The sequence below is a fragment of the Lissotriton helveticus genome, chromosome 1_1, assembly GCF_964261635.1.
Source record: "Lissotriton helveticus chromosome 1_1, aLisHel1.1, whole genome shotgun sequence".
Lineage (NCBI taxonomy): Eukaryota > Metazoa > Chordata > Amphibia > Caudata > Salamandridae > Lissotriton > Lissotriton helveticus.
In genome coordinates, this window is record NC_136057.1 from 2,092,456,631 (window position 1) to 2,092,744,988 (window position 288,358).

The following is a 288,358-nucleotide window of genomic DNA, read 5'->3' on the forward strand; positions in this document are numbered from 1 at the left end:
TCTATTGATTACTAAAATTAAAAAAAATTCTTAACTTCAAAAGCCTGATCAACAATCTTCTCTACATTTTTCTTTTTCTTATAAAAAGCAGCTCTCTGTTTACCTTTCTTAATACTTTTTTAACAAATTTAAAACCACCCTATTCCGAAACATTTGTTTAGGAATGTCCCTAAATTGATTTTGCCTTCTATTCCTATACATAATATTGTCTCCTGCTGCAGTAGTAACATTTTTTGGGGATCTCTCCTTCCTCTTCAAATTTGCTCTCTCCTTCTGTACATTCACATGTATATTATACAGCAAAGAAGCTCAGTGTCCTTCCTAATCTGAGGTAACACAGGTGACATGATTGTGAAAGGTTCACATATTTTTATGTAATCATGCACACACTATTTATTTCTTCTCAAAAATGTAAAAGCCATTGATTTGCCCCAAAATCGTTTTTTGAATAACATTTTAGAAACAGAGCGCAGGTCCTATGTACAAGCATTCCATTTCAGTACTGAAAACTCGCTATTTTACAAAATACATTTCCTCTCTATTGCAAACATTCCTACCAAGCATTACCAAAAAATGATACAAACCAACAGCAAAGAAGCTCAGTCTGCTTCCTAATCTGAGGTAACACAGGTGACATGATTGTGAAAGGTTCAAATATTTTTATGTAATCATGCACACACTATTTATTCCTTCTCAAAAATGTAAAAGCCATTGATTTGCCCCAAAATCGTATTTTGAATAACATTTTAGAAACAGAGTGCAGGTCCTATGGACAAGCATTTCATTTCAGTACAGAAAACTTACTATTTTACAAAATACATTTCCTCTCTATTGCAAACATTCCTACCAAGCTTTACCAAAAAAAGACACAAACCAACAGCAAAGAAGCTCAGTCTGCTTCCTAATCTGAGGTAACACAGGTGACATGATTGTGAAAGGTTCAAATATTTTTATGTAATCACGCACACACTATTTATTCCTTCTCAAAAATGTAAAAGCCATTGATTTGCCCCCAAATCGTTTTTTGAATAACATTTTAGAAACAGATCGCAGGTCCTATGTACAAGCATTCCATTTCAGTACTGAAAACTCACTATTTTACAAAATACATTTCCTCTCTCTTGCAAACATTCCTACCAAGCTTTACCAAAAAAATGACACAAACCAACAGCAAAGAAGCTCAGTCTGCTTCCTAATCTGAGGTAACACAGGTGACATGATTGTGAAAGGTTCTAATATTTGTATGTAATCACGCACACACTATTTATTCCTTCTCAAAAATGTAAAAGCCATTGATTTGCCCCAAAATCGTTTTTTGAATAACATTTTAGAAACAGAGCGCAGGTCCTATGTACAAGCATTCCATTTCAGTACCTGAAACTCACTATTTTACAAAATACATTTCCTCTCTCTTGCAAACATTCCTACCAAGCATTACCAAAAAATGACACAAACCAACAGCAAAGAAGCTCAGTCTGCTTCCTAATCTGAGGTAACACAGGTGACATGATTGTGAAAGATTCAAATATTTTTATGTAATCATGCACACACTATTTATTCCTTCTCAAAAATGTAAAAGCCATTGATTTGCCCCAAAATCGTTTTTTGAATAACATTTTAGAAACAGAGCGCAGGTCCTATGTACAAGCATTCAATTTCTCTACTAAAACCTCACTATTTTACAAAATACAAATCCTCTATCTTGCAAATATTGATACCATGCATTTTCAAAAAGCATCACACAAACCAACAGCAAAGAAGCTCAATGTGCTTCCTAATCTGAACTCTCTATCTATATTGAATGAAAGAGCACTGAAACTCCACAGTTTTTTTTTTTGCAAACTCCTACTGTTCCAACTGCCATTTCATTCCTACACTTCATCTGACTGCACCAGAACCTTCTCTCACCATGTACTCTGTCTGGATTATTGGACATAGCTACATTCACTGGGCTCAAAGGTATGCAGCTAACAGAAATTTTCACAACCTTGATTTACCAAATGTGCACATAAAGTGGATTGGCCAAAGAGGATTGAGATGTCATCAATTGATACCATTGGTGAAAACCTTTTACCATCTGCCACACCCTGACCTCATAATTTTGCACTGTGGTGGAAATGACATAGGCACTTTGACTGGGGTAGGTCTGGAGATGGTTTTAAAGGACACCTTTGGGCAATTGATGACACTTTTTCCACAAACTGCCTTGGTATATTCCAATATATGCCAAAGACAGAAATGGAAGTGGTCCAACCAATTTTGTCCACAATTTGAGAAAGCACGGAAACATGTGATTAAACTGTTTCTGCTTACATGAGAGACTATGGAATGGGTTCAATATACAACAATAACTTGCGTTACAACATGCAAGATATCTACAGAGGAGATGGTGTGCACTTCTCAGATGAGGGGAATACAATATTCCTCCTGAATTTAAGACTGTGCATTGGAACCTACTTGTAGGTACCTAAATCAGCCACAGAACCCAAAAGCTCTTTTCAGGGCTACCCTACATCTGATCACTCAAAATTATTATTTTACTCTAACTTTTTTCACTAATTTTCACCAAAGTACGCTACCCGGTACGCTCCCCGGTGCGCGTACCGGGCGCTTCCCCCGCGAAAATTTTTAAAAAATATATATTTTTGGGCCTATATGGGCCTCCTAAGCCCCCCTCAGAAAACCTAGGGGGTCAGAGGGTCTCTACCGTGTCCCCTTTTACCCATTCTCAACGTTGTTTGTCCTCCATCTTGTGTCTCAAATCTACCGAAACACAAGATGGAGGACTCCCATAGCGCTGCCGGTACGCGTACTGGGGCGCGCACCGGTGAGCACTCCCAAACATTTTTAAAAGTTAATTTACATTAAAACCACTGGAGACACTTTCACCAAATATAGAATAGGCCCTACTACATACCAGTCCCTACCATGTTCCCAAATTTGGTGGAATTCCATTGAGCCATTTGAACTGTAGCACTGTCTAAATATCCTGAGGTAAATTACATGACAAAAACACATATGAAGTGTTAGGATTTACAACCAATTAAAACGTTACTTTCATTTTCTACTTTTTTTCCCTGACATTTGATTGGTTATGTACATGAATATATATGAAAAATGAGAGGGAAACACGGCCATTTTGACTACAACTACCTGAGGTACATCTTGAAAGAATTTTCTCCATTTATCTTCATCACCTTTTAATAAGGTAAGTTGTTAATTTGTAAGGGGCACTTTAAGTTAATTTGTAAAAACGCTTTCTGATAGTTATTTACTGTCCCTCTGTTATAGTTATAGATTGAGATAGGCTTCTCTGTTATACTTATGGATTGAGTTAGGCTTCTGTGGTATAATTATGAATTTACTTAGGCTTCTTCACATACACTTTTTTATATTTCTACTTCCTACCTCATACCATACACTGCCCAAAGATAACTTCACTAATAAGAACTCAGAAGTAGGGGGGAGGAGCTTAGCGCGCACCCAAGATGGTCGCGTAAGCTCAGAGCTCCCGGACCCTCGCCACCTCCACCGGTTATCCTGCACCAGATCCTGATTTGGACGACGGGCTTTTGTGGTCGTGACCCTGCTGATCATTTCCTCGTTTCCGCATTTCGTCTAGGCTCCCGGGAGCCGGAAATACGGACTTTTGACCATTTTTGGCCTGCTCCATGGTACTGCCCCGGGCTTGATTTCCCTGCCATCCGGGTGGTAATTGAATAACAACGGCACTTGTGACTCTCCCCTGCCCGGTCTCCAACTTTCGGTTTCGATTCCTGTGCCTCCACCTCATGGACTCTGCCTTGGTCGCCTAGGTGATTTGCTCCTCTCACATGGCCCGCAGGTGCTTGGCGATCCTGGTTTTCACTGCTTCTTGACTGTTGGCTGGCCTTTACCGATTCTCCGACTTGCTGAGGGTGCTTCGAGTGTAGCCATTTTCACTAGGTCTCAGAGTACCCTTCGGGGCGCACGACCCAAAATGGCCACCAAGCCCGAGGGAGAAAGACGCAAGACCAGACCGGCGGCTCGAGGAGGCTCTGTGCAGTCCAACGTCATGGATCGATACAACCTCACTAAGGGCTCTCCAGGTGGACCGATCAAACCCCCTGCCAACCTTGGGGACGACTCCCTGTTGGATGGAGATCTGTCATTGAAAGACGTCATGGGCGCCATTAATGGGATGAAGGCCACGCTAGGACAGCAATACGAGGCCCTGACCCATAAGTTGGACACAGTTGCCATAGATGTCACCCTGATCAGGGCGGACCTTGCGAAGACTAACGAGAAGGTCAAATCCCTAGATCTGAAGACATCTAGCCTTATTACCGACGTCTCCGAATTACAGACTGAAGTTGGTAACCTGAGGTTCGCCCGTGACTACCTCTCTCGACGCCTGGATGATTTTGAAGGCCGCGCTCGACGGAACAAGGTCCGACTGGTCGGGGTCCCGGAGACGACGGAATCGTCATCGGTGGATCTACTAGTGGAGGACCTTGTCCTGAATCACTTAGCGCCCAAAGGCCTTAGCAAGTTTTTTGCAGTAGAACGGGCATACCGTATCCCGGGTGGCCCGCCTAAGCTTGGAGCTTCCCCGCGCCCCATCATTGCACGGATCTTTAACTTTCGTGACAGAGACGTGATCCTACAGGCTTCCCGCACGTCGGGCCCTACGGCTTATGAGAATGCTGCGGTTAACTTCTACCCGGACTTCACCCAGCAGGTCCAGAAGCAGCGCCTTGGATTTCAGGGGGTGAAGAGGAGACTGCGGGACAAAGACATGAAATATGCCATGCTTTTCCCGGCTCGACTGCGTGTGGTCTACAATGATCGAACATTTTTCTTTGATCATCCTGGAGCAGCCAGCGACTGGCTGGACTCACTGCCCCCTCGAGAACAATTTGACCGTCCTGATCACTCCGGTGGTGCGGAGGGCGGCCCGGTGGAGCAGGAATGAGGAGCGTAGTCGGCTCCCGGACCAACATGTTGACTTTCGGCAGTGGTTTGATGCAACGCAACTATTGTCTGCTACTGTGTTGTCAGAACGGGGTGTGGGTGGGGGTCGGGTGAATCTTCCTCCTCTGGGGTTCTTTTCGTAGATTATTTGTATATTAGGGCGACAGGCACACTGCAAGTTGGGGTGGCTTTTGAGTCTTACGCAGGGGTGCGGGGTGGGGGGTATGATGATGTTTTGGGGGGTTGAGGGGTTTCGATTTTTGTTTCTTTGTTTTCTTCAAGGCACTGTACTGATGATCTTCTGCATTTACGTGTTGCGTTGGGGGTGGGGGGGACCTTGGGGCGGCCTGTGGGATGGGGGATAGGGGACTACGTATACTGTGTTGGAACGTCAATGGGTTGGGTGATAGAATTACGAGGGGGGTGGTCTTGCAGTTGCTGAGACGCTTGTCTCCAGATGTGGTTTTGCTTCAGGAGACGCATCTGCTCGGCAACACGTGCCATGCACTGAATAGGCATGGCTATCGTCTCATTGCACACTCAGGTTTCACTTCTGGCTCCAGGGGGGTGGGTATTATGGTTCGGACCTCCCTCCCTCTCGCTGTAGACGATATTATACTTGATGATAGAGGGCGGTACGCCGCCATTGTTGGGTGCTGGGAGGGGAAGGTGATCACTTTGTTTTCGGTCTATATACCGCCGGGCCTCCAAACTACGACCTATGCCGATCTGGGAAGAGTGGTTCTGGGTGTCCCCGAGGGTTTGCTGGTGGTAGGGGGGAATTTCAATTCGGTAGTGTCTGGGATATTTGACCGTTACCCTCCCGGGGTTATCGCACATTCTCAATCCTGGCTGGGGGACTTCCTGGAGGCGCTGGGGCTGGCTGATTGTTGGTGTTTACATCATACTGGGCAACACCAGTATACCTTCCACTCTGGGGCCCACGGTAGCCTTTCGAGACTTGATTATGTACTGATGCCCTCCTCTCAGGCTTCCCTAATAGGGGAGGTTAAACATCTAGCCAGGGGTATCTCGGATCATTCCCCGCTGTGGTTGGTTGTGAACGCGCATCTGGGTTCGGAGGGTCGTCTCGCCCCGATTAACCCGTGGTACCTCCGCGATCCTAAGACCAGGAAGGAACTCCTTGCAGCGATCAATCACTACTTTGCTGACAACGTTGGTTCAGTGACCTCTTCTGTTTCTCTATGGGAAGCGTACAAAACTGTAATTCGAGGCCAGGCCCTCTCATCGATTGGCCATGTTAAGAGATGTAGGCGGGAGGAGGTTGTCCGTCTTGAGTCTGAAATTTCCGCCTTTGAAGGGGAGTTGGATTCTGGGGTCTCCCCTGAGAGGCTGCACCTTCTAGACCTGAAACAGCTTGAATATCGAGCGCTGGTGACTGATGCTGCGAAAGAGATGGGTCGTGAACGGCAGGGGCGGCTGTATGATGTGGGTGATAAGGCTGGGAAATTGTTGGCTTGGTTGGATAGGAGAGAATGTGCGAGTCGGGTAGTTCCTGTTGTGGTGGATGAAAATGGTGTGAATATCACTGACCCAGCTGGAATCGTGACACGCTTTGCTGACTATTTTCGGGTGGTGTACTCCCCGGTGTCCGACCGACCGGAACGGGACTCCCACTTGCTTCTACGTCATATCTCGCTCCCATGCCTGTCTGATCCAGAGAGGGATCTGTTGGAGGCTCCGCCTACTGCGGATGAAATTGCGACTCGATTCGCTCGGGGCGGGCCTCGGGCCCGAATGGACTCTGATCCAGCGGGCTATAGAAAATATATCATAAACTACGCTACCCAACTTCATAACCTATAAACAAAATTCTATACTAAATATGGACCCATTTATGAACCTGATATATTTTGGGCCTACTGAATCAGGTGGTCAGAATAAATCTATATACACATTATCTACACACTATATACATATTTATACATTTGCAGAAAGAATATTGTCATTAGAATAAAACCCAACCATTTAAACGACCACCATAGGTGACGTGATCTAGCTAAAGGTAACCTACACTTCTGAATAACCAAGACCAGCTTGTTTGTCAAAAGTAAGATTTTATTTTCTAAATTATGGTATATATGTTGTACGTTTTGTAAATGAAATTTATTTGCAATAAAGCAAGCATGATGGTAAGAAATATGGAAAAATACAATTTAAGCAATTGAATCAATTTTAAAGAAATTATATAAAGTTTAGCATTTCTAAAACCTATTTCCCTAACTGAGCTAAATAGACAGAAATTAAAGTAAAGATCTTTGAGGATTCTTACGTGCTCCACGCAAAGTCCAGCAGCACATCACCCTCATCGGAAAGTCAGAAAGCAGCAGCCAGCCCAACCCTAAGGGCATGACTTTTTATACCTTTCTACGCTAACTAAACTAGCAAAGGAAAGTTTTCAGAAATCTACGACGTCCCATTGGTTGAGAGTGACAAGTGACATGTCACCCGATTCTTAAAAAGTTCCACAAAATCATGTCTTACAAAGACCATTGTCTCTTCCACGTGAAGCCAAAAGCTTCCTGCGATTGCAACTTTGTATTAAGTCATCCTCGCAGCTTCCATAGTCTTTCAGTGCAACTTCCGCGGATGCCAAGTTAAGGACTGACAAAAAGTTCACTTTTGACCTTGGCCATGTCCGACAGAATGATGTCAGCTCATCAGTTTTTGCTTTGTGAATGCAGCTTCAATAAACGTTTTAATTCAGAATGGGCGTCTCGTGACTTTCTGCAGAATTATAGATCAGCTCTTTTTCTGCGGCTCAAATAACTAGGCCTCAAAAGCAGGCAACTTATGATTTCTAGTATAAAACAAACACAAGAAAAGTATTAATGTAAGAAATAAAGTATATTCTGTATCCACCCCATGGTTTACTAATTAATTAACCCACCCGATTAATCAAAATGTTACCTAGCTAATGCAAACAAATAAAGCAGCGTTTATATTTACCAGTCTCCGTTTTTCTATGAGACCCATATGCACCTAGAATAGTAGAAATGACATCACACAGACAAGGAAAAGCAAAACAAGCACATGCTTATTTTAAGTTTGCAGCAGTTAGTAATGACAAAAAACGAAAACAATAAATTATTTTATTAATTTGCACGAACAAAAAGATGCAACATTTATGCACGTTTATGAGCACACATGTTAGTCCCCCCACGTGTAAAGTTTAATCTAGGTTATTTTAGTACGACATATCACAAATCATTAATAATTTTATTCATGTTATGGAAATGTGACTTTGCGAGTTTAAACAAAATTTTGTTTTCTATCTCGCTCCATCAACTCCCTCATCTGGTGATTAACAAATCACCACACCAGCACTCAATATTTTGGTAGAAATCGATTCAAATTCAATTGTATTAGTAAACCTAAAAGTCTGTTTCAGCATAATCTTTGCAATTAACATGACGCTCTCTATGTAACTCCTGTAACTCGATCTCCCTTTCCTCTTCTTTTCTGAGTTTATAGATTCTCTTCTTTTCCTTCAAATGTTTCTTTCTTTTATGTAACAAACAACCTACTTTAGTCAAAATAAAAATGAATACTATTATAATCAAAGGTGCCAGAATCTTGCCAAGAATTGAACTTCCGATATTATGGAACCAGTTTTTAATTGCTTGAAACCTTTTTGAAAGTTTCCCTGTAAAATCTTCTTCTTCTAAAGGAATTATTTCTGAATGCATTTGTGTAATATTCTTAATATACATTTCGATATTTTTACTTTCATCAGGAATATATGTACAGCAATGTTGGACATGTAAAATGCCACAGACTCCTCCCTCTTTTGCTAGGAGAATGTCTAAAGCAAGACGATCTTGAATTACCATGGATCTAATAGCAATAACTTCAACATTCACTAATTGAAACCCATCAGCAGTGTCAGTTGATAATCTATCAACTATAGTGGACAATTTTCTGATTCTCCCTGCATTTAGGGTTATACCAACAAAAGGTATTACAGCTTGAAAAATATCTCCCAGGACTTCAGTAAAAGTTTCTCTTTTAGCTCTATTTACATAATTATGAATTTTAAACAATCCTTCTGAATCTCTGTCAACATGAAACACTTTAGGAAAAACAATTCCCACATAACAAGTTCCATACCAATGGTCTGGAAGGTTATAGTAAGCTTTGTCACCACAAACAAAATAAATTCCAGGGAAGATAGGATCTTTTCCACCTTTAAATCCCCAACCTCCCATAATCTGATAAGTATCTTCACAGTTGCTTGCACCAACAAAATAATTATCAAAAAGAGTATTATCTCTTCTAATGCAAAGCTTTCCACTAACAGGTTTGTCTATATGAATTGCAATATTTTCAAGCATTTTGCCATTTAATTTCTCATCTTCTTTTTGCCAGAAGGATGACTTAGTCTGCTTGACTAATTCATTTCTCTTATAAATTGCTCTTCTCTCCTCAACCATATTCAAAAATTTCTTTCCTTCAGCACTTAATTTACATGTTAGATTATTCTTGTAAGCATACTCATAAGTGAGTTCATTAGTAACAAGGAAATATTCTCTCAATTGTTTTGCTTTCTTATGCTTATTTAAAGCATTATCAATTTTAACATTAGCAAAAATCTCATCATAATTTGAATAATAATATTCTAAACGACCAGTTTGATAAAATAAACTAGTTAATACACTACATGTAACAGCATAAGTGAGAGGAAGCATATTATATGTTACTCCTTCAGAAACAGAAGCGGGTAACTTAACACATACATAACAGTCCTTTGCATCCATTACCTTTACATATTCACTCAATAGTTTTGTGAATGTATTGCTTGAAAAATCACCTATTGATTTATCTTGATGAATGTTAGGCTGATGATCAATTACTTTTGCAGATGTACTATGTTTAGTTTGGCTAACCAGAGCTTTGCTTGTTATGTTAACTTTGTGTAATTCTCTATTCATTTCTAAAGGTATAATCACAGCTAGTATCAACCAGAGCAGAACTAAAATGAGCAGACATACCAGAGTCATCTTACAGCATCTTTTAAAAACAGAACACTTTGAAGTGTTCTCCTTAACGTAAGGCATTTTTAGGTTAGTTTTAGCCTCAAAAATAAAAATAAATTTTAAAATTTATATACACCCCCCTTTTAAAATATATTTTTCTTTTATAACCCTGAACAAGATTTCTTCGACCTTATGTCATACATAAGTTTTCTTCTACTAAACAGTTTTTCTTCGACCTTGTGTCAACTAACAGGATTTCTTCAGCCTTTTGCCAATTTAATAATTCTGTACTTCAATCATTGTCACTAATTTCTTGTATTTCGTTTTCTTCTTCACTACTATCATATATGTCAATAACAGGTGGAATTACTAAGTAAGTCCACTCAGGAGACTTGTATTTCTGGTTTGGTCTAATTATTCTCTTCCCTTTTCTCGATATCACTTCAATTTTTCTTCCAACTCCAATTTCTTTTCCTGGACTCTTTTGACTATTTATTTCTTCAACTTGTTCTATTGGCTTTTTGATCAATCTGACTCTCAATCTTCCACCAGGCCAGTAGTCTGCTTTTCTCACGTACTTCTTCTTTGGTTCAGAATTATTTGATTCTGATTTCCAAGTCCTTTTCTTTCCGTTTTCACTTCCACCTTCCACGTCACTTTCTTCAGTTTCGTAGTCTGAAATTTCAATTGACTCAGGAACTTCTCTATTCGGCAATTTCACTCCTTCAGGAACTTCACTTTGTCTTCCATCACTGGTACTCGGTAATTCGTTCTCCTCCTCTTCTTCAATTACCTCTAGCTTCCCAGATTTTCGATTTCTGTTCCTTACTTCAGAGCTTGTTCTCTGCCTTTCGATACTCTCCTGGTCTGAAACTTCTTTTGGTTCAGCTTCTTTGTCTTCAATATAGATAACTGAATCTTCAGTTATCTTTCCTTTTAACAGATTCTCTTCACCTTCAGAATCTATTTCAATTATTTCTAAGTCTTTTCTTGTCAGATTTCCATTCACTGGCACAGTTTCCAGATGTCGACTTTCTTGTCGATCTTCAGAATCTGGAATTACTTCACCTTCTGTTCTGTCTTCTGCTTCAGAATCAGAATCATCTGTGGTATCACTTTCAACATCAGAACTCTCAGGAGTTGGTATTGGAATAGTATGACTTGGATGAATCCAGCGTTTCAATCCTCTGCACTTTACAGCATTAGTAGTGATCAAGATTATCTGCCTAGGTTTCTGCCATCTAGGAGATAGACAATTCCTCCTCCGATGTACTTTCGTTCTGACCCAGTCTCCAGGTCTCAGATCATGAGTCAAAACTTTGTCATTTGATTGAGCTTCAGTTCCCACCTGATTAGACACAGAAGTTACCATATCAGATAACCTTTTACAGTAATCTAAAATTGCACTGTCATTTATGCTCAACAGTTTACCTACAGGTACAAAAGCTTGCCTCATAACTCTTCCCATTAAAATTTCATGAGGACTCAGACCTGTCTTTTTATCTGGTGTACTTCTTAATGACATCAAAACAAGTGGAAGAGCATCTGTCCACTTAACACCTGTCTCAAGACACATTTTTCCAATTCTGTTTTTGATAGTTCCATTTATTTGTTCAACTACACCTGATGCCTCTGGTTTGTATGCACAGTGTATTTTCTGCTCAATGCTCAAAGCTTCACAAATTAACTTCAACAGTTTGTTATCAAAATGGCTTCCTCCATCACTCTCAATAGTGACTGGAAAACCGTACCTTGGGATGATTTCTCTGAGCATTAGTTTTGCCACTGTAATTGAATCACAATGTCGTGTAGGGAAAGCCTCTACCCATCTTGAGAATAAGCATACAATTACAAGTACATATTTCAAACAGTTGTGTAAGGGCATTTCAATGAAATCTATTTGTAACCTGGTAAAGGGACCACCCTCTCGTCCAATTATTCCTGTCCCAACCACTGATTTTCTGTTTGGATTCATTTGTTGGCATGATAAACACCTTTGACAAAAAGATTCTGCAATGGTTCTAAATTTGGTATTGAACCATGTTTCTCTAAAAAGTCTGACCATAGAATCTCTTCCTAAATGTGCAGGACCATGATATAATCTGGCCATGTCAGAAATCAAACAATTTGGTAAAACTACTCTGCCATCTTTGTAAACCCACACTCCATCTTCATCACGTGGTCTACAATCTGATCTTAACCATAGGTCTTTTTCTTCATCATCTGCTTCGTTTTGTAAATCTCTAATCTCATTCCATGTTTCTACAACAGTTGTTAGCATTAATGAATTTGAATCAGTTTCTTTACTCCTATTCCGATTGTAAGAATAATTTTTCCTTGCGCAGTACTTTGCTGTTTCGTCTGCGAAGGCATTTCCCTTGGAAATATAATCAGTTCCTCTAGTGTGCGCTGCACACTTGACTATGGCAATTTCTTTTGGCAATTGTATTGCTTCAATTAATCTTCTAATGAAAACTGCATTTTTAATTGGCGATCCTGTTGATGTCATGTATCCTCTCTGTGACCAGAGTTGTCCATAATCATGCACAACTCCGTACCCATACTGACTATCAGTAATGATGGTAACTCTTATATCTTTTGATATTTCACATGCACGAATTAAAGCAATCAATTCAGCCACTTGTGCTGAACGAACTCCTTCAAGACATGATGCTTCTTCAACATCTTCGACTGTACAAACTGAGTATGAAGCTTTCAAGACACCTCCTTCGGATCTTAAGCATGAGCCATCTACAAAGTAGACAAAATCCGATTCAGACAAAGGTCTGTCTTTGATGTCTTTCCTTGGTTTTGTGCAGAATTCCATGACATCTAAACATTCATGTTCTGTCTCAATGTCATCAACAATTTCAGAATCAGGCAGTAATGTAGAAGGATTTAGATTCAAACATCTTGAAATCGAAACATTATCTGCTCCCAGTATGATTTTCTCATACTTTGTCAATCTGCTACTTGTTAAATGTTGAGTCTTACCTCTTGTCAGTAATATTTCAACTGAATGAGGCACAAAAACTTTCACAGGAAATCCCATAATGATTCCTTCACTTTGTTCAAGGCTGATACTTGTAGCTGCAACTGCTTTCAAACAACCTGGTAATGCTTTTGCAATTGGATCAAGAACTGCAGAGAAGTATGCAATAGGTTTCTTTAGATTTCCATGTCTCTGAATTAATACAGATAATGCACATCCTTCTCTCTCACTGCAATACAGTTCAAAATCTTTCTCATAATTTGGCATACCCAAAGCAGGAGCTTGGCATAAGCTCTTTTTCAGGTTCTCAAAAGATTCCATCTCAGCATCATTGAGAATAATTGGATCTTTTACATCTGATTTGGTCAGTCTTTGTAGTGGTTTTGCAATTACTGAAAATCCACTTATCCATTGTCGACAGTAACCTACCATTCCCAAGAACATTCTGACCTGTCTTTGTGTTCTTGGCGGTAACATTGCTTGAATCATTTTTATTCTCTCTATTGTTACTTGTCTTTTTCCCTTTGCAATTCTGTGACCAAGATATTTTACTTCTTGTTTGCAAAACTGTAGTTTTGCTGGGGACACTTTATGTCCTTCTTCTGCAAGGCGATTTAACAGAATTATTGTGTCTGTTACACAATTTTCTCTTGTCTTTGCAGCTATTAACAAATCATCAATATACTGCACCATCGTAGACCTACCTGGTAAGTCTAAATCTTCTAATGATCTTTTTAACAATTCATTAAAGATTGAAGGACTTTCTGTATAGCCCTGAGGGATTCTTGTCCATCCAAGGGTCTTACCTTGGAATCTGAAAGCAAAGATTTCATAACTGTCTGGGTGTAGGGGAACAGTAAAGAATGCATTGCAAAGGTCAATGACTGAGTACCATTCAGCATCATGTGGAATCTGAAATAGAATTACTGCTGGATTTGGAACCACAGGACAACATGGAATGACAATTTGATTAACTTTTCTCAAATCTTGTACGATCCTAAATGTTCCGTTAGACTTTTTAACTCCCATAATTGGTGAATTACAAGAGCTACTCTTCATTTCCTTTAATACACCTTGTTTGATTAACTTTTCAATTATAGGTGTAATACCTTCAATTGTTTCTGTTTTCATTTTATATTGTGGAGTATTTGGAAATTCTATTCCCTGTTTCAATGTAATTTTTACAGGATCTACGTTTTTCATCAGACCCATCTCATTCCCAGTAAAATCCCATATTTCAGATTTCACTGTTTCCTTTAGTTCTTCAGGTAAATCCTTTTCTTCAAATGCAGGAAACAATTTTGTTTCTTCTGCTTCCATCATCATCATTGTCATTCTGTACAAACCATCTTCCTCCATTGTTTGTAATTCAACTCCTTCAGGAGAACAATATATTCTGCAATTCATTTTACATAGGATGTCTCTGCCTAATAGATTTACTGGACTACTGTTACAAACCACAAATCTGTGTTTGTCTCTGTAATTTCCAATTTCGACTGGTACTGGATCAGTTAAGTCTGTTTTAATTTGCTGATTACTTACTCCCACAACTTGGATGGTATCCCCAGAGAGAGGTAGGTTTTCAATTTCCACTGATCTAACAGTAGAACGGGTAGCACCAGTGTCCACTAGAAAAGTGATGTCTACATCATTAACTTTCCCGTTTACATAAGGATCAGACTGGTCAACCTCAAGAGTGGCTCCAACAACACACTCTTCCTCCTCTCTCGGGCACCGTCAGCAATAATCATCAGAATCACTGTCTTGACTTTCTGTTAATAAAAATTGTTGTGAAGCATTTTGCATTTGAACCTTTTGCTGCTTTTGCTGTTTTTGTGGTTTTATTACCTGTTCACATCCCTGAAATCCCACGTTTGGATTATATTTTTGAACTCCCCCACAATTCGGAAAAGGTGGTTGTGGCAATTGGTCTTGACGATTATTCACCTGTTGTTGTTGCTGTTGTTGTAACTGTCGCTGAATATTAAATTCATTTAACCCCTGTTGCATCTGTAGCTGTTGCTGCACGTTAACACCATTCTGCATCTGTGGATTCAATAAGGGATTCTTTGAGTTTCTAGGAGGATGAGGACATTCGTCCCTCCAATGTCCAATTTCGCCACAATTAAAACAAGGTAATCTTTGTTTCAGCTCTTCTATCTTTGGGCTAAATTTCTTTGGGAAATTATTACCTTTAAACTTTCCTTGTATCTGGTTAGTATTTCCAGTTTGAACAAAATTAGTGTTCTTGTTTCCCATGCTGGCAATCTGTTGCTCAGCCACCTTTACCTGAGCCCACATGGCTTTCTCCTTCAGCTTCTTCTGTTTTACTTCTAATTCATCGCTACAATATTTTGCTTTTCTTAGAATATCATCTACAGATAGTGCTTGCCATCCGACAATACTAGTTCTGATCATTTCTCCAATTTCAGGTTTTAGTCCATAAACAAATCTATAGATAAAATGACTCATGTCTTTTTCATCTAATTTTTCATAACCACTGTATTGTTTAAAGATTAACAATAGTCTTTCATAAAAAGAATGAACTGATTCTTTTGTTTCCTGTTCTGTTCTTTCTATTTTAACCCAATCAACTTCTTTGGGTGGAATTTTGTTTTTCATCCAAACAATTACTTTCTCATAGAAATCCATTACAAGTGGATTTGGGGCACCTGTTTCTTTGATTCGTTCAGGTTCTGCTTTTGGCCAACTAATAGATATTTTACATTCTGTCCAAAGATCAGATGGAACTACAATGTCAAAAAATCCATCTAAATCAATCCACAGAACTTTTGACACTTTGATAAATCTATCGACTTGCCTGTACCACTCAACAGGTTTCTCTCTTAATTTTGGAAAGTCATTTGTGAATAACAGAATGTCTTGTCTTGACCATGGGACATGAACATATCCTCCACCTGCAACTTCTCTCATTGGAAATTGTTTTGACAATTTTTCCAATCTTTCATCTTCCTTCCTTTTGGTCCATTTCACTCTCCATTTGTTCAGTTCTCCTAGCTTTTTGATATAGACAATCAGATCTTTAATGTGAACTATTCTTCCCATTGAGTTCAAACTCTCAATGTCACTCTCTGAAAAGTCTAATCTGTAATGCTTTGCAAAATTCTTTTGTTTACTTACATCGATTTCAAGTTCTGCAGCTAGATCCTCTAATTGATCATATTTATTTTTCGTTTTCCACTGGATGCTCTTGCAGATGAACAGTAGTTCATCATCTCGATAGTAATTTAAACTATCTGGACCAATTGTTCCAATTATTAACTCTTCAATATTAGCTTTTAATTTGGCCACATCAAGTTTTGGTGTGGTTACCCTAACTTCAGGACTTCCTACATCTGACATAGCACCCATTGGTGTTTTTGGAGATAAATCCTCATTAAAGGTTAAATCAGGCATTCTCGATCTAGAAGTGTTTAATTCAGTTAAGTCTGAATAAAAATTTTCAGCAGGCTTCTGAATTTCTGTATTTAAAGGAATAGTTAATCCATTTTTGTTTGTATCTCTTTGATCAAATACAGGCTGAACAGGACCTATTGTTACTGGAACTGTGACAGCTTCCATGCCTTTTGTCATTCTTTTAATTAATTCTTCTTTATACCTTAAATATTCATTATAATCAACATCTTCAACATTTCTTGTCTCTCTTGCATAATCTTTTGGTGGTTCCCTTGCTCTTGGAGTCATTGTAAAATGTCTGCCTTCATTTCGAACATTCTCAAATTCTGATCTTCTAGGTGTTTCAGTGATTTCACTATTATTTGGATAAAGTTTAGGAGCTTCACTAATTGGAGGTGCGCTCGGTGAAGTTTCAGTAGAAACCACCGGAGTAGACCATGATCTAGGAGGTCTCAAAGGCTGATTAGGCTGTTTCTTTCTAGCAGTTGTATATATTTCTTCCATAACTGCATCCTCAGATTCACTTTCCATAGATTTCCCTGTAGGAGAACCCATTACCATTTCATGAATTAAATATAATCCTTCACTCATGTTTCCCTGTCTCCACATTCGCAATCTATCTTCATGAGTTTCTCTTTTCCATGATGGATTTTTAGAAGGTCTTTTAATTCCACTAGCTTCTCTTTGTAACTGATACATCTCATCTTCCCACTCAACTAAAGCTTCAAATTGAGTTGGTCTCGGTTTTGGAACAAGAGCATTCATTTTCTCTCGTAAGTTTCTTAAAACTCTTACATTAAATGAACCATCATCAGGCCAAGCTAAAACACCATCGTTTTTAGTATAACGTTTCCAACTGTCGAACCATAAGACAGTATGATATCCGTATTCACCTTCCATGTACGCTGCAGGTGTTTTATACTTATGAAGTAATTTACCACCTCGCGTTTCGATTTTCTTGTCAGGTGAAAATAAATTCTTAAATTTCTGAAATAATGTTGTCTTTTTCTCAACATGTTTAAAATGATAACTCATTTTTAAGAGTTTAATTTAATTAGTAAAATCGTTCGTAAAATATTTCCGGGATGTTCCGCAAAACAACCAATCCGTGCGCGAAACACACCAACAGGCCAATGGCAGTTGAGCTGCGTCACTTTTCAGCTCGACCAATAAATTTGGAGATTTTCCGAAGGACCAATCAGCTCACAGGCCGTCAGAGACTCAGGAGCCAATTACAATACAGCTTGTGACGTAGGTCACCCAATCCCAGCGCGGCTCTGTGACGTACACAGCAGCTGCGGTTTCTCGCTTCTCACTCCTGGCGCTTACCCCTCCTTCACAGAATCTTTTCACAGCGCCATTTTAAGGACACTTTTCAGTGTAATTTAATTCTTAACAATGACTATAAAGACAATATCTGTTCGTTTCACTAATTAGGATAGTTTACATACATTCAAGTATCCACACTTCGGAATAGACGGCGCTATTCACACTAAGGATAATATTCAATTGTCAGTAGAGTAACCTTACCCCACCCTTCTAACACGTATAATTATGAACTTGCTTTGCTCTGAACCCACCGCGAAGTGAAAGTTCTAAGAGTTCCACTTGAACATAAAATACAATTCAAACTCGCACTTTTACACGGAAAATTCCCTAAATTCAAACACACATGAAATCCGTACAGGACTCTCACCTGTTTATAGAATTCATGCACCGTTAGCAAAATAACGACGTTATCCGTACAGGGCTCTCACCTGTTTATAGATATGAAACATGTACCCGTACAGGACTCTAACCTGTTTATAGATAACCATGCACCGACGTTAATTTTACCCTTCACTCAAGCTCGGATATAACTAATACTCTCATTACAGTGAGTTTTATGGAAGGCGCTTTGTCCCTATTCTCATGCTGCTTTGATTTCTTAGAAAACCCTCACTATACAAGATTCAGACCTAGCCCTAAAACTGTGCTGCTCGGCGACAACACTATGGTACTCGGCGATACCTCTTGTGATACTCGGCGATATCACTACAAACTGAACAGATGGCTTGCGTGACTAATTTCTCGCCACACAATCTATACCGGTATAGCTTACAGATAGGCACGAAAAACGAACTTAACATGTGTTAAAACATCGATCCTATTTCCATACCATGACGTAACCCTTAGCAACCAACATATTACCTTGGTTACCTCTTAGCAACCATCCTCTGCTACCAGAGAATTGATCCAGCGGGCTATAGAAAATATATCATAAACTACGCTACCCAACTTCATAACCTATAAACAAAATTCTATACTAAATATGGACCCATTTATGAACCTGATATATTTTGGGCCTACTGAATCAGGTGGTCAGAATAAATCTATATACACATTATCTACACACTATATACATATTTATACATTTGCAGAAAGAATATTGTCATTAGAATAAAACCCAACCATTTAAACGACCACCATAGGTGACGTGATCTAGCTAAAGGTAACCTACACTTCTGAATAACCAAGACCAGCTTGTTTGTCAAAAGTAAGATTTTATTTTCTAAATTATGGTATATATGTTGTAAGTTTTGTAAATGAAATTTATTTGCAATAAAGCAAGCATGATGGTAAGAAATATGGAAAAATACAATTTAAGCAATTGAATCAATTTTAAAGAAATTATATAAAGTTTAGCATTTCTAAAACCTATTTCCCTAACTGAGCTAAATAGACAGAAATTAAAGTAAAGATCTTTGAGGATTCTTACGTGCTCCACGCAAAGTCCAGCAGCACATCACCCTCATCGGAAAGTCAGAAAGCAGCAGCCAGCCCAACCCTAAGGGCATGACTTTTTATACCTTTCTACGCTAACTAAACTAGCAAAGGAAAGTTTTCAGAAATCTACGACGTCCCATTGGTTGAGAGTGACAAGTGACATGTCACCCGATTCTTAAAAAGTTCCACAAAATCATGTCTTACAAAGACCATTGTCTCTTCCACGTGAAGCCAAAAGCTTCCTGCGATTGCAACTTTGTATTAAGTCATCCTCGCAGCTTCCATAGTCTTTCAGTGCAACTTCCGCGGATGCCAAGTTAAGGACTGACAAAAAGTTCACTTTTGACCTTGGCCATGTCCGACAGAATGATGTCAGCTCATCAGTTTTTGCTTTGTGAATGCAGCTTCAATAAACGTTTTAATTCAGAATGGGCGTCTCGTGACTTTCTGCAGAATTATAGATCAGCTCTTTTTCTGCGGCTCAAATAACTAGGCCTCAAAAGCAGGCAACTTATGATTTCTAGTATAAAACAAACACAAGAAAAGTATTAATGTAAGAAATAAAGTATATTCTGTATCCACCCCATGGTTTACTAATTAATTAACCCACCCGATTAATCAAAATGTTACCTAGCTAATGCAAACAAATAAAGCAGCGTTTATATTTACCAGTCTCCGTTTTTCTATGAGACCCATATGCACCTAGAATAGTAGAAATGACATCACACAGACAAGGAAAAGCAAAACAAGCACATGCTTATTTTAAGTTTGCAGCAGTTAGTAATGACAAAAAACGAAAACAATAAATTATTTTATTAATTTGCACGAACAAAAAGATGCAACATTTATGCACGTTTATGAGCACACATGTTAGTCCCCCCACGTGTAAAGTTTAATCTAGGTTATTTTAGTACGACATATCACAAATCATTAATAATTTTATTCATGTTATGGAAATGTGACTTTGCGAGTTTAAACAAAATTTTGTTTTCTATCTCGCTCCATCAACTCCCCATTGAGCTTTATAAGCTCTGTCCGGATGTATTGGCGCCGTATCTCCGATCGATGTTCTTGGAGTCACTGGAGGAGGGGTTTCTTCCTCCTGACCAGAGACTGGCCTCCATAGTAGTTATCCATAAGGAGGGTAAGCCGTGTGACCGTTGTGAATCCTTTAGACCTATTTCCCTGATCAATGCTGAACCTAAGATCCTGGCCAAAGTCCTTGCTAATCGTCTGGTGTCTGTTATAGGCGATCTGGTTCACCCGGACCAGTCCGGATTTATACCACACCGAAACACGGCACTTAACCTTCGGCGACTGCATGGAGTCCTCGCGAGAGCGGGGACTCTGCGGGAGCCGGCCATCTTGGCGTCCTTGGACGCCACCATGGCGTTTGACACGATCAAGTGGCCTTATCTTTGGGCGGTCCTCAGTAAATTCGGTTTTGGACCCGCCTTTATTCGCTGGGTGCAGTTGCTCTATGCTGACCCCTTAGCCAGGGTGGTGGTGAATGGGCGGGCCTCGACCCCCTTTGCTCTTGGTAGGGGGACACGCCAAGGTTGTCCTCTGTCCCCGCTCTTGTTTGCCCTAGCTCTGGCACCACTGGCGGCTTGGTTGAGATGGGAACCGTCCTTGAAGGGAATTAGATGGTCCCCGGACTTTGAGGATCGAATATCTCTGTACGCAGACGATATACTTTTGTACCTTACGTCACCTCGTAAGTCGTTAATCGTCCTATTTGACGTTTTGACTTCCTTTCATAAAAATTCCGGTCTTGTTATCAACTGGTCAAAATCCTGTATTTATGTTCTTTCCGGTGACGCTCCACTTCTGCCACGTGGCTGTCCCATATCGGTGGTACTGGAGGGTTTTAGGTATCTAGGGATCTTTATTACCTTGGACCCCGCACTTCGATATAAACGCAATCTGCTGCCCCCCCTCCAGCGCCTCCGTGCGGATGTTGGCACGTGGAGTAGGCTTCCTCTCTCCCCTCTGGGACGAGCAGCGTTGTTTAAGATGATGTCGCTCCCCCGATTTCTCTATGTGCTTCAGAATACGCTCGATGTGGTACCGGCTGGATATTTTTGGGAAATTGAAGGCCTCCAGAGGCAGTTGCTATGGGGGGCCGGTCTTGCATTGCCCTTTCGAAGCTTACACTCCCATGGTACGATGGCGGCATCGCTCTCCCTTACATCCGTCGCTATTATTGGGCCTCTGAGCTGGGGGCCATCAACCATGGTACCTACACTCCTTCGCCAAACCCGGCCTTTGCGATGGATAAATGGTTGTTGCCCGGTGGTGATTACAACAGAGCTCTGTATGCGAAGTCGACCGTCGGGTCACTTACGGGGCCCACTAAAACAGTCGTGCAGGTGTGGCATCGGGCCACGGCTGCTACAGGCTGGGCTGATAAGTTGACCCGTGCCACGCCGCTTTATGCCTCGGATAAACTTGGCTCCCTCTGGCGGTCGAAGGGGTTCGATCGGTGGGACATGATTGGGATCAGCAAGGTTGATGATGTATGGATCAAGGGTAGGATCAAGTCGTTTGAGGAAATGAAAGTTGACTATGGGCTGAATGATAGGGAATCCTTTAGATATGCACAGGTCCGACACGCGGTCCTGTCTGTTTTCCCCTTGGGTTCGAATGTTCCGGAAGCGTCCCCGCTTGAGGATCGGATACTGGATGGGCATGTCCCTGATAGCACGATCTCCCTCATTTATAAAAAGTTAATCAATACCAGGATTGATCTATTGGATATGTAATGTAAATGTAAATGTAAATGTATTTATATAGCGCAAATCACCGACACGGTATCTAAGCGCTTGCTTAGGGAACCCGTCCTGGTATTCCCCTGTGAGATACCCCGGCAGGGTATCCACAAGGTGAAAGCCAGGCATCCCGCCGCGAGGGGCCGTAGTGGAGATTAAGCAAGCTATTGCCCAGAGTCGCAGAGTGTGACCCTGTGAGTTGAGTAGGCACCGGAGCGAGAATTACCGAGTCCGTGGAATTTTTAGAGCCCGAGACCCGCCGAGGCGGGGAATCGAACCCTGGTCCACGGCCGATTTTAGCTTCCAGGTCTGCCACCTCTAACCACTGAGCCACACTTCTCCACATTTGCACGCGATTCCAATAGCGCAGTACAGCAGGGATAGCCTTCGGGAGTTGTGGACTAGTGATGGTCTGGCGCTGGATGATGAGGACTGGCAGGCTGCACTCTCTTCTCCTAAGGAGGTAGCTATTCGGGCACGCCTTCGATTTGTCCAGCTCAAAATTCTTCATAGGGTGTATGTGACTGGTCCGCGTCTGGTGCGCATGGGATTCTCGGCGGATGGACTGTGCAGACGTGGTTGCGGTACGGTGGCCACGTTCCTGCATATCATTTGGGAATGCCCTGCTGTACTGCGCTATTGGAATCGCGTGCATGATGTAATGAGTGAGGTTACGGGTGTGCGGTTGAAGCCTGAAGCGCGGAGATGCTTGTTGAATGTTTGGGAACCGAATGATTGTACCCAAGCGCAGCTTCGATGGGTGACACTGGGTAACATGATAGCCAAGCGTGACATTGCCCAGCTTTGGGGCGCTCAGAGGCCTCCTACGATTCTGGCATGGCAACAGAACATGGACTGGTCCATGTTTCGTGAAAAGACTGTGTATGTCTCCCGGGGCAGACCTGGCAAGTGGGGGAAAGTTTGGACTCAATGGAACGCGTACCGTGGAGATATATGTATCCCCCCCCTTTCGGAATTTGATACTGACCTGTCTTCCTCCCAACCTGCTGTTTCCTCCGCAGAAGTATAGATATATTGATTGTTTCTGTTCTCCTTCTCTTCCCCCCCATCCCACAGTATATTTTGAATGCGATAATGTTAGCTTTACGTATGTACCCCCCCCCACAAACCACATGATGACACGCTTGTACTGGACTGCCTTGTTTTCTTTTGTTTCTCTATTTTCTTGTCTTTAAATTCAATAAAAAGTTTTCAAAAAAAAAGAACTCAGAAGTACCTGTCTAAACTTAAACCCAACACTGCCCTAACTCTACTGATATATTTATTTTTAATGCAATTTACAGCACGAAAACGGAAGGAAAACCAGATATTTCTTTCGAAATTCCTCTGGAGAACAATCCTGAGGAAGACTTTGACTTTATGGATCAGTCTCTGGACGAAGAGTTAGTTAAATGTTTGAACAAGGGTGCAGGAACCCGAAACGCGTTTGGCCAGGTACTTTGATGCACGCTGTGGGCTGTGGATGCTGTCGTCCCCATTTGAAGAGGTTTTGTGGAGCGTGGGGGCGTTCTCTACAAGGGTGCCTTTTGTGTTTTTGATATTTAGCGGCTGGTCCCAGTCGCGAGAACGAACCGCCGCTGAAATGCGGACCTGCAGCGTCAGCCAGTTGAGAGGCGCTGATGTCAGGACGGACCACACTCGACAATGAGAGACTTTATTATTGACAGCATACCCCAGCAGCGTGCTAGCATCAACCCACTGGGGTGTTTAAGAACTTCAAATTGGAAAACTGAGCACAACCCACAAGGGTTTTCATTCAAAGTAAGGACTGCCATTACCAGAAGGCCTTGCGGCCGACGCCTATCAGAGCGGGAGTACACGCCCAAAGGGCGGAACTATTTAATAAAAGCAGGTGTTTCCCTTACTTTGTGCTGCTGTGTTTTCGTGTGAAGGGGCCAGTGAACAAGGGTGCAGGAACCCGAAACGCGTTTGGCCAGGTACTTTGATGCAAGCTGTGGGCTGTGGATGCTGTCGTCCCCATTTGAAGAGGTTTTGTGGAGCGTGGGGGCGTTCTCTACAAGGGTGCCTTTTGTGTTTTTTGATATATATATATATATATATATATTCTTTTCACAAAAACGCCTCGAAAAGCGAACAATGCACTCTTAGTCCAGCATAAATCACCATTTCATCAGACCAAAAGATCGTATTTCATATTCTCCAAACTTTTATTCCAGCATGACAACAGTGCATGGAACCAACCCAACGCGTTTCACCGAACAATCGGCTTGATCACGGGATCATGAGTGATGTAATATGTGACGTCATCAGCAGTGCATTGCACGCGCAAGTTATAGTGAGTCCAACTAACTATAACGTGGGAATTTCAATGGTTTTATGCGAGTAAAATTCCCAGCTAACTATAACTGGTGTAAAACCTATGTTTTTTTCAGTGAATTTAATAGGTTTTTTAAATGCTAATTCCTAACTATAACTGGTGTGAAACCTATGGTTTTTTCAGTGAATTTCATGTATAGGTATGAAATAATATTTTTTTATAATGAATGTTATATTGTATAAATATGTAATTTTTAAAAAAATGTTTTTTAAAAATATTTTTTGCCTGGTGCGCTCCCGGGGCGCGTACTGGTGAACGCACGGGTAAGCGCAATGTTACGGCGCGCCCCGGGGCGCATACCGGTGAGCGTCCCGTTAGTGCTATTCCCGCAAACGAAAACAACATCGTGACGTATCGCGTAGCCGTGTGATGCGTCATATGACGCACTGCGTAAGCACACCCGGAAGCACACGATCGCATACGATCGCGCAACGTAAGCGCCCCGACGCGCTTACGCTACGCGCCCCGGGACGCGCTCCAGGGTACGTAGCGTAAGCGCGTCAAGCCATGTGACTTTAAAGTAACACTTTTCATTGGTTCAGAACATTTTTTTTTCCAAATATTGAGAAACCCACCCATTTCTCTCACTATTGCTTTGTACTTGGAGAGAGCAAGAGGTGTTCTTTGCATTATCTGCTTCTCAAAGTTTCCTGATCTACAGCAATGGCTGCAAGGGAGTCATCCAGCAGTGATTCTGATGGTTTTTTGCCTGAGGACCCTCCTCACCACAAAACAAAGGACCACTTCATTTGGAAATTTTTTGACATCCCTGAAGGAAAAAAAAGGTTAATGCTGCTAAGGTAACCTGCAAGATATGTGGCAGTATTTTATCCAGAGGCAATCCTAATAAAAAATATAGCTTTGGAAATGCCAATTTAATTAGGCATGTCCAGAGTAGACACCCAAAAAACTATGCCAGGGAGAGTATGAGGGACCTGGCACGGAATTTACCAAGAGATGGCAGCAGCACCTCCACTGGTGGAGCAACACCTTCAGGAACACCACGTGGAAGAATGGTCCCTAACGTGCAGCCGGTGTTTGCAGGCATAACATTTCTATGCGTTGACTGTGATGAACTGCTCTGTTATGGGGAGCAGAGCGTTGAACTCATTGCTATAAAGAGACAAGAACACCGCTGCCCTCCCCGTCCCTAACTGTTCACAATTTTTTGCTCCTGTTAAGCAGTTTTGGAATCCCTGTTTTTGTTTTTCCCCTGAAAAAAATCCCCCCAAAAAATATAAAATCGTTTTTAAAAAGTATAAAAAAAATATAAAAAAAAAAAGAAAAAAAAAGTTCTTTTCAGAACTACCTCCAACTTATAAAAAAATGCTACATTTTTTAAAAACTCTGTCATTCTTTTTTCTCCATGGTACTCTCCCCGGTACGCTCCCCGGTGCGCGTACCGGGCGCTCCCCCTGTGAAAATCGGAAAAAAAAAATTCACAAATGTTGTCCCGCGGGACCCTTTTATGGCCCCCACATCAAACCTAGGGGGTCAGGGGGGGGTGTACCCTGCCCCCTTTTGGTCATTTCCCCCTTTTGTTTTTAGCCACCTCTTGTGTAACGGTCCTACCGAGACACAAGATGGCGGCCGCTCCGGACTGTTTCGAATGTTTACAGACACCCGAGAGCCAATCAGCTTCCCGTGCGCAAGTCGCGTGGCACGCCCGGGGCGCGGCTATAGATATATAAATTTTTTTGAACCTAAATTACTCAAAATCCTCTGGAGCACATATCTTGAGACATAGCAAAGGCACATCGGGCTACCAGTCCCTACAATTTTGCCAAGTTTGGTGAAAATCCATTCAGCCGTTCGAGCTAAAAGTGCCACCGACCGCCCTATGGAAATTAACATGGGGAAAACATGTTTTGGGACCCCCTTTTATCTCGGCCCCCACTTGACGAATCCCCCCTAAATTTTCAGAGAAGGAGCGGAGCGCCGCGAGGCAAAGTTGCTGAAAAATTCAGGCCGATTCCTCAACCGGCGCCAAAGTTATTCCAAATAGAATGTTGCGATTTCCCTATGGAAATCAATCCTAACTATAACTACCTACTGGCGACCGCCAGTAGGTAATATATATAAAGATATAGATATAGATATAGATATAGATATAGATATAGATATGGATATAGATATAGATATAGATATAGATATAGATATAGATTTAGATATATCTCAACAATATATCTTTGACTGGGGTAGGTCTGGAGATGGTTTTAAAGGACACCTTTGGGCAATTGATGACACTTTTTCCACAAACTGCCTTGGTATATTCCAATATATGCCAAAGACAGAAATGGAAGTGGTCCAACCAATTTTGTCCACAATTTGAGAAAGCACGGAAACATGTGATTAAACTGTTTCTGCTTACATGAGAGACTATGGAATGGGTTCAATATACAACAATAACTTGCGTTACAACATGCAAGATATCTACAGAGGAGATGGTGTGCACTTCTCAAATGAGGGGAATAGAATATTCCTCCTGAATTTAAGACTGTGCATTGGAACCTACTTGTAGGTACCTAAATCAGCCACAGAACCCAAAAGCTCTTTTCAGGGCTACCCTACATCTGATCACTCAAAATTATTATTTTACTCTAATTTTTTTCACTAATTTTCACCAAAGTACGCTACCCGGTACGCTCCCCGGTGCGCGTACCGGGCGCTTCCCCCACGAAAATTTTTAAAAAATATATTTTTTTTGGCCTATATGGGCCTCCTAAGCCCCCCTCAGAAAACCTAGGGGGTCAGAGGGTCTCTACCGTGTCCCCTTTTACCCATTCTCAACGTTGTTTGTCCTCCATCTTGTGTCTCAAATCTACCGAAACACAAGATGGAGGACTCCCATAGCGCTGCCGGTACGCGTACCGGGGCGCGCACCGGTGAGCACTCCCAAACATTTTTAAAAGTTAATTTACATTAAAACCACTGGAGACACTTTCACCAAATATAGAATAGGCCCTACTACATACCAGTCCCTACCATGTTCCCAAATTTGGTGGAATTCCATTGAGCCATTTGAACTGTAGCACTGTCTAAATATCCTGAGGTAAATTACATGACAAAAACACATATGAAGTGTTAGGATTTACAACCAATTAAAACGTTACTTTCATTTTCTACTTTTTTTCCCTGACATTTGATTGGTTATGTACATGAATATATATGAAAAATGAGAGGGAAACACGGCCATTTTGACTACAACTACCTGAGGTACATCTTGAAAGAATTTTCTCCATTTATCTTCATCACCTTTTAATAAGGTAAGTTGTTAATTTGTAAGGGGCACTTTAAGTTAATTTGTAAAAACGCGTTCTGATAGTTATTTACTGTCCCTCTGTTATAGTTATAGATTGAGATAGGCTTCTCTGTTATACTTATGGATTGAGTTAGGCTTCTGTGGTATAATTATGAATTTACTTAGGCTTCTTCACATACACTTTTTTATATTTCTACTTCCTACCTCATACCATACACTGCCCAAAGATAACTTCACTAATAAGAACTCAGAAGTAGGGGGGAGGAGCTTAGCGCGCACCCAAGATGGTCGCGTAAGCTCAGAGCTCCCGGACCCTCGCCACCTCCACCGGTTATCCTGCACCAGATCCTGATTTGGACGACGGGCTTTTGTGGTCGTGACCCTGCTGATCATTTCCTCATTTCCGCATTTCGTCTAGGCTCCCGGGAGCCGGAAATATGGACTTTTGACCATTTTTGGCCTGCTCCATGGTACTGCCCCGGGCTTGATTTCCCTGCCATCCGGGTGGTAATTGAATAACAACGGCACTTGTGACTCTCCCCTGCCCGGTCTCCAACTTTCGGTTTCGATTCCTGTGCCTCCACCTCATGGACTCTGCCTTGGTCGCCTAGGTGATTTGCTCCTCTCACATGGCCCGCAGGTGCTTGGCGATCCTGGTTTTCACTGCTTCTTGACTGTTGGCTGGCCTTTACCGATTCTCCGACTTGCTGAGGGTGCTTCGAGTGTAGCCATTTTCACTAGGTCTCAGAGTACCCTTCGGGGCGCACGACCCAAAATGGCCACCAAGCCCGAGGGAGAAAGACGCAAGACCAGACCGGCGGCTCGAGGAGGCTCTGTGCAGTCCAACGTCATGGATCGATACACCCTCACTAAGGGCTCTCCAGGTGGACCGATCAAACCCCCTGCCAACCTTGGGGATGACTCCCTGTTGGATGGAGATCTGTCGTTGAAAGACGTCATGGGCGCCATTAATGGGATGAAGGCCACGCTAGGACAGCAATACGAGGCCCTGACCCATAAGTTGGACACAGTTGCCATAGATGTCACCCTGATCAGGGCGGACCTTGCGAAGACTAACGAGAAGGTCAAATCCCTAGATCTGAAGACATCTAGCCTTATTATCGACGTCTCCGAATTACAGACTGAAGTTGGTAACCTGAGGTTCGCCCGTGACTACCTCTCTCGACGCCTGGATGATTTTGAAGGCCGCGCTCGACGGAACAAGGTCCGACTGGTCGGGGTCCCGGAGACGACGGAATCGTCATCGGTGGATCTACTAGTGGAGGACCTTGTCCTGAATCACTTAGCGCCCAAAGGCCTTAGCAAGTTTTTTGCAGTAGAACGGGCCCACCGTATCCCGGGTGGCCCGCCTAAGCTTGGAGCTTCCCCGCGCCCCATCATTGCACGGATCTTTAACTTTCGTGACAGAGACGTGATCCTACAGGCTTCCCGCACGTCGGGCCCTACGGCTTATGAGAATGCTGCGGTTAACTTCTACCCGGACTTCACCCAGCAGGTCCAGAAGCAGCTCCTTGGATTTCAGGGGGTGAAGAGGAGACTGCGGGACAAAGACATGAAATATGCCATGCTTTTCCCGGCTCGACTGCGTGTGGTCTACAATGATCGAACATTTTTCTTTGATCATCCTGGAGCAGCCAGCGACTGGCTGGACTCACTGCCCCCTCGAGAACAATTTGACCGTCCTGATCACTCCGGTGGTGCGGAGGGCGGCCCGGTGGAGCAGGAATGAGGAGCGTAGTCGGCTCCCGGACCAACATGTTGACTTTCGGCAGTGGTTTGATGCAACGCAACTATTGTCTGCTACTGTGTTGTCAGAACGGGGTGTGGGTGGGGGTTGGGTGAATCTTCCTCCTCTGGGGTTCTTTTCGTAGATTAGTTGTATATTAGGGCGACAGGCACACTGCAAGTTGGGGTGGCTTTTGAGTCTTACGCAGGGGTGCGGGGTGGGGGGTATGATGATGTTTTGGGGGGTTGAGGGGTTTCGATTTTTGTTTCTTTGTTTTCTTCAAGGCACTGTACTGATGATCTTCTGCATTTACGTGTTGCGTTGGGGGTGGGGGGGACCTTGGGGCGGCCTGTGGGATGGGGGATAGGGGACTACGTATACTGTGTTGGAACGTCAATGGGTTGGGTGATAGAATTACGAGGGGGGTGGTCTTGCAGTTGCTGAGACGCTTGTCTCCAGATGTGGTTTTGCTTCAGGAGACGCATCTGCTCGGCAACACGTGCCATGCACTGAATAGGCATGGCTATCGTCTCATTGCACACTCAGGTTTCACTTCTGGCTCCAGGGGGGTGGGTATTATGGTTCGGACCTCCCTCCCTCTCGCTGTAGACGATATTATACTTGATGATAGAGGGCGGTACGCCGCCATTGTTGGGTGCTGGGAGGGGAAGGTGATCACTTTGTTTTCGGTCTATATACCGCCGGGCCTCCAAACTACGACCTATGCCGATCTGGGAAGAGTGGTTCTGGGTGTCCCCGAGGGTTTGCTGGTGGTAGGGGGGGATTTCAATTCGGTAGTGTCTGGGATATTTGACCGTTACCCTCCCGGGGTTATCGCACATTCTCAATCCTGGCTGGGGGACTTCCTGGAGGCGCTGGGGCTGGCTGATTGTTGGTGTTTACATCATACTGGGCAACGCCAGTATACCTTCCACTCTGGGGCCCACGGTAGCCTTTCGAGACTTGATTATGTACTGATGCCCTCCTCTCAGGCTTCCCTAATAGGGGAGGTTAAACATCTAGCCAGGGGTATCTCGGATCATTCCCCGCTGTGGTTGGTTGTGAACGCGCATCTGGGTTCGGAGGGTCGTCTCGCCCCGATTAACCCGTGGTACCTCCGCGATCCTAAGACCAGGAAGGAACTCCTTGCAGCGATCAATCACTACTTTGCTGACAACGTTGGTTCAGTGACCTCTTCTGTTTCTCTATGGGAAGCGTACAAAACTGTAATTCGAGGCCAGGCCCTCTCATCGATTGGCCATGTTAAGAGATGTAGGCGGGAGGAGGTTGTCCGTCTTGAGTCTGAAATTTCCGCCTTTGAAGGGGAGTTGGATTCTGGGGTCTCCCCTGAGAGGCTGCACCTTCTAGACCTGAAACAGCTTGAATATCGAGCGCTGGTGACTGATGCTGCGAAAGAGATGGGTCGTGAACGGCAGGGGCGGCTGTATGATGTGGGTGATAAGGCTGAGAAATTGTTGGCTTGGTTGGATAGGAGAGAATGTGCGAGTCGGGTAGTTCCTGTTGTGGTGGATGAAAATGGTGTGAATATCACTGACCCAGCTGGAATCGTGACACGCTTTGCTGACTATTTTCGGGTGGTGTACTCCCCGGTGTCCGACCGACCGGAACGGGACTCCCACTTGCTTCTACGTCATATCTCGCTCCCATGCCTGTCTGATCCAGAGAGGGATCTGTTGGAGGCTCCGCCTACTGCGGATGAAATTGCGACCACTTTCCGCTCGATTCGCTCGGGGCGGGCCTCGGGCCCGAATGGACTCCCCATTGAGCTTTATAAGCTCTGTCCGGATGTATTGGCGCCGTATCTCCGATCGATGTTCTTGGAGTCACTGGAGGAGGGGTTTCTTCCTCCTGACCAGAGACTGGCCTCCATAGTAGTTATCCATAAGGAGGGTAAGCCGCGTGACCGTTGTGAATCCTTTAGACCTATTTCCCTGATCAATGCTGAACCTAAGATCCTGGCCAAAGTCCTTGCTAATCGTCTGGTGTCTGTTATAGGCGATCTGGTTCACCCGGACCAGTCCGGATTTATACCACACCGAAACACGGCACTTAACCTTCTGGCGACTGCATGGAGTCCTCGCGAGAGCGGGGACTCTGCGGGAGCCGGCCATCTTGGCGTCCTTGGACGCCACCATGGCGTTTGACACGATCGAGTGGCCTTATCTTTGGGCGGTCCTCAGTAAATTCGGTTTTGGACCCGCCTTTATTCGCTGGGTGCAGTTGCTCTATGCTGACCCCTTAGCCAGGGTGGTGGTGAATGGGCGGGCCTCGACCCCCTTTGCTCTTGGTAGGGGGACACGCCAAGGTTGTCCTCTGTCCCCGCTCTTGTTTGCCCTAGCTCTGGCACCACTGGCGGCTTGGTTGAGATGGGAACCGTCCTTGAAGGGAATTAGATGGTCCCCGGACTTTAAGGATCGAATATCTCTGTACGCAGACGATATACTTTTGTACCTTACGTCACCTCGTAAGTCGTTAATCGTCCTATTTGACGTTTTGACTTCCTTTCATAAAAATTCCGGTCTCGTTATCAACTGGTCAAAATCCTGTATTTATGTTCTTTCCGGTGAAGCACCACTTCTGCCACGAGGCTCTCCCATATCGGTGGTACTGGAGGGTTTTAGGTATCTAGGGATCTTTATTACCTTGGACCCCGCACTTCGATATAAACGCAATCTGCTGCCCCCCCTCCAGCGCCTCCGTGCGGATGTTGGCACGTGGAGTAGGCTTCCTCTCTCCCCTCTGGGACGAGCAGCGTTGTTTAAGATGATGTCGCTCCCCCGATTTCTCTATGCGCTTCAGAATACGCTCGATGTGGTACCGGCTGGATATTTTTGGGAAATTGAAGGCCTCCAGAGGCAGTTGCTATGGGGGGCCGGTCTTGCATTGCCCTTTCGAAGCTTACACTCCCGTGGTACGATGGCGGCATCGCTCTCCCTTACATCCGTCGCTATTATTGGGCCTCTCAGCTGGGGGCCATCAACCATGGTACCTACACTCCTTCGCCAAACCCGGCCTTTGCGATGGATAAATGGTTGTTGCCCGGTGGTGATTACAACAGAGCTCTGCATGCGAAGTCGACCGTCGGGTCACTTACGGGGCCCACTAAAACAGTCGTGCAGGTGTGGCATCGGGCCACGGCTGCTACAGGCTGGGCTGATAAGTTGACCCGTGCCACGCCGCTTTATGCCTCGGATAAACTTGGCTCCCTCTGGCGGTCGAAGGGGTTCGATCGGTGGGACATGATTGGGATCAGCAAGGTTGATGATGTATGGATCAAGGGTAGGATCAAGTCGTTTGAGGAAATGAAAGTTGACTATGGGCTGAATGATAGGGAATCCTTTAGATATGCACAGGTCCGACACGCGGTCCTGTCTGTTTTTCCCTTGGGTTCGAATGTTCCGGAAGCGTCCCCGCTTGAGGATCGGATACTGGATGGGCATGTCCCTGATAGCACGATCTCCCTCATTTATAAAAAGTTAATCAATACCAGGATTGATCTATTGGATATGTAATGTAAATGTAAATGTAAATGTATTTATATAGCGCAAATCACCGACACGGTATCTAAGCGCTTGCTTAGGGAACCCGTCCTGGTATTCCCCTGTGAGATACCCCGGCAGGGTATCCACAAGGTGAAAGCCAGGCATCCCGCCGCGAGGGGCCGTAGTGGAGATTAAGCAAGCTATTGCCCAGAGTCGCAGAGTGTGACCCTGTGAGTCGAGTAGGCACCGGAGCGAGAATTACCGAGTCCGTGGAATTTTTAGAGCCCGAGACCCGCCGAGGCGGGGAATCGAACCCTGGTCCACGGCCGATTTCAGCTTCCAGGTCTGCCACCTCTAACCACTGAGCCACACTTCTCCACATTTGCACGCTATTCCAATAGCGCAGTACAGCAGGGATAGCCTTCGGGAGTTGTGGACTAGTGATGGTCTGGCGCTGGATGATGAGGACTGGCAGGCTGCACTCTCTTCTCCTAAGGAGGTAGCTATTCCGGCACGCCTTCGATTTGTCCAGCTCAAAATTCTTCATAGGGTGTATGTGACTGGTCCGCGTCTGGTGCGCATGGGATTCTCGGCGGATGGATTGTGCAGACGTGGTTGCGGTATGGTGGCCACGTTCCTGCATATCATTTGGGAATGCCCTGCTGTACTGCGCTATTGGAATCGCGTGCATGATGTAATGAGTGAGGTTACGGGTGTGCGGTTGAAGCCTGAAGCGCGGAGATGCTTATTGAATGTTTGGGAACCGAATGATTGTACCCAAGCGCAGCTTCGATGGGTGACACTGGGTAACATGATAGCCAAGCGTGACATTGCCCAGCTTTGGGGCGCTCAGAGGCCTCCTACGATTCTGGCATGGCAACAGAACATGGACTGGTCCATGTTTCGTGAAAAGACTGTGTATGTCTCCCGGGGCAGACCTGGCAAGTGGGGGAAAGTTTGGACTCAATGGAACGCGTACCGTGGAGATATATGTACCCCCCCCCTTTCGGAATTTGATACTGACCTGTCTTCCTCCCAACCTGCTGTTTCCTCCGCAGAAGTATAGATATATTGATTGTTTCTGTTCTCCTTCTCTTCCCCCCCATCCCACAGTATATTTTGAATGCGATAATGTTAGCTTTACGTATGTACCCCCCCCACAAACCACATGATGACACGCTTGTACTGGACTGCCTTGTTTTCTTTTGTTTCTCTATTTTCTTGTTCTTTAAATTCAATAAAAAGTTTTCAAAAAAAAATAACTCAGAAGTACCTGTCTAAACTTAAACCCAACACTGCCCTAACTCTACTGATATATTTATTTTTAATGCAATTTACAGCACGAAAATGGAAGGAAAACCAGATATTTCTTTCGAAATTCTTCTGGAGAACAATCCTGAGGAAGACTTTGACTTTATGGATCAGTCTCTGGACGAAGAGTTAGTTAATTGTGTGAACAAGGGTGCAGGAACCCGAAACGCGTTTGGCCAGGTACTTTGATGCAAGCTGTGGGCTGTGGATGCTGTCGTCCCCATTTGAAGAGGTTTTGTGGAGCGTGGGGGCGTTCTCTACAAGGGTGCCTTTTGTGTTTTTGATATTTAGCGGCTGGTCCCAGTCGCGAGAACGAACCGCCGCTGAAATGCGGACCTGCAGCGTCAGCCAGTTGAGAGGCGCTGATGTCAGGACGGACCACACTCGACAATGAGAGACTTTATTATTGACAGCATACCCCAGCAGCGTGCTAGCATCAACCCACTGGGGTGTTTAAGAACTTCAAATTGGAAAACTGAGCACAACCCACAAGGGTTTTCATTCAAAGTAAGGACTGCCATTACCAGAAGGCCTTGCGGCCGACGCCTATCAGAGCGGGAGTACACGCCCAAAGGGGCGGAACTATTTAATAAAAGCAGGTGTTTCCCTTACTTTGTGCTGCTGTGTTTTCGTGTGAAGGGGCCAGTGAACAAGGGTGCAGGAACCCGAAACGCGTTTGGCCAGGTACTTTGATGCAAGCTGTGGGCTGTGGATGCTGTCGTCCCCATTTGAAGAGGTTTTGTGGAGCGTGGGGGCGTTCTCTACAAGGGTGCCTTTTGTGTTTTTGATATATATATATATATATATATATATATATATATATTCTTTTCACAAAAACGCCTCGAAAAGCAAACAATGCACTCTTAGTCCAGCATAAATCACCATTTCATCAGACCAAAAGATCGTATTTCATATTCTCCAAACTTTTATTCCAGCATGACAACAGTGCATGGAACCAACCCAACGCGTTTCACCGAACAATCGGCTTGATCACGGGATCATGAGTGATGTAATATGTGACGTCATCAGCAGTGCATTGCACGCGCAAGTTATAGTGAGTCCAACTAACTATAACGTGGGAATTTCAATGGTTTTATGCGAGTAAAATTCCCAGCTAACTATAACTGGTGTAAAACCTATGTTTTTTTCAGTGAATTTAATAGGTTTTTTAAATGCTAATTCCTAACTATAACTGGTGTGAAACCTATGGTTTTTTCAGTGAATTTCATGTATAGGTATGAAATAATATTTTTTTATAATGAATTTTATATTGTATAAATATGTAATTTTTTTTTATTTTTTTTTTTAAATTTTTTTTGCCTGGGGCGCGTACCGGTGAGCATCCCGTTAGTGCTATTCCCGCAAACGAAAACAACATCGTGACGTATCGCGTAGCCGCGTGATGCGTCATATGACGCACTGCGTAAGCACACTCGGAAGCACACGATCGCATACGATCGCGCAACGTAAGCGCCCCGACGCGCTTACGCTACGCACCCCGGGACGCGCTCCAGGGTGCGTAGCGTAAGCGCGTCAAGCCATGTGACTTTAAAATAACACTTTTCATTGGTTCAGAACATTTTTTTTTCCAAATATTGAGAAACCCACCCATTTCTCTCACTATTGCTTTGTACTTGGAGAGAGCAAGAGGTGTTCTTTGCATTATCTGCTTCTCAAAGTTTCCTGATCTACAGCAATGGCTGCAAGGGAGTCATCCAGCAGTGATTCTGATGGTTTTTTGCCTGAGGACCCTCCTCACCACAAAACAAAGGACCACTTCATTTGGAAATTTTTTGACATCCCTGAAGGAAAAAAAAGGTTAATGCTGCTAAGGTAACCTGCAAGATATGTGGCAGTATTTTATCCAGAGGCAATCCTAATAAAAAATATAGCTTTGGAAATGCCAATTTAATTAGGCATGTCCAGAGTAGACACCCAAAAAACTATGCCAGGGAGAGTATGAGGGACCTGGCACGGAATCTACCAAGAGATGGCAGCAGCACCTCCACTGGTGGAGCAACACCATCAGGAACACCACGTGGAAGAATGGTCCCTAACGTGCAGCCGGTGTTTGCAGGCATAACATTTCTATGCGTTGACTGTGATGAACTGCTCTGTTATGGGGAGCAGAGCGTTGAACTCATTGCTATAAAGAGACAAGAACACCGCTGCCCTCCCCGTCCCTAACTGTTCACAATTTTTTGCTCCTGTTAAGCAGTTTTGGAATCCCTGTTTTTGTTTTTCCCCTGAAAAAAATCCCCCCAAAAAATATAAAATCGTTTTTAAAAAGTATAAAAAAATATAAAAAAAAAAAAAGAAAAAAAAAGTTCTTTTCAGAACTACCTCCAAATTATAAAAAAATGCTACATTTTTTAAAAACTCTGTCATTCTTTTTTCTCCATGGTACTCTCCCCGGTACGCTCCCCGGTGCGCGTACCGGGCGCTCCCCCCGTGAAAATCGAATTTTTTTTTTTACAAATGTTGTCCCGCGGGACCCTTTTATGGCCCCCACATCAAACCTAGGGGGTCAGGGGGGGGGTGTACCCTGCCCCCTTTTGGTCATTTCCCCCTTTTGTTTTTAGCCACCTCTTGTGTAACGGTCCTACCGAGACACAAGATGGCGGCCGCTCCGGACTGTTTCAAATGTTTACAGACACCCGAGAGCCAATCAGCTTCCCGTGCGGAAGTCGCGTGGCGCGCCCGGGGCGCTGCTATAGATATATAAATTTTTTTGAACCTAAATTACTCAAAATCCTCTGGAGCACATATCTTGAGACATAGCAAAGGCACATCGGGCTACCAGTCCCTACAATTTTGCCAAGTTTGGTGAAAATCCATTCAGCCGTTCGAGCTAAAAGTGCGACCGACCGCCCTATGGAAATTAACATGGGGAAAACACGTTTTGGGACCCCCTTTTATCTCGGCCCCCACTTGACGAATCCCCCCCAAATTTTCAGAGAAGGAGCGGAGCGCCGCGAGGCAAAGTTGCTGAAAAATTCAGGCCGATTCCTCAACCGGCGCCAAAGTTATTCCAAATAGAATGTTGCGATTTCCCTATGGAAACCAATCCTAATTATAACTACCTACTGGCGACCGCCAGTAGGTAATATATATATAGATATAGATATAGATATAGATATAGATATAGATATAGATATAGATATAGATATAGATATAGATATAGATATAGATATAAATATAGATATAGATATAGATTTAGATATATCCCAACAATAGGTTGCGGTTTAACTGGCGTGCTGCCAGAACGCTGGTGGTGCAGGTGGAAGCGCTACCGCTAGCATTTTTTTAAATGCCAAGACAATCCTTCCATATCGAAGAAGAAACAGCACTCAAGGATTGAAGAAATATCGCATCGGTTTATTTAAAATAGGTCACTCAGGACTGAGGACACGTTTAGTCTGTTCAACAGCCTTAATCATCTTAGGAGTGCCTTTTTTGACTTGTATAAATACTTAGTTTGTCATGAACATAGAGAAAATACTCACATGTTTATACAACATAGAGAAAATACTCCAACGTTGTTTCATAGGCACCCGCAAATAAAGCAATAATTGTTAAACATAATTACTGTGATGATTAGAAGTTTAATTCTTTTTTTATTTAATAATTACAATCCCGTGAGACTCTCGCATGGTTTTGAAAAGTTGAAAGGAGTAGGTGATATTTGAATACACTGTGGTATGAACACTTGCTATTGGGGGAAGGAGTATTACCAGAGATGGTGTTTATCAGAGTGTACTATTTACACCCATTGGCTTGGTAAAAGTTGTGAGTAAAGTACAGTCTCTTGCCCCAACCTACTATCCACATCTATTATCAGAGAGAGGGTTGTTAGCAGGGAGGACAGTCCCTCTCCACTCACAACTAGACACAATTGTCATCTGAGAAAGAGCTGTCAGTAGAGAGGCCGTAGGCGAACACAGGCTCCCATTGAGAAATGGGGTGGTTGGGGAAAACTTTGCACCATGTGGCGGGCACCCCATGGTTCCAGCCACATTGTGCATGGCTGGGAAGAGGGGTCCCTTGGGTACCCCCACGGGCCACATTCAGATGCCTTTGGGTGAGGGGGGGTCCGCAACGGGCTTCAAAGACCAATTCCGAAAGGTGTTTCACCTCCGGCAAATTGAATGGGAACGGCTGCCCAAATCATTCATCGTGATCGCTCGTCCGGAACCCGGGTCCATAAAGCTGTACGGGTCGGCTCTGAAAGACTCAGGCTGCCCGGATGTCTTTTGGAACTGATTCGGTCTGCTTGAATGCGTTCCAGGCATCATAATTGGTCATTGGAAAAACTGTACGATTCAGTAGGAAACAAGGGTTCCGAATTGGATTCAACAAAACCAAATCCCATCCAGAGCCCTTCCTAACAACATCGTAATCAGCCCCTTTGTGTACTTGCCATTTCAGTGAGAGGCTTGAATGGAGAGGGCAATCTTTTCTCACACCCTAGTATGCACATCCATTATCCAAGAAAGGGGTCCCAGTTAAGTGGCTAGTCCCTCCCACATACTACTGTTTCCCTGCAATTATGTTGATATCCTGCAAGAGTAGAGTGCAAGCTTCAGGGCGTGAAGCTAGCTGCATGAGATGCGTGCAAACTTGTGTAATAAAGGAGAGTGTAAATTCTTCATCTAAAAAATGGTTTAAGTTCTTGTGAAACTCTTGTGGGTTCAGAAAAAATAGTGATTGATTTTTTGCTAATAATAATAAGTGGACTTAAAGTAAATACATGAGTATCAAAGTGTGCTGTGTACCAATGTTCGTCTTATGGAGATAAGACAAGTGGGGGTTTTAAAAAAATCTATGGGATTTATTTTTCTCCACAATTATATACTGGATTGCATTTCATTTAACTAAACACACTGTTACTATTCTGGTGTATCCAAATTATACATACTACATCACAATATATTCTTTTATTTTAATTTTTTTTATTTCACACCAGAGAAGACATCTTAATAGTACAAAAAAGAAAACAAAAGCACCATACTTAAAAAACAAGATTCCTGGAATCTACAAATTATAATATTCCATCACAATATATTCAGTGTAAATGCAAAGTCCATTATAAAAAGTACGATCTCGCAAGAGCATCATGAAAGCAAACCAGGAAGCACTGCTCACATCAACTGCATGCAACGGTTTGCCTCCCTGGTCTCCCGCAAGAGTCTTGCGAGAGCTTCGAAGAAAGAAAGAAAGGGAAATATTGTACAAACAACAGAGATTATGAAACTATAGAGTACGTTTTGTTAACAATTTTCGAAAACGATAATAAGAAATCGTGTTTTCAAACTTGTTAAAAAAAAATTGGAAATATAATTTTTTTTTTAAAAAGGGTACACATAAAACATAAAACTTAAACAAAGACCAACAGCATCTCTTTAAAAACAAAAAGGAGAAGAACTTACAAAAAAATTATAAAAAAGACTACTGCCTAGGGGGGCACTTGTGCTCTTGGGCAAGCTTGTCCTGAGCAGACCTGTTTAGCTCTGATGAGAAAATTACCTGCTTGTGCAAGCAGCAAAATAGCCCTTTAATAAAAAACAGCAGGGTTGTTGTCCGCCTGCGCAGTTAGAACTTGTGGTTGCATAGCATCTACTGGGGCAAATTATTTACAAGCCCCTGTAGAGTTGTCTAGCTCTGCAGCACAAGTCAAGCCTTCCGGTGCAACCTTTTGTGGATGCATAGACCTCAGGTGTCTCCATAAGGCTGTGGTTTTCATTGTATATTGTTTATTTCTGCTCCTCTGGCTTAATACTTTGCTGCAAGGTTTACAGGTGACATACTATGCAGACACTTTCTTGGCATCTGGCATCTGGCCTCAGAAGAATTGCCATGCCAAGGGTTGCCTTGGATGGCTGTGGTGGCTGATATGGTGCAGAAGCCCCTGGTTGTTCATCTGAATCAGACGAAGACATATTTCTGCTCAAAGGGAAACAGGATAGGAGAGCAAGCCAAATAAGTCTACTCTCATCAAAGTACAATAGTAAAATAAAGCAAAAAGGATTGCATTTTCTTCTTCTAAATAATGACATCCATGGAAACCAATCAGAATACTTCTTTTGGGTGTGCTTCCTCTCCTGACCCTCTTACGAGTGTCTCACAGGCATGTCGCAAGACCGTAAACAACAACTTCCTTTATATCTTCTATAGACCATTACAAAATTCATTTTTCTACCTTAAACAATCTGTCCAATGTTCTATTTTGTTCACAATTACAGTAAAACACTGTAATTAACTTAATTCTAAATGTTCAATCTTGCTAGGAGTTCACAAGAGCCAAACAGGGAGTACAGACCCCTCGGAGTCCACGCAGGGGATTGTACATCCAGCTACCGTGAGCATCTTGGGAGAGCAATCACTTTAAAAAATATATATATGTCCAACCATCTTTTATTTACTACGGTATTATAGATCAGCATTAAATAGTAACTGAAAACATGAAAACAGACCACATAGAATAGATGACAATGACATTTTGATCCTTATGGCACACGAGTGTCTAGCGATCCTCTCATGAGAGTAATAACCCCTTAAAATAAGATTGCTGGTGACTTCTCAATACCAGGGTTGAAATAATTGAGCAAATAAACAATTTCTATTGAAATATTAATCTTTTTAATTCTCACACAAATTTTACAAAGATTTTGCAAACTGTGGACCATATCCGGTTTTCCTTCAATACAAAAAACATTGTTTTACTAAAATAATGCCTGAAAACAATATAGATTCTGTAGTCATTCTATCATACATACATAATGAATTTACTTTAAAAAAATACCCTAACACTTCACTGAAAAATTAAAAGGTTAAAATGTTGTTATAGTAATGTTTAATAGAAATATCTCTTTATGTTTAAAGAAAAACCTTAGAAATTCCCGGAAAAAACAACGTTTAAGGTAATGTTATAGAAACTGGAACAGGAAGCGCCAACCGGAAACAAAAGTGCACCAACAGGAAGCAAAAATACAGCAAGCAGAAGAAAAGGTCACCAAGAGAAGCAAGGACCAACCAGCAGGAGCAAGGAGTGTTGAAACGCAAGGCAATGAAGGATTCAGCTCTTTAAATACCCATGGGCAGGAAGTGATGTAACAGGAAGTGATGTGACAGGAAATAAGCATCTTTGATAGGGAGAAGGAAACGTAAGGAATAGAAAAGGTTGCCATCTTGGAAAGGGTAAAATAAAGAATCTTCCCAAAGCCCTCTGGGGAACAGGACTGAGGACTCACGGGAAGAAGTAACAAGATGTCACCAGGAGAATATACTGGAAGCTGCAGTGAAATGTGCAAAACAAAAGGTAAGTGGAAATATGCCCCATAGAGTACTGAAAGCCAACGCTCCAAAATTGGAGCTGCGGTGTATCTACTATGTATTAATGAGCATTAACGGGAGTCTTTGTGGTACTGCAGTGTGCCCGACTAGACATAAGCATCGCAGAGTTTAACCTCAATGCTGAAACAGCGCATAGCCGTGCAGCACCACAACGCGCCTGAGAAGACGGAGGCGCCACGCGGGGGCACGGCAGGCTGCACCGCGGCCCGTGAGAAAGAAGTGGGCAGCGCCATGGGTTGAGCCATGGCCCGCAGCACAACACATTTATTACATCACTGATGACATCATCCAATGTTTGTTTTACATTTCACATAGTGATGAGTAACTACCATATTACTTCATTTCATTTATTAGTCTTTATTTTGACCAAACTGATCATAAAAGACAAGAAATATTAGCATCATCACATATTACATGTATAAAATCCAATTCTCATCAAATACTATACAGTTAATATAATATACAAATTAAAAGAGAGACATTTTAATGTAAGCTAAAAAACTAATCAATATATGTCGCCTACTACAGTAAAAGATAAAAAGATCAGTGCAGGCTAAAACAGAAACAATTCATATAATACACTGTATCAACTGGCCCCTGAACAGGTAATCGAATATAAACAATTTGTGAATGTATGAGACAGAGTGTTAATAAACTCTCTTGCAGTCTGCTTGTTTTCGATCTTTTGTCTTATTCTCCATGCCCATCCCAAAAACTTCGCTATAGCAATCACAATTGCCTCTTGTGTACTCGTTTTTAATAGCCTTAGTGCAGTAGCACTCGACCTAGTACCAAGGTTCTGACAAATTGGTTTGAGCCATTTACTCTGTAGAGAACAGTATGCTGGGCAAACAAATAGTATATGGGGGATTGTTTCATCAATACTCTGACAGGATAACCATTTACTATCATGAGAATAATGCCAGGTTTTAGTTAAGACTTTGGTTGGTAACGTTCCTATTCGGAACTGGAAGTAACGTTTTCTATCAATGGGCTTAGTTATGATGTCCCAGAAATCTTCATATAATGGTTCCGACTTATGATCCAAATAGGTACTGGTCAAAGATGGAGATTCGGAGTGACTCAGAAAACCAGTGCTGATCATGGCCCAGTATGCATCCTTAAATACTTTGTTTCGGGGGAAAGTATTGTGTGCTGGATCTTCCCGGAGATGCCTCATGTCCATGCTCACCAGGGAGCTTTTAACCTGTTGTAACTATCTGAACTTATGGGAAGTGTCTGCCACTATGATGTCATTAAGAGCTGATGCAAAATGGGATAATTCCGGGGTAGACCAGAGTCTTCTCCAGTATGTCAATGGCTTAAACCTAGCAACTTCAGCCAGAGAATGGGACCCCAGATCAAAATATAAGGGAGTAAGAGGTGTACTTTTCTATGTAATTTTGGATTGCTTAGATGCAGCTAATGGTTGTGTTTACAAAACTCAACTTTGCTCATAATGCACAATAGCTGTGCTTGAGGTATTCAACATGTTATAAATGTTTGTATTCAAGAGTAACTCTATGTGCAAGCAACAGTTTTCATTGTGCCCCACACAACTTTTTGGTTCTGAATAAATGTTACCAACAGGATACATATTCTACATACTAGATACTAACTTTTGTAAGTGGCCTTGAGTTATTAGAGAGACTTGTGTCACCATGATAATTTATACTGAAAATGAAAGAGTGTGTGCACCAGGGACTAACCTATGTATGTGTGCTTGTTTTGCATTAGAAGAAAGGCTATCTGTAAAGTTTTCACCACAGTATGAAGAGTGCAGGTAGCATGATTTTTAACACCTTCAGATCTTGGTTATATTGAGCAAATAGTGTCTATTTTGACAACTGTTGCATAGAATGTACATTGTTCCTAGTAGATTCTTTTGAATACTCTGTGGTGTATTTCTCATGAGAGTTTCACTATTTCCTAACATGCTGACACTACTGCCACAGGTGCGGTGCAGCGGCCAGGGCACATGACTTCACAGCATAAGACACACAATTTGGGCTCACGCTTTAATCCCAGAGTCCCGCACCAGCTCACCTTACCAGCATCAGACTCTATGAAATACCTCACTAAATTTCCATAGCCCAGCACTTTCACACCAGTAGGGGTGAATACTTTGCTTCGCACCCCCTCTATAGCACACCCTAAACACCGCACAGAGGTTACAGTGCTTCCCCCTCCTCTTTCCTACCTTTTTCCCCCTTTTTACCCCTTACTCACTTCAACGGAATCACAAAATGGCGGCCAACACTTCCTATTGCAAACACTCGCAGCCAATAAGCAGCAAGATTGTGCTTGTAACGCCTCAGCCAATTAGATGGCAGAATTCCCAAATATCGATATCTGTAAATTTTGATATTTCTCAAAAACTACTGAACGGATTCACACCAAATAAACAAAAGCATGCTTTCTAGACCAAGACCCTTCTCCCTGCCAAAGGTGGGGTAATTCCGTTCACCCGTTCGACCTGTAGCCTTGTCTAAAGTTTCCTATGGCAATAAGATGAAGAAAACACGTTTTGGGACCCCCCTTTTTTCTCAGCCCCCCCTTGACGAATCACCCCCAAACCTTCGACATAGGAGCTGATATGAACAAAGAATTAGTTTAAAAAACTTTATGAAGATTCATCAAATTACACCAAAGTTATAAGCAAAACAAAAAATTTGCTTCCTATGGAAACTAGGTCCTAACTATAACTACCTACTGGCGACCGCCAGTAGGTAACAAATATATATATATATATATATATATATATATATATATATATATGCTGCTTACTCTGTTTCGTGACACTGTTTCACTCCAAAACAACGGACGTAGACCCAGATTTGGTGCAATGCTATTTTATTTTCTTGCAATAACGCCCTGCACCACCTCCATGACTCGTTTCGGGCAACACAGTGCCCTTGATCACATGACGCGCACGTGGAGTGCCTCCCATATTTAAAGTGACAGTGCAAGTGCAAAAGTTACCGCGTCATAGGCATAGACATGAAAAACATACTCAGTCATTTCCTGATTACACACAGAGTCAAATTCTAATCCCTCTGCAATTATGCTTTATTCAATAGATGTTAATAAATAAATATTACCAACATTTCTATAATACACATAAATAAGTATAAATTAAGGTAAAAGCATCTTAAAAACCCTCATAATGAGTTTTAAAGTTTTTTCAAAATAAAAAACCATAGCTTATATCACCAATCACATTCAATTACATAACTGTTTGAATGTTAAAATATGTGCAAATTCGCAAAAGGGGAAATGTAAACATAAGACTCTGTTTAATATTGCCCAAGTGGGCCATAATTAATGATGTTTTCAAGATTAAAACAGCCTAAAAGTGCCTGTGCTAAAGAGATGTGTAACAGATAATGGTCACAGCTGCGACCTATTAATGTGCAAATGTGCATGAAAGAAACAGGAAGGAAAAAAAACATATTATTGTGCAGGCAGCAGTTAAATATGGATTTTAATATCTAATAAAAAATCTAATCTAATTTAAAAGCTAAATTCAGATCACAGACATGTATGAAAATCTTCACTTGAATATAAGCCCTGGGGTATCTTACTGTCCAGTTCCAAAATGTACCGTGTCTCTAACCTACGCAGTAAAGCCTCCCGGTTCCCCCTCTTTCTGGGGCTGAATGGTATCTATGACAAAGTATTTTAAATTGTCCAACTTGCTGTCATGATATTCTTTAAAATGGCGTGCAACCGGGTAACTTACATCGTGGTTAATGATTGCTCTCAGATGTTGGAGTACTCGCTTGTGTACCTGCAATTTAGTGCTTCCTATATACTGCAGTTTGCATGAGCGCTCCAATACATATACTGTGTATTCAGTTTTGCAGTTGAGACTCTTGTTTATTGGTACTGGATTTGATTTGAACGGTGTGGTGTGGTGTAGTTTGTTTTATCAACCTCATATTTACATGCTTTGCATGTTTTACAGCGTGTAAATCCATTTTTAACCAGGTCTTAGACACCAAAATCTCGGGACTACTTTTTACAAGGGAATTACTCATTGATTGAGCCTTCCTAAAAGTTATATTTGGTGACTGGATAGATTGGTTATTCAAGACTGGGTCACTTTGTACCAAAGGCCAATTCTTGTTCACAATTTTGCGTATAGCTTTGTGTTGTAAACTGTATGTTATAATAAGTTTAGTTGAGGGCTCATCTTGTGCAGTCACTAGTTTTTCACGGGTTGTGAGTGCCTGTGTTTGGTTAAGGATAGCTGTTTTTCTTATGGCAGTATCAAGTATTTTTTCTGAATTGCCCCCGTCCAGGAACCTATTCTTGCTCTTCAACTGAGCTATTCTGCACTCATTGTCATCACTGCATACCCTGCGTATTTGTAGCATCTCCCCGTAGGGAATGCTGTTAATCAAATGAGCAGGGTGATGGCTTGTAGCATGTAAAATAGTGTTTCCAGCTGTTACCTTTCTATGTAATTTGGTTTTCACCCTGGTTTCTGAAATATACACTTCCACATCCAAAAAATTCATAGTCTCTCTGCTCATTTGTGCTGTAAAACCTAGATTAAAAGAATTACAGTTAATACCTTCTACAAATCTCTGAGCACTTTCTTCAGTTCCCCTCCAAATCAAAAAAATGTCATCAATAAATCTGTACCAGCATAAAACCTGACTTTCTAAAACTTCCATGTATTCATTTCTTAGGACCTGTTCCTCCCAGTAACCCATATGGAGGCACCGATAACTGGGCGAAAAACAGGCCCCCATAGCTACTCCCCTGATTTGGTTAAACATCTGGTTGTTAAAAAAAAAGAAATTGTTTTCAAGACAGGTTAAAATTATGGTAGATAACATTTTGTTGTGCAAATGCATGTCCTCTGATCTTGTATTCAAATAATACTCAACTGCCCTGATGCCATCACGGTGATTAATGCTGGTGTACAGTGTTGTAACGTCCAGAGTTATCAATAGATAATCCGCTTGCCATTGTACTCCACTCATTTTTCTCAAAAAGTCACTTGTATCTTTTATATACGATGGAAGACATTTGACGTGGTTCTGAAGAAAGAAATCCACATACTGTGATGTGTTCTCTAGCAGGCCACCGCAAGCAGATATATTAGGCCTACCAGGGGGCGTTAAAATGCATTTGTGAACTTTTGGAATAAAGTAAATTGCCGGAAGTTTTGGTGATCATTTTATAAAAAAATTTAATTCATCCATAGAAAGTAAACCTGCTGTCTTCCATGCTATAAGTTTTCCATAGAACTCATTGCGCGCTGCATTGACTTGTAATTGATTACTGCGTCTGTAGCAATCTCTATTGTTCAGTTGGCCCAGTGCTTCTTTCATGTACATGTCGTGTGGCCACAACACAATGTTGCCCCCTTTATCAGATTGGCAAATTATAATTTTTTGTTGCACATGTAACTTCTTCACCAATTTGTGATATTCATTATTTTGCTGGTTAAATTTTCTTGTTGAGTGCATCGTCTTGTAGTAAAGTGATTTTAACTCCTTAGTAACTTTTTCACTAAACAAGTCCAGATTGTCTCTCAGCATTAGGGGGCAAAAAGTCGATTTGGGTTTGAATGGAGTGCACACATTTTCTCTTGTTCCCATTTCCATAGGCTGGAATCTTTGTGTGGCTGAACTGCTCTGTACATGCAATTCCTCCAAATCATTTAATAATATGCCATCTTGTGTTGATAACTCTTCGAGATTAACTGCAGGCAATGCATATGCTGGCCCTTGAGTTCCTGTGTTTGCCCCTCGCAATGTGTGATATTAGCGTAGCTTCAGTTTACGTACAAATTTATACACATCGATCCTGGTGTTAGCATAGTCAAAATTCACTTGTGGGCTATATGATAATCCAAGAGACAAGGTTTTTGTTTCCTCCATGCTAAGTTCAATGTTTGTCAGATTGATGATTGTACTAGAGTTTGCTTCTTTCATTGATGCTTCCGTTGCCACCTTTTGTTCACATTTTTCTTTTTGTTTGGCTTTGCTGCATCTGCGTCTTGCTCTTCATTTTTGATTCCTGCTCTTGCCACATCTGCATTTCTTGCATTGGACTTGAGGGTTGGTCGCCTGTCCTGGCGCAGGCAGTCTACCTCCTGCGCCAGGGATCGTTTTGGAAACCCCAAAATTAATTTTGTATGTGTGTACGCATGCCTTCAAAATGATGCAAACACATTTATTTTTGTTTTTGTTTAACGATCTGTGTTGGATCAGTAAAAAGGAACACGTAAAAAGTATCACAGGTGATGCTCCCGCTTGGTCCAATTCTGACTCACTGTCAATAGCAGAGCTGAGGTCGGATGCAGAGAACTGCATAGCGGGATTTCCGCTAGTACTTGGTTGTTGTTCTCTTATCTCACTTGCAGTGCTGGTTGATTTGGCATTGTCATACTTTTTAGCGAATGTGAACACACGCCCCTGCTTATAATCGCATTTGTCTCGGTGAAACTTAAAGGTCTTTCTCTTTTTTATTATAACCTCTTCCTTTTGTAGTCTGACCAACATTTCATTTCTGTATCTTTGTATTACTTCTGTTTGTTCCAACTTAGCAATTTCATCATTAGTTTCTTCGATATTGCGTTGCAGAGTTAATCGGTCACTTTCAGCGTATTTGACCAAAATCTCAAACAAACACCGTGAAGATTCTAAATTTGTCTCAGCCCACTCAGATAGCATTCGGGGCCTGGATTTTTATAGCTAGGGCCTAGCATTATTCTTAACCCCCTTGGGACTCTTCCCACCTCCAGATAGCGCGTAAGTGACTTGTGCTCCCACCATTTTGATTGTTCCATTCGGTTAAACTTCTCCAGTTTTTTTAACAGCTTTTTGGCGGTTTGGTTAGCTATGGGGGCTAAAGTCGAGCTTGCTATCATCAGTGTCTCCCCACTGGGAGAGTCATTAAACATATCAGTCGCTGCTGCCTCGCGACTCCTCAGCGTGTCGGCTGACATGGTGCAATATGTGGGCAAGTTCTTTTTGAAGAATTAAGTTATCGAGTCCTTTGTTTTATAATCAGACTTAGATAGCGCACTCTCCTTCACCAGACATTCGGCGTTTCCCTACCTTTGTGGATACTCCGGCGTTACACGTATCCTCCGATACGCACTATCGTTGTTAAATCCACACGTAGGGCTGTTTCCTCGCCTGGGGGCTGCCGCGGCCTCTCCTTTCTCGGAGGTTTCCGAAACACACCTGGAACAAACCAGGAAGTTGCTCCTTGCCGACCGGCCCAAAAAGATGAAGGAGGGGTCTGCGGATGCCGAGGAAGCAGGCTCGGCACAATTTGCTGCTTACTCTGTTTCGTGACACTGTTTCACTCCAAAACAACTGACGTAGACCCAGATTTGGTGCAATGCTATTTTATTTTCTTGCAATAACGCCCTGCACCACCGCCATGACACGTTTCGGGCAACACAGTGCGCTTGATCACATGACGCGCATGTGGAGTGCCTCCCATATTTAAAGTGACAGTGCAAGTACAAAAGTTTCCACGTCATAGGCATAGACATGAAAAACATGCTCAGTCATTTCCTAATTACACACAGAGTCAAATTCTAATCCCCCTGCAATTATGCTTTCTACAATAGATGTTAATAAATAAATATTACCAACATTTCTATAATACATATAAATAAGCATAAATTATGGTAAAAGCATCTTAAAAACCCTCATAATGAGTTTTAAAGTTTTCTTAAAATAAAAAAAGCATAGCTTATAGCACCAATCACATTCAATTACATAATTGTTAGAATGTTAAAATATGTGCAAATTCGCAAAAGGGGAAATGTAAACATAAGACTCTGTATAATATTGCCCATATATATATATATGTATATATATATATATATATATATATATATATATATATATATATATATATATATATATATATATATATATATACATATATATATATATATAATTTACTAAAAAAACATAGGTTTCAGGGACGTTATAGTTAGTTGAACATTTGACTCATATAAAACCAGAGAAATTTGCCTGTTATAGTTAGTTGAGCTAACTATAAGTTGTGCACCCGCAATGCACTGGTGATGACGTCACATATTACATCACTCATGACATGGTCAGTGACATCACTGATGACATCACTGATGACATCTCAAATGACATCACTGATGACATCATCCACGTGAAAATCTGATGCATATACTGATGCCCTAATATAAACTATGACACACGCGCTCTAAAAACAGACTACTATTTTTGAAATCATACACACAACAATGCCAGATACTACACACCACCCACTATTTCCTAGGTCTATACACACATCTAGTCTTTTATACATGCAGTTCCTCATCAATACAGAACTATAATATGCACTCATACACCTATACATACAGTAATACTCCGCCACTCATCCATAGAGTTACTCACACACCTAGTCAGTCATGCAAAGAATAAATCACATACCAATTTACTCATGTGTACAGTTATACACACCAACTCCGTTATTTATACACACACCACATCACATTTTTATGTGGATATTAACACATACTTACTGACTTATACAATCACTGAAACAAGCAGACACTCATTTATACACGCACACTTCAAATAATTTACTCTCACATATAGTCATTTATATATTCCAACACTCAAATATACTGCCTTAAAACATATGTAGTTACTCACACATATACCACTGAGACATTCATTCACTCAGCAACACACCCATACACACACTAACTCACCCATCCAGCCCTTCCCAGATGCACTTTTGAATCCATACAACCAGTGAATCACCCACTGAGACATCTATGCACAGTCACACACCCTCCCACCCACCCACACAGACACTGAGGCACCCATACAGATACTCAGACAACAAATCAATAACCCATATAGACACTCATGTAGCTACTCACCAAGCCATGCAGTCTCTTACACACAAACTGAGAGACTAATACAGACTTTCACACAGTTTAGTCACTAACCCATGCATTCAGTAAGACACATTCAATCACTCACTTATACAGTCAGTCACGCATCTCCTAAACAATCCATTCAGGCACTTGTAAATACACTCATAGATATAGCATAGCATAGATATATATGAAAAATATTTAAACTTTCCAGAAACACACATTCACTGGATGATCATTTGAGATGTCATCGGTAATGTCATCAGTGATATCACTGACCATGTCATGAGTGATGTAATATGTGATGTCATCACCAGTGCATTGCGGGCGCGCGAGTTATAGTTAGCTCAACTAACTATAACAGGCGAATTTCTCTGGCGTTATATGAGTCAAATGTTCAACTAACTATAACGTCCCTGAAACCTATGTTTTTTAGTGAATATAACATAACATAACATATGTATTTGTAAAGCACACTTTCACCCGGAGGTATCTTGGCGCTGAATAACAGATTGTTTCTTGTTACCCAACTCAATGGTACAGATATATATATATATATATATATATATATATATATATATATATATATATATATATATATATATATATATATATATATATATATATATATATATATCCACACGTTTAAAGGTTCTCTTTGGAAAACATCCCATGTTGGTTGGTGCATAATATTCCCCGGTTTCTTTTCCTCAAAGAATGCACACTCAGAGGTTAGGTAAAGTTTGCCAAAACTTTAATACCGCAACACTGCTACGCGTTTCGACACCGTGGTGTCTTGATCACTCCATGTTCTGCAGTACAAACCACTGTGTATACATAAGATTGACACAATAACAAACATGGAAGAGGGGTTGTATTCCCTTCACTATTTAGCCGCCTTTTTGAAGTGGTCAAATGTTCATATTGACGCCGTGATACCAATGTTTATTTAAATTTTTTTTTTTTTATTGATTCAGTTCAAAGTCGCATAAAGCAAACAGATTTTTATATGACGATTACACAGTCATAATCAAATATATATAGCACACAGACCGCAAGGCATTATATATACACAACATTATCATATTTTCACCTAAAAAAAAAGAAATCGAAAAAGACAATCATTTTTTTTTCCATGGGTCCAAGTGATCAATCATTGCCTGCCAAATTTTATACCCTTTTTGCATTTTGCTAACAGATCCAATCCGATAGAGATTGTATTCTAAATAAAAGACATTATAAAACTTTGCGCGCCACATTTCATATATAGGAGCTTCTGGCTTCAACCACATTGACGATATACATAGGCGCGCAACCGCCATTGCCATAAATATCACATATCTATTATTTTGATATCCTAAAAATAAATTATTATCATTAGATAAACCAAAAATTATCATCTCTCTTGAAATTATAACATCACATTTAGTAATATGAGCTAGAAATTTTTCTATAGATATGAAAAAGGGTTTTAACACTGAACAATCTGAAAATATATGTACAATATCTGCTTGATCAGATTGGCATCTATAGCATTTCCCGTTATTAGCGCTACCCCATTTCATCATTTTGAATGGCGTATGATAAAGATTGAATACAGTTTCATAATGTTGTGAATATAAATTGGCAGACAGGATAATTTTATCCGCTGTAGAAATGGATTCTAGAAAAGGTACGACCAGTGTGCCCATTCTATTACACCATTTGGATTCCTGCGATCCCAAATCGTCCTGATATCGATTCACCAAATGATTATATATAATTCCAATGCGAAAAGGTTTTTTGAGATTGTCAATGAAATTATTATGACAAAGTGGTAACACATTTGGGTGTTTGAAGATAAAATCGCGTATTTGTAGATACTTAAAGAAATCGTGTTGAGAAAGATTATAGCTGTTTTTTAACTCCTGAAACGAAGCAATTGTACCATCCTTGACCATATTGCCTAAAGTTAAAATACCCTTTTGCCCCCATATACCCATAGTATGATCCCAAAATATTGAAGGAAGCAGTTCTATAGAGTTGCATGGGGTATAGAAATTAATAGGTCCAAATGAAGTAAGCTTCCGTATGAACCGCCATCCTTTAAATGCAGCCATCACTAGTTTGAATCTAGTTCTTTTATAGTAACTGGGTTCTAGAAAACGCAGTAGCATTTGCTGAGATTGTGGGCCTAATAAAAGAGAGAAGATATCAGGGCACTTAAATATAGGTGGGGTTCCACCGATCGCAAAATGTTTAATATTCTGCATTAGACACGCTATATAATATAATGCGAAGTTTGGAACTCCCCAACCCCCTCGTAGTATTGGTAGTGTCATAAATTTAGATGCCCTCCGTGCCGATTTCCAACCCCATAGAAATCTATCAGTTACGGATTGCAATTTCTTCAATTGTATTATAGGTATCTCAAGTGGCACGGATCGAAAATAATATAAAACTTTAGGCAAAATGGTCATTTTTAAAACATTACGTCTCCCAACTAATGACAAATGTAAACACTCAATTTTCTCAAGTTGATTTCTTGTAGAATGTAGAATATCTGACCAATTTGCCATGACTAGCTCTTGAAGCGATAGTCTAATTTTGATACCAAGGTATTTAGCCTCAGTAGTGACCCTATTATTGTTAAGACAGAGTCCTGATGAGCATATAACCTGGGTTTTTTGAATGTTAAGGTTATACCCCGATACTTTACCAAATTCACTAGTCAAATTTTCAATCTCATGTAATGCATTTTCCGGATCAGACGTTATAATCGCTACGTCATCAGCGTAAGCTAATACACGTATATTACCCCCAGGTAAGGCCATAGATTGTATATGTGGAGAGATCATCAGCATTCTTAAAAGTGGTTCTATATAAATAGCAAATAATAATGGTGAGCATGAACATCCCTGGCGAGTGCCCCGAGTAATGTTAACTACTATTGATTCTTGACCTGACAAACATATCCTAGCCTTAGGATGTCTATACATTACTTGTAAAGCAAATATGAATCGAGGTCCAAACCCCATTTTACCCAAAATCGCCCATAAAAATACCCACGCTACACGATCAAACGCTTTTTCGGCATCTAAAAAGACCAAGCCAACGTTTGCGTGTTTTACAGTTGCATAATCTAAAGTTGCAATGACGCGGTGTATGTGATTAATCGTACCGCGCCCAGGAAGAAAGCTATGTTGTTGATTAGAGACAAGTGCAGGGACAACTTGTATCAACCTATTCGCAAGAATTTTAGAGTAGAGTTTTGCGTCTGTATTAATAAGAGAAATAGGTCGATATGACCCAGGAAGATGCTGCGGTTTATCTTTCTTTTTAAATACAATTATGCTAGCGTTATCCCATGATGGAAGGGGATTTCCATTTTGAGCATCTAAGAACGTTGCCAGCATGTCGTCTTTACAATATACGGTAAATCTCTAATGGAAGTTTGTCTGGGCCAGTGGCCTTCCCTAGCGCAAGTTCATTAATAGCATTTTCAAGCTCTTGCATTGTGATTGGTAAGTCTAAATCATCTTTATTCACAGGGTCTAATTGTGTTAGATCACACCTATCAATGTATTGATCAATTGAATCACTAGAAGATTTATCTTGAGTATATAAATCTGTATAGTAATCATGAAATACCTGTAGAATGCCTTCTGGTGACTCTATTAAATTTCCGTTTCTATCTTCTAAGGAAGTTATCCGTTGTGCTGTCTGACGCCCTCGCATTCTTTGGGCCAAACATCTACCCACATTTTCACCATATTCGTATCGCTCAGCACGATAACATTTATATTGACGTGCAATATCCTGACTCCATATCCCATTTATCTTAGCTTTGCATTTGGCAACTCTGGTTTGTGCTACACTACTATCTCGGTGTAGGCTTATTTCATGTGTAAGGTTGAGCTCTGCATTTGTTAGATCTTGCAAAAGTTGTGTCATCTTTTTTTCCCTTCCTGTTGCAAACTCCAACCATAGCTGCAGGTCTCCCCACGTAGGCCTGCCTTAAAGCAATCCCAAACCATTGCATAAGAGGTAGAGCCTCTATTAAGATCAAAAAACTGTTTGGCCCATGCTACAACTTGTTGGACATATGTTTCATCCAAAAGCAATTTCTTATTGAATGAAAAAGACCTTATTATAGGTTGAATTTTAAGTAGGGGCACATCTAAAACAATAGGGGCATGATCAGATGTGATACGTGGCATTATGAACATTCTAGATCCCTCTGCCATAGACCGAGGTAGAAAAATATAATCAAGGCGCACAAATTTCTTATGAGGTGAAGAAAAAAAAGTAAATCCGGGATCGCTCGGGTGAGCCAACGGCCATCCATCAATCAAGCCATGTTGAAATAGCAATTGCCGTAGTTCTTTGAATACTTTAGGTTTCCTACGTACGTAACGGCTAAACCCCCTGTCACAAATATTCAACTCCCCATGGATATTAAAATCCCCCAGTAAGAAGAGTGGGGTCCCCCATAAAGCCAGTTCTACATTCAAAAATTCTATCACAGCAGTGTCATCCATGTTGGATCCATATACTGTACATATAGTAACCACAGCATGTCCTATAACACATTCAATAATTGCCCAACGCCCCAAGCTATCCACTTTGCTTCTACCTGTCGTAGATATAGATTGACCCCCCAATATGGCCACCCCTCGATTCATTGTAGATTGTTGAGAAACCGCAAATACCGAATACCCAAGGTCATTCAAAACTTTTCTATTGGTCCACGGTATATGCGTTTCTTGAAGACATATTATATCTGGTTGAATCAAACGAATTTCATGCATCACTCATTTTCGCTTCTGGGTATTATTAAGACCACATACATTAAATGAACATATGCGAAGACTACAGCTAGTCATGGCTATTGAATACACACCATGCATATTTACACCCAAAGCAAAACAATACGTATATTCTAAACATTTTGTGACTTTGACAGAATTTTTTTCCCCCTGTTTCTCCCAGACACACCCCCCCCGTGCCCCCCCAAACCCTCTCCCCCCCACCAAACCGCCCCCCACCCCTTGTGACCCTCCCCCAACATTAAGGCAAAGGGGCCAATCGCCCCGTTGATGCGTGTGAGATCCTCTCTCAAGCTTGGAAGAGTCCGTTAACCAATAAAGAACAAGCATGAGAGATAAACTATATACCTAAATTGGAATTTAAGATTAGTACATTTTCTCATGCTAAGGAGTTTAGATATTCCTTCGCTGGAGCCTCCATTGTAAAAAAACGGTTCTGTCCTTTATATATCGTTTTTAAGGTAGCTGGTTGAAGGAGAAAAGCTTGAGCACCCTGCTTTTGAAATGGCTCAATCAGCTGACGCAATCTCCAGCGGTTTTCTACGGTGGCATGACAGTAGTCAGGGCGAACAAAAAATTCAATACCCTTTCCAGATCGCTTTCTATCTGGTCTTGCGAGATCATACACTTTTTGTCTCGCCAGAAAATTATTAACGGATATCAAAATTGCACGGGGGTATTGTTGGCTTTGATTGGCCCGTGGAGTTTGCTTACGGAATGGAAAGCGATGAGCCCTTTGAATCTCCTGAGACCACTGCCAGTCTTTAACCTCTGGGAAAGCTTCTTCAAAAAGTTCTACTATAAACTGTCTCGTATCTGATCCCTCGCATCCTTCAGGCACACCCAAAACTCGTAAGTTATTGCCGCGAAGCCGATTCTCCAAGTCCACCAACTTGATATTCACGTCATCTTTCTGAGCTTTGATTCCATCAATATCCGTTCTATTAAGTGATACCTGATCTTATAATGCAGATATACGACCTTCCGCTTCTGTCATCCTACTGGTAAAATCATTGCATGATTTTGCCAGCCGTCGTACAGTATTTTGCAATTTTTTACAGGCATTGTGAGTTTTCAAATGTTCAGATCTGGCCTCCAAGCGTTGCTCAGTAATGGCTTTCAAAATAATGTTTACAGGAGTTTGACTAGGAGATCCAGAGTTTATGCCATTAATGCCATTTAGCTCGGTAAGAATTACTTGGTCTCCCGAACGGGATTGATCCAAATCTATTGCAGTCACGTCTCCATTAGAAATTTCCTCGCTCCAATTACTATCCATTTGTGGATTAGCTGTGTTTTCCAAAGAGGAAAATTCCCCATCGTTCTCTAAGCCGCCCTCCAAATCAGAGCCCTCAGAATGCTCAGAAAGCGAGTAGAATTCACTGTCTTTGCTGCTAATTGGATCACCTCCCCCTCCATCTATCCCTTCTTCCAGCCCCGTTATCGCTTTGACCCTGTGGGGTCCAGTTCAAGATCACCATCAAAATCGATATTAACAGCGGCTTCCACGCTAAGCTCATGTGGCGGCATAGACTCTTGTAAAGTAACAGGTGAGGCAACAGAAGGGGGTATCGGTGAAACTATTAATTGTTCAAGTGCCTCAACCAGAGTCTTGTCCTGTTCCTTTTCGGCAGTTGCAGCCCCTAAACCGTCAATAGCCTTTTTACTCCCCCCACCATCTCCATCTCCAGCACCTGCTAGGAGCGTATTTACCATTGGGGTTTTCCCTTTTGTGTTAAACATTTGAGGTATTTTCGGGGTGCCTGTTTGGCTATCATCTACTTCTGCTGCTTCATTGCTCCCATTTTGTTTTGTCTTTGCTGCTAAAGCAGCTTGTGTACCAATCTGATTCTCACCGCTGGGTCTTGTTTTCCCACCACGTGCGGTTTTTGGGGCCATAATAAAAAGCTTATAAACCACTCAGCAAGGTACAGGCTTCAGTCTAGCAATTAGAGCCTAGAGAGTTTTTCTCAATTTCAGCAGTATTTGTCTTCATTAATATATGAAGTCTCTGTTGACAATTGTCAAAAGTACTTATTAAAGTCGAGTCCACCGACTAACAGACTGCCAGGGCTACTCACAGCACAGCTGAGCACAATAACAGCCCGTCTCCCTCGGTGTTTCCCTCTCAGCGCATTTTATAATTTATTTTTTTCCACTTAGATTTATTGACTTGTACCTCTACATAGGCGTCTTCTGGACCTCGGGCTTAACCTCCGTCAATACTGCCGTACCGCCGTAACCTCCAGATGACTTCAAGCCGCAACCGTGATGACCAGGCAGCGGGCCGCCAGAATATTCCCCGACAACCGCCTCGAAACACCGCCGTGGCCACAGCCAAAGCCACAGCAGAAGCAGCAGTCATCCACGCCTCCGCTCCCGAGGCTCCCCGCCCAGCGGCTCAACGGCACGGCCGGCGTCTCAGCTGTGCCTTTCCCTCTCCAATGATGGTGGGCAGTGGAGCTTTTCGACACGTTGTTTTTCGCCTCAGCTCCAGGATTCAGCAGCGCAGGTCCAGTAAGGTGGCATGCGGGCATACGGGCTGCAAGAAACAGCAAATAGGGCTCCAATATAGCTTTTTTTACGGACTCCAAGCGGAGCACCTCACACACACGCCCGACGTGCAGGCGCCATCTTGCCTTCCGTGGTGTCTTGATCACTCCATGTTCTGCAGTACAAACCCCCGTGTATACATAAGATTGACATAATAACAAACATGGAAATGGGGTTGTATTCCCTTCACTATTTAGCCGCCATTTTGAAGTGGTCAAATGTTCATATTGACGCCGTGATACCAATGTTTAAGTAAGCAATCTCAAGAAACATTTACAAGAAACATTTTCATTTTGGTTCTAATTACCACTTTTTCGTGATTCTGCACAGTGTGCATCATCACGCTTGCTTGGACCTGTTATACATCTGATTTTTACATTTCTGCGGGGGCGCACGGATGTCATAAACTTATACTAATAAAGCATCCCAATACAATCCTCCCAGAGTTAACAGTGTCGGACCCTGGAACATAAGGTTCTGTTGTGGTATTACCTCATGCAGCACATTTTTGTCATCTGCTTGGTCACATACCTTGCACTTATGCATTTCTATATGGCTCACTCATGTATTCTGTTTTTGGACTAGTGCCAGATTAACCGGGTCCAAACATCAGCTTGATCCATTAATTATATAGCGGACAAGAAGGTGAAGGGAATCAATTACTTACCCAGTGGATTACTATATCCCCTTCAACACAGTTCACTATGGTCAGTCATAGAAATAATATTAAATAATGAAAAAACGAAAGAAAAAACGAAAGAAAGAAGAAAAAAGAGAAAGTGAAAACATGTGCTTCAAGTTCATTTAACCAGTGACAGTGATTCCAATTGAGGCTCAGGAAGATCGTGGACCCTTTGTGATGCTTAAAAATGAGAATGTAGGATGTCTTCCTGTCCTCCTGTAAAATTAATCATAAAAAGAGAATATTACTATTATTTTTAAAAAACCTTATACTTCTGTAACTGTACTAAATACATCATAATTTTAAGACCAGCTTACAAGATTGCACATTATAATCTTCTCCTCTAATTTCCTAGATATTACAGTGGAAATGATGCAGACTGTTATGGATGCTCAACTTAGTCAGCGTGTAGGTGTGTTGCTAACTCCTCATCCAGGTTGTGTCCCCCTGGAAATTTTGTCTCCAGTTCTATTATCCATTTTGATTCCCTCTTTCTAAGTGACAATTTTCTGTTGCCCCCTCTCTTATAGGCCAATATATGTTCTATTGCATAGAAACTTAGTAAAGATTTATTTGACCCGTGTTTTTCTTCGAAATGTCTCGCAATGGGATACTGAAAGTCTAGATTTGTGATGGCCCTCAGATGTTCCTGCACCCGTTTTTTCACCATACACGTTGTACTCCCTACGTATCTTAACTTACAGGGACACTCAAGGACATAAATTACATAGGTAGTCCTGCAGGTTAAAAATTGGCCAATACTTTTGTTCTTATTGGTCCCTGGTACTGCAAATTCTCTCACCATTTTGCTCGTTATGCAGGCTCTGCAGTGGCCACAAGGATAAAATCCTTTCAGATTATGAGTGTTCCCTGCCCTGTTCTCCGAGATGTCGCTTCTCACCAACATATCTCGTAAGCTTTTACCCCTGCGATAATTTATCGATGGTTTGTCTCCTACCATCTTACCTATGACAGTATCAGATTGTAATATTTTCCCATTTTTTCTCAAGATTTGTTGTACTTTCCCTGATTTGATTTTATATGTGGTGATCAATCTGGTTACCATAGTTTTCTCATTGTCCTTCTTCTTTTCCTCTAGAGTGGTATTTCTTAGTGTCTCAGCTACTTTCGATTTCTCTGGGGATATTCTCTTCTTTCTTTTGGCTCTTCTGGTTTTCGCAAAAAAACATTGGGTACTAAACCGATGAACTTGTATTTGTAATAATGCATGAGCTAAATATGTTTATTGCGCGCAGAAGGCAGCGTATAAGCATTGAAGCGCTATATCATGAAAACAAATGATGTACATTAGTGCGTTTGAATATTGCATGTCATGAAATTGCATATAAAAACTACTAGTCCCTCAATGCACACTAACTGTCAAATGGGATAAATAGTAGAGATAGAAAAAAGCTCACTTACCGTGAACAAAGCCTTTGCTAGGCTGAAACGCGTTGGTCTGAGCTTGAGAAGTAAATAATGCTGTCTTGTTAAAAACTCAAACCCTGAGTGCCGCATTCCTGGTGGAAAAATTGCAGTACTTGAGCCAGGATCCGGCCCCTTTGCAGAGCACCCGCAGTTGAGCGCACGAAGTAATAAGGATCCCTTTGAAAGATATATATATATATATATATATATATATATATATATATATATATTACCTTCTGGCGGTCGCCAGTAGGTAGTTATAGTTTTAACTTTCAGGGAAGGAGCAGAGCAGAGTGGGCCATCTTCTTTGAGAAGTTCACAAAAATGCATCAACCGGTGCCAAAGTTATTCCCAATGGAATGTTGCGGATTTCCTATGGAAACGAGGTCCTTGCCAACTGAGATATATTGGCAACACTATTAATCCAGTGAAATTGGGGGTGCTAGAGCACATGCGGGAGATCGCCAATAGAGATTTTTCCTATCCGGTCGCCCGGCATTTTGCAATTAAGCATGACAGCAACAGGGATCTCCTGAAATTCTTCTGTTTGGACTGTGTCCTTGAAAGTCGGCGAGGTGGCAACAAGTTACAGACACTCAGAAGACTAGAGTCTCGATATATAATTGACTTAGAGACTAAAGCACCTAGAGGTCTGAATATGGGGGAGGAGATGTCATCTCATCTGGGATAATCCTAAACACTAGTAACTGGGATGTGATGAATTCTGAAGTGCGATATATATTCAAAAATGAATTGCTGAGGGAACAACTTGCACTATCAAAATATTGATGTATTCTGTATGAGGGTTTATTAGATTGTTATTTTAAGATGTACCGTTTGAGGTGATTCACTATGGGTTATTAGAGTGCTCTGAGCAAGTTGCATTATGTATTTGTCTGGACATACTTTATTATCCTGGGATTTCTGCGGCCAATATGGCTGCAATTGCCGATACACGGCATGATAGAAACCATAAATGGGTACTGTTTTTATATCTAGACGATAATTGTGTGCTTATAGCGATGTCTTGAGGATAACGACATCGCCTCTTAGGAGAATTATGCCCAGGCAACCAGTGCACGTAAGGCTTCATGATTGTTGTAACATCATATCTTTTTAAGTTACACTTTTGCCGATACACTGCGTGATCAATTGTGGGTGAAAAGCATGATTAAAAATGTATACTATTAAAATATTCTCTTTAAAGATGAAATGCACATTCAAAGATGGTGCACAAACACGAATGTTTGTGGCAGTCCTATGTTTGTTTCAATTACCCTTAGTGAGTCCACATAATGGGGCCGCGCAGCGCGTTTGATTGTAAATTCTGACGAAGGGAGTTCCTCCCGAAACGCGTTTGTTCTTGCAATAAACCTGTGCTGAAAGCTGAAACTCCGTGAGTGCTGTATTCTTCTAACCCGGCCGGGTATTGTCGAGGAATTTGGAGCAGCCATATATATATATATATATATATATTATATATATATATATATATATATATATATATATATATATATATATATATATAAAACCTACTGGCAGTCACCAGTAGGTAGTTATAGTTAGGACCTATTTTCCATAGGAAATCCGCAACATTCTATTCGGCATAACTTTGGCGCCGGTTGACTAATCTTCGCGAAATGTTCAAAACTAGTGGGCGCTCAGTCCGCTCCTATCCTGAAAGTCTCAGGGTGATTCATGAAGCGGGGGCAGAGAAAAAAGGGGGTCCCAAAACGTGTTTTCCCATGCAATTTTCCATAGGAACTGTTCATCGCAGCTACAGCCCGAACTGCTGAACAGAATTACACCAAATTTGGCAAAGAGGTAGTCCTTGGTTCAGACTCGTGCCTTTTGCTTAAATGGTGTAAATCCGTTCAGTAGTTCTTGAGAAAATCACATTTAAAAGTACATATATATCTATGGCCGCGATGGAGCTGCGCATCCTGAGCGCACCCTAAGCGCGCCATGCCGATCGCGTGCTGAATGCTAATTGGCTGTCAAGTGGTTGTCAACATTCGAAACCAGGAAGTGTTGGCAGCCATTTTGTGCCTCGGTAGAAGCGAGGATCTAGAAATTAGTGGAACAAGTGTACAAAACTTATAAAGGGGCAGGTTAGAAATATTTTGACCCTCTAGACCTGCTTTGGGTGTCCCACAAGGACTCCTAGGCCCAAAAACTATTTTTTTTGTTGTTGAAAAAACTGAGAAATGTGCGCTGGGTGCATAGATCCACCGTTAAAAAAAATAAAAATTAATCGCGGGCTCCTGTGCTTGTTTAAAAATTAGCTACCTGAGAGGGCCAAATCCCGGGGTCTAAAATATTACATTTGATGGGGGTTCATAGGGGGTCTGTATCCCGGGGACCGCCATTCCTCAGTGCTACAAAATAAATGGGTGAGGGAACTCAAAGATCCGTCTAAGCCCCGTGGATTACCACCCTCCGAGTCTTTTTATATTTTAGGTGGGGGGCCGCGTGGTCCCCATTCTGGAGCAGTCAAAAGCCATGGGGAACACCACCCCCCCCAGGAGCGGCTCCTGCTGTGTCTTGGGGTGCCTACCCCAGGGACACTGCTGTTTGCTATGAGGGCGGGAGTCGAGGTTCCCGCTCTGTCATAGCAAACTTGAGGGCATATTAACAAGTGCCATTTTGCTGCAATTTTTGTTTAAAAAAACAAAAAATGTGGTGAAAATTATATCGCCCTATTTACTAGGCGATGCTAAGATGCATTAACGCATGTTAGCAGCCGGTTTGCTTACGGCTCGCCTTGTATCTGCAATGAGTTGCAATGTAGGCGTTCCCAGTGGCAAGGTAGGTGTTCCTATGACAATATAACATGGAAGAGGGAGGTATGACAACAGCGTTGTATTTACAAGGCGGCCCTGGATTTGAGGAAAGATAGCAAAACTCTTGGTAAATGCGATTTATGTCAGATCCTAACATCTGTTCTGAAGTAGACTTAAGCATGTTTAATATGCGAGGTGGATTGATATGTTAAGTACACAATCTTATATTAACAAGCTTTTCACTTGCGAACATGAATTATCTCTGTATTTCTGGCGATATTGGGTGCATATTTACAAAGACAGCGTTAAAATTATGGTCGCTTTAGTGTTAAGAAAGTGCTGTTAAAGTGGCCATAATAGGCTTAATAATAGGCTTTTGAGAATTCGTGAGAATTCCAATAGAAGCCTAGGTTTACAACAGAAAATGTTAACGCTGTCCTTGTAAATATGGCCATTACAGGATCCTAATTTTACTGTGAAAAAAAGTTTCACCTACTACTAATTTTTATTCTTCCTCGGGATCCCATCCCATGGGCGTATATTCAACGTTGGGGACTGTGGGTAAAGGCCCAATATCCATATGGTGCCAGTCAGTTCCCTGCGTCCTTTGGAAGCCACCATTACTTTTCCACACGGGGACCTGCTAATATGTAGCGTCCCGTGGGGAAAAGCATTCTGCTTTGCATTTTAAAAGAGAGAGTAGGTTTTTGTGTTCTCTCTTTCAAAATGCAAACCAAGTGTGCTGTGGCAGGGCGGGAGCCTCGGCTCTCAAAAGTCTTCCGGTAAGACAACAAAGGGTTTTTAAGTCCATTATCTCCGTTGTAGCTGTAGCTTGCTGGCGCTAAAGCGGCAGTAATTTTAACGCCATCCGTGTAAATATGCCCCTAAGTTTTGGAATGTTGACAATCCTTCTCTCATGTAAAGATGCACAAAGTATTTAGTGAAGTGCACACTGTGAATCGTGAAGCAACAGTGTCTGATTGTGATCAACAAAGAATTGCCCATTGTTGAGTTCAGAGTAGTCAAATTGTACATGGGGGGTTTTAACGTCAGTGGCTATTCCTCTAGCCCTCTATTGACGTTAATTCAAAGAATTGTGTACTTCTTTTGCTCCTAATGTACATAGTGTTCTGTCGTCTCAGTTTGATTTCCCCTCTGTCATGTAGAGGAGCCTGGGTAAATATAATGGCTTATGTACAGCCAGTACATTTCAACCCTTCCCCCAAACTGCTTACTGCCTGTTACCATAGTAACAGTTCATGAAACACTTACCTGAGCACACAGGTCACAAGTTCACCACACAATGTTGCTAATCCAAACCGCAAGTGTGCTGGACTTTTTAAAATTTTCCATAGGAACCGTTAATCGCAGCTACAGACTCTGGTAAAGAGTTAGCCTCAGTATTATACTTCTAGTTATAAACATCATTTCTACTTTTGATTTTTAAATCTTTTCTAAGCATATGAATATCACACTAAATAATAGTGAAATGTTGTCACACAAAGAAGACGTATACACTCAGTGTTTTGTTTTTTAATTGACTTGAAACAAAAATAAATAAATAGAAACGTAACTTTAACATAACAGTATAATGAACAAAATGTGAGATGGACTCCAATGGTAGAAGCGTAGGTAACCGGCAAAACAAAAATGAAAATAAGTCTTTAAAATTAGCTCCATGTGATCGAATTTGGTGAGAGATTACATCTTTACGAAAGGCAAGATCGTTTTTTCTCACATGCACACAGAGTAGTGCACCCTACCCCTCCCACAGAATCACCCTCAACAGGCGTCTGTAGGGCAGCGCTGCTTGTAGGCCTAGGCCTATCTTATGGTATAGATGGTATTTAAACTGAGACCGAGATGTGACTGGATGAGGTCAAAGATCACAAATTAACATAGCAATATTGCTTATTCACACGTGTGCAGTTTGCGTGATACATCCCACCCCTCTCATTGGCCCGCGCTGAAGAGGTGTCTGTAAGGAAGTGCCTGCTGGGTCAGATCTACAGTATGGTCCAGTAGGTCTTTAAAATGATTCGGAGATGAGACAGAATTAGGTGAGAGTTCACGTCATTATGCAGGACAATATCGTTTATTTGCAGTGCATTTAATTGGAGGAATTGTGTATCTACGCCGCTCTGCTTTCCTTTTGCAAACATTGTTTTAGCAGAGCTCAGAATTTGAATTCTGCTTTGGTTCCATACTGCAGACTGTATTAAATTCAGCCTTGATTTATTTATCTGCAGAGTGGACAGCAGCGTTCATAACTTGAAAAGAGAAAGAGAAACAGTTTGAGAGAGAGGGAGAGAGAAAAAGAGAGAAAAAACAACATTGAAAGTGTGTGAGAGAGAAAGTAATTGATGGAGCAGGAGAGGTAGTGTTGATACTGGAGAAAATCTTCGTAGCTCACCTTTTTGCCTCTGGTGTGTTTCCAAGCACGTGCCGGTTCATAGTGCACCCTCAAGTTTAGTGATCTTAAAGATAGTATAGAGTTAGTAATAGCAGAGTACATACAACTGCACATGTATATTTCTGTGAGATGCCTTTGGACACTCAGGACTCCCATTGCAAGGAGGTGTCTGTGCGCTCTTTTTCTCCCAGAGTACTATACCCATGTACTCCCACTGCATAGTGGTGAGTTCTCATTACTGCATACGCAGACTGTTGCACCCCATTGAGTCCCAGTGTCCATAGGTGAGTGCCCTTACTTGTGCACCCAGACTGTTGCAACCTATCCACTCCCACTGCCCGGAGGTAATTGAACATTTGTATGCAGTCAAGTTGCTGCACATTATCCACTCTCTCTGCCCACTCGGTGCTTCAGAAACAAGCTTCTTTGCTCACCTGTGCCATTGGGATGATTCAAAGAGGGTCCACAACGTGTCGAAGCAGCCTTCTTATGCTTTGTTACGATGGCCACGCATCATCGCAGAATCCTCAAACGTTGAGCTTTGGAGGTGTTGGGGGGAACGCCAATTTGTGAAACACAACCTGTTAGATAAAAATGAAGATAAGATTGTGCGTCGTTTGTTTATCAAAGGAGAGAGGAAGTGAGAGAGTGACTGAAAACAATATTCGCAGCTCACCTTTCTGTCACTGGTGTGTCTTGCACCACGTGCCGGGACATAGTGCACCCTGAAGCTCTACATCTAAAAGATAGTAAAAGAAAGATGTTATGATTGGTAATTGCCACTATCTTAATGTGGAGTAGAATAACATCGCCCTTTCACACACCTTCCCGCTCGCATTAAAAATTAAGCATGGGCCAAAAATCTGCTCCGCTCACGAAATTTGTGGATTTTCGGCAATTTCGTGATCCGCGAATCTCGCGAAATTACTGCAAAATTCGCAAATTCGCTCGCGGGCCTTTTTTTAAAAATTTTTTTATGGCAAGCTCGCTCAAGGGACCAAAGTTACAGGCACACACGGCCACTGGAGCCAAATCTTCTGGCCCTTTACGCAGCTGCAGTGTAGGAAAAGCACTATACATTTACCCAACGAGGTAGCACTTACTGATTAGCCAGTAGAAAGTACTCCAGTTGAGGAGAGGTATTGCACATGACAAAACGGTGGCATCTTCGTGGATAACTATGTAGGGCAGGATTCATTCTGGCACGAGGCTCCTGTCACAAAAATTAAACCTCAACAGGAAGCACTTACAGATATAAATAAAGCAGTTGCCCGAGTTGAAGCTCAAATTCAGTAACGTTTTAATCAGCCAAAAAAATTAGTGAGCAAGGTCGAGGCTGTGCAAGTGTGCTTTAACCCCATATCTGCCGTCAAAAAATAGCTGTAATACTCGAGGGAGGTCTTTGAATCCATGAGTTTCTCAAGCGCAATCCCCGTGTAGTTCCTGTGACCAGGAGGCTGCTTTCTCCTCATCTGTTGCCCTGCTCGCTCTCTGACCCTTTATACACAAGAGGCATGTCGACACGCATAGAAGCCCCGCCCGTTTGGCCCCGCACCACACACTAGCGGTATCAAACGTCTGCCCGCCCTTTCCCAACTATGATGGACAGCTCACTCAAGGGACCTCGACCCCTTTTGGCGCGGTGGCAAAGTTACAGGCACACATGGTCAGAGGAGACAAATCACTGGCTGCAGTGTAGGAAAAGCACTATACATTTACCCAATGAGGTAGCACTTACTGGATTAGCCAGTAGAAAGTACTCCAGTGCAAATCGCAAAAAGATCCACGAGTTCGCGGGAAAATCTACGAATTCGCATTTATTTTTGCCATTTCGTGCTAATTTGCAGATCCGCAAAATTCGCCCATAGTTATTAAAAATACAACTATTTGTACAGCTCCAACTTGTTTAATGGTCTTTGATTTATGAAGAATTAGTAGAGTAGTGATGTTTTCCATCCTGTTATAAAAAACAAGTGGTGCGCTGTGATACACGTGGTTTCAATCATCACGAGCGACTGACTTTTGACAGACTATAAAAACTTTCCTGCTATAGGAAAAAAAATACAAATGCAATAAAATACGGTATAAGGGACTGCATACACCTAAATCGCGGAGTCGCCTTTTTGCATCCAGTCTACAGCACCCCATCTACTCCCTCCGTTGTGCACCCAGGCCTCACTGCTTACTTTTTCGTGGACAGGGCATGTTCTACATTATGCAGTCCCGCTCTGCCACCAAGAAGTCTCACATTTGGTGCTGAGTCTTGATATCACTATGGGAAAGGACATACTCATGCACCCATCATCATCGCAGGTTCCTCACCCGCTCAGTCCTAGCGGTACCACTAACTCAGTGACCAAAGAGGCCACGCATGTGGTGGTGGGCCCCCTGTTCGGTAGTTCGGGCCTACATGAGGAGTCCGAACCAACAGGATGGGCCATCACAGCTCTTGCAATCGGAGCAACTCTAAAATGGTGTAGACCACGTGTGTCCCCTTTTTTTTATTGGTAGGGTCACGTGTGTTGTGACGCCTGTGCTGGATGGGTGTGATGTGGGTGTATACCAGCCATGAGGGAGTGTGGGTGTGCCATTCTGACAACTAGACCGGAAAGTAAGACATCACTACAATAGAAATCTGTGCCATGTAGCGTTATTGTGTTTTCCTGGAAGCGTAAGCGGAGTGAGCTGGACTGACATATGCTAGTGCTGCACGAGGATGTGAACGATGACTCCGGAGCTATGGGCGTGGTTCTGTCATGAGCTATATGAGAAATCAACTGATTCGGGTGTCTGTGTTGTAGTGCTGCTGTCACCCGGGTCTTACACGTAAATGTGTCATTATGTCTGTAAAGTCCCACAACATGGCCAACATGGAAGGTACAGGGAATCAATGATCCTACATTCATTCATAGTTGCACACATAAAAGATGGTGGACACGACGCATTTCTGTGAATTTAAATTTGTTGTACATTCAGTGGAGTGTTGTAGCTGTAGTAATACAGGGGAATGAAAGCTTCAGGTTGCAGTTTTTGGCACATGAAGGGCAGGTAATATATATACGTATGTAGTAATTCGGGTATACTGTCGAACTTGGTGCTGGAAATCAGTGTTCGAGCATTGGAGTTGCATCCGCATCCTGGTATTGTAGAGAAATGACGTAATCTATGCGCGCCTGAAAATGTACTGAAAATACGGTGCTCATGTAAATTGAAGACATAGTTTTGGGTCTTGAACTCGCCGCCTTTAACAGTGGGTGACTCCAATTTGCTGCATGAAATACTAAAAAAGCAAAATGAATCGGATTCAATGCCTACAAGCAACAACAGGGGTCCAGATACCATCACAGTTCCCACTCCCTTCAAACCAAGGTCTACTTTCTGCCCCCTCATGTTAAAAGACAATATTGACATGTTCCATGACAAGGTGTCTCTGAACTCAGGGCATCGTATCTGAAACAAACCAAACTTTCCAAAAAACATCACTATCGCGATCTTGAATACCATCAATTGATCAAGAAGCTGCAAAATAATGAGAACATTGTCATCCGCCAGTCTGATAAGGGCGGTAATGTGGTGCTGTGGCCGAGACAAATATACATGGAAGAAGCCCTTGGCCAACTTAACGATAGAGACTGTTACAAGAGGACTAACTTGAGTGAAGTTCAGCAGGCTTGGAATTGTATATATACGAACCTGATGGCGTGGAGAAGTATGGGCCTAATATCTATGGAGGAGTTTAAGTTCATGAAAAAAGAACATCCAGTCATGCCCGTAGTATAATTCATCCCAAAGATACATAAGAACTGCATCAAGCCACCAAGTCGACCAATCATTTCTGCCTGCAACAGTATCCTAGAGAATGTCAGCAAACCTGTGGACTTTTTTCTTCAAGTGAATGTCAAAAAATTGCTTAGATACAGGGGACTTACTAAGCAAACTTGCTGATTCCACTTGGCAACCCGGTTATTTGCTGATATCCCTAGATGTTACCTCCCTGTATACAAGTATTTACCACAGGGATGGTTTGAAAGCCGTGCAACACTATCTAAGCATGAGGCCCTCTTGTTTGAAAGAACATAGCAAGATGATTTTGTCTATGATTAACTTATGCCTTGAAAACAATCTCTTTCTACTCGCTAACCAGTTGTTCCAGCAGGTCAGGGGTGTGGCTATGGGGACCTGTTTCTCCCCTAGTTATGCCTGTCTTCACATGGGCTACTGGGAGGAACAGGTCCTCATATCCAATTACCCGACAATCATGTGTTCTAAAGTATTCACATGGATGAGATACATAGACAACCTTTTGATAATTTGGTAAGGTCTGGAAAGTGAGGCAGTACAGTTCATAGATAATCTTATTGACAACAATTTGAATCTTGGGTTCACCAGTCAAATCAGCGCCAAATCAATATGCTTCATGGATGTAGAGATTTTTATTCGCAATGGCAAATTGGAAACTAAATTGTTCAGAAAGCCCACAGCCGGCAATGCTGTTCTACATGCTTCTAATCATCATCCTGCCCATCTTATATGAAGTATACGGTACGGAGAAATGCTCTGTATTAGAAGAATATGTAGTACGGACACAGATTGCAGAGAGGCACAGGTAGCATGTAAGGCCAGATTTTTGAGAAGAGGTTACAAACCTGATCTCTTAGATAAGGCAATGAATAGAGCTAACTCTCATGGTAGGTTACAGCTATTAACTAGCAGCACTTGTAGCAGTAGGAACAGAGCAAGTGGTGAACTAAATGAGACTAGGTTGATTTTCACATACAGCTGCCAACACCAAACCATTCGCAGCATTGTGAAAAAGGAATTGGGCACTCTCCTAGTATTGCTTACAAGAGAGCTAGGTCCATGAACAATTGTCTGGTATCCAGTAGCCCAGAAACGAGAAATACTGGCTCTTGGCTTAATAGCAGCAAAGGCTTCCTCAAATGTCTGATGGGTAAGGCATGCAGGAATGGAATCAGCAAAACTGAATACAAGACTCCATTCAGTGAGAAGCCTGTATGTATTAAACACAAGCTGATATATAGGACTGAGTACGCAGTGTACGTGCTGGAGTGTCCCTGTGGCCTGCGCTACGTGGGTGGTACCAGGCCACAGGTGCACAACAGAATACTCCAGCACCTACGGGCCATTACCAACGGCGACACCGCGTACCCAGTCGCTCGACATTTTGAGGAAAAACATAACAAAAATCCTATAGATCTAAGGTATTTTGTAATTGACACAGTCCCTCCTCAGAGGAGAGGTGGTGACTGAGGGGCACTACTATGGAAATTAGAGACTAGACACATCATTTTCTTAGATTCTAAGACACTAAATGGTTTGAACGCTAGCGAGGACTGCTTCACTTATCTGTGAATCGAAATCAAATTAAATCATGCCTGCTATATTGTACACTGAAACTAGCTGCTTCTTCACTTAACCATTTTGGTTAATTTTAATATTTTAAATGTATTATATTGTCACTTTTTATCACAGGGATTGTACCATATTTCATGACTGTATTTATTTTCGAAAGTTGCACAATTTCTTATTAAAACCAATATGACATCAGGCATTTGCCCACTCGGGCTTTATTTCATATTGTTCTCTCTAAACTTAGTTAGAACAACGTGGCGTTAGATTAACCTGATGAAACCACTTATATGCACTTTTCTTAGAAAATAAGTTTGAGAGATTTCAGTATAGCTTAGTTATTTATTGTTTATTGTTTATAACAGGATTTTACTAGTCTGACTATATATTGATATGTGGTTTACATTGGTTTTATGGCTTAGAGTTTTTTAACAGCAATGTCGAGGAATATTTATATTTTAAACATATTTATTTATTTATATGTTTTATATTTATTCTAAATTGCTGCTATTAGTGATGTTATTCACTCAAGTCTATGGTTATTTGATTAACTAACTGTTGTAATCAAATTTGACACATTGCAAGTTTTGCTTACATTAGAATACTATGCAGTATGTCTTTTATGTTTATGCTGATGCTGTAGTAATTGCATGTCATGAGTTGGTACACTTTAAAAGGAGTATCCCGCCCTTTCAAACGTTGTCATGTGATTAAGGCCTCCTTAGGCTGAAATGCGTAATGGCGGTTTTTGGTGTTGGGCACTAAATACATTCAAAACGCACCATCTTTTTGCTATTGGTGTTAAGACGTCCTTCTGCCATATATATATATATATATATATATATATATATTTATATATCCACCAGGAATCGGTTCACATAGCCTCCCAGTCTGCAGCGCTGGTGCCCAGCGCAGAACCGATACCCACCTCAAATGTCCAGAAAACCACTCCTTCAAGACTCCTGAAAAAACATATGCTAGCAATTGAAGTAACATTTTTTTAATGTCATTTAATGTAATCTTTATTTTTAAAGTTCTTTTCACTAACTCTTGATTGGCAACAACTATAACAATCAACCTTGAAGCAATATATGTATTCCAGGTTTATTTATAGCAAAGCTCTAAAAAATGACAAAAATCTAAAAAAGTATCATAAATAAAGATAAACAATGCAATGCATTACAGTCAGCCTTAGTTCACATTTTAAAAGACTTTAAATAGTATACCGGCCTTTTTGGAATGTCTAAACATTCCATAGACCGAAAGGACCAAGTATTCAGTTAACTTTCAAAGAATTTGTTTTAAAAACAAATGCCATTAATATCTGCATAGAATATTTTTACAAATGTCTATCCCTTTTTCCCCATTAGGAATAGTAACATTGCATCAGGGTTTGTGATTTACTCTGGAGAGGTCTGAGAAAATATCCAAAATATGTCATTTTCATTTTTTATATACTCACTCACACATTTACGGTATGGATTGATCCCCAGTCCAAACATGCAGCTTTTCGTTCCAGTTGGGCATTCTTTCGTCATTGTCACAGGTCCAGTTTCTTCTTATCAGTCTCTCCCTTGTTCAGTGGCTTTTAAGTGGTTGTTGAAGATCTAATAGGCAAATCATAGGGCCTCCAGGTCATTGTACCATGCTCTTTTAAGGGATTTTTCAATAATTTGTTGGGGTAGCCTCGTGAGTGCAGTTTCTCTTTAAGTTTATTAGCTTCAAAGAAATAGTCGTCCCTCCTTCAGCAGTTCCTCCGCAAGCGGAGAAATTGCCCAAAGAGGAGTCTGTCTCTTAATGCCTGCGGATGATGGCTGTCATATTTGAAAAGAGTATTCCTTGCTGTCGGTTTTGTAAAAAAAAGTGGTATAAAGTGTGTTATCCAAGCCCACTTTAATCAAGTTGTCTAGGAAATCCATACTTCGATTGTCTGAAGACAATGTAAATTTTAAGTAAGGATTTCTGGAGTTGATCCAATATTGAAATTCAGATAGAAGCTCCTCATTGCCTCTCCAGATAAAAAAGACATTGTCTATATATCGCAGACAACATCCCAAGTTGGCTGCGAGAGGATTTAATGCATAATAGATTAATTTATTCTCAAAATCAGAGACATAAATGTTCGCTATATCGAGGGCATAAACAGCCCCCATTGCGACGCCCTTCAACTGCTGGTCGAATGTTTTCTCACACAGGAAGAAGTTCTCATAGAGTGAGATCTTAATGCAATCAACAATAAAATCCGTTGGTGCAACATGTGGTCTTGGTCTGTTGTTGAGTAGATGTTCTATGATCTCTAGAACTTCCAACTGTGGAATGTTGGTGTATAAACTCTTGATGTCCATGGACACCAAAAGTTCACACACAGGGTCAAAGGAGTGATTCTCCACCACATTGATGACTGCTGTGGTATCCTTGATATGTGTCTACCTTAGTCGCGAACGGACGGATGAAAAAATCAGCGCACTGGGCTAAAGGTTTTAAAATGGAATTACATCCCGATACGTTCAGTCTTCCGGGGGCAAAGTTGCGTTTTTGTGTACTTTCGGTAGAATGTAGATTACCGGTACAGTAGGAGATTTATTGATCACAAACTCTGCCTCCTTTTCACTGAGCCAGCCACCATCCAACCCCATTTTACTTAATTCGGCAATTAGTTTTTCTAAACCACTTGTAGGATTGTTGGACAGTTTTCTGTAATGCGATTCTACTGACAGTTGTTTCAGTATTTCAGTTTGATATGCATCTTAGTCCCACAGTACAATCCCGCCGCCCTTATCTGCAGGCTTAATGATGGTATCGGGCAGAGCCAGTACCTGTGTAAGTGCCATCTGTTCTTCTTTAGTGAGATTGTGTTTGACATAGCAAGGTCTCTTGAAGAGATTATCAATTTTAGTTATGATAGCATTCTCAAAGGTGATGATTTCTTTTGCTACCATGGTATTGGTTGGTTTGAAACAAAACCCCTTGTAGACACTCCTTACCTATCGTTGAATTTTCCAAGCCTCCAAGGGTATATTGGGTTTCCCAGTTTGTATACACCCTTCAAGATAGCACCCTCCCTTCCCTATTATGAGCTAAAGAGCAGGATCCATAGCACTGCACACATCCTGGGTGGACTACATTCTAAGCATTTCTACGCATGCAATGCAAAATGGTGACTGTGTGGTTACCGACAACTTGTAATTTTTAAGGGCGGCTTTAGATAATTTTAGACTCAGAGGGTTCTTAAGGGCTCTTGGCTGAGTTTAGATGGGGAAGTTTCAAGTTTCTCCCTCTCAGGCTTTGTAGCCTTTTATGGCAAACTGTGCCTACTATACCAAATTAGATTGGTAGCATTTGCTAAAATGTCCTAAGTTGGAAAACAATTTTATGAAAAATATATGGGGACTCCCTCAAAGGCTCATATAAGTCATTACCAGTGCTTAGACCAAGGGCCAGCGCTAGGCATGAGCAGTGTGGGCAGCTGCCCAGGGCTGGGAGACATCCATTACAACACAGGCATTACATCGCATTGCCTTTACAACGCATGCTATTACAACGCATATACTTTTACTAAAACATGCTATTTCAAACCATGGCATGCTAAGTATCTGTAAGTATGTTTTGGTGTGATAGGTTTACAAAATGTAATACTCAGGTATGAATATTATTATGTATTAATATTAATATAGTATTAATATTAATTTATTGTTATTAATATGAATGTTAATATGTTATTGGCAATAAAATAAGACCTGAGTATTAATTCGGAAAAATAATATGGATTTAACATTTTATTTTTTCCAAATAAATACTCAGGTTTTAATGCTATTAAATTATTAATAAATTATTTTTTTTAAATACTGTCAATATATTATTATTAATTTCATTTGGAAAAAATGTTTTTTAAATGTAATTTTATTACAATACAAAATACTCGGGTATTAATAATTATATGGTTGTATTAATAAAAATAAAAAATATTAAATTAAAAACAATATTAAAAAATAATACACTGAGGTATTAATACTAAGCTGTTAGCACTAAACATTTGTAAAATATTATGAATATTTATAAGCAACTTAAAACATAATAAGAAATAACAATGTTACAATGAAAAAATACAAGACATATAGGGGCCAATTCCGATTCGGGAAACGAAACTGTACGACGATTCGTATTCGTAGTACAAATCTGTCCGAATCGCGTAGTACGATCCATTTGTAAACAATACGTCCGAATCGTGCGAACCATACGAAAATTGAGCGAAAATTCGTACGATACGGACTCGTAAAGTGAACCGTACAATGCGTAAACATGCTGTACGACCCGACAAGTACGATCCAGACCGGGGACCGAGAACGCGATTCGTACAGGAAAACGTCGTCACGTATGAACTGCAATTTGTACGGAAAACATCACGTATGAGCGAGCCACACAATCAAATACGAAACGAACCGCCCATGAACGAAGCGCACGCGAACCCCATGAAAACGTTGCGTATGAGCGAGCCACACTATCAAATACGAAACTAACCCCCTGAACGAATCACACGTAAACCACATAAAAACGTTGCATATGAGCTAGCCAAACTATCAAATACAAAATGAACCCCCTGAACGAAGTGCACGCGAACCACGTAAAAACGTTGCGTGTGAGCAAGCCACACTATCAAATACGAAACAAACCCCACCTGAAGGAAGCGCACGCGAACCCCGTAAAAACATCGCGTATGAGCAAGCGACACAATCAAATGCGAAACGACCCCCACCTGAATGAACCGCACACGAACCCATAAAAACAACACAAGGAGGGTGCAAACGACTCGCACAACACCACAAAACATGTCTCCTGTGTACAAACCATTGGAAATTAATGTCCTGGCCAGATCCAAACAGGCAAACAGAGGACCTAACTCAGACACACCCCTAATGACACACCCACCAAAAATTCAAACTAAGCCCCACCCACAAATGGACCAATAAAAAGGGTCCACACACACAAACCATGATCCCTTGCTACATACCCATTTAGCTACAGAGATTGACAGCACACCAACAACTGCACACATCCACCTTCACACATACCCCCATCACATTGCGACCCACACACCCACATCCATACACCCCCTTACCCCCCCAAATCACATTCACCCCACACCATAACCGCACAGAAGAATCCAAAGTTCACAAAGGAGGAGATGGAGATCCTTGTAGATGAAGTCATCAGAGTCGAGCCACAGTTGTTTGGTGCATTGGTCAGACGGACCAGCATAGCCGAGAAATCACGCCTGTGGGAGAGGATAGTCAATAGGGTCAATGCTGTTGCACCCATCTGACGCACCAGGAGGGATTGCCAGGCCAGGTGGTAAGATCTGCGGAGGATGGTAAAGCGGAAGATGGACGTACAGTTCCATCCCTGGGAGGAGAAGGTCATGGCCCGGCTACCACCGATGGAGTACATGGCATTGAAGGAGTCGTAGAGCCTGGTGAGTATACAAACAACTCATGTAACATGGGGTAATGGCATCTACACTTCAAGTACAAAAAATGTCCGCGCCAAGCGCCAGCTGCCCATAACTACAGGCCAAAACAACGCTAATGCCACAAACATGAGTATGCCCCATTGACAAACCAAGGCCATGCTAAGTCCCCTGCTACAGGAAGCACAGACACAAGAATAGACATCCAGTATTCTGGGAGGGTGAGTGTCACAAAATGCATTGTGGGGCCCCAAATCAGACCCAATTGCATGGCCGTCTGCAGGGGGGAAAGAGGGGCTCTTGGCCCCCCTGGATCACCAGTGTTTCTGGTGTGGGCCCAGTCAGGGTCGGCCCTAGTCCATCATGTTTTTTAAATGGTGCCATTGTCCCAGGTGGCAGCACTCTCCATTAGGTGGGAAGGGTGCAAGGGGGTTGCCGAAAATTGTGCAAGGCAGAGGGGAGGAGGGTGCAAGGGTAGGTCCAGAATGGTGCGAGGCAGAGGGGAGGAGGGTGCAAGGGGACGGGTGAGAAGGGTGCAAGGCAGAGGGGAGGAGGGTGCAAGGCAGAGGGCCAGAAGGGTGCAAGGCAGAGGGGAGGAGGGTGCAAGGGGGGGGTGAGAAGGGTGCAAGGCATTGGGGAGAAGGGTTCAAGACAGAGGGCCAGAAGGGTGCAAGGCAGTCGCGAGAAGGGTGCAAGGCAGAGGGCCAGAAGAGTGCAAGGCAGTGGGGAGAAGGGTGCAAGGCAGAGGGCCAGAAGGGTGCAAGGCAGAGGGGAGGAGGGTGCAAGGGGGAGGGTGAGAAGGGTGCAAGGGGGAGGGTGAGAAGGGTGCAAGTGGGAGGGCCAGAAGGGTGCAAGACAGAGGGCCATAAGGGTGCAAGGCAGAGGGGAGGAGGGTGCAAGGCAGAGGGCCAGAAGGGTGCAAGGCAGAGGGGAGGAGGGTGCAAGGCAAAGGGCCAGAAGGGTGGAAGGCAGAGGGGCGGAGGGTGCAAGGGGGAGGGTGAGAAGGGTGCAAGTGGGGGGGAAGAAGGTTGCAAGGCAGAGGGCCAGAAGGTTGCAAGGCAGACGGCCATAAGGGTGCAAGGCAAAGGGCCATAAGGGTGCAAGGCAGTGGGGAGAAGGGTGCAAGTGGGAGCGCTAGAAGGGTGCAAGGCAGAGGGGAGGAGGGTGCAAGGCAGAGGGCCAGAAGGGTGCAAGGCAGTGGGGAGAAGGGTGCAAGGCAGAGGGCCCGAAGGGTGCAAGGCAGAGGAGAGTAGGGTGCAAGGGAGAGGGTGAGAAGGGTGCAAAGGGGAGGGTGAGAAGGGTGCAAGGGGCATGGTGATGAAGCTAAAAATGTGCCCACCCCTATAAACAACTGTGGATGCCTGTTCCCAATTGCACTCATCCCATATGGCCCAGGTACACACCCATTCACCATGCTCAATGCACAGGGAGTGGGAATATACTGCCAAGATAGCTGACACTGGGCCCTGGTGTAGGCAGCACAAGGCCCTCCTGTGACCAGTGCAAACACAAACACCAGGACAACAAGGTCAGATATCTTGGGCAGGAACTCACAACCACTGTCATAGCAGCATGCTCCATGGGGGGACAGCCACACCACAAGGGAGGCCTAGTGCCAACTCAGACTCCAAATACCAGCACGGCCTGTCACACACCCCTTACATAAACATACCCTCCTGGGCCAGGCAATGGAGTGCCCCACTGTCACAATGGTCATGTAACACAACAAAACCAATTCAGATCTGATGAAGCATCCAAGCAACAAATGCACAGTGCACATTCACAAGCCCCTTGCGCTTCTTTCACGCCGCCGTTGAGTCACATTTGTGACACAGCAGCAGCACAACAGAGGCGTCATGGTCCTGGGAATTTACAAGGTGACGCATCTGGGAGATCTGTCACATTCTAAAGCCCTGCGCCAGAAGTAGGTGTTCTGGCACAGGAGGTGAGGTGGGTGGTGGGCATTACGGCGCAGCCACGCCTCCCAAAAGTGTCAAGGTGAAATCTACAAGATTTCACTCTGTCACTTTTAAGCACATGCAGCGTCAAAACCCTGTGCATGCCCGATGCAGGTGTAAGGATTGAAGCAACATTGTGCAGATAGGGCCCCACAGACCATTGCTGGAGCTGTGTTGTGCTGGTGACGCAACTCCAGCAATGCGCCTACTTATACGGCACAGATGTGTGACGCAGCTGTGCCATTTTTCCACCATGGTGCTACACAATATGAATGTGTTGTATCTGTGCTGGCATAGCTGTGTTGCACAATGACTGGTGAATCTCTGCTGATATGCAGGGCTGTGCCAGTTGTTGTAAATATGCCCCTCATGTCAATGACTCTGTAGCACATATCAATTGGACCCAACGACATACCCATCCACAAGTGAACATTGAGGACAATCCAAAGCATAGACAACTATCAGGTGGAACAGTGCCAACTACAATGTGTATGAAAAATGGATGTTGCATTAAATGGCATTAACATTGTCTGTCTCTCACACCCACAGGGAAACGTGCGGAATCGAACCACAACGATGGAAAAGATGATTCACGGTCCCAGGCTCTGCAGGACCCTGATCCCACCGACAGCGACGCCTCTCACCACTCCACGGATGACCCTGACCGGCCTGGCACCTCTGGTGCCCCAACCCCTGCAGCACCTTGATCAGGAACACCTGCGCCAACCACCACCACCATTCCTGCCACATCCCAGCAGACAGCTAAGAGCCCTGCCAACACTCAAGAACAGAGCCAGTCTGACAATGAGGGACAAAGTTCGGCGGGCACCCATGAGGGGGCAGACAACACCAACAAAGCCATCACTGTGGAGTAGTGTGGCTCACTGGTTAGAGGCGGCAGACCCGGTAGCAGAAGTCGGCCCGGGACCAGCATTCAATTCCCGACGCGGCAGGGTCATGGACTTGGGTCAGCGCACTCGATAATTCTCGCTTCGGTGATTACTCTAATCAGGGGTTCCACTCGGCAACTCTGGGCATTAGCTTGCCTAATCTCCCCAACGGCCCCATCAACTCCGGGGATGCCTGCCTCCACCTTGGGGACTCGCAGCAGGGACCATCCCACAAGGAAAGCCAGAGTTATACAGCACCAGGAAACCTGCGAACGGGTAGCAGTATGCTTAACAAGTTCAAATACAGGGGTCCCGTCGAGCCGATGTACCCACAACGGCAGGCCAGGCTCATGTTGGTGATGCTCTCGGTGCTGGATGAATTGAGAGGTCTGGCTGACGGTAAAAAACCGAGCGCCCTGATTCTGTTAGATCTTTCAGCGGCGTTCGATACCGTCAGCCATGCGTTGTTGCTGGAAAGACTGAGTGATTTTGGCATCAAAGGCCTGGCCTTTAGTTGGTTGCAGTCATTTCTGTCAGGAAGGACCCAAAGAATACAACTTGGAGAAGAAGCCTCCGCAGTGGGAAAGTTAGAATGTGGGGTGCCTCAGGGCTCGGCTCTATCCCCACTGCTGTTCAATTTATACCTGCAGCCTCTGATTGCCTCCCTGGCGAGTATGGGCTGCACAGTATACAATTATGCGGACGACACGCAGCTGCTGCTGAGTGTCGACAATACAAGTGCCGCTCAACTCAACACTCAGAATATCTTGAGATACACGGTCCAGTGGATGACAGGAAATCTTCTCAAAATCAACCCAGATAAGACTGAGGTTCTGGTGATTCCATCCGCCACCTCACCATGGTGTGATCTCTACTGGCCCGCAGAACTAGGCCCGGCCCCAAAACCCAGCCTGAACGTGAAGAGCCTGGGGATTAAATTGGATTGTGACCTTTCTATGGTCAACCAAATTTCCTCAGTGGTGGGCAGTTGTACTAACATTATCCGACAGTTACGGAAATTAGTACCCATCATTTCCCAATCTATGCTACGTTCCATTGTCGCAGCCACCGTGATCTCAAGAATAGACTACGGAAACGCCCTCTACCTTGGTCTACCAAAAACTCTGACAAATAGGCTACAGGTGGTGATGAATGATTCTGCTCGTCTTATTTTTAGATTGCCAAGACGAACTAAAGCATCCCCCCTGTTACAGAGTCTCCATTGGCTCCCCATCAAGGAACGAGTGGAATTCAAAAGTCTGTGTATAACCCACAAAGCCATTTATGGTATGGCGCCTGCATACATTAAAGACCGTATGGCAGTGTACAGCCCAAAGAGAGTTCTCAGATCTTCAGACTCTCAACTATTGGTCTGCCCTCGATATAAACTTGCTACCAAGGGCGGAAGAGCCTTTTCGGTGCTGGTTCCTCAGTTATGGAACACACTACCTGAGTCACTGCGCAGGGAAGAGAATCTCCTACGCTTTAGAAAGGGGTTGAAAACGCTGCTGTTTAGGAGGTCCTTGTGAACCATCTAGGCTAGTGGATACCTTTCTGTTTTGTTAAAGTTGTTGTTTTTCCATCGATTCCCGAGCGCTTAGAGGCCTGCAGGTATGCCTCCATGATGTTGCGGAGTTCAGACATACCGGGACCTGCAGCTGGCTGGTCAGGTTCTCGCCTCCACCTGCTGCCATTCCCACCACCCCTGCCCACATTGTTATTGTTATTGTTGTTATTGTTATTTTTGATTTATAACGCGCTCAATCACCTGCAGGTGCAAGGGAGAGGGTGAGAAGGGTGCAAAGGGGAGGGTGAGAAGGGTGCAAGGGGGATGGTGATGAAGCTAAAAATGTGCCCACCCCTATAAACAACTGTGGATGCCTGTGCCCAATTGCACTCATCCCATATGGCCCAGGTACACACCCATTCACCATGCTCAATGCACAGGGAGTGGGAATATACTGCCAAGATAGCTGACACTGGGCCCTGGTGTAGGCAGCACAAGGCCCTCCTGTGACCAGTGCAAACACAAACACCAGGACAACAAGGTCAGATATCTTGGGCAGGAACTCACAACCACTGTCATAGCAGCATGCTCCATGGGGGGACAGCCACACCACAAGGGAGGCCTAGTGCCAACTCAGACTCCAAATACCAGCACGGCCTGTCACACACCCCTTACATAAACATACCCTCCTGGGCCAGGCAATGGAGTGCCCCACTGTCACAATGGTCATGTAACACAACAAAACCAATTCAGATCTGATGAAGCATCCAAGCAACAAATGCACAGTGCACATTCACAAGCCCCTTGCGCTTCTTTCACGCCGCCGTTGAGTCACATTTGTGACACAGCAGCAGCACAACAGAGGCGTCCTGGTCCTGGGAATTTACAAGGTGGCGCATCTGGGAGATCTGTCACATTCTAAAGCCCTGCGCCAGAAGTAGGTGTTCTGGCACAGGAGGTGAGGTGGGTGGTGGGCATTACGGCGCAGCCACGCCTCCCAAAAGTGTCAAGGTGAAATCTACAAGATTTCACTCTGTCACTTTTAAGCACATGCAGCGTCAAAACCCTGTGCATGCCCGATGCAGGTGTAAGGATTGAAGCAACATTGTGCAGATAGGGCCCCACAGACCATTGCTGGAGCTGTGTTGTGCTGGTGACGCAACTCCAGCAATGCGCCTACTTATACAGCACAGATGTGTGACGCAGCTGTGCCATTTTTCCACCATGGTGCTACACAATATGAATGTGTTGCATCTGTGCTGGCATAGCTGTGTTGCACAATGACTGGTGAATCTCTGCTGATATGCAGGGCTGTGCCAGTTGTTGTAAATATGCCCCTCATGTCAATGACTCTGTAGCACATATCAATTGGACCCAACGACATACCCATCCACAAGTGAACATTGAGGACAATCCAAAGCATAGACAACTATCAGGTGGAACAGTGCCAACTACAATGTGTATGAAAAATGGATGTTGCATTAAATGGCATTAACATTGTCTGTCTCTCACACCCACAGGGAAACGTGCGGAATCGAACCACAACGATGGAAAAGATGATTCACGGTCCCAGGCTCTGCAGGACCCTGATCCCACCGACAGCGACGCCTCTCACCACTCCACGGATGACCCTGACCGGCCTGGCACCTCTGGTGCCCCAACCCCTGCAGCACCTTGATCAGGAACACCTGCGCCAACCACCACCACCATTCCTGCCACATCCCAGCAGACAGCTAAGAGCCCTGCCAACACTCAAGAACAGAGCCAGTCTGACAATGAGGGAAAAAGTTCGGCGGGCACCCATGAGGGGGCAGACAACACCAACAAAGCCATCACTGTGGAGTAGTGTGGCTCACTGGTTAGAGGCGGCAGACCCGGTAGCAGAAGTCGGCCCGGGACCAGCATTCAATTCCCGACGCGGCAGGGTCGTGGACTTGGGTCAGCGCACTCGATAATTCTCGCTTCGGTGATTACTCTAATCAGGGGTTCCACTCGGCAACTCTGGGCATTAGCTTGCCTAATCTCCCCAACGGCCCCATCAACTCCGGGGATGCCTGGCTCCAGCTTGGGGACTCGCAGCAGGGACCATCCCACAAGGAAAGCCAGAGTTATACAGCACCAGGAAACCTGCGAACGGGTAGCAGTATGCTTAACAAGTTCAAATACAGGGGTCCCGTCGAGCCGATGTACCCACAACGGCAGACCAGGCTCATGTTGGTGATGCTCTCGGTGCTGGATGAATTGAGAGGTCTGGCTGACGGTAAAAAACCGAGCGCCCTGATTCTGTTAGATCTTTCAGCGGCGTTCGATACCGTCAGCCATGCGTTGTTGCTGGAAAAACTGAGTGATTTTGGCATCAAAGGCCTGGCCTTTAGTTGGTTGCAGTCATTTCTGTCAGGAAGGACCCAAAGAATACAACTTGGAGAAGAAGCCTCCGCAGTGGGAAAGTTAGAATGTGGGGTGCCTCAGGGCTCGGCTCTATCCCCACTGCTGTTCAATTTATACCTGCAGCCTCTGATTGCCTCCCTGGCGAGTATGGGCTGCACAGTATACAATTATGCGGACGACACGCAGCTGCTGCTGAGTGTCGACAATACAAGTGCCGCTCAACTCAACACTCAGAATATCTTGAGATACACGGTCCAGTGGATGACAGGAAATCTTCTCAAAATCAACCCAGATAAGACTGAGGTTCTGGTGATTCCATCCGCCACCTCACCATGGTGTGATCTCTACTGGCCCGCAGAACTAGGCCCGGCCCCAAAACCCAGCCTGAACGTGAAGAGCCTGGGGATTAAATTGGATTGTGACCTTTCTATGGTCAACCAAATTTCCTCAGTGGTGGGCAGTTGTACTAACATTATCCGACAGTTACGGAAATTAGTACCCATCATTTCCCAATCTATGCTACGTTCCATTGTCGCAGCCACCGTGATCTCAAGAATAGACTACGGAAACGCCCTCTACCTTGGTCTACCAAAAACTCTGACAAATAGGCTACAGGTGGTGATGAATGATGCTGCTCGTCTTATTTTTAGATTGCCAAGACGAACTAAAGCATCCCCCCTGTTACAGAGTCTCCATTGGCTCCCCATCAAGGAACGAGTGGAATTCAAAAGTCTGTGTATAACCCACAAAGCCATTTATGGTATGGCGCCTGCATACATTAAAGACCGTATGGCAGTGTACAGCCCAAAGAGAGTTCTCAGATCTTCAGACTCTCAACTATTGGTCTGCCCTCGATATAAACTTGCTACCAAGGGCGGAAGAGCCTTTTCGGTGCTGGTTCCTCAGTTATGGAACACACTACCTGAGTCACTGCGCAGGGAAGAGAATCTCCTACGCTTTAGAAAGGGGTTGAAAACGCTGCTGTTTAGGAGGTCCTTGTGAACCATCTAGGCTAGTGGATACCTTTCTGTTTTGTTAAAGTTGTTGTTTTTCCATCGATTCCCGAGCGCTTAGAGGCCTGCAGGTGATTGAGCGCGTTATAAATCAAAAATAACAATAACAACAATAACAATAACAATGTGGGCAGGGGTGGTGGGAATGGCAGCAGGTGGAGGCGAGAACCTGACCAGCCAGCTGCAGGTCCTGGTATGTCTGAACTCCGCAACATCATGGAGGCATACCGGCGGGACACCAGGGAGTTCAGCCAGGTAGTGGGGGCCCTCACAGAGATCAAAAACCTGCAGGCCGAGCAACAAGCCAGTCAACAACAACACCAAGGACGGATGGAGGCAAGACTGGTTGAGCTCCTGGCGGTGCAAAAGGACATAAGCCATTCACTCCGTCGGATTGCTGACAACATGCAGCACCCTCCCTGTGTCACCAGGCAAGACACTTCAAGGCAAAGACCACCACCAGGCACAGGGAGGGAGGAGGAGGAGGAATTGTCAGACGGAGCGTCCCATGCATTGTCAAGACCAGTATATGAGGGTCCCCCAAGGAAGGTGGGTCATCCACGGAAGAGACAGTGAGAGGCAGCGAGCCATGCGCATCTCCCAGGTCACCTGGTCTGGCACCTGGACTATGTGTGCAACAGCATCACCTCATTGACTGTCCTACTCTCCCACATGGACTTGCTGGTTGTAGTCTGACCAATGATGCCAAGCACTGTGGTCTGGACTCTGTTGACTAAAACTGCAAGGCATCACATCTCCCTCTGTGAACTTTGGATTCCCCCCATTTTTGTACAGCACCCATCACTTACTCACGTTTCCCGCACAAGACCCAAAAATAAACAAAACAAACACAAGTGAAATTGATGTTGCAGTCATTTACCATGATTCAACAACATACGTGTGGGGATATGTCAAAGTATGCCAGAGCGTGGAACAAACGCAAGCCATCCATGCACTGGGATCTGAGTTCGGTCGAGGACACACATAGGTCACAATGTATCATCAAATACATACATGGAACGCAATACTCACATGTGATGGTTTCAAGCTGCTGGGGGGGGGGGGCTTGCCATACTGCTCAGACAGACCGTTTTGGACGAGTTTAATGAAGGTTTAGAGGTCATGGGTCATGTGGAGGTGCCCAAGGAGGGAGTACCAAGTCTGTTTGTTGATGTGGGAGAACTATCTCCCGCATGCAGTTGTACTGTGGATGTGATGAATGGTGCCCAGGGCAAGGTTGGCTGGACGGAGTTGGGGCAATGGGGTGTTGGATGGGAGACATCCATGTTCATCTTTGGGGCTGGGGTTGTGGAGTGCCACCTGAGTGTGGCTGAGAATTATGCAAGTGATCCTGCTGTTGAGAGTGAGCCCATTGTAGGTATCTCAGGTGGACGGTCATGTGGCTGTGGCAGGGGCTGTTGAGGATGAGGTGTGCCGATGCACCCTGGATGTGCACAAGTCCTCCTGGAGTCTGGCTGTTGTTCCTGCATAGAGGGCATTGCTGTAGTTGAGCCGGCTGGTGTCGTGGACCTGGGTGACTGTCTGTCTTGACTAGGAGTGGATCTATCTGAAGATAATTTGCAGCATGCGGAGGGACTTGCAGCATGAGGTAGAGATGGTGATGAGTTGCATGGTTATTGTGAGTGAGGAGTGTACGATGAGCACCTGCTTGCATGTGTGGCCAATGTGTGCTTGTGCGCTGCCCAGGCCGCTGTGACACAAGGAGTTGACCAGCCGTAAGGGGACATTCCTCAGATGTTGAGCTCAGTCTTGTCCAAGTCCAGCCTCATGTGGCTGATGATCATCCATTTGTCAATCCACCTCATGCTTTTTTGAAGGTTGGATCTGGTAGTGGCTGGGTCTTTTGTGAGGGTGAGGAGCAGCTGGGTGTCAATAGCAGAGGACATGATGATGAGGTCGTGTGCGCATGTGATATTGGAGAGGGGGTCATGGAGACATTGTAGATTGTCACACTGAGAGATGAGGCTGGGCCCGATAACCCCAGTGTACTACGCGCAGAAGGGTGGAGGCAGACTCCCTGGGCCTTGCTGGTGAGGTACTTGGCAATTTCATCTGGATCCCAGTGTTGGAGAGGTGTGATCTGACAGTGTGGTAGCACATGGTGTAGAATGCCATTGAGAGGTCGATGGGGTGAGGGTGGTGGTCTCACCATTGTTGAGCAGGGTCCAAGATGTCTTTGGTGGTGGCAATGAGGGCTGTTGCAGTGGGGGGATTACTGTGGAACCATGTACTTCATGCACAATATGGATCATTAGCCATGATAAACTGCATGCATGTTGCCAGAGTACACATACTCCCATATGCACAATCTTTGTCAATTATGCCATAGATGACGCATGCAAACTGGCAAGAGATCTTCGGTGACAGGAATGAGGCACATTGTACTGTGGGGAACACATTTTGTACACAAATGGATCAAGTTTCTGTTGAGACCATGCTGCTTGAGCCAATGTCCATGGCCAGTGCCATTGCTCAGAAGAAAATAACAGTCATGCAATGAGTTTACCTGTAATGCTGGTAAAACAATGTGCACATGACTGCCTGGGACTGTCGGTTCCTTGAATCCTCAGAAAGGTGTGATGCTCAAAGGGCTCCATCTCCTGATAGGCCCTTGGTCTGAGTAGAAATGACTGGCTCAAAAGGGTGATCAGGCGAGGGAAGGAAAGGAAGGGAACAGCAAGGAAGGGAGATCTGAAACAAACGTAAACAAGCATAATGATTCAACACTTCTTGCCACTGAATCACAGAACACCTCAGAACCTATACTGTAACAGTTACACCTGTAAAGGAAAACAACAGCCACTGTATCCTAGTTGGGATCACAGTAATGAAAATAATACTAGATCTGAGGATTGAACACAGACACATAAAAGGTAGCAGAGTTTTGCAGCTAAATGAAGGGGGTATAACGCTCTGCAGGCTGCTTCAATGCAATTAGAGCCATGCGGTAATCAAGGAAATCACAGTGTATGAAAAAGGCTCCAATGAACAGAAATACTAATGCGCTGCAGTGCTACTCACACAAAGGCAACAATCCGTAGTTACTCCTGGGAATCAGTGAGGGTCAAAAAGGGAAATTACACATCACCCGCAAGAGCCTTAAGAAGCTCATCCAACGAGGGAGGGAATTATGTAAACACAAGGAAGCCCCACAAGAGACAGTCATTGGATTGTCCAACTGGGCTTTGAAATGCCTAACATAACAAGCTGCTGGGCCGGAACCCAACAGAGAGTAATGAGGAGCAATGCCACAAAACCACCCCTACCGTGACCAGGATATGCAGCACGCAACAAGAGAATCCTGGGATTAACGTCACCCGACTGGTGTCATGGAAGCGTTTACATTTGCTACAGCACAACGTTGTGACGTCATCAGCGCAACATTCCTGGCATCATGGGAATAGAAAGTTAACATCAACTGACCGAGAAGGCTTGCAAAGCAGTGTTCTCCACCGGCACTGAGGAAGCAACGTGACAGTGACATGACATACTGGTACAAGGGGCAATGCATCCATACGAACAGACTCACAGGACACTTGACAGAACATGTGGGACATACGCTGGCCCACACCTTCACAACATGGTTGATTGGAAATCAAACTGTACTGGCACACAAGATTAAGTGGATGAGCCAAACACATCCTGCTGCACACAGTGAGGCTGCAATTCCCCATGTAGCCTGTGGTTGTGATGTCCCACACAATGTCAACCCGTGGTATCCGCAATGTGTCAGGGTCAAGGTTGACACACCAGAGTCAAAACTCCACAACAGATGACTGTCAAGAAGAGTGACTGTCCTGTCATGGGAGTGGTGCAACATGTAATTTAATCCATGGTGATGAGACATGTATGGATAGTTCTACAGCATGCACAGAAACAGTTCCCACACATTCACAAATCATACCAACCCCAAACAGCCTGTTTGGATCTATTACCCGAACTGACATTTAGACATGTCCATTCAGGGAACGCTGATTCGGCCCACGTTGCAATCATCATGAGGAATAGCAGGAGGACTGATATGACACAAACAGACAACAGTCACAGCAACCTGGGAATGACAGACACACAAGGGCTCACCGTTAAAAACCTTTGCTAAAGACATGGGCATGTACAAAACAGGAACAATGTAGTACAATGTAGTACACATGTAAATTTCAAGCTAAGTCATTGCGCATTTCTGTGTGGCATGACATCAGCACTTGCGTGGCACATCAGAACACACACATTGCAACACATGCCACTCAATGCTACAAGTTTGCACACTCATTTGCAGTGACTCACAATTATGAGAAGAAGTTGCGTATGAGCTGACTCCGGATATCATCCTCCACCTCCTCATCACTCGCATCGTGGCCAAGCCCTTCATCCTCAACGGGTGGATGTTCCTGCTCCTCAGGACCCAGGATGAGTGGCACTGCCTTGTCAACTGCAATGTTGTGCAGAAGGCAGCACACAATGAAGATGTTATAGACCTTGGCCGGAGCGTATGGGAGGTATCCGCCGGTCTTATCAAGACACCGGAACCGGCTCTTCAGGAGGCCAAACATCCGCTCAATCACTCGCCTGGTCTGCCCGTGTGCATTATTGTACCGCTGATCTGCAGCTGTTCTTGGGTTGCGGAGAGGTGTCATTAGCCATGGCATGTTGGGATATCCCGAGTCACCTACAAATATACATCATGTAAATGAGTGGTTCAGGAGATGCCATCAGAGCAAAAGATACTGAAACACACAGGACAGAGTTTACCCACCAACAAGACATGCCTGATCGTTGTGCAGCTGCAGCATCATTCGTGGCACCCTGCTATGCCTCATGATGAATGCATCGTGTGCAGATCCTGGAAAACGTGCACAAACATGGGAAATCGGCATGTTAGCAAGACACACCACCAGGGCATTTATTGAATGATAGTGTTTCCTGTTGTGGTAAGTCTGCTCCTGAGCCTGTGGTGGCACTAAAGCCACATGTGTCCCATCAATGGACCCAATGACATGTGGCATCCCTCCCATGGCATAGAATTCACCCTTGACATCTCACAACTCTTCAGGAGTTGGAAATTTGATGAATTCATCAATGTGCTCCAACATGGCTGTTAAAAAATCACGCAGGACACGGCTGAACATGGTTTGTGACATTCCACCAACATCAGCTATGGTTAATTGAAACATACCTGTAGCAAAAAAATGGAGGGCTGCCATCACCTTTAGCTTGGGTGTCAGCACAGTAGGATATCTGTGTTGCGGTTGGAGATGTGGTTCCAGCCTGTTCTTCAAGTCCTGAATCAACTGTCGAGTGAATCTGTAACATCGGATGCAGGCACGTTCCCTCATGGTAGCCAAGTCTGGAAATGGCCTTGGTAGAGGCGGTGTCCTGCAGGACATATTTGGAAAGAATGGAGAATAACTGCCAGCCAACATCGATATCAATGTACATGGCACATGCAAAACTGCTACTAAACATCAGGTCACTATGGAGTGTGGCGTGTGCAATACATCCAGGACACGTATGCCAGCTTGCTGGCACTCCTACGAAAACCCAGATACACCTGTTGATTGACAAATAAGCATGAAATGCACTCATATGAGCTGCTGGTCTGGTCTGAATGAACAGCCCAAGATATCACTGGAGTGACACACGTTACCAAACCTGCAGTGGAAGGTTGTCAACCCATCCAGACAGCTGACTGCAAGGCACATGCACAGGTCACATGGAATGGCAAATGTACATATCAAACACATTTCGATTAAGGTCTGCATGTGACAACAAAAAATGACGGCCATTGTCACAATGCAGACATGTATGCCTGGGGACAAATGATGTCTGATGCAATCAGACCCAAAAGCCGTGGGAATGCACATGTGCCATGGTGTGCGTACATGTGAAACCATTCCTATCTCAACACACACCCATGTTACATGCACCAACAGCAGATGCAGTTTACGGGACACAAACAGCAAGCTCAATGTTTAACATGACACACACAGGACATAGTCACATAGGGTCATGCTGAGCGTGAAATGTCAAGTGACAAAGTAGCCCGGTCCCTGGCATCATGAGACAGGTGCCCGTGGTGATGTCTGTGCCATCCCAGTGTTGCTGTGCATGACAACATCTGCATAATGATACATACGGGACAAGTATAAAGGTGATGTATAACACATAGTGCCCCATCACACATGACATGTGCAACAAGATCAAATTCCCTGTGCTATTTCACTGCCTGCCACACCTAGGGCCTGCACATGTAAGTATGCAATGACAAGAACTTGAAAGACATCCTTGTTTGAACCGTACCCCTACATCCCTGCCATGTGTGTGCCTCGTATCACTATTGTAATGGTACCATACGTGAGCGCGTGAAATGCACCATACCCCTGCATTCGCAGCAGCGTGTGAAATGCACCGTACCCCTGCATTCACATCTGCGTGTGAAACACACTGTGTGAAATGCACCGTACCCTTGCATTTGCAGCAGCCTGTGAATCGCACTGTGTGAAACGCACCGTATCCCTGCATTGGCATCAGCGTGTGAAATGCACCGTACCCCTGCATTCACACCTGTGTGTGAAAAGCACCGTGTGAAACGCACCCTACCCCTGCATTCACAGCAGCGTTTGAAACGCACCGTACCCCTGCATTCACATCTGCATGTGAAACGCACCGTGTGAAATGCACTGTACCCCTGCATTCGCAGCAGCATGTGAAATGCATGGTACCCCTGCATTGGCATCAGCGTGTGAAACGCAACGTACCCCTGCATTCACATCTGCATGTGAAATGCACCATACCCCTGCATTGGCATCAGCATGTGAAACGCACCTTACCCCTGCATTCACATCTGTGTGTGAAACGCACTGTGTGAAACGCACCTTCCCCTTGCATTGGCAGCACCGTGTGAAACTCGCCGTACCCCTGCATTCACATCTGCGTGTGAAATGCACCGGGTGAAACACACCGTACCCCTGCATTGGCAGCAGCGTGTGAAACGCACCATACCCCTGCATTCACATCTGTGTGTGAAATGCACCATGTGAAACGCACCATACCCCTGCTTTCACATCTGGTTGTGTAACGCACCATGTGAAATGCACCGTACCTCTGCATTGGCAGCCGCGTGTGAAACACACCGTGTACAACAAACCATACCCCTACTTTCCGTGCGTGTGTGCGCATCGTCTCACTATTGTAATCCTGCCATACGCGAGTGCACCGTACCACTACTCTCTGTGCGTGTGTGCACATCGTCTCACTATTGCAATGGTGCCATACGCTAGCGCGTGTGATGCACCGAACCCGAACATTCATGGCGTGTGTGCGGCTCGTATCACTATTGTAATCGTGCCATACGCGAGCACGCCGTACCCCTACTCTCCGTGCGTGTGTGCACATCGTCTCACTATTGCAATGGTACCATTCGCTAGCGCGTGTGACACACCGTACCCCAACATTCATGGCATGTGTGCAACTCGTATCACTATTCATTGTGCCATACGCATGCGCACCATACCCCTACTCTCCGTAGGTTGTGTGCGCATCGTCTCACTATTGTCATTATGCCATACTCGAGCACGTGAAAAGCACCATACATGTGTGTGGATCTCTAAAAAACTTAGGGGACACCTAGGGGACGAGTAGTAGGCCGTGAATGCATCCTGGTTGTCATGGATACTGAGATTTGAGTGTGTGCTACAGGTGCCCTGCTAAAGTCAGTTGGTCAAAATTATACAATGTTGCAAAATGATTGTTGAGTTGAAGCTCAAATTTTAAACCATGCAAATGTGTGTCAGAGCCTTATGTTTAAAGGGATTGGAGGAAATGCAGGATGCAAAGGAATCTGACCAATCACTCTGTGCTCCTCAAACTGAAAGCCCCTCAGCAGCACTGATTTAAGGCAGCATGAAGCCCTGAGAGGGCACTTGCCTGCACAACTTTGGAGTGGAGCACACTGCTGCTGTCTCTGCATCCTCTGGTATTTTATGGTTCGTACTATGGACAGGAACCCAGCCTTCACTGAGGAGGAAAACCAGGCCCTGCTTGAAAGCCTCTTCCCACAGTACAGCAAGCTGTATGGGAGACCAGGGGAGCAGGTGCGTGCTGACTTCACAACCTTTGACTGTGCACCTGTTGTGTGAGTGTCACAACAGGCATTGTGTATTGGTGGGACAGACATGCAATGTGGTTGTGAGTTAATCCCGGGGTGTACATGGTGGAGTCTCCCATGCAGAGTATGATGTAGTTCATGTGTGTTCACTCCTCACTTGCATTGTGCTTACTGTAACAATCACTGCATAGTGAATGACACATTCATCCGTGTCACACCTTGGTGGCTTTATTCCAAATGTCCTGAGGTGGAGCAGAGTTCGCCCCGGAGTGACAGGTGACTGTACTCACAGATGTTTATTACTTGAGGGGACCTGTGGTGAGATTGTACAAATGATGTGTTTAACCTCATGGACACTGAAGTCTGAATGTTCCTTGACATCTGGGTGAGTGTGTATGTGATGTGTTGCACCACTGCTGCATGGTGTATGCAGCAGCTCTAGCCACCTGATGTGACAAGGAAGCAGTGCTGTGTGCCTGACTTGCAAAGTTAGCATGACACCTGTGATACCACATTGTCAAGTGGCACATGTGCAAAGTGAGGGTTGTATCCGCTGTTGTCAGTGACAGGCGAGTGATCTGTGCCAGGGTGTGTCTGTCTGGTCTGCTGAGGGTTCTTAAGTGGAGTGGTATATGTGACTGCTTGCCACATGCTGTCCCAAACCCTGCAGTTGCATGTGTTGGCCAATGTGTGCCATGATCAGTGAGTGGGTGGCACCCATTACGCCATCTGTTGCCTTTCAATGCCATGTAGTACATTGGGGTTTGCCCACAGGCCTAATTCACATGGACAATGATGCACGTCCTGTCAGCATCCTATGCCCTGTTGACATTATCAATGGTGTGCAAGTGTGTGTCTCTGGGACATGGAGCAGGTGTAGTGATGTTGTTTCACTTTGTCTTCCTGACAGGTAACTGCCTAAGAGAAGGGGGACATCTGGATGGACATTGTCAGGGCTGTCAGGTCTGCGGGGGGCCATCACCGGCGGCTGAGCAATGTCCAGAAGAGGTGGCAAGACATACGCTGCAGGACCCGGCGTATCGGCCGGGTCCAGCTGAAGTTGTCACCTCCACGCCGGCATGGCGGAAGCCGTCACCTCACCCCCCACATGCCCCGGGTCCTGGCAGTGGTGTTTCCAGACCTCGATTGGCAGTTGCAGGAGAGACAGCAGCAAGGAGGGGGTGGGTACATGGCTGTTTGTTGTGTTGTTTGTCACCTGCTTCTTGAGGTGCTCTGAAGCCTGACAACACTCCCACAGTTGGGGCATCTTGTCAGACAGGTTATATGTGCAGTGTCTTTTCGATCCCCCATAGTCACCTGGTGCTCATTTTCATCCCTTCCCCGCCTTCACATGTACCCCCTGGTCTGTGTGTAATCACATTTGCACATGTTCATCTAGGGTACAAGATAATTAGACTGCACATTGATTTGCGCATCATGTGGGAAGGTGGTCTGTGACATGTGTTAGGACCTTGCCTGTGCCATGACCTGTGCACTGTGTTTGGGCTTCATATTTGTTTGCACTGATGATGAGTCTCAACATAGGAGTGTGAGGTTTCAACTGCACACCCTTGCAGCCTGCATGACCCGTGTTGTGTTCTCAGACATGATGTACATCAGTTGTGAGATATGCATAGTGCCATTGTTGTGAACGTATCTAGGACCCTATTTAAATATTACCGATTTATGCCCTTATGTGGTTATAACAAATCATATCCTTATAAAGGCATAAGAATCATATCCATATTTAGTCATAGCCAATGCAGTCCAAATACGGCAAGGCTACTCCCATAGACTCCTAGAAAGTACAACGTGTTCTTAAAACAAACCAAGCCTCCAGCAGCCCGGGAATTCCCCCTGCTTCTGTTTTGATTTGTCCAAGAACTGCAAGTTCTTAGTGACGTCTTATGTCCAATCTTACGTCAAACTCGGCACCTTCGAGGTATAAATATCTGCCTTAAGCAAACACACGGTGGTTTGGAGCAGATCAGCTATCTACTTGCCCGACGCCCTGCTGATGTGAGTGCCGAAGGAAGCCGACCCTCCCATTGACGCACTGAGAGAGACGCTGTCTTTTCTCCTGCCGAGAAATCCAGCTCCAGTGGTTCCAGTTACCCTTGCGGGTTGCTGGGAAATCGAGTCCTGAGAAAGAGATACAAGACCTTCCTTATTCTATAACCAAGGTACGGAGCTGATTAGATCCTTAGAGAATTCTTGATTCAGATTCTTGGCAAAAACTATATTAACTCAAACTATATCTCACTTACTCCTTCCCACGTACTAGGCTTAGGTTAGGTACACCGGGGTAGGCGTATTTTAGAAACACCAGTTGAGTATGTTTAGTCAACTTTTATCATTGTATGTATTTTATACGTTTTAACTATCTTATGGCTCAGAAATCATATCAATGCTTTTACAGTATTATTTCATAATAATCCTTTTACTGTACGCACTTTTCTTTATGACAAGTATTGCAATTGTGGCAATTCACTTCTCTTGCATGAGAAAGAAGACTGCTCAATAAATAACCACTTTTATTGAAAACGCCCATCTCTCTATTTCTCTGCACTCCTGGTGAAACTAAGCATGCACGATTGACTGAGTGAAATAGCTATCTATTGTTTCCGCGACTCTGGAGATATACTCCTTATTCTGGAGGGAGCAAAGTTGTCATGTTTATGCAGTTGTCAGAAACTAATCCCTTCTTGTCTATTCAGGAAAGTTAACTCCTTCCTGTTCATTCGTGAACGTTTCTAGTGACCTCTGAGCTAGCTGGCATACCTAATTAAGTCTAACATATTCAGTAGAGACCTAGTCGACCTCAGTCCTACGTCTAAACTATTGTTTATGTTATTCCAATGCGTAGAGCCTATTGGGAATATCAGAACTACACTACACCATGATGGTTACTCATGGTACAGTCAGCTCATTCCAGTGTCTCCTGTGTTTCCTGTGTCTGCTACATGTGTCCACTGGACATGGATACAAGATTTGGCTTGTACATACTCACACTGGGCAGTGCCTGTGTGCCTATTCACAACAATCTGTTGTTGGTTGTTTGTGACTAATATGTATTGCCTGCCCCACGAGGTGAGCTTGGGTTACCTTTGGAATTGTTGCTGCACAGTTTTTGTTACCCAGATTCTGAGTTCTCACTTCTTGAGCTGTATCAATCACATTCAGTGAGGGATGGGGGTGTTGTGCAGGAGTGGTCTACATGGGCCGGCCTGATTTAGCCTTGCCGTGTCTGACCTGTGGGTGAGAATTGGCTGATCAATGTTTCACCATGCACTGCCCCTGTGATGTGGCCAGTGCTTTCAGTTTGGGCTTGACAGCCTATGTCATTTGGTTCCAGACATGATTGTGCCTCATACATTTTTGCCACATTTATGTAGTTCTGATGCAACACTGTTTGGTCTTAGTGTGCACACTTCTGTGTTGACATGTTACCTGGGGATAAGGGTGTGTCCACAATGCAACAATGATTTTGTTCATCACAATTGCAGGCCCATTAGCTTCAGCATTGTCCTGATTTGGGACATGTGCGCCACTTCACATGACAGCCAGTAGGTCTTATATGCAAGAAACTGTGTCATCAGGGAATGGATGCCCCTGTGAGGACTGACATATATCAAGTTGTCTCACATAAATGATTGTACCTTGGCACTCACAACACTTGTTAAAAGTTGTTCATGTTTTGAATGTGTTAATATGATGAATTGTGTAAAGGACACTTATGTGCCTGCATGATAGTTGTCTCACAAGGTAGTGCACACAAAACGACATTTCCAATTTTTTTTAAAGAAGCAAGCAGGTTCTGAAAGGGTCCAGTGTTTGTGATTAATAGTGTGCCTTGATCTCCATATACTTGTCCCCACAGTGGTCTTGGGGTCTTGAAACTGCTTTGTTGTCAATTGTGCAAACTAATGAGTGTCAAGCCATCAAGACCTCAGTTGGACCATGTATATGGCAAATATGCAACGCCATTTGTTTCTAACAGTGTTTTATCCTAAAGGGTGCCAGCTGTTTCAAAGAACGTGTAAATCTTTTTTGTGTCCATTTCATTGTGAGACATCTGTCATGCAGGCACATGCGTGTTGTCTTCACAAGGTGGCGAATTAGCACATTCAATACATGTCGATTGTGTGAAGTGTGGTGAGTCCCAAGATGGCAACATTTATTTACATTTATATTATTTTTTGCCCAATGTACTTACAGGGCTCTGAGTGTGGTGTCACCTTGGGGAGTGAGGTGGGTTAGTTTGCACTGAGGGGCACCACTACTGTTTATTTCTTTGTGAACTTGAGGTGGCATCACTTTATTGTATTGATCTGCTCTCCTGTAAACAAACAGTAGCTTATCAGTGTCATTCTCATTCAAGTTGTGGCCTGGTGTGTTCTTTTGATCCTTGTGTCCAAGTAGCATTGTGTGTATACCAACTGGGCAGTACAAGTCTCAAATCTGTGCAGAGTTATCTGGCTGTTACTCATGATGCATGCCATGATTTGCAGTGTGACCTACTGATTTTGTGCTCATGTGTCAGATGTGTACAGGTGACTGATGCATTTCTGTTTCTTCTCCTTGCACACAGCATTATCAACAGAGACAGAAGGAGACATTACACGGACCAAGAGGAGGGACCCAGTCACAGTGTCACCATTGCTGAAGATTCGGAGGGAGCCAGTGGCACGGAGGGTGAGGGGAGTCAGCCTGCGGACCTCTTGGAAGGTGACACATCCTACCACGCAGATGGATCCACTCCCAGGAGGAGGGGGAATATGCCACAACAGCTGCCAACATCACTGTGTCGGTCCCCGCCTCCTCCAGACCCATCTCCACCCTCCCAGTTGCTCCGGTCCCTTCTGTCCGTGCTGCCCACCATGTCTCCTTCGGCCCCGGCACCTCAGCCTCTGCCCCTATCTCCCCTGCTGCCCTCAGTCCGGAGTTTGTGGACCTACTCTGCCAGACTCAGGTTGGTAAGACATCGATGCTGAATGTCCTCCATGGTCAGACTCAAATACTGACCCAGTTGTTGTCGTTCATGGAGGGCATGTCAGCTACGATGTCTGACCAACGTCGGATTCTCGCGTCCATGGACTCCTCACTGACGACAACAGTTGCCCTTCTGCAGCGGTCCGTCCCCCCCTCCTTCAGACCCATCCACACTCCCCTCTCCCATTCCTGTCCAAAGCACACGCAGGAAGGCACGATCACCCACACCAAAGGACACAAGCAGCACACCACCAAAAAAGTCTAGGCGCACACCTCCTGGCACGCAAACTCAGAGGGCTGCAGGCACACCCAGAGGGACTGGGGTCAGACCGCAGACACGCAGCCAGAGTCAAAGTCCGCAACCCTCACAGCCCTCTACCTCCACTCCCATAGTGTCCTCGGGTGCAGGGGTTGGTCTGGAGGAACTCGCAGCAGTGTGCAGCGCTGAGTATCTTTCCACCTTTATCGCGGCACACGCCACTGATGAAGATGCGTCCCCCCCTGCACCCATCACATCTACCCTTCCCACTACTGTCCCTGTGGTGTCTGACCCTACCCGGGTGATGCCCCCCAGGGGTTAATAGCCCATTAGATCATTCATGTGCAGGCAAGTTTGGGGTAGACGACCTCCCCAACGTACTCCTACAAGACATTGTTGTGGACAAGCCATTGGCCTTATTTGAGCTGGGACTCATTTTTGCACTTTTTTTTCATTTAACGCTGAATAAAGCCTTTTATTTTGCATTCTACACTATTGCATTTCAGTTACTTGCTGTTGGTGCTGAGGGCCCTGGAGTTAGTGTCATGGTAATATTTTGGGGTTCAGAAAGATGTTTTTTGATGATGGTCATGAGGTGGACCATGGTATCTGTGTATCTGTGTGCCATCACAATGTCTCTGCAATTAATCATTGGCTGTGTGGGTTCAGTTTGGCTACAGACATTGTCCCAAGGAGTGTTCCTTCCTCTGTGACACCTGAGATCTTTACTGCAGACAATTGTTGTGCTGACATATGTGCACATTTCCTTTTTTGGTGACGGTTCCCTTCAGCAATGGTCATGCCTGCTCACAGATGTGTACTGCTCATTAGTCTGTGCCATCCATGCTACTCAGTGTACTTGTGTTTAGAGTATGTACAAATGCCTTCATGGACACATTCACCCATTTTACCACTATGCATGTGTGTTATCACAGCCTACCCCTATGTTGGAAATTGTTCTGCAGGGTATTTGGGCACATGACTCACAATTTTGAGCATTGTATCTAAGGTTTTTCAACCCTATTCCTTCCATGAGAGACTACATCTTGGTGGTCTGACCACCACCTGGACATTCATATCAGCCCTGGGATGTATGTGACAGTGTGTGTTCGCTTTCGCTCTCTTTATTTGGTGGGCTGGTACATGACTATACACTATTGTGTCATGATGGTAGGGGGTGTATTTTGCCTGCAGCCTCCATGGGTGGGTATGCATGTGGAATTTGACTTCACACCCACATGTGGTGTATCACAAAGTGTGTGACAGTAATCCATCCTCCAGGGAGCCGGACACTGGTGTAAGTGATGTGTTGCTCTGGCACTGTTATTATAGTCACAAGTTAGGGATGTGCATATACCCTCATGTAGTTGTGGTATGCTGATGATGATGTGCCCCCATATATCTGGGAACTGCTGGTAGTCATATCCACCTACTCCCACACTGTTGGCCTCTGCTGGGAGTCATATCCACCCACCTCCATGCTGTTGGGCACTGCTGGGAGTCCTACCCACCCACCCCCATACTGTCGGGCACTGCTGGGAGTCCTCTACACCCACCCCTCAGCTATCTGGGCACTGCTGTGAGTCCACTGCACCCAACCCTCATATTTCTGGGCACTGCTGAGAGTCCTGTGCACCCACCCCTCATATGTCTGGGCACTGCTGGGAGTCCTGTGCACCCACCCCATACTGTTGGGCACTGCAGGGAGTCCTGTGCACCCACCACTCATATGTCTGGGCACTGCTGGGAGTCCTATCCACCCACCCCCATACTGTTGGGCAATGCTGGGAGTCCACTTCACCCACCCCACATATGTCTGGGCACTGCTGGGAGTCCTGTGCACCCACCTCTCATATGTCTGGGCACTGCTGGTAGTCCTGTGCACCCACCCCTCATATGTCTGGGCACTGCTGGGAGTCCTGTGCACCCACCCCATACTGTTGGGCACTGCAGGGAGTCCTGTGCACCCACCACTCATATGTCTGGGCACTGCTGGGAGTCCTATCCACCCACCCCCATACTGTTGGGCAATGCTGGGAGTCCACTTCACCCACCCCACATATGTCTGGGCACTGCTGGGAGTCCTGTGCACCCACCCCTCATATGTCTAGGCACTGCTGGGAGTCCTGTGCACCCACCCCTCAAATGGCTGGGCACTGCTGGGAGTCCTGTGCACCCACCCCTCATATGTCTGGGCACTGCTGGGAGTCCACTGCACCCACCCCCATACTGTTGGGCACTGCTGAGAGTCATATCCATCCACCCCCATACTGGTGGCCTCTGCTGGGAGTCATATCCACCCACCCCCATACTGTTGGCCTCTGCTTGGAGTCATATCCACCCACCCCATACTGTTGGGCACTGCTGAGAGTCCTGTGCACCCACCCCTCATATGTCTGGGCACTGCTGGGAGTCCTGTGCACCCACCCCCATGCTGTTGGGCACTGCTGGGAGTCATGTGCACCCACCCCCATACTGCTGGGCACTGCTGGGAGTCTACTGCACCCACCCCTCATATGTCTGGCCACTGCTGGGAGTCCACTGCACCCACCCCTCATATGTATGGATGGGTACTGCTGGGAGTCCTGTGCACCCACCACTCATATGTCTGGGAACTGTTGGGAGTCCTGTGCACCCACCCCATATATGTCTGGGCACTGCTGGGAGTCCTGTACACCCACCCCTCATATGTATGGGCACTGCTGGGAGTCCTATCCACCCACCCCCATACTGTTGGGCCCTGCTTGGAGTCCACTGCACCCACCCTCATATGTCTGGGCACTGCTGGGAGTCCACTGTACCCACCCCTCATACATCTGGGCACTGCTGGGAGTCCTGTGCACCCACCCCTCATATGTCTGGGCACTGCTGAGAGTCCTGTGCACCCACCCCTCATATGTCTGGGCACTGCTGGGAGTCCACTGAACCCACCCCATACTGTTGGGCACTGCTGGGAGTCATATCCACCCACCCCCATACTGTTGGGCACTGCTGGGAGTCCTGTGCACCCACCCCTCATATTTCTGGGCTCTGCTGGGAGTCCTGTACACCCACCCCCATACTGTTGGGCGCTGCTGGGAGTCCTGTGCACCCACCCCCATACTGTTGGGCACTGCTGGGAGTCTACTGCACCCACCCCTAATATGTCTGGCCACTGCTGGGAGTCCACTGCACCCACCCCTCATATGTATGTCTGGGTACTGCTGGGAGACCTGTGCTCCCACCACTCATATGTCTGGGCACTGCTGGGAGTCCTGTCCACCCACCCCAATACTGTTGGGCACTGTTGGGAGTCCTGTGCACCCACCCCTCATATATCTGGGCACTGCTGGGAGTCCTATCCACCCACCCCCATACTGTTGGGCACTGCTGGAAGTCCTGTGCACCCACCCCCATACTGTTGTGCAGTGCTGGGAGTCCACTGCACCCACCCCTCATATGTCTGGGCACTGCTGGGACTCCACTGTACCCACCCCTCATATGTCTGGGAACTGCTGGGAGTTGTGTGCACCCACCACTCATATGTCTGGGCACTGCTGGGAGTCCTGTGCACCCACCCTCCTATGTCTGGGCACTGCTGGGAGTCCTGTGCAACCACCCCTCATATGTCTGGGCTCTTCTGGGAGTTCACTGCACCCACCCCCATACTGTTGGGCACTGCTGGGAGTCATATCCACCCACCCCCATACTGTTGGCCTCTGCTGGGAGTCATATCCACCCACCCCCATACTGTTGGCCTCTGTTTGGAGTCATATCCACCCACCCCCATACTGTTGGGCACTGCTGGGAGTCCTGTGCACCCACCCCTCATATGTCTGGGCTCTCCTGGGAGTCCTGTGCACCCACCCCCATACTGTTGGGCACTGCTGGGAGTCCCGTACACCCACCCCCATACTGTTAGGCACTGCTGGGAGTCTACTGCACCCACCCCTCATATGTATGCCTGGGTACTGCTGGGAGTCCTGTGCACCCACCACTCATATATCTAGGCACTGCTGGGAGTCCTGTGCACCCACACCTCATATGTCTGGGCACTGCTGGGAGTCCTGTGCACCCACCCCTCATATGTACGGGCACTGCTGTGAGTCCTATCCACCCACCCCCATACTGTTGGGCACTGCTGGGAGTCCTGTGCACCCACCCCTCATATGTCTGGGCACTGCTGGGAGTCCCATCCACCCACCCCCATACTGTTGGGCACTGCTGGGAGTCCTGTGCACCCACCCCCATACTGTTGGGCACTGCTGGGAGTCCACTGCACACACCCCTCATATGTCTGGGCACTGCTGGGAGTCCACTGTACCCACCCCTCATATGTCTGGGCACTGCTGGGAGTCCTGTTCACCCACCCCTCATATGTTGGGCACTGCTGGGAGTCCTATCCACCCACCCACATACTGTTGGGCACTGCTGGGAGTCCTGTGCACCCACCCCTCATATGTCTGAGCACTGCTGGGAGTCCTATCCACCCACCTCCATACTGTTGGGCACTGCTGGGAAGCCTGTGCACCCACCGCTCATATGTCTGGGCACTGCTGGAAGTCCTGTGCACCCACCCTTCATATGTCTGGGCACTGCTGGGTCACCTGTGCACCCACCCCCATACTGTTGGGCACTGCTGGAAGTCCTATTCACCCACCACTCATATGTCTGGGCACTGCTGGGAGTCCTATCCACCCGCCCCCATACTGTTGGGCACTGCTGGGAGTCCACTGCACCCACCCCTCATATGTCTGGGCACTGCTGGGAGTCCACCGCACCCACCCATCATATGTCTGGGCACTGCTGGGAGCCATATCCACCCACCCCATACTGTTTGCCTCTGCTGGGAGTCATATCCACCCACCCCCATTCTGTTGGGCACTGCTGGGTGTCCTGTGCACCCACCCCTCATATGTCTGGGCACTGCTGCGAGTCCTGTGCACCCACCCCCATACTGTTGGGCACTGCTGGGAGTCCTGTGCACCCACCCCCATACTGTTGGGCCCTGCTGGGAGTTCACTGCACCCACCTCTCATATGTCTGGGCACTGCTGGGAGTCCTGTGCACCCACCACTCATATGTCTGGGCACTGCTGGGAGTCCTATCCACCCACCCCATACTGTTGGGCACTGCTGGGAGTCATGTGCACCCACCTCACATATGTCTGGGCACTGCTGGGAGTCCTGTGCACCCACACCCATATGGCTGGGCACTGATGGGAGTCCTGTGCACCCACCCCCATACTGTTGGGCACTACTGGGAGTCCTATCCACCCACCCCCATACTGTTGGGCACAGCTGGGAGTCCTGTGCACCCACCCCTCATATGTCTGGGCACTGCTGGGAGTCCACTGCACCCACCCATCATATGTCTGGGCACTGCTGGGAGTCCTGTGCTCCCACCCCTCATATGACTGGGCACTGCTGGGAGTCCTGTGCACCCACCCCCATACTGTATGGCACTGCTGGGAGTCCTGTGCACCCACCTCTCATATGTCTGGGCACTGCTGGGAGTCCTATCCACCCACCCCATACTGTTGGGCACTGCTGGGAGTCCTCTATACCCACCCCTCATATGTCTTGGTACTGCTGGGAGTCCTGTGCACCCACCCCCATACTGTTGGGCACTGCTGGGAGTCCTGTGCACCCACCACTCATATGTCTGGGCATTGCTGGGAGTCCTATCCACCCACCCCATACTGTTGGGCACTGCTGGATATCCTGTGCACCCACCCAAAACTGTTGGGCACTGCTGGGAGTCATATCCACCCACCCCCATACTGTTGGGCACTGCTGGGAGTCATATCCACCCACTCCTCATATGTCCCGCACTGTGCCCCTCCATTCCTGGCGTGTGTGCGCATCGTATCACTATTGCAATGGTGCCATACCGAGTGTATGTGATGCACCGTACCCCAACATTCATGGCGTGTGTGCCATTGTCTCACTATTTCACCGTATCCCAACATTCATGGGTTGTGTGCGGCTCGTATCACTATTGCAATGGTGCCATACGCGAGCACGTGAGATGCACCGTACACCAACATTCATGGCGTGTGTGCGGCTCGTCTCACTATTGCAATGGTGCCATACGCGAGCGCGTGAGACACACCGTACACCAACATTCCTGGCGTGTGTACGCATCGTATCACTATTGTAATGGTGCCATACGCGAGCGCGTGAGACGCACTGTACCCCAACATTCATGGCATGTGTGCGGCTCGTATCACTATTGCAATTGTGGTATATGCGAATGTGTAAGACGCACCGTACAGGTACACTTCCGTTGTTGATGTACATTGTTCTCACCATCTGCGCCGTCGTCGGTTTCTGTGCACCAAGTCATAGGCGTACAGGACTGGGATGACACGGACGATGGGGTTCATGGCGTGTATGTCGCGTACCGGGGTTGCGGTTCGGGCCGGACTCTGCTTTTACGGACGTGTTCGGGTCCCGTAGAAAAAGGCTCGTACGGAGTGTCGCAGAGACGAATCATACTTGCTGGGCCGGAAACTGCTGCTTGTTTACGTACGGACGTAGCGTACTGCGTGAACTGGATACAAATCATATGTATTTTTTGTCGTACCGTGTTTGCTACGATTCGTACGGAGATCTGCTTTGGGTTTGGATCGTACTTGATCCTACGTACGGGGACGTTGAAGGTGTACGATTCGTACGGGACATACGCTCCGTACAACTATTCGTAGGAGATTTTACCGGATCGGAATCGACCCCATAATGTATTTATAACATATTTGTATTTTTATTAAAATAAATATAGAAATATACAAATTTAATTTGAAAAATGTTTAAAAAAGAAAAAGAAAGCAAACATTAATTAAAAAACATATTTGTAATTTATTATGTATATTTACTATTAAATATACATTTTTAATTAAACTTTCCCACGCTTTATCATTGAAGTCAATGGGAGAAAATGTCAGTTTTTCATTTTTACAGAAATAGATGACATTGATGCGTAAATATGAGAATCGTCATTACGGGGATCATCGCGGAAGAGACCAGAAGCAAGGAAGCTCCGTTAAGGTTAAGCAAATTAAAATTAATGAAAAGCATAGTGTAGTGCTAACATTTATTGTAAGGAAAGAGGAGGGAGGTAGATAGATCTAGGAAATGTGTTTTAGGTATTTTTATGTTAACCAACAATATTACTCCATTACAGGTTGCCACAGTAGGCCCACGTCGGGTCTTGTTTTTAAAAAAAATATTACTTTTTATTTAAGTTAATAACAAGATATAAGTTATAAACATAAATAAACAATAGTATTTGGTAAAGTATGCTTTTTTCGTTTTGCGATGAGTTGTTGAGAAAAAGAAGACTTTTTCATCGTCACGGTTAGATTAATTTTTAATATGATTAGAAAGAGAATTGTTGCAAAAAAACTATTTGAGGATTTGATATTTTTATGTCAAACTATACTTAGAGTGAGTTTTTTGATAAGTGAATTCGAAGTTATCGAGATGGTTTTTGATCGATGGCTTATGGAACTTGAAAAAATAAAGGGATTGATATAAAAAAGATTGGATTGCAACACTGGAATTTGTTGCGTTTTTTGCACCCAAAAAATACATTTTTGGGGAGTTTTGTTTGGTGCGTTTTTTATTAATATGCACATATTTTGACAAAATATATTTGTGCACATTTATTTTATTGAAAACGGGAGATGGATTTCGAAAATTCAATGTGGATTATTGGTTATGCATTATAATAATGGAAAAAAGACTCTTGGTGAACACATGGAAGCAACAAAAGACCAAGAGTTGAAAAAAGAAAACATCTGAAGGTAAGGAAACCCAAATAAAAAAAAAAGAAATTTGAAAAATGGCAGTTTAATTAGGGTAACTTTTTTAGGGCAAAACAGGCAAGTAAAAAGATAGTGTAGGTTTAGAAATAGAGAATGGGTGCAAGATTATCAAGGTATGCTGAAGCCCCACACAATGTAAACTGTTGTATTGCTTCCAATAGTCTGTCTGACATTTCCTTTTTTCTTTTTTAAATATGTGGATTCAGACTACCCGTTAATGATTGTGACATTCTCATTTCTTGGAAATTGTAATCCTTACTGAAACTTTCCAAGAAATTATAGAAATTAGGATGAGGTTTGCCAATTGATTTATTGAAGAAGTTGTGCCAGGATGGCTTTGCTTGATTTTGCTCCTCCCCCTAAACAGATCGAGTAGCAGTTCCACCAGTCCACATAGAAACATGGCCTCCTCCAGCGACCCGACCTGCTTAGATGGCCAATCCATGTGTCTTAGAAATAAATTAGGATAAGTGCCAATTTTTCTTCGTTTGTGGTAAAATAATCAGATTCTGTAATGGAAGTGTAGCACTCGTCTACACTGTCAGGAGGAACAAAGCAAAGGGAAGTTAGTTTTTTAAGTTCAAACTCTAGTTTGCTATCTGATATATAATCCTCAATTAAGGATATTTTTTTAATTTTTCACTATTACGCCTGTGAAAAGTAAAAAAATATCCTTGAATTTGGGTATCCTTGTACAATTTGGGAATTGCATTAATCATAGGAAATTCAAAGTCAATTATTACTTTTCTTTGACTTTTCTTTGATGTTTTAGATTTTATCACTGACAAAAGTTCAGTGCATGTTGAGGATTGTTTATCAGGGAGTAAACTGTAAACTTTGGGAACTACTGTGTTGTCAATGTAGGGGTGAATGGTGTATATTTGGGTGAGTGGATGGGGCATGCTTTTAAATGTACCATCCATCAACCTGGTGCTCTATCAGGTACATTAACTGACAACCCTAAACTATTTTCTCATCTTTAGCAACAGTTTAAAAATTATCTCATGGAATGCTGCTGGAATTAATAACAGTCCCGAAAAAGATGCAGTATCTTTATTCTTTGAAGGCTAGTGTGATTTGTATTCAAGAGACGTGGTGTGTGGACAAAATGATTATAGGGAGGGATTATTATGTCCTAGAAGGAGGGGCTGTCCCCTCTAAGAGGGGACATGCTAAAGGGGGAATTGCATGCCTGCTATCTAATCGGATAAAGTGGAATTATTCTCACCACTTAGATCCTAGTAACCTTTTTCAGGCGGTGACACTATTTAGTTTTGACAACGTGGAAAAGAAAAACCCCCTGGTAATAATAAATGCTTACATCCCCCCCCCGATGACTGTTTTAATGGAGTATTAAAACAAGTCTTTGCTTTCATTAAACAAATTAAGGATAAAGTTCCCTCCCCCCATGTAATTTTATTGGGTGATCTCAACTGCAAAGTCTCAAATTTAAGCTTGGATCTATTTAGAAACAATCTTAAAGAGGAATATTTTCAGCTCCCACAAGCTCTTTTCCCAGATAAAATTAGAACAAATAAGAGAGGGAAATTGCTCTTGAAAGAACTGTCTGAAACCGAGGGTATTATAGCAAACGGAAGGCTTCCTTCCGATACACCAGCACACTTTACGCACAAATCCAATCAAAGCGAGTCGATCTTGGATTATATAATCATTGAATATTGCATTTTTTATCTTCTGAGTGATCTGGTGGTCTCTCAGACTTTATTCAGTGATCATAAGCTGATTACTATAACCCTCTCTATATATCCGCCTCATGCCGACCCCTGGTCCCTTAATGGTGATCTGGTCAATTTTAGTAATAAAACTGGAAGATGTTTTTGGAACTCGAAAGCCATGAAGGGCCTGGATCATATCCTGGATAAAACATTAAAAGATCTTCGTAATTGGCTGGGGGCCGAATTAATTTCTTTTGAGAATTTTATGAAGGAGGTCACTCTAGCCGCAAGAAAACTCAATTTAACTACAAAAAAAGTCCATACTTCCCAGATCAGTCATTCTCTTAAATAAGGAAATAAATAAATTGGTGAGGGAACAATATTTGTCCAGATCCCCCGAAAGATACCGCACAATAGTCCTCTAAAAAAGAAGGCGATGTAGGGCCAAGATTAAAATTAAAAAAAAAAGAGGATTCCTTATGGATTAATCTGCGAGAGGCCGTAGTAAACGGTCACGCAAGATTATTCTGGTCTCTAATCGGGGAGGGTTGTGGAACAAGAGTCAGTCCCCGTCCAATCCCCATATCTGAACAAATCTGGGTCAATTACATCACTAATTTATATGCTAGTAATGGGTCGGTGGCCGAGTATGGGGGACTCTGTAATAATAGTGATTTTCTAATTGATTTCCCTTCTGAAAAAACTATCGAACTGGCCATAAAGGAACTGTGCCTTTCTGGTGCAATGGGGCCTGATGAGCTCCCAATATCCGTCCTGAAACAGGACTCAGTCGCTTGGAGCAAAATTCTGTTCCTCATATTTAGATTTTGTTTCTTGAGTAAATCCGTCCCCTCGTCCTGGAAAGGGAGCATATTGGTGCCACTGTTCAAGAAAGGAGATAGGAATGAACCCAAGAATTACCAAATTGCCCTGCTCAACGCAATTGGTAAAGTCTTCTCTAAATGCCTCCTATATTCGATTAACGACTGGGTTGATAGGAATCACATATTACCTTTAGAACAGACAGGCTTCCGCAAGGGACATGGTACTTTGGACAACCTTACCGCACTTCAGATAATTTCTGATAAATATATAAGGGTTCGTGGAGGAAGAGTCTTTGCGGCGTTTATAGATTTCTCCACAGCGTTCGACAAAGTGGAGAAAATTAGCCACTTTAGGCATGCCTCCCCTCCTGTTAGATTTGGTTAAGGCCCTCCACTCAGATACATGGTGCCAAGTCCATCAAGGAGGGGAAAGGGGGTTATCCCAAATCATTCCTTCCATCAATGGACTAAAGCAGGGTTGTCTTTTGGCTCCCCTGCTTTTTTTCCTATACATTTCAGATCTCCCTACGTCCTTATCTGCTTGTGATGGTATTGCACCATCATTGGGGGGAACTCCAATTTCCTGTTTGCTATATGCGGACAATACCCTTATATTGGACTTAACGCCCAAAGGGCTAAATTATCGTCTGCACGCTCTGCACCTTTTTGCTGAATCCCATTACTTAAAGATAAATGCAGCTAAAAGTAAAATTATGTGTATCTCAGGGAGGAAAAAAACAAAATATGAGAACTTTGGTTGGTCAGAAGGAGGTCATAAGCTGGAGGTGGTTAAGTCTTATGTCTTCCTGGGGAAAATAATATCTGTCAAGGGGGGTAGGGCACGCCGCGGACATGCACAACGGAATTACCTTTTGCATCATGGTAAATGTAGTTTTCAAAGTTGCTGATTTGACAAATTTCATGGCCAGTGCCCGTATCCCTATACACGTGTTTCGAAATTCCTTTCTCTTCAGTAGGGAAAAAGTTCATAGGTTCTTGTGCATGCTGCCGTCATCTTATCAGGAATATTACCACTCTCAGCATGCGTCGCGCGCCCCTGAGCTCGTCAGCTCGCGGCTCATGGGAGCCTTTTCAACAGTCAAGGGGGGTGGGGCACGCCGCGGACATGCACAACGGAATTACCTTTTGCATCATGGTAAATGTAGTTTTCAAAGTTGCTGATTTGTCAAATTTCATGGCCAGCGCCCGTATCCCTATACACGTGTTTCGAAATTCCTTTCTCTTCAGTAGGGAAAATAATATCTGATAACCTAAGTGACAAGGCCCACATTGATAATAATACCCGGAAGGCCCTGTCTCAGGGTAAAAGCTTGAGTGCATTATACTCTGCCACAGGGAGAAGACATTTCTCTTTCCTTTTAGAGGTTTTTAGGGCAAAAATCCCGTCATCCCTTTTGTATGGAATTGAAATAGTCGATCTAGGGCAATGGGGCTTTTTACATGTTACTGAAGGTAAAATTCTACGGTTTTTAGCCTCCATTAACACCGCCTGCACAGTGGCATCCCTGAGACTTGAGTTTGGCATCCGTAGTAGTTGGGTGCAGGGCTTGGCAGGGCTAGTGCGTTGGGTAGCCAGTCTGGCCAGAGGGGAAGTGGGGACTTTGAGAGACTTAATGAAGTTGGAATTGCTGGGCACTTTAAGGGAGTTCTCCCTAATTGTAAAGAATTTCAGAAGGGCTGTCGCACTTCTACAATTGGAGGAGAGTACTCTTTTTACTTTGTCTGCAGTTCAGTTAAAATCACTGTTGAAACAGGCCTCGTGGGATCTCAGTTTCAGGTTGGACAGGGAATCCACTCTTGTAAAGAAGGGAGTAACCCCTCTTACTGATACTTATGTATTAAAACACATGCAACCCTATGTCGCCTGGAACCTATCCCATGGCATTCGGCGGTTTTGGCTTCTCCTGAGGCTGGATCTACTCCCTCTAAATAATCTTATGGCTAGGTGGTATGGTAGTTCTGCAATTTGTAATTTTTGTAATTTGTTTATTCAGGACTGTATACATGTTCTCTTTATATGTCCTGCACTTCGTTTATTTCCTCGTAAGTGGCTAAGACAAATATGTTTGAAATTGAATATTCTTACTGCCAATTCTTTCTTACATGCTTTAAATAATCCTCCCAATGAAATGTTCTGTTTTAGTATTTTTAACTTTTTAAAATGTTTTCTAGATATTTACTAGAGGGTTTTTATTAACTCTGTTGTGCTGAGTATTTTGTACTTTAGTAAAAATTTGTACTCTGTACTATGTATCTTTTTATGTGGACCTCTTTGGAGTTCCAAAACATAATAAACAAATGAATGAAAATGTACCGTCCATCATCAAAATATCACTGTTCTCCAACCTTGCAAGATTATGGAGTGTGCTAAAGATTAGGATTCTCTATTGAGGGTTTTGGTTGTCAAGCAAAAGAAAAGGTTCATTAGAAACAATAACAGAGAGTTCAGGAGGATTGATTATATCAGAAAAGGTTTGGGGTGTTACTCTTTCTGGGTTACTTGCCTGTTTTTGTCGTTGATGTCTCAAATTAGGAATTGTGGGCATACTGTTGGCAACATGTGGTGGAACGTGTTGGACTACCTCCCTCAAAATTGCACCACAGAGTTCATTGGAGGTGAATGCAATCTCTTTAATCTAATTAATGGTTTCTCTAACCTCAATCTCCATTGTAGAGGCAGAGTGGTTATGATCTGTGGTTCTTAAAACAGAGTCACCAAGAGTAACCGCTCTGCCTGTGCAATGGGATGAGTAGTATTGCACACACCTCCAATGACACCTGGGTTCAGTGAGTCTCTCCTTATAATAAATAAAAACTATGTTTGAGGAGTCTGTTTCTCCTACTGGAGGTTATGTAGCTTTTTTATATATATATATATACAAATTTACTGAAAACAACATAGGTTTCAGGTACGTTAAAGTTAGGAATTAGCATTTAAAAAAACCTTAGACATTCACTAAAAAAACATAGGTTTCAGGGATGTTATAGTTAGTTGAACATTTGACTCATATAAAAACCAGAGAAATCCGCATGTTATAGTTAGTTGAGCTAACGATAACTTGTTCGCCCACAATGCACTGCTGATGTAGGCACATACTACATTATTCATGACATGTCAATGACATCACTGATGACATCACTGATTACATCTCAAATGACATCACTGATGATATCACTCATGACATCACCCAGTAAATGTGTGTTTCTGGAAGTTTAAATATGTTTTATATATATATATATATATATATATATACAAAATAATTCCTTTAGGCACTTGTAAAATTCATTCATACTTCAATACACCTTGGCATATATATATACACCTTGGTATATATATATATATATATATATATATATATATATATATATATATATATATATATATATATATATATATATATATATATATATTCACTGAAAAAACCATAGGTTATAGACCATATATAGTTAGGAATTAGCATTTAAAAAACCTTATTTTACTCACACAAAACCATTGAAATTCCATATATAGTTAGTTGCACTAACTATATATCGCGCACCCACAATCCACTGCTGATCATGTCACATATTACATCATTCATGACATGGTCAGTGACATCACTGATGACATCACTGATGACATCTCAAATGACATCACTGATGACATCACTGATGACAACATCCAGTGACTGTATGTTTCTGTAAAGTTAAAATATGTCTTACATATTGAAGAATGAGTGGATGTATAAGTGTCTGGATGAAGGATTTAGTAGGTGCGTGACTGACTGTATGAGTGAGTGATTAAATGTGTCTCACTGAATGCATGGGTTAGTGACTAAACTGTCTTAATTTGTGCATCATTATGTCTGTTGTGATGTAAACTGATGCATGTGTTGATCATTAGCTATACGAGAGGCTATATGTGTTATTGATTGGTTGCCCAAGTATTTGTATGGGAGATTGAGTTTGTGTAGGGGTGGCTGGGAGGTGTGTGACTCTGTGCATAGATGTGTGAGCAGTTGATTCACTAGGTGTATGAGTTCAAGAGTGCATGTGGAAACAGCTACATGGGCAGTTGACTGTGTGCATGAGTGTATTGATGAGTGAATGGATATCTCAATGCTACATGTCATAGTAAGTACATATGTAAAACACAGTACATGTGAGAGTTGGCATATATAAATAACTGTGCATGAGAGCCACTGAATGTGTGAGTGGTTGTATGGATCATTGTGAACTTGTATCAGGGATTTTATAAGAGAGTAAATATGTGTTAGTATATGTTTGAATAAGTAAGGTGTGTATAACTGTATAGTTGAAGAAATGGAGGTGAAATTGTTTCTTTGCTTGACTGACTAGGTGTGTGAGTAACTCCATGGATGAGTGACAGTGTGTGAGTGTCTGTATACACTGAGTGTATCTAAGGTTATATTAGAGTCTGAAGAGGTTTATCGTATTAGCACAAGAATGATGTCAAATGAGATGTCATCATTGATGTCATCAGTGATGTCATTTGAGATGTCATCAGTGATGTCATCAGTGATGTCACTGACCATGTCATGAATGATGTAATATGTGACATGATCAGCAGTGGATTGCGGGTGCGCGATATATAGTTAGTGCAACTAACTATATATGGAATTTCAATGGTTTTGTGTGAGTAAAATAAGGTTTTTTAAATGCTAATTCCTAACTATATATGGTCTATAACCTATGGTTTTTTCAGTGAATTTTCAAGGTTTTGTAAATGCTAATTCCTAACTATATATGGTCTATAACCTATGGTTTTTTCAGTGAATTTCAATGGTTTTTTAATAGCAAATATCATAAACTGTCGAATGTCAAGTACGTGGTAAGTAAAAACATTTTTGTGTTTATGCACACTGATCTGCTTTGAATGCTGCCCCCCACCCCTCATTTCTATTAGGAGTACTCTCTCTTTGCAGATAGTGAAGGGTAGTTAACGCAGGCCTTTGCCCCCGTTGTAATCCGTCGTGCCTGCTTCTCTCTCCATTTGATTGATTGTTCTCTTTGGTTCATTCTCTATTTACAAACAAGCACAGAGTCGCAATACTCTGTTTAGTCTTTGCAGATAGCGAAAAATCGTGTAAAAAACAAAAGGAATCGAGCAAAATCAGTAGGCCACTAATGGGATCTCTTTTTGACCTCGCTAAAATAGAAACATTAGGAACAACCTGTTGAAAATAGCAATGTGTATGTACATAAGCGGCGTTCATTTGTGTTCACAGTACCCCTTGTTGATTGTTTGAATCGAGCATTGAATTGTTCGAAGTTGGTTCTCTTAAGGATCTTCTCTGCCTGCAAACGAGGAAGAATAGGAATATTCTCTCTCCCTTTGCAGATAGTGAAGGGTAGGTAACGCAAGCCTTTAACACGTCGTACCTATTTCATTCCTCATTGATTGATTGATTGTCCGAACATTGACTGTTTGGGAATTAGTTCTTTTTGGAGGTATTCCCTGTTTGCAAATAAACGTAGGAAAATCTTTGCAAGTAGTGAAAGGGTACGTGTAAGTCCAGTGGGTCGCTCACTACTTATCCTACCAGCGTGTAGCCCCGATGCGTTGTGGTCCTTGTAGTCAGCATCAGCGGGTGCGCCTCTGCCTGGGTCTTGAGGAAAAATCAGTCGCGTTGGCCATCCCTGGACACCGGTGTTTCGAGGTTGTTGCCTCTCGTCAGCAGGGAGTAGGAAAGTGTGAAGGGGTGCTGCGTAGGCTGCCAAAAATATTTTCAGGTTTGGTACCGCTCGTGGCACGTAGGAGCGCAACCCGGGCTCGTCAGCCCCACCGGCTCAAGGGAGCCTGAATGTACAAGTAAGTCCAGTGGGTCGCTCACTACTTATCCTACCAGCGTGTAGCCCCGATGCGTTGTGGTCCTTGTAGTCAGCATCAGCGGGTGCGCCTCTGCCTGGGTCTTGAGGAAAAATCAGTCGCGTTGGCCATCCCTGGACACCGGTGTTTCGAGGTTGTTGCCTCTCGTCAGCAGGGAGTAGGAAAGTGTGAAGGGGTGCTGCGTAGGCTGCCAAAAATATTTTCAGGTTTGGTACCGCTCGTGGCACGTAGGAGCGCAACCCGGGCTCGTCAGCCCCACCGGCTCAAGGGAGCCTGAATGTACAAGTAAGTCCAGTGGGTCGCTCACTACTTATCCTACCAGCGTGTAGCCCCGATGCGTTGTGGTCCTTGTAGTCAGCATCAGCGGGTGCGCCTCTGCCTGGGTCTTGAGGAAAAATCAGTCGCGTTGGCCATCCCTGGACACCGGTGTTTCGAGGTTGTTGCCTCTCGTCAGCAGGGAGTAGGAAAGTGTGAAGGGGTGCTGCGTAGGCTGCCAAAAATATTTTCAGGTTTGGTACCGCTCGTGGCACGTAGGAGCGCAACCCGGGCTCGTCAGCCCCACCGGCTCAAGGGAGCCTGAATGTACAAGTAAGTCCAGTGGGTCGCTCACTACTTATCCTACCAGCGTGTAGCCCCGATGCGTTGTGGTCCTTGTAGTCAGCATCAGCGGGTGCGCCTCTGCCTGGGTCTTGAGGAAAAATCAGTCGCGTTGGCCATCCCTGGACACCGGTGTTTCGAGGTTGTTGCCTCTCGTCAGCAGGGAGTAGGAAAGTGTGAAGGGGTGCTGCGTAGGCTGCCAAAAATATTTTCAGGTTTGGTACCGCTCGTGGCACGTAGGAGCGCAACCCGGGCTCGTCAGCCCCACCGGCTCAAGGGAGCCTGAATGTACAAGTAAGTCCAGTGGGTCGCTCACTACTTATCCTACCAGCGTGTAGCCCCGATGCGTTGTGGTCCTTGTAGTCAGCATCAGCGGGTGCGCCTCTGCCTGGGTCTTGAGGAAAAATCAGTCGCGTTGGCCATCCCTGGACACCGGTGTTTCGAGGTTGTTGCCTCTCGTCAGCAGGGAGTAGGAAAGTGTGAAGGGGTGCTGCGTAGGCTGCCAAAAATATTTTCAGGTTTGGTACCGCTCGTGGCACGTAGGAGCGCAACCCGGGCTCGTCAGCCCCACCGGCTCAAGGGAGCCTGAATGTACAAGTAAGTCCAGTGGGTCGCTCACTACTTATCCTACCAGCGTGTAGCCCCGATGCGTTGTGGTCCTTGTAGTCAGCATCAGCGGGTGCGCCTCTGCCTGGGTCTTGAGGAAAAATCAGTCGCGTTGGCCATCCCTGGACACCGGTGTTTCGAGGTTGTTGCCTCTCGTCAGCAGGGAGTAGGAAAGTGTGAAGGGGTGCTGCGTAGGCTGCCAAAAATATTTTCAGGTTTGGTACCGCTCGTGGCACGTAGGAGCGCAACCCGGGCTCGTCAGCCCCACCGGCTCAAGGGAGCCTGAATGTACAAGTAAGTCCAGTGGGTCGCTCACTACTTATCCTACCAGCGTGTAGCCCCGATGCGTTGTGGTCCTTGTAGTCAGCATCAGCGGGTGCGCCTCTGCCTGGGTCTTGAGGAAAAATCAGTCGCGTTGGCCATCCCTGGACACCGGTGTTTCGAGGTTGTTGCCTCTCGTCAGCAGGGAGTAGGAAAGTGTGAAGGGGTGCTGCGTAGGCTGCCAAAAATATTTTCAGGTTTGGTACCGCTCGTGGCACGTAGGAGCGCAACCCGGGCTCGTCAGCCCCACCGGCTCAAGGGAGCCTGAATGTACAAGTAAGTCCAGTGGGTCGCTCACTACTTATCCTACCAGCGTGTAGCCCCGATGCGTTGTGGTCCTTGTAGTCAGCATCAGCGGGTGCGCCTCTGCCTGGGTCTTGAGGAAAAATCAGTCGCGTTGGCCATCCCTGGACACCGGTGTTTCGAGGTTGTTGCCTCTCGTCAGCAGGGAGTAGGAAAGTGTGAAGGGGTGCTGCGTAGGCTGCCAAAAATATTTTCAGGTTTGGTACCGCTCGTGGCACGTAGGAGCGCAACCCGGGCTCGTCAGCCCCACCGGCTCAAGGGAGCCTGAATGTACAAGTAAGTCCAGTGGGTCGCTCACTACTTATCCTACCAGCGTGTAGCCCCGATGCGTTGTGGTCCTTGTAGTCAGCATCAGCGGGTGCGCCTCTGCCTGGGTCTTGAGGAAAAATCAGTCGCGTTGGCCATCCCTGGACACCGGTGTTTCGAGGTTGTTGCCTCTCGTCAGCAGGGAGTAGGAAAGTGTGAAGGGGTGCTGCGTAGGCTGCCAAAAATATTTTCAGGTTTGGTACCGCTCGTGGCACGTAGGAGCACAACCCGGGCTCGTCAGCCCCACCGGCTCAAGGGAGCCTGAATGTACAAGTAAGTCCAGTGGGTCGCTCACTACTTATCCTACCAGCGTGTAGCCCCGATGCGTTGTGGTCCTTGTAGTCAGCATCAGCGGGTGCGCCTCTGCCTGGGTCTTGAGGAAAAATCAGTCGCGTTGGCCATCCCTGGACACCGGTGTTTCGAGGTTGTTGCCTCTCGTCAGCAGGGAGTAGGAAAGTGTGAAGGGGTGCTGCGTAGGCTGCCAAAAATATTTTCAGGTTTGGTACCGCTCGTGGCACGTAGGAGCGCAACCCGGGCTCGTCAGCCCCACCGGCTCAAGGGAGCCTGAATGTACAAGTAAGTCCAGTGGGTCGCTCACTACTTATCCTACCAGCGTGTAGCCCCGATGCGTTGTGGTCCTTGTAGTCAGCATCAGCGGGTGCGCCTCTGCCTGGGTCTTGAGGAAAAATCAGTCGCGTTGGCCATCCCTGGACACCGGTGTTTCGAGGTTGTTGCCTCTCGTCAGCAGGGAGTAGGAAAGTGTGAAGGGGTGCTGCGTAGGCTGCCAAAAATATTTTCAGGTTTGGTACCGCTCGTGGCACGTAGGAGCGCAACCCGGGCTCGTCAGCCCCACCGGCTCAAGGGAGCCTGAATGTACAAGTAAGTCCAGTGGGTCGCTCACTACTTATCCTACCAGCGTGTAGCCCCGATGCGTTGTGGTCCTTGTAGTCAGCATCAGCGGGTGCGCCTCTGCCTGGGTCTTGAGGAAAAATCAGTCGCGTTGGCCATCCCTGGACACCGGTGTTTCGAGGTTGTTGCCTCTCGTCAGCAGGGAGTAGGAAAGTGTGAAGGGGTGCTGCGTAGGCTGCCAAAAATATTTTCAGGTTTGGTACCGCTCGTGGCACGTAGGAGCACAACCCGGGCTCGTCAGCCCCACCGGCTCAAGGGAGCCTGAATGTACAAGTAAGTCCAGTGGGTCGCTCACTACTTATCCTACCAGCGTGTAGCCCCGATGCGTTGTGGTCCTTGTAGTCAGCATCAGCGGGTGCGCCTCTGCCTGGGTCTTGAGGAAAAATCAGTCGCGTTGGCCATCCCTGGACACCGGTGTTTCGAGGTTGTTGCCTCTCGTCAGCAGGGAGTAGGAAAGTGTGAAGGGGTGCTGCGTAGGCTGCCAAAAATATTTTCAGGTTTGGTACCGCTCGTGGCACGTAGGAGCGCAACCCGGGCTCGTCAGCCCCACCGGCTCAAGGGAGCCTGAATGTACAAGTAAGTCCAGTGGGTCGCTCACTACTTATCCTACCAGCGTGTAGCCCCGATGCGTTGTGGTCCTTGTAGTCAGCATCAGCGGGTGCGCCTCTGCCTGGGTCTTGAGGAAAAATCAGTCGCGTTGGCCATCCCTGGACACCGGTGTTTCGAGGTTGTTGCCTCTCGTCAGCAGGGAGTAGGAAAGTGTGAAGGGGTGCTGCGTAGGCTGCCAAAAATATTTTCAGGTTTGGTACCGCTCGTGGCACGTAGGAGCGCAACCCGGGCTCGTCAGCCCCACCGGCTCAAGGGAGCCTGAATGTACAAGTAAGTCCAGTGGGTCGCTCACTACTTATCCTACCAGCGTGTAGCCCCGATGCGTTGTGGTCCTTGTAGTCAGCATCAGCGGGTGCGCCTCTGCCTGGGTCTTGAGGAAAAATCAGTCGCGTTGGCCATCCCTGGACACCGGTGTTTCGAGGTTGTTGCCTCTCGTCAGCAGGGAGTAGGAAAGTGTGAAGGGGTGCTGCGTAGGCTGCCAAAAATATTTTCAGGTTTGGTACCGCTAGTGGCACGTAGGAGCGCAACCCGGGCTCGTCAGCCCCACCGGCTCAAGGGAGCCTGAATGTACAAGTAAGTCCAGTGGGTCGCTCACTACTTATCCTACCAGCGTGTAGCCCCGATGCGTTGTGGTCCTTGTAGTCAGCATCAGCGGGTGCGCCTCTGCCTGGGTCTTGAGGAAAAATCAGTCGCGTTGGCCATCCCTGGACACCGGTGTTTCGAGGTTGTTGCCTCTCGTCAGCAGGGAGTAGGAAAGTGTGAAGGGGTGCTGCGTAGGCTGCCAAAAATATTTTCAGGTTTGGTACCGCTCGTGGCACGTAGGAGCGCAACCCGGGCTCGTCAGCCCCACCGGCTCAAGGGAGCCTGAATGTACAAGTAAGTCCAGTGGGTCGCTCACTACTTATCCTACCAGCGTGTAGCCCCGATGCGTTGTGGTCCTTGTAGTCAGCATCAGCGGGTGCGCCTCTGCCTGGGTCTTGAGGAAAAATCAGTCGCGTTGGCCATCCCTGGACACCGGTGTTTCGAGGTTGTTGCCTCTCGTCAGCAGGGAGTAGGAAAGTGTGAAGGGGTGCTGCGTAGGCTGCCAAAAATATTTTCAGGTTTGGTACCGCTCGTGGCACGTAGGAGCGCAACCCGGGCTCGTCAGCCCCACCGGCTCAAGGGAGCCTGAATGTACAAGTAAGTCCAGTGGGTCGCTCACTACTTATCCTACCAGCGTGTAGCCCCGATGCGTTGTGGTCCTTGTAGTCAGCATCAGCGGGTGCGCCTCTGCCTGGGTCTTGAGGAAAAATCAGTCGCGTTGGCCATCCCTGGACACCGGTGTTTCGAGGTTGTTGCCTCTCGTCAGCAGGGAGTAGGAAAGTGTGAAGGGGTGCTGCGTAGGCTGCCAAAAATATTTTCAGGTTTGGTACCGCTCGTGGCACGTAGTGAGCGACCCACTGGACTTACTTGTATATTCAGGCTCCCTTGAGCCGGTGGGGCTGACGAGCCCGGGTTACGCTCCTACGTGCCACGAGCGGTACCAAACCTGAAAATATTTTTGGCAGCCTACGCAGCACCCCTTTACACTTTCCTACTCCCTGCTGACGAGAGGCAACAACCTCGAAACACCGGTGTCCAGGGATGGCCAACGCGACTGATTTTTCCTCAAGACCCAGGCAGAGGCGCACCCGCTGATGCTGACTACAAGGACCACAACGCATCGGGGCTACACGCTGGTAGGATAAGTAGTGAGCGACCCACTGGACTTAGTGAAAGGGTACGTAATGCGGACCTTTCTCCCCCGTTGTAATCTGTCATGCCTATCTACTCCCCACTGATTGATGCACCTGTTTCACCCGGACCATTTACTAGAGATAGGTCATCTGGCCCGACCAGAGAGCACCCCTAGTGAAAAGGACATATGCAATAATAACGAAGTGATCACTGTATCCTGTTAACAGAAACTTTAGCATGAAACAACCTGGAAAGAAAAGAATAGGAAAACGAAAATCAGTAGGCCACTGATGAACTTTTTATTAAATAACAAACAAAGAAACGATAACAATACGTAATGATAAAACCTATTATTGTCCTAGAAACAAGAAACGTTAGAAGTAAGCCCGTAATAAGAAACCTGAAAACATCGCCCCTCACTGCCCCAAAACGTGTCTGTCCCACCGCCTGCCACGGCCAAATAATGGCAAACTGGGAAAGATAGAAGTCAGCAGACATCCGCCCCATTCTAGAAACTTCCAAAGGGCAACAGGTTTTCGGCTACGCCCAGCCGGAAGCAACACATATAAGGCGGGTCCTGCTGCCACGCCTCGGCCAGGAGATCATCACGTAGGGTGTAGCCGGAGGAGAGGCCGAGGCCAGCGGGACCCGGCCAGGGGGATTGACAACACTGGAGAGTTTCAGGGGGGGGAATGTCCGTGTCCTCGACCCTCCCCTCTCTCTCCCAGTCCGGCCGCGGTGGCCCTTGAGAGTTGCAGGTTGTCCCTCCACACTCTCTCCCGGTCCGGCCACCAACGGCCGGGGGCTGGGGCCGACGGGATCCGGCTGCAGCCGATGAGCCAAGGAACCCGTTCATGAGGCCAGAGCAAAGGGCGTCCGGCCGCCATCCACCGGAGGTCCGGCACGAAGACGGACTGGACATTTCTTCTTTCTTCTATAATTGCTGCAACAACCCTGGGGGGGGATGTCTTGCACATGCCTCCGACCCCCCCCCCCTCGTCCTCATCGCCTGGTCCGGCCATAACAAATGTCAAGCGAGACGCCGTGGGGTGCACTGGGAGGGAGAGACGGTGCGAACAGGCCTCTCCCGCCTCACCAGGTGGAGGCTTCCCAGCTGCACCCTCAGCGCTCCAGGCGCCCGGAAAAGGATCCGGCTGCAGCCGATGAGCCAAGGAACCCGTTCATGGGGCCAGAGCAAAGGGCGTTCGGCCGCCATCCACCGGAGGTGCGGCCCAAAGACGGACGGGATATTTCTTCTTTCTTTTATAATGGCTGCGACAACACTGGGGGGGATGTCTTGCACATGCCTCCGACCCCCCCCCTCATCCTCATCGCCTGGTCCGGCCATAACAAATGTCAAGCGAGACGCCGTGGGGTGCACTGGGAGGGAGAGACGCTGCGAACAGGCCTCTCCCGCCTCCCCAGGTGGAGGCTTCCCAGCTGCACCCTCAGCGCTCCAGGCGCCCGGAAAAGGGTTCTTCCACTGTGGCAATGCTGCAACGTCTCGCCCGGCAGGGTGGAGCCCGTCCGCTCATTTGACCCCGCGATCGCCAGTAGCTACCGAACTCTCAAAATGGCGGTCGACCTGGCAAGAGCGGGCCCAGCATAAAGAAATGGCCCGGTCACTGGTTCACTCCATCACCGTAGTCCTCCACGACCTTGAAGATTCTAGAGGAGCCGCGGGAGTCTCCGACCCCCGCAGACACCCCCGATGGGGAATGACTGCCATGATCGCCCGTGGAGTGACGAAACTGTATCCGCGGGACGTCGGCGCTCCCATGCTGCCGCCAGCCTCAGTTTGAATGACTAGAATCCTGCAGACCTCAGTTCCGGTGAAAGCACAGTGTGACCCGGTAGGAAAAATTGTTGCACCCCCTCCCCTTTTTGACTGATAGTTCAAACCACCGATCCTTTCCTTTGCCCTTTTACCGGAACTTTGGACTGCCTCCCCCTCTTTTACATTTTCTAGAGAAAACAAAACATTAACCACTACATTAGCATAGCAGTTGACACCAGAACTGTTTTCAAATTGAAAACCAACAACATCTTCAACAGAATCCTTTTTGTTTCTGCTGTGACCCTGCTACAGCACAAGCATTGTCCCCAGCAGTAATTCTGCAATGCCGGTAAGTATAGCTGTGGTGCCTACTGGACTCACTCACCCCCGCGGCGCCCCACGCCGTTATTTGCTGGGCGGCAACTTACTAGACATCACCTTCGTGACATCCAGATTTCAGCGCTTTCTGCTGCCTTGGAACTATTCGCACAACAGACCGCTACTGACAATCCACCCCCCGGGATGCCCCACGCCGGATACCCAAATCAGTGCGGCACCCAGGCAACATCTTCTGAATTTTCATAATTTGAAAGAACTAGTAACATGTCCTCATCAGGAATTTCCTCATGAAAAGTCTGCAATGATGATTCTTGTAACTCTATGGTCTCCAAACATTCGATAAATTCGCCATCAAGAGATTGATCAAAAAAATCATTCAAGTCATCTCCTCCTTGTGAGAATATTTCATTATTGGTGCTGTCAATTTCAATAAATGTATTGGATAATTCAAAAGAAATTGCCACGGTCTCTTCGTTGTTTAAATGTTTTTACTGTTTTTGTTTTGTTGTATATATTTATAAGTTATTAAAGTTTTATAATCCTACTACTTTGTTGGAGTGCTATATATTTTTAATATGACACATAATTGTAAAAACTTTGATGTACAAAGAGTCATCCCTGGAATCTTCCGCTTCAGGCTCGGTCCCCTCCCCAATCACAATACAGGATGGTTTTCAGATAGTAGGAACACGTGTGGTGTGACGGATCTCATCGGGTGTGGGCCTTGATCTACTATAACTCCTTTGAAGAGGGGTGATTCTTTACAGCTGGGGCCATAAACTACATCTGCAGGGCTAGCTGATAGCCTGGACAATCGGACACAGAGGAAGAGGAGTGTCAGAGGGTGCGGTAGTGAATAGGGCGAAAGGGAGGTGTCGGGCGGGCACAGAGTGTGATTCTCAGGGAAGAGCAGCGCAGATGGGGGGAGGTTTATTGCCCATGCATAAGACAGAGAGCGGGGGTGACCAGTGCCTGGGGAAGATGCTTGCGAGGGTGGGGAGCCATGCTACGAATCGACAGCGTGCAGAGAGTGGGTCTGGTCAAGGCATCTAAAATGGCTGCCGTGCACGACAAAAGTGTGGCATTTCAAAAAAGGCAAGATGGCGCAGACAATGTTTTTCAACACTTCCTCATTTCCTTCGAATCGAACGTTAACAGACGTTGGTGCATATTACCAAAGTTAAGCGATATTTATCGCTAACGATGCTTAGCAACGAATTTTTTACCGCTAAGCATCGTCAGAAATTATCGAAGATAAACCTTGCTATTATCAAGGTTTGTCGCAAATGCGATAAAAAACGGCCGCAATGCATGAATATCGCTAAAAAGTCAGCGATATTCATGCATTACCGAGCTAATGCTCTTAGCCATGTTATCCACCTCCCATTGGATAACATGGCTAAGAACTGCTCAGGGCAGGTGTTAGTTTTTGGAGATATTCGCGCTTAGCGCGAATATCTCCAAAAGTTGGTAATAGGAGATAGATATCTTGCATGTTGTAATGCAAGTTATTGTGGTATATGGAACTCATACCATAATCTCTCAGGAAAGCAGAAACTGATCCTTTTGGGACCGCCTGAGAAGGCCTAGGAGGTGAGGGGTACTCTACTTTGCCCCCTTTTCACGTTCCGAACTATTTTTTTTTACTCTCTTCTGTAATTACACAAAATGGCAGCGATAAGATGCATCAGAGACAGACAGTGAGAGAAAGGAGGCCGGAGATGAAGAAGAGATGTCAAATACACATTGGAGATAATATAGTGGGAGAAGGGAAGTAAATATGAGTAAACTTACCATGTAACATAAAAATGTTGCACTCTATACTATAAGTCTCATTTTATACTACAATCACTTCGCTACAACCTCATAAATTAAAAATAAAAATGAATAATGTCTCAAACAATTTTTGATTTCTAAATATGAATTTATTCTTCTGAATTTTCAAAATTTGAAAGAACTAGTAACATGTCCTCATCAGGAATTTCCTCTTCAATCATCTCATCTGGAATCTCCTCATGAAAAGTCTGCAATGATGATTCTTGTAACTCTATGGTCTCCAAACATTCGATAAATTCGCCATCAACAGATTGATCAAAAAAATCATTCAAGTCATCTCCTCCATGTGACAATATTTCATTATTGGTGCTCTCAATTTCAATAAATGTAGTGGATAATTCAACAGAAATTGCCACGGTCTCTTTATTGTGAGCCATTTTATTTTGAAATTGCTTGCTGTAAATTGCAGAAAAAAATAATCACTTTCATTTATCGTTTTTAGTAATACATAATATAAAACTAACTTTATCAAGTATTTAGTATAACAGAAGGACTGTAAATAAATAACAGAAAACATTTTTCAAATTATCTTCAAGTGTACAACATAGTTCCCCTTACAAATTAACAACTCACCTTTTTAAAAGTAGGAGAAGTGTTAGTACTGTGTAAATCAAACACCAGCAATTGACCACCAAAAATTCCTCACAAATGTACCTCAGACAGTAGTATCACAAAATGGCTGTGGTTTCCTCTCATTTTAGATATATACATAACCAATTAACTTTCATCACACACAAATACAAAACCAAAGTAACATTTTAATTGGTTCTAAATTTCAACACTTTCAAATGTGTTTTCCCCATGCAATTTTCCATAGGACATTTAGATACGTCTACAGCCTGAATGGCTGAACGGAATTACACCAAACTTGGCAAAATGGTACATCAAACCTAAGAGGTCAGGGAGGATCTACTATGCCCCCTTATGGTCATTTGCCCCTTCGCTTTGGCCTCCTCTTGTCTCTCGATCCTACCGAGAGACAAGATGGCGGCCGCTACGGACTGTTTGGAATGTTTACAGACGCCGGAGAACCAATCAGCTTCGCAAAGCTCCGTAACGCGAAAAGTACGCGAAGCGGAGCGCTGTTACAGATATATATCTTTTTTTGAACGTTAATTTCTCAAAATCCACTGGAGCACATATATTGAGACCTAGCAAAGGCACATCGGGCTACCAGTCCCTACAATTTTGCCAAGTTTCGTGCAAATCCATTCAGCCGTTCGATTATGATTATTTTTTATTTTTTTTTGCCCCGCGGGGCCCTTTTAAAACCTCCACAACAAACCTAGGGGGTCAGGGAGGATCTACTATGCCCCCTTATGGTCATTTGCCCCTTCGCTTTGGCCTCCTCTTGTCTCTCGATCCTACCGAGAGACAAGATGGCGGCCGCTACGGACTGTTTGGAATGTTTACAGACGCCGGAGAACCAATCAGCTTCGCTTCACAAAGCTCCGTAACGCGAAAAGTACGCGAACTGGAGCGCTGCCCGGTACGCTGTTACAGATATATATCTTTTTTTGAACGTTAATTTCTCAAAATCCACTGGAGCACATATATTGAGACCTAGCAAAGGCACATCGGGCTACCAGTCCCTACAAATTTGCCAAGTTTCGTGCAAATCCATTCAGCCGTTCGGGCTAAAAGTGAGGCCAACCGCCCTATGGAAAACTCAATGTTAAAAACACGTTTTGGGACCCCCCTTTTTTCTCGGCCCCCCCTTGACGAACCCCCCCCCAAATTTCAGGGGCTGCTCAGAAACAAAATGTTCCATTTTCCTGAAAATTTCAGCCAATTCCGTCCACAAACGCCAAAGTTATTAGACATAGAATTTTCAAAAATCCCATAGAGAAAAAATCCTAACTATATATACCTACTGGCGACCGCCAGTAGGTAATATATATATATATATATATATATATATATATATATATATATATATATTACCTACTGGCGGTCGCCAGTAGGTATATATAGTTAGGATTTTTTCTCTATGGGATTTTTGAAAATTCTATGTCTAATAACTTTGGCGTTTGTGGACGGAATTGGCTGAAATTTTCTGGAAAATGGAAAATTCTATATATATATATATATATATATATTACCTACTGGCGGTCGCCAGTAGGTATATATAGTTAGGATTTTTTCCCTATGGGATTTTTGAAAATTCTATGTCTAATAACTTTGGCGTTTGTGGACGGAATTGGCTGAAATTTTCTGGAAAATGGAACATTTTGTTTCTGAGCAGCCACTGGAAATTTGGGGGGAGTTGGTCCAGGGGGGGCCGAGAAAAAAGGGGGGTCCCAAAACGTGTTTTTAACATTGAGTTTTCCATAGGGCGGTTAGCCTCACTTTTAGCCCGAACGGCTGAATGGATTTGCACGAAACTTGGCAAAATTGTAGGGACTGGTAGCCCGATGTGCCTTTTGTAGGTCTCAATATATGTGCTGCAGTGGATTTTGAGAAAATAACGTTCAAAAAAAGATATATATCTGTAAGCGCGGACCAGGCAGCGCCCCGGTACGCGTACTTGACGCGTAACGGAACTTCGCGTAGCGAAGTTGATTGGCTCTCCGGTGTCTGTCAACATTCTAAACAGTCCGGAGCGGCCGCCATCTTGTCTCTCGGTAGGATCGAGAGACAAGAGGAGGTCAAAAGCGAAGGGGCAAATGACCTTAAGGGGGCATAGTAGATACTCCCTGACCCCCTAGGTTTGATGTGGAGGCTTTAAAGGGGCCCCGCTAAGCAAAAAAAAAAAAAATTTTTTTTTGTTTTTTTTCGTGGTTAGCGCCCGGTACGCGAACCGGGAAGCGTACTGGGGAGCGTATCACAATAAAAAATGAATGATAGACTTTTCAAATGCTGTATGTTAATTGATTGTTGGTTTTGTTGATTATTTTTTTTTTTTTTAAACTTTTTTTATTGTGTTTCATAATTTATTAAACTTTCTAACATTTCATTGTCAGAAATTTCATAATCATGGAATATAGATTGTAGTCTCTGAGGTTGTAAAATGTCCTCATTTGCAAGGAGGTTATCTACTGCTTGCACACATTGCAGTAGTTCTTGGTCCCATGTTTCATCCATAAATTCAATCTCATTTGGATCAATGATTTCTGTGTTGGACTCTGGAAGGATAATTTCAAATGAAATGTTTTGTTCACTTTCCATTTTTCCTGAAATTTGCATAAAAAAAATATATATTAGTAGAGGTAGGGCACTGTTGGGATTAATTTTAGATAGGCAGTTTTTATCAGAGAATTTATCTTTGGGCAGTGTATAGTATCAGAGTGGAAGTAGGAATATAAAAAAGTGTATCTAAATTTATAAGTACTACAGAGGGATAGTATATAACTAACAGAAAAAGTTTGCCATATTAACTTAAAGTGCACAATATACTTCAGTTTTAAAAATAAAAACTTACCTTTAAAAAGAAGTTGAAGTTATTAATGAAAATCCAAATGAAATGTACACCAGGAAGTAGTAGTCAAAATGGCTGTGTTTCCTTCTCATCCTTTATATATATTCGGGTACATAACCAATCAAATGTCAGGTAAAAAAAGTAGAAAATGAAAGTAACATTTTAATTGGTTGTCAATTCCAACACTTCAGATGTGTTTTGTGAAGTAATTTACCTCACGGTATTTAGAGAGGTCTACAGGCTAAATGGCTAAATGGAATTCCAATCAAATTTGTGAAAATGGTAGGGATTGGTATGTAGTATGAGCTAATCTATATTTGGTGAAATTGTCTCAAGTGGCTTTTGTGTGAACTACTTTCCCACCTTTTTTGATGGTGCGCTTCCCAGGAAGCGACCCGGTACGCGAACCGGTGAGCGCCCTGGTACGCGAACCTTAAGCGTAACGGGAGTCCACCATTTTGTGTTTCGGTCGAATTATGATACAAGATGGAGGGCAAATAATGTTCAGAATGGGTAGAAGGGGGCACGGTAGACTTATCTTGACCCCCTAGGTTTTGTGAGGGTGGCTGAGGAGGCCCATATGTGCGGAAAAAAAACCATTTTTTTAAAAAATTTCGCGAGGTTAGCTCCCGGTACGCGTACCGGGTAGCGCACCAGGGAGCGTATTTTGTTGAAAATTAGTGAAAATAGTTAGAGTAAAAAAATAATTGTGAGTGATTAGATGTAGGGTAGCTCTGAGAAGAGCTTTTGGGTTTATGGTACATTTAGGTACTTATAAGTAGGTACCAATGCACATTTTTAAATTCAGAGTGAAAACTCTGTTGCCCTCATCTGAGAAGTGAACTCCATCTCCTCTGTAGATATCTTGCATGTAGTAACGCAAGTTATTGTTGTACAGGGAGCCCATTCCATGGTCTCTCATGTAAGCTGAAACAGATTTGTTTACATGCTTCCTCGACTTCTCAATTTGTGGACAAAATTGGTTTGACCACCTCCATTTCTGTCTTTGGCATATATTTGAATATACCAAGGCAGTCTGAGGAAAAAGTGCCATTAATTGCTCAAAGGTGTCCTTTAAAAGCATTTCCAGACCTACACCAGTCAAAGTGCCCAAGTCATTACCTCCACAGTGCACAATTAACAGGTCAGGTTTTGGCAAATGCATAAAGGTTTTCACCAATGGTATCAATTGGTGACATTTTAATCCTCTCTGGCCAAACCACTTAATTTCCACATCTTGTAAATTGAGGTTAGGTAAATTCCTGCTTTCAACGTACCTTTGAGCCCAGTGAATATAACTATGACCAACAATCCAGACAGAAAACATGGTGAGAGAAGGTTCTCCTGCAGTCAGATGAAGTGTGGCAATGAAATGGCAGTTGAAAAAATGTGAGTTTGAAATGAAAAAAACTGTGGAGTTTCTGTGTTCATGAAGTAGTAACAGTGATTGGTGGATTTTGATTGATGAAAACAGAAAGTTAGGGTGTAGAGATGTGTTCTTTGAAAGATGTATTTTGAGTGGTCAATAAAAAATCATTAAATGAAAGAAAGCACTGGATATGCAGGTGCACTGAGAGTTCAGAGTTCAATTGCAACATTGTTGTGTGAATTTGCAAACACCAGAGTTTCTCCAAGAGGTGGTTGCTATGGAAAATAGGCAGAAAGGGCAGAGGGGGAAGGGTTTTCATTTGAAAAAAAGTGAGGGAAGAGTTTTGATTGGGTGACATGAGAAATATGTGTGAAGAATTACACCATTTCTGTGCTTTTGATAGCTGCAGACTCTGGAGTGCATACCTTTTGCTCTGCTGAAGACAAATTGGTGTGTTTCTTAGACTGTTTTCAAACTCAAAGTATTTGCTAAGGTGAGAAAATATTTCTTTACTTTAGATAGAGAATAGTGTGCTTTAAGGAGAAAATTATGATTTATGTGGCGCAATTTGCTAGTAAATATGCTCTCACATGTGCATGGAAATTTTTGATTTTGAATGTTTTTGTTATATAGCCATGTTAAAAGTGACGCAACCATGCTGGAAAGCCAATCAAAAAATGCTTTCATGTGTTTTAATGACATTTTAAGTCATTTTCTGATGTGCAGTGTTTAGAAATTATGATTTGAAAATCGTTTTTGTGGAAAAGGAATTGTTTTTAAATTCATGACAAGGATATAATGGTGTATGGTTATTTATAAGGCAATTGACTGTCCTTGATGTTATTTTTCTCATTTTAGTGTAAGACCTTTCTCTGTGGCGCAAATTGCTTGTAAATATGCTCTTACATGTGCATGAAAATTTTAATTATCAATGTTTGTGTTACATAGCCATGATAAAAGTGAACCAACCATGCAGGAAAGCCAATAAAAAAACGCTTTCATGTGTTTCAATGACATTTTAAGTCATTTTCTCATGTGCAGTTTTTTGAAATTATGATCTGAAAATCGTTTTTGGGAAAAAGGAATTGTTTTTAAATTCATGAGAAGGACATAATGGTGTATGGTTCTTTATAAGGCAATTGACTGTCCCTGATGTTATTTTTCCCATTTTAATGTCAGACCTTTCTTTGTGGCGCAAATTGCTTGTAAATATGCTCCCACCTGTACATTGAAAATTTTGATTTTGAATGTTTATGTTACATAGCCATGTTAAAAGTGACCCTACCATGCAGGAAAGCCAATCAAAATACGCTTTTATGTGTCTTAAGGACAATTTAAGTAATTTTCCCATGTGTAGTGTTTTGAAGTTATGATTTGAAAATCGTTTTTGAGGTAAAGGAATGTTGTTAAAATTTATGTTCGCCATATGCCCCCAAATTTCTTTCTCAGGGTTGCAGCAGGGTGTTCTTGAGACACCCCTGCACTTTTGGAATAAATTCCTAATTTGTGATGAGCAAATTGTTAATCGCAAATTGCACCTTCATTTATATGAGCCTCCTAGCCCATGGAAATGAATGGGTAATTTGCAATTAGCAATTTTCTCATCGCAAATTTGGAATGGTAAAGAATCGCTATTTATTCCTTAAAATTCGCTTTTTTGGAAATGCAAAATAGTTATATGATACATATGGCGGTTGATGTCTAACAAGATAAGAAGCTTATGGATACATTTATGATGACTGGTGCAATGAAGTAGAAATCACTTACTTCATTGGTAGGCCTTTACAATAAATTATCTCCTCTGTATTCTTCATCAAGCATAACTTTAATCTGCAATCCTGAGTAGGCCTCACCTTAAACAAACCTCTGGATAGGCCACATCTTATTGTCATCCTGATTTAATCATTTATAATTCTAGGGACAGATTTATGATAGGTGTATACCTCTTTTGTGCCACTTAGAAAACATTGTCCATGGGGAAATGACTTAAAATGTCATTAAGACACATGAATGTTTTTTTTTTTAAACGTTTGCAATTTTTTTGGGTCACTTTCAACATGGCTATGTGTCTGAAACAGTCAAAATCTAAATTTGCAATGCACTGGTGGGAGCATATTTACAAGGAATGTGCTTCATGGGGAAAGGTCTTATAATGTAATATGGGAAAAATGACATTAGAGATACTGAAATGCCTTATAGAGAAGCATACACCATTATGTCCTTGTCATAAATTTGCAAACCATTACTTTTCCCCAAAAACGATTTTCAAATTATATTTAGAAAACAGTGCACATGTGGAAATTACTTAAAATGTCAATAATTCAAAATTTGTGATTCCTTAAATGCAATGTATAAAAAAAAATATGTAAAAAATGATATTAAGGATTTGGAAACTACCACCAACTTGTAGTTTGTGGTAATTTGCGAATTCTTTTCAAAAAGCATTTTTTTTTTAAAAAAAAAAAGGTCCCATATGACGCCCATACATGCCATTAGGGCATGTAGGTGTGCCATGTGCTCCCAAATTTCTTTTTCAGGGGTGCAGCAGGGTGTTCTTGAGATACCCCTGCACGCTTGAAAAAAATCCTATTTTGTGATGAGCTAATTGCTAATCACAAATTGCAACCTTCATTCCTATGAGCCTCCTAGCCCATGGAAATGAATGGGTAATTTGCAATTAGCAATTTGCTCATTGCAAATTAGGAATGGTAAAGAATTGCTATTTATTCCTTAAAATTTGCTATTTAGGAAATGCAAAATAGTTTGATGGTACATATGGTGGTTCATCTGTAACAAGATAAGAAGCTTAGGGATACATTTATGATGACTGGCGCAATAAAGTGGACATTACTTACTTCATTGGTAGGCCTTTACATATATTATCTCCTCTGTATTCTTCATCAAGCGTAACTTTAATCTGCAATCCTGAGTAGGCCTCACCTTAAACAAACCTTTGGATAGGCCACACCTTATTGTCATCCTGGATTAATCATTTAAAATGCTAGGGACAGATTTATGATAGGTGTATGCCTCTTTTGTGCCACTGTGCGTCACTTTTATGATGCAGCGGCGGTGCTAATTTGCAATTAGCAATTTGCTCATTGCAAATTAGGAATGGTAAAGAATTGCTATTTATTCCTTAAAATTTGCTATTTAGGAAATGCAAAATAGTTTGATGGTACATATGGTGGTTCATCTGTAACCAGATAAGAAGCTTAGGGATACATTTATGATGACTGGCGCAATAAAGTGCACATTACTTACTTCATTGGTAGGCCTTTACATGTATTATCTCCTCTGTATTCTTCATCAAGCGTAACTTTAATCTGCAATCCTGAGTAGGCCTCACCTTAAACAAACCTTTGGATAGGCCACACCTTATCGTCATCCTGGATTAATCATTTAAAATGCTAGGGACAGATTTATGATAGGTGTATGCCTCTTTTGTGCCACTGTGCGTCACTTTTATGATGCAGCGGCGGTGCAAAAGATTTGCTATGAGGCGACAAAATTACAAATTGATGCATTTAGGCAGATATGTCATGGTGTAAAAAAAACGTACCACATGAAACCGATGCAGCAGTGATGCAAAAGATGCACCATGTTGCAAGACAGGCCTCACTTGGGGCCATATGTATCAAGCTAATTAGCATTCGCAAAGATCAAAATTCTACGAATTTCGGCCTTTGCGAATGTTAATTAGACAAATGGTATGTATCAAACAAGTTTGATGCAAAATAAGGAGTAGCAAAATTTGCTATTCCTTATTTTGCGATTGCACTGAAGGATTTGCAAATTTTGTGATTACTTAAATGCAATGTATCAAACAAAAAATATGTAAAAAATGACATTAAGGATTTGGAAACTATTGTGGTAAATTGGTGGTAATTTGTGAATTCTTTTCAAAAAGCTTTTTTTCAAAAAAACAAAAGGTCCCATATGACGCCAACACATGCCCTTAGGGCATGTATGTGTGCCATATGCCCCCAAATGTCTTTTTCAGGGGTGCAGCAGGGTGTTCTTGAGACACCCCTGCACCCTTGGAAAAATTCCTAATTTGTGATGAGCAAATTGCTAATCGCAAATTAAACCTTCATTCCTATGAGCCTCCTAGCCCATGGAAATGAATGGGTAACTTGCAATTAGCAATTTGCTCATTGCAAATTAGGAATGGTAAAGAATTGCTATTTATTCCTTAAAATTCGCTATTTAGGAAATGCAAAATAGTTTGATGGTACATATGGCGGTTCATCTGTAACAAGATAAGAAGCTTAGGGATAGATTTATGATGACTGGTGCATCACCAGGGATGTGTCAGTCATCCTGCGCCGCTGTTCCGCCACCCATGGTGTGCTGCATTTACAATGCGGGGCATCATGGGGCAAAAATGGCACAGATGCGTGACGTATCTGTGCTGTAAAGGTAGTGATTGCTGGAGTTGTATCGCAAGTGCGATGCAGCTCAAGCAAGGCTCAGGGGTGCCCCATCTCCACAATGTTGCGTCAAGACCTATGCCTGCTTAAAGCAGGCGCAGGGTTTTGACGAAGCTTTCTCCTATCTGATTGTAAATACGGCACACCATGGGTGGCAGAGTAGCGGTGCACGTTAACTGGTGCATGCCTGGGGATGTGCCATTTAATATAAATCTGCCCTTTAACATTTAAGTATGTGCAGGGGACACAGAGTCGGTGAGGCTTATCCAAGGTTAAGAAGAGATGAGTCCTGTTCACTGAAAAATTAGACATAGTCTTCACCTGCTCAGCATTGCTGGACATGGCTAAATAATAGCTGCAAAATGTTAATCTTGTTAAACAATTTTACTATTATAATCTCTGAGATTTGTCTCTTACTCTGCAACATCTCATTGTTGTTATCTTTCTTTAAAGATAAAGACAACATCAACATGAGCGACAATCTGCAATCAGTTGATTTTGACCTCATCATTGAACTTGTAATTGAAACATCAGTGGATGTTGATCCATTGGATGATTTAAATCCTGAGGATGAAGAAGAGCGTGATGAGGATGCAGATTTGTCCGAATTATATGATATAGGATGGGAAGCTGACCTGCTTGAGCCTTTGGAATTATAAACATTTATTTTTAAAATTTATAATCAATAAAAAGTAAAAAGGTAAACCGTTTAATTTAAAAATAAAGACACCTTCAAAAACAGGTTATGTGTAGTGTCTTCAATAAAATATTAAAATATGCTCATAAAATTAGATCAGATTCACATATAAAATAGCATAGGTAACATAAATATAAATCTCATTTCTTTTCTGCTATTTCTGTATTGTAAATTTGCAAGGACTAAAAAATCTTCTATTTAAAATGTCAAGTAGTGTGTTATGTTTTTGATCACTATTACTGATTTACTGTTTGATAATAATGTTTAATAACATTTTTATTATATTTTTCCTCAGATTCAACTATGCCTACAAAAATAAGAGAGATGAAGGCTGCAAAACGTCAAAGACAGCAGGAGAAAAAAAAAATGCAGCAGTCCTCTAACAAAAAGATTTCTCAAGCGATGAAGAAAGCACCGGGTAAGAGCTCTAAATATTTCATAAAAAATATTTCTAATAAAAAAAATATTAGTACAGAAAATGTTTCAATCCATAACAACACAAGTAAATCAAATGGAAAGAAAAGGACAAATGAAAATGTTACTGCTAGAGCAAGAGATAAATCTGTGCATGATAGTAGAAGGAAACAACAGTTTACGGAGATTCGTAAACGAATGTTCCGTAACAGGATAATTGGCAATTTGTTAAAAAATATTAAGAAAGGTCAACAGAAATTAGTTTTTTATAGGAGAAAAAAAAAAGTTGAGAAAGTTATTGATCAGGCTTTTGAAATTAAACGTAAGTTATTTATTTTGATAATCAATAGAATTAGGAAGCTAAACAAGGCAATTTTTGATTTCAAAAGAAATAGTAGATGGAAGAGAATAGTTAATCGTAGTAATTTTTGTGAAGTTTTTTCTGGAGAATGGATACATAGTTCAAGCTGTGAGGCATTTTTTAATGAAGAGAGTTATTTCCAGGATAATGATTTGGTGCATGCAGTTGACATCAGTGGTCGTGCTTATGAAGTGAAAGATGGTTGTCCAGTTGAAAAAGAAAAACTTGTGACAACAGAGGCAGAAGAGTTGTTAGGTAATGAGGTTTTAGGAAGACGTGCTAAGGGTCCTGTGTACACCTGGAAGTGTAGTAGTATTTGCAGTGTGCGACAGGATTCCATCAATTTGCTTTGTGATTTTGTACGGTCATTTAACAAGAAAAGTTTGAAGCAGAAAATGAGGTTGTTGCAAGAATTAGATCCTTGCAGAGTGAGAGAAGTGACAGGTTTGCATGGTCATTCACTGGCTTGTCTTTCCAGGAGAGTATGCCAGAGTGTTTTTCATCATTTCAGGATGCTAGCAGTGCATCATAACAAAGTGAGGAAGTTAGTTAGACTGTTGTATTATGCTAAGAGTCCAGCAATTATGCTGAAACAATTATGCGCTGCTCTTTTGCATGGTTCTGAAATAGATGTGAGGAATATATGTGAAGAAATTGAGTTTTGTTACTTTGGAAGTAAAGAGGAGAATGTTGAAATTGAGCAAGAAATAGAGGGTCATTTGGAAGATACTGTACATGTTTCCAGTACAGATAATTTCCAGAGGGAAATTGCGACGTTTGACATGAAATCAAGTGAGAGGCCTAATTTCACTTGTGTGTGTTGTCGACGCACTTATTATAAGAATCAGACTAAGTTAGTGGATTTATATGCAAAAAGTGAAAGGGAAAATAATAGTGAATGGAAGGATTTTGCAACATACTTGATGGTAGAAAATTGTTTTGATTTGGGATTGGATCAACGTGTGTGTACTTATTGTTGTAACAAATTAAAACAAAACCAGATGCCTGCTAGAGCAGTTCATAATAATCTGGAATTGGTTGAGATTCCTTCTGAATTGAAGGATTTAAATACTTATGAATCTATTTTGATTCAAAGTATCCATCCCTTTCAGGCTATTGTAAGAATGGAGCCAAAGACAGGGAAATTGCCTCCATCAGATTTACAGAGAGGATTAAAGGGAAGAGTTGTTTATTTGCCTCTAGATTTGAAGAAAAACATTAACACAATTGGAGTAGAAAAAGTGGAAGAGGAACCTCTGGTTATCTTAGTTAATGGGGTTCCGACAAAGAATAAGAAAATATGGCAAGATTTAGTAGATGTTAGGAAAGTTAAAAAGGCAACATTGTATTTGAAAAAAAATAATAAATACTATAAGAATGTATATGTTGCAGAAGAGGAAGTAAGTGAGGAAGAGGATAGCGATTTGTGTGCTGGTCAAATTGAGAAAGTAGAACCCTCTACTAGTGAGGAAATATATGAACATTATAGTGTTCATCCTTTGCATTCAAAGGAAGTCATGGGGAATGCTATTGAGTTGTTTCAAATGAAACAAGCCAAAGGGAGTCCCATTAGTGTTTGGGAGGAAAGTTTGGAAGCTCGGTGTTTCCCACAGCTTTTTCCAACAGGTCAGGGAGGAAGATATGATGAGCGACCTCATCAAATTCCTGCTTCTGAATACCGGACTTTGCGATTGTATGCAGGAGATGCTAGGTTTCGACAATGCATTCCTTATTTGTTTCATCTCCTGTTTGAAAGCGATCTGTCTGGACTGTCATATGCAGTGAACCACATCTTGAAAAGTGGTATACACATGCAAAACATCTCGGCAAGTGATTTTATGGATAAAGTGAATGTCCAAGATAGTATTTTGGATTCTCACCTGATTAATCTCATGGCGTGTCAGCGTGGTACTAATGAGTACTGGTACCGTCGTCATGGTGATTTAAAATGTATGCTGAGGAACTTAGGTACTCCCACATGGTTCCTCACTCTGAGCTGTGCCGAGTATGGCTGGGAAGACTTACTTGAATTTCTACGAGAGGCAAATGCTAACGTAGAAAACATCGAATTCAAGACACCCGGAGAACTGTGCTCTTTGGATCCAGTCAATGTATGTAGGTACTTCAATCATAGATTTGAAGCTATGATGTCTTTCATCATGAATAAGAAGAATCCACCTCTTGGAGAGGTGTTGGATTTCTTCTGGAGAAAGGAGTACCAAGCAAGAGGTGCTCCTCATATACATATGTTGCTGTGGATCAAGGATGCACCTAAATTTGGAACGGATCCAGATGACTCAGTGATGAGTTTCATCCAACAGTATTCTACGTGTGCTGTTCCAAACGCAAAGGAGAAGAAAAGCCTAAGAGAAAAAGTTCTGCGTTTCCAAAGCCATCGATGTGGAAAGTACTGCCGTCGTAAATTCCGAAACAAGGACAAGTTCTACACTAAATGTCGTTTCGGCTTTCCACGACCGGTGATTTCTAAAGGAAGAGTAAACAGTTTGATGTCTTCGCTGCGACACAATGTCATGAAGAAATCACCTAAAAACACTTACAATTTGAAGAGGAACGAAGAGTCCAAGTACATCAACGACTACAACCCGGTGATTTTGTCCATGTGGAATGCTAACATGGATATACAGTTTGTGGCTGATAACTGTATGGCTGTGGCTCGGTATGTGACGTCTTACATCACCAAAAAAGAGAAGACAGAATTGAAGGATATGTGGGAGGACATTTCCCATGAAAAGAGCCTCAGCAAGAAGTTGTACAGTTTCAGTCTGAAGATGTTGTCGCATCGAGAAATCGGAGCGTACGAATGTTCTGACCGGTTGTCTTCAGCAAGTCTCTATGCCAAGTCCAGGAGTATCGTTTGGGCGAGTCTTGGTCTTGCTGCAACGCGTAATCGAGTTCTCAAACCTGTGCGGGAAATTGAGTATTTGGCGGAAAAGGAGCCAAACAGTACCGACATTTTGAAGACAAACATGTTGGATACATATTATCCAAATCGAAGCAGTCACCTAGAGAATGTTTGTCTGTATGAGGTTCTGCAAAATTACATGTTCAAGAGGAACATCAAAGAAGATACTGAGAAAGGAGTGTATGCTGTAATAGGAAGTGAGGGATGTCTGGTGAAGCAAAGAAAATGCCACTTGATAAACCATCGAAAATTGAGTGGCGAATCTCCTGAAAAAAAGGAGTTTTTCTATTTAGCACTTTTGCAACTTTTCAAGCCTTGGCGTGCAGAAGAGGAACTGCTTGGAGATTTCCTCTGTTATGAAGACTCTTTCAATGCCGCCAAGGAGACCATAGAATGTCCTGCTTTTCCCAAATATGTAGAAATGTTGAATGCGGAAATTGAGCAGGAAGCAACGATTGCAGCCGAGATTGCCAGAGACAGTTCTCAGGACAGTCAGAGTTCTGCTTCATTGAGTCAGGATCCACTAGGAGGACCTCTTATTGAAAATGAAGCTGCCACTGCTATGAATGAGGTGGAAAGAGCCATGGCACATGCTCAAGAGGATGCGGTTAACTTAGAAGAGTTGGAAAGGCAACTCAACGTTGAGCAGAGGAAAATATATGACGAAGTTACCATGCAAATTGATCATGGATTAAGTCATGATAAGAAAGAGTGCTCATGTACGTCGTTGAAGCCTGTCCGACTGTACGTGAGTGGAGAAGCGGGAACTGGAAAAAGTTTCCTCATTAAAGCAATTTTATGCTATTTGCAGGAAAGGACAGAGTCATCGCTGTCTTGTGTTGTCACTGCTCCAACTGGACTGGCAGCACATAATATTAAAGGGATTACTTTACATCGTTTACTGATGCTGCCAGTGGAGCATGACAACAAATTAGAATATCACAAGCTATCTGGAGATGCTTGTTTTGAAGTTTCAAGAATCTTGAGGAAAATGAAACTTCTTATCATTGACGAAGTAAGCATGGTTTCCAATGTCATGCTTGCCTTTGTGCATTTGAGGATGCAAGAAGTTCTCAAAACAGAGTATGATGTGTTATTTGGTGGCAAACACATCATTGTTTTCGGAGATCTTCTGCAGCTGACACCAGTGAAAGGGCAACCTGTGTTCAAAATGCTCACGCATGAAGATACCAGGAAGTGCCTAGGCAGCATTGGCAACGTCAATATATGGTTAAACTTCAATTATGCTGAACTGCATGAAAATATGCGTCAGGCAAAGGATGAAGTTTACAAGACTATTCTACAAGATGTTAGAATTGGAAAAGTGACCGAGCATGGGAAAGAAGCTTTACATGCACGATTACTGTCAAATTTATATCCAGAACAAGATGTTGTGCCTGAGAATATTTTTCAGAAAATTACTGATAAGAAATCTGGAATATGTTTGATGCCAACTCTTGCAGAATGTGCCAAATTTAACAACAAAATGTTGCATTTAGAAAAGCAAGAGATTGTGAAAGTGGAAGCTATTGATAGAGTAGAGCATATGGGATCAACAATTATTTTGTCTGAGAATCTGAAATCAAAATTGGATTCATTAGAGAAGACTATATCTAAAACTGCAGGTTTTGAAAAGACTCTGAATGTGTGCTTGAACTGCCGTATAATTTTAAGAAGGAATTTACATGTTGAAAGAGGTCTGGTAAATGGATCAATGGGTAATGTTGTTGATTTTGTGAAATACAGAAATAGAGATGGAATTGAATTTTTAAAAATTAAATTTGATGGCATTGAGGAAGTACAGCTAATTGCTCGTTGTTCTGCTAGATTTTTGCTTGTAAAAGACTTATATGTTCGCCGTAAGCAGTTCCCTGTTTGCTTGGCATATGCGGTGACAATTCATAAATCGCAAGGTTTAAGTGTAGACACTGCATTGGTGAATATTGGCAGTTCTGTGTTCAAGGAGGGTATGGCATATGTGGCATTGTCACGAGTTAGAACTTTATCGGGATTGTACTTGATTGAGTGTGATGTCAGAAACATTTGTGCAGATCTAGATTGTGTTAAGGAATACAATAGGTTAAGAAGAGAGTATGCGCCACATTTGCCTCAGTTTCCTTTGTTTGAGAAACGTCTGGTAGGCCGGAAACGAAGAAATGAGAACAATACTGGGGAGGTTGTAGCAAAAAGACAAAAAGTGAATGAACCTAAAATTACAAGCAGAAACAAAGAGGATTCTGTTGAAGATGTTGTTGGTTTTCAGTTTGAAAACAGTTCTGGTGTCAACTGCTATGCTAATGTAGTAATGAATGTTTTGTTTTCTCTAAAAAATGTAAAAGAAGAGATTGTGGTCAATTCTGATCAAAGATTTTGCAGTTTGTTGAATTCTGTGTTAGAGAAATGTAGCACAGATAGAACAAAAATAGAAAGTGTGTCTGAAATTCGAAACCTGTTAGACAGATGTTCAGGGCAAACACAATTCTCTCAAAATATTCAGCAAGATTGTCAGGAGTTTTTAATGTATATGCTTGATGTATTACATGCTGAAGGTGTAGATGTAGATCAGCTGTTTGGGCTTTCTTATCAATGGCAGCATGACTGCGAGAACTGTATGGTATCAAGTACTACTAGTGTAGACTCAGAAAGATTTATATATTTAACTTTGCCAGACAGTAAATCAGTCTCCTTTAATAAGCTAGTAAAAGCTGCTAATCACAGCATGGAGTGTAGCCAATGTAAATCTGAAATGATGTCCACATTATTTATACGAACATATGGCCAGTACGTCATTTTAATGTTCCAACGATGTAGGCCTGATGGAACAAAATTGACAACTTTAATAAAAAATTTTGTAGCTTCGCAGTTGTCAATATCAGGAAGGACTTTTGTAACTACAGCAATTATATATCATGACGGCCCTTCAGTATCATCAGGACATTACACAGCTTATTTAAAGTCTAGAAATGGCTGGTCATTCTGCAATGATTCTGTTTTAATTTTCAAAAAAAAATTGCCGTATGACCTTAAAAACTCTTACCTGGTGTTTTTAAAACCAAAATTTTAGGAAAATAATCTCGGGATATGATCTGTGGAATTTCAAGAAGTTCTAATGGCTCCTACACAATTTGGCCTTGAGGATAAGTGTAGTTCAGAGACATAACTTCTAATCAAAGGATTGGACATCATGGAGATGTATGTGCACTTTAAATGAGTTCAGAAAAACTGTTTCTTTTCATAAGCTAATTGAAGCAGCCAATCAAAACATGGAGTAGAGGGAATGTAAGTCTGCAATGCTGTCTACTGTTTTACATTGCTTTGTGATTAAAAGTGATGTAGAGAATTAAATAATTGTAGTACTCATAGAGGTAGTGTAAGTCTGCTTCATATTAAGCAGTATCAGTGTCATAGGAAATGTAGAACATGACTGACCAAGAAGGGGAAGATATTACTATTCCAGGATTGTGAAAATGATCTTCAACATTTTAATTCTGAAAGTTGCGGAAATGCCAAATGATGGGATTGGCTTACAAGAAATCCAAGAGTTATAAATATCTCTGACTAGATTTGGCCTTGTGGAAAATAGTGGTAGAGAGCAAGAAGTCATTTATTGCATGTAACGTGTTTTTAAAAACGATGGAGGTTTTCTTTCAGAAAGTGGCGGGCTGAAAGTAATAACAGCACAAAAGAGTGTAAGCTGTTCATAGGACATCCTTGGACGTCATGGAAAGTAAGTTAACTTTAAGGATTTCTGAATTTTATTTTCTGATGTTGTATGGGTTTTTTAAACACAATCATTTTGATTGTGTTTTTTTTTCCCCGCTGTTACATGATGAATACCTTCAAGTCACTGTTTTTAGTGAATTTTGATACATTCTGAGAACAGCAAAAATAAACCATTTAACATGTATAATTAATTCTGTACTGTTTGCATTTATGATGTATATGTAGAACTGTGTAGGAGGCATGGAGAAGGTGAGTTTTCTGTAAGTGTTAAATTTATTGTATGCAGTGCTGCACTTCTACGTATTCTTTCATATGCTGGACTACATCTGCACAATGAGATACCTAAGCAAAGGAAACACAAGTGATGTGATTGTGAAATGAGCAAAATAAATTGCACATATTTCAATTACATCACCTGAGTTTCCTATCATTACGAATCACATTGTGCAGATCAAGTTTAGGTCTGTCCAGGGAAACATAGGAGGTTTCTACTTTGTTGAAGAGTGCAGTGGACATGACTCACTTCATTAGTAGACTTTCACAGATATTATCTCCTCTGTACACTTCAACAAGTGTAAATCTCATCTTGAACTCTGAGTAGGCCTCACCTCAAACAAATCTCTGGATAGGAGACATGTTATTGGCATACTGAAGCGACACTTTTCTGAAACAAGAGCAATGCAAAAGATGCACCATGTTTTAAGATAGGCCTCACTTCATCTGCATCAAGATACTGTTAGTTTAAAATGTATATCTTTAGCATTGTGTAGAGGACCTGGAGAAGCAGAAGCTTCTGTCAGTGTCAAAGTTGTTGAAAAACTATTTGTCCTTCAATATTTTCCCTTGTCTTTTGTAATTTTTAAATACATATTTTAATATTTTTCAAATGTTGTTTCTCTCTTTCACAGATTGAAAGTATAGAAATAAAATGTGATTAATTTAACGGCAATTACAAGGTAAATAGTTGTACTCTTTTCGTTACATTTCTATCACATTCACCTACTATTAGATCCACTGCTTCACTTCTTTAATCCTCAGTTTCCTGCCTTTGCTACTTTCCTCATTCCTTTCTCTATTACCTATTTACTCAACTCCTTCCACTCTTTTTCTCAGTCCCTCTGTTCTCATAGTTCCTCAGTCTTGTTCACTCACTCCATCTCTATTACTCTTAGTGTCTGTGAATTACTTTCCCAACTTTTTTTTTTTTGGGACCGCTTCCTGGGAAGTTGCCCGGTTCGCAAACCAGCAGCGTTATGGCAGTCCACCATTTTGTGTTTCGTTCGAATCAAGATACAAGATGGAGGGCAAATAATGTTCAGAATAGGTAGAAGGGGGCACGGTAGATGTATCTTGACCCCCTTGGTTTTCTGAGGGTGGCTGAGGAGGACCATAGTTCTTCACTCTTGTTCACTCTCTCTGTTTCTATTAATGTCACTGTTTATGACTGATCAAAAAAATGTTTTTTAAAAAAGAACAGTAACTATAAGGGAAGGAAATAGACAGTTATGTTAAAAGAAAGACAGCTATAGGGAGTAAACTAACGATACTGTTACCTACAATCCACTGCTGTTGATGTTACTGACCATGTCATGAATGATGTAATATGTGAAATCATCAACAGTGGATTGTAGGTAACAGTATCCTTAGTTTACTCCCTAGAGCTGTCTTTCTTTTAACATAACTGTGTATTTCCTTCCCTTATAGTTACTGTTCTTTTTTAAAAAATATTTTTTTGGTTAGCTTCCGGTACGCGTACCGGGTAGCGCTCCGGGAGCGAACTAAGAGAAATACAGGTTGGCAGAGTTCCAAATATTCTACCAATTTTTTTATAATGGGGAGTTAGTTCTGAAAAGAACTTTTTTTTTTATGTTTTTGTTGTTTTATATTTTTTTTAGTATTTTTTGAACATTTTTTTACTTTTTTTGTATTTTCTGAACGTTTTTAAAAAATTTTTGGGTTTTTTTGGGGGGGGGGAAACAAAAACGATCCATTATAAAGGGCTCAACAGGAGCAAAAAAAAAAAAAGAATTTATTTTTTGGTGCGTCTTGTGCAAACATTAATATGATTTTGAATTGCTCGCAAAATCAAAGTGATGCTACTTTCTCTGTAGCAGATGAAAGCGCCACATTCCACGCACACTTGTTTTACGTGCCCAAACAACATTTGGATGTTTGCAATCACCTCCCTCGCCTCTGGTCCCGACACCTCTGGAACCACCGATCTTCTTGCCATTTGGAGGGGATTTTGTTGTTGGTCACGTAGCTGGGCAGCACTATAGTTATTTGGGTGCCACCTACTCATATGCCGATGCATAGTATGATTGCCATAACTATATTTTTTATCAGTGCCCCTTGACAATCTGTCACCGCATATGCGGCAAAACACGTAACGAGCATTCACTTTCTTTTGCCCCTCAGGAATTCTGTAGAATTGCCAGATATAATTCTCCTGTCGATTGTACCTCCTGGGCTCCTCTGGCAAAAACTCATGCTCTTCCTCCTCTTCCTCCTCTTCCTGTTCTTCCTCTTCTTGCAGAATTACTTCTGCAGGTGGTCCTCTCTTTCTTGGATTTGGTGGAGGTGGTGGGCTAGCACCAGCTGAAGCTACTAATGAAGCCATCACAAAGTCTCAATAAAGGGTCTTTCTCTCACCAAGATGAAAGTCAGAGTGATGAAAGAAGGAGGGGTTTTCATCATTTGGGAAAAACAAAAGTTCTAAACCAATGAAAAGTGTCCATTTTAGATCACATGACCTTGTATTACATCATTAGGAAACCAAAAGTGAAATGAACCAATGAAAAGTGTTATTATCGAGTCACATGACCTGCTATGTTTACATTACGCGGTCGGCGCCGCGCCGCGGATCGCTTCCGGTTCGCGTACCGCTGCGCTTCCGGGTACGCGAACGTAGCACGTAATATGACGTATTACGCGAGAACGCGAAACGTCATGCTGACGCGAAGCGTCGCGATGTTGTTTTGTAACGCGAGAGGTGCGCTAAAGGAACGTTTACCAGTTCGCGTACCGGGTCGCGCCTCCGGATTGAGCTAACGGGAAGCTAACCGGTACGCGTACTGGGAGCGAAAAAAAAAAAAAAAAAAATAAATTGTATAAAAAACATGTAAAAAATATTTTTCTTTTTAAAGAATAATACATTGTAAAGGTTTTGATATTAGCTATTAAAAAACCAATGAAATTCACTGAAAAAACCATAGGTTATAGACCATATATAGTTAGGAATTAGCATTTACAAAACCTTAAAAATTCACTGAAAAAACCATAGGTTATAGACCATATATAGTTAGGGATTAGCATTTAAAAAACCTTATTTTACTCACACAAAACCATTGAAATTCCATATATAGTTAGTTGTACTAACTATATATCACGCACCCGCAATCCACTGCTGATGATGTCACATATTACATCATTCATGACATGGTCAGTGACATCACTGATGACATCACTGATGACATCTCAAATGACATCACTGATGACATCACTGATGACATCTCAAATGACATCACTGATGACATCACTGATGACATCTCAAATGATATTACTGATGACATCACTGTTGTGATAATACGATGAACCTCTTCAGACTCTAATATAACCTTAGATACACTCAGTGTAAACACAGACTCACAGATTGTCACTCATCCATGAAGTTACACACACACCTAGACAGTCATGCAAACAATCAATCACACCTCCATTTCCTTAACTATACAGTTAAACACACCTTACTTACTTATTCAAACAAATACTAAAACATATTTACTCACTTATACAATCCTGGATACAAGTTCACAATGATCCATACAGCCACTCACACATTCACTGGCTCTTATGCACAGTTATTTATATATGTCAACTCTCACATGTACTGTATTTTACATATGTACTTAATTTGACATGTAGCACTGAGATATCTATTCACTCACCAATACAGTCATGCACACAGTCAACCGCCCATACAGCTGTTTCCAACATGCACTTTTGAACCCATACATCTATGCACAGAGTCATACACTTCCCAGCCACTCACACACACACTCAGTCTACCATACAAATGCTTGGGCAACCAATCAATAACCTATATAGTTACTCATATAGCTACTGATCAACACATGCAGCAGTTTACAGAACAACAGACATAATGATGCACAAATTAAGACAGTTTAGTCACTAACCCATGCACTCAGTGAGACACATTTAATCACTCACTCATACAGTCAGTCACGCACCTACTAAATCCTTCATCCAGACACTTCTACATCTACTCATTCTTCAATATGTAAAACATATTTAAACTTTACAGAAACACACAGTCACTGGATGATGTCATCAGTGATGTCATCAGTGATGTCATTTGAGATGTCATCAGTGATGTCATCAGTGATGTCACTGACCATGTCATGAATGATGTAATATGTGACATCATCAGCAGTGGATTGCGGGTGCGTGATATATAGTTAGTACAACTAACTATATATGGAATTTCAATGGTTTTGTGTGAGTAAAATAAGGTTTTTTAAATGCTAATCCCTAACTATATATGGTCTATAACCTATGGTTTTTTCAGTGAATATATATATATATATATATTACCTACTGGCGGTCGCCAGTAGGTATATATAGTTAGGATTTTTTCCCTATGGGATTTTTGAAAATTCTATGTCTAATAACTTTGGCGTTTGTGGACGGAATTGGCTGAAATTTTCTGGAAAATGGAACATTTTGTTTCTGAGCAGCCACTGGAAATTTGGGGGGAGTTGGTCCAGGGGGGGCCGAGAAAAAAGGGGGGTCCCAAAACGTGTTTTTAACATTGAGTTTTCCATAGGGCGGTTAGCCTCACTTTTAGCCCGAACGGCTGAATGGATTTGCACGAAACTTGGCAAAATTGTAGGGACTGGTAGCCCGATGTGCCTTTTGTAGGTCTCAATATATGTGCTGCAGTGGATTTTGAGAAAATAACGTTCAAAAAAAGATATATATCTGTAAGCGCGGACCAGGCAGCGCCCCGGTACGCGTACTTGACGCGTAACGGAACTTCGCGTAGCGAAGTTGATTGGCTCTCCGGTGTCTGTCAACATTCTAAACAGTCCGGAGCGGCCGCCATCTTGTCTCTCGGTAGGATCGAGAGACAAGAGGAGGTCAAAAGCGAAGGGGCAAATGACCTTAAGGGGGCATAGTAGATACTCCCTGACCCCCTAGGTTTGATGTGGAGGCTTTAAAGGGGCCCCGCTAAGCAAAAAAAAAAAAAATTTTTTTTTGTTTTTTTTCGTGGTTAGCGCCCGGTACGCGAACCGGGAAGCGTACTGGGGAGCGTATCACAATAAAAAATGAATGATAGACTTTTCAAATGCTGTATGTTAATTGATTGTTGGTTTTGTTGATTATTTTTTTTTTTTTTAAACTTTTTTTATTGTGTTTCATAATTTATTAAACTTTCTAACATTTCATTGTCAGAAATTTCATAATCATGGAATATAGATTGTAGTCTCTGAGGTTGTAAAATGTCCTCATTTGCAAGGAGGTTATCTACTGCTTGCACACATTGCAGTAGTTCTTGGTCCCATGTTTCATCCATAAATTCAATCTCATTTGGATCAATGATTTCTGTGTTGGACTCTGGAAGGACAATTTCAAATGAAATGTTTTGTTCACTTTCCATTTTTCCTGAAATTTGCATAAAAAAAATATATATTAGTAGAGGTAGGGCACTGTTGGGATTAATTTTAGATAGGCAGTTTTTATCAGAGAATTTATCTTTGGGCAGTGTATAGTATCAGAGTGGAAGTAGGAATATAAAAAAGTGTATCTAAATTTATAAGTACTACAGAGGGATAGTATATAACTAACAGAAAAAGTTTGCCATATTAACTTAAAGTGCACAATATACTTCAGTTTTAAAAATAACAACTTACCTTTAAAAAGAAGTTGAAGTTATTAATGAAAATCCAAATGAAATGTACACCAGGAAGTAGTAGTCAAAATGGCTGTGTTTCCTTCTCTTCCTTTATATATATTCGGGTACATAACCAATCAAATGTCAGGTAAAAAAAGTAGAAAATGAAAGTAACATTTTAATTGGTTGTCAATTCCAACACTTCAGATGTGTTTTGTGAAGTAATTTACCTCACGGTATTTAGAGAGGACTACAGGCTAAATGGCTAAATGGAATTCCAATCAAATTTGTGAAAATGGTAGGGATTGGTATGTAGTATGAGCTATTCTATATTTGGTGAAATTGTCTCCAGTGGCTTTTCTGTGAACTACTTTCCCACCTTTTTTGATGGTGCGCTTCCCAGGAAGCGACCCGGTACGCGAACCGGTGAGCGCCCTGGTACGCGAACCTTAAGCGTAACGGGAGTCCACCATTTTGTGTTTCGGTCGAATTATGATACAAGATGGAGGGCAAATAATGTTCAGAATGGGTAGAAGGGGGCACGGTAGACTTATCTTGACCCCCTAGGTTTTGTGAGGGTGGCTGAGGAGGCCCATATGTGCGAAAAAAAAAACATTTTTTTTAAAAATTTCGCGAGGTTAGCTCCCGGTACGCGTACCGGGTAGCGCACCAGGGAGTGTACTTTGTTGAAAATTAGTGAAAAAAGTTAGAGTAAAATAATAATTGTGAGTAATTAGATGTAGGGTAGCTCTGAGAAGAGCTTTTGGGTTTATAGTACATTTTGGTACTTATAAGTAGGTACCAATGCACATTTTTAAATTCAGAGTGAAAACTCTGTTGCCCTCATCTGAGAAGTGAACTCCATCTCCTCTGTAGATATCTTGCATGTAATAACGCAAGTTATTGTTGTACAGGGAGCCCATTCCATGGTCTCTCATGTAAGCTGAAACAGATTTGTTTACATGCTTCCTCGACTTCTCAATTTGTGGACAAAATTGGTTTGACCACCTCCATTTCTGTCTTTGGCATATATTTGAATATACCAAGGCAGTCTGAGGAAAAAGTGCCATCAATTGCTCAAAGGTGTCCTTTAAAAGCATTTTCAGACCTACACCAGTCAAAGTGCCCAAGTCATTACCTCCACAGTGCACAATTAACAGGTCAGGTTTTGGCAAATGCATAAAGGTTTTCACCAATGGTATCAATTGGTGACATTTTAATCCTCTGTGGCCAAACCACTTAATTTCCACATCTTGTAAATTGAGGTTAGGTAAATTCCTGCTTTCAACGTACCTTTGAGCCCAGTGAATATAACTATGACCAACAATCCAGACAGAAAACATGGTGAGAGAAGGTTCTCCTGCAGTCAGATGAAGTGTGGCAATGAAATGGCAGTTGAAAAAATGTGAGTTTGAAATGAAAAAAACTGTGGAGTTTCTGTGTTCATGAAGTAGTAACAGTGATTGGTGGATTTTAATTGATGAAAACAGAAAGTTAGGGTGTACAGATGTGTTGTTTGAAAGATGTATTTTGAGTGGTCAATAAAAAATCATTAAATGAAAGAAAGCACTGGATATGCAGGTGCACTGAGAGTTCAGAGTTCAATTGCAACATTGTTGTGTGAATTTGCAAACACCAGAGTTTCTCCAAGAGGTGGTTGCTATGGAAAATAGGCAGAAAGGGCAGAGGGGGAAGGGTTTTCATTTGAAAAAAAGTGAGGGAAGAGTTTTGATTGGGTGACATGAGAAATATGTGTGAAGAATTACACAATTTCTGTGCTTTTGATAGCTGCAGACTCTGGAGTGCATACCTTTTGCTCTGCTGAAGACAAATTGGTGTGTTTCTTAGACTGTTTTCAAACTCAAAGTATTTGCTAAGGTGAGAAAATATTTCTTTACTTTAGATAGAGAATAGTGTGCTTTAAGGAGAAAATTATGATTTATGTGGCGCAATTTGCTAGTAAATATGCTCTCACATGTGCATGGAAATTTTTGATTTTGAATGTTTTTGTTATATAGCCATGTTAAAAGTGACGCAACCATGCTGGAAAGCCAATCAAAAAATGCTTTCATGTGTTTTAATGACATTTTAAGTCATTTTCTGATGTGCAGTGTTTAGAAATTATGATTTGAAAATCGTTTTTGTGGAAAAGGAATTGTTTTTAAATTCATGACAAGGATATAATGGTGTATGGTTATTTATAAGGCAATTGACTGTCCTTGATGTTATTTTTCTCATTTTAGTGTAAGGCCTTTCTCTGTGGCGCAAATTGCTTGTAAATATGCTCTTACATGTGCATGAAAATTTTAATTATCAATGTTTGTGTTACATAGCCATGATAAAAGTGAACCAACCATGCAGGAAAGCCAATAAAAAAACGCTTTCATGTGTTTCAATGACATTTTAAGTCATTTTCTCATGTGCAGTTTTTTGAAATTATGATCTGAAAATCGTTTTTGGGAAAAAGGAATTGTTTTTAAATTCATGAGAAGGACATAATGGTGTATGGTTCTTTATAAGGCAATTGACTGTCCCTGATGTTATTTTTCCCATTTTAATGTCAGACCTTTCTTTGTGGCGCAAATTGCTTGTAAATATGATCCCACCTGTACATTGAAAATTTTGATTTTGAATGTTTATGTTACATAGCCATGTTAAAAGTGAGCCTACCATGCAGGAAAGCCAATCAAAATACGCTTTTATGTGTCTTAAGGACAATTTAAGTAATTTTCCCATGTGTAGTGTTTTGAAGTTATGATTTGAAAATCGTTTTTGAGGTAAAGGAATGTTGTTAAAATTTATGTTCGCCATATGCCCCCAAATTTCTTTTTCAGGGTTGCAGCAGGGTGTTCTTGAGACACCCCTGCACTTTTGGAATAAATTCCTAATTTGTGATGAGCAAATTGTTAATCGCAAATTGCACCTTCATTTATATGAGCCTCCTAGCCCATGGAAATGAATGGGTAATTTGCAATTAGCAATTTTCTCATCGCAAATTTGGAATGGTAAAGAATCGCTATTTATTCCTTAAAATTCGCTTTTTTGGAAATGCAAAATAGTTATATGATACATATGGCGGTTGATGTCTAACAAGATAAGAAGCTTATGGATACATTTATGATGACTGGTGCAATGAAGTAGAAATCACTTACTTCATTGGTAGGCCTTTACAATAAATTATCTCCTCTGTATTCTTCATCAAGCATAACTTTAATCTGCAATCCTGAGTAGGCCTCACCTTAAACAAACCTCTGGATAGGCCACATCTTATTGTCATCCTGATTTAATCATTTATAATTCTAGGGACAGATTTATGATAGGTGTATACCTCTTTTGTGCCACTTAGAAAACATTGTCCATGGGGAAATGACTTAAAATGTCATTAAGACACATGAATGTTTTTTTTTAAAACGTTTGCAATTTTTTTGGGTCACTTTCAACATGGCTATGTGTCTGAAACAGTCAAACTCTAAATTTGCAATGCACTGGTGGGAGCATATTTACAAGGAATGTGCTTCATGGGGAAAGGTCTTATAATGTAATATGGGAAAAATGACATTAGAGATACTGAAATGCCTTATAGAGAAGCATACACCATTATGTCCTTGTCATAAATTTGCAAACCATTACTTTTCCCCAAAAACGATTTTCAAATTATATTTAGAAAACAGTGCACATGTGGAAATTACTTAAAATGTCAATAATTCAAAATTTGTGATTCCTTAAATGCAATGTATCAAAAAAAAATATGTAAAAAATGATATTAAGGATTTGGAAACTACCACCAACTTGTAGTTTGTGGTAATTTGCGAATTCTTTTCAAAAAGCATTTTTTTTGAAAAAAAAAAAAGGTCCCATATGACGCCCATACATGCCATTAGGGCATGTAGGTGTGCCATGTGCTCCCAAATTTCTTTTTCAGGGGTGCAGCAGGGTGTTCTTGAGATACCCCTGCACGCTTGAAAAAAATCCTATTTTGTGATGAGCTAATTGCTAATCACAACTTGCAACATTAATTCCTATGAGCCTCCTAGCCTATGGAAATGAATGGGTAATTTGCAATTAGCAATTTGCTCATTGCAAATTAGGAATAGTAAAGAATCGCTATTTATTCCTTAAAATTTGCTATTTATAATATGTAAAATATTTTGATGATACATATGGCAGTTCATCTGTAACAAGATAAGAAGCTTAGGGATAGATTTATGATGAGTGGCGCATCCCCAGGGATGTGACAGTCATCCTGCGCCACTGTTCCGCCACCCATGGTGTGCTGCATTTACAATGCGGCGCAGCATGGGGCAAAAAAGGCACAGATGCGTGACGCATCTGTGCTGTAAAGGTGGCGCATTGCTGGAGTTGTATCGTAAGTGCGATGCAGCTCCAGCAAGGATCAGGGGTGCCCCATCTATACAATGCTGCGTCAAGACCTATGCCAGCTTCAAGCAGGCGCAGGGTTTTGAAGCAGCTTTCTCCTATCTGATTGTAAATGCGGCACACCATGGGTGGTAAAGCAGTGGTGCACATTAACTGGTGCATGCCTGGGGATGTGCCATTTAATATAAATCTGCACTTTAACATTTGAGTATGTGCAGGGGACACAGAGTCGTTGAGGCTTATCCAAGGTTAAGAACAGATGAGTCCTGTTCAGTGAAAAATTAGACATAGGCTTCACCTGCTCAGCATCGCTGGACATGGCTAAATAATAGCTGCAAAATGTTACTCTTGTTAAATAATTTTACTATTATAATCTGTGAGATTTGTCTCTTACTCTGCAACATCTCATTGTTGTTGTCTTTCTTTAAAGATAAAGACAACCTCAACATGAGCGACAATCTGCAATCAGTTGATTTTGACCTCATCATTGAACTTGTAATTGAAACATCAGTGGATGTTGATCCATTGGATGATTTAAATCCTGAGGATGAAGAAGAGCGTGATGAGGATGCAGATTTGTCCGAATTATATGATATAGGATGGGAAGCTGACCTGCTTGAGCCTTTGGAATTATAAACATTTATTTTTAAAATTTATAATCAATAAAAAGTAAAAAGGTAAACCGTTTAATTTAAAAATAAAGACACCTTCAAAAACAGGTTATGTGTAGTGTCTTCAATAAAATATTAAAATATGCTCATAAAATTAGATCAGATTCACATATAAAATAGCATAGGTAACATAAATATAAATCTCATTTCTTTTCTGCTATTTCTGTATTGTAAATTTGCAAGGACTAAAAAATCTTCTATTTAAAATGTCAAGTAGTGTGTTATGTTTTTGATCACTATTACTGATTTACTGTTTGATAATAATGTTTAATAACATTTTTATTATATTTTTCCTCAGATTCAACTATGCCTACAAAAATAAGAGAGATGAAGGCTGCAAAACGTCAAAGACAGCAGGAGAAAAAAAAAATGCAGCAGTCCTCTAACAAAAAGATTTCTCAAGCGATGAAGAAAGCACCGGGTAAGAGCTCTAAATATTTCATAAAAAATATTTCTAATAAAAAAAATATTAGTACAGAAAATGTTTCAATCCATAACAACACAAGTAAATCAAATGGAAAGAAAAGGACAAATGAAAATGTTACTGCTAGAGCAAGAGATAAATCTGTGCATGATAGTAGAAGGAAACAACAGTTTACGGAGATTCGTAAACGAATGTTCCGTAACAGGATAATTGGCAATTTGTTAAAAAATATTAAGAAAGGTCAACAGAAATTAGTTTTTTATAGGAGAAAAAAAAAAGTTGAGAAAGTTATTGATCAGGCTTTTGAAATTAAACGTAAGTTATTTATTTTGATAATCAATAGAATTAGGAAGCTAAACAAGGCAATTTTTGATTTCAAAAGAAATAGTAGATGGAAGAGAATAGTTAATCGTAGTAATTTTTGTGAAGTTTTTTCTGGAGAATGGATACATAGTTCAAGCTGTGAGGCATTTTTTAATGAAGAGAGTTATTTCCAGGATAATGATTTGGTGCATGCAGTTGACATCAGTGGTCGTGCTTATGAAGTGAAAGATGGTTGTCCAGTTGAAAAAGAAAAACTTGTGACAACAGAGGCAGAAGAGTTGTTAGGTAATGAGGTTTTAGGAAGACGTGCTAAGGGTCCTGTGTACACCTGGAAGTGTAGTAGTATTTGCAGTGTGCGACAGGATTCCATCAATTTGCTTTGTGATTTTGTACGGTCATTTAACAAGAAAAGTTTGAAGCAGAAAATGAGGTTGTTGCAAGAATTAGATCCTTGCAGAGTGAGAGAAGTGACAGGTTTGCATGGTCATTCACTGGCTTGTCTTTCCAGGAGAGTATGCCAGAGTGTTTTTCATCATTTCAGGATGCTAGCAGTGCATCATAACAAAGTGAGGAAGTTAGTTAGACTGTTGTATTATGCTAAGAGTCCAGCAATTATGCTGAAACAATTATGCGCTGCTCTTTTGCATGGTTCTGAAATAGATGTGAGGAATATATGTGAAGAAATTGAGTTTTGTTACTTTGGAAGTAAAGAGGAGAATGTTGAAATTGAGCAAGAAATAGAGGGTCATTTGGAAGATACTGTACATGTTTCCAGTACAGATAATTTCCAGAGGGAAATTGCGACGTTTGACATGAAATCAAGTGAGAGGCCTAATTTCACTTGTGTGTGTTGTCGACGCACTTATTATAAGAATCAGACTAAGTTAGTGGATTTATATGCAAAAAGTGAAAGGGAAAATAATAGTGAATGGAAGGATTTTGCAACATACTTGATGGTAGAAAATTGTTTTGATTTGGGATTGGATCAACGTGTGTGTACTTATTGTTGTAACAAATTAAAACAAAACCAGATGCCTGCTAGAGCAGTTCATAATAATCTGGAATTGGTTGAGATTCCTTCTGAATTGAAGGATTTAAATACTTATGAATCTATTTTGATTCAAAGTATCCATCCCTTTCAGGCTATTGTAAGAATGGAGCCAAAGACAGGGAAATTGCCTCCATCAGATTTACAGAGAGGATTAAAGGGAAGAGTTGTTTATTTGCCTCTAGATTTGAAGAAAAACATTAACACAATTGGAGTAGAAAAAGTGGAAGAGGAACCTCTGGTTATCTTAGTTAATGGGGTTCCGACAAAGAATAAGAAAATATGGCAAGATTTAGTAGATGTTAGGAAAGTTAAAAAGGCAACATTGTATTTGAAAAAAAATAATAAATACTATAAGAATGTATATGTTGCAGAAGAGGAAGTAAGTGAGGAAGAGGATAGCGATTTGTGTGCTGGTCAAATTGAGAAAGTAGAACCCTCTACTAGTGAGGAAATATATGAACATTATAGTGTTCATCCTTTGCATTCAAAGGAAGTCATGGGGAATGCTATTGAGTTGTTTCAAATGAAACAAGCCAAAGGGAGTCCCATTAGTGTTTGGGAGGAAAGTTTGGAAGCTCGGTGTTTCCCACAGCTTTTTCCAACAGGTCAGGGAGGAAGATATGATGAGCGACCTCATCAAATTCCTGCTTCTGAATACCGGACTTTGCGATTGTATGCAGGAGATGCTAGGTTTCGACAATGCATTCCTTATTTGTTTCATCTCCTGTTTGAAAGCGATCTGTCTGGACTGTCATATGCAGTGAACCACATCTTGAAAAGTGGTATACACATGCAAAACATCTCGGCAAGTGATTTTATGGATAAAGTGAATGTCCAAGATAGTATTTTGGATTCTCACCTGATTAATCTCATGGCGTGTCAGCGTGGTACTAATGAGTACTGGTACCGTCGTCATGGTGATTTAAAATGTATGCTGAGGAACTTAGGTACTCCCACATGGTTCCTCACTCTGAGCTGTGCCGAGTATGGCTGGGAAGACTTACTTGAATTTCTACGAGAGGCAAATGCTAACGTAGAAAACATCGAATTCAAGACACCCGGAGAACTGTGCTCTTTGGATCCAGTCAATGTATGTAGGTACTTCAATCATAGATTTGAAGCTATGATGTCTTTCATCATGAATAAGAAGAATCCACCTCTTGGAGAGGTGTTGGATTTCTTCTGGAGAAAGGAGTACCAAGCAAGAGGTGCTCCTCATATACATATGTTGCTGTGGATCAAGGATGCACCTAAATTTGGAACGGATCCAGAAGACTCAGTGATGAGTTTCATCCAACAGTATTCTACGTGTGCTGTTCCAAACGCAAAGGAGAAGAAAAGCCTAAGAGAAAAAGTTCTGCGTTTCCAAAGCCATCGATGTGGAAAGTACTGCCGTCATAAATTCCGAAAGAAAGACAAGTTCTACACCAAATGTCGTTTCGGCTTTCCACGACCGGTGATTTCTAAAGGAAGAGTAAACAGTTTGATGTCTTCGCTGCGACATAATGTGATGAAGAAATCACCTAAAAACACTTACAATTTGAAGAGGAACGAAGAGTCCAAGTACATCAACGACTACAACCCGGTGATTTTGTCCATGTGGAATGCTAACATGGATATACAGTTTGTGGCTGATAACTGTATGGCTGTGGCTCGGTATGTGACGTCTTACATCACCAAAAAAGAGAAGACAGAATTGAAGGATATGTGGGAGGACATTTCCCATGAAAAGAGCCTCAGCAAGAAGTTGTACAGTTTCAGTCTGAAGATGTTGTCGCATCGAGAAATCGGAGCGTACGAATGTTCTGACCGGTTGTCTTCAGCAAGTCTCTATGCCAAGTCCAGGAGTATCGTTTGGGCGAGTCTTGGTCTTGCTGCAACGCGTAATCGAGTTCTCAAACCTGTGCGGGAAATTGAGTATTTGGCGGAAAAGGAGCCAAACAGTACCGACATTTTGAAGACAAACATGTTGGATACATATTATCCAAATCGAAGCAGTCACCTAGAGAATGTTTGTCTGTATGAGGTTCTGCAAAATTACATGTTCAAGAGGAACATCAAAGAAGATACTGAGAAAGGAGTGTATGCTGTAATAGGAAGTGAGGGATGTCTGGTGAAGCAAAGAAAATGCCACTTGATAAACCATCGAAAATTGAGTGGCGAATCTCCTGAAAAAAAGGAGTTTTTCTATTTAGCACTTTTGCAACTTTTCAAGCCTTGGCGTGCAGAAGAGGAACTGCTTGGAGATTTCCTCTGTTATGAAGACTCTTTCAATGCCGCCAAGGAGACCATAGAATGTCCTGCTTTTCCCAAATATGTAGAAATGTTGAATGCGGAAATTGAGCAGGAAGCAACGATTGCAGCCGAGATTGCCAGAGACAGTTCTCAGGACAGTCAGAGTTCTGCTTCATTGAGTCAGGATCCACTAGGAGGACCTCTTATTGAAAATGAAGCTGCCACTGCTATGAATGAGGTGGAAAGAGCCATGGCACATGCTCAAGAGGATGCGGTTAACTTAGAAGAGTTGGAAAGGCAACTCAACGTTGAGCAGAGGAAAATATATGACGAAGTTACCATGCAAATTGATCATGGATTAAGTCATGATAAGAAAGAGTGCTCATGTACGTCGTTGAAGCCTGTCCGACTGTACGTGAGTGGAGAAGCGGGAACTGGAAAAAGTTTCCTCATTAAAGCAATTTCATGCTATTTGCAGGAAAGGACAGAGTCATCGCTGTCTTGTGTTGTCACTGCTCCAACTGGACTGGCAGCACATAATATTAAAGGGATTACTTTACATCGTTTACTGATGCTGCCAGTGGAGCATGACAACAAATTAGAATATCACAAGCTATCTGGAGATGCTTGTTTTGAAGTTTCAAGAATCTTGAGGAAAATGAAACTTCTTATCATTGACGAAGTAAGCATGGTTTCCAATGTCATGCTTGCCTTTGTGCATTTGAGGATGCAAGAAGTTCTCAAAACAGAGTATGATGTGTTATTTGGTGGCAAACACATCATTGTTTTCGGAGATCTTCTGCAGCTGACACCAGTGAAAGGGCAACCTGTGTTCAAAATGCTCACGCATGAAGATACCAGGAAGTGCCTAGGCAGCATTGGCAACGTCAATATATGGTTAAACTTCAATTATGCTGAACTGCATGAAAATATGCGTCAGGCAAAGGATGAAGTTTACAAGACTATTCTACAAGATGTTAGAATTGGAAAAGTGACCGAGCATGGGAAAGAAGCTTTACATGCACGATTACTGTCAAATTTATATCCAGAACAAGATGTTGTGCCTGAGAATATTTTTCAGAAAATTACTGATAAGAAATCTGGAATATGTTTGATGCCAACTCTTGCAGAATGTGCCAAATTTAACAACAAAATGTTGCATTTAGAAAAGCAAGAGATTGTGAAAGTGGAAGCTATTGATAGAGTAGAGCATATGGGATCAACAATTATTTTGTCTGAGAATCTGAAAACAAAATTGGATTCATTAGAGAAGAGTATATCTAAAACTGCAGGTTTTGAAAAGACTCTGAATGTGTGCTTGAACTGCCGTATAATTTTAAGAAGGAATTTACATGTTGAAAGAGGTCTGGTAAATGGATCAATGGGTAATGTTGTTGATTTTGTGAAATACAGAAATAGAGATGGAATTGAATTTTTAAAAATTAAATTTGATGGCATTGAGGAAGTACAGCTAATTGCTCGTTGTTCTGCTAGATTTTTGCTTGTAAAAGACTTATATGTTCGCCGTAAGCAGTTCCCTGTTTGCTTGGCATATGCGGTGACAATTCATAAATCGCAAGGTTTAAGTGTAGACACTGCATTGGTGAATATTGGCAGTTCTGTGTTCAAGGAGGGTATGGCATATGTGGCATTGTCACGAGTTAGAACTTTATCGGGATTGTACTTGATTGACTGTGATGTCAGAAACATTTGTGCAGATCTAGATTGTGTTAAGGAATACAATAGGTTAAGAAGAGAGTATGCGCCACATTTGCCTCAGTTTCCTTTGTTTGAGAAACGTCTGGTAGGCCGGAAACGAAGAAATGAGAACAATACTGGGGAGGTTGTAGCAAAAAGACAAAAAGTGAATGAACCTAAAATTACAAGCAGAAACAAAGAGGATTCTGTTGAAGATGTTGTTGGTTTTCAGTTTGAAAACAGTTCTGGTGTCAACTGCTATGCTAATGTAGTAATGAATGTTTTGTTTTCTCTAAAAAATGTAAAAGAAGAGATTGTGGTCAATTCTGATCAAAGATTTTGCAGTTTGTTGAATTCTGTGTTAGAGAAATGTAGCACAGATAGAACAAAAATAGAAAGTGTGTCTGAAATTCGAAACCTGTTAGACAGATGTTCAGGGCAAACACAATTCTCTCAAAATATTCAGCAAGATTGTCAGGAGTTTTTAATGTATATGCTTGATGTATTACATGCTGAAGGTGTAGATGTAGATCAGCTGTTTGGGCTTTCTTATCAATGGCAGCATGACTGCGAGAACTGTATGGTATCAAGTACTACTAGTGTAGACTCAGAAAGATTTATATATTTAACTTTGCCAGACAGTAAATCAGTCTCCTTTAATAAGCTAGTAAAAGCTGCTAATCACAGCATGGAGTGTAGCCAATGTAAATCTGAAATGATGTCCACATTATTTATACGAACATATGGCCAGTACGTCATTTTAATGTTCCAACGATGTAGGCCTGATGGAACAAAATTGACAACTTTAATAAAAAATTTTGTAGCTTCGCAGTTGTCAATATCAGGAAGGACTTTTGTAACTACAGCAATTATATATCATGACGGCCCTTCAATATCATCAGGACATTACACAGCTTATTTAAAGTCTAGAAATGGCTGGTCATTCTGCAATGATTCTGTTTTAATTTTCAAAAAAAAATTGCCGTATGACCTTAAAAACTCTTACCTGGTGTTTTTAAAACCAAAATTTTAGGAAAATAATCTCGGGATATGATCTGTGGAATTTCAAGAAGTTCTAATGGCTCCTACACAATTTGGCCTTGAGGATAAGTGTAGTTCAGAGACATAACTTCTAATCAAAGGATTGGACATCATGGAGATGTATGTGCACTTTAAATGAGTTCAGAAAAACTGTTTCTTTTCATAAGCTAATTCAAGCAGCCAATCAAAACATGGAGTAGAGGGAATGTAAGTCTGCAATGCTGTCTACTGTTTTACATTGCTTTGTGATTAAAAGTGATGTAGAGAATTAAATAATTGTAGTACTCATAGAGGTAGTGTAAGTCTGCTTCATATTAAGCAGTATCAGTGTCATAGGAAATGTAGAACATGACTGACCAAGAAGGGGAAGATATTACTATTCCAGGATTGTGAAAATGATCTTCAACATTTTAATTCTGAAAGTTGCGGAAATGCCAAATGATGGGATTGGCTTACAAGAAATCCAAGAGTTATAAATATCTCTGACTAGATTTGGCCTTGTGGAAAATAGTGGTAGAGAGCAAGAAGTCATTTATTGCATGTAACGTGTTTTTAAAAACGATGGAGGTTTTCTTTCAGAAAGTGGCGGGCTGAAAGTAATAACAGCACAAAAGAGTGTAAGCTGTTCATAGGACATCCTTGGACGTCATGGAAAGTAAGTTAACTTTAAGGAGTTCTGAATTTTATTTTCTGATGTTGTATGGGTTTTTTAAACACAATCATTTTGATTGTGTTTTTTTTTCCCCGCTGTTACATGATGAATACCTTCAAGTCACTGTTTTTAGTGAATTTTGATACATTCTGAGAACAGCAAAAATAAACCATTTAACATGTATAATTAATTCTGTACTGTTTGCATTTATGATGTATATGTAGAACTGTGTAGGAGGCATGGAGAAGGTGAGTTTTCTGTAAGTGTTAAATTTATTGTATGCAGTGCTGCACTTCTACGTATTCTTTCATATGCTGGACTACATCTGCACAATGAGATACCTAAGCAAAGGAAACACAAGTGATGTGATTGTGAAATGAGCAAAATAAATTGCACATATTTCAATTACATCACCTGAGTTTCCTATCATTACGAATCACATTGTGCAGATCAAGTTTAGGTCTGTCCAGGGAAACATAGGAGGTTTCTACTTTGTTGAAGAGTGCAGTGGACATGACTCACTTCATTAGTAGACTTTCACAGATATTATCTCCTCTGTACACTTCAACAAGTGTAAATCTCATCTTGAACTCTGAGTAGGCCTCACCTCAAACAAATCTCTGGATAGGAGACATGTTATTGGCATACTGAAGCGACACTTTTCTGAAACAAGAGCAATGCAAAAGATGCACCATGTTTTAAGATAGGCCTCACTTCATCTGCATCAAGATACTGTTAGTTTAAAATGTATATCTTTAGCATTGTGTAGAGGACCTGGAGAAGCAGAAGCTTCTGTCAGTGTCAAAGTTGTTGAAAAACTATTTGTCCTTCAATATTTTCCCTTGTCTTTTGTAATTTTTAAATACATATTTTAATTTTTTTCAAATGTTGGTTCTCTCTTTCACAGATTGAAAGTATAGAAATAAAATGTGATTAATTTAACGGCAATTACAAGGTAAATAGTTGTACTCTTTTCGTTACATTTCTATCACATTCACCTACTATTAGATCCACTGCTTCACTTCTTTAATCCTCAGTTTCCTGCCTTTGCTACTTTCCTCATTCCTTTCTCTATTACCTATTTACTCAACTCCTTCCACTCTTTTTCTCAGTCCCTCTGTTCTCATAGTTCCTCAGTCTTGTTCACTCACTCCATCTCTATTACTCTTAGTGTCTGTGAATTACTTTCCCAACTTTTTTTTTTTTGGGACCGCTTCCTGGGAAGTTGCCCGGTTCGCAAACCAGCAGCGTTATGGCAGTCCACCATTTTGTGTTTCGTTCGAATCAAGATACAAGATGGAGGGCAAATAATGTTCAGAATAGGTAGAAGGGGGCACGGTAGATGTATCTTGACCCCCTTGGTTTTCTGAGGGTGGCTGAGGAGGACCATAGTTCTTCACTCTTGTTCACTCTCTCTGTTTCTATTAATGTCACTGTTTATGACTGATCAAAAAAATGTTTTTTAAAAAAGAACAGTAACTATAAGGGAAGGAAATAGACAGTTATGTTAAAAGAAAGACAGCTATAGGGAGTAAACTAACGATACTGTTACCTACAATCCACTGCTGTTGATGTTACTGACCATGTCATGAATGATGTAATATGTGAAATCATCAACAGTGGATTGTAGGTAACAGTATCCTTAGTTTACTCCCTAGAGCTGTCTTTCTTTTAACATAACTGTGTATTTCCTTCCCTTATAGTTACTGTTCTTTTTTAAAAAATATTTTTTTGGTTAGCTTCCGGTACGCGTACCGGGTAGCGCTCCGGGAGCGAACTAAGAGAAATACAGGTTGGCAGAGTTCCAAATATTCTACCAATTTTTTTATAATGGGGAGTTAGTTCTGAAAATAACTTTTTTTTTTATGTTTTTGTTGTTTTATATTTTTTTTAGTATTTTTTGAACATTTTTTTACTTTTTTTGTATTTTCTGAACGTTTTTAAAAAATTTTTGGTTTTTTTGGGGGGGGGGGAAACAAAAACGATCCATTATAAAGGGCTCAACAGGAGCAAAAAAAAAAAATAAATTATTTTTTGGTGCGTCTTGTGCAAACATTAATATGATTTTGAATTGCTCGCAAAATCAAAGTGATGCTACTTTCTCTGTAGCAGATGAAAGCGCCACATTCCACGCACACTTGTTTTACGTGCCCAAACAACATTTGGATGTTTGCAATCACCTCCCTCGCCTCTGGTCCCGACACCTCTGGAACCACCGATCTTCTTGCCATTTGGAGGGGATTTTGTTGTTGGTCACGTAGCTGGGCAGCACTATAATTATTTGGGTGCCACCTACTCATATGCCGATGCATAGTATGATTGCCATAACTATATTTTTTATCAGTGCCCCTTGACAATCTGTCACCGCATATGCGGCAAAACACGTAACGAGCATTCACTTTCTTTTGCCCCTCAGGAATTCTGTAGAATTGCCAGATATAATTCTCCTGTCGATTGTACCTCCTGGGCTCCTCTGGCAAAAACTCATGCTCTTCCTCCTCTTCCTCCTCTTCCTGTTCTTCCTCTTCTTGCAGAATTACTTCTGCAGGTGGTCCTCTCTTTCTTGGATTTGGTGGAGGTGGTGGGCTAGCACCAGCTGAAGCTACTAATGAAGCCATCACAAAGTCTCAATAAAGGGTCTTTCTCTCACCAAGATGAAAGTCAGAGTGATGAAAGAAGGAGGGGTTTTCATCATTTGGGAAAAACAAAAGTTCTAAACCAATGAAAAGTGTCCATTTTAGATCACATGACCTTGTATTACATCATTAGGAAACCAAAAGTGAAATGAACCAATGAAAAGTGTTATTATCGAGTCACATGACCTGCTATGTTTACATTACGCGGTCGGCGCCGCGCCGCGGATCGCTTCCGGTTCGCGTACCGCTGCGCTTCCGGGTACGCGAACGTAGCACGTAATATGACGTATTACGCGAGAACGCGAAACGTCATGCTGACGCGAAGCGTCGCGATGTTGTTTTGTAACGCGAGAGGTGCGCTAAAGGAACGTTTACCAGTTCGCGTACCGGGTCGCGCCTCCGGATTGAGCTAACGGGAAGCTAACCGGTACGCGTACTGGGAGCGAAACAAAAAAAATACAAAAAAAATTGTATAAAAAACATGTAAAAAATATTTTTCTTTTTAAAGAATAATACATTGTAAAGGTTTTGATATTAGCTATTAAAAAACCAATGAAATTCACTGAAAAAACCATAGGTTATAGACCATATATAGTTAGGAATTAGCATTTACAAAACCTTAAAAATTCACTGAAAAAACCATAGGTTATAGACCATATATAGTTAGGGATTAGCATTTAAAAAACCTTATTTTACTCACACAAAACCATTGAAATTCCATATATAGTTAGTTGTACTAACTATATATCACGCACCCGCAATCCACTGCTGATGATGTCACATATTACATCATTCATGACATGGTCAGTGACATCACTGATGACATCACTGATGACATCTCAAATGACATCACTGATGACATCACTGATGACATCTCAAATGACATCACTGATGACATCACTGATGACATCTCAAATGACATTACTGATGACATCACTGTTGTGATAATACGATGAACCTCTTCAGACTCTAATATAACCTTAGATACACTCAGTGTAAACACAGACTCACAGATTGTCACTCATCCATGAAGTTACACACACACCTAGACAGTCATGCAAACAATCAATCACACCTCCATTTCCTTAACTATACAGTTAAACACACCTTACTTACTTATTCAAACAAATACTAAAACATATTTACTCACTTATACAATCCTGGATACAAGTTCACAATGATCCATACAGCCACTCACACATTCACTGGCTCTTATGCACAGTTATTTATATATGTCAACTCTCACATGTACTGTATTTTACATATGTACTTAATTTGACATGTAGCACTGAGATATCTATTCACTCACCAATACAGTCATGCACACAGTCAACCGCCCATACAGCTGTTTCCAACATGCACTTTTGAACCCATACATCTATGCACAGAGTCATACACTTCCCAGCCACTCACACACACACTCAGTCTCCCATACAAATGCTTGGGCAACCAATCAATAACCTATATAGTTACTCATATAGCTACTGATCAACACATGCAGCAGTTTACAGAACAACAGACATAATGATGCACAAATTAAGACAGTTTAGTCACTAACCCATGCACTCAGTGAGACACATTTAATCACTCACTCATACAGTCAGTCACGCACCTACTAAATCCTTCATCCAGACACTTCTACATCTACTCATTCTTCAATATGTAAAACATATTTAAACTTTACAGAAACACACAGTCACTGGATGATGTCATCAGTGATGTCATCAGTGATGTCATTTGAGATGTCATCAGTGATGTCATCAGTGATGTCACTGACCATGTCATGAATGATGTAATATGTGACATCATCAGCAGTGGATTGCGGGTGCGTGATATATAGTTAGTACAACTAACTATATATGGAATTTCAATGGTTTTGTGTGAGTAAAATAAGGTTTTTTAAATGCTAATCCCTAACTATATATGGTCTATAACCTATGGTTTTTTCAGTGAATTTTTAAGGTTTTGTAAATGCTAATTCCTAACTATATATGGTCTATAACCTATGGTTTTTTCAGTGAATATATATATATATATATATATATATATATATATATATATATATTACCTACTGGCGGTCGCCAGTAGGTATATATAGTTAGGATTTTTTCCCTATGGGATTTTTGAAAATTCTATGTCTAATAACTTTGGCGTTTGTGGACGGAATTGGCTGAAATTTTCAGCAAAATGGAACATTTTGTTTCTGAGCAGCCACTGGAAATTTGGGGGGAGTTGGTCCAGGGGGGGCCGAGAAAAAAGGGGGGTCCCAAAACGTGTTTTTAACATTGAGTTTTCCATAGGGCGGTTAGCCTCATTTTTAGCCCGAACGGCTGAATGGATTTGCACGAAACTTGGCAAATTTGTAGGGACTGGTAGCCCGATGTGCCTTTTGTAGGTCTCAATGTATGTGCTCCAGTGGATTTTGAGAAATTAACGTTCAAAAAAAGATATATATCTAGATCCGCGCCTGGAGCGCTCCCGGATACGCGTACGGGAGAGCGCTCCAGGCGCGCCACGCGACTTGCGCACGGCAAGCTGATTGGTTCTCGGGTGTCTATAAACATTCGAAACAGTCCGCAGCGGCCGCCATCTTGTGTCTCGGTAGGATTGAGACACAAGAGGTGGCAAAAATCAAAGGGGGAAATGAGCAAGAGGGAGCAGGGTACACACCCCCTGACCCCCTAGGTTTCATGTGGGGGCCATAAAAGGCTCCCGCGGGTGAAAAAAATAAATAAAAAAAAAATCGATTTTCGCGGGGGTGAGCGCCCGGTACGCGCACCGGGGAGCGTACGGGGGAGCGTACCATGGAGATTAAAAATGACAGACTTTAAAAAAAATAAAGCTTCTTTTTAAAAATTGGAGGTAGTTCTGAAAAGAACTTTTTTTTTCATTTTGTTGTTTTATATATATTTTTTTTTTGTTTTTTTTGTTTTATATTTTTTTAGACTTTTTAAAACAATTTTATATTTTTTTTGTATTTTTTTCAAGGGAAAAACAAAAACAAGGATTGCAAAACTGCTCAACAGGAGCAAAAAAAATTGAAAATTTAGGGACTGGAAGAGCAGCGGTGTTGCTGTTTCTTTAGAGCAATCAGTTCAACACTCTGCTCCCCATAGCAGAGCAGTTCGTCACACTCTGCGCACAAAAATTTGATGCCCGCAAACACCGGCTGAATGTTAGGGATCATTCTTCCACGGGGTGGTCCCGAAGGTGTTGCTCCACCAGTGGAGGTGCTGCCGCCATCTGTTGGTACATTCCGTGCCAGCTCTCTGACACTCTCCCTGGCAAAGTTGTTAGGGTGTCTTCTTTTGACATGCCGGATCAAATTGGCATTGCCAAAACTATATTTTTTCAGAGGATTGCCTCTGGATAAACTACTCCCACATATTTTGCATGTTACTTTGGGAGCGTTCACTTTTTTCTGTCCTTCTGGGATGTCGTAAAATTTCCAAATGAAATGGGTTTTTTTCTTTTGCTGAGGAGGGTCCTCATCCAAAAATCCCTCTGAATCACTGCTGGATGACTCTCTTGCAGCCATTGCTGGAGATCAGAAAAGTAGGAGATAGAGTAGACACAACAGCTCTTGCTCTCTCCAAGTACAAAGCAATAGTGAGAGAAATGGGTGGGTTTCACACAATTTGGAAAAAAAAAAGTTCTGAACCAATGAAAAGTGTTATTTTAAAGTCACATGGTTTGACGCGCTTACGCTACGCGCCCGGGGCGCGTCCCGGGCGTGTATCGTAAGCGCATCGGGGCGCTTACGTTGCGCGATCGTATGCGCTTCCGGGTGCGCTTACGCGGTGCGTCATAAGACGCATCTCGCGGCTACGCGATACGTGTCTTATGACGCAAGGCGTGGCGGCTACGCGATACGTCACGATGTTGTTTTCGTTCTCGACAATAGCGCTTCCGGGACGCGCATTAGTACGCGCCTCGGGGCGCGCCGCCAGATTGCGCTTACCCGTGCGTTCACCTGTCCGCGCCCCGGGAGCGCACTAAAAATAATATTAAAAAAAAATAAAAAAATTATAAAATATAAAATTAGATTTAAAATGTATTATTTTTATAAAGATTTGCTATTAAAAAACCTATGAAATTCACTGAAAAAACCATAGGTTATAGACCATATATAGTTAGGAATTAGCATTTACAAAACCTTGAAAATTCACTGAAAAAACCATAGGTTATAGACCATATATAGTTAGGAATTAGCATTTAAAAAACCTTATTTTACTCACACAAAACCATTGAAATTCCATATATAGTTAGTTGCAGTAACTATATATCGCGCACCCGCAATCCACTGCTGATCATGTCACATATTACATCATTCATGACATGGTCAGTGACATCACTGATGACATCACTGATGACATCTCAAATGACATCACTGATGACATCACTGATGACATCTCAAATGACATCAGTGATGACATCATGACACACCAATACCAGTTACTACATACGCACTCACTGATTCCTACGTCTACACACACATTCACTCATTCACCCATACAATCACTCATAAATACAGTCACTCATTATTACAACACTATCATATGCACTCATACACCTAGTCAGTCCTGTGAAGAATCAATCACACTTCGATTTCCTCATCTATACAGTTAAACACAGAACACCATACTTTTCACACATAAACTAACACATACTTACTCTCTTATACAATCACTGATACAAGTACACATTGATATGCACAGTCACACACCTCCCAGCCAGCCACACACACACTCAGTCTTCCATACATCCACTCATTCTTCAATATGTAAAACATATTTAAACTTTACAAAAACACACAGACACTAGATGATGTCATCAGTGATGTCACTGACCATGTCATGAATGATGTAATATGTGACATGATCAGCAGTGGATTGCGGGTGCGCGATATATAGTTACTGCAACTAACTATATATGGAATTTCAATGGTTTTGTGTGAGTAAAATAAGGTTTTTTAAATGCTAATTCCTAACTATATATGGTCTATAACCTATGGTTTTTTCAGTGAATATATATATATATATATATATATATATATATATATAAACATAGTATTAATAAAAAATATACAATATATTTACCATACAATAGCGAGAGTGTTATATTTACTATTCCCACTACAGTGAGTGCAACAGTAGGGAAAGCGTTGGATAGTGTAGGGGTAAAAATTACTATTACCACTCCAATGAGTGCAACAGTAGGGAAAGCGTTGGATAGCGTAGGGGTAAAAATTACTATTTCCACTCCAGTGAATGCAACAGTAGGGAAAGCGTTGGATAGCGGGAGGGTAAAAATTACTATTCCCACTCCAGAAAGTGCAACAGTAGGGAAAGCGTTGGATAGCGTAGGTGTAAAAATTACTATTCCCATCCAATGAGTGCAACAGTAGGGAAAGCGTTGGATAGCGGGAGGGTAAAAATTACTATTCCCACTCCAGAGAGTGCAACAGTAGGGAAAGCATTGGATAGCGTAGGGGAAAAATTACTATTCCCACTCCAGTGAGTGCAACAGTAAGGAAAGCGTTGGATAGCGTAGGGGTAAAAATTGCTATTCCCACTCCAGAGAGTGCAACAGTAGGCAAAGCGTTGTATAGTGTAGGGGTAAAAATTACTATTCCCACTCCAATGAGTGCAACAGTAGGGAAAGCGTTGGATAGCGTAGGGGTAAAAATTACTATTCCCACTCCAGTGAATGCAACAGTAGGGAAAGCGTTGGATAGCGGGAGGGTAAAAATTACTATTCCCACTCCAGAAAGTGCAACAGTAGGGAAAGCGTTGGATAGCGTAGGGGTAAAAATTACTATTCCAACTCCAGTGAGTGCAACAGTAGGGAAAACGTTGGATAGCGTAGGCATAAAATGTACTATTTCCACTCCAGTGAGTGTAACAGTAGGGAAAGCATTGGATACCGGAAAGGTAAAAATTACTATTCCCACTCCAAAGAGTGCAACAGTAGGGAAAGCGTTGGATAGCGTAGAGGTAAAAATTACTATTCCCACTCCAGAGTGCAACAGTAGGGAAAGCGTTGGATAGCATAGGGGTACAAATTACTATTCCCACTCCAGAGAATGCAACAATAGGGAAAGCGTTGGACAGCGGGAGGGTAAAAATTACTTTTCCCACTCCAGAGAGTGCAACAGTAGGGAAAGCGTTGGATAGCGTTGGGGTAGAAATTACTATTCCCACTCCAGTGAGTGCAACAGTAGGGAAAGCGTTGGATAGCGTTGGGGTAAAAATTACTATTCCCACTCCAGAGAGTGCAACAGTAGGGAAAGCGTTAGATAGTGTAGGAGTAAAAATTACTATTCCAACTCCAGAGAGTGCAACAGTAGGGTAAGCGTTGGATAGCGTAGGGGAAAAAATTACTATTCCCACTCCAGTGAGTGCAACAGTAGGGAAAGCGTTGGATAGCAGGAAGGTAAAAATTACTATTCCCACTCCAAATAGAGCAACAGTAGGGAAAGTAAATACTTCATATATAATTAAAAATAAACTAAATATTAATACCAATTACAAATTATTTAAAATTAATTCCCAATTTAAGATATTATAATAATTATTCAATTAAAAATAATAAAATTAATGTAATTACTAAAAAATAATTACCTATTAATACAAAATATTTACCATTAACAATAAATTCTTGAAAAAATTAAAAATAATTAACAATTAATTCAAAATAAATACCAATTTATATATTAAATGTTTTAATTAGTTACAATTAAATGACTTCACACCCAATTCCCCTATAAACCCACAACCCACTACAAAAATTAAATAAATAAAATTAACATATTTATCAATTAATCAATTAATAAAAATTAATTACCAAGTATATATTAATTAAATACCAATTAAAAAATAAATACCAATTATTTTTGAATAAATACCAATAAAAAAATTAAAATATTTAATTAATTATAATTAAATTACTTTCCACCCTATTCCCCTATAAACCCACAACCCGCTCCAGAAAATAAATGAATAAAATTAACATTATTATCAATTAATAAAAATTAATTACCAATTATATTTTAATTAATTGCCAATTAAAAATTAATTAACAATTAATTGTAAATAAATACCAATAAATTAAAAGATTTAATTAATTATAATTAAATTACTTCCCACCCTATTCCCCTATAAACCCACAACCCGCTCCAGAATTATATTACGCAAAAATGAAATAACATAAATTTACTTACTTACTTACCTAAAATTCGATATTTTGCTGTCTATATTCTGTCCCTCGATATTTTTGTTGTCTATATTCTGTCCATTTGATATTCTGTCCATTCTATATTTTTGATTCGTTATTATTGTCATTCTGTTCGATATTTTTGTAGTCTATATTCTGTCTTATCTATATTCTGTCTACTCGATATTTTAAACTCGATATTTAGCTACCTCGATATTTTTTGTGGTCGATATTATGTCTGTATACCCTAGACCAGGTCATACAATATATATAATGACAGATGCAAGTGCAAATTCATATGTACACACCGGTTCATGGCATGTATACAGAACACAGCTATAGAACTGGTTATTATACAGAATAAATGGGTAAAACAATATATCTGTTTCCCCACTAGCTCCTATGCAGGCACTGATGTAAAAACAGAAAGATTAAATCATCACTAGCGGTTAATTAACTCGCCAGCAAGATTGGAAAAAAGGTCGATGTTGTGCAAAATACAGCTAAGCCCAATGTCTAATGTGTGCAAAAAGTGATGAGCAAAAACAGCTAAAATAAAGTGCATATAAAATCTTAACCACATAGCAGCGGAAGCAAAAAAAATCTATTTATAAATGTACACAGAGTAGCTTGAGCCCAAGCAATACTATACAGTACAAAAAAACTCTATCTATATAAATATTTACAAACAGTTGACTTAAGATATTAAAGAAAGTTGTGCAAATCTTCATTCATATTTAACCCGTTAGGAACTCGAGTATCTAAAGCAAGACTAAATTAGGATTCTCTATGCAATTTATCACGGTTGCACCCCCGTCCGGGGTTTGGAACCGATCCCAAGACAGTATATTCGAGATCCTTACGTTTGTTGGCATGGACTGATCCAAAATGCCTGGCCACCGGGTAAATATGGTCTGAATTCACAATCGCCCTGACATACATGTATACGCTTATGTACAGGAAGCTTTGTGCTACCTAAATATTCCAAATTACAAGTACAGCCTAGTTTGTACACAGCGTACTCAGTACGGCATGTCAGGTGTTCCTTAATAGCAATCAGCTTCTCACTAAAAGCTTTTACATAGTGAGTTGAGTTTTTTGCAAAAGTACAGGCTCGGCAGGACGTACATTTAAAGAAGCTGGTTTCATCAACCAAATACTTTTTGATATTACCTCAGGCATCGATTTAACCAGGGCATCCCTCATAGAGGGAGCCCTTCTGAAGGTGATAGCTGGCAGATCTGGTAGAATAGGCCTCAAAATATTGTCTGTCATAATTATTGGCCACTCAGGGTATATAATTCTACGGATAGACTGCTCCTGTACATTAAAAGTAGTAATGAGCCTGACTGGCTGTACTGCATTATCAGCTGCCATAGTTACAGATATTGGAGTCGACTTCGGTTGAAGAAGAGTTACCCTTTGAATGGCATTAGCTTTGTTTAGGGCCGAGGTCAGTTGTTTTTTAGTATAAACTCTGTTTAGAAACCGTTGGAAAGCCTCCATTTGACACTGTCTAGATACCTGTTCTGAGCTACAGATACGACGTATACAAATAAATTCGCCATATGGTATGCTATTTATTAAGTGCCTAGGATGTGAACTCTGGGCATGCAGGAAGGAGTTCCCGGCAGTAGACTTACGATGTAACATAGTCTGCAGTACTCCCTCTTCCACATATAGCAATACGTCCAGGAATTCTACCTTTGTTTTGTTAATGTATATATAAAACGGCCAGAAGCTTGAGGCCGCACAGCACTGCAGGTGAGTAACAACTCTATTTAAACCAAGCAGGCAGCTTAACATCCCTTTGAAGTCCATGGCCTGACGCATTTCGATGCCGCTGTTTGCATCTCCTCAGAGGCCGTGTCAGCGGAGGTGATTTGTGGCTATCGCATCTCCCCTGCGTGTTTCCGTAATAGGGGGCTTCAGTGCTCCTCCTTTGGAGGCAGTTCATTTTTAAATGCACGCTGGGATTTGAGGTCTCATTTTGCCAATTAACGCCCTCTAGTGGGTTACCTCTGCTGCAGCTAATTATGGACAATTTTTCACGGCCCTCCATTGAGCCTTGGATGAGACTCTGCCGGCTTCATTAAAGGTGCCCTGCAGCTTCGGAAAGAGGAAACTTTCTCTCTCTTAATGCCCATTAGTTTCGGGCAGTGCGATCCCTTTGCGACATGGAACCGCCGCATAATATGTAACCAAAAATGCCCAGAAGCTTGAGGCCGCACAGCACTGCAGGTGAGTAACAACTCTATTTAAACCAAGCAGGCAGCTTAACATCCCTTTGAATTCCATGGCCTGATGCGTTTCGATGCCGCTGTTTGCATCTCCTCAGAGGCCGTGTCAGCGGAGGTGATTTGTGGCTACCGCATCTCTCCTGCGCGTTTCCGTAATAGGGGGCTTCAGTGCTCCTCCTTTGGTGGGAGTTCATTTTTAAATGCACGCTGGGATTTGAGGTCTCATTTTGCCAATTAACGCCCTCTAGTGGGTTACCTGGGCATTTTTGGTTACATATATATATATACATATATGTATATATATCTGCAATACCTCGCAGCAGCGCTCCACCCCTCAGGTGAAATACGAGGCATGAACCAACTTTGTTGCAGCCTACAGTTTATTTCCCAAGTAAACAGCTTGTCATGACGCGTTTCGACCGTCCCTGCGGCCTTGATCACATGACAATGCAATATGCTCAGCCCATTTTAAAGTGCAAGTGCATCACATGTCTTACTGGACATAGAAAAAATACTTTCGGTATAAATATTTTGAGAAAGTACAATGTAGTATCTCACTTCTATCTGTATAAATACAATAACTTATATGTGCCGATGACAGTTTATAAATCACTTCAACTGTCTATCATTATGTTTGGACAACAATAATAGCATGTTTCAATCACATTTGTGCTATTTCTTACTACCAGCTTAAATGCTGGTTCCCTATTCCAAAACATAATTCATTTCAACTGCATCCATTTGAAATGCATTTTAAATTCAAAAACTAACACGTGCTCACCAAAACGTGCATAAACTATAAATTAAAAAAACTAAACAGTTCTATTGTTTCATTTAAATGAATGAAACTGCATAATGATCATTATGAATTCTAATAGAACTGCACAGGAAATGTACATACATGTACAAGCATTATTGTGTGATTCATTTGACACTGTAGACAATTCATACCCAAAAGGACTACTATTTCTAGATTAAACACCTAAATGCGTATTATGTCTATCCAATATTTGTGTGTTATTTGTCGTTCAAAGAAGGGTCCCCTTCAATGATAACAATAAAGTGGCCTAGTGCAGCAGTGCAATACAAATAAAAGTGACTCGTGCTTATGAGAAATGAAAAAACCACGAATAAATATTATTTGTCAATTAATAAATATACTGGTTCATTTCATCATCCAATGTAACAATAGATAAGGAGGGGAATTCATATATATGATTTCAGAGGGACAATTACGTATTGGTTTTATACAGTACTTAATGTGATTGGCAACATATCAAAATCAATTCATTTACACAGCACCTTAATTGATAGTGCAGTAAAAAATGAATTGAAACAACACTATAAGAACAAGCCTAATATAAAAGGATATCGGTGACATGACTAAAACCAGCAATCTAAAAGATATATGGATAAAACTTACCCTAATATCTAAAAGACGGCTAAAATCAATCATGGGACGTTGTATATACATTGCAACTGTAATATGTTCTTTATAAAAACAATTTGTTTACAAAAAATAAATATGTCTAAATACAAAAAGGTGCAAACACAGCAATGTAATACTCAAATTTCCTATTTGTCCTGACCATAATGTTGGGTGATATATGCCTTCTCTTCCTATCCTACACTCCCTTTAAATGACCCCAAATTGGAAAGATTTTTTCAAATTATAAATATGTGTGAAGGTCTTCTGTGGTATTTAATCCTCCAGGCCATTTGGAATCGAATTCCAGGATGTAGTTCATTTCAGTTCTTCGCATGCAGGCCTCCCTATCCCCTCCTCTTTTTGTGACTGGGATGGATTCAATTGCATAGTATTTTAGGCATTGAGGTTTACTGTTGTGACATGCCTCAAAATGCCTCGCAACCGGATAACTCTGGTCTTTATTGGTTATAGCACGCAGATGCTGCAAGATTCTTTTATGAACTTGCAGCTTCGTGTTGCCTACATATTTCAAATGGCATTCACACTCCAGGATGTACACAAAATACTCTGTCTTACATGTAAGATGTTGCTTAATCTCCCTGGTTACCCTTGGGATAACAGTGGTGTATTTCTTAGTGTTCACACCATGTTGACATGCTTTACATGTGAGACATTTGTAGAACCCCCTACTGGTCGGCCGCCAGGGTTCTTTTCCAAGACGTTCCTGGCTTTTTTTAGTTAGGATTGTGCCCAGACTCATACCTTTACGATAAGTTATCGATGGATTAGCTGGCATCAAATCTCCAATAATGGGATCATCCTGCACAAAATTCCAATTGCATCTGACTATACTCCTTAGTTCCTTTTCCTGTTTGGAGTATGACAATATTAACCGAGCTGAGTTGGTATCTACACTCTGAATTGGACTTATTTTGGGGTTGTACTTTAGGAGGTCACTTCTAGCCTGTGGTAAATAAATAATTAATTACCGGTTCTATTTTTGACTGGATACAATATAAACAGATAGCTCAATAAATAAGAGTCGAGATTCGAGGTAGTTGGAGTTTTGCAGGTTTTAATAAAGCATAAGGGACAGGAACAGGACAACCTGCACGGGAATAGGATGGCAGCTGCCGGTGGGGCAGGAACGGGAATGAGCGCTAACTTTAATAACAGTGCATAACATATATATACTAAAACAATTGCATTACAGTCAATACAGTAGGCGTAGCAGTGGGCGGGGTTCGTAGCAGTCGTGAAAGATAAGGCATAAAGTAGGTGTAACAAGAGGTGTGTACATAGACATGTGATGTAAACGTAACAGAATATGTCATAAATGGGGCGGAAACATGGAGGGGGCTACCTGAGGAGCCGGGACCTCTAACCTAGTGGTGCGCGCAAGCTGGCAATGACGTGTTACCAGGAGGAGCTGGGGGCTATGACTTCTGCGCTAGAAGAGGAGACTAAAGTCTGGAGTGTCAGAGCGACATGTACCTAAACACTATCTAGTATCTGATGTTTAGAGAACATGTTGATAGAATCCAAAAGTTATCAGGGTAAAGGCTAACAGACTCTAAGACTGGTGCATGCATTATTCTACATGTAGTGCGTGTTGAGGAATATTCGATGACCATTAATACAGTATTTCTCTTACATGGAGACATAAAGGCTATACTATGACTGAAACTATTGATGCGATTCAGTAGCTTAGGAATGCAGAGAAAGAGAGCTGGACTGATAACTGGAAACATAACATACTCTTGGCAGACTGGGAGGCAGAGCCAGGCCGAGCCGGGCACTGTGAGGCAGGAAGTAAGTGAAGGGTCAGGGATACAGGTGGGGGCTGTATCGCTCCTCGGAGAGGGTTCAGGAGACAGGAGCTGAATCTGGTGTCCGGGCCCTTTTGAGGCCTAGAAACGGGGACTTTATTCTGAATTAACGTGCACACTGTGAAACGTGGCAACATAGGTTTACATAGGCCAATTACTCGTAGCTTTCACGAGAACTGGAAACTGGCATACTAGAGTGGGACACAACTGGAATTGCGTCTTTAATCGATCATAAGGGAATACATATGCATATTAATCATGCACATATAACATAGGATGGGGAACACGTAGGGACACAGAACATGGCAAAATTTACTTTTCCACATTCCCTCCTTGTCACTACGTTTCCATCAGGAAACATCAATATTCATGATACCATCTATCATTTCATACAGTATCATTTGCTCGTCTCGAATTGGCTTGGAACGGGATTTAGGACTAGGACTAAGACTAGGAATACAGGATGTAGCACAAATGCCGCAAATCGCAGGGCCACATTGTAGACAGAGGCAGCAACTGAATATGATCATTACTGCTATACCTAGGAATGACAATACTTTCCATCCCCAGGCAGAAATTATACTCCAGAGCCAACCGGACCATGTCCAGGTGCCTGGATTCTGGTGTAACTGATGGGCAATTTTATGAAGTCTGGTTATAGCTGAATAAACAGACGGCGCGTTATTAGGAATGAAAATGCAGCAACTAGATCCGATGACTCTACATGCTCCTCCTCTATCGGCCAGTATGACGTCAAGAACGAGACGATTTTGGAGCACGACAAATCTCATAGCAGATTGCTCTTCGGTTAAGTTACCTAGAGCAGAAGTAGTCTCATTCACTACTGCTTCAAGGGTTCTGGTTAATCTACGGATTAACTTACTATTCTGGATAGGTCCTATAAAAAAGAAGAAACCTTTATTAAAATCTTGATACTGTTCTAGAGTAGTTTCAGTTTGATCAACAATTGGGGACTCGATCTCCCTTCTATGTCTAATGTGTACTAGATATGTATTTCTATGATAATCAGATGGGGCTAGAAAAACTGGTGGCAGTAGGAAGGCAATGTAACATGTTCCATCCCAATCGAGGGGCAGACGAACATATGCGGTCTGACCACAAACAAAATAAGAATGACGTGAGGCTTTGAAAATAGATTTCCCACTGTCACTATACTTGACAATAGTAGTACAATCACTATGTCCTACATGTGCGGAACCATTCTTTCTGACACATAATTCGCCTTTGACTGGTAGTACTGAAATAGCAGGCAGATCTGGAGTAGTATCAGACTGAACATTCAGGACCATAAAATTCGAAGAATAATTACCTAAATTATAAACTTCATTTTCTAGATCTAACCCTGTTCTATGGTTGAGACCTTGCTTGTCTGGAAAACATGTACTATTCAGAAGGGACATATCAGTTGAGGATGACGTTAACGTGGACCATGCTCCACACGAACCATTATGTGAAAACGGATAAGGAAAGAGTGGCAGAACTCCCTTCGGTGTCTGGAAAGGGGGGAGTCGACCACACACCCAACAATTAGTGGCATTGCTGGTCTGGTGTGAATAGTGTAACATACGGATAAACGTGTTATTACGCATAGCAAGACGATAGGATAGCTCGTGAGGAGGCAGATCACTAAATGTGTGCTCTACTGTAACATTAGAAGACATATGTACATGAGTAATTGGAAAACATAAATGTAATGCATAACTTGTGCAAGTAACCATTAAACTCAAAAACATAAGAAAACATAGAATAACGATACATCTGATAGAGTTTTGACTAACTCTCTCACTATGGGGGTCTATCTCATACATGTCAGAAACCTGTCTAACCGTTTCACCCGAGGGGGACTTAGACAATTAAACTGGCTGACTTATTTTACTAGACCTGAGTTTCTTTTTATACTCCTGCTGCGGAGTTTCCTCTAACAGGGAAAACTTGGATTCAGAGTCAATTTTTAGGCAGTCCTTAGAAATGTTCTTGGTAAATGTTTTTATACGCAGTCCATGGAATTTCTTGATGTGGGACATATGCACCCAGCCTTTGCGGCCCTCCAACTTCACGGCCGTGCGGGTGGTCAGAAGGACAAGTCGTGGCTCTTTCCAACGAGGTTCCAGCGGACTTGAACGATCAAAGTTCCTTACAAGGACTAGGTCGCCTGGAATGACCTCATGCGGTTTCACTTCGGTATTGTCTGGAAATGTGGCGGCAACCTGTGAACGACAAGAGTGTAGGGCAGACATCAAGGAAGCTAGGTAATCTGTCAACATATTACTGTAAACATCTGTAATACTTCGGGGTCTAGGTGTACCCCACATATTTGGGGGGCGGCCGAATACGACCTCATACGGAGACAGACCTGATCTGGAATGTGCGACCATGCGCATATAAAATAGGGCAACTGGCAGGGCAACTAGCCAGTCTACACCTTTCTCTTTACAAACTTTGGCAATGCGGATTTTCAGAGTCTGATTATGTCTCTCTACGAGACCGGCTGCTTCAGGATGGCGTACACAATGGAACTTCCACTGGTACCCTAACAGAAGGGACACGTGTTTCATGAGTTCAGATGAGAATGGCTGGCCGTTGTCTGAATACACGACCCTAGGGAGTCCATAGCGGGGAAAGAATTCACGAACCAACTGCTTGGCAGTGGTCGCAGCTGTGTAATCTGGAACTGGATATGCCTCTGTCCATCTGGACAAAGCGCATACAACTACGAGGACATACTTGAAACCTCGACATCGCTCCATCTGAATATAATCCATTTGGAGGACCTCAAAAGGGTTGTCAGGAGGTTGGAAACCCCCTTGTTCCACCGGGACACTTTTACCTGGATTGAACTGGCAACATATCATACAGGTACGGACTTTCTGCTTGGCTGCAGCTCGTAAATGCTTGTTGAACCAAATGTTCTGGATACTGTCTAACATAGCTTTTTCTCCTAAATGTGCAGGACTATGTGCGGTATTAATAATGACTTGAACCATTGAGTCGGGGAGAAACCATGTGGCTTTTCCCTTCGTCAACCATCCCTGATCTGTCTGGACCCCTCCTTGTTCGGACCATTTCTTGATTTCATCGGGAGTAGCATGTAACTGGATATCTATGACATCTTGTGTAGGGTCTTTAACTGTCATACAAGTAGTCTGATCTGGAGTGTGTGTCAGTGTCGTGTTAACTGGAATGTCTGGAGTCTGAGCTGTGAGCTTGGCTGTTCGATCTGCAAGATCGTTACCTTGAGAAATGACGTCAGTGACTTTCGTATGTGCTTTGCACTTCATGATAGCGATAGCTGTCGGTAAATGTATTGCTTCTAACAGAGCTTGAATAAGGAGACCATGCTGAATCTTGGTTCCATGAGAAGTCATAAAACCTCTTTCTTGCCAGAGCACTCCAAAGTCGTGTACGACTCCGAATGCATAACGTGAATCTGTATATATGTTTACTTTCAGGTTCTTGGCACGTATGCAGGCTTGGGTCAGAGTGACGAGCTCTGCTGCCTGAGCGGACAGAGTGTCAATACGGTGTGTCTCTATAACTTCAGTGTCAGTAGTCACTGCATACGCGGCTACTAGTTCTCCTGTACTTGTTCTCATACACGAACCATCCACATAAAGTGTCAGGTCGGGATCTGGTAATGCAATATCTGTCAAGTCTTGTCTTGGCTTTGTCATGGTGTTAACAACTTCCACACAGTCATGTGTGGCAGGATTGGAAGTAACTGATGGTAACAGTGTAGCGGGATTCAGAACGTTGCAGCGTCTGATTTCTATGTGTGGCTGGAACAGTGTCAGTTCATAACCTGTTAAACGTGCAATTGTCAAGTGCTGAGTCTGTGTTCGGTTTAAAAGAACTTCCACGGAGTGTGGAACTTGTACTGTCAGGGAGTGTCCTAATACTATGGAATCACTTTGTCTGATAGCTAGAGCTGTGGCTGCAACTGACTTGAGGCACGCAGGCAGAGCCTGGGCTACTGGATCTAGTGTGCTCGAAAAATAAGCACAGGGCTTGTATTGTCCTGCTTGATCTTGTGTGAGGACAGATAATGCTGTACCTTCACGTTCTGTGACAAAAAGTGTAAAAGGCTTACTGTAGTTCGGTGTTGCTAGAACAGGAGCTTGGCATAAGGCTTTTTTTAATTCATTAAAAACAAGTGTATGTTCCTGGGTCCAAGGGAGGACAGTCGATACGGCTGCCTCCTGTGTCGTTAACTGTATCAGTGGCTTGGCTAGAAATGCATACTGAGGAATCCATTGTCTACAATAGGAAGTGAGGCCGATAAAAGCTCGTACCTCCTTCTGGGTCTTGGGCTGTGGAAGACTCGCTATTAACTGGATACGGTCTGGTGTCAACTGCCTACCCCACTTGGACAGTAAGTGTCCTAAGTAGACCACTTGCTGGACACAGAATTGGAGCTTCGAAGGGGACACCTTGTGCCCCATCTCGGCTAGGAAATACAGAACTGTAAGTGACGCACGTTCGCAGTCACGTTCAGAACGGGCTGTGATCAGTAGATCATCGACATACTGGAGCAGGGCAGTGTCAGTTGGCATGTGAATATTGTCTAGTTGTCTTTTAAGTGCTTGACTGTAAATACTAGGACTTTCTGTGAAACCTTGAGGAGCTCGTGTAAATTTATAGCTCCTTCCATTTAAACAGAATCCGAAAAGGAACTGGCTGTCTGGATGAATTGGGACACTGAAAAATGCATTCTTGAGGTCTATAACAGTGAAGAATGTGGCTTCAGAATCAATGGCTGTCAATAGGGAAGAAATATCTGGAACAACTGGGTACTGGGGAATGATACATTTATTGAGTTCTCGAAGGTCAATCACTAATCGATATACTGGAGGTGCATTTGGATCAGTACGTTTCATGACTGGAATGATAGGAGAGTTACATACATTGGAGTCAGTTTCTACAACCACTCCTTGAGCAATGAGCTCGTCAATAATTTTGGATAAGGCTGCTACAGCCTCAGGTGGCAATTTGTACTGTCTGATTCGTGGTAACACTACACCTTGTTTCAGAGTCACACGATGGGGTGTGATTTTCATACAACCAACATCAGTTGGACCTTGCGCCCATAGATGCTTCGGGACATTCAGTAATCTTGGATCAAAATCACGTAATACATAGTGACCTTTAAAGTCTCTTAAAAACAATCGGATTCCTTCTGGGGAGCAGCAAATAACTGCACCTAATTCTTTCAGTGTCTTAATGCCTAACAAATTTTCTGGACATGATTTCGTAAGTAACAAATCAGTAGTTCGGGACAATGGACCAACTTCTAGAGAAACTGGTTTGGAAATCTCGTTAACAATTGGCTTTCCTGAAAATCCAAGGGAAACATTTCTAGAGCCTGAGAGCGGAGCCCCTGGAACCTCGTCATGACTGATAGTCGTCCTACTTGCCCCTGTATCAATCAGAAACTTTCTGTCTTTCCCTAATACTTGACTGTGAACATAGGGACCCTCTTGATCTACAGGTATCTCGATGAGAGGCAAGCCTACCTCCCTCTCTAGGCTGTTTCATGAATACTGCTGGTAATCTGGATACTCGGACTGTGCATACTGGTACATTTGCTGTGTAACATGCTGTGTTGCAGCAATAGGCTGCGATGCTGGAACTGTCTGTTGTGCATTCTGTGGTGACTGAGAAGTCTGTGAAACTTGTTCTTGTCTAGGCGGACGTGGTCTTTCTTTAGTCTTACCGGTAGCTATGTTGTGTTTCAGAACTGCACACTCGTTTATAAAATGACCTGGCTGTTTACAATAATTGCAGGTTCCTTTAACGGGAGCTGCAGGATGACTGGCTTGATTCGGACCCCTCTTCTGACTGTCTTGAGGAACAGATTGTGCAACTAATACTTTCATTTTCGTGTCTTTCATACGTCTCCTTTCGTGTTCTTGCTCTTCTCTGATTCTATTCTGGTGATACTGGAGCATTTGAAGCATTTGTGACGGAGTATTAGCTTGCCAGGTACTTTCGACTTTCAGAACTCTATTTTTAACTTGTGGACTTGAATTCTCGACTAGTTTAGTAACAAAAAGATGAGGGTATGACTCGCTACTTGTCTTCAAACCACTGTTAATAATAAAACATTTTTCAAATCTAGAATAAAAATCACTAGTATCTTCGTCTGGTTTCTGTTTACAGGCTGAGATTGCATCCCAGTCTTCCTTTTTCGTGGCTAGTAATCTTGGCAAAACTTGTATTAACAGTTCGGGCAATTCTTTACATTTGTCTCCTAGACCGGTACCTGGTACTCGTATATTATCTTCAGCTTCTAGAGCTGTCCAATCTATCTTTTTCTCTCCCACCTCCCATTCTTTTTCCTTGAGTTTTTCATATACCCCTGCGGGCAACAGGACCTTTAACATTTTAATGATATCTGGATACGTGTATTCTCCCATACGGAGCATGTCTTTTAATTCACGGTGGAACCCTGCTGGATCTTTGTCGTGACAGGGAATTAACTTCTTCATCTCTAAGAGTTCCATCTTGGTAATAGGGGTGTAAACAAATACTCGTTGCATTTCACCACCCGCTGTCCTAACTGGATGTACTTCTCGTAACGGATGCTGTCTATCTATGTAAAATGGTTTACTTTCTGGGGGTGAGATGTGAACAAAATGCGGATTCAGAAACGTTCGATATTTGTGGCGCTGTTCTAAAATGATACTAATTAAATCGGTACCTAGACCTTTCCATCTGTACTGTAGTAACTCGTTTAATACATCATGTAATGGACCTGGATCGGAATGTTGACCCTCATACAATGTAATGAGGTGCTGGATCATGTACATACCCACCAGTCGCTGCTCGGCTGGGGGCAGTTTCAGAAACATTTGTGCCACTATTTCGTCTGGAAAAGTGGTAGAATCAGTAGCCCATCGGACTGCTGATCGGGCTAGTTCTTGTTCATGCATAGTACTAAGTTCACTATAACCGATTCGTGATTTCAGAATGAGATCGGTAGCTTGAAATACTTGCTCTAGAGAACCTTGTTCTGGTGCTGGAAGAGAGAAATCTTTCTTGTGTTCTAGACGTGAATGTCGGTCGGGAAGTCTAGTTCTACCTACATACGCTATTCTAGTGGGATTCTCGTCGTCTACCTCTTCGGTAGGAGAGTCGTCTTCTTTCTCGCTTACTTGTGCTGCTTTGCGTTTCTCGTGTAACCTTATTATTTCCTTACGAATTTTCTTGTACATACTCTCTATACTACTGAGTGTCTTGTGTCTTCCCTCGGCTATATGATCACTCCATTTTGTCAGAACTCTCATTTCGGTCGGATCTTTAGTCGGATAATCTTGTTCCCTTATTAGACAATTAATTAGAAACTTTAAAAGCATGAGCTGGGTCTCAGCTTTCCTTTGAGACATGGCCTCGCCAATACTTTCTGGGTCTGTTCCTGTACGAATGAAACGATATATTCTGTCTAGATCTTCTTTCATATTCGGTAGGGTGTCCAAATACTCGGTCACCCGTCTCACACGCAACGAATATATGACCATATTATCATCGCCTGGGACTGAGTCATAACGGCATTCGGTAAGAGCTCGCTTAATATCTGCTACGGACTGAGATTTAGGCGTACGCTGTAACGCACGTTCATGTAACTCAAGTAGTGTCACACGTTTGTGTTGGGGCGGGGTGCGAGGAGTATCTCCCCCCCCGCGGCTCCTAAACTGGAATCGTCGGTGGGTACTGTACGGGCGGGCAGAGTGACTGATGTAGCGGGTACTCGTACTGTGGGCTGGACCGGGGGTACCGTAACAGGTGCTGTAACAGGTGCCCCGGTGGCTGGAGGAACAGAAATTACATTATTTACAGGAGCTGGCGGAGCAGGATTTGCATATTCTGGGACTGTGTCGTCCAAATAGGACGAGAGAAAAATATCAGCTGCGGTCGGTTTGTGACGTAGCTTGGTCGGAACTAATGGTGGCGGGAAATTACTGGATGCCTCCGGGGTTGCTTTTGGCAAGCCCTCGGCAAGAAGAGGGTACATACCCTTAATGAGGGCATTCCTCTGTCTGTCTGACTGTTCGGCTTTAACTCGTTCACCTATTTCGATTAATTCCCTTTCTTGGGCTCTTTCTAAGGATTCTCTACTTAATTCTGACTTTCTGATTTCTTTTTCGGTTCTTTTATGAGATTCTTTGCGCCACAACTCGATGGCATCTTTCTGTGACTGTCTGGCTTTCTTTTTCCACATTGCTTCTTCTACTCGCATGATGCACTCGGCATCCCATGTGCCTGATACAGGCCATCTATATTTCTCTTCTAATTCCTTGGTGTACTCTACCCATAAGTCTAGATATAATATGGCACTTATGCCATGCTTATGATACATAAAATGACCTGGACTGTCCCTAGGCGGGACAGGGACTGCTTCCTCGAGCAGCCCTTTTCTGGTTTTTAACTGACGTAACTTGGAGAACAAAGGCATGACTTAGACTGGCATCTAGACACAATACAATACACGATAAAACACAATAATAACTTGAAGAAACAAATCACTCATACCACGACATTGAATACACATGAAATACCATTTAAAATAACAGTTCGGACAAAGATACTACCAGGAATACTGAGAACAGAAACACATGAATTTCTCGAGAACAGAACTTACTGGAACAGAAACTTACTAGAATTACTAGATGCACTGCTAAAACAGTACGAAACTTACCGGTCTCTTAAAGAGACACGTCAGGACCCGCATCCACCTAGGTGGACACTTCGTGTTGGATCTGTGTACCCAAACCCACGGACCAGAGACAAATCAATTGACCCTGTCTAGATACTACCCCAGCAACGGTACTCACCGGGCAGCAAGAACGGAAGGCCTCGGACTGGACTGGACTGCTACGACGACGGACTACGAACTTCGGACTTCAGTTACAGGTGGGCCTCCGGATACCTCGGACCTTGAACTCTCGGCTTGGGCTCTGGTCGGGACTCGCCGCGTTCCTCCACCGCCTCGTCTGGATGCTGGACCGCAACCTCCGTCTCCTCCGTGGACCTGAGGGATACTTGAAGCAGAAATATCTGCCGCTGCGCAGGATGGTTCCGTCACGGCTGCAGAGGGTCAGGGGGCTTGCGTGGCTTCGCCGGCGCGTGGGGAAAGGGCAAGTCCCTATTCGGGCGCCATTATGTGGTAAATAAATAATTAATTACCGGTTCTATTTTTGACTGGATACAATATAAACAGATAGCTCAATAAATAAGAGTCAAGATTCGAGGTAGTTGGAGTTTTGCAGGTTTTAATAAAGCATAAGGGACAGGAACAGGACAACCTGCACGGGAATAGGATGGCAGCTGCCGGGGGGCAGGAACGGGAATGAGCGCTAACTTTAATAACAGTGCATAACATATATATACTAAAACAATTGCATTACAGTCAATACAGTAGGCGTAGCAGTGGGCGGGGTTCGTAGCAGTCGCGAAAGATAAGGCATAAAGTAGGTGTAACAAGAGGTGTGTACATAGACATGTGATGTAAACGTAACAGAATATGTCATAAATGGGGCGGAAACATGGAGGGTGCTACCTCAGGAGCCGGGACCTCTAACCTAGTGGTGCGCGCAAGCTGGCAATGACGTGTTACCAGGAGGAGCTGGGGGCTATGACTTCTGCGCTAGAAGAGGAGACTAAAGTCTGGAGTGTCAGAGCGACATGTACCTAAACACTATCTAGTATCTGATGTTTAGAGAACATGTTGATAGAATCCAAAAGTTATCAGGGTAAAGGCTAACAGACTCTAAGACTGGTGCATGCATTATTCTACATGTAGTGCGTGTTGAGGAATATTCGATGACCATTAATACAGTATTTCTCTTACATGGAGACATAAAGGCTAGACTATGACTGAAACTATTGATGCGATTCAGTAGCTTAGGAATGCAGAGAAAGAGAGCTGGACTGATAACTGGAAACATAACATACTCTTGGCAGACTGGGAGGCAGAGCCAGGCCGAGCCGGGCACTGTGAGGCAGGAAGTAAGTGAAGGGTCAGGGATACAGGTGGGGGCTGTATCGCTCCTCGGAGAGGGTTCAGGAGACAGGAGCTGAATCTGGTGTCCGGGCCCTTTTGTGGCCTAGAAACGGGGACTTTATTCTGAATTAACGTGCACACTGTGAAACGTGGCAACATAGGTTTACATAGGCCAATTACTCGTAGCTTTCACGAGAACTGGAAACTGGCATACTAGAGTGGGACACAACTGGAATTGCGTCTTTAATCGATCATAAGGGAATACATATGCATATTAATCATGCACATATAACATAGGGTGGGGAACACGTAGGGACACAGAACATGGCAAAATTTACTTTTCCACAAGCCTTTAGCCGTGATTTTCTTATGGCGGTTTCTACTATCCTGGTACTGTATCCTCTGTCCACAAATCTAGATAAACTTTCTTGTTGTTTCATGATCATATCTTCATCATTACTACAAATACGGCGGATGTGAAGCATCTCACCGTATGGTATTGATTTGATCAAATGTTGTGGATGGGCACTCGTTGCATGTAAAAGAGTGTTTCCCGTCGTTGGTTTTCTAAAAAGGGTAGTACTAAGAACATTATTGGATAAAAAAACCTGCACATCTAAAAATGTCACCGATTCCTTGCTAATACTAGAAGTAAAATTCAAGTTAAGATCATTCACATGTATTTCCTGTATAAAATTTAAAACACTGTCTTCAGATCCATGCCACACTATAAAAAGGTCATCAATGAAACGAAGCCAAGAGAGTATATTTGATGTACAGTAGTGCATATACTTGCGCCTGAGGATCAGTTCCTCCCACCACCCCATGAAGAGGCCCGCATAACTTCGGGAGAAACTGGCCCCCATGGCTACACCCTGGACCTGCTGAAAAAATTGGCCATTGAACATAAAATAATTGTTCTCTAGACAGAAGGATAACATTTCCAGAAGCATTTTTGTATGGTGAGTTAGTTCCATTGGCCTGCTGCTTAAATAATATTTGCATGCTCGCAGGCCATCCCTATGTTTGATAGGTATATAAGGAACTCACGTCCAATGTTACTAGGAGGAAATCTGATTTCCACTCAATCTCTACTATTTTGCGCAGGAAGTCACTTGTGTCCTGGACATATGAGTTCAAAGATTTCATATGTGTCTGCAAAAAGTAGTCAATATATTTAGATAGATTCTCCAAAGGCCCACCGCATGCCGCAATTATTGGTCTTCCTGCCGGTGCAGTAAGATTTTTGTGGACCTTTGGTATAAAGCATATGTAGGGGACTAGTGGGTGGTCCTTTTTAATGTATTTAAACTCGTCCCCACTCAGCATACCTAGTCCCTTCCATGCCACTAAATTTTCGGACAGATTTTCCTGCATAGTCCTGTATTTTTGCGGATTGCTTCTTCTGTAACATTGGACATCATCCAACTGGCTGTATGCTTCCTGGAGATAATTTTTGATCGGCCATAAGACGATATTCCCGCCTTTGTCTGAGTTACGGATTACCAGTTCTGCCTCCTGTAACTTCTAAACCAATTGGTTCAATTTTCTCTCTTGGCTTGTGTATTTTTTCTCTTTGTCATTGTTTACATGGGCCAACTTTTTTATTTGCATCACCACTGCCTCACTGAAAGTGTCAAGACCATCATGAGCTGCCAGGGGGATATATTTAGATTTTGGCTTAAATGGGGTGCTTGGTTTCTTCTGACCACTTAATGCCACACTTTCTTATGTCCCCATATTGTCCTCACTTCCCAACTGGCACATGTCATGAAAATTGCCAAAATCACTCACTGTCAGTTCTGCGGTGCCCACTCCAGATTTTGATGATTCTATAATTACATTTGTTGGTTTGTGCAAGAACTGTTTTTTTAGCTTCAGTTTACGTATATACTGATAAACGTCCGCCCTTGTTCTTAAAATAGCAGAAATTCGATTCCGGGCAAAAACTCAAGCCTAAACTAAGGAGTTGTTCCTCTGCTGTGGTCAATTCTATGGAGCTCAGGTTGATTATGGATTTAGATTTAGTTGATTATATTGCATATGACACCTGAGTATTTCCACCAGCCTATGTTGTTAACTCACCAGCAGGACTTATTGCCGTGGTTTCCGGGTTCCTCTCCGACCCCGACCACGTTTGCTTTGATCTCCATTGCGCCTGCCCCTCCTACGTTGGGACTTTGTTGCACGGTTTTGCCCTGGAATCGGGGCCTTAAAGTGTCTTTTCTGCTTACTTTTAAAATCTCCAGTTCTTTCCCCAGAGTCAGTACAACGTTGCTCTTTTTTCTTAATCCTTCATAGTCTGAACTACTTTCTGCAGCAGAACTGTATACCAACGAATCATCATCTGCTGGTTGGGCTGTTCCTGTGTTTTTTGTGCCGCGTTTACTTGCTGTGACCGCTCTCAAGTTGTCATAGCGGCGCGCAAATGTGAATATCTGCCCATTGGCATAATCGTCTCTATCCCTCTTGCATTTGTAAATTTTTCTGGTCTTAATTTTTTCTTCCTCTTTTGCCAATCTTCTTACCATGTCATCCCTCAGTTTGGTGGTTTGTGGGGTTTCCTTTTCGCCAATTTGTAATTTGATTGTATCTTCTAGGGCATCTATTCTCTTTTGTAGCTCCTCCCCGTCGATCTCAGCAAATTTGATCAAAATCTGCACTAGCCGACGCGACGAGTCCAAATTACACTCGCCCCACTCCACCATCATGAGAGGATTCGGTGCCTCGTAGTTGGGGGCCAGCATAATGCGTAGCCCTCTGGAAACTCTCCCAACATCAAGATATCTCTTTAGTGAACATTCCTCCCACCATTTAGATTGCTCATGGCGTTTGAGTTTTTCCAACTCCTTGAAGACGTTTCTGATATCGCTCGGTTCGGCCACACTTGGCTCCCCTCCGGTTCCTTTGTTAACATTGGCTTCGTTTTCTATCTCGTCAGAAAACATTTCCTGTGCGGCGAGCTCTTGGGCTCTCCACGCATCGCCTGACATCACTGTTTACTTGGGTTGTACTATTCTGTGCTTGCTTGACACACAAAAACGGACTCAATGTTTTTAAACAAATCTTCGGTGGCGTGTTGCCAACCTCGTTCAGTTTCGTGCGCACACCTCCCCTTTCCCCATCAGCCCCAAATGTGTACGTATAGCATCCTTACCGCAGCTGCAGTCTCCTCTGAACGCGTATTCAGTCCCTTTGCCTGCTCACACGAACTGCACTACAGGTCCTTTTCTCCGCGTTCTGGTTTCTGCAAACCGCTGGTCGCTTGCTCCTTCCGGGTGCTTCTCCACCCGCTACTGGCTGATTGGATGGCTTCGCTCCTTCCCTTAGATGGGACTTGAAAGGTGCCCCCGGGATCCCCGCCAAAGCTCCACCATGCGGCAGAGAATAACGGAGACTGGAGACACAGTAGACTGCTTGCTGCCGAGCCTTCTTGTAGAGGAGGGGGTTCAACACCGGCAACAGTCCAATGCCGGTAATTATCTGCAATACCTCGCAGCAGCACTCCACCCCTCAGGTGAAATACGAGGCATGAACCAACTTTGTTGCAGCATACAGTTTATTTCCCAAGTAAACAGCTTGTCATGACGCGTTTCTACCGTCCCTGCGGCCTTGATCACATGACAATGCAATATGCTCAGCCCATTTTAAAGTGCAAGTGCATCACATGTCTTACTGGACATAGAAAAAATACTTTCAGTATAAATACTTTGAGAAAGTACAATGTAGTATCTCACTTCTATCTGTATAAATACAATAACTTATATGTGCCGATGACAGTTTATAAATCCCTTCAACTGTCTATCATTATGTTTGGACAACAATATTAGCATGTTTCAATCACATTTGTGCTATTTCTTACTACCAGCATATAGTACTACATGTATATATATATATACTGCATCGGATCAGGTTGCCACTCTGACTCTATCAGATGCATGCTGGGAACTGTAGTTGTATATTAGACTGCAGAGGTCCCAGGCTACCAGGTCAGCTGATCTACCACCAATGGGAGTGCCCGAGCATATTCAAAGGAGGGAGGAGGTGACTCCAGAGGTTACACCAGCATCCGAAGAAGGCGAGAGAGCCGAAATGCATCATGCTGTAACCTGTGATTAAAAATCTCCCGTTTTTGAACCCCGCTGTGTCTGTGGATTACTTGGAGAAGGTGATCGTGTGGCAATATTTTTTCGTGTCAGCCAGGAGCGCGATACACAGACCCGTCCACACAAGTGTCCAGGAACGCTGCTGGCGATGTGGCAACAAAGAATCAAGGTATTGATAGTTCCATGGGCCGCCTCAGGAACGGGTCAGGCAAGTGGCCGCATCACGCTGTCACTTCACAGGGAGGTGGTTGGATTTCCTCCCACATCCCGGCCCGGTTTTGTTTCCTGTATTTGAGGCTTTGGACGTTTGGGGACATAAGGGAGACTCGAAACACACAAATTTACGGGGCCACCAGCCGCTACACGGCCCCCCCTTTGCAAGGCATTAATCAGCACTTACTCGAACTGCATCGGATCTGGTTGCCACTCTGACTCTATCAGATGCATGCTGGGAACTGTAGTTGCATATTAGACTGCAGAGGTCCCAGGCTAACAGGTAAGCTGATCTCCCACCAATGGGAGTGCCCGAGCATATTCAAAGGAGGGAGGAGGTGACTCCAGAGGTTACACCAGCATCCGAAGAAGGCGAGAGAGCCGAAATGCATCATGCTGTAACCTGTGATTAAAAATCTCCCGTTTTTGAACCCCGCTGTGTCTGTGGATTACTTGGAGAAGGTGATCGTGTGGCAATATTTTTTCGCGTCAGCCAGGAGCGCGATACACAGACCCGTCCACACAAGTGTCCAGGAACGCTGCTGGCGATGTGGCAACAAAGAATCAAGATATTGATAGTTCCATGGGCCGCCTCAGGAACGGGTCAGGCAAGTGGCCGCATCACGCTGTGACTTCACAGGGAGGTGGTTGGATTTCCTCCCACATCCCGGCCCGGTTTTGTTTCCTGTATTTGAGGCTTTGGACGTTTGGGGACATAAGGGAGACTCGAAACACACATATTTACGGGGCCACCAGCTGCTACACGGCCCCCCTTTTGCAAGGCATTAATCAGCACTTACTCGAACTGCATCGGATCTGGTTGCCACTCTGACTCTATCAGATGCATGCTGGGAACTGTAGTTGCATATTAGACTGCAGAGGTCCCAGGCTACCAGGTCAGCTGATCTCCCGCCAATGGGAGTGCCCGAGCATATTCAAAGGAGGGAGGAGATGACTCCAGAGGTTACACCAGCATCCGAAGAAGGCGAGAGAGCCGAAATGCATCATGCTGTAACCTGTGATTAAAAATCTCCCGTTTTTGAACCCCGCTGTGTCTGTGGATTACTTGGAGAAGGTGATCGTGTGGCAATATTTTTTCGCGTCAGCCAGGAGCGCGATACACAGACCCGTCCACACAAGTGTCCAGGAACGATGCTGGCGATGTGGCAACAAAGAATCAAGCTATTGATAATTTCATGGGCCGCCTCAGGAACGATCAGGCAAGTGGCCGCATCACGCTGTGACTTCACAGGGAGGTGTTTGGATTTCCTCCCACATCCCGGCCCGGTTTTGTTTCCTGTATTTGAGGCTTTGGACTTTTGGGGACATAAGGGAGACTCGAAACACACAAATTTACGGGGCCACCAGCCGCTACACGGCCCCCCCTTTGCAAGGCATTAATCAGCACTTACTCGAACTGCATAGGATCTGGTTGCCACTCTGACTCTATCAGATGCATGCTGGGAACTGTAGTTGCATATTAGACTGCAGAGGTCCCAGGCTACCAGGTAAGCTGATCTCCCGCCAAGGGGAGTGCCCGAGCATATTCAAAGGAGGGAGGAGGTGACTCCAGAGGTTACACCAGCATCCGAAGAAGGCGAGAGAGCCGAAATGCATCATGCTGTAACCTGTGATTAAAAATATCCCGTTTTTGAACCCCGCTGTGTTTGTTGATTACTTGGAGAAGGTGATCGTATGGCAATATTTTTTCGCATCAGCCAGGAGCGCGATACACAGACCCGTCCACACAAGTGTCCAGGAACGCTGCTGGCGATGTGGCAACAAAGAATCAAGGTATTGATAGTTCCATGGGCCGCCTCAGGAACGGGTCAGGCAAGTGGCCGCATCACGCTGTGACTTCACAGGGAGGTGGTTGGATTTCCTCCCACATCCCGGCCCGGTTTTGTTTCCTGTATTTGAGGCTTTGGACGTTTGGGGACATAAGGGAGACTCGAAACACACATATTTACGGGGCCACCAGCCGCTACACGGCCCCCCCTTTGCAAGGCATTAATCAGCCCTTACTCGAACTGCATCGGATCTGGTTGCCACTCTGACTCTATCAGATGCATGCTGGGAACTGTAGTTGCATATTAGACTGCAGAGGTCCCAGGCTACCAGGTCAGCTGATCTCCCGCCAATGGGAGTGCCCGAGCATATTCAAAGGAGGGAGGAGGTGACTCCAGAGGTTACACCAGCATCCGAAGAAGGCGAGAGAGCCGAAATGCATCATGCTGTAACCTGTGATTAAAAATCTCCCGTTTTTGAACCCCGCTGTGTCTGTGGATTACTTGGAGAAGGTGATCGTGTGGCAATATTTTTTCACGTCAGCCAGGAGCGCGATACACAGACCCGTCCACACAAGTGTCCAGGCACGCTGCTGGCGATGTGGCAACAAAGAATCAAGCTATTGATAGTTCCATGGGCCGCCTCAGGAACAATCAGGCAAGTGGCCGCATCACGCTGTGACTTCACAGGGAGGTGGTTGGATTTCCTCCCACATCCCGGCCCGGTTTTGTTTCCTGTATTTGAGGCTTTGGACGTTTGGGGACATAAGGGAGACTCGAAACACACATATTTACGGGGCCACCAGCCGCTACACGGCCCCCCTTTTGCAAGGCATTAATCAGCACTTACTCGAACTGCATCGGATCTGGTTGCCACTCTGACTCTATCAGATGCATGCTGGGAACTGTAGTTGCATATTAGACTGCAGAGGTCCCAGGCTACCAGGTCAGCTGATCTCCCACCAATGGGAGTGCCCGAGCATATTCAAAGGAGGGAGGAGGTGACTCCAGAGGTTACACCAGCATCCGAAGAAGGCGAGAGAGCCGAAATGCATCATGCTGTAACCTGTGATTAAAAATCTCCCGTTTTTGAACCCCGCTGTGTCTGTGGATTACTTGGAGAAGGTGATCGTGTGGCAATATTTTTTCGCGTCAGCCAGGAGCGCGATACACAGACCCGTCCACACAAGTGTCCAGGAACGCTGCTGGCGATGTGGCAACAAAGAATCAAGCTATTGATAGTTCCGTGGGCCGCCTCAGGAACGATCAGGCAAGTGGCCGTATCACGCTGTGACTTCACAGGGAGGTGGTTGGATTTCCTCCCACATCCCGGCCCGGTTTTGTTTCCTGTATTTGAGGCTTTGGACTTTTGGGGACATAAGGGAGACTCGAAACACACAAATTTACGGGGCCACCAGCCGCTACACGGCCCCCCCTTTGCAAGGCATTAATCAGCACTTACTCGAACTGCATCGGATCTGGTTGCCACTCTGACTCTATCAGATGCATGCTGGGAACTGTAGTTGCATATTAGACTGCAGAGGTCCCAGGCTACCAGGTAAGCTGATCTCCCGCCAATGGGAGTGCCCGAGCATATTCAAAGGAGGGAGGAGGTGACTCCAGAGGTTACACCAGCATCCGAAGAAGGCGAGAGAGCCGAAATGCATCATGCTGTAACCTGTGATTAAAAATCTCCCGTTTTTGAACCCTGCTGTGTCTGTTGATTACTTGGAGATGGTGATCGTGTGGCAATATTTTTTCGCGTCAGCCAGGAGCGCGATACACAGACCCGTCCACACAAGTGTCCAGGAACGCTGCTGGCGATGTGGCAACAAAGAATCAAGGTATTGATAGTTCCATGGGCCGCCTCAGGAACGGGTCAGGCAAGTGGCCGCATCACGCTGTGACTTCACAGGGAGGTGGTTGGATTTCCTCCCACATCCCGGCCCGGTTTTGTTTCCTGTATTTGAGGCTTTGGACGTTTGGGGACATAAGGGAGACTCGAAACACACATATTTACGGGGCCACCAGCCGCTACACGGCCCCCCCTTTGCAAGGCATTAATCAGCACTTACTCGAACTGCATCGGATCTGGTTGCCACTCTGACTCTATCAGATGCATGCTGGGAACTGTAGTTGCATATTAGACTGCAGAGGTCCCAGGCTACCAGGTCAGCTGATCTCCCGCCAAAGGGAGTGCCCGAGCATATTCAAAGGAGGGAGGAGGTGACTCCAGAGGTTACACCAGCATCCAAAGAAGGCGAGAGAGCTGAAATGCATCATGCTGTAACCTGTGATTAAAAATCTCCCGTTTTTGAACCCCGCTGTGTCTGTGGATTACTTGGAGAAGGTGATCGTGTGGCAATATTTGTTCGCGTCAGCCAGGAGCGCGATACACAGACCCGTCCACACAAGTGTCCAGGCACGCTGCTGGCGATGTGGCAACAAAGAATCAAGCTATTGATAGTTCCATGGGCCGCCTCAGGAACGATCAGGCAAGTGGCCGCATCACGCTGTGACTTCACAGGTAGGTGGTTGGATTTCCTCCCACATCCCGGCCCGGTTTTGTTTCCTGTATTTGAGGCTTTGGACGTTTGGGGACACAGGGAGACTCGAAACACACAAATTTTCCGGGGCCACCAGCTGCTACACGGCCCCCCTTTGCAAGGCATTAGTCAGCACTTACTCGAACTGCATCGGATCTGGTTGCCACTCTGACTCTATCAGATGCATGCTGGGAACTGTAGTTGCATATTAGACTGCAGAGGTCCCAGGCTACCAGGTCAGCTGATCTCCCGCCAATGGGAGTGCCTGAGCATATTCAAAGGAGGGAGGAGGTGACTCCAGAGGTTACACCAGCATCCGGAGAAGGCGAGAGAGCCGAACTGCATCATGTTGTAACCTGTGATTAAAAATCTCCCGTTTTTGAACCCCGCTGTGTCTGTGGATTACTTGGAGAAGGTGATCGTGCGGCAATATTTTTTCGCGTCAGCCAGGAGCGCGATACACAGACCCGTCCACACAAGTGTCCAGGAACGCTGCTGGCGATGTGGCACATATATATATATATATATATATGTTCTCTCAAAACGTCCCAGCTTTAGGATCGCACACTGCTGCTCTCGACCATCCGGCAATGAAATGCAGCCTCGTGATTACCTCCGTTCGTGTTACTTGCTGCCAACGCGTTTCAGGGCTTGACGCCCCTTCTTCCTGGGCTGAAAAAAGCACAATTGAGGCCAGCATGTCTTGTTAATCAGCATTTATTTCAACAGCCAACCTCCCCCAGAGAGTCAGTGAGTGCGTATGTAGTAACTAGTATTGGTGTGTCAATGGTTTCAAAAATTATACTCTGTATTTAACACTGGGAGTAACAGAGGTTATATTAGAGTGTGAGGAGATGCATTGTATTATCACATGAATGATATCATCAGTGATGTGATCATTGATATCAAATGAGATGTCATCAGTGATGTCATCAGTGATGTAATTTGAGATGTCATCAGTGATGTCATCAGTGATGTCACTGACCATGTCATGAATGATGTAATATGTGACATCATCAGCAGTGGATTGCGGGTGCGCGATATATAGTTAGTACAACTAACTATATATGCGCATTTCAATGGTTTTGTGTGAGTAAAATAAGGTTTTATAAATGCTAATTCCTAACTATATATGGTGTATAACCTATGGTTTTTTCAGTGAATATATATATATATATATATATATATATATATGTATTACCTACTGGCAATAGCCAGTAGGTATATATAGTTAGGATTGGCTACCATAGGAAATCCGCAACATTCTATTGGGAATAACTTTGGCGCCGGTTGAGGAATTTGCGTGTAATTTTCCAAAATGTTGGCCAGCTCTGCTGCGCTCCTTCCCTAGAAGTTTCGGGGGATTTGTGAAGTGGGGGCTGAGAAAAAAGGGGGGGTCCCAAAACGTGTTTTCCCCATGTTAATTTCCATAGGACGGTCTGACGAGTCTACAGCCCGAACCGCTGAACGGAATTACACCAAACTTGGGAAAATTGTAGGGACTGGTACACAGATGTGCCTTTGCTATGTTTGGTGAAAATTGCTCAAGTGGTTTTTATGAAAATTAACTTCAAAAACACATATATATCTATAGCAGCTCACCGTAAGCTTACTCCTAAGCTTACCGGTACGCGTACCGTATGCGTACGTACGCATATGGTATGCGTACGTGCACGTACCCCTACGTGCATGAGCTGCATGCTAATTGGCTGCCACTGTCTGTCAACACTCTAAAACAGAAATTGTGGGCAGCCATCTTGTGCCTCGGTAGAGTGAGGTACAGGAAAGCAGAAAAACAAATGTGTAGAACTCAAAAAGGGGACAGGGTAGAAGCACCCTGACCCCCTAGGCCTGCTCAGGGGGTCCCACAAGGAACCCCAAGGCAAAAAAAAAACCAAAAAACATTTAAAAAGTTGTGGGGTACGCATACCGTACCCCGCAACTTTTTAAAAAAGGAACACATTTTTTTTTTTTGCCTTGGGGGTCCTTGTGGGACCCCCTGAGCAGGTCTAGGAGGTCAGGGTGCTTCTACTCTGGCCCCTTTGCGAGTTTCACACCTTTGTTTCACTGCTTTCTTGTGCCTTGGTTCTAACAAGGCACAAGATGGCTGCCAACACTTCCTGGTTTGGAGTGTTGACAGACAGTGGCAGCCAATCAGCATGCCTTCCCGGGAAAGCTGCATGGTCATTGGCTGTCAACACTTCTAACCAGGAAGTGTTGGCATCCATCTTGGGTCTTAGTAGACTGAGGCACAAGAAAGCAGAAAAACAAACGTGTAGAACACAAAAAGGGGGCAGGGTAGAAACACCCTGACCCCCTTGGGCTGCTCAGGTGGTCCCACTAGGATATTAATATATTTAAACGTTATCCGCTAATAGAATTAGCATTTAAAAAATCTTGCAAATTCACTGAAAAAACTATAGGTTTAAGGCCTTTTATAGTTAGAAATTAGCATTTAAAAAACCTTTGAAATTCACAGAAAAAACCATAGGTTTCAGGCCTTATATAGTTAGGAATTAGCATTAAAAAAACGTTTGAATATATAAAAACGTTATCCGCTAATAGAATTAGAATTTAAAAAACCTTGCGAATTCAATGAAAAAAACATAGGTTTCAGGCCTTATATAGTTAGGAATTAGCATTTAAAAAACCTTTGAAATTCACTGAAAAAACCATAAGTTTCAGGCCTTATATAGTTAGGAATTAGCATTAAAAAAACCTTTGAAATTCAATGAAAAAACCATTGGTTTCAGGCCTTATATAGTTAAGAATTAGCATTAAAAAAAACTTGCAAATTCACTGAAAAAAACATAGGTTTCAGGCCTTATATAGTTAGGAATTAGCATATAAAAAACCTTTGAAATTCAATGAAAAAACCATAGGTTTCAGGCCCTATATAGTTAGGAATTAGCATTTAAAAAACCTTTGAAATTCACTCTATAAACTATAAGTTTTAGGGGTGTTATAGGTAGCTGGACATTTCACTCATACAAAACCATTGAAATTGCTCCTATATAGTTAGTTGGACTAACTATATTTCGCGCAACCCGCAATCCACTGCTGATGATGTCACATATTACATCATTCATGACATGGTCATTGACATCACTGATGACATCTCAAATTACATTACTGATGACATCACTGATGACATTATCCACAGGACAATCACATACACCTTTTCATACACTAGTAAAATCTTTCATCACTCTTTGTAAAATACAGAGTATCATATTTGAATCCATTGACACAGCAATACAAGTATCTAAAAACCCACTCAGTGATTCTTAGATGTATACACACATCTAATCATTTACCTGTAGATTCAATCATACATGCTGTCAATGAACAATATCAAAAATACTTATACACCTATATAGTCATTACACAACAGCACACAACCTATTAAAATATGAAGTTATCCTACTCACGTATGCAAACAATGGATCATACTTACATACTTACTTAGCTACACACTTATACAAACACCACTTAATCTATTCATTGACATAGTAAGTCATACTTACTGTATTATTAAATAATTATTACAAGTATACAGTCATCCATATAATCACTTACAGAATCATTGAGTCTTATGAATACTTATTTATATACAAAAACTGACATATAAACTGACATATACACTGCCTTTTATTTTTGTACTTTGTTGGACATGCACCAAAGAGAAATATATTTGCTCATTACCACTCCTATAAAGATATTCACTCACCCAAACAACTATTATAACATGTAGTTTTAACTTCATATATCTACTGAATCAACTATTCACACATCTTTGGGCACTCACACACACCCTACCGAACCACACACACATTCACTCTCCAATACAAATACTCAGTTAACTAATTAATAAGTAATATAGACTTTCACATAGCTAGTAACCAACTGGAGAACCAGTTTACACAACAACTGACAAAGTGATACAGATATTGACACAGTTTAGTCACTATCCACTATATTTAGTGAGACACTATACATTGTTAAAGTAAACAGTCAATTACATTGCTACTAAATCCTCCATCCAAATATTTATTTTTATATATCCACTCATTCTTCAATGCAAATTGCTCTATATAATGCATATTTAAATAACGAAGCAAACCACATTCACTGGATGATGTCATCAGTGATGTCATTTGAGATGTCATCAGTGATGTCACTGACTATGTCATGAATGATGTAATATGTGACATCATCAGCAGTGGATTGCGGGTGCGCGAAATATAGCTAGTCCAACTAACTATATAGGAGCAATTTCAATGGTTTTGTATGAGTGAAATGTCCAGCTAACTATAACACCCCTAAAACTTATAGTTTATTGAGTGAATTTCAAAGATTTTTTAAATGCTAATTCCTAACTATATAAGGCCTGAAACCTGTTTTTTTCATTGAATTTCAAAGGTTTTTTATATGCTAATTCCTAACTATATAAGGCCTGAAACCTAAGGTTTTTTCAGTGAATTTGCAAGGTTTTTTTAATGCTAATTCCTAACTATATAAGGCCTGAAACCTATGGTTTTTCATTGAATATATATATATATATAAATATATATATATATATATATATATGTCCAAACACTGCTGCTTCTGCTGCAACGCTGTGACCCATTGAAAAGTGGCGTACGCTCCGGCGAAGCAACCGGATAATTTTGTAATCCACACAGGTATCCGTATCAAGTACGCTCTCAGGAACCACACAACAATCCAGGAGTAAACTTAAGTCTTCAGTTTATTCACACAAAGTGTGAATAAACTGAAGACTTAAGTTTACTCCTGGATTGTTGTGTGGTTCCTGAGAGCGTACTTGATACGGATACCTGTGTGGAATATATATATATATATATATATGTATATATATATATATATATATATTTATATATATATAAATACCAAGGTGTATAAGGTGTCTATATATATATGTATATGGTGCAACGAGATAGCAAGGCCCGATTTCTGGCCAGGGGTTACTCTCCTAGCTTAATTGATTCCGCTATTCGCAAAGTGAACGCCATGTTGAGAGAGGTAGCTTTGCAACCTAGAAAATTATCCAACAAAGAAGCAGGCAGCGCCAACCAACCGGTGAGATTGGTATTGACTTTCAATCGCCAGTTTCAAGCCCTCAGGAAAATTGTCTCCAAAAACTGGAATCTCATTAGTTCCGATCCAGTGATTGGTGAACCCCTTGCCAGGGAGACCTGACATTTCCTGCAAAAAGGCATATTCACTCGGTGAAGCGTTAGTCAAGTCTAGTCCTGAGGTTGTTACATCTATACCCTGGTACAAGGCAATCAATGGATTAAAAAAATGCTCGGTTTGTAAGGCTTGCAAACATGGTGTTAACGTGACCAAGTATCTAACACCTTTTTCGGATGTTCCCCGCTTGATTACCAAGCAATTGACATGTAAAACAGAGTTTACAGTGTATGTGCTGGAGTGTCCCTGTGCCCTGCGATATGTCGGTAGCACGAAGTTGCAGGTGCACAAGAGGATACTCCAGCACATTAGGGCCATAAACACTGAGGACCCCACCTATCCGGTGGCTCGTCACTTTAAGGAACATCACGATAAACAAAGTAATGTACTTAAATACTTTGCGATTGATTCATTCCCGCCTCTTCGCAGAGGTTGAAACCGTGAAGCTATTTTGAGAGCCCTTGAAACTCAGTACATACTTGATCTCGACACCAAGACACCTCTTGGCTTGAACACCAGTGTCGATTTCTATACCCATCTGTAAATTCCAGTCAGTCCCATCTATCATATTTTTTCTTTAGTCAACATAGTACTCTGACATTTTATTTACAAATATTGCTAGTACTTAGATATTGAAATTTTTATGTAAAGATCTTGTTCAGAAACAGAACTGTCACTGGATGTTTCCCACATCATAATGAAATGATTCATGATGATCAATCCAATACACTCCCATTATACATCTAGGGAGGGATTTTTTAACATTCAGAAATGATTATTTGTCATCACTGCTCACGACACCTTTTATTTTATGTTGTTTTTTGCATTTGACACACTTACATTCATGTAATTGCGATTACAATTATTAAATGTATGTCACAAGTGATTCGGACAATACAATGATTGAATATGACATGTGATATTCACCCACTTGGGTAGCATTAGAGGTATATTCATTACAAACAGGGGTGTGTAGATTTTTTGGGGTGAAAACATGGATGATAAGGGAATTGAACACTGTGTCTACCCCCATTTTTCGCCATATTTTGCTAAGTGAAAAATTATAAATTTTATTTTTTTGGTTTTTTCCCCTCCACACTCTCATTGTTTAGACAATATGATAATGTCTTTGTACGTTGGTTGGAATTTTTCTTTTATTGAAAATCCAGTCTTGCCTGTTGTATATATGTAAAAATGTTTTTTTTTAACACTCGTTAACATTGCAACTTTACTGGCTTATCTAACGTATGATATGAACATGTTTTCTATATCTATGACCAGGAACTTGTGCCTAACCAATAATGTGTCTTTGTAATTATGCACTAGCACTTTAAAAATAGTCTGTCCCACCCCTAGCGTCATGTGACCAAGGCCTCTGAGTAGGCCGAAACGTTATGCTGGTGGCGATGCAACGAATTTGAAATAAAACATTCTTTTCACCTTGTGGCTCGGTCAGCTTTCGTTTATTCAGGATCGTGGTGCCCCGGGACATTGGGGAGTGCTGGTTCGAATTGGACGAGTGCAGTTATATATATATATATATATATTACCTACTGGCGGTCGCCAGTAGGTATATATAGTTAGGATTTTTTCTCTATGGGATTTTTGAAAATTCTATGTCTAATAACTTTGGCGTTTGTGGACGGAATTGGCTGAAATTTTCAGGAAAATGGAACATTTTGTTTCCTGAGCAGCCCCTGGAAATTTGGGGGGGATTTGTCAAGGGGGGGCTGAGAAAAAAGGGGGGTCCCAAAACGCGTTTTTCCCATGTTAATTTCCATAGGGCGGTTGGCCTCACTTTTAGCCCGAACGGCTGAATGGATTTGCACGAAACTTGGCAAAATTGTAGGGACTGTTAGCCCGATGTGCCTTTGCTAGGTCTCAATATATGTGCTCCAGTAAATTTTGAGAAATTAACGTTCAAAAAAAAATATATATCTGTAAGCGCGCTCCGGGCAGCGCCCCGGTTCGCGTACTTGACGCGTAACAGAACTTCGCGAAGCGAAGCTGATTGGCTCTCCGGTGTCTGTCAACATTCTAAACAGTCTGGAGCGGCCGCCATCTTGTCTCTCGGTAGGATCGAGAGACAAGAGGAGGCCAAAACAAAGGGGGAAATGACCATAAGGGGGCATAGTAGATCCTCCCTGACCCCCTAGGTTTGATGTGGAGGCTTTAAAATGGCCCCGCGGGGCTTTTTTTGCGTGGGTAGCGCCCGGTTCGCGCACCGGGAAGCGGTCCGGGGAGCGTACTATAAGGAAAAAAGAATGATAGACTATGATATTTTGAAATATTGTATGTTTATCGATTGTTCTTTTTGTTGTTTTTTTTTTATTTAAGTAGCAGTATTAATGATTATTAAATATAAATGTATTTTTGGAATTGTGCACAGTATACTATAAGTATGACTTTACATTGTAATCAATTTGGTACTAGTTTATGAATTACATATAAAAATGATTAAAGACTCAAACAATTTTTTAATATTAAATCTAATTTTATTTTTCTGATTCTTTTTCAAAATTTAATAGAACGTCTAACATTTGACTGTCCGATATGTCCTCTTGTTGAGTGAACATAACTTCCCACATTTGACCGTCATCATAATGAAGTAAATAATCCACAGATTCTACACATTGTAGAAGTTCATGGTCTCGTGATTCATCCATGAATTCCAAGTCAATGGGTTCAATTATTTCCTCATTGTTCATGTCTAGGACAATTTCAAAGGAAACGTTCTGTTCTCCTTGCATTTTTGTGCTGAAATTTGAATAAAAAATAAATATATCAGTAGAGATAGGGCACTGTTGGGTTTAAGTTCTGACAGATACTTTTGAGGCATGAAGTAGTACTATTAAAAAGTGCCTGTGAAAAAGCCTATGTAAATTCATAATTATACCACAGAAACCTAAATCAATCCATAATTATAATAAACAAGCCTTTCTCAATGTCTAACTCTTACAGAGGGATAGTATATAACTATCTGAAAATGTTTTCAAATGTATAAAATAATATCTTACCTTTTAAAAACAAGTTTAAGTTGTGAGTGAAAATGATCTTGCAATGTAGTTCAGGAAGTAGTAGTCAAAATTGCTGTGTTTCTCTCTCTATTTTTTATATATATTCAGATACATAACCAATCAAATGTCAGGTAAAAAAAGTAGAAAATGAAAGTAACATTTTAATTGGTTGTCAATTCCAACACTTCAGATGTGTTTTGTGAAGTAATTTACCTCAGGGTATTTAGAGAGGTCTACAGGCTAAATGGCTAAATGGAATTCCAACCAAATTTGTGAAAATGGTAGGGATTGGTATGTAGTATGAGTTAATCTATATTTGGTGACATTGTCTCCAGGGTTTTTTCTGTAAATTACTTTCCCACCTTTTTTAATGGAGCGCTTCCCGGTGAGCGCCCCGGTACGCGAACCGGCAGCGTTACGGGAGTCCACCATTTTGTGTTTCGGTCGAATTAAAATACAAGATGGAGGGCAAATAATGTTCAGAATGGGTAGAAGGGGGCACGGTAGACGTATCTTGACCCCCTAGGTTTTCTGAGGGTGGCTGAGGAGGCCCATATGTGCGAAAAAAAACATTTTTTTAAAAAATTTCGGGCGGTTAGCTTCCGGTTCGCGTACCGGGTAGCGTTCCGGGGAGCGTACTTTGTTGAAAATTAGTGAAAAAAGTTAGAGTAAAATAATAATTGTGAGTGATTAGATGTAGGGTAGCTCTGAGAAGAGCTTTTGGGTTTATGGTACATTTAGGTACTTATAAGTAGGTACCAATGCACAGTTTTAAATTCAGAATGAAAACTCTGTTCCCTTCATCTGAGAAGTGAACTCCATCTCCTCTGTAGATATCTTGCATGTAGTAACGTAAGTTATTGTTGTAGATGGAGCCCATTCCATGGTCTCTCATGTAAGCTGAAACAGATTTGTTTACATGCTTCCTCAATTTCTCAATTTGTGGACAAAATTGGTTCGACCACCTCCATTTCTGTCTTTGGCATATATTTGAATATACCAAGGCAGTTTGAGGAAAAAGTGCCATCAATTGCTCAAAGGTGTCCTTTAAAAGCATTTCCAGACCTACCCCAGTCAAAGTGCCCAAGTCATTTCCTCCACAGTGCACAATTAACAGGTCAGGTTTAGGCAAATGCATAAAGGTTTTCACCAATGGTATCAATTGGTGACATTTTAATCCTCTGTGGCCAAACCACTTAATTTCCACATCTTGTAAATTGAGGTTAGGTAAATTTCTGTTATCAGCATACCTCTGAGCCCAGTAGATGTAACTATGTCCAACAATCCAGACAGAAAACATGGTGAGAGAAGGTTCTGCTGCAGTCAGATGAAGTGTGGCAATGAAATGGCAGTTGAAAAAATAAGAGTTTAAAATTAAAAAAACTGTGGAGTTTCTGTGTTAATGAAGCAGTAGCAGTGATTGGTGGATTTTGATTGCTGAAAACAGAAAGTTAGGGTGCATGGATGAGTTCTTTGAAAGATGTAATTTGAATGGTCAAGAAAAAATCATTTTATGAAAGATTGCACTGGATACGCAGGTGCACTGAGAGTTCAGACTTCAATTGAAACATTGTTGTGTGAACTTGCAAACATCAGAGGTCTTTCAGGAGGTGGTTGCTATGCAAAAAAGGCAGAAAGGGCAGAGGGGGGAAGGGTGTTGATTTGAAAAAAGTGAGGGAAGAGTTTTGATTGGGTGACATGAGAGATATGTGTGATGAATTACAGCTTTTCTGTGCTTTTTATGGCTGCAGACTCTGGAGTGCATACCTTTTGCTCTGCTAAAGACAATTTGGTGTGTTTCTGAGACTGTTTTGAAACTCATAAAGTATTTGCTAAGGTGAGAAAAGATTCATTTAATTTAGATAGAGAATAGTATGGTTTAGGGAGAAAATTATGAAGAAAGTTGTGTATTTAAAATGTTGCTTTGTGTCAAGTGTTTTACAAATAGATTTTGTTTCTTTGTGATACATAGCCATGTTAAAAATGACGCATAAATAGTGCAAGGGTCTTACAAAAATGCTTTCATGTGTCTTAGGGTATTTTAACTCACTTCCCCATGAATATAATTGTTTTAGAAGATGTATTTAAAAACGTTTTTTGAAATCAATTAGGTTTCTTGATATGTACTGCTAGAGTTTCATAGTTTGCTTGGGGCATATTTTCAAGGCTTTTGACTTCCTTTGATGTAATTTTTTTCATTTTAATTTAAGACCTTTCCCTGTGGTGCAAGGTCCTTGTAAATATGCCCCCATCTGTGCTTGGCAAATTTAGATTTTAATTCTTTGACTAACATAGCCATGTTAAAAGTGACCCAAAAATGTTGCAAGGGCCTTAAAAAAAACGCTTTCATGTGTCTTAGGCCATTTTAAGTCATTTCCCCTTGAATGTAGGTATATAATTGAATTAGATGATGTGTTTAAAAACGATTTATGAAAACAATTAGGTTTCTTGATATGTACTGCTAGAGCTTCATAGGTTGCTTGGGGCATATTTCTAAGGCCTTTGTGTCTCTCTGATGTAATTTTTCCCATTTTAATTTAAGACCTTTCCCTGTGGTGCAAGGTCCTTGTAAATACGCCCCCATCTGTGCTTGGCAAATTTAGATCTTGATTATTTGACTTACATAGCCATGTTAAAAGTGATCTAAAAATGGAGCAAGGGCTTAAAAAAACACTTTCATGTGTCTTAGGGCATTTTAAGTCACTTCCCCTTGAATGTAGATATATAATTTATTTAGATGATGTGTTTAAAAACGATTTTTGAAATCAATTATGTTTCTTGATATGTAATGCTAGAGCTTCATAGGTTGCTTGGGCATATTTATAAGGCCTTTGAGTCTCTCTGATGTTATTTTTCCCATTTTAATTTAAGACCTTTCCCTGTGGTGCAAGGTCCTTGTAAATACGCCCCCATCTGTGCTTGGCAAATTTAGATCTTGATTATTTGACTTACATAGCCATGTTAAAAGTGATCTAAAAATGGAGCAAGGGCTTAAAAAAACGCTTTCATGTGTCTTAGGGCATTTTAAGTCACTTCCCGATGAATGTAGGTATATAATTTATTTAGATGATGTGTTTAAAAACGATTTTTGAAATCAATTAGGTTTCTTGATATGTAATGCTAGAGCTTCATAGGTTGCTTGGGGCATATTTATAAGACCTTTGAGTCTCTCTGATGTTATTTTTCCCATTTTAATTTAAGACCTTTCCCTGTGGTGCAAGGTCCTTGTAAATACGCCTCCATCTGTGCTTGGCAAATTTAGATTTTGATTATTTGACTTACATAGCCATGTTCCATACAGTTCTAACCTTCTGCGTAGTCTTTGATATGCTAGACTCCATCTGCACTATGAGATACCTAAGCAAAGGAAACACAGGTGATGTGATTGTGAAATGAGGAAAAGAAACTCCATATTTTTCAATGACATCATCTGTGTTTCCTAAGTTTACGAATGACATTGTGCAGATGAGGTTTAGGTCTGTCCACGAACACAGAAGAGGTCTGGCCTTTGTTCAAGAGTGAAGTGGATATGACTTACTTCATTGGTAGGCCTTCATATATATTATCTCCTCTGTACTCTTCAACAAGCGTAAATTTAATCTGCAACCCTGAGTAGGCCTCACCTCAAACAAACCTCTGGATAGGCAACACCTTATCGTCATCCTGAATCAGTTATTTAAAATGTTAGGGACAGAGGTGTGTGCCTCTTTTACGCCACTGTGCGTGACTTTTGTGACGCAGCGGCGGTGCAAAAGATTTGCTATGTGGCGACATATTTACAACTTGATGCATCTAGGCAGATGTGTCATGCTGTAAAGTCCCGTGCCACATGAAACCGATGCAGCAGTGATGCAAAAGATGCACCATGTTGCAAGACAGGCCTCACTTCATCTCCAACAAGATAAGAAGCTGAATCTTCTGTAAATGTCAAAATTGTTGTATACACTGCTCAACTTATGTGTACTCTTTGATATGCTAGAGTCCATCTGCACTATGAGATACCTAAGCAAAGGAAACACAGGTGATGTGATTGTGAAACGAGGAAAAGAAACTCCACATTTTTCAATTACATCACCTGTGTTTCCTAAGTTTACGAATGACATTGTGCAGATGAGGTTTAGGCCTGTCCACAGACACAGAAGAGGTCTGGCCTTTGTTCAAGAGTGAAGTGGACATAACTTACTTCATTGGTAGGCCTTCACATGTATTATCTCCTCTGTACTGTTCAACAAGCGTACATTTCATCTGCAACCCTGAGTAGGCCTCACCTTAAACAAACCTCTGGATAGGCCACACCTTATCGTCATCCTGAATCAATCATTTAAAATGTTAGGGACAGATTTATGATAGGTGTATGCCTCTTTTGCGTCACTGTGCGTCACTTTTGTGACGCAGCGGCGGTGCAAAAGATTTGCTATGTGGCGACATATTTACAACTTGATGCATCTAGGCAGATGTGTCATGCTGTAAAGTCCCGTGCCACATGAAACCGATGCAGCAGTGATGCAAAACATGCACCATGTTGCAAGACAGGCCTCATTTAATCTCCAACAAGATAAGAAGCTTAATCTTCTGTAAATGTCAAAATTGTTGTATACACTGCTCAACTTATGTGTACTCTTTGATATGCTAGAGTCCATCTGCACTATGAGATACCTAAGCAAAGGAAACACAGGTGATGTGATTGTGAAATGAGGAAAAGAAACTCCACATTTTTCAATTACATCACCTGTGTTTCCTAAGTTTACGAATGACATTTTGCAGATGAGGTTTAGGCCTGTCCACAGACACAGAAGAGGTCTGGCCTTTGTTCAAGAGTGAAGTGGACATACCTTACTTCATTGGTAGGCCTTCACATGTATTATCTCCTCTGTACTCTTCAAAAAGCGTAAATTTCATCTACAACCCTGAGTAGGCCTCACCTCAAACAAACCTCTGGATAGGCCACACTTTATCGTCATCCTGAATCAATCATTTAAAATGTTAGGGACAGATTTATGATAGGTGTAAGCTTATTTTGCGTCACTGTGCGTGACTTTTGTGACGCAGCGGCGGTGCAAAAGATTTGCTATGTGGCGACATATTTACAACTTGATGCATCTAGGCAGATGTGTCATGCTGTAAAGTCCCGTGCCACATGAAACCGATGCAGCAGTGATGCAAAAGATGCACCATGTTGCAAGACAGGCCTCATTTCATCTCCAACAAGATAAGAAGCTGAATCTTCTGTAAATGTCAAAATTGTTGTATACAATGCTCAACTTATGTGTACTCTTTGATATGCTAGAGTCCATCTGCACTATGAGATACCTAAGCAAAGGAAACACAGGTGATGTGATTGTGAAATGAGGAAAAGAAACTCCACATTTTTCAATTACATCACCTGTGTTTCCTAAGTTTACGAATGACATTGTGCAGATGAGGTTTAGGTCTGTCCACGGATACAGAAAAGGTCTGGCCTTTCTTCAAGAGTGAAGTGGACATGACTTACTTCATTGGTAGGCCTTCACATGTATTATCTCCTCTGTACTCTTCAACCAGTGTAAATTTCATCTGCAACCCTGAGTAGACCTCACCTCAAACAAACCTCTGGATAGGCCACACTTTATCGTCATCTTGAATCAATCATTTCAAATGTTAGGGACAGATTTATGATAGGTGTATGCCTGTTTTGCGTCACTGTGCGTCACTTTTGTGACGCAGCGGCGGTGCAAAAGATTTGCTATGTGGCGACATATTTACAACTTGATGCATCTAGGCAGATGTGTTATGCTGTAAAGTCCTGTGCCACATGAAACCTGCGTCAGGTTTCATATAGGTGTTTTGTTGCAGGGTGGGCATTCATTTGCATGAAAGCCCTGTAAAACTAACACAGTGAAATTTAGAAGATTTCACTGAGTCAGATTTATAACATTGCTGAATCAAATCCTTACGCCTGTTTGAAACAGGCATAAGGAGTGAAGCACCATGCAATGTGTGGCTTCCTCCTGTGCATTGCAGTAGACATGTCGTGTTTCCGACGTGATTCGTGCAATGTGCTGCTTTTGCGGCACAGATGCATGACGCATCTGTGCTGTTTTTACTCAATGGTGCTCCACATTATAAATGCGGCACACCATGGGTGGCAGAGCAGCGGTGCACGTTAACTGGTGCATCCCTGGGGATGTGCCAGTTAACATAAATTTGCCCCTTTACATTTAAGTATGTGCAGGGGACACAGAGTTGGTGAGGCTTATCCAAGGTTAAGACGAGATGAGTCCTGTTTACTGAAAACTTGGACATAGGCCTCACCTCTTCAGCATCGCTGGACATGGCTAAATAATAGCTGCAAAATGTTACTCTTGTTAAACAATTTTACTATTATAGTCTCTGAGATTTGTGCCTTACTCTGCAACATCTCATTGTTGTTCTCTTTTTTTAAAGATAACGACAACATCAAGCATGAGTGATAATGAGGAATCAGTTGATCTTGATCTTATCGTTGAACTTGTGATTGAAACGTCAGTGGAAGTGGATCCCTTAGATGATTTAAATCCTGAGGATGATGAAGACTATGATGAGGATGCCGATTTGTCAGAATTGTATGACATAGGGTGGGAAGCTGACCTGCTTGAGCCTATGGAACTATAAACATTTATTTTTAAAATTTAGAAGAAATGAAAAGTAAAAATGTAAACCGTTTCATTTAAAATTAAACACACCTTCAAAAACAGGTTATGTGTACTGTCTTCAATAAAATATTTAAATATGCTCATAAAATTAGATCAGATTCACATATAAAACAGCACAGGTAAGATGTAGAAGCATTCAATTTCTTTGCTACTATTTGTGAATACTAAATTTGCCAATGCACTAAAAATTATTCTAAGTAAAAATGACAAGTAGTGTGTTAAGTTTTTGATGACTGTTATTGATTTACTGTTTGGTAATAGTGGTTAATAAATTTTTTTATTATATTTTACCACAGATTGAACTGCAGATCATTTCAAAATTTGAGAATGCCGTCTAAGGATAGAATCAGAAAGGCTACAAAACGTCAAAGACAGCAGGTTCAACAATTACTGCAGCAGTCCTCTACAATAAAAAATCGTCAAGTCACCAAGAAAGCACCGGGTAAGAGAACAAAAGCATTCATAAGAAACATTTGTAAAAAAAAAAGTAGTACTACAGAAAATGTTGTAGTCCAGAAAAAGAGAAGCAATTTAAACGGAAAGGAAAGGCCAATCAAAAATGTTACTGCTAGAGCAAGAGATAACTCTGTGCATGATAGTAGAAGGAAACAACAGTTTAGGGACATTCGTAAACGAATGTTCCGCAACAGGATAATTGGCAATTTGTTCAAAAATATTAAGAAAGGTCAACAGAAAGTGGTTTTTTATAAGAGAAAAAAAAAAGTTGAGAAAATTATTGATCAGGCATTCGAAATTAAGCGAAAGTTATTTATTTTGATAATCAATAGAATTAGGAAGCTAAACAAGGCAATTTATGATTTCAAAACAAATAGTAGATGGAAGAGAACAGTTAATCAGAGTCATTTTTGTGAAGTTTTTTCAGGAGAATGGATGCATAGTTCAAGTTGTGAGGCATTTTTTAATTTGGAGAGTTATTTCCAGGATAATGATTTGGTGCATGCAGTTGACACCAGTGGTCGAGCTTATGAGGTGAAAGATGGTTGTCCAGTTGAAAAAGAAAAACTTGTGACAACAGAGGCAGAAGAGATGTTAGGTAATGAGGTTTTAGGAAGACGTCCTAAGGGACCTGTGTACACCTGGAAGTGTAGTAGTATTTGCAGTGTGCGACAGGATTCCATCAATTTGCTTTGTGATTTTGTACGGACATTTAATAAGAAAAGTTTGAAGCAGAAAATGAAGTTGTTGCAAGAATTAGATCCTTGCAGAGTGAGAGAAGTGACAGGTTTGCATGGTCATTCACTGGCTTGTCTTTCCAGGAGAGTATGCCAGAGTGTTTTTCATCATTTCAGGATGCTAGCAGTGCATCATAATAAAGTGAGGAAATTAGTTAGAATGTTGTATTATGCTAAGAGTCCAGCAGTTATGCTTAAACAATTATGCGCTGCTCTTTTGCATGGTTCTGAAATAGATGTGAAGAATATGTGTGAAGAAATTGAGTTTTGTTACTTTGGAAGTAAAGAGGAGAATGTTGAAATTGACCCAGAAGAAGAGGGTAATGTGGAAGATAGTGTACAGGTTTCCAGTACAGATAATTTTCAGAAGGAAATTGCCACGTTTCAGGTGAAATCAAGTGAGAGGCCTAATTTCACTTGTGTGTGTTGTCGACGCACTTATTATAAGAATCAGTCTAAGTTAGTGGATTTATATGCAAAAAGTGAAAGGGAAAATAATAGTGAATGGAAGGATTTCGCAACATACTTGATGGTAGAAAATTGTTTTGATTTGGGATCGGATCAACGTGTGTGTACTTATTGTTGTAATAAATTAAATCAAAACCAGATGCCTGCTAGAGCGGTTCATAATAATCTGGAATTGGTTGAGATTCCTTCTGAATTGAAGGATTTAAATACTTATGAATCTATTTTGATTCAAAGTATCCATCCCTTTCAGGCTATTGTACGAATGGAGCCAAAGACAGGGAAATTGCCTACATCAGATTTACAGAGAGGATTAAAGGGAAGAGTTGTTTATTTCCCTCTAGATTTGAAGAAAAACATTAACACAATTGGAGTAGAAAAAGTGGAAGAGGAACCTCTGGTTATCTTAGTTAATGAACAAAGAACAAGAACAAGAAAATATGGCAAGATTTAGTGGATGTTACGAAAGTCAAAAAGGCAACATTGTATTTGAAAAAAAATAATAAGTACTATAAGAATGTATATGTTGCAGAAGAGGAAGTAAGTGAGGAAGAGGATAGCGATTTGTGTGCTGGTCAAATTGAGAAAGTAGAACCCTCTAAAAGTGAAGAAATATATGAACATTATAGTGTTCATCCTTTGCATTCCAAGGAAGTCATGGGGAATGCTATTGAGTTGTTTCAAATGAAACAAGCCAAAGGGAGTCCCATTAGTGTTTGGGAGGAAAGTTTGGAAGGTCGGTGTTTCCCACAGCTATTTCCAACAGGTCAAGGAGGAAGATATGATGAGCGAACTCATCAAATTCCTGCTTCTGAATACCGGACTTTACGATTGTATGCAGAAGATGCTAGGTTTCGACAATGCATTCCCTATTTGTTTCATCTCCTGTTTGAAAGCGATCTGTCTGGACTGTCATATGCAGTGAACCACATCTTGAAAAGTGGTATACAGATGCAAAACATCTCGGCAAGTGACTTTATGGATAAAGTCAATGTCCAAGACAGTATTTTGGATTGTCACCTGATTAATCTCATGGCGTGTCAGCGTGGTACTAATGAGTACTGGTACCGTCGTCATGGTGATTTAAAATGTATGCTGAGGAACTTAGGAACTCCCACATGGTTCCTCACTCTGAGCTGTGCCGAGTATGGCTGGGAAGACTTACTTGAATTTCTACGAGAGGCAAATGGAAACATTGAAAACATCGAATTCAAGACACCCGGAGAACTGTGCTCTTTGGATCCAGTGAATGTATGCAGGTACTTCAATCATAGATTTGAAGCTATGATGTCTTTCATCATGAATAAGAAGAATCCACCTCTTGGAGAGGTGTTGGATTTCTTCTGGAGAAAGGAGTACCAAGCAAGAGGTGCTCCTCATATACATATCCTGCTGTGGATCAAGGATGCACCTAAATTTGGAACAGATCCAGAAGACTTAGTGATGAGTTTCATACAACAGTATTCTACGTGTGCTGTTCCAAACGCAAAGGAGAAGAAAAGCCTAAGAGAACAAGTTCTACGTTTCCAAAGCCATCGTTGTGGAAAGTACTGTCGTCGTAAATTCAGAAACAAGGACAAGTTCTACACCAAATGTCGTTTCGGCTTTCCACGACCGGTGATTTCTAAAGGAAGAGTAAACAGTTTGATGTCTTCGCTGCGACATAATGTGATGAAGAAATCACCTAAAAACACATACAATTTTAAAAGGAACGAAGAGTCCAAGTATATCAACGACTACAACCCAGTGATTTTGTCCATGTAGAATGCTAAAATGGATATACAGTTTGTGGCTGATAACTGTATGGCTGTGGCTCGGTATGTGACATCTTACATCACCAAAAAAGAAAAGACAGAATTGAAGGATATGTGGGAGGACATTTCCCATGAAAAGAGCCTCAGTAAGAAGTTGTACAGTTTCAGTCTGAAGATGTTGTCGCATCGAGAAATCGGAGCTTACGAATGTTCTGACCGGTTGTCTTCAGCAAGTCTCTATGCCAAATCTAGGAGTATCGTTTGGGCGAGTCTTGGTCTTGCTGCAACGCGTAATCGAGTTCTGAAACCTGTGCGGGAAATTGAGTATTTGGCGGAAAAGGAGCCAAACAGTCCGATATTTTGAAGACCAACATGTTGGATACATATTATCCAAATCGAAGCAGTCACCTCGAGAATGTTTGTCTGTATGAGGTTCTACAAAATTACATATTCAAGAGGAACATCAAAGAAGATATTGATAAAGGAGTGTATGCTGTAATTGGAAGTGAGGGATGTCTGGTAAAGCAAAGAAAATGCCACTTGGTAAACCATCGAAAATTGAGTGGCGAATCTCCTGAAAAAAAGGAGTTTTTCTATTTAGCACTTTTGCAACTTTTTAAGCCTTGGCGTGCAGAAGAGGAACTGCTTGGAGATTTCCTCTGTTACGAAGACTCTTTCACTGCCGCCAAGGAGACCATAGAATGTCCTGCTTTTCCCAAATATCTTGAAATGTTGAATGCGGAAATCGAGCAGGAAGCAACGATTGCAGCCGAGATTGCCAGAGACAGTTCTCAGGACAGTCAGAGTTCTGTTTCATTGAGTCAGGATCCACTAGGAGGACCTGATATCGAAAATGAAGCTGCCACTGCCATGAATGAAGTGGAAAGAGCCATGGCACATGCTCAGGAGGATGTGGTTAACTTAGAAGACTTGGAAAGACAACTCAACGTTGAGCAGAGGAAAATATATGACGAATTTACCAAGCAAATTGATCATGGATTAAGTCATGAGAAGAAAGAGTGCTCATGTACGTCGTTGAAGCCTGTCCGACTGTACGTGAGTGGAGAAGCGGGAACTGGAAAAAGTTTCCTCATTAAAGCAATTTCATGTCATTTGCAGGAAAGGACTGAGTCATCGCTGTCTTGTGTTGTCACCGCTCCAACTGGACTGGCAGCACATAACATTAAAAGGTATTACTTTGCATCGTCTACTGATGCTGCCAGCGGAGCATGATAACAAATTACAATACCACAAGTTATCTGGAGATGCTTGTTGTGAAGTTTCAAGAGTCTTGAGGAAAATGAAACTTCTTAACATTGACGAAGTAAGCATGGTTTCTAATGTCATGCTTGCCTTTGTGCATTTGATAATGCAAGAAGTTCTTAAAACAGAGTATGATGTGTTATTTGGTGGCAAACACATCATTGTTTTCGGAGATCTTCTGCAGCTGACACCAGTGAAAGGACAACCTGTGTTCAAAATGCTCACGCATGAAGATACCAGGAAGTGCCTAGGGAGCATTTGCAACGTCAATATATGGTTAAACTTCAATTATGCTGAACTGCATGAAAATATGCGTCAGGCGAAGGATGAAGATTACAAGAATATTCTACAAGATGTTAGAATTGGAAAAGTGACCGAGCATGGGAAAGAAGCTTTACATGCACGATTACTGTCAAATTTATATCCAGAACAAGACGTTGTGCCTGAGAATATTTTTCAGAAAATTACTGAGAAGAAATCTGGAATATGTTTGATGCCAACTCTTGCAGAATGTGCCATCTTCAACAACAAAATGTTGCATTTAGAAAACCAAGAGATTGTGAAACTGGAAGCTATTGACAGAGTAGAGCATATGGGAGCAACAATTATGTAGTCTGAGAATTTGAAAACAAAATTGGATTCATTAGAGAAGACTATATCTAAAACTGCAGGTTTTGAAAAGACTCTGAATGTGTGCTTAAACTGCCGTATAATTTTAAGAAGGAATTTACATGTTGAAAGAGGTCTGGTAAATGGATCAATGGGTAATGTTGTTGATTTTGTGAAATACAGAAATAGAGATGGAATTGAATTTTTAAAAATTAAATTTGATGGCATTGAGGAAGTACAGCTAATTGATCGTTGCTCTGCTAGATTTTTGCTTGTAAAAGACTTATATGTTCGCCGCAAGCAGTTTCCTGTTTGCTTGGCATATGCGGTGACAATCCATAAATCGCAAGGTTTAAGTGTAGACAGTGCATTGGTGAATATTGGCAGTTCTGTGTTCAAGGAGGGTATGGCATATGTGGCATTGTCACGAGTCAGAACTTTATCGGGATTGTACTTGATTGAGTGTGATGTCACAAACATTTGTGCGGATCTAGATTGTGTTAAGGAATACAATAGGTTAAGAAGAGAGTATGCGCCACATTTGCCTCAATATCCTTTGTTTGAGAAACGTGTGGTAAGCCGGAAACGAAGAAATGTGACCAATAGTAGGGAGGTTGTAGCAAAAAGACGAAAAGTCGATGAACCTGAAATTATAAGCAGAAAGAAAAAGGATTCTGTTGAAGATGTTGTTGGTTTTCAATTTGAAAACAGTTCTGGTGTCAACTGCTATGCTAATGTAGTGGTTAATGTTGTCTTTTCTCTAGAAAATGTAAAAGAATAGATTGTGGTCAATTCTGATCAAAGATTTTGCAGTTTGTTAAATTCTGTGTTAGAGAAATGTAGCACTGATAGAACAAAAATAGAAAGTGTGTCTGAAATTCGAAATCTGTTAGACAGATGTTCAGGTCAAACACAATTCTCTCAAAATATTCAGCAAGATTGTCAGGAGTTTTTAATGTATATGCTTGATGTATTGCATGCTGAAGGTGTAGATGTAGATCACCTGTTTGGGCTTTCTTATCAATGGCAGCATGACTGCGAGAACTGTAGGGTATCAAGTACTACTAGTGTAGACTCAGAAAGATTTATATATTTAACTTTGCCAGACAGTAAATCAGTGTCCTTTAATAAGCTAGTAAAAGCAGCTGATCACAACATGGAGTGTAGCCAATGTAAGTCTGAAATGTTGTCAACATTATTTATACGAACATATGGCCAGTATGTCATTTTAATGTTCCAACAATGTAGGCCTGATGGAACAAAATTGACAACTTTAATTAAAAATGTTGTGGCTTCACAGTTGTCAATATCAGGAAGGACTTTTGTAACTGCAGCAATTATATATCATGACGGTCCTTCAATAACATCAGCACATTACACAGCTTATTTAAAGTCTAGAAATGGCTGGTCATTTTGCAATGATTCTGTTTTAACTTTAAAAAAAAAAATTGCCTTTTGACCTTAAAAATTCTTACCTGGTGTTTTTAAAACCAACATTTTAGGGAAGGAATCTCAGGATTTGCTCTGAGGAATTTCAAGAGGATCTAATGCCTCCTACATGATTTGGCCTTGAGGATAAGTGTAGTACAGAGTCAAAACTTATTTTTGAGTTTTAAATAGTTCCTGGAAAAAAAGAAGATTTTCTTACAGAAAGTGGTGGGCAGAGATTAGTTGAAGGACAACAGAATATTTCCCAAAGCAAACGGTGTTCTTACCATAACACTTGACATCATGGAAAAATAACTGCACTTTGTATGAGTTCAGAAGAACTGTTTCTTTTTATAAGCTAATTCAAGCAGCCAATCAAAACATGGAGTAGAGGGAATGTAAGTCTGCAATGCTGTCTAGATTATTGGTCCAAACTTTTGATTATAATGTCATTTTAAAAATCCAACTATATAAACCTGATGAAAGTAAGTCTTCAACTTTAATTACAAATTTTGTGGCTACACAGTCGTTGATATTAGGAAGAACATTTGTAACTGCAGCTATTATATGGCATGATGGTCATTTGACAAGATCCGCTTATTACACAGCTTATTGAAAATGTAAAAAAATTTGCTGTTTCGGAAATTATTCCCATTTGACTACGATACAATGTTGTCTTTTTACTTAAAAATATTCTTACTTTCTGTTTTCAGAAAAGAGAATTTAGGGTAGGTAACTGGCGTGTAATGATTCTAGGGGTTGATATAATTTTATCTACTGTTTTATATTGCTTTGTGATTAAAAGTGATGTAGAGAATTAAATAATTGTAGTAGTCATAGAGGTAGTGTAAGTCTGCTTCATAGTAAGCAGTATCAGTGTCATAGGAAATGTAGAACATGAGTGAGCAAGAAGGGTAAGATATTACTAGTCCAGGATTGTGAAAGTGATCTTGAACGTTTTCTTTCTGAAAGTTGCGGAAATACAAAATGACAGGATTTGCTTACAAGAATTCCAAGAGTTATAAATGGCTCTTACATGATTTGGCCTTGTGGAAACGTGTGGTAGAGAGCGAGAAATCATTTATTGTATGTAACATATTTTTCAAAACGATGGAGGTTTTCTTTCAGAAAGTGGCGGGCTGAAAATAAAAACAGCACAACCGAGTGTAAGCTGTTCATAGGACATCCTTCGACGTCATGGAAAGTAAGTTACTTTTGAGGAGTTCTGATTTCTGATTGGTTATGTTATATGGGTTTTTTAAACACAATCATTTTGATTGTGTTTTTTTTTCCCCGCTGTTATATGATGAATACCTTCAAGTCACTGTTTTTAGTGAAATTTGATAAATTCTGAGAACAGCAAAAATAAACCATTTAACATGTATAATTAATTCTGTACTTTTTGTACTTATGATATACATTTAGAAATGTGTAGTAGACATGGAGAAGCTGAGGCTTCTGTAAGTGTCAAAGTTGTTGCATACAGTGCTCACATTCTACATAGTCTTTCATATGATAGACTACATTTCCACAATGAGATACCTAAGCTAAGGAAATACAGGTGATGTGATTGTGGAATGAGCAAAAAAAATTGCACGTTTTTCAATTATATTACCTGTGTTTCCTAACATTACACATCACATTGTGTAGATGAGGTTAAGGCCTGTTCCAGGAGACAGAGGAGGTCTGACATTTGTTCAAGAGTGCAGTGGACATGACTCACTTCGTTATTAGGCCTGCACATGTATTATCTCCTCTATACTCTTCAACAAGCCTAAATTTGATCGGCAACCCTGAGTAGGACTTACCTGAAACAAATCTGTGGATAGGTTACACCTTATCAGCATCTAGAAACAATCATTTAAAATGTTAAGGGCAGTTTTATGAAGGCTGTGTGCCTCTTTTACGCCGCTGTTCCGTCACTTTTGTGTAAAAGATGCACCATATTGCAAGATAGGCCTCAGTTCATTTCCAGCAAGATACCGTCAGTTTAAAATGTATATAATTAGGACTGTGTATGGGGCATGGAGAAGCTGAGGCTTCAGTAAGTGTCAAAGTTGTTGCATGCAGTGCATACTCTTTCATATGCTGGACTACATCTACACAATGAGATACCTAACCAAAGGAAACACAAGTGATGTGATTGTGAAATGAGCAAATGAAATTGCACGTTTTTCAAATACATTACCTGTGTTTCCTAACATTACGAATCACATTGTGCAGATGAAGTTTAGGCCTGTCCAGGGAAACAGAGGAGGTCTGAACTTTATTGGTTGGCCTGGACATGTATTATCTCCTCTGTACTCTTCAACAAGCCTAAATTTCATCTGTAACCCTGAGTAGGCCTCACCTGAAACAAACGTCTGGATAGGACACACCTTATTGCCATCCTGAAACAATCATTTAAAATGTTAGGAACAGTTTTATGATGATTGTGCACCTCTTTTGCGCTGCCATTGCGTCACTTTTGTGAGACAACAGCAGTGCAAAAGATGCACCATGTTCCAAGATAGGCCTCACTTCATCTGCATCAAGATACTGTTAGTTTAAAATGTATATCTTTAGGAATGTGTAGGGGGCCTGGAGAAGCAGAAGCTTCTGTAAGTGTCAAAGTTGTTGAAAAACTGTTTGTCCTTCAATCTTTTCCCTTGTCTTTTCAAATTTTTAAATACATGTTTTAATATTTTTCAAATGTTTGTTCTCTCTTTCACAGATTGAAAGTATAAAAATAACAAGTGACTAAGTTAACGACAATTATAAGGTAAATGTTTTGTACTCTTTTCGTTACATTTCTATCACATTTAACTACTATTAGTTTCACTGCTTCATTTCTTTAACCCTCACTTTCCTGCCTTTGCTACTTCCCTCATTCCTTTCTCTATTACTTACTTACTCTACTCCTTCCACTCCTTTTCTCAGTCTTTCTCTTCTCATAGTTCCTCACTCTTGTTCACTCACTCCGTCTCTATTACTCTTAGTGTCTCTGACTGATCACTCTTTCACTACTTGTTCATTATGCTTTCTCTGTGTAGTTGAAGCACACTAAGGGGCATATTATGAACACAGCCAATAAAATTATTGCTGTTTTTATCAGCAGAAAACTGCTGCAAAAGCGGTTTTAGCGGCAGTTTTCTGCCGCAAAAGCGGCTTTAGCGACACATTTCTGCCAATAAAAGCTGCAAAACTTTTATTGCCTATGTTGATAATATGCCCCTATGTTATTTAGATTTCTTTGCTGTTTCAATTATTCTTTTTCTGATACTTCTTCTTTTCTGCTTTCTGTTTTTTCTCTCTGTTATTCCACATGTTTTAATCTTATTTTGAACATTCACTCACATTCTCTAAGAAACTCTTCTTTGTTATTCTTCTACTCTCCTTTTTTTCTTTCACTTCCTTATCTATTTTGTTTTTCACAATTATATCCTCTTCCATCTTTTCTTCGGTAAATAAATCTATTAAACAGTATCTCTGGTTTAGTCCCTATAGCTGTCTTTCTTTTAACATTACTCTCTGTTTACTTCCCTTATACTTACTCTTCTTTTTTTTTTTGGTTCGCTCCCGGTTCGCGTACCGGCAAGCGAACCGGGAAGCGAACCAAAAGAAATAGAGGTTGCCAGAGTGCTAAACATTCTAGCAATTTTTTTATAAAGGGGAGGTAGTCATTTGAGATGTCATCAGTGATGTCATCAGTGATGTCACTGACCATGTCATGAATGATGTAATATGTGACATGATCAGCAGTGGATTGCGGGTGCGCGATATATAGTTAGTACAATTAACTATATATGGAATTTCAATGGTTTTGTGTGAGTAAAAAAAGGTTTTTTAAATGCTAATTCCTAACTATATATGGTCTATAACCTATGGTTTTTTCAGTGAATTTTCAAGGTTTTGTAAATGCTAATTCCTAACTATATATGGTCTATAACCTATGGTTTTTTCAGTGAATATATATATATATATATATATATATATATATATATATATATATATATATATATATATATATATATATATATATATATATATATATATATATATATATATATATATATATATATATATATATATATATATGCCAAGGTCTATTGAAGAATGAATGAATTTACAAGTGCCTAAAGGAATTATTTTGTAGGTGCGTGACTGACTGTATAAGTGAGTGATTGAACATGTCTTACTGAATGCATGGGTTAGTGACTAAACTGTGTGAAAGTCTATATTAGTCTCTCCATTGGTGTGTAAGCAACTGCTTGGGTTGCTGAATAGCTACATGAGTGTCCATATAGGTTACTGGTTTGTTGTCTGAGTTTCTGTATGGGTCCCTGTGTTTCTGTGTGGGTGGGTGGATGTATAGGTCTGTGCATAGATGTCTGAGTGGGTGATTTAGTGGTTGTATGGATTAAAAAGTGTATCTAGGAAGGGGTGTATGGGTGAGTTAGTGTGTCTATGGATATGTTGGTGAGTGAATAAATGTCTCAGTGGTATATATGTGACTAACTACATATGTTTTAAGGCACTATATGTGAGTGTTGGACTATATATAAATGGGTATACGTGAGACTAAGTTATTTGAAGAGTGGGTGTATAAATAAGTGTCTGCTTCTATGAGTGATTCTATAAGACAGTAAATATGTGTTAGTATCTGTATAAATAAGTGATGTGGTATGTCTATAAATAACAGAGTTGGTGTATATAACTGTATACATGATTAAATAGGTATATGATTGATTCTTTGCATTACTAGCTAGGTGTGTGAGTAACTCTATGGATGACTGGCAGAGTGTGACTGCAAGTATAGATGTATAAGTGCATATTATAGTCCTGTATTGATGAGTAACTACATGTATAAGTGACTGGATGTGTGTGCAAACCTAGGAAATATTGAGTGCTGTGTAGTATATGGCATTCTTCTATGTATGTCTGAAAAATAGTAGTCAACATTTTAGATTTTGGGTTTTCACAGTTTATATTACAGCATTAGTATGTGCATCAGATAGTCACGTGGATGATGTCATGAGTGATGTCATGACTGATGTCATTTGAGATGTCATCAGTGATGTCACTGACCATGTCATGATGATGTAATATGTGACATCATCAGCAGTGCATTGCGGGTGCACAAGTTATAGTTAGCTCAACTAACTTTAACAGGCGATTTTTTTCTGGTTTTATATGAGTCAAATTGTTGTGTTCAATTATAGATTCCGTATGCATTTCCCGATTCATGCCCTTATATAGGTATAAATCAAATTACCCTTATATAGGCATAGAAATCCAGTCCATATTTAGGCATAGCGCATGCTACCCAAATACAGGCATGGCTACTTACATCCGTTCATCTACTTCATGACTTCTTGGAAAAGCCATACTCTTAAGCCGTAGGGACTTCCCCTTGCTTGGATATTGATTTCTTCAAGAACTCATTTATTATTCATGAACATCTATTTCTTAGGGGTTCATTCATGACGTTCATATGCCCAACTTTTACGTCAATACTGACATTCCTAAACACCTTCAAGGTATAAATATACCTTCACTTGCTATGGCAAAGCACGGTGTGGTTCGGTGCAGTTCAACTACCTACTTGCACGACGTAGCTCGCTACAGCAAGTGCCGAAGGAAGCCAAATCTCTAGCTGACACACTGACCAGAAGCTTTCATCCTCCTGCAGAGAATCCAGCTCCAGTGTTTCTGAATCCCCTTGCGGGGTGTTGGGAAATTGAGTCCCGAGAAAAGAGATTCCAACCTCTCTCCTTCTAAGGTATGGAGCTGATTATAACCTAGAAAAACCTTTGGCAATTCTTGGCAAAACTAAACTGTAGCTAAGACAGCCTCTACTTCTTCCCTCATACTAGACCTAGGTTAGGTACACTGGGGTAGGCGTATTTTAGAAGCACCAGTTGAGTATTTTAGCCTGTGTAATTTATGTATGTATTTTTATATATGTCATATCAACAGACAATGCTATTACAGTATTATTTTATATTACTGTTTACGCTGTATGCATTATACCCTGCATTCTGTCTAACGATTGTAGCAGTTCATATCTTTTGCATGAGAAAAAAGACTGTTAAATAAACCTTTTTTATTGAAATGCCAGTCTCTCTATTTTTATGCAACTCTGTAGAAACTAAGCATGCACGATTAACTGGATGAAATAGTTATCTATTGTTTCCACGACTCTGAAGATATTGTTCCGGTTCTTGGGGAAATAAAGTTGTCATGTTTATGCGGTTGTCAGAGACTAATCCCTTCTTGTTTGTTCGAGAAAGTTTCGAGTGACCTCTAAGTTAGCTGGCACACACACAATTAAGTTTAATATACTTGATAGAGACATACTGACCTCAGTCCTATGTCAAGACTATTGGGAATATAGGAACTACACCACAAAATGTTCAACTAACTATAACTTCCCTGAAACCTATGTTTTTTTTAGTTAATTTCTAAGGTTTTTTAAATGCTAATTCCTAACTATAACGTACCTGAAACCTATGTTTTTTTCCAGTGAATTTTGAAGGCTTTTTAAATGTTAATTTCATATTTTAATGTTTCTAAAACCTATATTTTTTCAAATATTTTTTAAAATACTTTGGAACTCTATTATACTTCGTTTTTTTAACTTTTAAAAATTATGTAATGTTTTATATCTTCCCCCAAAAATATTTTTTTGGGGGGGGGAGAAATATGCGCTCCCGGTAGCATACCAAGCTCCATCACCACACAAATCCTATCCACCATATTGCTAAACTCATAAATGATGCGCATTTCGTATCCAACAACTTCGTGTCACCGCGTCCTGCGTAACATCATATACTCATGAAGTCACCCCAGGTGCTACTTTGGTATCCAGCTGGTACGCAGTACCAAGCCACACGTTATGTCATGTAGGTACGGGGTCGCGCCTGCTGCCCTTTGCGTATGCGATGAGTACACGCTGCCAGGCCCTGAGTTACGTTACAGATGCATAGTATCGCGCAGGGTACGCCATTCCAAAGCTTTTTTGAAATGTGGTTTCCTGTGTACACATATCTTATACTACATATAACATGCAACGATCATCTTGATCAATATTCCTGCTCTATACATTAGCCTTCCATGTGTGATTGCCATGCATCTCAAACCTTCCATTAAAAAACAAATATGTGTTACATAATGCCCCTGGTGTCTGTGTGTGCACATTATTGTACTCCCTTTCAGCCTCGGTATTCGTGGCTCTAAGAAGTATCAGGCCCCACGGGCAGAGTGCACATCCTAGATCACATGTGACAAACAGTAAACAGCAATGTGTAGATTTATTTTGCTGTACTCTCTATTGTCAGACTTTACCAATATAGTAGTGTGTTATATGTAAGACTTTCAGATTCACATTTAACATGCATTGCTTCACTGTAATGAGTGTTATCACTGTGTATACGTAGCCTCACTGCTGATCCTCCCTCCATCCGAGCACATTCACATGTGTACGCTTCGCGATAGCAACACTTTCAATAATACCGCACACCATTAACATGCATGTCTGCGCATATCCACAACCTTGACAATGACATGTAATGTTCACCATTCAATCTTTTCAACCATCTCATTAACAATAGTTTCCACCCTCCCGACACATGCTACTCTAATCTAAATTGCACACTCTGCAAGATCAAAACTACAAAAGAAACACACATAAATACACTTCCTGGCCAGCTGAACAACGCCCAGGTACCCGGAATAATTATTCACACCCCTACGCTGGCCTGGCGTACGCAAGCCCAGCCCACTTTGCGTCCGTATAAATAGGATAACCACGACGCCACACGTCCCTCTTCTTCTACACTGCCTCAAGTGATATGGCGCATCCGCCTCGAATATCACAATGCGCAATAAAAAAAAGAAATGGATCCATAATGTGTACACCATCCTGGCAATCAACATGGGCTCTAAATTGTGAGCCCTACTGCCCGTCGTCTACAAAAGGGATCCATGAGATGTACACTATCCTGCAATCAACACTCCATTTGAATTGTGAGCACTGCTGCCCGGAGTGTTTGCTCACACAACAATGACAGCAGGTGAGCAGTGGGGCCTGGGTGCACAGGTGCTCCAATTGAGTGCGATGCTGCGGGAGGAGTGGGCTTCATTAGCCTGAGTGCGCAGGTGCGAACAAGCGATGTTGCCGTGCGTAATGATGTGATCTCTGACCTCATTCAGTCTCATCTCTGTCTCATTTTAAAGACCTCCTGGACCGTGCTGTAGGCCTGAGCCAGCGAGCAGCGCTGCCCTACAGACACCTCTTGAGCACTGTGCTGTGGGAGGGGTGGGATGCATCAGCCAGAGTGTGCACGTTCGAATAAGTGATATTGCCGTGTGTAATGATGTGATCTCTGACCTCATTCAGTAACATCTCTGTCTCATTTTAACGACCTGCTGTACCATACTGTAGGCCTGAGACTATGTGCAGCGCTGCCCTACAGACACTTGTTCAGCGTGATGCTGCGGGAGGGGTGGGATGCATCCCCCTGAGTGCGTTCGTGCGAAAAAGCGATGTTGCTGGCCTCATTCAGTCACATCTGCCTCATTTTAAGGACCTGCTGGACCGTATTGTAGGCCTGAGCCAGCGGGCAGCCCTGCCCTACAGACACATGGCGTTGGCTTTTAGGACACTATAGTGAGCTCTTTACTAAGGGTACATGCACACAGGCTTCCGCCACTGCATTACACGCCCACATCATGCTTCTAGCATGCGCTCGGTTCCTCATTTATGTCAACCTTGGAATAACATATTATTTAACCTTGTGTATTCTCGTGCACGCCAACGCCTCTTTGAACCACGATTACCACTAACAGTTGGTAGATTGTACTTCAAAAACGAAGAATGCACACAACTCCTATTTTCTAGCAAGCTTGAAATAAACCTTCATTTACCTCCAGACGCTTCCACCCTTAAATTATTTCTACCTTTTCAGACATTCCATTGCTTGCCTCAAGAAGGGCAGAGCGGGAGCTGACCCCGCAAGATGCCCTGGGCATTCTGACACCTTCCATCGTGGTATCAAGACACCGTCCTCGACCGGAGACCTGGTCTAATGTACAAACATACCCCGGACTCGGAGCTTGCACCAACACGTCGTGGGACACACTGGAGGTGGCAGCTGAGCAGTGAAGCCTCGGTGCGCAAGACCTACAATTGAGCATAGTGCGGGGGAAGGGACTGGGGTGCAGCACCCTGGGTGCACAGGTGCATGCAAGTGATTTTCCCGTAGCTAATAATGTACGACTATATTATCAGAGAACGATGTTAACATTATCACCACTTTAGCGGCAGGAAACTGCCTCTAAAGCACCTATATTGGGCTTGATAATATGCCCTTGTGAAAGCCCATAGAAGCCCAGGTTCACACCACAACCTGGGCTTCTATGGGAATACACAAGGGCATATTATCAGCCCCTTATCAAGGAACAGCGATACCATTATTGCCGCTTTAGCGGCAGGAAACTGCTGCTAAAGCGGCGATATTGTTATCGCCGTTCCTTGATAATAAGGCCCATAATCTCTGGCCTCATGTGTTTCATTTTAAGGACTTGCTCAACCACACTCTTTCTCGCGGACTTCAGCATCCTAGACAAATGGGTGACGGAAAGGTAAAGACTAAGGGCTGGGTGCTGTAGAGACCCCAGCATCCTAGACAAATGGGTGACGGGAGGGTAACCACTAAGGGCTGGGTGCAGTAGGCTGACGCTCTGTCTCCTCATCGCTCTCCTTTTGACTCTCCCTCCTCTTCTCCCTTTCACCCACTTCCCCTCCCTTCCATTCTCACTATCGTCCTTTCATTCGCACTACCTTTCTTTATCTCTTCCACAGAGCACACATACTTATGTTTCATTTTTGTGTTGCAGGTTTCCTACGCTGCTTCCACTGGAGTCCAACCCACATTTTTTTTATTATACTGTTTCTTCTACTAAAGTTACGTTACTATTTATTTGTATTTTAATAAAGGTTGCTTTGTTTTCAAATAAATAACTGAGTGTATAGGTCTTCTTTTTCTGACAACACTTGTCTATTATTTTTTGTGAAAATCACCTATTTATAGGGGATTTTAAGGACAAACTTATCTAATATTAGAGTGCACCTACCAAACATAATCTAACTGACTATTAGGCAAATGAAGCCTGGGCAATTGTACAACTGCAAGATTTTTATGAGGGTATCACTTTATTACACCATAAGTACTGTGCGTGTGATTCTCAAACAAATAAGGCACTGGCTAGGACTGCCGAGGCTTTAGGGACTGCCCAGGCCCATCCTGCATATTTAAATAAAGCGTCGGAGTGTGGTGATCCCCGTACTTCAGTTGTCCTCGAACCGCCCTGAACAATTAATAAACAATACCCGGGAAGATGGCGGTCCCCTAGGCTGCAAAACGTCTCTGTGCCCTTCCTCCCATAATTTACATGTGACATTAAGATCCCCAGTCCTACAAAGACCCCACAATATAATAATTGGATTGGCCACGGAACATTACCCACTAGGGGCCTTATTTAAAAGAATGGGTGAGACCCCGCATTTTTTAGTTTTTTTCTTTTTTCTCTCCATTTTTACCATCCGTAATCCCCTCTATTAAAGCGATACGAAGTTTTTCTCCTCTCGCTTCAAATAGTCAAACAAGTATTTGCTATCACAGGGTCAAAGCCATGCACCAGCCCTCTAATAGCAAACACAAATGTCCCACAAATGCACACCCCGGGACATTGTATGCTCTGCACCTGACATGTCGCCCTCCCTAAGACCATGATGCATTTGTTAGTATAAACCCATACTACCACTAGTTACACACGTGTAGTACATCGACCAGAATGTAGTGAAGAAGCAGAGTAAGTGCAAAATATAAATCCTACCAGAAGTCGGATGACAGTTCAATGAGCCAACGACCCTGGCATGAGTAGAAACAGCTACACGAAAAAAACGGGTCTTCAGCACAACCCAAGCACCCTCTAAATATTGGTGAGTGCTGCCTTCTTTTTACCTTCTCACGCTCGTCACCAAATTTATGTACTGAAAAGGCAGACAGTAGTGGATCCGATAAGTAGATTTATTGCAGGTAAACAAGACAGCTTAAACAGCCACCAACAGGAGCAGACAGCAAGGAAACCATCTTCTCCAGCACCGTGTACAAACACTGCAAGGTTCCCCTCATGACAGCCCTACATTCTAACATTACATACTTAGATTCTAGGAGAATTACATACTAACATTCTACTTTGACTTACATTGGAATACTACACAGAGCACATGACTTTACAGCATTGAGCTCCTGGTTTCATCCACGGGTCTTGAGACCAGTAGGGGTAAGTATTTCGCTTCCCACTACCTATATTGTATAAACGTAAACTAACACTTCTTCCACAGGTATGATACAGCGCCCAGAGCACATCACTTTACAGCAATGAGCTCACAATTTAGGCTCACGGTTTAATCCCTCAGTCTTCACACCAGTAGGGGTGAGTAGTTTGCTTCCCACTCGCTATATACTATAAACGCATACTAACACTACTTACACACTTATACTACTGCGGCTAGTATCCTACAGCACCCGGAGTCCATCACTTTACAACAATCAGCTTGGTTTGATCCCCGAGTTTTCACACCAGTAGGCGTGAGTACTCCGCTTCCCACTTCCAGGATAGTATAAACGCACGGTACTAGTCAGTAGTTCGCTTCCTACTCCCTGTATCGTATAAATGCCTACTAACACTACTTACACACGAATACTACAGCGCCCAGAGCCCATCCTTTTACAGCAATCACCTCGATTTCATCCCCAAGTCTTCCCACCGGTAGGCGTAACTACTTCGCGTCCAGCTTCCGGTATACTATCAACACACAGTAGCGGTCAGTACTTCACTTCCCACTCCCTGTATGGTATAAACGCCTACTAACACTACTTGCACACGTATGCTACAAACACCAGACCACATCACTTTACAGCAATGATCTCACGGTTTAGACTTTCGGTTTCGTACCCGAGTGTAGCACCATATCATATCACCACCATGCCACTCTGAGCAACACCGCACTTTCAGACAGTGATAACTACCTACTAGCAACCGCCAGTAGATAATAAAGAACAAATTAGAATAGTTCATTCATTCTTTTAGCTTTCAAAACTTCTCTCTATTACTGTCTTTCTAATTTTCCATATAAACAATTTTATTAATATTCAAGTACACGTAGCAGTAAAAAATGCAACGTATTCTATCAACACACTTACTAGAACATTCTACAACACGTGGAGGTTAAAAGTTCATCAATTTTTTTAAACCTAACAATATTTTTTTGCAACATTTTCTCGAACATTTAACCGCACGTGCAGGTTAAAAGATCACAATTGTTTTAAGTTTGAACAGTGCCTTCCAAATGCAAGTAGCAGTTTGGTTGAGTTGAGCAAATGGTATCCTATAATATGTACTCCACGTGCAAACTGCTTTTTCTTAACCAACCACAAAGATGCTTTTCCACAAAACAATGTGCACCCTACTTTTAAAAAACAATGCTTTTCATCTCCCAATCAGGTACCGTTCTGTATGCAAAAAGAAATGAGTTCCTCATCTTTAAACATATCTCTTATTCTACGAAGGAACTGCATGAGCTACAGAAATCTTTCCATACCTACCAGCCATACCTTCAAAATGCTAGTATGGATCCTAGGACATAGCTATGTTTTCTGGTGCAAGAGGTATGCAGAACAGAGACATATTGACTTAGACCTAGGGTTACAAAATGTAGATATTAAATGGTATGGACAGAGAGGATTGAAGAGACACCAATTGTTGCCTTTGGTTAAAACCTGATTGCATCTCCAACACCCTGACCTCATGATTGTGCACTGTGGTGGAAACGACCTAGGCACATTGACTGGGGTAGCTTTGGAAATGCTTGTGAATGACACCTTTGGACAATTGATGTTACTTTTGCCTCAAACAGTCTTTGTATATTCCAATATATGCCAAAGACAGAAGTGAAAATGGTCCAAACAAAGCTGTCTCTGTATACCTCAGAGACCACAAAATGGGGTCCATATACAACAACAATATACTTTTTGATATGGCAGATATGTACAGAAGGGATGGAGTACACTTCACAGATCAAGGAAACCACGTTTTCCTGAATAACTGGAAGCTGTGTATCCGCACTTATATGTAGCTCCACCTAATGAACACAAGGGCTCTTTTTAGAGCCACCCTACAACTGACAACTTAGGCCCGCTATTTTAGGGCCAAATAACGGCAACTCCCGGACCCTCGTCAAAATGTATTCTCTACATAACTGTGGCACAGTGGCCAGACCATCTCACTTTGCAGCACAGAGCTCTCACTTTGATCTCCGGCTATAATGGTCAAAAGTTGGCACTCTACAAATACCGTATTGATTTACCTTTGCGCTCCCTATACAACACCACCTAAGCACCATATACAAGTTGAACATGTGTGGCACAGCTTCCAGAGCACATGATTTCACAGCATACCACACACAGTTTAGGCTCAAGGTTGCATCCCCGACTCCAGCAGCAGCTCAATTTAACAGCATGACACTCTAGGCAATACCTCACTTAATTTCCATACCCCACACTTTCAGATCAGTAGGGGTCAGTAGTTCGGCGACTTTACCCCGAGTCCGTCAGCATCTCAGCTTATGCCCCCAGCGCCATCTCACCCATAGGAGTGAGTAGTTAGAACTTCACAAATACCAAATTGATTTGATACGTGCAAATTTACCTTCACATTCCTTCTATAACGTCCCCTAAGCACCATACACAAACTACAATGTTCAAAACATAAGTTCATCCAAGCGGCTGTACCTACATGCTCCCACTACTTGGACAGGTATGGCACAGCAGCCAGAGCACATGTCTTCACAGCATATGACACACAGTTTGGGCTCACGCTTTCATCTCCGAGTCCGGCACCAGCTCAGTTTAGCAGCATGAGACTCTAGACAGTACCTCACATATTTTCCGTACCCCAGGACTTTCAGACCAGTACAGGTCAGTAGTTCGTCCTAGTAGGTATAAACACATGCTGACACTACTTCTACAGCTGTAGTGCAGCGGCCACGGCACATGACTTCACAGCATAAGACACACAGTTTGGGCTCACGCTTTAATCCCTGAGACCCGCACCACCTCACCTTAGCAGCATCACACTCTACGCAATACCTCACTTAATTTCCGTAGCCCAGCACTTTCACACCGGTAGGGGTAAATACTTCTCTTCGCACCCCCTCTATAGCACACCCTAAACACCCCACAGAGGCTACAGTGCTCCTACCCTTCTCTTTCCCACTTTTTTCACCCTTTTTTCCCCTTACTCACTTTAATGGAATCACAAAATGCTGGCCAACACATCCTATTTGCAACCGCTCGCAGCCAATATGCAGCAAGCTCGTGCTCGTAACGCCTCAGGCAATCAGATGGCAGCATTCCCAACTATCGATATCTGTAGATGTCGATATTTCTCAATAACTAGTGAATGGATTTACACCAAATAAACAAAAGCGTGCTTTCTAAACCAAGACCCTTCTCACTGCCAAATTTGGGGTAATCCTGTTCACCCGTTCGACATGTAGCCGTGTCTAAAGATTCCTATAGAAATGAACATTGAAAAAACACGTTTTGGATGCCCCTTTTTTCTTGGCCCCCCTTGACTAATCACCCCCAAACTTTAAACATAGGAGCTGATCTCAACTAAGAATTAGTTTTGAAAATTTCGCGAAGATTTATCAATCAGCGCCAAAGTTATTGGGAATAGAATGTTGTCATTTTCCTATGGTAACAAGGTCCTAACTATAACTACCTACTAGCGACCACCAGTAGGTTTGAGATATATATATATATATATATATATATATATATATATATATGGTTCAGCAAACGTCCCAATGTGAGAGGAGCAGCAACAAGCTGGTGCTGGCGGCGAGGTTCAGGACACCCTCGCAAAAATATGAAAGCAAAGTTTTCTTCAACAGAAGACGCCGCACACCACCTCAGATATCAGATTAGATTGTTTATTTCATGTAGGTTCCCCACCTACGCGTTTCAGACAGATACACTGTCCTTGATCACGGTACAAACACGTGTCCATCATTTGTTTCTACTATTTATACTGACTAGCTCCACTTGGCAATTATGGTGCATTGTGGGTGCAGTAGTTTTAATGCATTTTTTATATTTTACAGTGCGTTTTTACCCAGCCGGATCGCGGTAATATAATGGCAATCCATGAACGTTTAAGATACTGTTTAGTCATTATCGTCTATGTAAGTGTCGTCACTTCATACCTGACGATTTAGGACCAATGAGGAAATCAGGGACTGAGTGTCCATGTGGGAAATAGTTATTTTTGTACCCAAGTCTTCCATTATTAGTGGCTAATGTGAGGCTAAGTGCCTGCCGTTCGGTGATGTCATCATAAACCTAGATCAACAGCTGGGTTTGCGCAAAAGATTAAAAAGAAAAGGAAAAACTTATCTATTGCATTAGGTCATATCAATTTGTTTTGTTATACTAGTGGAAATACAGATCAAAAGAATAATTAACTACGTAAACAGTGTTTCAAAGGGAGACATGGACAAATTACAATCAGCTATTTGTAGAGGAGTGTTCAATTGGGGACAGACCTCTAATTACCTATCGAAAAGCGCCCTCGTTACAAGACACATTAGTAAATAGCCACTTCAAAAAGGAAATTAAGACTCTGAGTTGGCTAGAAAAACGACAATTGGGCTTTACCAAATGTACAACATGCAAAGCATGTACAATTGGCCAGAACTTAAAAACCTTGAAAGATCCGAAAGGAAGAACTTTTGACATTAAGGACAAGATAACGTGTGAGTCCTCATTTGTAGTTTACCAAATTGTCTGCTTCTGTGGTAAGAAATACATCGGCTCCACTATCTGCCCACTCAAAAAACGAATACTGGAGCATACCAGAGCAATCCAGAATAATGACATGAGCTATGCAACAGCAAAACATCTGAAGACACACCCTGGCAAAACATGGAAAAACATGAAATATTCAGGAATTGCCTTGGTGGGAGAAAATGAAAGAGGGGGCGATCGAGTAACAAGCCTAAGACGCCTCGAATCAAAACTAATCATAAGGTTTAAGACCAGACAGCCGCGAGGCCTGAACGTGGACGAAGAACTTAGCGTGCACTTATAAAAATGCGGCTCTGGAAACCCTTTGAACACTCCTCTACAAATAGCTGATTGTAATTTGTCCATGTCTCCCTTTGAAACACTGTTTACGTAGTTAATTATTCTTTTGATCTGTATTTCCACTAGTATAACAAAACAAATTGATATGACCTAATGCAATAGATAAGTTTTTCCTTTTCTTTTTAATCTTTTGCGCAAACCCAGCTGTTGATCTAGGTTTATGATGACATCACCGAACGGCAGGCACTTAGCCTCACATTAGCCACTAATAATGGAAGACTTGGGTACAAAAATAACTATTTCCCACATGGACACTCAGTCCCTGATTTCCTCATTGGTCCTAAATCGTCAGGTATGAAGTGACGACACTTACATAGACGATAATGACTAAACAGTATCTTAAACGTTCATGGATTGCCATTATATTACCGCGATCCGGCTGGGTAAAAACGCACTGTAAAATATAAAAAATGCATTAAAACTACTGCACCCACAATGCACCATAATTGCCAAGTGGAGCTAGTCAGTAAAAATAGTAGAAACAAATGATGGACACGTGTTTGTACCGTGATCAAGGACAGTGTATCTGTCTGAAACGCGTAGGTGGGGAACCTACATGAAATAAACAATCTAATCTGATATCTGAGGTGGTGTGCGGCGTCTTCTGTTGAAGAAAACTTTGCTTTCATATATATATATATATATATATATATATATATATATATATATATATATATATGAAAGCTCCAGTTACACCATGCAACGAGTCACTCTTTGAAGCGGGTGCTGTCACGCGACGGTGTCCGCGTGAACAATATAAGCTCCAAATTCCTTGAAAATCCAGCCGGGTTCAAGGAAAACAGCACTCACGCAAATAGCAGCATATCATCAAAGGGCTTTATTCGAACAAACGCGTTTCAGGATAAGATCCCTTCGTCAGTGTTCACATCGGAAACACACTTAGTGGCACCATTTTCTATGTTTGCAGTTATCATAAACACAAACAATGGACTACAATACCCGCGCCTATTTACGCGCCATCTTGGAGTATGTAGTAAACAAACATGCATCATTTAAAACATTAAATGGGTTTTGAATTCCATACTTTGAGCCGTGGATCGGCAAATAACAATTTTGGTCATTACTGGTAATCATAGTTAAGGAAAATTAATCCAAACTGAAAACAATAATGAACATACTGCAAAATATCGCAACAACCCCATGAGAGCCACATTAAGCAAAAATCACGGGAGCATTCATCTTGCCGTGGATCGGCACTGGCAGCCAAATATAAGCTGCAAACACTTGGAATATCAAAACCCAATTCGTTTTCGATGCATGACAAACATTCAGTAAATAAGTTTCGGTGCAGTTTAAGACAAAAACCCTTTCTAAACATCATTATCTTACACTTAAAAAGAATATTTTCTTACAGTTCTTGCCATATCATCAATATATACAGTTATCAAATTGCAGCTTAACATATTGATATAATTCTGATTACTCAACCCAAGTGTGATACCAGTTCTTCACCCATGTTTAGACCCTTAGGCGCCCTGGTCTCTAAGTCCACAATGTAACGAGATTCTAATCTTCTGAGCGATTGTAGCCTATTACCTCCTCTAGGATTTTCACTAACATAGTCTAGGCAAAAATATCTCAGGAGATTCCTGTCACTCTTGTGCTTCAGAGCAAAGTGTCGAGCCACCGGGTATGTAAAATCTCGGTTAGTAATGGCTCTCATGTGCTCAAGCACCCTTAATTTTACGGGGTTGATGGTGCTCCCCACATACCTCAACAAACATGGACATGTCAGACAGTACACTGCATGATCTGTGTGACAAGACATGAATTTGTCAATTCTCTTGCCATTTCTACAGCCAGGAACTGCGTATGTCAATGTTCTCTTGCTTGCTATACAGGCCTTGCATTTCCCGCAAGGGAAAAATCCTTTAGCGTCTTTTAAGGTACCTGTTTGCTTTTCCGGAGGCTGCAAGTAACTGTGGACCATCTGATCACGTAATGATCTTGCTCTTTTGAACGTGATCAGTGGTGTGGCTGAAATATCTGGCCCTACAATCAGGTCAGATTTCAAAATATGCCAATGCTTTGACAATATAGATCTTAATTTAAAAGAATTGGCAGAATATGGAGTTATCAAGCGAAATTTACCATCTGAAATGGGGCGTATCTTCTTAACAAAAAGGTCTTTCCGGGGTAGTTGTCTAACCTTATTCAGAGTATCCAGTAGAACTTGACCACTATATCCTCTAATTTTGAATCTCTCCATACTCTCTGATGCCGCTTGCTCAAAATCTTTGGTCTGACTACAGTTCCGTTTGAGCCGTAAAAATTCCCCGTATGGAATGCTATTAATAAGTTTGCGGGGATGGCTGCTTGTCGAATGCAACACGCTGTTCCCAGCTGTTGGTTTTCGATAGAGTTGTGTGCATAGTTGGCCTTCTCTGATGCTTACTTGTAAGTCTAGATAGTTGACACTATCCTTACTCACATCACCAGTAAATTTCAGATTGCACCCATTCTGGTTAAGTATTCTGATATAATCCCTGGCTTCCTCTATAGACCCGTCCCAAACAAGGAACAGGTCATCAATGTACCTGTGCCAAGTTATCACCTTCTTCGTCCAAACCTCATTCTCTGGGGCCCAGGCTACCTGCTCCTCCCACCAGCCCACGAATAAATTCGCGTAGCTGGGGGCGAAGCAGGAACCCATGGCTGTACCAGAGAGCTGGCAGTAGATGGTATCAAGAAAAATAAAGATGTTGTTACGCAAACAAAATGCAATCAGTTCTAATAACATTTTGTTATGCATCGCGTATTTTAACGCTCTTTTCTTTAGAAAATATTCCACTGCATATAGACCTTGCTCGTGGTCTATGCAAGTATATAGACTTGCAATGTCCAGTGTGATTAGCACATACGAGGGTTGCCAAGTTAACAGTTCTACCTTCTCAATGAAATCAGTGGTATCTCTGATATACGACCTCAAAGAAAGCACAAAATCAAAAAGAAAGTGATCCAGAAACTTAGAGAGATTCTCAGTTAGACCTCCTATGGAGGAAATAATAGGTCTTCCGGGAGGATTGTCATTGTTCTTATGGATCTTGGGTAAATGGTAGAAACAAGGTAAAATGGGGTTCACATTTTTCAGAAAAAGGTATTCTTCAAGATCCAACATCTTTTTGTCATGCCATTTTTTAAGCAAAATATGCAAGTTGTCAATGCTCTTCAGATACTCTTGTTTTTTTATTGGCATGTAACATGATATATCTTGTAATTGCCGCATAGCCTCTGAGACATAACTCGATCTTGACATAATCACAATGTTTCCTCCTTTATCAGAAGGTTTACACACAATTGTATTGTCCTCAGTTAATACTTTGATTGCCAGTTTTTGTTCCGTTGTGATGTTATATGATTTATCCTGATTGTGTTCTCTCCTCATGGCCATCAGATCCCTGACGACAGCATCTGAAAAAACATCAATTGCATCAGTGGCAATCTGGGGGACAAATTTTGAAGCCAATTTGAATTTGCTCTTAGGCGCCTCTTGATCGACATCAATATTTATCAGTCTTTGTGTGAAAGTATGACCACTTTCCATTGTTTCCATGTCTACTTCTTGTCTCAAGTTTTCTAAGACCTCGCACGCTGTTAGATCATTAACTGATAGTAGATCCGTGTCTTTTTTGTTGTGTCTCAGTTGTTTTGCTTCTTTCCCAGTCGGTTTAGTCTTGTAGAATTTGTGGAGTTTGACCTTTCGGATGAATTTAAACAAGTCAATTCGGGTTTGAGTATATTCCATGTTATTATTGGGACAAAAAGTTAAGCCCAATTTTAGAACAGATTCCTCTGCTGGAGTCAATATACACTGGGACAAATTCACGATGGTTAGGTGGTCAGATGCTCTCACCATCTGCCTCTCCTCTTGCTCCTGGTTATCCTTGGAACTGTTCCTGTTGATGCAGGTCCTTTTCCTTTTCCAGCCACCACGTCTGGTTTGTCTTGATCTTCTGGGGGCTTGTTCTTCCCGCCTCTGAGCCAACTCTCTCTGATGACTTTGAACTCCTGCTGAAAAGGAGTTTTGATGGTTGGTACTGCTGTTATGCTTGGAGTTTCATCTCCTGATAATTCGCTTGCAGTTGCATCAGATTCTGAGGTTGCAATCGGTGATTCCGCTGTGGTATGAGATATGTGGCTTTTTCTTGCAACCTCCTTACGTGGTTGATCATATTTTTTGGAGAACGTGAGGACCCTACCCATGGCATAGTCCCGCTCGTCCCGGTCAAACTTTTCCTGTTTCCTTTGTTTGATTTTCATTTCATATTTGTGTAGTCTTTTTTTCATATTTTCCCTCAATTTTTCTTGTTCCTCCTTGTCAGTATTTTGGGAAATCAACTCCTCCAGAGTTTCAATTTCTTTAACGACCTTGTCGCGGTCACTCCACGCGAACTGGACTAATATCTCCAACATACCTTTACAAGAATTCGCTATGTGGGTAGCCCAAGTTTCCAACAGGAGGGGGTCAGGGTTTTCATACGCGGGTACCGTAAAAATTCGTAAACCTCGCGGTACTCTCTGTACCTCAATATACCCCTGTAAAGATGTACCCTCCCACCATTTGCGGAGTTCTCGCTCATATAGTCGTTCTAATCTCTGGAATTGAGTTGTCAAAGTGTTTTGTGTAGGACCGCTTGGTGTCGGTGGCGGTTTTGTAAAGTCAGGGTTCTTGTTCTTAAAGATGTCACCAGCCGCATCTCTGCGCTCCGACATATTGAACATGGTTCCTTTGTATCGTTGTTGCTCACTTTGGTCACCCGATCCCGGGGACCAACCAATGCCCCACGATAGATTGCCGCTTATGCTTCGCTTCACTGCACTCGACCAACAAACACAGCGTCACAGAGTTGCAAATAAATTGTCTGGCTTACCAATTCGAGACAAGCCAGTCCGCATAACATCCGTGCGCATTCCAAGCCGTGTTTCCAGGGAGAATCGATCACTCCTTGCTCCTCATTCCTTCCGGTCGATAGCAGCGGTGCACTCGTTTTAAAAATGAAAGCTCCAGTTACACCATGCAACGAGTCACTCTTTGAAGCGGGTGCTGTCACGCGACGGTGTCCGCGTGAACAATATAAGCTCCAAATTCCTTGAAAATCCAGCCGGGTTCAAGGAAAACAGCGCTCACGCAAATAGCAGCATATCATCAAAGGGCTTTATTCGAACAAACGCGTTTCAGGATAAGATCCCTTCGTCAGTGTTCACATCGGAAACACACTTAGTGGCACCATTTTCTATGTTTGCAGTTATCATAAACACAAACAATGGACTACAATACCCGCGCCTATTTACGCGCCATCTTGGAGTATGTAGTAAACAAACATGCATCATTTAAAACATTAAATGGAATTCAAAACCCATTTAATGTTTTAAATGATGCATGTTTGTTTACTACATACTCCAAGATGGCGCGTAAATAGGCGCGGGTATTGTAGTCCATTGTTTGTGTTTATGATAACTGCAAACATAGAAAATGGTGCCACTAAGTGTGTTTCCGATGTGAACACTGACGAAGGGATCTTATCCTGAAACGCGTTTGTTCGAATAAAGCCCTTTGATGATATGCTGCTATTTGCGTGAGTGCTGTTTTCCTTGAACCCGGCTGGATTTTCAAGGAATTTGGAGCTTATATTGTTCACGCGGACACCGTCGCGTGACAGCACCCGCTTCAAAGAGTGACTCGTTGCATGGTGTAACTGGAGCTTTCATTTTTAAAACGAGTGCACCGCTGCTATCGACCGGAAGGAATGAGGAGCAAGGAGTGATCGATTCTCCCTGGAAACACGGCTTGGAATGCGCACGGATGTTATGCGGACTGGCTTGTCTCGAATTGGTAAGCCAGACAATTTATTTGCAACTCTGTGACGCTGTGTTTGTTGGTCGAGTGCAGTGAAGCGAAGCATAAGCGGCAATCTATCGTGGGGCATTGGTTGGTCCCCGGGATCGGGTGACCAAAGTGAGCAACAACGATACAAAGGAACCATGTTCAATATGTCGGAGCGCAGAGATGCGGCTGGTGACATCTTTAAGAACAAGAACCCTGACTTTACAAAACCGCCACCGACACCAAGCGGTCCTACACAAAATACTTTGACAACTCAATTCCAGAGATTAGAACGACTATATGAGCGAGAACTCCGCAAATGGTGGGAGGGTACATCTTTACAGGGGTATATTGAGGTACAGAGAGTACCGCGAGGTTTACGAATTTTTACGGTACCCGCGTATGAAAACCCTGACCCCCTCCTGTTGGAAACTTGGGCTACCCACATAGCGAATTCTTGTAAAGGTATGTTGGAGATATTAGTCCAGTTCGCGTGGAGTGACCGCGACAAGGTCGTTAAAGAAATTGAAACTCTGGAGGAGTTGATTGCCCAAAATACTGACAAGGAGGAACAAGAAAAATTGAGGGAAAATATGAAAAAAAGACTACACAAATATGAAATGAAAATCAAACAAAGGAAACAGGAAAAGTTTGACCGGGACGAGCGGGACTATGCCATGGGTAGGGTCCTCACGTTCTCCAAAAAATATGATCAACCACGTAAGGAGGTTGCAAGAAAAAGCCACATATCTCATACCACAGCGGAATCACCGATTGCAACCTCAGAATCTGATGCAACTGCAAGCGAATTATCAGGAGATGAAACTCCAAGCATAACAGCAGTACCAACCATCAAAACTCCTTTTCAGCAGGAGTTCAAAGTCATCAGAGAGAGTTGGCTCAGAGGCGGGAAGAACAAGCCCCCAGAAGATCAAGACAAACCAGACGTGGTGGCTGGAAAAGGAAAAGGACCTGCATCAACAGGAACAGTTCCAAGGATAACCAGGAGCAAGAGGAGAGGCAGATGGTGAGAGCATCTGACCACCTAACCATCGTGAATTTGTCCCAGCGTATATTGACTCCAGCAGAGGAATCTGTTCTAAAATTGGGCTTAACTTTTTGTCCCAATAATAACATGGAATATACTCAAACCCGAATTGACTTGTTTAAATTCATCCGAAAGGTCAAACTCCACAAATTCTACAAGACTAAACCGACTGGGAAAGAAGCAAAACAACTGAGACACAACAAAAAAGACACGGATCTACTATCAGTTAATGATCTAACAGCGTGCGAGGTCTTAGAAAACTTGAGACAAGAAGTAGACATGGAAACAATGGAAAGTGGTCATACTTTCACACAAAGACTGATAAATATTGATGTCGATCAAGAGGCGCCTAAGAGCAAATTCAAATTGGCTTCAAAATTTGTCCCCCAGATTGCCACTGATGCAATTGATGTTTTTTCAGATGCTGTCGTCAGGGATCTGATGGCCATGAGGAGAGAACACAATCAGGATAAATCATATAACATCACAACGGAACAAAAACTGGCAATCAAAGTATTAACTGAGGACAATACAATTGTGTGTAAACCTTCTGATAAAGGAGGAAACATTGTGATTATGTCAAGATCGAGTTATGTCTCAGAGGCTATGCGGCAATTACAAGATATATCATGTTACATGCCAATAAAAAAACAAGAGTATCTGAAGAGCATTGACAACTTGCATATTTTGCTTAAAAAATGGCATGACAAAAAGATGTTGGATCTTGAAGAATACCTTTTTCTGAAAAATGTGAACCCCATTTTACCTTGTTTCTACCATTTACCCAAGATCCATAAGAACAATGACAATCCTCCCGGAAGACCTATTATTTCCTCCATAGGAGGTCTAACTGAGAATCTCTCTAAGTTTCTGGATCACTTTCTTTTTGATTTTGTGCTTTCTTTGAGGTCGTATATCAGAGATACCACTGATTTCATTGAGAAGGTAGAACTGTTAACTTGGCAACCCTCGTATGTGCTAATCACACTGGACATTGCAAGTCTATATACTTGCATAGACCACGAGCAAGGTCTATATGCAGTGGAATATTTTCTAAAGAAAAGAGCGTTAAAATACGCGATGCATAACAAAATGTTATTAGAACTGATTGCATTTTGTTTGCGTAACAACATCTTTATTTTTCTTGATACCATCTACTGCCAGCTCTCTGGTACAGCCATGGGTTCCTGCTTCGCCCCCAGCTACGCGAATGTATTCGTGGGCTGGTGGGAGGAGCAGGTAGCCTGGGCCCCAGAGAATGAGGTTTGGACGAAGAAGGTGATAACTTGGCACAGGTACATTGATGACCTGTTCCTTGTTTGGGACGGGTCTATAGAGGAAGCCAGGGATTATATCAGAATACTTAACCAGAATGGGTGCAATCTGAAATTTACTGGTGATGTGAGTAAGGATAGTGTCAACTATCTAGACTTACAAGTAAGCATCAGAGAAGGCCAACTATGCACACAACTCTATCGAAAACCAACAGCTGGGAACAGCGTGTTGCATTCGACAAGCAGCCATCCCCGCAAACTTATTAATAGCATTCCATACGGGGAATTTTTACGGCTCAAACGGAACTGTAGTCAGACCAAAGATTTTGAGCAAGCGGCATCAGAGAGTATGGAGAGATTCAAAATTAGAGGATATAGTGGTCAAGTTCTACTGGATACTCTGAATAAGGTTAGACAACTACCCCGGAAAGACCTTTTTGTTAAGAAGATACGCCCCATTTCAGATGGTAAATTTCGCTTGATAACTCCATATTCTGCCAATTCTTTTAAATTAAGATCCATATTGTCAAAGCATTGGCATATTTTGAAATCTGACCTGATTGTAGGGCCAGATATTTCAGCCACACCACTGATCACGTTCAAAAGAGCAAGATCATTACGTGATCAGATGGTCCACAGTTACTTGCAGCCTCCGGAAAAGCAAACAGGTACCTTAAAAGACGCTAAAGGATTTTTCCCTTGCGGGAAATGCAAGGCCTGTATAGCAAGCAAGAGAACATTGACATACGCAGTTCCTGGCTGTAGAAATGGCAAGAGAATTGACAAATTCATGTCTTGTCACACAGATCATGCAGTGTACTGTCTGACATGTCCATGTTTGTTGAGGTATGTGGGGAGCACCATCAACCCCGTAAAATTAAGGGTGCTTGAGCACATGAGAGCCATTACTAACCGAGATTTTACATACCCGGTGGCTCGACACTTTGCTCTGAAGCACAAGAGTGACAGGAATCTCCTGAGATATTTTTGCCTAGACTATGTTAGTGAAAATCCTAGAGGAGGTAATAGGCTACAATCGCTCAGAAGATTAGAATCTCGTTACATTGTGGACTTAGAGACCAGGGCGCCTAAGGGTCTAAACATGGGTGAAGAACTGGTATCACACTTGGGTTGAGTAATCAGAATTATATCAATATGTTAAGCTGCAATTTGATAACTGTATATATTGATGATATGGCAAGAACTGTAAGAAAATATTCTTTTTAAGTGTAAGATAATGATGTTTAGAAAGGGTTTTTGTCTTAAACTGCACCGAAACTTATTTACTGAATGTTTGTCATGCATCAAAAACGAATTGGGTTTTGATATTCCAAGTGTTTGCAGCTTATATTTGGCTGCCAGTGCCGATCCACGGCAAGATGAATGCTCCCGTGATTTTTGCTTAATGTGGCTCTCATGGGGTTGTTGCGATATTTTGCAGTATGTTCATTATTGTTTTCAGTTTGGATTAATTTTCCTTAACTATGATTACCAGTAATGACCAAAATTGTTATTTGCCGATCCACGGCTCAAAGTATGGAATTCAAAACCCATTTAATGTTTTAAATGATGCATGTTTGTTTACTACATACTCCAAGATGGCGCGTAAATAGGCGCGGGTATTGTAGTCCATTGTTTGTGTTTATGATAACTGCAAACATAGAAAATGGTGCCACTAAGTGTGTTTCCGATGTGAACACTGACGAAGGGATCTTATCCTGAAACGCGTTTGTTCGAATAAAGCCCTTTGATGATATGCTGCTATTTGCGTGAGTGCTGTTTTCCTTGAACCCGGCTGGATTTTCAAGGAATTTGGAGCTTATATATATGTATATATATATATATATATATGAGTGATGTCACTGACCATGTCATGAGTGATGTAATATGTGACGTCATCAGCAGTGCATTGCACGCGCAAGTTATAGTGAGTCCAACCAACTATAACGTGGGAATTTCAATGGTTTTATGCGAGTAAAATTTCCAGCTAACTATAACTGGTGTGAGACCTATGGTTTTTTCAGTGAATTTAATAGGTTTTTTAAATGCTAATTCCTAACTATAACTGGTGTGAAACCTATGTTTTTTTCAGTGAATTTCATAGGTTTTTTAATAGCAAATCTCTATAGGTATGAAATGTAATATTTTTTATAACAAATTTTATATTGTATAATTTTGTAATATATATATTTATTTTTTTGCCCCGGAGCGCTCCCGGGGCGCGTACCGGTGAGCGTCCCGTTAGCCCTATTCCCGCGAACGAAAACAACATCGTGACGTATCGCGTAGCCGCGTGATGCGTCATATGACGCACAGCGCAAGCGCACCCGGAAGCACGCGAGCGCATACGATCGCGAAACGTCCTGACGTGCTTACGCAACGCGCCCCGGGGCGCGTCCCGGGCACGTAGCGTAAGCGCGTCGGGTCATGTGAACTGAAAATAACACTTTTCATTGGTGCAGATCAGTTTTGGTTTCCAAATGATGAAAGCCCCCACCTTTTTTCCTTATTCTGACTTTGTCCTTTGACTGAGGAAGACCTGTTTGAAGATCTGTCTCTAATCTTTTGTATTTTAAAATGGCTACAGTAGCAGCAGCAGCTGGAGCATCTGCACCACCACCACCACCACCACCACCACCAAGAGGACCACCACAACATCACATTGGTGGTCAAGAAGAAGAAGAGGAGGAGGAGGACGAGGAGGGGAGAAGGACATTCCTCCCAGAAGACAATACCCCATATATGCCAAAGGAGCATATTGTATGGGAGTTTTTTCCATCCCAGAGGGCAAGAAGAAAGTTAATGCGCCCAAGGTAACTTGCCGAATCTGTGGCATGGAACTTTCAAGGGGCAACTCTAATAAAAAATATTCATTTGGTAATTACACCATGATTCGGCATATGCAGCGCAAGCATCCCAACAACTATGCTGCTGCAGAGCTGAGAGAACTGGCCAGTAACCCTCCCCAATCTTCACCCCGCACCTCCAAAAGAAAGCAACCCACTCCATCGGGACCAGACACAAGGGAGACAATGCCAATCATACAACCACGGTTTGGTGAATTCAGGGTGACATGTATTTTTTGTGGTAAGACCATCAGCTATGATGAGCAGAGCGTAAAGCTCATCGTCCTTGCTGGTGACAACCACAATTGCCCCAAAAAACCCTAATTTTTTCCTGATTTTTTTTTTGCTCCAGTTGAGCCGTTTACAATGCCCTATTTTTTGTTTCTCCCCATAAAAAATACCCAAAAAAAATAAAACTGTTCTGAAAAACCCAAAAAAGTAAAAAAATTCAGAAAAACAATAACAAAATATAAAACAACAAAAAGAATTAAAAAAACAGTTCTTTTTAGAACTACCTCCAATTTATAAAAACAATGCTATATTTTTAAAAAACTCTGTCATTCTTTTTTCTCCAGGGTACGCGCACCGGGGCGCGCACCCAAAAAAAATAAAAAAAAATAATGAAGGAGTGAGCATGAGGGAAGGGGACTGAGAGAGTGATGTTAAGAGAAAGAGAGCTAGAGGGAGCAACACAGATGGACTGTGTATTACATAGTAAGATAGAGAGAAGGTATAATAGAGTGTAAGTGAGAAAAAAATGATTAAGGGAGCGAAAGAAGGGAAGAAAGAGCAAGAAAACTAAAGCAGAGGTACTGGGAGAATGTGAGTGGGTGTTGAAAGTAAATGGAAAGACAGTAAAGGATGGGGAATAAGGGGTAGTGACGGAACCGGAGTAAAGGAACAACGGTGATGGAGGGTTGGAAAAGAGCAGTGACTGTAAGTAAAGAGGGGTTAAAGAGGGTGGATAAAAGTGAATAAAGGTAAGACATGGGGAGTGACAGAGAGAAAAGAGAGAGAGAGTAAAGGAAGGAGTGACTGAAAGGTAGTGAGTGAAGCAGCAAAGAAAGGTAAGTGAGGGAGTGTGGGTGAGTTGTAGGGAGTGAGCATGACGAAAGAGTATTGACAGAATGAGGGGACAGAGACAGCGACGATAAGAGAGACAGAGTGAGGGAACGGAAATGAGGAACTGTGAGAACAGACGGACTGAGAGAAGGAGTGACAGGAGTAAAGTAAATGATTAAGGGAAAGGGAATGAGTGAGGGAGCAAAGGAAGTTGAATGTGGGAGGGGAGTTAGGGAAAGGGGAGTAAACATGGAGGATAAGAATAAGTGAGGGAAGCAGAGTAAAGAAACAGGAGTGAGGTAGAGTGAGAAAATAGTAGTGAGGTTAAAGCAAAGGGCGATGACAAACTACATTTTTTACTCACACTTACCATATCATTAATGTAACTTTAATTACATTTTTTTACTACATTTTGCATCTGTGAAAGAGAGAAGAAAAAATAAGTAATAATTAGTAAAATATGTATTTTAAAATAAAAAATACAAATGAAGAGGTTAAAAATCATAACAGTGTATTTAAAAATAAAGTAAGAGTGAAGGACACAGAAAGGGAAATAAAGTAAGGTAGAAGGACAAAAAGAGGGAAAAAGAAATAGAAGGAGAGCAAATTACTAAGAGTAAGGCATATAGAAACATTGACAGAGAGGAAGAGAAGAAGAGAGAAATGAACTGAAGGTAAGAAAGATACTAAAAGAATGTGAGTTAGCAAAACTAAATCAGGAAACAGGAGTAAGTAAAAAGAGAATGACTGAGAGGGAAAGGACTCTGAATGAGGATGCATTTAGAAGAATGAGGAATGGAAGATAACTGAGAGTAAGTGAAGGAGAGTCATAGAGTGAAGGGATGAAGGGAGAGAGGATAATATAGAAGGATTGAGGGAAAAGGAGTGAGGAAGTTAGTAGACAGAGAGACTAGGAGAAGGACTGAGTGAAGTGGAGTACAATGAGTCAGGAAAGGAAATGAGTAAGGGAGCAAAAAAGAGAAGAGAAGAATAGAGGACTAAAACAGTGGTACTGAGAGAAAGTGATTCGGTGATGAAAGTAAAGAGAAGGACACTGAAAGATAGGAAATGAGGGGTAGTAAAGGAACCAGAGTAAAAGAAATGGGATGAAGAACGATGAGAGAGGAGCAGTAAAGTTGTTGTAAGAGAAATTATAGAAGGTAGATAAACACAAGTGAACATAACACAAGGAGAGTGAGGGACTGAGGACATAGAGGTAGTGAACGGAAAATAGAGAGAAGAGGTCAAAAGAAAGGAGCAAAAAAAGATAAGCTATGGAGAGTGGGTGAGTTATAGTCATAGAGTGCGACAATACTGCTGATTGAGTAAAGAGGAATTACTAAAAGAGCAAAAGAGGAAAAGACGGAAAAGACGGAAAAGGGAAGTAAAGCAGAGAGACTGAAAGCTGAACATTGGTGCAAGGGAAAGAGGGGATGCAGACAGTTGAAATGAAAATGAGGGGTTGTGAAAGAAGTGCAGTAAACGAATGGGTGTGAAACAGAGTGAGAGAAAACATTATAAGTGAGTAAAAAGAGCTGAAAGAGAATGCAAAAAGCAAAGTGAGTGTGAGGCAATGGGAATACAATTTAAATTACACAATACAAACTATAGAATAACTTGTACAACATGTTACATAGTTTATTTTTGCTGTTCTCAGAATATATTGAATTTCACTTAAAAAAGTGAGTTCAAACTACTCATCATATGACAGCGGGAAAAAAAAAACACAATCAAAAAGATTGTGTTTTAAAAAAAAAATCTAAACTTAAAAATCACAAATGTACACTAATCTTTCATTCACTTACTTTTCCTTTAGGCCAAATAGTACATCATGAAGGTCCTTTTTGTTGGAAAGTACTCTGCTGTTCTCTAAAAATTCCATTTCATCGACTTTCTAGAAGAAAAGCTCGAAGAACATCTGAAATATGTTTTAATGTTTTCATATACTCCTTTTTTTCAGTCATGACTCTTTGCTCATTCCTTCACTTTTCCTTAAGGCCAAATAGTGTCAGATGTATCAGTATATTTTCAAATTACTTAAAGCAAACTCTAAACTTACCGGTTTCCCAACGTTCTGAAAGAAAGGCTCAAACAACATTTTCACAATATTTAAATATTCATAATTCCAGCTCTGGCTCTCTCATGTTCAACATTTCCTATAATACTGATATCACTTAATATGCGATCCACTTACCGTACCTTTATGAGAACTATAATTTTTATATTATCTTCATCACTTTTACTCACAATATAATTTTAAACAGCAGACTAACTTTTATTAACTGCTCCCGTCTTCATAGGGCAATTACCTTTACTTAAATTTTGGTTCTAAAAACACTAGGTATGAATTTTTTAAATCTAAAGGCAAACGTTGTTTGAAAGTCAAATGAGTGTCATTACAGTGGGTCCAACCTTTACGACTTTTTAAATAGCAATAAGAAAGGCTAAAAAGATTTTTTATATCTACACCTTCATCTTCCAATACATCAAACATATACATTAAAAATTCCTGACAATCCTGCTGAATATTCTGTGAAAATTGATTTTGACCAGAACATATGTCTAGAAGATTTCGAATTTCTGAAACACTTTCTATTTTTGCTCTATCACTGCTACATTTCTCAAACACAGAATTCAATAAACAGCAGAATGTTTCATCCCGATTTTCAACAATCTGTTCCTGTAAATTTTGAAGAAAAAAACAACATTAAGCACTACATTAGCATAGCAGTTGACACCAGAACTGTTTTCAAACTGAAATCCAACAACATCTTCAACAGAATCCTTTTTCTTTCTGCTTACAATTACAGTTTCATCTACTTTTTTTCTTTTTGCTACTACCTCACTGCAATTATTCTCATTTCTTCTTTTTCGGCCTACCACACGTTTTTCAAATAGAGGATATTGAGGCAAATGTGGAGCATACTCTCTTCTTAACCTATTGTATTCTTTAACACACTCTAGATCAGCACAAATCTTTGTTTCATCACACTCAATCAAGTACAATCCTGATAAATTTCTGACTCGTGATAATGCCACATATGTCATACCCTCTTTAAACACAGAACAACCAATGTTCACCAAAGCAGTATCTACACTTAAACCTTGAGATTTATGAATTGTTACCATATATGCCAAACAAACAGGAAACTGTTTTCGGCGAACATATAAGTCTTTCACAAGCAAAAATCTAGCTGAACAACGACAAATTTGTTCTATTTCGTCAATGCCATCAAATTTAATTTTTAAAATTTCAATTCCATCTCTATTTTTGTAATTCACAAAATCAACAACATGATGATCCATTGCTCCATTTACCAGACCTCTTTCAACATTAAAATTCCTGTAAAAATGATACGACAATTTAAACACACATTCAGAGTCTTTTCAAAACCAGCAGTTTTAGATATACTCTTCTCTAATGAATCCAATTTTGATTTCAAATTTTCAGACAAAATAATTGTTGCTCCCATATGCTCTATTTTATCTATAGCTTCCAGTTTCACAATCTCTTCATTTTCGAACTTTAACATTTTGTGGTTGAAGATGGAACATTCTTGCAGAGTTGGCATCAAGCATATCCCAGATTTGTTCTCAGTAATTTTCTTAAAAATATTCTCTGGAAGAATGTTTTCATTTGGATACAAATTTGAAATTAATAGTGCAGGTAATGCTTCTTTCCCATGCTCACTTTCTTTTCCGATTCTTACATCTTGTAGAATATTTCTATAATCTTCATCCTTTGCCTGACGCATATTTAGAAGCAGTTCTGCATATTTGAAATGTAACCATATATTAACGTTTCCAATGCTTCCTAGGCACTTCCTGGTATCTTCATGCGTGACCATTTTAAACACTGGTTGTCCTTTCACTGGAGTCAACTGCAGTAGATCTCCAAAAACAATAATGTGTTTTCCTCCGAATAAGACATCATAGTCTGTTCTAAGAATTTCTTGCATTCCCAAATGCACAAAAGCAAGCATTAGATTTGAGACCCTGCTTACCTCATCAATGATAAGAAGTTTCATTTTCTTTAGGACTCTCGAAACTTCAGAACAAGCATCTCCAGATAGCTTGTGGTATTGTAATTTGTTATCATGCTCAACTGGTAGCATCAGTAAACGATGTAAAGTAATCCCTTTAATGTTATGTGCTGGCAGCCCAGTTGGAGCGGTAACAACACAAGACAGCGGTGATTCAGTCCTTTTCTGCAGATAAGTTGCAATTGCTTTAATCAGAAAACTTTTTCCAGTTCCCGCTTCTCCACTCACATACAGTCGGACAGGCTTAAATGATGTACATGAGCACTCTTTTTTCTCATGTCTGAATCCATGTTCAACCTGTTCTGTGACTTCGTCATATATCTGTTTCTGCTCAAGGTTTAGTTGTTTCACCAAATCTTCTAAGTTAACTACATCCTCTTCAGCTTGTTCCATAGCTCTTTCCACCTCATCCATGGCAGTGGCAGCCTCATTTTGAATAATTGGTCCTCCTAGTGGATCCTGACTGAATGAAGTAGAACTCTGACTGTCTTGAGAACTGTCTCTCGCAATCTCTGCAGCAATTGTTGCTTCTTGCTCTATTTCTTCGTTCAACATTTGCAGATAATTAGGAAAAACAGGGCATTCTATGGTATCCTTGGTTGCATTAAAAGAGTCTTCGTAACAGAGAAAATCTCCAAGTAGTTCCTCTTCTGTACGCCATGGTTTAAAGAGTTGCAAAAGAGCCAAATAGTAAAATTCCCTTTCGTCTGGATTTTCGCAACTTAATTTTCGATGATTAATCAAATGACCTTTTCTCTGTTTCACTAGACATCCTTCACATCCAATGACAGCATATATTCCATTATTGATATCTTCTCTGATGTTCCTCTTATAAATATATCTTTGCAGAACTTCATAGAGACAAGTGTTCTCAAGGTAAGGACTTCTATTTGGATAGTATGTATCCAACATGTTTGTATTCAAAATATCTGTACTTTCTGGTTCTTTCTCCGCCAAATACTCTATTTCTTGTACAGATTTCAAAACTCGGTTTCGTGTTGCAGCAAGACCTAGACTCACCCAAATGATGGTTCTAGATTTGGCATATAGACTTGCTGATGACAATCGATCAGAACATTCATATGCTCCAATTTCTCGATGTGACAACATCTTCAGACTGTAACTGTATAATTTCTTGCTTAGACTCTTTTCATGTGAAATATCCTCCCACATTTCCTTCAGTTCTGTCTTTTCTTTTTTTGTGATGTAAGACGTCACATATCGAGCCACAGCAATAGAGTTGTCAGCAACGAATTGAATATCCATGATAGCATTCCACATGGACAAAATCACTGGGTTGTAGTCGTTGATGTACTTGGATTCTTCGTTTCTTTTTAAATTGTATGTATTTTTGGGTGATTTCCTCGTCACAGTATGTCGTAGAGAAGACATCAAATTATTTACTCTTCCTTTAGAAATCACTGGTCGTGGAAAGCTGAAACGACATTTTGTGTAGAACTTTTCCATGTTTTTGAATTTTCGACGACAATACTTCCCACAACGATGGGATTGAAAGCGTAAAACTTGTTGCCTTAAACTGTTTTCCTCTGTAGTTTTCGGAACAGCACATGTTGAATACTCTTCAATGAAACTCATCACTTTTTCATCCGAATCTGTTCCAAATTTGGGTGCATAACAACATATGTATGTGAAGAGCACCTCTTGCTTGATACTCCTTTCTCTAAAAGAAATCCAAAACCTCTCCAAGGGGAGGACATTTTTTGTTGGTAATGAAAGGCATCGTAGCTTCAAATCTATGATTGAAATATCTGCATACATTCACTGGATCCAAAGAACACAGTTCTCCAGGTGTTTTGAATTCTATATTTTGTATATTTGCATTTGCCTCCCGTATAAATTGAAGTAAGTCGTCCCAGGCATACTCGGCACAGCTAAGAGTGAGGAACCATGTAGGAGTTCCTAAGTTTCTTAGCATACATTTCAATTCCCCATGACGGCGGTACCAATACTCGTTTGTACCACGCTGACATGCCATGAGATTGATTAGTGAGATTCCAAAATACTGTCTTGCACATTGACTTTCTCCTTAAAGTCCCTCGCCGAAACATTTTGCAGATGTGCTCCACTTTTCAGTATATGGTTTACTGCATAAGAAAGCCCAGACAAGTCACTTTCATACAGTAGATGAAAAAAATATGGGATGCCTTGATGAAACCTTGGATCTTCAGCATATAATCTTAAAGTCCGGTATTCAGATGCTGGAATTTGAAGTGGTCGATCGTCATATCGTCCACCTCGACCTGTTGGAAATAGCTGTGGAAAACAACAAGCTTCCAAACTTTCTTCCCATACACTAATGGGACTTCCTTTTGCTGATTTCATTTGAAACAAGTCAATTGCATTCCCCATTACTTCTTTGGAATGCAATGGATGAACAGTATAATGTTCATATATTTCTTCACTTGTAGACACATCAACTTTTTCAATTTGGCCAGTTGAACAATCACTGTCTTCATCTGCAGCTGTTTCCTCTGCTCCAACACATACATGTTTGTAGTACTCATTGTTTTTGACCAAATACAACGTTGCCTTTTTGACTTTCCTAGCATCCACTAAATCTTGCCAGATTTTCTTACTCTTTGTCGGAACCCCATTAACTAGAATAACCAGAGGTTCCTCTTCCACTTTCTCTACACCAATTGTATCAATATTTTTCTTGAAATCTAGAGGCAAATAAACAACTCTTCCCTTTAATCCTCTCTGTAAATCTGAAGGAGGCAATTTCCCTATCTTAGGCTCCATGCAAACAATTGCCTGAAAAGGAAGGACACATTGAATCAAAATAGACTCATATGTATTTAAATCCATCAATTCAGGAGGAATGTCTACCAACTCAAGATTATTATGAACAGCTCTAGCAGGCATTCTGATTTGATTTAATTTTTTATAACAATATTTACAAATACGCTGATCAGAACTCAAATCAAAAGAATTCTCCACCCACAAATAAGTTGCAAAATCCTTCCACTCATACTTATTTATCTTTTCACTTTTAACATATAAATCAACTAATCTAGTTTGATGCTTATAATGAGTTCGTCGACAACACACACAAGTAAAATTAGGCCTTTCACTTGATTTCACCTTAAACCTGGTAATTTCCTGGTCAAACTTTTCTGTACTTGAAATCTGTACATTGTATTCTACATTACCTTGTATTACTGTGTCAATTTCTACACTGTCCTCTTTTTCACGAAAACAACAAATCTCAATTTCTTCACAAACCTTCTTCACATCTAATTCAGTTCCATGCAAAAGAGCACTGTTTAATTGTTTAAGCTTAAGTGCTGGACTTTTTGCATAATACAAGATTCTCACTAATTTCCTCATTTTGTTATGATGCACTGCTAACATCCTAAAATGATGAAAAACACTTTGACATACTTTTCTAGAAAGACAAGCCAGTGAATGCCCTTGCAAACCTGTGTTTTCTCTCACTCTGCAAGGATCTAAGTCTTGCAACATCTTCATTTTCTGTTTTAAACTTTTCTTACTATATGTACATAAGAAATTATGAAGCAAATCGATTGATTCCTGTCGCACACTACAAATACTACTACACTTCCAAGTGTACACTGGACCCTTAGTACGTCTCCCTAAAACTTCATCAGCTAACACCTCTTCTGCTTCTCTAGGCACACGTTTCTCTTTTTCAATCGGACAACCGTCTTTCACCTCATATGCTTGACCACTGGTGTCAACTGCATGCACCAAATCATTCTCCTGGAAGTAACTCTCCTCATTAAAAAATGGCTCACAACTTGAACTATGCATCCATTCTCCAGAAAAAACTTTACAAAAATTAGTCCGATTAATTACTCTTTTGCATCTACTCTTTGATTTGAAAACATCAATTGTCTTGTTAAGTGTCCTAATTCTACTGATTACTAAAATAAATAATTTTTTCTTAACTTCAAAAGCCTGATCAACAATCTTCTCTACATTTTTCTTTTTCTTATAAAAAGCAGCTCTCTGTTTACCTTTCTTAATACTTTTTTAACAAATTTAAAACCACCCTATTCCGAAACATTCGTTTAGGAATGTCCCTAAATTAATTTTGCCTTCTATTCCTGTACATATTATTGTCTCCTGCTGCAGTAGTAACATTTTTTGGGGATCTCTCCTTCCTCTTCAAATTTGCTCTCTCCTTCTGTACATTCACATGTATATTATCATTTTTTTGGGATCTACATATGTTCCGAAAAAAAGACTTAGTTGTCTTACCAGGAGCTTTTTTCGCGTTTTTTGAAGTATTTGTTGTAGGAGACTCCTTTAATTCCGTTGCTGTTTTTGATTTTTTCCGCTTAGCATCTTGCCGTGTCCTCTACCTTGAGGGCATATTTCCTTACTATTGAAATCTTGATTTCAATCTGTCGTAAACAAATTAAAAAAAACTCATTATAGACCACTATTACCAAACAACAAAGCAATGACAATAAGCAAACGATATAAACACTATAATGCTTATACATATGACCTTATCTCTGTTTTTTAAATGTTACTCTAAAAAAATATTTCGGGCACATGAATTGGTTTTACATTATTGACAAGGATTAGATAGTATCTGCATGATTAAAAAAATATATTTGCACATTTCACAATCATATCACCTGTGTTTCCTCAGATTAGTAAGCAGATTGTACAAATGAGGTAAGGACTGTCCTGGGGAGCATAGGTGGTGAGGCCGGTGACTAAGAGTGCACTGGACTGTACTTCATGAAGCCTATCCCCCACTGCACTCTTAGACACAGCCCTCACCTCCTTTCCACCCCTGGACAGACCTCTCTTCCACTACACTCTTCAACACAGGCATCACCTCCTACGCACCCCTGGACAATCCTCACCTCATCTGCAACCCTGAATAGACCTCAACTCATCTGCACCATTAGACAGGCCTCAGTTCATCTACACCCCTGGACACGCCTCATCTCATCTGCACCCTGTTACCATCAATTATACTCAATGTATTGAGGCCTGTCCAAGGGGCACAGATTAGATAATGCTTGTCTAAGGGTCAGAGGAGGTAAGTCCTCTCCATTGCACTCATGGACACAGGCCTCAACTCCTTTGCGCCCCTGGACATGCCTCACCTCATCTGCACAATCCACTTCCTAATTTGAGGAAACACAGGTAACATACATTTCCTCTCACTTGCAAACATTCCTACCAAGCATTACCAAAAAAATTACACAAACCAACAGCAAAGAAGCTCAGTGTCCTTCCTAATCTGAGGTAACACAGGTGACATGATTGTGAAAGGTTCAAATATTTTTATGTAATCATGCACACACTATTTATTCCTTCTCAAAAATGTAAAAGCCATTGATTTGCCCTAAAATCGTTTTTTGAATAACATTTTAGAAACAGAGCGCAGGTCCTATGTACAAGCATTCCAATTCAGTACTAAGCATGGGCGTAAAATCCGTTCCGCTCGCGGATTTTGCGGATTTTCGGTACATTCGCAATCCGCAAACTCTCGCGAACTTGCCGAAAATTCGTAAAATCCGTGCAAAGCGGATTTTTTGCTTGGTCGCACTTGCCAACTAGAATACTATACAATTTCGCGGGAGTAAATACTTGCAAACACGTAGATGCAGCGGGCAGCGACAATCTCGCAATTGCGAGATTGCAAAATTTGCAAGTTCGCACAAGAAATCCACCAGCAGGCAGCATAAACCTTGAAAATTATGATTTTTATCAGAATAACTCCTCAGGTTGACATTTGCCTGCACTTTTTCTTTGCAAGGAGTCCATTTTGGGGGGTGGGGGTGGGAGGAAGGAAGTGCCCCACAGTCTCCAAATTCCTGTTCCTGTCCACCAGGCTCCTCCCAGTGCTTTCTTCATGTGCTGGTCACTTTGATTTGGATCTTGACCTGGAAGGATTACTTTTGTGGATGCTGCTGGATATTTGGATTTTTGCAAAACTGAAAGCACTCAGCAGGTGCAAAAGTTCAATCTTATCATTAGTAACCATTCCCTGTAGTGCTTCCTGAGGGGCCCCTTCAGAGTTCATTTGCCTACTTGCAACTATTCTATGACCCTGCTCTGACCCAAACAGCAGGCTCAGAGAATAGCTACAAGTATACAACAAAGGTCCTGTTAAAAAAATTACACTGCAACAGAAAGCAATTACAGACAAAACTGAAAGCACTCAGCAGGTGCAAAAGTTCAATCTTATCATTAGTAACCATTGCCTGTAGTGCTTCCTGAGGGGCCCCTTCAGAGTTCAGCAAATTACAGATAAGGAAGCAGGTGCCAGCCAGACTGGAAGTTTAAATTCAGTGACACATTAATCAACCCCAAATTAATTCATGTCAGTTGAAGCAGGGCAGGTGTGCTTGCTTTTTTTCACCCCCATAATCTACAGTGATAAACCAACCAGAGGGTGGCAGTGATGTACCAGAGGGTGGCATGGGTGTACCAGAGGGTGGCAGTGGTGAAACAGAGGGTGCTGTGAACCTGTGATGATAAACCAGATGTAGAAAAAACATAGTCGCGGCCGTTGCGAGCCGACAAGTAAGTTCGCAATTGCGAACTGGTACAGAACCCTCGCGAACTGGCAGAAATCCTTGCGAACACAAAAAAAAATCCGCAAATTCGCGAGAGTTCATGGATTTTGCGAATTGCGAATCCGTAAATACGCAAGTTCGCGGATTGCCAATTCGTAAAATCCGCCCATGCTTATTCAGTACTGAAAACTCACTATTTTACAAAATACATTTCCTCTCTATTGCAAACATTCCTACCAAGCATTACAAAAAAAATGACACAAACCAACAGCAAAGAAGTTCAGTCGGCTTCCTAATCTGAGGTAACACAGGTGACATGATTGTGAAAGGTTCAAATATTTTTATGTAATCATGCAAACACTATTTATTCCTTCTCAAAAATTTAAAAGCCATTGATTTGCCCCAAAATCGTTTTTTGAATAACATTTTAGAAACAGAGCGCAGGTCCTATGTACAAGCATTCCATTTCAGTACTGAAAACTCACTATTTTACAAAATACATTTCCTCTCTATTGCAAACATTCCTACCAAGCTTTACCAAAAAAATGACACAAACCAACAGCAAAGAAGCTCAGTCTGTGTCCTAATCTGAGGTAACACAGGTGACATGATTGTGAAAGGTTCAAATATGTTTATGTAATCACGCACACACTATTTATTCCTTCTCAAAAATGTAAAAGCCATTGATTTGCCCCAAAATCGTTTTTTGAATAACATTTTAGAAACAGAGCGCAGGCCCTATGTACGAGCATTCCATTTCAGTACTGAATACTCACTATTTTACAAAATACATTTCCTCTCTCTTGCAAACATTCCTACCAAGCATTACCAAAAAAATGACACAAACCAACAGCAAAGAAGCTCAGTCTGCTTCCTAATCTGAGGTAACACAGGTGAGATGATTGTGAAAGGTTCAAATATTTTTATGTAATCATGCACACACTATTTATTCCTTCTCAAAAATGTAAAAGCCATTGATTTGCCCCAAAATCGTTTTTTGAATAACATTTTAGAAACAGAGCGCAGGTCCTATGTACAAGCATTGAATTTCTCTACTAAAACCTCACTATTTTACAAAATACAAATCCTCTATCTTGCAAATATTGATACCATGCATTTTCAAAAAGCATCACACAAACCAACAGCAAGAAGCTCAATGTGCTTCCTAATCTGAACTCTCCATCTATATTGAATGAATCATAACTCACCTTTACAAATGCTTTGGGAGATTGAGAACAGTGTCAGATACACACACCAATATTTCTTTAGCAGAGCAAAAGGTATGTACTCCAGGCACTGCAGCCATGAATGGCACAGAAAACCTCTAATTCTACACACATATCCCTCATGTTAACCAATTAAAACTCTTCCCTCTCTATTTTCAAACCAACACCCTTCCCCCCTCAACCCTTTCTACCTGTTACCATAGCAACTCCCTCCTCACTGAGCTCTCAGGGTTGAAAGTTTATTCTACAATGTTGCAAATGAACTCAGCAAGGATGTTTGACCTCTCAATACACCAGCTTATCAGGTGCAATCTTTTATTTAATGACTTTTTCTTAACCATTCAAATTACTTCTTTCACAGAACAGAACCATGCACCCTAACTTTCAGTTTTCAACTATCTGAATCCACCAATCATTGCTTGTGATTCAAGAGCACTGAAACTCCACAGTTTTTTTTGCAAACTCCTACTGTTCCAACTGCCATTTCATTCCTACACTTCATCTGACTGCACCAGAACCTCCTCTCACCATGCACTCTGTCTGGATTATTGGACATAGCTACATTCACTGGGCTCAAAGGTATGCAGCTATCAGAAATTTTCACAACCTTGATTTACCAAATGTGCACATAAAGTGGATTGGCCAAAGAGGATTGAGATGTCATCAATTGATACCATTGGTGAAAACCTTTTACCATCTGCCACACCCTGACCTCATAATTTTGCACTGTGGTGGAAATGACCTAGGCACTTTGACTGGGGTAGGTCTGGAGATGGTTTTAAAGGACACCTTTGGGCAATTGATGACACTTTTTCCACAAACTGCCTTGGTATATTCCAATATATGCCAAAGACAGAAATGGAAGTGGTCCAACCAATTTTGTCCACAATTTGAGAAAGCACGGAAACATGTGAATAAATCTGTTTCTGCTTACATGAGAGACTATGGAATGGGTTCAATATACAACAATAACTTGCGTTACAACATGCAAGATATCTACAGAGGAGATGGTGTGCACTTCTCAGATGAGGGGAATAGAATATTCCTCCTGAATTTAAGACTGTGCATTGGAACCTACTTGTAGGTACCTAAATCAGCCACAGAACCCAAAAGCTCTTTTCAGGGCTACCCTACATCTGATCACTCAAAATGATTATTTTACTCTAACTTTTTTCACTAATTTTCACCAAAGTACGCTCCCCGGTACGCTCCCCGGTGCGCATACCGGGCGCTTCCCCCGCGAAAAATAAAAAAAAGAAAAATAATAATTTTGGGCCTATATGGGCCTCCTAAGCCCCCCTCACAAAACCTAGGGGGTCAGAGGGTCTCTACCGTGTCCCCTTTTACCCATTCCCAAGGTTGTTTATCCTCCATCTTGTGTCTCAAATCTACCGAAACACAAGATGGAGGACTCCCGTAGCGCTGCTGGTACGCGTACCGGGGCACGCACCGGTGAGCGCTCCCAAAATTTTTTTTAAAGTTAATTTACATAAAAACCACTGGAGCCACTTTCACCAAATATAGAATAGGCCCTACTACATACCAGTCCCTACCATTTCCCCAAACTTGGTGGAATTCCATTAAGCCATTTGAACTGTAGCACTGTCTAAATATCCTGAGGTAAATTACATGACAAAAACACATATGAAGTGTTAGGATTTACAACCAATTAAAATGTTACTTTCATTTTCTACTTTTTTTTCCTGACATTTGATTGGTTATGTACATGAATATATATGAAAAATGAGAGGGAAACATGGCCATTTTGACTACAACTACCTGAGGTACATCTTGAAAGAATTTTCTCCATTTATCTTCATCACCTTTTAATAAGGTAAGTTGTTAATTTGTAAGGGGCACTTTAAGTTAATTTGTAAAAACGTTTTCCGATAGTTATTTACTGTCCCTCTGTTATAGTTATAGATTGAGATAGGCTTCTCTGTTATACTTATGGATTGAGTTAGGCTTGTGTGGTATAATTATGAATTTACTTAGGTTTCTTCACATACACTTTTTGATATTTCTACTTCCTACCTCATACCATACACTGCCCAAAGATAACTTCACTGTTAAAAACAAAAAGAAGTACCTGTCTAAACTTAAACTCAACACTGCCCTAACTCTACTGATATATTTCTTTTTAATGCAATTTACAGCAAGAAAATGGAAGGAAAACCAGATATTTCTTTCGAAATTCTTCTGGAGAACAATCCTGAGGAAGACTTTGACTTTATGGATCAGTCTCTGGACGAAGAGTTAGTTAATTGTGTGGAACAAATGGAATCATGGACTGAAAATGAGGACATTCCTGATGATACAATGTTGGAAGTTCTTTTAAATTTTGAAAAATCACAGCAATAAATTTTTATTTAATAATTAAAAACTGTTCTAGACATTATTCTTTTTTATATGTGATTCATGAAATAGTACCAAAATGAATATAATATAAAGTGAGACTTATAGTATACTGTGCAACTTTTTTGTGTTACATAGTAATTTTGCTCATAGCTACTTCCTTTCTCCCACTATATTATCTCCAATGTGTATTTCACATCTCTTTTTCATCTCCTGCCTCCATGTTGTTTCTGCTTTCCTGACAGACTATGGTATGGATTCCATATACCACAATAACTTCTGTAACAACATGCAAATTATCTACAGAGGAGACGGTGTACATGGAATTTAAGACTCTGTATTGGTACCTACATGCTGGTACTTAAATCACCAACACAACACAACAACTCTATGCAAAGCTACCCTACCTCTAAGCACTATAAATAATTATTTTCCTGTTTCACTGGGTTTTCCCCATAGTACGCTCCCCGGTACGCTCCCCGGTGCGCGTACCGGGCGTTCCCCCCGTGATTTTTTTTTTTTGCCCCGCAAAGCCCTTTTATGGCCCTCACATCAAACCTATGGGGTCAGGGGGGGTCTAACCTGCCCCCTTTTGTTTTTGCCACCTCTTGTGTCTCGATCCTACCAAGACACAAGATGGCGGCCGCTACGGACTGTTTGGAATATTGACAGACACCCGAGAGCCAATCAGCATTCTGCGCGCGAACTCGCGTTACACGCCGGGTGCGCTCCCCGGTGCGCGTACCGGGGCGCGCCTTTCGATATATATATTTTTTTGAACCTAAATTACTCTAAATCCACTGGAGCACATATCTTGAGACATAGCAAAGGCACATCGGGCTACCAGTCCCTACAATTTTGCCAAGTTTGGTGTAAATCCATTCAGCCGTTCGGGCTAAAAGTGAGTCCAACCGCCCTATGGAAATTAACATGGGGAAAACATGTTTTGGGACCCCCTTTTATCTCAGCCCCCGCTTGACAAATCCCCCGGAAACTTTCAGGGAAGGAGCAGAGCGGAGCGGGCCATCTTCTTTGAGAAATTCGCGAAGATTCGTCCACCGGCGCCAAAGTTATTCCCAATAGAATGTTGCGGATTTCCTCTGGAAACTAGGTCCTAACTATAACTACCTACTGGCGACCGCCAGTAGGTAATATATATATATATATTGCCGCTCACCACACACCACTGCGCAGCACTCTCAGGCGGGTGCTGTGGGCTTGATTGACTATATCAGGAGTGAGTGATTTATATTGATGGACTTGTGGGTGCTTTTTATTTATTAAGCACTACACGATAATCAATTGCCATTTATATAGCAACACGATGTTATAGATATGTCAAGATGGCGCTCATGCTTTTCACTCTATCAGAGGCCTTTGTTGATTTCCATGCAGACTGGTTAAATAATGATTTGTGTGATGCTTCGGTAAACATAGAAGAAGGTTACGACCGAAACGCGTCTGTTTGCTGGTTGCTGTGTTTGTTTCGCAATAAACTGATTCAAACGGCCCCCGCGAGTGCTTTATTCCTGTGGATGATAATCTACTTTGGAGTGGAGAGCGGCAATTGAAATGCGAGTGCACCCTCGCGCAGTTAGCACCCGCCTGAGAGTGCCGCGCACTGGTGTGTGGTGAGCGGCAATTGATTTTGGCGTGGCACCGCCCCGACATACTGCAGTCTGATTGAGGGACTATTGGTGTTCGAAAATACGAAGAGCCGAAGTATACAACACGACGGCAAGTCCCGGTAGGACGCCGGCTGGCGTGTTTACTTATTTATCAAAGTGACTGCAACATCGGGGCAAGGCGAGGGGGCGAAGACACTATTTATTGGTCACTGACAGCAAACAATTTTGGAAAAATAGCATGTTCTGTGAAACGGAGCATCACGAAGCGGCAACGAATATTTTCAAGGGGAAAGACAAAAGAGATGCTGTGCAACAGTCGTCGGGAGGCTTGAGTAAAAACAGTGTAACCATCAAATGTAATGCGCTCGAACGGCTGTACGAGCGCGAAATTAGAAAATGGTGGGAGGGCACCTCGCTTCAGAACTACATAGAGGTGAACATAGTTCCGAGAGGTTTATGGATTTACACTGTACCAGCCTACGAATCACCTGACCCCTTGCTACTAGAGGCGTGGGCAGAACACACGGCATCTGCTTGTCAAGGAAGTCTACGGCTGCTCACGAAATTCGCATGGAGTGATCGTGAAAAGGCACTTGAAGACATTACGTCACTGGAAGAAGAGTTATTGAAGGAAGAGGATCAGGCGAAAATCATAGAATTCAAGGAGCTGATGTAAAAACTCTTGAAAATATACAAAGAAAAGATCAAGGCACGAAAACAGAGTAAATTCGATCGGGACGAGGAGGATTACGCCCAAGGAAGGATTCTAACCTTCGCTAAAAAATATGACGCACCTCGGAAAGAACTGCTTAAGAAGAAAACAATGGGTGCACAAGCAGAAGCGACGGAGACACCAGCAACTTCAGAGTCAGAAGTTACTGAGAACGAATCGTCTGGAGAGGAGAACAGAGGAAGCCTAAGGTCAGGTCGTGTCCTTCCTCCTTTTCACGAGGAGTTCAAACTGATCCGCCAGTCCCGACAAAGCGGGGGGGCAGGCAAGCCACCCGAGAAGTCCGCACGTGGAAAACAAGGAGGGGGCAGAGGAGCCGCGGGGGCCAACATTTCGCCACCCATTACAAGAAGCAAGAAAAACTACAACAGGAAACGGCAGTGATGGAGGAAAATCTTACCATCATCAATCTGACGGACAAGAAATTAACTGAGACTGAAGAATCAGTACTCAAATTGGGACTTAACTTTTGCCCTCAACATGATTTGGAATTTACGCAAACTCGGATCGATCTGTATAGATTTGTCCGCAAACTCAAACTTCATAAATTCTTTAAGACCAAGGTACAATCTGGCAAACAAAGGAAGAAGAGTATCATGACTTCCAAAACCGATCCGTTGGTCGGTAGAGATTTGAATGCTATTATGGTGTTGGAAGATCTGAGAAATGATGATCAAGGCATCACCTTGACCTCCATCAATAGGTCTCAACAATTGGCTATCACGGGTATTGAACAAATTGGAGGACATACATCGTTCAAACCCGTTTCTCAATTTAATCCACAACTAGCCAACGATGCAATAGACGTCTTCTCCGAAGCTGTGATAAAAGATTTGACACGGTTCAGAGGGAAACAAAAACATACCAAGGCGGAGAATAATAACTTTTCAAAGGAACAACAGCTTGCACTAAAAAACCTGAGCCAAGATAAAGGGATCATTTTCAAGCCTGCAGATAAGGGCGGGAATATCGTTCTACAGAGCAAATTAAGTTACAACCAGGAAGCTCTTCGCCAACTGACCAATATAGAAACTTATCTACCCATTACTAACAAGGAATATTCACCAAGAATTGAGGAGTATCACCTGATGATAACCAAATGGCACACCAAAGGTTTATTGGAGATGGATGAGTTTCTGTTTCTCAGACGTTTAAATCCGACCATCCCCACTTTTTATCACCTACCCAAGGTGCATAAAAATAAAGAATCACCTCCGGGAAGACCTATTGTGGCATCACAAGGGAGTCTAACTGAACATTTGTCGATTTATGTTGATTTCTTTCTGTTGCCTTTTGTACAAACATTGAAGTCCTATATACGAGACACTACGGACTTTTTGGAGAAATTGTCATTCTTGAAATGGAAGGATGGCTACACGATGATGGTATTACACATTACAAGTCTTTACACATCGATAAAACATGATGATGGCCTGGAAGCAATGAAATACTTTTTGGACCAACGATCTTTGAAATTCACTCTACACAGTGCTATGATACTAGAATTTGCACATTTCTGTTTATCTAAACATCTTTCTCTTTCAGTCCCAATTTTACAAACAATTGTCGGGTACGGCAATGGGCACCTGCTTCGCCCCCAGCTACGCAAACTTGTTCGTTGGCTGGTGGGAGGAGCAGGTGGCCTGGGGGGCTATAAATGCTTCCTGGTCTCAGAAAGTGATAAGTTGGCATCGTTTTATCGATGATTTATTTATCATCTGGAATGGCACCCCCGAATCAGCCAGGGAATACATTGAGATATTCAATCAGAATAAGGTCAACCTTGAATTCTCAGGTGAAGTGAGTGAGACATCAGTCAATTATTTAGATGTGAATATCTACATTGAGTTTTGAGAACTTAAAAGTAGGTTATTCCGCAAGGCGACCGCTGGCAATTCTGTAGTGGTAGCCAACAGCAGTCATCCCTTTAATCTTATTCGGAGCATACCCTATGGGGAGCTCATGAGGATTAAACGTAATTGCACTGATGATGAGGAATTTCAAATAGCAGCCAAACAAAGTATCGAACGCTTTAAAGTCAGGGGGTACAGCTCGGCCATTCTTGCCAATGCCTATGAAAGAGCCAATACATCAAGCAGGAGAACTTGTTTAAGAAGAAGGACAAGAAAACCAACCCGAGTTCTAATAACAGGTTTCGGTGTATTACCACCTATTCTAGAAATGCCTCTTTTCTCAAAAAAACATTGAGGAGAAGTTGGCAAATCTTACAGACTGATGAATGGTTGGCTGCAGATCTTCCTTCCAATCCATTAATCACGTTCAGGAAGGCAAGATCTATAAAAAATGAGTTGGTTCAGAGCCATCTGACAGACATTCCTAAATCCCCATTTGGTGCGATGCAAGGTTTTTTCCTTTGCGGGAAATGTAAGGCCTGCAAATCGAGCAAGAGGGTTCTTACCTATGATATCCCAAAGGTAGGTCTGCGGAGAAAGATCAATAAGTTTCTCACTTGCACCACACCTTACAGTGTATACTGTCTCTATTGTCCCTGCGGCCTACGATATGTAGGGAGTACTGTTCACCCCATGAAAATAAGGATACTGGAATACATGCGAGCTATCGCAAAATTTGATGAGACATATCCTGTTGCACATCACTTTAACCAAGTACACCATCGCAACAGGGATCTTCTGGGCTATTTTGGCCGGGATCATGTCCCCAACAATCCCAGAGGGGGTGATAGACTCACAAAGCTCTGCAGACTAGAGTCAAGGTATATCATTGACTTATAAACAAAGGTGCCTGGGGGACTTAACATGCATGAAGAACTTGCAGTCCATTTAGGTGAATAGTAATTTTCTGTCTGTACTGAATGCAATTGGACTGAGGGATTTGATCCCTTTAGTTCATTTTTCTATTTGTCTCTCAACATTGAAATGCGAACTGAGTATGTCGACTATGTTATTAGATCTATTCATTAGTAGTCTATTTTTGTATATTTGCTTTCCCTAGAATATTGAATACTGATTATATGATATCTATGATGTATACGCTTCTATGAATGTTGTTTTATTGCAAGGGGATGTGTATTTGGAAGTCTGGAACATTTTTGTTCCTGTGGTTATGCCCATCTGTGGGCTTGATTGACTATATCACGAGTGAGTGATTTATATCGATGGACTTGTGGATGCTTTTTATTTATTAAGCACTACACGATAATCAATTGCCATTTATATAGCAACACGATGTTATAGATATGTCAAGATGGCGCTCATGCTTTTCACTCTATCAGAGTCACTGATTGTCCTTTGTTGATTTCCATGCACACTGGTTAAATGATGATTTGTGTGATGCTTCGGTAAACATAGAAAAAGGTCACGACCGAAACGCGTCTGTTTGCTGGTTGCTGGGTTTGTTTTGCAATAAACTGATTCAAACGGCCCCCGCGAGTGCTTTATTCCTGTGGATGATAATCTACTTTGGAGTGGAGAGCGGCAATATATATATATATATATATCCAAGAAAGAAGTGACTCAAACAGATAGATTCACCAAAGAACAAAAATATATTTCCACTACAACGTTTCAGCTTCCGCCTTCCTCAGGTAGTTTCAAGATGGTAAGCTCAGTGGCTGCACAGATGGCACAGCTGAATTTTCAAAAAGCATCATGATTGAAGATTCCATTTGGAATGTGGAATCAATGCAGTCCTGAGAGTTCTTGAGATATGCAGTAATCAGGTTGTATTGTCAGTAATGTTCAACTACTGACAATACAACCTGATTGAGTCAATTCTTTCTTGGATATTTTATTTCTTTGTGACTCATTGTATCCTTTGGGATCTAGATTTTTACCCTGGCAGGCTGTTGTTTTCTAGTGATCCTTCATCATCAAGTATATATATCCGGATATATATATATATATATTCACTGAAAAAACCATAGGTTATAGACCATATATAGTTAGGAATTAGCATTTACAAAACCTTGAAAATTCACTGAAAAAACCATAGGTTATAGACCATATATAGTTAGGAATTAGCATTTAGAAAACCTTATTTTACTCACACAAAACCATTGAAATTCCATATATAGTTAGTTGCACTAACTATATATCGCGCACCCGCAATCCACTGCTGATGATGTCACATATTACATCATTCATGACATGGTCAGTGACATCACTGATGACATCACTGATGACATCATCTAGTGTCTGTGTGTTTTTGTAAAGTTTAAATACGTTTTACATATTGAAGAATGACTGGATGGATGGAAGACTGAGTGTGTGTGTGGCTGGCTGGGAGGTGTGTGACGCTGTGCATATCAATGTGTACTTGTATCAGTGATTGTATAAGAGAGTAAGTATGTGTTAGTATATGTGTGAAAAGTATGGTGTTCTGTGTTTAACTATAGATGAGGAAATCGAAGTGTGATTGATTCTTCACAGGACTGACTAGGTGTATGAGTGCATATGATAGTGTTCTAATAATAACTGACTGTATGTATGAGTAATTGTATGGGTGAATGAGTGAATGTGTGTGTAGACATACGAATCAGTGAGTGCGTATGTAGTAACTGGTATTGGTGTGTCATGATGTCATCAGTGATGTCATTTGAGATGTCATCAGTGATGTCATTTCAGATGTCATTAGTGATGTCATCAGTGATGTCACTGAAGTATGGTGTTCTGTGTTTAACTGTATAGATGAAGAAATGGAAGTGTGATTGATTCTTTACAGGACTGACTTGGTGTGTGAGTAACTCCATGGATGAGTGGCAGTGTGTGACTGTCTGCATAGGTGTATGAGTGCATATGATAGTGTTGTAATAATGAGTGACTGTATGTATGAGTGATTTTATGGGTGAATGAGTGAATGTGTGTGTAGACGTAGGAATCAGTGAGTGCGTATGTAGTAACTGGTATTGGTGTGTCATGATGTCATCAGTGATGTCATTTGAGATGTCATCAGTGATGTCATCAGTGATGTCATTTGAGATGTCATCAGTGATGTCATCAGTGATGTCACTGACCATGTCATGAATGATGTAATATGTGACATCATCAGCAGTGGATTGCGGGTGCGCGATATATAGTTAGTGCAACTAACTATATATGGAATTTCAATGGTTTTGTGTGAGTAAAATAAGGTTTTCTAAATGCTAATTCCTAACTATATATGGTCTATAACCTATGGTTTTTTCAGTGAATTTTCAAGGTTTTGTAAATGCTAATTCCTAACTATATATGGTCTATAACCTATGGTTTTTTCAGTGAATTTCATTGGTTTTTTAACAGCTAATATCTGTAGCTGTAAAATATATTTTATATGTTTATTAACCCCTTCCACACTCATGACGAGCTGGGCTCGTCATGCAGTAGCCTCCCAGCACGCTCATGACGAGCCCAGCTCGTCATGAATAATGGGTTTTTGCATATTCCAGCACAGGGCTGGAACTCATCGAGCATCGATGTGGTTAATAGTTTTTTTTTCAAATATTTTTTTTTCTTCGTTCCCGCTTCGCGAATCGGGAAGCTTCCCGTTAGCTGACCTTGATGCCGCGAAATAGACCGCGAGCCGGTAAACGTTTCTTTACCGCAACTGCCGCGTTAGAAAACAACATCGTGACGCCTCCCGTCCGCATGACGTTTCGCGTTGTCGCGTGATACGTCATATGACGTGCTACGTTAGCGAACTGGTACGCTTACCGAGTCGCAAAGCACAGGTTTCTGGAAGCAAACCGGGAGGCCCTGCAAAGCGCTTAACGTAAACACAGCAGGTCATGTGACTTGGTAATAACACTTTTCATTGGTTCATTTCACTTTTGGTTTCCTAATGATGTAAGACTAGGTCATATAATCTAAAATGAACACTTTTCATTGGTTGAGAACTATTGTTTTTCCCAAATGATGAAAATCCCTCCTTCTTTCCTCACTCTGACTTTCATCATTGTGAGAGAAAGACCCTTTGTTACCAGTGAGCAATGGCTTCTTTAGTAGCTTCAGCTGGTGCTTCCCCACCACCTCCACCACATCCAAGGAAGAGTGGACCACCTGCTCAAGTTATAATTCAGCAAGAAGAGGAAGAAGAGGAACAGGACGACGAGCACGAAGAGAGGCACTTTTTGCCTGAGGAGCCCAGGACGTCTCACCGGAAAGAAAACTTCATTTGGCAATTTTTTAAAATTCCCAAAGGTCAGAAAAAAGTAAATGCAAGATACGTAACTTGCCTTATATGTCAAGATAGACTGTCCAGAGGGACCGACAAAAAATACAGTTTCGGAAACTACACAATGCATCGCCATATGACTAGGTGGCACCCTAACAACTACAGTGCTGCACAGTTTCGTAACGACCTAGATAATCTCCCTATTATGGCCAGAAGATCTGTTGTACCGGAAGTAACGGGACCAGAGGGCAGGGAGATGGTGCCAAATATACAAACGAGATTTCATGAAGTAAAACAAGTCTGCGTATATTGCAGTGGATTCATTTGCTACGGAGAAAGAAGCATCACTCTGATCAACAGAGCTATTGACTATCATATGCAAGTTTGTACGAAACGCCCCAAATAATAAATACTTTTTTTTTGTTTTGTTACTCCTGTTGAGCCCTTTACAATGAATCGTTTTCATTGCCCCCTCCAAGAAAAACCCCAAAAAATATAAAACTGTTCAGAAAAATTCAAAAAAAGTAAAAAAATGTTCAGAAAAATAATAAAAAAAATATAAAACAACAAAAACAATAAAAAAAAGTTCTTTTCAGAACTACCTCCCCGTTATTAAAAAATTGGTACAATATTTGGAACTGTGCCAACCTCTATTTCTCGTAGTTCGCTTCCCAGTTCGCTCGCCGGTACGCGAACCGGAAGTGAACCAAAAAATTTTTTTAAAAAAAAGAACAGTAAGTATAAGGGAAGGAAACAGACACTTATGTTAAAAGAAAGACAGCTATAGGGGAGTAAACTAGAGATACTATTACCCGTAATCCACTGCTGATGATGTCACATATTACATCATTCATGACATGCTCAGTGACATCATCAGCAGAGGATTGCGGGTTTTTTGGCAACGTGCCTTATCCACGGTTTAATAACGCTGCCTTTTGCTTTATATAAGTTTTCAAATTGTATGAAATATATACCAATAGGTCGTTATGAACCTTTAGGTAGTGCTTTTCTTCATGAGGTCTGGTCGCTTCCATACACATACAGATGTTTCAAAGATGATCAAGAAGTTTATCTGAATGGAGAGGAATGCACTGAGACGCCAGATCATTCACTAATGTGTAGGCACATACAGTTACACGGTTCATGCAACAAACACCGACCAAATATGGCTTGCGTGTTGCAAGGCACGCCAGTTCCTGCTATCATCCCCACGTTCAAGTTGGTGGAAAATGGTAGTTATTTGATGCTCAATAATGAAGATTGTTCTGGGTTAATTAAAAGTATTCCTTTTATCGTAACAGTAAGTGAACGGGTTATTTGCTGCAGAAATGTTCTATTTCCTCCCACACATGAACATAGGGAGTTTTTAATCTGGCCACAAATACCAACCTTGGGAGCAGATTTCAACGGCATGGCAAGAATAAGAGCTCTTTTGTCTCAGAGAGAGGTGGCCTTGAGTTCGGCCCGTGAAACTTTTGTGCTTCACGTAGCGAACACCCGTACAGAGGTGCAGACCCTTTTAAATACTGATTCGCCTTTGCATTTCAGCGACATGGTTCGGACTATCTTTAACGCGTCCTCCACAAAGGTCCTGGCGCACTTTTTTAAAGTTGTTACCAGTGGTCTCGTGACTTCATTTGAGAAAATCTTTGGAGTCATCCCTGCTTTCTTTCATTCTATTTTTTCCACTGTGCTTCGTGGATCCCCATTTTTACTTGCATTACCAGCGGACGCTCTTGTGCTTTTTTACATTTTTAAATATGGATGTCCCTCCTGTGCAAGCTCCCGCCCTGCAGCTGCTGACACTGTTCCGCAATCGCATGCTAGAATATTATGGCACAATGCCGTTGGCGATATTAAGCACGGCATATGGATTATCTTTTCGATTCTCCTACTTCACCTGTGTCCAGCCTGTATTTCACTGCCTGACCTGTGATTTCGATTGGGCCATTGATTTGTGTCTCTGCGGACCGGTTTCTCCTGACGTCGACTTTAATCAGCTGATGACTCCTATCATTACTCACGAGTTGGTTTGTCCTGGCGAAAGGATTATGGCTGTGGCATTGATGCATGGACTAATTGGTCCCTGGAATTTACTGGCGGCAACACAGTCTTTCTTGGAACAGAGCTTTCTTGAAAACCCACCGAGCTGTCCTCTGATGGTGATAGAGGATCCGGTGCTGGGAGAGCACGTATGTTCTTTTCCGCTTTTAAATTGGATGGCTGAACTCTTTTCGGATGAAGACGGTGACTTCCTATTGGAGGCTGTTGCAGCTTATTTTGCATACACAGTTATGTCATAGACCTTTTTCATGTTTGATATGCTGAGTACTAGCATTTCATTGACAATTCATTGACTTATTTGTCAAGTTTTTATTATTTAGCTTGCCTATTGGCTTAAGACTCGATAAAGTACTTGGCTGTTTTATTTTTCTTTAGCATTAAATTTTCCTAGTTTTTAATGTTTTACCTTGCGGACCGTCCACATATAAAGTTGCAATCTGCTCTCATAAGATGGCACTTCTATTATCTTATTCAGTTTGTTTCCGGATCATGGGGAGGTGTCATCTAGGTCCTGGATATCTTTACACCGTGTTAAGTTAGCATGGGCTCATTACCGGTTTAAACGCCATTTTTCCTTTTTTGCAACTTCTGCACACGACACTTAGTTGTTGCTTTAGCTTTCAACCTAGTAGTTCATCGTGGTTTACATGAGAATAATATGTTATTGCTCTACTATCTGCTTTGCTTGTTAAACTATATCTGTACAGCGAGTGCTGAAGTTTCAAGAACAACAGGATACAGAATTGTTATGAGGTCTGATCTCCACGACTTCATACTCATAACATAAGTGCAGCTTCTGCCAATTCTGGGCATGAGGCGGGTTTTATATTGCTTTGCCGAACACACATACACAACAGTTGATGCGGTTCACATGAAGAGAGAGCTGGTGTATGCTGATGTGATTCCTTCAAATCTAAGACACTAAAGTATGGGCACGCCCTAAATCAACACAAACAGACCTTCTTAGCAAATAATATAATATGTGTATTAGGGAGGGTGAGATATAAGCAGCCGCGGGCCGTGGAGGGAGATACGGTGGGGCAGGGAGGCGGGGAGGGGGAGGGGCAGGGTGGAGCCCTCTCCACCCTGCCCCTCCCCCTCCCCGCCTCCCTGCCCCACCGTAACTCCCTCCACGGCCCGTGGCTGCTTATAAGTGTTGCTAACTCTTATTCATTTACAGCATGTTAACATACTGTCACCATTCGCTTTTTATGTACTAGTAACTATGCTGGTAATTTTGCTACTGATAATATGTGTACTTGTATTATCAAAGATACTACGCCTGAGAAGACGGCATTAGTAAATAAACATTTCAAATACACATGTGTTCTTCTTAACTCCATGTTCTGGTTTCTAAGAAATATATAACGACCGACTGTTCATGAGTTCCACGTATCCTGAGGTACTATAAGTTCATATTCTGGATTGTCTAAACATTGAGAGTTTGTTATATCCAATGTGACACTGTACCTAGCTTGCTAAGGGGTTTTTGATTACTAAGGTGAGTTTTGGGGCACCCTAATTCGCCGAGGTTCCAATCCTCTGTCCACAGTTCTGTGTGAGAACAGAAACCCTGCGACAGGGGCACCCCCGACCCTTGCTGGAGCTTTATCACACTTGCGATACAACTCCAGCAATGCGCCACCTTTACGGCACAGATACATCACGCATCTGTGCTGTTTTTGCCCCATGATGCGCCGCATTGTAAATGCAGCACACCATAGGTGACGGAACAGCGGCACAGAATGACTAACACATCCCTGGTGATGCGCCAGTCATCATAAATCTATCCCTATGCTTCTTATCTTGTTAGAGATGAACCGCCATATGTATCATCAAAGTTTTTTGCATTTCCTAAATAGCGAACTTTAAGGAATAAATAGCGATTCTTTACCATTCCTAGTTTGCGATGAGCTATTTGCTAATTACAAATTACCCATTCATTTCCTTCATTTCCATAGGGCGGTTGGACTCACTTTTAGCTCGAACGGCTGAATGGATTTCCACGAAACTTGGCAAAATTGTAGGGACTGGTAGCCCGATGTGCCTTTGCTATGTCTCAAGATATATGCTCCAGTGGTTTTTACGAAAATTAACTTTGAAAAATATATATTGGGCTACATTGGCCTATATATATGTTGGAGCCCAAATGTAGCCCAATGTAGCCCAATGAAGCCCAATGAAGCCCAATGTAGCCCAATGTAGCCCAAAGATGGCCGCCAGAGACAAAAAAAACAAATGTAGCCCAAATATCAGCCAGATGTAGCCCAACTAGCCCAGTGACAGAATGACCAATCAGCTTCGCAAACCTCCGTTACGCGAAGCGGAGCGCTGTTACAGATATATATCTTTTTTTGAACGTTAATTTCTCAAAATCCACTGGAGCACATATATTGAGACCTAGCAAAGGCACATCGGGCTACCAGTCCCTAATATTTTACCAAGTTTCGTGCAAATCCATTCAGCCGTTCGATTATTATTATTATTTATTTTTTTTGCCCCGCGGGGCCCTTTTAAAACCTCCACATCAAACCTAGGGGGTCAGCGAGGATCTACTATGCCCCCTTATGGTCATTTGCCCCTTCGCTTTGGCCTCCTCTTGTCTCTCGATCCTACCGAGAGACAAGATGGGAGCCGCTACGGACTGTTTGGAATGTTTACAGACGCCGGAGAACCAATCAGCTTCGCTTCACAAAGCTCCGTTGCGCGAAAAGTACGCGTACTGGAGCGCTGCCCGGTCCGCTGTTACAGATATATATCTTTTTTTAAAGGTTAATTTCTCAAAATCCACTGTAGCACATATATTGAGACCTACAAAAGGCACATCGGGCTACCAGTCCCTACAATTTTGCCAAGTTTCGTGTAAATCCATTCAGCCGTTCGGGCTAAAAGTGAGGCCAACCGCCCTATGGAAAACTCAATGTTAAAAACACGTTTTGGGACCCCCCTTTTTTCACGACCCCCCCTGGACGAACCCCCCCCCAATTTTCAGGGGCTGCTCAGAAACAAAATGTGCCATTTTCCTGAAAATTTCAGCCAATTCCGTCCACAAACGCCAAAGTTATTAGACATAGAATTTTCAAAAATCCCATAGAGAAAAAATCCTAACTATATATACCTACTGGCGACCGCCAGTAGGTAATATATATATATATATATATATATATATATATATATATATATATATATATATATATTCACTGAAAAAACCATAGGTTATAGACCATATATAGTTAGGAATTAGCATTTACAAAACCTTATTTTACTCACACAAAACCATTGAAATTCCATATATAGTTAGTTGCACTAACTATATATCGCGCACCCGCAATCCACTGCTGATCATGTCACATATTACATCATTCATGACATGGTCAGTGACATCACTGATGACATCACTGATGACATCTCATTTGACATCACTGATGACATCACTGATGACATCTCATTTGACATTACTGATCACATCACTGATGACATCATTCATGTGATAATACGATGAACCTCTTCAGACTCTAATATAACCTTAGGTACACTCAGTGTAAACACACTCACAGACTGTCACTCATCCATGGAGTTACTCACACACATAGTCAGTCATGCAAAGAATCAATCACACCTCCATTTCCTCAACTATACAGTTATACACACCTTACTTATTCAAACATATACTAACACATATTTACTCTCTTATACAATCCCTGATACAAGTTCACAATGATCCATACAGCCACTCACACATTCACTGGCTCTTATGCACAGTTATTTATATATGTCAACTCTCACATAAACTGTGTTTTACATATGTACTTACTTTGACATGTAGCACTGAGATATCCATTCACTCACCAATACACTCATGCACACAGTCAACCGCCCATACAGCTGTTTCCACATGCACTTTTGAACCCATATATCTAGTGAATCAACTGCTCATACATCTATGCACAGAGTCATACACCTCCCAGCCACCCACACACACACTCAGTCTCCCATACAAATACTTGGGCAACCAATCAATAACCCATATAGTTACTCATATAGCTACTGATCAACACATGCAGCAGTTTACAGAACAACAGACATAATGATGCACAAATTATAACAGTTTAGTCACTAACCCATGCATTCTGTGAGACACATTTAATCCCTCACTCATACAGTCAGTCATGCACCTACTAAATCCTTCATCCAGACACTTATAAATCCACTCATTCTTCAATATGTAAGACATATTTTAACTTTAGAGAAACATACAGTCACTGGATGTAGTCATCAGTGATGTCATCAGTGATGTCATTTGAGATGTCATCAGTGATGTCATCAGTGATGTCATTTGAGATGTCATCAGTGATGTCATCAGTGATGTCACTGACCATGTCATGAATGATGTAATATGTGACTTGATCAGCAGTGGATTGCGGGTGCGCGATATATAGTTAGTGCAACTAACTATATATGGAATTTCAATGGTTTTGTGTGAGTAAAATAAGGTTTTGTAAATGCTAATTCCTAACTATATATGGTCTATAACCTATGGTTTTTTCAGTGAATTTCAATGGTTTTGTAAATGCTAATTCCTAACTATATATGGTCTATAACCTATGGTTTTTTCAGTGAATTTCATAGGTTTTTTAGTAGCAAATATCTATATGTATGAAAGTAATCATTTTTATTAGAAATTTTAAAATGTGTAAATATTTTTTTTTAATTATGTGCCCCGGTACGCGCCCCGGGGCACGTACCGGTGAACGTACCGGGGAGCGTTCCGTGAGCGCTGCTCCCGCAAACGAAAACAACATGATGACGTTTAGCGTAGTCGCGTGATGCGCCGCGTAAACGTGACGCATCGCGTAACAGCGTCATGCGTTTCTTCGACGTGCTCCGTAAACGTACCCGGAAGCACTCCGTGGCGCGACCCGGAGCGCGAAACGTAAGCGCGCCGGGGCGCGTAGTGTAAGCGCGTCGGGACATGTGACCTGAAAATAACACTTTTCATTGGTTCTCAACTTTTTTTTTCTACAAATGATGAAAGCCCCCTCCTCTTTTCCTCATTCTTACTTTTTTCTTTGAGAAAGCAAGACCTATCTGTGAGACATGGCTTCAGTAGTAGCTGCAGCTAGTGCACCCCCACCACCACCACCACCACCCAGAAAGGAAGGTCCACCACCACAGATCCTTCCAGGAGTTGAAGAAGAGGAGGAAGAAGATGATGAGGACCAACAAACCATAACATACTTGCCTGAAGAACCAAGACAAAGCCATGTCAAAGTTCATTACATATGGCAGTATTTTTCCATTCCTGCTGGGCAAAAAAAAGTGAATGCCCCGAAGGCAACATGCTTAATTCGCAAAGATGTCCTGTCCAGGGGCAACCCAAATAAAAAATATTCATTTGGGAACTACACAATGATCCGCCACATGCAGAGGTGGCACCCTAACAATCTGGCACAAGCTGAGGTACGGGATCTGGCTCAGAAAAAAAGAGACCATCAGGCCAGCACCTCATCAGGTGAATCTTCATTTGCAGCACCAGAAGGGCGCGAAACAGTACCAAATATACAAGATACATTTGGTGTAATAAAAATGGTCTGCATTTTTTGCGGAAAGACCCTCTGCTACGGGGAACTAAGCATTCACCTTATTAATGCTTCCATCGACAACGACAACTGCAGCAAGAGAAGAAAGCAGTAGTTTTTTATTTTTATTTTTTCTCCTCTCGAGCCACTGTTAATTCCCAGTTTTTTGTTTCTTGTTTTTTGTTGAGCCCTTCATAATGGCTGTTTTTCGTTGTTTCCCCCCCAAAAAAACAAAAAAAACATAAAATTGTTCAAAAAATACAAAAAAAACAAAAACTGTTCAGAAAAATAAAAAAAAATATAAAACAACACAAACATATAAAAAAGTTCTTTTCAGAACTACCTCCCATTTTAAAAAAATTACTAAAATTTTAAGCACTCTTAACTTCATTTTTCTCATTAGTGCGCTTCCCGGCGCAAAAGAGGCGTATGGCCATAATAAATCTGCACTTAAATCTTAAATGATTGTTTCTAGATGCTGATAAGGTGTGGCCTATCCAGAGATTTGTTTCAGGTAAGTCCTACTCAGGGTTGCAGATGAAATTTAGGCTTGTTGAAGAGTATAGATGAGATAATACATGTGCAGGCCTACCAACGAAGTGAGTCATGTCCACTGCACTCTTGGACAAATGTGAGACCTCCTCTGTCTCCTGGAACAGGCCTAAACCTCATCTACACAATGTGATGTGTAATGTTAGGAAACACAGGTAATTTAATTGAAAAACGTGCAATTTTTTTTGCTCATTCCACAATCACATCACCTGTGTTTCCTTTGCTTACGTATCTCATTGTGCAGATGTAGTCTATCATATGAAAGACTACATAGAATGTGAGCACTGTATGCAACAACTTTGACACTTATAGAAGCCTCAGCTTCTCCATGCCTACTACACACTTCTAAATGTATATCATAAATACAAAAAGTACCGAATTAATTATACATGTTAAATGGTTTATTTTTGCTGTTCTCAGAATTTATCAAATTTCACTAAAAATAGTGACTTGAAGGTATTCATCATATAACAGCGGGGAAAAAAAAACACAATCAAAATGATTGTGTTTAAAAAACCCATATAACATAACCAATCAGAAATCAGAACTCCTGAAAAGTAACTTACTTTCCATGACGTCGAAGGATATCCTACGAACAGCTTACACTCTGTTGTGCTGCTATTATTTTCAGCCCGCCACTTTCTGAAAGAAAAGCTCCATCGTTTTGACAAATATGTTACATACAATAAATGACTTCTCGCTCTCTACCGCACTTTTCCACAAGGCCAAATCGTGTAAGAGCCATTTATAACTCTTGGAATTCTTCTAAGCAAATCCCGTCATTTTGTATTTCCGCAACTTTCAGAAAGAAAACGTTCAAGATCACTTTCACAATCCTGGACTAGTAATATCTTACCCTTCTTGCTCACTCATGTTCTACATTTCCTATGACACTGATACTGCTTACTATGAAGTAGACTTACACTACCTCTATGACTACTACAATTATTTAATTCTCTACATCACTTTTAATCACAAAGCAATTTAAAAGAGTAGATAAAATTATATCAACCCCTAGAATCATTATAGGCCAGTTACCTACCCTAAATTCTCTTTTCTGAAAACAGAAAGTAAGAATATTTTTAAGTAAAAAGGCAACATTGTATCGTAGTCAAATAGGAATCATTTACGAAACAGCAGCTTTTTTTACATTTTAAATAAGCTGCGTAATAAGCGGATCTTGTCAAAGGACCATCATGTCATATAATAGCTGCAGTTAAAAATGTTCTACCTAAAATCAACGACTGTGTAGCCACAACATTTGTAATTAAAGTTGAAGACTTACTTTCATCAGGTTTATATAGTTGGATTTTTAAAATGACATTATAATCAAAAGTTTGGACCAATAATTAGACAGCATTGCAGACTTACATTCCCTCTACTCCATGTTTTGATTGGCTGCTTGAATTAGCTTATAAAAAGAAACAGTTTTTCTGAACTCATACAAAGTGCAGTTATTTTCCCATGACGTCAAGTGTTATGGTAAGAACACCGTTTGCTTTGCGAAATACTCTGTTGTCCTTCAACTAATCTCTGCCCACCACTTTCTGTAAGAAAATCTTCTTTTTTTCCAGGAACTATTTAAAACTCAAAAATAACTTTTGACTCTGTACTACACTTATCCTCAAGGCCAAATCGTGTAGAAACCATTAGAACCTCTTGAAATTCCTCAGAGCAAATCCCGAGATTCCTTCCCTAAAATTTTGGTTTTAAAAACACCAGGTAAGAATTTTTTTTTTAAAGTTAAAACAGAATCATTGCAGAATGACCAGCCGTTTCTAGACTTTAAATAAGCTGTGTAATATCCTGATGTTGTTGAAGGACCGTCATGATATATAATTGCTGCAGTTACAAAAGTCCTTCCTGATATTGACAACTGTGAAGCCACAAAATTTTTAATTAAAGTTGTCAATTTTGTTCCATCAGGCCTACATCGTTGGAACATTAAAATGACATACTGGCCATATGTTCGTATAAATAATGTTGACAACATTTCAGACTTACATTGGCTACACTCCATGTTGTGATCAGCTGCTTTTACTAGCTTATTAAAGGACACTGATTTACTGTCTGGCAAAGTTAAATATATAAATCTTTCTGAGTCTACACTAGTAGTACTTGATACCCTACAGTTCTCGAAGTCATGCTGCCATTGATAAGAAAGCCCAAACAGGTGATCTACATCTACACCTTCAGCATGCAATACATCAAGCATATACATTAAAAACTCCTGACAATCTTGCTGAATATTTTGAGAGAATTGTGTTTGACCTGAACATCTGTCTAACAGATTTCGAATTTCAGACACACTTTCTATTTTTGTTCTATCAGTGCTACATTTCTCTAACACAGAATTTAACAAAGTGCAAAATCTTTGATCAGAATTGACCACAATCTCTTCTTTTACATTTTCTAGAGAAAACAAAACATTAACCACTACATTAGCATAGCAGTTGACACCAGAACTGTTTTCAAATTGAAAACCAACAACATCTTCAACAGAATCCTTTTTCTTTCTGCTTATAATTTCAGGTTCATCGACTTTTCGTCTTTTTGCTACAACCTCCCTACTATTGGTCACATTTCTTCGTTTCCGGCCTACCACACGTTTCTCAAACAAAGGATATTGAGGCAAATGTGGCGCATACTCTCTTCTTAACCTATTGTATTCCTTAACACAATCTAGATCCGCACAAATGTTTGTGACATCACACTCAATCAAGTACAATCCCGATAAAGTTCTAACTCGTGACAATGCCACATATGCCATACCCTCCTTGAACACAGAACTGCCAATATTCACCAATGCACTGTCTACACTTAAACCTTGCGATTTATGGATTGTCACCGCATATGCCAAGCAAACAGGAAACTGCTTACGGCAAACATATAAGTCTTTTACAAGCAAAAATCTAGCAGAACAACGACCAATTAGCTGTACTTCCTCAATGCTATCAAATTTAATTTTTAAAAATTCAATTCCATCTCTATTTCTGTATTTCACAAAATCAACAACATTACCCATTGATCCATTTACCAGACCTCTTTCAACATGTAAATTCCTTCTTAAAATTATACGGCAGTTTAAGCACACATTCAGAGTCTTTTCAAAACCTGCAGTTTTAGATATAGTCTTCTCTAATGAATCCAATTTTGTTTTCAAATTCTCAGACAACATAATTGTTGATCCCATATGCTCTACTCTGTCAATAGCTTCCAGTTTCACAATCTCTTGGTTTTCTAAATGCAACATTTTGTTGTTGAAGATGGCACATTCTGCAAGAGTTGGCATCAAACATATTCCAGATTTCTTCTCAGTAATTTTCAGAAAAATATTCTCAGGCACAACGTCTTGTTCTGGATATAAATTTGACAGTAATCGTGCATGTAAAGCTTCTTTCCCATGCTCGGTCACTTTTCCAATTCTAACATCTTGTAGAATATTCTTGTAATCTTCATCCTTCGCCTGACGCATATTTTCATGCAGTTCAGCATAATTGAAGTTTAACCATATATTGACGTTGCAAATGCTCCCTAGGCACTTCCTGGTATCTTCATGCGTGAGCATTTTGAACACAGGTTGTCCTTTCACTGGTGTCAGCTGCAGAAGATCTCCGAAAACAATGATGTGTTTGCCACCAAATAACACATCATACTCTGTTTTAAGAACTTCTTGCATTCTCAAATGCACAAAGGCAAGCATGACATTAGAAACCATGCTTACTTCGTCAATGTTAAGAAGTTTCATTTTCCTCAAGACTCTTGAAACTTCACAACAAGCATCTCCAGATAACTTGTGGTATTGTAATTTGTTATCATGCTCCGCTGGCAGCATCAGTAGACGATGCAAAGTAATACCTTTTAATGTTATGTGCTGCCAGTCCAGTTGGAGCGGTGACAACACAAGACAGCGATGACTCAGTCCTTTCCTGCAAATGACATGAAATTGCTTTAATGAGGAAACTTTTTCCAGTTCCCGCTTCTCCACTCACGTACAGTCGGACAGGCTTCAACGACGTACATGAGCACTCTTTCTTCTCATGACTTAATCCATGATCAATTTGCTTGGTAACTTCGTCATATATTTTCCTCTGCTCAACGTTGAGTTGTCTTTCCAAGTCTTCTAAGTTAACCACATCCTCCTGAGCATGTGCCTTGGCTCTTTCCACTTCATTCATGGCAGTGGCAGCTTCATTTTCGATAACAGGTCCTCCTAGTGGATCCTGACTCAATGAAACAGAATTCTGACTGTCCTGAGAACTGTCTCTGGCAATCTCGGCTGCAATCGTTGCTTCCTGCTCGATTTCCGCATTCAACATTTCTAGATATTTGGGAAAAGCAGGACATTCTATGGTCTCCTTGGCGGCAGTGAAAGAGTCTTCGTAACAGAGGAAATCTCCAAGCAGTTCCTCTTCTGCACGCCAAGGCTTGAAAAGTTGCAAAAGTGCTAAATAGAAAAACTCCTTTTTTTCAGGAGATTCGCCACTCAATTTTCGATGGTTTACCAAGTGGCATTTTCTTTGCTTGACCAGACATCCCTCACTTCCAATTACAGCATACACTCCTTTATCAATATCTTCTTTGATGTTCCTCTTGAATATGTAATTTTGTAGAACCTCATACAGACAAACATTCTCGAGGTGACTGCTTCGATTTGGATAATATGTATCCAACATGTTGGTCTTCAAAATATCGGTACTGTTTGGCTCCTTTTCCGCCAAATACTCAATTTCCCGCACAGGTTTCAGAACTCGATTACGCGTTGCAGCAAGACCAAGACTCGCCCAAACGATACTCCTAGATTTGGCATAGAGACTTGCTGAAGACAACCGGTCAGAACATTTGTAAGCTCCGATTTCTCGATGCGACAACATCTTCAGACTGAAACTGTACAACTTCTTACTGAGGCTCTTTTCATGGGAAATGTCCTCCCACATATCCTTCAATTCTGTCTTTTCTTTTTTGGTGATGTAAGATGTCACATACCGAGCCACAGCCATACAGTTATCAGCCACAAACTGTATATCCATGTTAGCATTCCACATGGACAAAATCACTGGGTTGTAGTCGTTGATGTACTTGGACTCTTCGTTCCTTTTCAAATTGTATGTGTTTTTAGGTGATTTCTTCATCACATTATGTCGCAGCGAAGACATCAAACTGTTTACTCTTCCTTTAGAAATCACCGGTCGTGGAAAGCCGAAACGACATTTGGTGTAGAACTTGTCCTTGTTTCTGAATTTACGACGACAGTACTTTCCACAACGATGGCTTTGGAAACGTAGAACTTGTTCTCTTAGGCTTTTCTTCTCCTTTGCGTTTGGAACAGCACACGTAGAATACTGTTGTATGAAACTCATCACTAAATCTTCTGGATCTGTTCCAAATTTAGGTGCATCCTTGATCCACAGCAGCATATGTATATGAGGAGCACCTCTTGCTTGGTACTCCTTTCTCCAGAAGAAATCCAACACCTCTCCAAGAGGTGGATTCTTCTTATTCATGATGAAAGACATCATAGCTTCAAATCTATGATTGAAGTACCTGCATACATTCACTGGATCCAAAGAGCACAGTTCCCCGGGTGTCTTGAATTCGATATTTTCAATGTTTCCATTTGCCTCTCGTAGAAATTCAAGTAAGTCTTCCCAGCCACACTCGGCACAGCTCAGAGTGAGGAACCATGTGGGAGTTCCTAAGTTCCTCAGCATACATTTTAAATCACCATGACGACGGTACCAGTACTCATTAGTACCACGCTGACACGCCATGAGATTAATCAGGTGACAATCCAAAATACTGTCTTGCACATTGACTTTATCCATAAAGTCACTTGCAGAGATGTTTTGAATCTATATACCACTTTTCAAGATGTGGTTCACTGCATATGACAGTCCAGACAGATCGCTTTCAAACAGGAGATGAAACAAATAGGGAATGCATTGTCGAAACCTAGCATCTTCTGCATACAATCGTAAAGTCCGGTATTCAGAAGCAGGAATTTGATGAGGTCGCTCATCATATCTTCCTCCTTGACCTGTTGGAAATAGCTGTGGGAAACATCGAGCTTCCAAACTTTCCTCCCAAACACTAATGGGACTCCCTTTGGCTTGTTTCATTTGAAACAACTCAATAGCATTCCCCATGACTTCCTTGGAATGCAAAGGATGAACACTATAATGTTCATATATTTCTTCACTTTTAGAGGGTTCTACTTTCTCAATTTGACCAGCACACAAATCGCTATCCTCTTCTTCACTTACTTCCTCTTCTGCAACATATACATTCTTATAGTACTTATTGTTTTTTTTCAAATACAATGTTGCCTTTTTGACTTTCCTAACATCCACTAAATCTTGCCATATTTTCTTACTCTTTGTCGGAACCCCATTAACTAAGATAACCAGAGGTTCCTCTTCCACTTTTTCTACTCCAATTGTATTAATGTTTTTCTTCAAATCTAGAGGCAAATAAACAACTCTTCCCTTTAATCCTCTCTGTAAATCTGATGGAGGCAATTTCCCTGTCTTTGGCTCCATTCTTACAATAGCCTTAAAGGGATGGATACTTTGAATCAAAATAGATTCATAAGTATTTAAATCCTTCAATTCAGAAGGAATCTCAACCAATTCCAGATTATTATGAACCGCTCTAGCAGGCATCTGGTTTTGATTTAATTTGTTACAACAATAAGTACACACACGTTGATCCAATCCCAAATCAAAACAATTTTCTACCATCAAGTATATTGCGAAATCCTTCCATTCACTATTATTTTCCCTTTCACTTTTCGCATATAAATCCACTAACTTAGTCTGATTCTTATAATAAGTGCGTCGACAACACACACAAGTGAAATTAGGCCTCTCACTTGATTTCACCTGAAACGTGGCAATTTCCTTCTGAAAATTATCTGTACTGGAAACCTGTACACTATCTTCCACATTACCCTCTTCTTCTGGGTCAATTTCAACATTCTCCTCTTTACTTCCAAAGTAACAAAACTCAATTTCTTCACAAATATTCTTCACATCTATTTCAGAACCATGCAAAAGAGCAGCGCATAATTGTTTAAGCATAACTGCTGGACTCTTAGCATAATACAACATTCTAACTAATTTCCTCACTTTATTATGATGCACTGCTAGCATCCTGAAATGATGAAAAACACTCTGGCATACTCTCCTGGAAAGACAAGCCAGTGAATGACCATGCAAACCTGTCACTTCTCTCACTCTGCAAGGATCTAATTCTTGCAACAACTTCATTTTCTGCTTCAAACTTTTCTTATTAAATGTCCGTACAAAATCACAAAGCAAATTGATGGAATCCTGTCGTACACTGCAAATACTACTACACTTCCAGGTGTACACAGGACCCTTAGGACGTCTTCCTAAAACCTCATTACCTAACACCTCTTCTGTCTCTGTTGTCACAAGTTTTTCTTTTTCAACTGGACAACCATCTTTCACTTCATAAGCTCGACCACTGGTGTCAACTGCATGCACCAAATCATTATCCTGGAAATAACTCTCCTCATTAAAAAATGCCTCACAACTTGAACTATGCATCCATTCTCCGGAAAAAACGTAATAAAAATTACTACGATTAACTATTCTCTTCCATCTACTATTTCTTTTGAAATCATAAATTGCCTTGTTTAGCTTCCTAATTCTATTGATTATCAAAATAAATAACTTTCGTTTAATTTCAAATGCCTGATCAATAACTTTCTCAACTTTTTTTTTTCTCTTATAAAAAACCACTTTCTGTTGACCTTTCTTAATATTTTTTAACAAATTGCCAATTATCCTGTTGCGGAACATTCGTTTACGAATGTCCCTAAACTGTTGTTTCCTTCTACTATCATGCACAGAGTTATCTCTTGCTCTAGCAGTAACATTTTTGATTGGCCTTTCCTTTCCGTTTAAATTGCTTCTCTTTTTCTGGACTGAAACATTTTCTGTAGTAATACTTTTTTTTCTACAAATGTTTCTTATGAATGATTTCTTTATCTTACCCGGACCTTTCTTGGTGACTTGACAAGTTTTTATTGTAGAGGTCTGCTGCAATATTTTTTGGAGCTGCTGTCTTTGATGTTTGGTAGCCTTTCGCCTTCTGTCCTTCGAAGGCATTCTTTAATTTTGAAATGATCTGCAGTTGAATCTGTGGTAAAATATAATAAAAAATGTTATTAACCACTATTAGCAAACAGTAAATCAATAACAGTCATCAAAAATTTAACACACTACTTGTTATTTTTACATAGATTAATTTTTAGTGCATTGGCAAATTTAGAAATCACAAATAGTAGCAAAGAAATGGAATGCTTCTACATTTTACGTGTTCTGTTTTATATGTGAATCTGATCTAATTGTATGAGCATATTTTACTATTTCATTAAATACACTACACATAACCTGTTTTTTAAATTGTTTTTAATTTTAAATGAAACAGTTTACATTTTTACTTTTCATTTCAAGTACATTTTAAAAATAAATGTTTATAGTTCCATAGGCTCGAGCAGGTCAGCTTCCCACCCTATGTCATACAATTCTGACAAATCGGCATCCTCATCATGTTCTTCATCATCCTCAGGATTTAAATCATCCAAGGGATCTACTTCCACTGATGTTTCAATCACAATTTCAATGATAATATCGAGATCAACAGATTGCTCATTATCACTCATGCTTGATGTTGTTGTTATCTTTAAAGAAAGAGAACAACAATGAGATGTTGCAGAGTAAGAGACAAATCTCAGAGATTATAATAGTGAAATTGTTTAACAAGAGTAACAGTTTGCAGCTATTATTTAGCCATGTCCAGCGATGCTGAGGAGGTGAGGCCTATGTCCAAGTTTTCAGTGAACAGGACTCATCTCTTCTTAACCTTGGATAAGCCTCACCGACTCTGTGTCCCCTGCTCATACTTAAATGTAAAGGGGCAGATTTATGTTAACTGGCGCATCCCCACGGATGCACCAGTTAACGTGCACCGCTGCTCTGCCACCCATGGTGTGCCGCATTTACAATGTGGAGCACCATTGAGCAAAAACAGCACAGATGCGTCACGCATCTGTGCCGCAAAAGCAGCACATTGCAGGAATCACGTCGTAAGCGCGACATGTCTACTGCAATGCACAGGAGGACGCCTCACATTGCATGGTGCATCACTCCTTATGTCTGTTTCAAACAGGCATAAGGATTTGATTCAGCAATGCTATAAAGCTGACTCAGTGAAATCTTCTAAATTTCACTGTGTTAGTTTTACAGGGCTTTCATGCAAATAAATGCATACCCTGCAACAAAACACCTATATGAAACCTGACGCAGGTTTCATGTGGCACAGGACTTTACAGCATGACACATCTGCCTAGATGCATCAAGTTGTAAATATGTCGCCACATAGCAAATCTTTTGCACCGCCGCTGCGTCACAAAAGTGACGCACAGTGACGCAAAAGAGGCATACACCTATCATAAATCTGTCCCTAACATTTTAAATGATTGATTCAGGATGACGATAAAGTGTGGCCTATCCAGAGGTTTGTTTGAGGTGAGGCCTACTCAGGGTTGCAGATGAAATTTACGCTTGTTGAAGAGTACAGAGGAGATAATACATGTGAAGGCCTACCAATGAAGTAAGTCATATCCACTTCACTCTTGAACAAAGGCCAGACTTTTTCTGTGTCCGTGGACAGACCTAAACCTCATCTGCACAATGTCATTCGTAAACTTAGGAAACACAGGTGATGTAATTGAAAAATGTGGAGTTTCTTTTCCTCATTTCACAATCACATCACCTGTGTTTCCTTTGCTTTGGTATCTCATAGTGCAGATGGACTCTAGCATATCAAAGAGTACACATAAGTTGAGCAGTGTATACAACAATTTTGACATTTACAGAAGATTCAGCTTCTTATCTTGTTGGAGATGAAATGAGGCCTGTCTTGCAACATGGTGCATCTTTTGCATCACTGCTGCATCGGTTTCATGTGGCACGGGACTTTACAGCATGACACATCTGCCTAGATGCATCAAGTTGTAAATATGTCGCCACATAGCAAATCTTTTGCACTGCCGCTGCGTCACAAAAGTCACGCACAGTGACGCAAAAGAGGCATACACCTATCATAAATCTGTCCCTAACATTTTAAATGATTGATTCAGGATGACGATAAAGTGTGGCCTATCCAGAGGTTTGTTTGAGGTGAGGCCTACTCAGGGTTGCAGATGAAATTTACGCTTGTTGAACAGTACAGAGGAGATAATATATGTGAAGGCCTACCAATGAAGTAAGTCATATCCACTTCACTCTTGAACAAAGGCCAGACCTCTTCTGTGTCCGTGGAAGACCTAAACCTCATCTGCACAATGTCATTCGTAAACTTAGGAAACACAGGTGATGTAATTGAAAAATGTGGAGTTTCTTTTCCTCATTTCACAATCACATCACCTGTGTTTCCTTTGCTTAGGTATCTCATAGTGCAGATGGACTCTAGCATATCAAAGAGTACACAGAAGTTGAGCAGTGTATACAACAATTTTGACATTTACAGAAGATTCAGCTTCTTATCTTGTTGGAGATGAAATGAGGCCTGTCTTGCAACATGGTGCATGTTTTGCATCACTGCTGCATCGGTTTCATGTGGCACGGGACTTTACAGCATGACACATCTGCCTAGATGCATCAAGTTGTAAATATGTCGCCACATAGCAAATCTTTTGCACCGCCGCTGCGTCACAAAAGTCACGCACAGTGACACAAAAGAGGCATACACCTATCATAAATCTGTCCCTAACATTTTAAATGATTGATTCAGGATGACGATAAAGTGTGGCCTATCCAGAGGTTTGTTTGAGGTGAGGCCTACTCAGGGTTGCAGATGAAATTTACGCTTGTTGAAGAGTACAGAGGAGATAATATATGTGAAGGCCTACCAATGAAGTAAGTCATATCCACTTCACTCTTGAACAAAGGCCAGACCTCTTCTGTGTCCGTGGACAGACCTAAACCTCATCTGCACAATGTCATTCGTAAACTTAGGAAACACAGGTGATGTAATTGAAAAATGTGGAGTTTCTTTTCCTCATTTCACAATCACATCACCTGTGTTTCCTTTGCTTAGGTATCTCATAGTGCAGATGGAGTCTAGCATATCAAAGACTACGCAGAAGGTGAGAACTGTATGGAACATGGCTATGTAAGTCAAATAATCAAAATCTAAATTTGCCAAGCACACATGGGGGCGTATTTACAAGGGCCTTGCACCACAGGGAAAGGTCGTAAATTAAAATGGGAAAAATAACCTCAGAGAGACTCAAAGGCCTTATAAATATGCCCCAAGCAACCTATGAAGCTCTAGCATTACATATCAAGAAACCTAATTGATTTCAAAAATCGTTTTTAAACACATCATCTAAATCAATTATATACCTACATTCATCGGGAAGTGACTTAAAATGCCCTAAGACACATGAAAGCGTTTTTTTTAAGCCCTTGCTCCATTTTTAGATCACTTTTAACATGGCTATGTAAATCAAATAATCAAGATCTAAATTTGCCAAGCACAGATGGGGGCGTATTTACAAGGACCTTGCACCACAGGGAAAGGTCTTAAATTAAAAGGGGAAAAATAACATCAGAGAGACACAAAGGCCTTATAAATATGCCCCAAGCAACCTATGAAGCTCTAGCAGTACATATCAAGAAACCTAATTGTTTTCATAAATCGTTTTTAAACACATCATCTAAATCAATTATATACCTACATTCAAGGGGAAATGACTTAAAATGGCCTAAGACACATGAAAGCGTTTTTTTTAAGGCCCTTGCAACATTTTTGGGTCACTTTTAACATGGCTATGTAAGTCAAATAATCAAGATCTAAATTTGCCAAGCACAGATGGGGGCGTATTTACAAGGACCTTGCATCACAGGGAAAGGTCTTAAATTAAAATGGGAAAAATAACATCAGAGAGACTCAAGGGCCTTATAAATATGCCCCAAGCAACCTATGAAGCTCTAGCAGTACATATCCAGAAACCTAATTGTTTTCAAAAATCGTTTTTAAACACATCATCTAAATCAATTATATACCTACATTCAAGGGGAAATGACTTAAAATGGCCTAAGACACATGAAAGCGTTTTTTTAAGGCCCTTGCAACATTTTTGGGTCACTTTTAACATGGCTATGTTAGTCAAAGAATTAAAATCTAAATTTGCCAAGCACAGATGGGGGCATATTTACAAGGACCTTGCACCACGGGGAAAGGTCTTAAATTAAAATGGGAAAAATTACATCAAAGGAACTCAAAAGCCTTGAAAATATGCCCCAAGCAACCTATGAAACTCTAGCAGTACATATCAAGAAACCTAATTGATTTCAAAAAACGTTTTTAAACACATCTTGTAAAGCAATTATATTCATACATTCATGGGGAAGTGAGTTAAAATACCCTAAGACACATGAAAGCATTTTTGTAAGACCCTTGCACTTTTTTTGCGTCACTTTTAACATGGCTATGTAACACAAAGAAACAAAATCTATTTGTAAAACACTTGACACAAAGCAACATTTTAAATACACAACTTTCTTCATAATGTTCTCCCTAAACCATACTATTCTCTATCTAAATTAAATGAATCTTTTCTCACCTTAGCAAATACTTTATGAGTTTCAAAACAGTCTCAGAAACACACCAAATTGTCTTTAGCAGAGCAAAAGGTATGCACTCCAGAGTCTGCAGCCATAAAAAGCACAGAAAAGCTGTAATTCATCACACATATCTCTCATGTCACCCAATCAAAACTCTTCCCTCACTTTTTTCAAATCAACACCCTTCCCCCCTCTGCCCTTTCTGCCTTTTTTGCATAGCAACCACCTCCTGAAAGACCTCTCATGTTTGCAAGTTCACACAACAATGTTTCAATTGAACTCTGAACTCTCAGTACACCTGCGTATCCAGTGCAATCTTTCATAAAATGATTTTTTCTTGACCATTCAAATTACATCTTTCAAAGAACTCATCCATGCACCCTAACTTTCTGTTTTCAGCAATCAAAATCCACCAATCACTGCTACTGCTTCATTAACACAGAAACTCCACAGTTTTTTTCATTTTAAACTCTTATTTTTTCAACTGCCATTTCATTGCCACACTTCATCTGACTGCAGCAGAACCTCCTCTCACCATGTTTTCTGTCTGGATTGTTGGACATAGTTACATCTACTGGGCTCAGAAGTATGCTGATAACAGAAATTTACCTAACCTCAATTTACAAAATGTGGAAATTAAGTGGATTGCCCACAGAGGATTAAAATGTCACCAATTGATACCATTGGTGAAAACCTTTTTGCATTTGCCAAAACCTGACCTGTTAATTGTGCACTGTGGAGGTAATGACTTGGGCACTTTGACTGGGGTAGGTCTGGAAATGCTTTTAAAGGACACCTTTGAGCAATTGATGGCACTTTTTCCTCAAACTGCCTTGGTATATTCAAATATATGCCAAAGACAGAAATGGAGGTGGTCGAACCAATTTTGTCCACAAATTGAGAAATCGAGGAAGCATGTAAACAAATCTGTTTCAGCTTACATGAGAGACCATGGAATGGGCTCCATCTACAACAATAACTTGCGTTACTACATGCAAGATATCTACAGAGGAGATGGAGTTCACTTCTCAGATGAGGGGAACAGAATTTTCATTCTGAATTTAAGACTGTGCATTGGTACCTACTTATAAGTACCTTAATCTACCATAAACCCAAAAGCTCTTCTCAGAGCTACCCTAACTATGATCACCATAAACTAATTTTAAATGTAATTTTTTTTTTACTAATTTTCACAATTTACGCTCCCCGGATCACTACCCGGTACGCGCACCGGAAGCTAACCGCGCAAATTTTTTTTTAAAATTGTTTTTTTTCGCACATATTGGCCTCCTCAGCCACCCTCAGAAAACCTAGGGGGTCAAGATACGTCTACCGTGCCCCCTTCTACCCATTCTGAACATTATTTGCCCTCCATCTTGTATCTTAATTCGACCGAAACACAAAATGGTGGACTCCCGTAACGCTGCCGGTTCGCGTACCGGGGCGCTCACCGGGAAGCGCTCCATTAAAAAAGGTGGGAAAGTAATTTCCAGAAGAAACCCTGGAGACAATGTCAGCAAATATAGATTAACTCATACTACCTACCAATCCCTACCATTTTCACAAATTTGGTTGGAGTTCCATTTAGCCATTTAGCCTGTAGACCTCTCTAAATACCCTGAGGTAAATTACTTCACAAAACACATCTGAAGTGTTGGAATTGACAACCAATTAAAATGTTACTTTCATTTTCTACTTTTTTTACCTGACATTTGATTGGTTATGTACCTGAATATATATAAAAAAAGAGAGAGAAACACAGCCATTTTGACTACTACTTCCTGAACTACATTGCAAGATCATTTTCACTCACAACTTAAACTTGTTTTTAAAAAGTAAGATATTATTTTATAAATTTCAAAACATTTTCAGATAGTTATATACTATCCCTCTGTAAGAGTTAGACATTGAGAAAGGCTTGTTTATTATAATTATGGATTGATTTAGGTTTCTGTGGTATAATTATGAATTTACATAGGCTTTTTCACAGGCACTTTTTAATAGTACTACTTCATGCCTCAAAAGTACCTGTCTGAACTTAAACCCAACAGTGCCCTATCTCTACTGATATATTTATTTTTTATTCAAATTTCAGCACAAAAATGCAAGGAGAACAGAACGTTTCCTTTGAAATTGTCCTAGACATGAATAATGAGGAAATAATTGAACCCATTGACTTGGAATTCATGGATGAATCACGAGACCATGAACTTCTACAATGTGTAGAATCTGTGGATTATTTACTTCATTATGATGACGGTCAAATGTGGGAAGTTATGTTCACTCAACAAGAGGACATATCGGACAGTCAAATGTTAGACGTTCTATTAAATTTTGAAAAAGAATCAGAAAAATAAAATTATATTTAATATTAAAAAATTGTTTGAGTCTTTAATCATTTTTATATGTAATTCATAAACTAGTACCAAATTGATTATAATGTAAGGTCAGACTTATAGTATACTGTGCACAATCACAAAAATAAATTTATATTTAATAATCATAAATACTGCTACTTAAAAAAAAAACTAAAAAGAACAATCAATAAACATACAATATTTCAAAATATCATAGTCTATCATTCTTTTTTCCTTATAGTACGCTCCCCACCGGGCGCTCCCCACGCAAAAAAAACAAAAAAAATTTATTTATTTTTTGCCCCGCGGGGCCCTTTTAAAGCCTCCACATCAAACCTAGGGGGTCAGGGAGGATCTACTATGCCCCC